The sequence below is a fragment of the Gossypium hirsutum genome, chromosome D11, assembly GCF_007990345.1.
Source record: "Gossypium hirsutum isolate 1008001.06 chromosome D11, Gossypium_hirsutum_v2.1, whole genome shotgun sequence".
Classification (NCBI taxonomy): Eukaryota; Viridiplantae; Streptophyta; class Magnoliopsida; order Malvales; family Malvaceae; genus Gossypium; species Gossypium hirsutum.
The window spans coordinates 76,400-353,974 of NC_053447.1; the positions used below are offsets into that span (position 1 = coordinate 76,400).

Below are 277,575 nucleotides of genomic sequence, written 5' to 3' on the forward strand. Positions count from 1 at the left end.
ACCGATGGAGGACCAAGTGTTTTTCTTTTTCTAATTCCATTTATTTTCGAATGAAAAGAGGAAAAAATATAAGAATGTATCAATTAGTTGGGGCAATTTTCTCCGAAAGTGAAAAAACATGAAAATTTTCTTAATTGCCAACAGATGATACAATTGATTTAAAATTAAATAGTTAGGTCCAAGCCATGGATAGAAAAAATAGTTGATGCGATGTGATCTAAATTTGACAATGTTGCATAATCCCAGTCCTAGTCTGCCCAGTGGACATTGCACGCGTTAAGTGGCTCATAATACGAGCCAACAACCAACTTGAATACCATTAACCCAATGCGAGTTATTTTTTACTTTGTATAAAAGAAAAAACATTCGCAACTTTACAAAGCATAGAATTGGTTTTCAATCAATGCACGCTTTTCATAATATCAATAATACCTTTTCAGCTTTCCTTTTATGACAAAGAATTTATGGTCATTCTTTGCTTTTTCTCCTTCAATTACTTTCTTTCTCAAGCCTCTTAGTATTGAAGGATTTTTTTTCCTTTCTAAGAGATTTGAGTTTCTTTACGTTATTATCTTGTCTTCTATAAGGTCATCATCTTCTCTCTTCTTCCATTTCCTTTATTTATCCCAATTTACAAACAGAAAGAGTTGAGGGTTTAAAACATAGAGAGACAATAGAAGTAAAAGGCTAGAACAAGTCTTCGGGAGGAGTGGTTTTTTTCTTTTTATAAAAATAAAAACCTTCTTCTGTTTCGTAAGGGCATGAAGAGAGCTTCATTTCCCGGGACAAAACTTGGGAATAAACCATGTTGTGTTGTGAACGCAACAATACAACGCTAATGTTCACAAACGCACTCCTTCATATCAAGACAAACAGAAACTGCTCAAAAACATTCCATATCTATGGCTTATTCTGTTTCCCACAACAGTTTCTCAACGATTCCTCTTTTTGTCGGTTTCCTTGTTGTTGCTTCCTCCCTTGCCCATGTCCTGTCCTCCCCATTGATGTCAGATTCCGGTAACCGGCAAATGAAAGACCGTACTTTTAAACCTGCTAAGGACATCCAGAAGCTAAGGAGAATAAATGCTTATCTCAAGAAGATCAATAAGCCTGCTATGAAGACAATTCAGGCTGGCTTCTTCTTTCCCCTGTCATATCTTGTTTGGAATTTTCTTCTAGTCTTTTTCCACGAGTTTTAAACAGTTTTGTTGCTGCAGAGTCCAGATGGTGATATCATAGATTGCGTTCTCTCTCATCTTCAACCTGCTTTCGATCACCCTGAGCTTAGAGGGCAGAAACCATCGGTAAATTTCTGCTCTACCAGTTTAGCTGATATTTAGAAATAAACAAATTCAATGTCGGTGAGTATCTGAAACTTTGCAAGTTTGGAGCATCGCCATGAAACAACCTCATTTTGACAGGATCCACCGGCGAGGCCAAAACGTCACAACTCTACCGATGCAAACCCTGAGAACTTGCAACTATGGACAGGCTCAGGTGAATCTTGCCCCAAAGGAACTGTTCCAATCAGAAGAACTACAGAGAAAGACGTTTTGAGAGCAAGTTCTGTTAGGAGATATGGAAGAACAAGAAGAAGACATATAAGGAGAGACTCAACAGGCAGCGGCCATGAGGTTAGTACCTTGATCTTTACGTCACCGAAACAGTAAAAAATTTATCTAACATCTAACCCAGATTGGGATTCCGACAATTACTACGACCTGAGAATTGAAAAACATATTTTCTCGCATTTTGAACCAAAAGTTGTGTGATTCATTTTTATTATCAATTAGCAACCCAGCATTGAGATGATTTAGAGCAAAAAATCTGTCTTAGCTTCCTTTTCTTATTCCAGCCGAAGGGATATTTTTCGGCTAAGTTGATTTTCCGCTGTTTTAGCAGTTCGCCAGGAGTTGGTTGGGGAAAAACAGTAAAAGGCAGACAGTGAAGAGATATTGGACTCTAAAGTTGATTTAAATTATAGAGCACTACTCTAGACTAATTGAGTTTTTACTTCTCATGATGGCCAATCCTTTATCATCTACCATCCTTCCAATGCTTCTCATCAAGCTGAAATGATGCAAATGTTTTGACAAGTTCATTTTTTCTCGTTGCAGCACGCAGTTGTGTTTGTGAATGGAGATCAGTATTATGGAGCAAAGGCAAGCTTAAACGTGTGGGCGCCTCATGTGACTAATGAATACGAGTTTAGCTTGTCACAGATATGGATCATCTCTGGTTCTTTTGGCAATGATCTTAATACCATTGAAGCTGGTTGGCAGGCATGTCCCTGAATTTTTAGTACATAATGCAGAATCTCTGTATTGGCAAGTCCCTATCTTCAATTAATATCCTGAGGCTGAGAAGAAAACCTCAGTCGTAAATATGTTATATTTAACTTTCAAATAGTATCCTAGAAACATCAAAATGGTGCGTGAAACACGAGCTTTCTGCAAAACCCTTTTCCAAGTTGCTTTCAATTATCAACGTGCAAAATTCTTTTGTTTAAGCTGTTGAACCACGATCTTCTGCATGCTTCTAAATCTAATAAACAATTGCATTCATTCTACTTCAGGTTAGCCCTGAATTATATGGAGATATTTACCCTAGATTCTTCACATACTGGACGGTGAGTAACATCTTGGAATCAAGCTTGAAAATATTTATTTTTCCTTGAAAAACAAACCAACTGCTAATTGGCTTTGAATTGACAGACTGATGCATACCGAGCCACTGGATGCTACAACTTGCTGTGTTCGGGCTTTGTCCAAACTACCAATAAGATTGCTATTGGAGCAGCAATCTCTCCAATCTCCTCCTACAATGGCAGACAGTTTGACATCGACATAATGGTTTGGAAGGTGGGTGCTTGCAGAATTCCCCAAAGTAGAACTATACAAAGTTATGAATGGAGTAAATTAACAGTATGGCACCATTTTTTAAAAAAAACAACTAAGGGAAGGTCTTTTTGGTGTTTTACTGATTCACATCTGCTGCTTCAATGTTTGACTGCGTAACCTTGAGAACGAAATTAATAAAGCGCTAAACATGCAACCTTAATAAAATCTAAAATTGACTTAGAGATTAATGATAATGACTTGAGACCTTTTCCATTCTGGACGGTATTGAAATGCAAAACTCGTCTCTTTAATCTTTTTTGTCTTCAACTGTTTATTAATGTGTCAGCTTTGTAGTCTATTTCTTATATAATCTTTTAGAAAATAAGAACACAAACACCACCAACGTTTTAGCTCTTATTGCTCTATTTAAGAGGACAGTTATGCCGCTAAAAGTAAAAAATTTCTTTGAATTTTGGCCTACTTTATGTTACATCTGACCATCCAGCGATGATAGCATACCAAGAAAACAAGGGGAATATTCAGAAAAAAAAATTTCAAGTTGGTCGTGACAAATAAAACTTTAATGGACTGCAACCTCTTACCAACATCGACAGTGAATGTTTTTGTAGGATCCAAAACATGGACATTGGTGGTTAGAATTTGGATCAGGATTACTGGTTGGATATTGGCCTGCATTTCTCTTCAGTCACTTGAGAAGCCATGCCAACATGATACAATTTGGTGGAGAAATTGTAAACACTAGATCGTCAGGATTCCACACATCAACACAAATGGGCAGTGGACATTTTGCTGAAGAAGGGTTTGGAAAGGCAGCTTATTTTCGGAACTTGCAAACTGTTGATTGGGATAATAATTTGCTGCCCCTAACAAACCTTCACCTATTGGCCGATCATTCTGATTGTTACGACATCAGACAAGGAAGAAATAATGTTTGGGGAAATTACTTTTACTATGGAGGCCCAGGAAGGAACGTAAGGTGTCCTTGAGTAAAATTAAAACAGGATAGGATGAGAGGGTTGTTGAACTACTGGTACTTTTTTTTTTCACCCCAACCCAAAATTTATTTTTTGGGTATTTAGTTTTCATATTGGGACTTTAGCATGGTTTGGGTTAGATTCTTTTTATTGATGTATATGTTCCTTCCTCTGATAGATTGATTTTCTTTCCGTGGTAATAGGTAAATTTTTCGGGAAATACAAATTGTTAATAAGACCATTTTTCTGTTTCTTCTTTGCTCGTCAATTCTCAAATTCATAACGTTTACTCACTTGCATTTACATATGAAATAAAACTAGAGAAATAGCCAAAGAAAGGACCCTTAACAAGTGCTTTAAAAATGAAATGACTAAGGTTGTACCCATGGTTCATTGATGAATGATTGGCGGAGTCATAATTTTAAAAAAAAAAATGTTAATGCGAGTAATAGACTAAAAAAACTGTAGGTTTTTCCTTTCTACCGTATAGGATTTTAGCTTGTTTTCTAAATGAGATTTCTTCTTTAGTGTTGAGGTGGAGTTGATTTTCTTTGATTGGCCTTTGATGTGATAACTACTAGGGGATTTCATTTTGGCATTTGTTTTTTGATTGGTCCGATTTCAACTGCGGTTTCTCTATTGTTAATGATCTAGTTTTTGGGAACAGTGGATCAAATAGGTGTTCAAGGATTGTTTTTTCTGACTTACGGTGGAGTATGGAGGCTGGTTGGTGTCTGGCAATTTACATGATCTTTGCTGATTGGTTTATTGAGTTTATTTAGTTTTTACAAAGGAATTACTTAATTTATCTATTTATCTTTTCTCTAACATGAAAAGTAGAAAAATTAATAATTGAAAGTTTGGATTTTCCACTCAACAAGTTCTAGCTATCCAATCAGCAACCATACTCCCTTTTTTTTGAATAAACTGAAACTTCACCATTTAAAATTACCTCTTAACCGCAGAAATCTTCTAGACCAACAGAGTTACCTTTCCCAGACTTATTTATAAGGCAATTTATTGTCTCAAAACAATCACTTTCCACAATAACTTTCATATAATCTCTAAGTTTAGCAATCTCAAGACCACAAAATATAGCCCATAATTCAACATTCAGAATAGAACATCTACCGAAATGTTTTCTATAAAAAATATTTAAAAAGAATCATATTTTAATATTATTTAATAAATTTTATTTCTATAAACATCTTAGATAAATCATACATCTTGGGGGTTATGGATCAAAACCTATTAAGTTAATCCCACATATTTATTTTCTTTTTTTGAAAGACACATTTACTTTCTATTAATTATAAAAAGTTAATTATTATCCTATTTAAAATAAAATCATATATATTGATTAAAATATATTTATTTAATTAAACATTAATTATAAAAACTTAGATATTTATTATTTTTAATTTATCTAGTTAGATATTTTATGTGTTTAATTTTTAAATATCATATTAAAAATTTGTTACTTTATAGGCAAATGATTTTTAATAATATTAGAAAAATAATTCATATCATAATAAAATTATAAATTTTTTTGAATATCTAATAATCATTATAATTATTTTTAGATGTGAATTAAATAATATGAAAAAAATAAAAGATATTTTTATTAGTTTTCGAAACCTGTATATTATAGATTGTAAATAAATAATAAACCTAGATGGATTATAAATCGAATCCTGATTGATTCAAAATTTAAAACATCCAACCGAATGAAATTCACCCCTACATCGAGTAGCTTTCTTTCATTTCCGTCACAAACTTGTGACTTTAACTGCCCATGTTATGAAGTTGCACGTACTGTCCGCAGTGCCCAACCCAATTGCCCGCTCTGCCCTACCTTGCATCTTTCATTTTGCTGCCTCTCTTCGAATATATTTTTCTCTCTAAAAATCGAGACGAAATAATTTGCCCTCTCTCTTATTTTTAGTTTTTAAATTATTTTTGCTTCTATAGATCGGAAGGCGGCTTAAGAAATCAAACGCGGTGGATGGATCGGAGATTGAATTTGATCAGGTAAACGGGAGAATCGCGAGCGAATGGTATTAGGGTTTTGTATATGAAATTGCCAAACTGGGGGAAATCAAGGTTTGGTTGAGGGAAGATTTTTGGCAGACGGTGAACGGTTGGCTTTTGGTGGATGTAGGGTAAGAAAGGGGGAAATCGAACAGGGGGAAAGAAGATAGAAATAAGGAGGGAAAGTTTGATGGTACTCGAACGGGAAAATGCAAGGCTATGCATGGGCAGGGAAGAGGTGAAGAGAGGAAAATAGAACGGCACATGTTGACAGTCCCTACACTTGCCACCGCGGTTCTGAGTGGTGATAGTGGTGCTTCTCTCTCTTTTTCATCTACCATTAGTTCATTTTCAAAGGTATAACATTTTTATACAATGTCTTTGACGTTGATTCCATTCAATTGTTCTTTTATAGTTCCTCCCCCCTTTTTTGTTTTCTATTTTCTTCACTTTTTTCCCATTTTTCCCATTTAAGTGATTAGGAGGAAATGAAGAAAGGGCTTTAATTTTTATTGGGAATTTTGAGATTGAGGCTTGACTTTCCGGGAAAGTGTGGAATGATCCTGATTTTCTTTTATTTTATTGGTTTGGTTTTGAAATTTGTGGATGATTTTGTTGTGCTCGTTTTTGGTAAAATTTAGGGAACGGAATGGGTTTTTGTGGGAGTTTTTTAATTTCGGATTGATTGGTAGGAAGGCATATTTATTGACGTTTTGGGTGGATTGTTTTACTGAGGTGCATTTGTAAGAACGTTCGACTTAGTTTTATGGGTATGGTATGGAGAGTGCACTACAATATAATTTAGTTATGTTTGAGGCGCATATGTCTCCTTTCTTCCATATACTTTTGCCTTAATGTAAACCTTTTGTGTAAAAATCATGAGACAAGAAGGATTCTTTTACTTTTCATCTGCTAGAAGCTATTTTACAGATGTTGTGGTACTTCTATTGACTTATCTGAATTTTTACTGCCTCATGGGTTCTATTACTTAATCCAAGCACAAGGAAATTCCAGCAAGAAAGTATTAGGAGATGAAAGAGATATTTGCATTCCTTATAGATCACTGTAAATGCACCTGAATTTTAGGACTTTGCCTTCTTTCAAGGAGTGCTAAGGAGAAGTATTCACCAACATTGTTGTTGACCAGAACAATGGAAACTTCCCATTTTCAACAGCTTGAAACATGAAATACTCAAAAAGAAAAGAGTTTCTGGTTCGTCATTACCGAGGTTGAGGGGTAATCACCAGACTTATTGTTGTTCAAGATATTTGAAATCTTTCCTATATTTGGAATAGCTTGAATCATGAAGTGATTTACTCCGTTAGGATATAGTTTTGTCTCATTGATTTAGTGAGAGAATAGGAAAATAGTACAATGTAAATATTTATTTGTCTTTACTGGACGTATATATACTTTTATTACCTAGGAATGGAAAGAAAGAAATATATAGTTTTACATGGTGGATTGATGATTGCAAAAGGTTTTACTTCCTTAAATACCTAAGTAACAAATTTTCCTTAACAAGTTTCTTCCCAAAGCTTTTTATGTAGTTTGCAGGGTGTTATTGTTCTGATGGTTTTGGTGCTGTAAATACAATAGTTGCTTCTTAATTAATTATTAAATGCTAGCTTTTAGGTCTTGTTCCTATAAGGCAAGTCCTGGGCTTCTTCGAATGTAACATATTCTACTATAGGTAATTAGTTAGTTTTTTGTATGCATATTTCTTCCCATTTATACACATGGTTTAACTTGTATATGAACGAGAATGTACACAATTTTTCTTCTGCTAAAATGTACATTAGTGGCGTACCTTATTTCTAGCATTTAGTATGAGTCTAGAGAAATGTATTAGCATATCTTCAATGGAGATAGATATGATTATAATATCTGTTAGAAGCAGCACCCTAAACATTTGAAAGTGTGATATAATATCACACTTTCAAATGACTAATTTTTTCCTTGGTTATGGTTGTATAATCTTTGAACATATCTGAATTGCTATAACATGTTTCTGTTAATGATGAACTCTGGTCACATGGGAATAATTTTTGTTTATTAATTATAATATATTGCATTGGATTCTCTTCAGCGTCTTTGAAATAGTACATTCATATGTGTATTAGCTTGTTACCATCTGTTGTCGATTTACCACTGAGAGTATTTCTTTCAAAAATTTGTTCTGTAGCTGACCAGTCATGCTCTAAATGGCACTATATGCAACTTTATTTGTAGATATGATTCTCTGAAGTCTTTCGTATCTAATTAAGCTTGATTATTGGAGTCACAACAGTTCTGAATGGTTGAACAATTTGCATTGCCCACCAATGATTGTTCTTTTCCCTTGGTTCTGTTTGTATTGAATTATCATCTCTACCTAATCTTGGTTGCTTCCTCTATGAGTTAATAAGTTTATGATTTTTAGATATAACTGATCAATGCCAGTCTGGCTGTTGATCCAGCTCGTAGTTCTTTACCCATACAAATTGCTTTATATCGTCACCATAAGCTTCTCCTACCTGGTTAGTTGTTCAATTGTTTATTGACACCACCTATTTTGTTTGTTATAGGATGGACACAGATTCAGTGTAGGTGGCTGTACTCTCTTCAAACCAGCCCAAGATTCTCCACTTTTTATTGGAATAATCCATTCTCTAACTGCTGCTAAAGAAAATAAGTTACTGTTGGGTGTGAATTGGCTATATCAACCTGCTGAAGTAAAGCTTGGCAAAGGCATCCTATTGGAAGCTGCGCCAAACGAGATCTTTTATTCCTTCCATAAGGATGAGATTCCTGCTGGATTGTTGCTTCATCCATGTAAAGTTTCATTCCTTCCTAAAGACGTTGACCTTCCATCTGGGGTTTGCTCATTTGTGTGCCGACGACTTTATGACATTACAAACAAGTGTTTATGGTGGCTAACTGATCAAGATTATATTAATGTGAGTTCTAGATTCTCTTCTAGTTTAGCATACATTTTCTTAAGCTTTGTCGTCAGTAAATTTTCAGTTTACAGGAACTGCAGATCAACTGTTACGTAAGACACGTATAGAAATGCATGCTACAGTGCAGACAGGCTGCTGTTCTTCAAAGCCAATGAATGATCTGACATCAGCATCACAGTTAAAACCCGGTTCAGATAGTGTACAGAACAGTACCCCTTCATTTTCTTCTCAGGGTAAGGGAAAGAAAAGGGAGCATGGGGATCAAGTCTCTGAACCTGTCAAACGAGAATGTATTAATAGAATGGATGATGTGGATTCTGGTCATATTATACCAGAACTTAATTTAAAATTTGAGATTGCAAAAATTACTGAAAAAGGGGGACTGCAAGATTATGGAGGAGTTGGGAAATTGGTTCAGCTCATTATTCGTGAGAGAAATGAGAGGAAAATAAACTTGGTGAGCCGATCAATGCTTGCTGGTGTTATAGCAGCTACACACAAGTTTGACTGTCTTAGTCATTTTGTTCAGCTCAGAGGGTTGAATGTTTTTGATGATTGGATCCAGGAAGTCCACAAAAGGAAGATTGGTGGTAGTAGTGGCTCCAAGGATGATAGATCAATTGACGATTTTCTTTTAACCTTACTCCAAGCACTTGATAAGCTACCAGTAAATCTTACAGTTCTGCAGATGTGTAGCATTGGCAAGTCTGTGAATCTTTTGCGTACTCATAGAAATGTTGAAATACAGAAGAAAGCAAGGAGTTTAGTTGATACATGGAAAAAAAGAGTTCAGGTTGAGTTGGATGCTAAATATGGTCCAAATCAGTCTGTTCCCTGGTCTGATGTTGCTAAATGTGGAATCAAGCACTATAGACCTTCTGAGGTTGCAGTGAAGAGTTCAGTAACACAATTCTCTGCAACTAAAACTGGTTTTGTTAAGCTTGTTCAAGGAGGGACTGCATCCAAGTCTGCTTCTGCAACGCCGGTACCTATGAAGGCATCAACATTGCCTGCTTCAGCCAGAACAAAGGCGCGAAATGCTACTAATGTTGGCACCTCTGATCCTCAAACAACCACAAGGGATGAGAAAATCAACAGTTCTAGTCAATCCCACAACAATACTCTGTCATGTTCTAGTGATCATGCGAAGATGGGGGAAATCCCAGTAAAGGATGATGCAAGAAGTTCTGCAGCTGGTTCAGGAACTGTGACTAAGATCTCAGGTAGCTCATCACGGCACCGGAAATTCATTAATGGTTTGCCGGGGCCATTGGGGGTTCAAAGTGAAACCGGACCATGCAACAATTCTTCTTTGCACAGAAATTCTGCTCCTGGAAAAATATCACAGTCCAGTTTAACATGTGAAAAGGCGGTGGATGCTCCTATTGCTGAGGGTAATGGTAATAAATTCATTGTTAAAATCCCAAATCGAGGTAGAGGTCCAGCACAAAGTGTCAGTGGAGGATTTCTTGAAGATCAATTGGTTACAAACAGCAAAGCTTCTTCTCCTCTGCTTTCAGAGAAGCAGGAACAATTCAAACATAACATGAAGGAGAAGAGTGGTACTTACCAGGAAAATGTTATAACTGATGTAAATAATGAATCCTGGCAGAGCAATGATGTAAAAGATCTGCTGACTGGGTCTGATGAGGGAGAGAGTTCACCCGCAGCTGTTCCTGATGAAGAATACCGTAGAACCGGAGAAGATCTTAGGAAAATAACCGAAGTCACAAAAGTTGCTTCCTCATCTTCTGGAAATGAAATTAAATCAAGGAAGATGCAGAGGGCTTCTTTGAACTCCATAAATACTCTAATTGATAGTTTTGTTAAGTACACTAAAGCAAATGCATGCATGCCAGTTGCGGATGATGCTGGAATGAATTTGCTTGCTTGTGTGGCTGCTGGAGAGATTCCTAAGTCGGATGTGGTTTCCACAATTGATTCTCCACAAAGAAATGCCCCTGTTGTTGAGGACTCTTCCATGGGCAATGATACAACACAAAAACCTTCTGTTGTGTATGAGGTTGTTCAAGATCGAAACTTCTCTGTTGAATGTGTATATGATGAGCATCTGAAGCAGAGTGTTGTTGCTGGTAAATCATGGGCTAAAAATGCAGACAGCATGAATGTTTCCTCTCAAGAAACATCTGGAGTGGAGCTGAATGAGCAGTTAACTTCATCAATTATTGATTTACCACGGACTGCAGAACATTGTCTTGAAAATGGTAGAGTAAAGGAAATAACAACGGCTGTTTTAGTCAATTTTCCCTCTGCAAGCACTTTGGAGAAGACAAGTGATATTGGAGATTCCAAAGAACATCTGGAGAAAAAGGCTGGTGCTGTTGATGATGATGGCAGGTTGGATATTAAACAAAAGAATATCACATTTGGGGCAAATGAAGATAAGGTTTCTGATCTGGGTGTAAACCTTCAGAAAGAAGTGGTTGAAGGATCTGCATCTGCACCCTCCATGGAAGTTGATGTTGAGTGTAAAACAGATGTCACTGAAGGTATGGACAGAGGTTCACATACTCCTGAGAAGTCACCAGCTATTGTTGGACATTCTACCAAAGGAACAGATAAAAAAGCATCGCCTACCGGTTCTAATGATATGATGGAAACTTTTAATGTGGTAAAGGCCGAGAAGGATGTTGAGGCTGATGTTCGTAGTCAAGCCAGTGACAGAGAAGCGAAAACCTGATTGGGAAAGTAATGCTTCTCCCGTTATTGATGTCTTAATTAAACTTGAAGTACTTACTATTTAACTTTTTATTTATTTATAATTAAAATGGATAACTAAATTGTATCTGTTGTGGTTCAGTGGTCCCTGCCCAGAAAGTTGAGCATATGGAGGAGAATTTAGAAGGTAGTGAGTGTCCTGAACCATACTGTGGACTGTCTCCTTGTAAGGCATCCATATTAATAGAAACAGAACAACCTATTAGGCTAAGGGGATCCAATTTGGCTGGTGTAGAGGAGCGTACATCAACCACTGCAGATACTCCTGCTACATGTGCAGATGCAAAAGTAAAATTTGACTTGAATGAAGGCTTTAATGCGGATGATGGGAAATTTGGGGAATCAATTAACTTGGCAGAAGCACTGTGTCCTGCTTCTGTCCAATTAATTAACCCAACACCTTTACCTGTTTCTTTTGCATCTAACAGCGTTCCTGCTTCAATTACTGTTACTGCTGCTGCAAAAGGGCCCTTTGTTCCACCAGATGACTTACTGAGGAGTAAAGGAGCACTTGGTTGGAAGGGATCTGCGGCCACTAGTGCATTTCGGCCGGCTGCCAGAAAGATTTTGGAAATGCCCCTGGGTACAAGTCATGCTTCCATTTCTGAAGCTACTACGGGGAAACAAAGCCGTCCTCCACTGGATATTGATTTGAATGTACCTGATGAGAGACTACTTGATGATCTAGCTTCCCGAAGTTCTGCTTTGGGCTCCAACTCTGCAGCGGACCTTACAAATAATCGTGATTTATCATTTCGCTCTTCTGGGGGACTTGATCTTGATTTGAATAGAGTTGATGTGCCTGTTGATTTAGGTAATCTTTCAACTGGCAATAACTTTAGACTAGATGTCCATATGCAGCCTATAAAGTCATCATCATGTGGTATTTTTAATGGTGAGGCAAGTCTCCGCAGGGACTTTGATTTGAACAATGGACCTGTTCTTGATGAGGTGAGTGCTGCACTAGTTAGCCAGCGTAATAGAAGCAGTAACATATCATCTCAACCACCAGTTTCCAGCCTGCGAATAAACAATTATGAGATAGCAAATTTCTCGTCATGGTTTCCTACAGGGAATACTTACTCGGCTGTCAGTCTTCCATCTATCTTGTTTGATAGAGAACCTCATTTTCCTGTTGCAACTGGTGGACCACAAAGGGTGTTGGGTCCTGGTCCCCCTACTGGTGCCTCTGCCACCCCCTTTAATTCTGATGCATATAGGGGACTTGTCTTGTCATCTTCATTGGCGGTGCCCTACCTATCAACTCCTTTCCAGTATCCCACGTTCCCCTTTGGAGCAACATTTCCTCTTCCTTCAACCAGCTTTCCTGGCAGCTCAGCAACTTACTCTGATTCATCTCATGGTGGGAGGATTTGTTTACCCTCAGTCCATGCACAATTGTTGAGTCCTGCTGGTGCTGTTCCCTCCCATTACCCAAGGCCCTATGTTGTTAGCCTTGTACACAATAATGGTAATAGTATTGCTGAGAATGGTAGGAAATGGGGAAGACAAGGTCTAGACTTAAATGCAGGGCCTGGAGTCCTGGACATTGAAGGAAGAGATGAGACAACAGCGCTTGCATCTAGGCAACTGTCTGTTGTGAGTTCACAGGCTCTGGCAGAGGAGCAAGCAAGGATGTATCAAGTGGCAGGTGATGTTTTGAAAAAGAAGGAACTTGAGGGTTGTTGGGATGGATACAAGCAATCTTCATGGTAGTAGGAATCCTTAAATGTCCCTATCTGGTGACCCATGAAAGCTTGTAAGTCATTAATGTTTTTTTCTTCTCATCTTTTGGCAAGGCCTTTAACTTTCTTCCCTCCATTTTGCTACTTCCATGTCAACTCTTGATAGTGGCAAGGCGGAGAGGAACTTTATTAGAATTACGAATTCTCGTTGTGACCAGATTTATGTTGTATGTTTGCAGTTATTCAAGGATAGGCATGGGCTAACCCCCAGAAGGAACCTGTGTGCTCTTAAGAGGGTGGGTGGTAAGTGAGCCATTTGATGCTGTTCTTAGTTTCCGACCCCCACCTTTTGCTGTATCAACTTTATCATAAAAGAATCTGTCTGGGTTTTTCATGCCAATCGTTCCTTGAATTTGTTATGATGCAGATGAGTTGCCCATTGTAGATATTATAACTGTTGGCAATCATGCGCTATGTTTGCGCAGACATTTGAGAGATTGGTGCCCATACTGGTTTTAGTGCATATCTTTCATGCCTAGGTTCTTTTCCCTTGTAATGGGGTATTAAAACTGAGACAATTGAAGTTTGACGTTGGATTTTTACACGTCATTCATCTTTCTAAAAATTGAAGTTAGGTCTAACCGACTAAGAAGCCAGACTCTGTTTATATTCCTGATCCGGGAACTTGTCAGCAGCTAGCCTACTCACGTGTACTTTATTTCAATTGCTCATTGCTATTAACTATTTATAGGAAATAACATATCACGTGTAAAACCCTACTTTCTATGCCAAACTTTGGATGTTTTGAGTGCGGTGGTTTACATGATGCTTCGTTGGGTGAAACTGCATCTACCAAACTAAACTCATTTATAAAACAGAAAAATGGTTCAAAGACATTATTCAATTGATAGCGCCGAAGTGCTTGTCTGAATGTTTGCAACTGCTTATCTTATTGAGGAGAATATGGGTTGGGCTGGATCGGGCTTAGGCTTAGCAATTTTCTTTTGGGCCAGGTTTGGATAAATTTTTAGGCCCATATTTTGGGTCAGGCTGGGCCTAAGAAATGAGCCTAAAATTTTGCCTGGGCTTGGCCCGAACCCGAAAGGGCCCATGATCACCTCTAAGCCCAGCTATGGTTTTACATATATATACTACCATAGTCCAACCATGGTCTTACGTTCAAGGTGCTATAACCCAGTTATGGTATTTTCATTAAAATGCCACAGCCCAGCTGTCAATTCATTCTTTGCCATGGAACGATCGTACTCAATCCTGCATTCTACTCATTTTAAACATTTAATTAAATTTTCATAATCTTAATTTCAACAACAAAATATGAATAAATACATTATACCATTCCTAAATTAACAAATAATCATGAATTTGTAACCATATGAACTTACCTGGGTTGGATTGTAAAATTGGTAATAGTTCAGAGACTACTCGGCTAATTTCATTTTTTCTCGTTGATCTACGAGCTCTTGATATAGAATGTGAAATTTTTCATTCATTAGCATATATTTCAATTTCAGTCCACTTCACAATTTATACCCTTCAAATTTTGGAATTATACAATTATCCCAACTTTTATAATTTTTGCAATTTAGTCCTTTACCAATTAACTCATCAAATGAGCTGATTTTTCTCAATTAACACATTATCTAAATATTATAAGCTATTACAAAAAATTTGATAAATAGAATTTATTTCCAAACCTTAAGATTTAATCTTCTTCACAATTAGGTCCTAAAATCAATTTCTATTGAAATTTCTTGATAAAATCATCATAAAACAAAATTAAGGCTTAAAATCCATGTTAACTCATTATAAACATCTATCACTCATCAACGGTAACTTTCAAAATTACCCATAATATCAAAAACTAATGAAATAGATAGTTGGACCTAATTGTAAAAGTCTGAAAAACATGAAAATTTCAAGAGAAAAGCAAGAATTAAACTTACATGAAGTAAAAATATAAAAACCAGCTTAAGAATCTCTCTAATGGCTGTTTTTGGCTGAGAATGGAAGAAGAATTGCCTAGAAATCTTTCGATTTCTTTTTATTTAAGCTTAATTTCACAAAATTTACAATTTTGCCCTTAAATCACCTAATTCCAAGATTTTTTTCTGCTTATGCCGCCTCAGCCATTCTTTGGGTGTTTAATTGCCCTTTTAGTCCTCACTTATTTACCATTTATGCTATTTAATCACTTTAGCAAGTTTTGCATATTTTTCAATTTAGTCCTTTTTAATTAATTAACTATTGAAACGATAAAATTTTCTAACGAAACTTTAATACTACCTTAATGACACTCCGGAAATATTTTTATAAATGTTTACGGCTCAATTTATAAAATTGAGGTCTCGATACCCCATTTTTAAAACCAATTAAAATATAATTCCTTCTACACTCAAATCACTATTTCACAAATCTTTCTAAAATCATATTTAACTCGTAAATACTAAATAATAAAATTTACGAGCTTACTCATCAAAATTGGTGACTTCAAATCACCGTTTCCGTTACCACTAAAAATTCTAGCTGTTATAGGTAAATAGCACAGTAATAGCATAGTCTGATCTTCATTGTCAATATGAACCTCAATGTTCTTTAAATCATTTAAAAGAGTAATGAATTGACTGATGTGATCTCTAAGAAGCTCACATTCGTTCATGCGAAACGTAAATAGACGTTGTTTCAACCCTAAGGGACAGTTCTTCATTGCTTAAAAAAAGCACTTCTGACTCTAAAAGCACTTTTGAAAGAAAAGCTGTGAAGAATAAACTGAAATTTTTAGCTTTTCAGAAGTGCTTTTGAAAAGCACTTTTGAAAAGGAGCTAAAAATGAGAAGCTACTAAAAGTTTTAGCTTCTCCTCTCCCAAAAGTACTTTTGGTGCTTAATTACTTTTTTACCCCTCCAATAACATAGTATTTTTCTTTTTTTTCTTAGTGCCTAATTACAAATGTGATAAAATTATTAATTAAAAATAAAAAAATATTTTTTAAAATGCTAATTACAAAGATTTAATGATTATATTTAAATATTTAAAATATAGTTTATATATTCTAATTAAATTTTATAAATAATTAATATTTATTGCTTAAAAATATTTAAAATTTATATTTCATATATTAAAATATTAACAACAAGTTATAATAATTTTTTTATATTCTTACTAAAATATAATAATATTAACTAATTTAAATATTATTTAAATGCATATTTGTTACTTGATATTAACATGTCTAAAATGAACATTTTTATTTCTGAAAAGCACTTTTTGACAGCAATACTAAACATTCAAATTTTAAACCAAACTTTTCAAAAGCACTTCTCAAAAGCACTTTTCCACAGCACTTTTCAAAAGCAATGAAGAACTGGTCCTAAACGGTTAGCCAGAGACTTAGTCGCATAAAGAGTTTCTAACCTTTTCCACAATGCGGATGAAGTCTTCTCCATCAATACCTACTGCAATACCGTATTTGCAAGGCACAATTAGATTGTAGATAATGCCTTTTCATCAAGCTCTTTCCATTCTGTTTGATTTAGATTCTTAGGCTTTTTTTCGGTAACAATCTTTTTCAAGCCGGTTTGAACTAGAATTGCCATCATCCGAACTTGCCACAGATTGAAATTTGTCTCACCATCGAACTTCTCAATTTCAAACCTTGTTGCTGCCATCTCTGAACGGGCTAATCTATGAAATTTGAACTAGCTCTGACACCACTTGTTAGGATCGACCCGATTAAGTAACAAGTAACAAAAAATAGCGAAATAAATTGAGAAATTGAACACACAAATTTAACGTGGAAAAATCCCTCCAAAGAGGATAAAAATCACAGGCAAATATAATTTTACTATAACAGCAAAAGAACGAAGAGTACAAAAAATGAAGATAAAAACTAAACCTCAAAAACCAGAAAACAAATAACCCTCAAAATGTAAACACAAAATTCTCTAAATGTGTTATGAGTTCTAATCTCTAATGAGTGTATTTTCTAAGGTTGCAAAAGAACCTATTTATAGGCTAAATTAGTAGGTCAAATAAAATATGCTAATAAATGCTAAATATATTATACTAATAAATATTAAATCTTCTAGAAAGAAAATATATTTTGTTTAACTTGACTTGTAAGCAATCTCTTAAAAGAACTTGGGTCACACAACTCTAACAAAATATATGGAAAAGAAAGATATTTTGTATTTGAGTCAATTAATTAATTAAAAATAAATTTTTTATTAATTTATAAGAATTATATTTATATGTGATGTTAATATCTAAAATATCATAAATATATTTAAATTAAATTTTACAAATAGTTTATATTAATTACTTACAAAAATTTAGAATTGATGTTTTATATATCATAATACTAACGAATTTAAATATAATTTAAATTAAATTATTTTCAATGAAATTTAAAAAAGATATTTTAAATTTCAATTTTTTTATAATAATAATACTAAACAGTGAAATCTTAGACCACAGTTTCCAAAACAGTTTTTTAACCCACTTTTCAAATAATGTTGGGTTTCTTCAAAGCTGAGTCCAAAACTTGAATTCAAATCTGATCCACTAAATAAAAATAGGATTTGGGTGTCTCGAAACTAGCCCTCGGCCTCGGGTGTTCCAATCCATTACCTTTCTGCCTGAGAGGAAGAAATCTCAATGAACAATCGGGAAGAACAAGCTGACCAGACCGGCTCTTATACTTCAAACCAAGTCCCGAATCCATGTCCAATCTGCCTTGCGCCCTTGGTTAAGGAATCCTATCTCGATGCATGTTTCCGTAGGTTTCTCTGTGTGTGTGTGTGTCTGTGTGTGTGTGTGTGTGTGTGTGTTAGTATCAATAGGAGATAGAATTCTGGATTTTTTTTTGCTTATTCATGGGTGCTGAATTGATAAAGTAGTCGTTTGGGTTGGGTTTTACGAGTTAGCTACTTGAGTGTTTTTGATATAGGAGAAAAACTCATTATTTAGAAATTTTCAAAGGATTATTCTTTGGTGTGGTGAAAGCCTGAAAGGTAATAAAGTGATTGAAAAAGGTGAAATTCTATCTAAAGCTTAACTTTGTGTATGGAATAGAATTTGGAGTTTAATTGAATCTGGAAGAGTGGATTGGGGCACTATTTTGTTTTGGTTAGTTGAAGAGCTTGCGTATTAAATTATGGTGGTAGCATAAATTTGTAAAAGTAGAAGCCTAGAATAGGGTGGCTGAGTTTTTGATTCACCCTTCTCAATCTTTGGTGTCAGATAAGTTTTGTTACAACTGTATTGTACAGTGGAGTAGGGTGGTTGCTAGCAAGAGCTCCGGCCAATCAGCCTCTATAAAATGTCCTTTATGCAAGGTTTGTTTCCATTAAAAGCAATGTTCTAACTTGTGTTGACTGGATATTTAGGTAAAATTTGAGGTGCTATTTTTTGACTAACGTGCAGACAGACAACTTTTCAATAATCGCTGGGTTTGATGGAACCTGTTTTCAGCGACATTATGTAGATCAAGATTTCGGGAATAGGTGTCTTATTTTTGTTGATTGGTTGTCTCAGTTTTCCGTTTCTTATTTCTAAGATGTCTTACCTTTGATTGCGATGCGCAGATTTACCTTTTCAAAAGCACACAAGTATAGATTACAGTGCTATTACAGTGAACCAGGTTTGGTGAATTTCATTTTACTTTGCTCTATTTATTCTATCTTTTTTCCTGGGACAGTAACTGGGTTTTACTTTTTATCAATTAGGTATCTTAAATGACATATTTGATGTATCACGGTTTTGGAAATCCCGCAAGTATCGTCAATCAAATATGTGGCTTCAGAGTTGGTTGAAAAGGGAACTTCAAGCTTTAATGCAGGTCATTCTGTTTCTCATATGCCTTTCCATGCTTGTTTGGAAATTCCATTTTATTAAGATGCGCTACATTTTCAATAACTAATCAAAGAGAATTCCTAGAAGAAATATAGAATCTAGTGGCTTAAATATTTTGTGCACTGAATTTGTAGGAGGAAGATGTTGACATAGTTGTGCATCACATACATGGTGTAATTGAATCATTCTGGACAAGGTATTAACCATTGCTTCTAGTGATTGAAATAATAAATCAAGTTGCTCAGTCTTACCTGGGTTTACATTTTCCAGAATTGAACACACTCGTGTAGTATTAAAGAAACCTGCTGAAGCATATTGGCAAGACAACTTCAGGATTGCCATCACTGAAGCAGCAAAGCCTTTTCTATTAGCAAGAACAGATCGGTTTGTGAACGAACTGGAGTTATTTCTTGCTTCAGGATTGAACATTGAAGCCTACGATGCAGTGTACATGCAACGCTTGGGTTGGAACACTTCAGGTTCCATTACCACTAACCCTGTACATCAAGTAGTTCCATTCTTGCATATCTTTGATGTTGGCTTTGATCAAGATGAATGAAAATTTCCTTTCCCGATGTATTCTAATTTTCTAATCCTATTATGTTTCCTTTGATGATGTGCGACCACAACTTTAACCCACAATGCATAGCCTTTCTATTTCATTTCTTCATCATAAACATGGAACAAATTGAACCTCCAACTGAAAATAGAGTTTTTTTTTTTAATATACGAACAATAACTGTTCAACGGCAGCTTGATTTTTTTTTTTTCTGAATATTCCCCTTGTTGTCTTGGTATGCTATCATCGCTGGATGGTCAGATGTAAGATAAAGTAGGCCAAAAATCAAAGAAATTTTTTACTTATAGCGGCATAATTGTCCTCTTAAATAGAGCAATAAGAGCTAAAACATTGGTGGTGTTTGTGTTCTTATTTTCTAAAAGATTATATAAGAAATAGAATACAAAGTTGACACATTAATGAACAGTTGAAGACAAAAAAAGATTAAAGAGATGAGTTTTGCATTTCAATACTGTCCAGAATGGAAAAGGTCTCAAGTTATTATCATTAATCTCTAAGTCAATTTTAGATTTTATTAAGGTTGCATGTTTAGCGCTTTATTAATTTCGTTCTCAAGGTTACGCAGTCAAACATTGAAGCAGCAGATGTGAATCAGTAAAACACCAAAAAGACCTTCCCTTATTTGTTTTTTTTTTAAAATGATGCCATATTGTTAATTTACTCCATTCATAACTTTTTATAGTTTCTACTTTGGGGAATTCTGCAAGCACCCACCTTCCAAACCATTATGTCGATGTCAAACTGTCTGCCATTGTAGGAGGAGATTGGAGAGATTGCTGCTCCAATAGCAATCTTATTGGTGGTTTGGACAAAGCCCGAACAGAGCAAGTTGTAACATCCAGTGGCTTGGTATGCGTCAGTCTGTCAATTCAAAGCCAATTAGCAGTTGGTTTGTTTTTCAAGGAAAAATAAATATTTTCAAGCATGATTCCAAGATGTTACTCACTGTCCAGTATGTGAAGAATCTAGGGTAATTATCTCCATATAATTCAGGGCTAACCTGAAGTAGCTTGAATGCAATTGTTCATTAGATTTAGAAGCATGCAGAAGATGGTGGTTCAACAGCTTAAACAAAAGAATTTTGCACGTTGATAATTGAAAGCAACTTGGAAAAGGGTTTTGCAGAAAGCTCGTGTTTCACGCACCATTTTGATGTTTCTAGGATACTATTTGAAAGTTAAATATAACATATTTACGACTGAGGTTTTCTTCTCAGCCTCAGGATATTAATTGAAGATAGGGACTTGCCAATACAGAGATTCTGCATTATGTACTAAAAATTCAGGGACATGCCTGCCAACCAGCTTCAATGGTATTAAGATCATTGCCAAAAGAACCAGAGATGATCCATATCTGTGACAAGCTAAACTCGTATTCATTAGTCACATGAGGCGCCCACACGTTTAAGCTTGCCTTTGCTCCATAATACTGATCTCCATTTACAAACACAACTGCGTGCTGCAACGAGAAGAAATGAACTTGTCAAAACATTTGCATCATTTCAGCTTGATGAGAAGCATTGAAAGGATGGTAGATGATAAAGGATTGATTATCATGAGAAGTAAAAACTCAATTAGTTGAGAGTAGTGCTTTATAATTTAAATCAACTTTAGACTTTAGAGTCCAATATCTCTTCACTGTCTGCCTTTTATTGTTTTTCCCCAACCAACTCCTGGGGAACTGCTAAAACAGCGGAAAATCAACTTAGCCGAAAACTATCCCTTCGGCTGGAATAAGAAATGGAAGCTAAGACAGATTTTTCGCTCTAAATGATCTCAATGCTGAGTTGCTAATTGATAATAAAAATGAATCTCACAACTTTTGGGTCAAAATGCGAGAAAATATGTTTTTCAATTCTCAGGTCGTAGTAATTGTCGGAATCCCAATCTGGGTTAGATGTTAGATAAATTTTTTACTGTTTCGGTGACGTAAAGATCAAGGTACTAACCTCATGGCCGCTGCCTGTTGAGTCTCTCCTTACATGTCTTCTTCTTGTTCTTCCATATCTCCTAACAGAACTTGCTCTCAAAACGTCTTTCTCTGTAGTTCATCTGATTGGAACAGTTCCTTCGGGGCAAGATTCACCTGAGCCTGTCCATAGTTACAAGTTCTCAGGGTTTGCATCGTAGAGTTGTGACGTTTTGGCCTCGCCGGTGGATCCTGTCAAAATGAGGTTGTTTCATGGAGATGCCCCAAACTTGCAAAGTTTCAGATACTCACCGACATTGAATTTGTTTATTTCTAAATATCAGCTAAACTGGTAAAGCAGAAATTTACTGATGGTTTCTGCCCTCTAAGCTCAGGGTGATCGAAAGCAGGTTGAAGATGAGAGAGAACACAATCTATGATATCACCATCTGGACTCTGCAGCAACAAAACTGTTTAAAACTCGTGGAACAAGACTAGAAGAAAATTCCGAACAAGATACGACAGGGGAAAGAAGATGCCAGCCTGAATTGTCTTCACAGCAGGCTTATTGATCTTCTTGAGATAAGCATTTATTCTCCTTAGCTTCTGAATGTCCTTAGCAGGTTTAAAAGTATGGTTTTTCATTTGCCGGTTACCGGAATCTGACATCAATGGGGAGGACAGGACATGGGCAAGGGAGGAAGCAACAAGGAAACCGACAAAAAGAGGAATCGTTGAGAAACTGTTGTGGGAAACAGAAGAAGCCATAGTTATGGAATGTTTTTGAGCAGTTGCTGTTTGTCTTGATATGAAGGAGTGCGTTTGTGAACATTAGCGTTGTATTGTTGCGTTCACAACACAACATGGTTTATTCCCAAGTTTTGTCCCAGGAAGTGAAGCTCTCTTCATGCCCTTACGAAACAGAAGAAGGTTTTTATTTTTATAAAAAGAGAAGAAAAACCACGGGGAAAATACATATAAAAGCCCTTTTTTAGAAAAATTTATCGAAATGGGCCCTGTAAATAATTAATTATTGGAATGGCCCTATTTCCCCAAAAACGCGTCCACGTCAGAGCGTTATCAGGGGACGAAACAGGAAAGCGCTTCCTTGAAGAAGCGTTTTGTCCACGTGAATAGAAATCGCTCCTTGGGCGCGCTTTATGTCCACGTAGACATGCTTATTCAAGGAAGCGTTTTGCCCTGTCGTTAGGGTTTTGAGTTTAGGATTTAGGGTTAAAGTTAAAGTTTAGGGGTTTTTAGATTTAGGGTTTTAGAGAAAAAAATTAAATAAATAAGAGATTAGGGTTTAGGGTTTCTTAATTAAATTAATTATAAATTTTTCAAAATTGGATTAGATTTCGTGTTTATGATTTTTTAAGAAAAAATCAATTAAATTAGGGTTTAGGGTTACTTGAGTAATTTAATTAAAATTTTTTTAAGGAAATCGCTCCCACGTGGACGCGCTTTTGCTACAGTAGCTCCTCAAAAAATAATTTCGAGTAGACGTTTCTGAGCAAATAGTGTCAAAAACACTTTAAGCAGGATGCTTTGTCAGCAAAAGTACTGAAATCGCTCCTACGTGGATGCGCTTTTGCTATAGTAGCGCATGTTTGGCCTAAGGCTATAAATGAGACAAAAAATTTTCTCAGATTGCATAAGTTACAGCAAAAATAATTTAAAGAGGCTAAGAAGGATAGAAATTAAAGATGAGTGAACGCATTAGTGCTGTTATTTACTATGATGGTGAGGTTTACCACACCGAGAATGGTGTTGTTTTTTTATCGGAGAATACAGTGCGACTGGTTTTTAACCAGAACATAGATTTGACAAAACTTCGTAAAAGAATTAGGCGTAAAATATTCGAAACGATGCCAATGAAAGTTCTGTCTATTACGTATCGATTTTGTTCTTCTGTTGATCCGGTGACATATGACTCGTTCGACATAAAAGGTGCTCGTAGCTTGGAGGCAATGGTGCAGACTCATCTTGCTAGTGGAGCACCCTATATTGAGATATATGTACAATTTACATCGTCAAATGATGTACTTGCGACTGTTGTTCGAAAGGTATACACGACCCCTACCCGACACTTGGTTAGTGAGTTACAAAACACGGAACAACCCATGTTTGGTAGCAGTATGAAATGCACATCCCCTACAAGACACTTTGTCGGTGGATGGAACATGTACCTCGGTGGGTCGATGTTTGATGCCGGAAATACGTACTGGGGAACGACATCAACTTTTAGTGGTGGCAATCTAAATCCAATTGGGGACGTTATGAAACGCCCAGAAGAAGGGATGATGTACTCTCTACGACGTCCACAGGTGAGGGGACCTCGTACGTTGCAGATGATGATGGGTTAGAAGATGACTTCGATGTAGATCCACCTCGAGAGCCCAGGCCCGATGGTGTAGAAGTTGCATCATTTTTTGAACCGGAGCCTATTCCAACCGAACCTGAAGATGTTGAAGGGGGTTCAGATGAAGAAGAAAATCCACGATTCAGGGCATACTCACCTCCAGCCCACATGCATAATGTTGATTTGTCTGCAGAGGATGCGTTGGAGTTTCCAGATCTACCACAACGGTTGCGTGATCGTACAAGTTCGGTACTGGATTTGGGTGAATTTGAAGTTGGTAATCAGTTTTCCAACAAGGATAGTTTTATTGGTGCTTTGAAACAACATAGCATCAATAACGACGTTAACTACCACGTGGTTAAATCCAAAGTTGATAAGTTTGAAGCGAAGTGTGCAGTGCAAGACGGTACATGTTCATGGAAAATCTACGCCTCGTTGAGGAAAATGACAGAGTTGTGGGAGATAAAAAAATACAAAGGTCCACATACATGTGCTGCAGGTACAGTATTTAGGGTTTCTGAATAATCCTGTTATTATGTAATGTTGTATTATTTAATGTCCTCCGTTTTTAGGTATTTCACAAGATCATCCCAAGATGGATTCAGCTATGTTAGCTAGCTTGATACTACCCACGGTGAAGGCAGATCCCAAGACTTTAGTGTAGTTATTAATTGCCAATATTCGTAGCCGATCATGCCCAAATCGCAATAGTTGAACGTTATTGTAAAAAACTTTATATTATTTATATTTTTTTAAATAAAAAATTGGTACAAATATTCAGAATATTGATTTATTTAAAAGGAAATCTATTTTATTAAAAATATTAAAGTAAATTACAATTAATTTATTCAAAACAACGTTTTATTTTATTAAATGAAATAATATAGAAATATTCAACATATTGCCTTATTTAAAAGAATTTCTATTATATTAAAAATGTAAAAGCAACTTTCTATTTTAGTACATGAAATAATATAGAAGAATTTCTATTTTATAATATCAAATAATATCAAAATATTTAAAATAAACTATTTTGTATTTTATTACATCAAATAATATCAAAATATTCAAAATATTTGTACAAATATATTAAAATAAAAATCAATCTCCATGCCCGCCGGATTCAGTGCCACATGGCGGTCGTCGACGGTTACGCGCTATATTCCTCCTTTGTCTAGCTTCCGGCGGGGGTTCTGGTTGCTCCGGCTTGGATTCTGGTTCCTCTGGTAGGGGATCTGGTTGTCGGTGTTGGGACAATGAGCCACCTTGATAGAATAGTGACTGTGGAGGTGTTTGCATCACCAACGATGAAGTTGTTTGAAACCCATACGGTGATGGAGATTGGTAAAAAGAAGAGCTCTCCGACGGCCCCTTTTGCGATCTCTCGTACGACGCTGGCCTATACATCGGTGATCCACTCGGCATAATCGAAAATGGAGATGAACCGGGCCATGGACTCAAACCTGCCATAGGACTATAAAAAGGAAACATATAAGGGTTAGAATACATAAAAGAGCTAGGATACGCACCTGGCATTATCTGAAAAGGCTGTGCCGTGGATATCATCCGTTGAACTGCTAGGTCGGGTGACTGTGTCGGTGCTGTTGCTGGGCCTGGTGATTGTATGGGCGCTGATGATGGGCCGGGTGAATGTCTGGGCCTCGTTGATGGGCCTACGTCGTCGTCCCTTCTTCTTGGATTTAAAGGGCCACGTAGTTCCCTTTGGACACGCAATTGTCGCTGCCTCTCCTCTGCTGACAGTAAATAAGGCTTGCCATGGATCCTAAATCGTGACATGTATTCCGACACGCATGCTAACTCTGGAACGATGATCGGTTCTCGAGTATGTATATAATCATACCGATCTTTCCAAAATTTCGGCCAAAATTTCAGCCAATCCGTATGCAATTGCCGTAGGTCGATTTTATGATGATCATCCAACACCTCAAATGCCACAGGAATTGGTTGTCGGAATCCAAATTGTGGTAATACTCTGTCTGACTGGTGCATCTCCACGGTCGCATAGTTGACCAATGCGACTTTCACATGCCAAGCGTTTGGATTTTAGAAGTACTCATCTAGAATTATTGCCCGAATTGCCGGATCCTCGCATGGTGTCCATTGAAACTATATGAACATGATAGAAATATTAGTTATATACATAATACATAATACTAAATACCAATCGACTAGCTCATGATGGAAATATCTATTTTATTTAATACTTACTTGTGCTTCCGACTGTTGGTCTAATAGAAGTCTATATCTTCAATAGAGGTAGGTAATCGAGGACAACTTGTCGAATGGTTACACCTAATTAAATAAATTTTTAGCATACGATTATATTTTAAATTTACGTAATAATTGTAAAATCTAATATAAAATTTACCTCGTTATGAGTAGGAATGTATATGGGTGGTCCACTCGAGGACGTAAAAATAGAAAGCGAAACCGTGCCCATGACTGGAGTATTAACAGGCAACCTCCGATTTTCGCTTTATTCGGTCGCGTCGCCCTGCACATCTCCTGGTACAATGTTGCCAACACGGCAGACCCCCAACTAAATTCACCAGCTGTTCTAAAATCAACGAGTTTCAGCAGCCATCTTAAATGTACAAGGTTCCGTGACAAGTCCGACATCAGATAACGTCCAATTATCTGAAGAATGTATGCCCGAGCATATCAGATTCTTTCTAGTTCGGTAGAATCATCATCCGGATCAGGGAATGTGTCTCGTAACCAGCCCATCTCGATCCGACCTCCGTTAATATTCTCTAGAATAGTGCCCAAAAGCTCATAGCATACAGCTCCTCAATTACCAGATTGAACAGACCTAGTGACTGCGTACTCGTCCATCGGCAATCCTAATTGCAAATTCACATCTTCTAAAGTGATAGTACACTCTCCACATAGAAGATGGAATGTGTGCATCTTGGGTTTCCACCTCCCAATCAACGCACTAATAAGTTTTGGGTCCAACTTGCATCCCCGGCCTACCGTTGCCACGTGCCAAAAACTCGCTTCCCGCAGATAATTCTCTACCAACGGTGATGGAGGACCATGCATATTACGGATATAGCATTGTAATATCCGATCTATAGATTTTTATAACAAATAATAAAATAAATAATAATTATTTAAAATTGCATAAATAAAAAAAATCTTAAATAATATTTAAAAATTAAATTTAACACTTACCATTTTTATTTGTTCGACGGATATGTGCTTGTCATCAAGACGAATTAATTCTCAGGCCATTGCTAAATTCGTACAAATTTTTACGATTTAAAAAAAATTCAAAAAAATAAAATTTAAAACTTTTTTAAAAATAATTAAAAAATTAAAGCTTTTTTAAATAGGAATTTGAGAGAATATTAGAGAGAAATTGAGAGAAAGGATTAAGTTGTGAAAAAAATGAAAAGGGGGTTTTATAGTTTTTTTTACCGTTGGGGGGTCACCAACGGTCAAAAAGTAGCCGTTGTTACTGTTCACACGCGGGCAAAACGCGTCCCCAAGAGAGCGCTAACGTGGCAAGAAAACGCGTTCTTGAGGGCGCGCTTTCTGCCCACGTGGACAAAGCGCTTCCTTGAGGAAGCGTTTTCCTGCAACATCCCTTGACAACGAGCTGACGTGGACGCACTTTCGTGAAATTGGATCATTCCGATAATTAATTATTTACCGGACCCATTTCAATAAATTTTTTTAAAAAACGACTTTTAATAGTATTTTGCCCAAAAATCACCCCTCGAAAAATAATTTCTGTAAAATGAAATTAGGAAAACAAAAGCACCCTTAACTTTGAATTTGAGGTGTGAAACAATGGGAAAGTTTATTTTATACAAGTTCTAGGGTATGGGCAATAATTATTAGTCCCCTTGCCAACTATTACATTTTTCTCTCTCTTAGGCAAAGGGTTCTCACGTTTTTCTTTAAAAATTTAAAAAATGTTTGATTTGGAGCTTAAATGAAAATTTGTGAAATTTTAAAAGTAATAAAAAATATTTCCATTTAGGACTAGAGATATAATAAACTAAACTAACAATCTGTAGTAAATCTCTCCGTGCATAAAATCGAATAAAAACAAAAACAATTTGGTCCTTCCATATGGTTTGCTCTCTCTTAGGCAAAGGGTTCTCACGTTTTTTTTTTAAATTAAAAAATGTTTGATTTGGATCTTTTTAAAATGAAAACTTGTGAAATTTTAAAAATAATAAAAAAATATTTCCATTTAGGACTAGAGATATAATGAATTAAACTAACAATCCGCAATAAATCTCTCCGTGCATAATATCGAATCAAAACAAAAACAATTTGGTCCTTCCATATGGTAATGGATTTCCCAAAAATAAAATGAAAATAATCGACCCTACTATTAATGATTTGCGACCTCAACTTTAACCCACAATGCAAAACCTTTCTATTTCATTTCTTCATCATAAACAAGGAAACCTCCAACTGAAAATACAAGTTCAAATGACGCTTGCAACACATGAAGAGGACTCGAAAATGAAGCTGTAGCCGAATTATGGCGTGTTTTGTGTGTCTCAGCTCAAGAATTTGTCCAAAAAGACTTGCCATGTCACTATTCCAATCTCACAAGGATTTCCCAAGTGGCTGATAATGCTATTCTGTCACTTACTTATTTACCAACACCTGTCAACCATCCATCGGATGGGTTAAATTTTAGGAGATCAAATGGGGATGTAAAAGGTTTTTTTCCTTTTAATTATATGTACACGGTTAAATTTTTGTATGTGCAAATACAAGGGAGAAAAAAAGTTAAAAGAAAAAAGAACCAATGCAAATCATTGCCTCTACCTAATCTCAGGTGTACAAAATTCCAGTCTCCACGTGGGGCAAATATTTTCTGATTGTATGCGCTGCCAATCTTAGAAGAGTGAAGGCTATGTTGATCTCAATGCTTTAATTGTGTACAATTATTTGATTCAGGTGCCAGGCTTTTGAGTTCTTGGGTCATTTAAAGCTGAAGAGCCCATAAAAGAACTAGTCATTGTGTCTTCAGGACTTAGCACACTAGCGTTCAAGAAGGGAGGCTGTTTCGGGGAGGGAATCACACAACGTCTATCAGTTAACGTTTGAGCTACTTCAGACATGGTTGGTCTTAGTGCAACTGAGGATTGGGTGCACAGCAGCCCAACTCGAAGCACAATCGATGCCTCCCTCTCATCAAATCTGCCCTTTAAGGTAGAGTCTATAGCTTGTGTAATACTTTCTGCCTTGTATTGCTTCCACACCTGATAGAACAAAGGTTAATCCATGACCATATTCTGCTTTGTATTACATTTTTTTCTTTATTATAGCTGGAAAGGGATATTGTAAAAGCCTTTTATGATTACGGTTATCAAGTCAATGAAAAAGGATTATGGATCTCACCAAGTACAAAGTAGAACTTGAACGCTCAGAGAAAACATTGTTTTTCCTACCAGTGGCAATCTCAAGCATTAGCACCCCAAATGCATAAACATCCGCCTTCTCTGTCAGTTGTCCTCGAACCAGATATTCAGGAGCCATGTATCCTCTGCAACATAGATTTATTTATCACAACAACTTGGAAATATATTCATAATAGAAAACAGATGTAAGTTGCATAAAGGGAAGATTGAAGTCTATACCTGGATATTGGAAATATCATATTTGTCTAAATTAAAAAAGCTACTCTCATTGGTTTGGGATTTAAACTTTTCCTCCTCACACAATAACTGTGGGGTATTTATTACTAAAGAAGCTAGCATTGGATGTTGAAAATAATGATGCCAAATATGTGCCAATAGCAACCACTTGACAGTAGGAGATCAATATCTTACAATGTTCCAGCAATTGCAGTGCTAACATGGGATTTATCTGAAGCAACACAACAAGCAAGTCCAAAATCAGCAATCTTTGGATTGAGATTCTCATCAAGGAGAATGTTGCTGGATTTTATGTCTCTATGAATGATTTTTACTCCAGAACCCCCATGAAGATAAGCCAGCCCTTCAGCTGTTCCACATATGATGTTGAACCGATGTGACCAGCTTAGAATGTTTATTGTGTTCTTAACTGCATCAGATAAAAAAAAGGTTTTAGTACAGTCTTGGAGAAATGAGAAATTAGCAACTATATTTCTATAAACTGCCTTTATCATTCATAATCGAATTAGTTTAGAAATGATTTACTTACCAAACAGGATTTGATCTAGGCTCCTATTTGGTACATATTCATAAACTAGAAGGCTCTCGGGACCTTCAATGCTGCAACCTAAAAGGCTTACAAGGTTCTTGTGCTGAATTCCACTGATCAAATTGACTTCGTTAAAGAACTGGTCCACCCACTGCCGGGTATTGAAGAACAACCTTTTAACTGCAACAACTTTACCATCAGGGAGAATTCCCTTGAACACAGTACCTGCTCCTCCTTGTCCTAATTTCCTTGATTCATCAAAATGGTCAGTCGCCTTTTCAAGCGTTCCATACATGTAATTTAAACTAGTATTGTTTCGGGTTGCTGGAATGTCACCTAGCCCTGAGAGAAGTCCACAAGAAAAAGTACGGCTGAATCAGCATTAATTTGTAAGCAAAGCGATACATATGTATGGTGCAGTATAGGTTCCATACATACGTATGCATACCTTTCTTCTTGGAGAATCTCTTACAGCTTATACAAGTACCAATAGCACCAAGCACGGCGCATGCAACTCCTGCTGAAGCCAATCCTATGATGACCCAAGGACTAAACCCTTCAAAGAGAACACAGTAAATAATAGCAATCAGAAGGAAAATATGATATGGGTCGCAGATAAAAAAAAAAAAAAACTTTAACAAGTTAAGTTCACTTGCTTTGTTACCCACCCGTATTGTCCTCTGTTTCAGCTTCTGGGCCAAAAAACCTATGGGTGGAATACCTCATATAACACCCAGAAAACATAGCCTTGCCCTCAGCCCCAGGAGCACACTTCCTCAACCCCGAGGCTGCATGCCTCAAACACTCGCTGCAAGTCTCTTGATCAATTGCCCTCCAACATTGCGCCAATGCGTAAACGATGGTCACCCCTCCTTTGGCCGCCTTTGCCGCATATCCATTGTTCTCCAACGCTGTATTGGTTACTTTCCTGATCACTTGATCCAATTCCCTTTGAAAATCTTGTTGATAAACACCTGCAGGCGAGCCACAGATTAGGTGATCATATTTGGCATCAACCCCTTCATTGTAGAACATATAATTATCGAAACGTTGAAAGCACCAATCAAGAAAGATTCGTCCCGATGTGGCCGGGACGCACCTTCTAAGTTCTTCTCTGGCTGTATTGAAACAGAGTTCACAACCTTTTCCGTTGACATGTTGATAGCATTGGCCTAATCCAAAGACAGTGAAGGGTGGATCCACATCAGAGAAGGTTCCCCAGCCCTGAGCAGCAATTAATTTGGACAAAGCTCCCATCACTTTGTCAACACTCCTAACGAATCTCTGGGAGGTTTCGTTATTAGTTCCACACTTAAGGCGGGATCCGAAGGATAGAAGAGCAGAGGAGGAAGGGGAGAAACATGAAGCAAACATCAGCAACATCCATATCATTATAATGTTCAAAGGATGTTGGACTGAGAATCGCATCGAATTCTGTTGGTCCTCTGCTCTGTTTCTGTTTTCTTTCTTTTTTTATATATAAAGCAAAATATTCACATTTTTCTCTTCTCTCCCTAACCCTTTGTCATGTTACGATTGAAGGGTTTGGAGAAGGAGAGATGATTGTAATTCCTAGGGAGGTCTGGAGTCTTTTTGTGTGAAAGAGAGGAAGATGGCAACCAAAGAAAATAGGGAGAATTTAACTCGGTTTCTGTTTCTCTTTGCTTTATTTAGCCCATTTCTAGATATTCCTTCCCCCCACATGGCGGTCCCTTGCACACTGAGCCTATTTGCTTTTTTCATTTTTCTTTGCTCGTCACCACTTGTTCATCTTCACTCTTGTCTTGTCATGAACCAAAATGTTTTACTTCTTCTCTAACCAAACCATACAAACCAAAACTCAAATACACTCTCAACTTCCTACGTTTTCTTCCAATTCAGGTTGTAAAAGCTAATTAGGCGCAGTCGTCATTACCACATCTATAATCTATAACTAATCGTTACTTCAAAAAATATATGCTTAATCCTCAATTTCTCCTTCATGCCTATTTCTTTTATTTAGCTACTTAAATTTTTATTTTTGTTGGCTTTATTTAAACTTTTTATTATTATCTCATACTACTTAAATTATTATTTCATTATCCTATTCAACTCATTTTAACAGTATTAAAAAAATCGATTATCACGTGACACTTTTCAACTAATCACAATGTGTCATGTGACACTTAATTTATTTAAAATAAAAATATTAATCAACCAATTTATTGACGACGGTTGATTGGTGTTGACTGATTATGACCATCACCATTCTTTTTTATTCTTTTTGTTTTTTAATATTATATATAATATATAAATATAAATTTTCAGTCTAAAACAATATATATTTTTAATTTTTCAAATTAATGAAAAATAATAATTTAAATATAAATTTCAACTTTTGTAGACTAAAATTTAACTTTTTGTAATATATTATTGTATAGCTTATTTAATAAAGATATTTTAACATAATTAGAATTTTTATCTATAAGTATGATAAATATTTTTATTAGATAAATTTATTTAATCAAATATTTTTATAAGATTACATTTTTACATATAAAGGTTATAAATCTTTATATATAACAAAAATATATATTTAAAATTATGAAGTCAGTAAATGTAGAGTAAATTTGGCCGTTCAAATTTTTTTTCAATATTTTTCTATAGATTATAGATAATTTTTTATAATTAATTAATTAATTGACAGAATATTTATTTAAATCTTATTTCCTTCTAAAGTTGCGTTTTACATATAACCGAATGTTTAGTACGTTAGAATGTGAGCGTTTAAGAGAAAGCAGCCAATAAGGGAATGGATGCTGTAGATTACTGCTCATGCTGATCGTCTTCATGAAGTTGACTGGCATCAATGTATCAAAGAAGAAATGCAAAGGTGTAGCCTAGGGCAGCTGAAGTTAAAAAGAATGATTAAATATGACTGGTTGTTTGTACGCAGGTATTTAGTTTATGGTTGCTTGCTTTGCTTTTAACTTGATAGCAACATTCATTGCACAGAACCAGAGTAAGGCAACTCTAGTCTCGTGATAAACTAAGTACAATACCTCTAGAGATCAGAATCAGAAATGAAGAGCATGCTTTTCTTTAGTTGTGTATGTATGCATGTATATTTTAGCTTGATGATGAATCACGACTGCTATGTCCAAGTGTAGATGCAGCAGGACTAGGAGTTAGACTTAATTCAAGCCCTTTTTCAGTTAAGTTGGGGCTCAGTTGCCTAATCTGGGGGCTATACTCCTTTTCGAAGACTGAAGATGTATTGGGACTCTGTATACGGCGGATTTCTCCACGACTTGTCGTGATAATTTGATCCAGAATTTCTGCACCATCCACAGTAGTAGTGGTCCTTCCCTCAAGTTCCAGGTCCTGTTATGCCAAATTGAAGCACCAACATTGAGCTTCATGATGAAGTAAGTAAAAAGTAAGGTTGAAAGAACTAGCAAGCAAACTTCAAATGCCATGTACGGAATGGGCGATGCTTCCTCAAATTCTGCAGCATCAAGGTCTTGAAGATGGACGGCTTTGAAAAACATGGGGAGCAAGTATTGCCTCACTGGCACAAGAAGCATGATCAACAGTGGAAAAAGGACTCCAGCTAGAGGGATCCATGTTATGCCAAAGCATACGAGCAAGTATATTGTCTGGAACAAGGTGAAAGTGGCAATAGTTTTGAAGGGAACTGTCTCAACAAAGGTTGCATGATACTCCTCCAGCAGCCTGTCACATCAGATTTTGAGGAAACAGACTGCGTATATGCATGATAGTTTTTATGATATACCCAATGAAAAAGCGTACTTGTATCTTCGACTTGGAGCAGTGAACAGCAGTAATATTCTCTCCCAAAATTGATTTCCGGGCAAGCTCTCAAAGGCCATGAAAGCAAAATAACCCCAAAGAACAGCAATGGGGATCTTCTTAAGAAGAGGCATAGCTGCGACACGCCCACCAACCATCAGTGCCTGAAGCAGGTTACTGAGACGCTGTTCTTTGACTTCAACAGGTAAAAGCTCATCGATTTCCTTATCCACGTCAAATATGGTGCCATCCACAGGTGCATCAATGCAGCCAGTACTTGAGGCCAGTCGGATTGTGGATTCTTTTAGATGTTTGAGTCCCTATTTCACTCAAAGGGTAAGAACAAACAGGGGATGATAACTGATGGTGTAAATTCAAAATGATGTTACCAGAGTGGACGGGAGTTGATAAACTAGAGGAGTTTGGATTTCATTGTATGCCTCTTGCATGCTTCGATATAGTTGACTCAGGTTTGCATTTTTACTTGTACATTTTCGAGCTGTCGATTCAAGCTTATTACGCAAGAGCTGTTAAGACAATAAGAAACTCATAACCACATACAGAATGATGGAAGGAATTTCAGTTAATTGCCACTGTGAATTCATATATCATTAACTAGAATCAAACTATCTACTACCTGGTGTTTCAGAGTTGCTAAGCTTTTTGTATGCATTGGAGATTGTGGAATAACACCATTGGATGGTGGAATGCCAATAAGACCACATAATATGACCTAGTAAACACCATATCATTAGTTACTATATATCATGTCAAACTTGGTCAATAGGTTCATCATTGGAGAATAATATCACCAGAAAACCCAAAAGGAGGAGGTCGTAGTGGTAGGAAGGTAGCTTTTTCAGATTGAACTCTTTTTGTTGAGCAAGTTGAGATGCTACACTGTGGTCAAAGTAGTACAGCACAGCAATCATGGTTGCTGGAACAAATGCTCCAAGTATGTAAAGAGGGGGCACATTCACCATTTCCTACACAATTGAATAAATAAAATGAGTTACTTAGCAGGATATTACTGCAGCTCCCAAGAAGACTGAAACCATGGGGATTCACCTTGATAACAGTCCAATTAGAATATGCACCAGCAGACCATGGATTTGGACTATAAAGACGCCTTGGAATCTCTCTTGGGACATCATTAACAGGTATGTAAGAAATAGCAGTCCAGACAAGCACCATAAGTGGCACCCCGTAATCTGCTATTAAACCTCGAAGCCAGCCTATTAAATTAAGGTGCATAAGGAATACACACAAGTATGGGCTTTCTGCAACCAGGGAGCTAAACAAAGCAGTACTAAATGAAAGAACTGAAGCACAATGGTATGGTTTATGAACCTTATCCTCTCAATGGCCTTGTAATCCCTTATGAGCATAATTAGGATGCCACGGTGATATAATAAAGAAGGAATACCTGTTCCATAGCACCAGGATCTTGCTTTACGGCTTCTTATTGCAGTGAGGAGAAGGCCGAAGGACAGAACTAGTGCGAACATTCCATTGCCAAATCGCCAAGAATGCTGCAATGCTGTCTGTTGAGGATTTTCTCTCTGGGGAATGCCAAACTCCTCCACAATTCCCTGTAGGATAATACTCAATTGAATTTGGAGAAAAATATTGGTGCTTTTTAACTTGAAATAACAACCTAAGGCACAGAAAAGCAGAATCTTCATCAAATTTCCTGATTATAGGATATAACTGCAAAAGGATACTCACCCGAATAGCTTGCTGCATGAAAAGCATTGCAATTAGTAGACCAAATAATTCACCAGCAACTCGTGTAAATCGATTTATTATAGAACATGCCCCTAGAATTGCTAACAAGAAAAGCAAAAGAGCTGTCCACACACAAACCCTGAGAACTCATCAAAGTCAGTGCCACCAGAAAGCTACAAACTCTTGTTTCTTGAGCTATCTGACTCAGTATTTTAATTTAAGTATGTAGAGAATTGAAGAAATACCATCCTGTCCAGGCTAAGAAGAGTTTATGGCCCAAATCCTTTCGGTCCTTAGCAAAGTTGAACATAAATGTGTACATCAATACAGTAGGCTCTGCAACTCCAAGTATGAGCAGGGGCTGTCCTCCAACAACTGAGTGAATGATTCCACAAAGTGCTGTTGATGTTAGAGTTTGTACTGCAGTCAAACTGCCATCTGAAACAACAACAACGTATTATCTCTTATAAATCATGACAGACATACCAGCAATGCTACTTGAGATAGGGGAATGTACTGTCTCCATCGGACATGAGTATGTTCAAATTTTTCTATGTATTTCGTATCCCCCATACCCATGTCTGGATATGCGTTAGACACAAACAACGCTACTTGAAGAAAAGTGAAGCATAACATGTAAATATACATGTATAGTGTCTGGTTCCTACCTGTACTTCTTTCCAGCTGCTCCCCAAAAGATATAACTGGAATTGCTGAAGCAAAGAATATGTATGTTGTTGGAGCAAGGATCCTAAATGAAAAAAAAAGTTACATATATATATATATCAATTATAAATTGGAAAAGATTGTAGTCTTTGTATTCTATAACTGAACAGAGATGAGCCATGAATGTTACAGACCTGATACCAGCACGGAAGCCACTGGTCCAGTCTTGCTTGTAGCATAAAAGCCTTGCTTTCAGATCATTCTTGATTCCGCGGAAGGGAACAAAAGTTTCTTCCATGTAGCTAAGTATTGTTCTAATAACTTTTTAAAATTTTTCAAAGTTTGACAGACAGCTAAGGACACGAGACAAAAAACACACAAAGATTGAAGACTGGAGAGACCAGTATAGTAAGTAGAATAGCATAAACTAAACTAGGTTGCCAAAAAATTACCAGCAAGTTATCATTTTTCCTAGGATAATTCACCCCTGATTTTAGGCCTTTTCATCTAAATATAGGGAATAAAAGAAATTATAAACAATCATTGGGTATATATTGGTATGAAGATGAAATTCAAATTCCCTGTAAAAAGTCAAGGATGCTAATTGCTAAGGGTCCATATGTCGAGATGTTAACTAACAATCAAGTTCAACAAATCATGATGAAAGAAAAAAGCATGATTGGCATCAACTAAATGCCGCCAAAAGTAAACCAACCAACAATAACAAAAGGTAGTTAGAGTTGACAAATTACATGAGTGAGAGTTGGAATTGAAGCAGGCTGGCTAGGCTACCAGAAATTTATGGAAAACCCATCAGCAAATGAAATATTGGCATGCAGTGGAACAAACAGCTTTGAGGAAATGGGCATTAATCAAACAGAGGTAAGCAAGATTACATTATTAAAACAAAGAAAAGAGATTTGTTTTAGGAGGAGGTGGATGTGAGAAAGCTTGGAGGAGTAAGACGTATATATAATAAGGAGGAGGAGCTAAGAAGACAAGTAGTAGTAGGCAAGGAAACGGTTAGTATTAGAGTTGAGAAAAGTTACTAATTGAAGAGGTTTTTGGCAAACAAACTGTTGGTATGCGAGTAAAAGGATTTTGGCGTGAAACGAGGTAGCCTTGTTAGTGTGTGGTGACTAAGCCATAAAAGAATGAATGAAAAAGCATTCTGGACTGACTGTGCCTGCCTGCCTAATATCTTGCAAGATACTGTGATTCTATTTTCAACAAATTTTGTTGATAATCAATTTCATGGTACGTGCAATCTGCCTTGACTTGGCTGCCAATCAATCATCTTTCATGGTTTCTTTTTTAAATTCCGTACTGATATATGATGTCAACATTTTAAAACTAGAATAATAATGGAAAAAGAAAACCATCTTATCTTTTTTATTATAATAGATTTGTGTAACAAAATTTAACAATTGAAGGTCAATGAAAGTGATAGGTATCAGAAAGCCAACCTAACCTTTTTTAGGTTTTGCAATTTTTAAACACCTCTCATTTTATATTCAAAGTTGCTTAATTTCAATATATAGATCATATGCCTTCAAATCAAACACATACATGATGTGTGTGTGAATATGAACCTCTAATTTGCACACTATGTTAAATTATTATTATTATTATTATTATATCTTTTTAATAATTAAAATCAAAACAAAATCTTGACATATAACAATTCTAATAAAAATAAACTTGCAAATAATCACTAATCTTGAATCATTTTTTTGTCCATCCACCCATAATGCTTGAGGTATAATATTAACAAATTCATCCCACAAGTACGCAAAGTTTGAAACAAACAGAGAGTCTAAGAAAGCATAATCACATCAAGCATTAAACATACCACTTGCTTAAAGTTTCCAACAAACTGATCCAATCTTCATAGCAAAGCAATCAACATTAGTGAAGGTGGTGAAGGAAGAGGGTGGTAGTAGCCTTTGGATAAAATTAAATAACTATATAATGGATGGATCGTCTTTTCAAAGCCGAGGGCGGTTGTAGATAGCCAGCTTCCTCTTTTTGGTATTGGTTTCTCATTAAAACGTAAATATAATGGTGATTTAAACATTAAAAATTTAAGTAATAAGAAAGAATGAATGTATTCCTTGATATAAAACCAACTGTTGTTAGTGGGCGGCTGATCTCGTAGATGTACGGAAACGCTTCCAACATTTTTAGCATTTTGCCTAATATTAAATATTTGATGATACCTAATATGCTGCCATTGGTCTAAGTTGTGCCTAATATTTCTGGGATTATTATTTTAACTGTTTTTAGAAACTAAAATTATGCTAGCATTTTACAGTTTAATCATACCCCGGACATTTTGCTTTTTAATTTAGATAAATCAAATATGTATTTTGATCAACTAAACTTTAGCAACCTCTAATTATTAATCAAAAATCAAAGAAAAGAAAATTATTAATTATGAATAATAATTGATGATTAAGCAATTTGCAAAATTTCTGATTGTAAACCCCTGTATATGGTTGTAAAATAGTAATAGCGTTTGGTGTCCATAATGACAGAAATAATATTAATTTAATAAAAAAAAACCAATATTATAGTTATATGTAAATTACGATTATGATTTATCAGTATAGATATTATTATATGTTTTAATTGTTTTAATAACAATTACTTACATGGTATGTTAAAACTAACGTTGATAATAATAATATATAAAACGATCGCAAAATAAGAAGAAAAGAAAAAATAAAACACAAAGATTTTTCGAAAAAAAATTACGAGTAGAGGAGGAGAAATTCACTAATGTTGAAAACTAAATGATACAAGAGGAGTTTTTACTACATCTATTTAAAGGTGAAAACTTTTATTCTAATCAATTTCAAATAGAAGAAGCGTAGTTCTATACGAATTCTACTTGTGCTGCATGGTCCGTAATTATTTAATAAGGATTCAGGTCACACAACTCTAACATGGTTTTAAAAACATTTTATTAAATACCTTCAAAAAATAATTTATTAAATAAAAAATAGATGTATATATTTACGTGCAACATATGTAAAATTTGAGACTAGTAGAATCGAGTGAGATCTTTGATCCCTTCCCTCTAAATAAAAAGATTTGATTATGAGACTTATCGCCACTTAAATGTTTAGAATTTTTAATAAAAATATAAATTATATATATTTTAAATATGTATAAACCATATTTATTTAAATTTTGAGATTTTAGATTCAAGTCTCATCCGTATAAATCACGTCTAGGTTTTTACTTTAGATTTCATATTATATTAAGTCTTACAATGTGTGAGTTTTTTCCAAATTTATTCTAATTTGAGTTTGGATATATTCTAGTTTCTTTTTTTAATGTGCTTTGTAATGGTTGATTATGATTATAGTTATTTCGAATGTGTATTATTGTAATTATAATTGTGATTATATTTGTAATTTGTAAAACCGTAAAAAATCTAATATAACATTTAACAAACCATGACATGTAACACCCCCAACCCACATCTGTTGCCGAAATAAGGTTTTGGAGCATTACCGAAACTTATCGATCAAATAGACATAAATTTATACATTGATATCACATAATATTCAAGTATAAACCCAATTAAATTCATACATAATGTCCCTTATTTGAGCCCTCGAGGTCCAAAATACGTGTTAGAAACAAATCGGGACTAATTTGGAGACTCAGATAATTTTTCATAAAATATTAAAAATTTTCAAAGCTGCAGGGTTCACATGCCCGTGTTGTCAGGCCATGTGTCTCACACAGTCCAGTCACATGCCCGTGTGTCTGGTCGTGTCGACTCAAAATGTACCTTTAACAATAAGTTTACCATTCCCTGCAAGCTTGAATAATAAGTAACTCAAAAATCATTCGTTTAACCAATTCAAAACACAATCAAACACATCCAAAATATGTCAAAACAATCATCCTAGGTGCCTAACCAATGTATCCTCATAGGTACCACAATTATATCATCAAAACATACCAATAAAACATCATTCAAATTCAATTTGTAAACATGCCAAATTCAAACTATTTTACCTATTTCATGTTCATTTAAACATTAACTTAAACTTGCCATAATCTGACCTCAAACATAAACACATATTTATATGCATATAACCATCCAATATTAACTTATAATCTTATTTACAATCAATCCACAAAATGATTAATATTTAGACACTATAGGTACATGCCGACACAAAAGGAAAAACATCACCACGTTTGAGTTCGGGATCATTGTTGGATGTTGAATCGGCGATCAAAATTAAGTACCTAACTTGTGCACGGGAAACAAAACTGTACGCTGAGTAAAAAACTCTGTGATCTTTCTACAATCCAAATATTTAAAAATAAAACAATATGATATGTATAATAAAATGTTAAACACAATTGAACATTTAAAACCATACAATACTAAATTTTCCATCACTTGCTATAGAAATAGCTTTTCACAATTTTAATCACATTTCATTTATGCAATTGCTTTATCCATAATGCAATTGCTTTATCCATACCATATTCAATTCACTATTCCACCTCATTTCTCATATCATTCCATTTCAATATCAATTATAAGACTTTATTATTCATTTACCCCCTATTAACATGAGTCGGAATCGAACAGATACATGGATCCAACCAAAACATACCAGTTTGGCACCCAGTGCTTCATCAGATAAATCGAAGTAATAAATTGACACTCAGTGTCTCATCAATTAATCCAAAGTAAATTGACACCCAGTGCCTCATCGAATTAATCCGAAATAATAAATTAACTAACCAATTGAGCTTTGAACCATTGAAACCTTAACTTTTCTCCTTCTTTCTTTCTTTTTTTCTTTTCTTTCTTTCCTTCTCTGTTTCGTTTCTTTCTTTCCTTCCTTTTCTATTTCTTTTTCTTTTACTTTATCATTATAATATAATAATATATATATACTTAACTTTTAAGTTTTAATATTATAACTTTAAATATTTATAATATATACACTTATGCAGCCTCAATTATGATCATTAGCATAATTGCTCCTTTGGTCCCTTTAATTTTTCTTTAATTTATAATTCAACTTTCACTCTTTATACAATTTAGTCCTTTTACCTAATTACTCTTAATTCATGCAATTTCACCTAACCAAAACCTAATTAACTACACAACTAACTTCGTAAATATTTTTAATAAATATTTACGAGTTCGATTTACGATAACGAAGTCTCAGAAATACACTTTCTAACACCCGTGACTATCGAGTCGTTACATGACATGTCAATGCCAAATTAGTAAGAATAAAGATAGATGTGAAAGAGTACATAAATCCATCAATATGTCAAAATCTTTGAGTATTCTCGTTTTGATCTTCCAAATTATATATACTTATTATCTTATAAATACATGTCATAATATATCGCTATGAGCTCAAAAGTTTACTATCAATAACCAAAAGTATTTTGAACAATATTGTACATCAATTATGTTAACATATAACCAAGACAACTTTCATCACATATATTGCAACTAAGTTCATCACTGATAATGTATATTACCACAACCAAAAGACATATATCAAGTACGGATGTGTAGCAAGAAAATTTAATGCAATGTAATATAAATATGTCTATTTCTAACTAGTACTCCTTAAACCTTAGTGAAACCAATCCTTACCAAAATCAAAGCATGAATATATCAAAATAAACTTTGATTTTGTAGAAACTAATCTTAAAATTATTTAAAAATTATAAACTCCCACTAGAACTAAATATCCTTAAATGACATGAGTCATGTGAGTAGTATGCTCATGATGGTAATCTCTTAGTAAGTGAATCCGCGATTATGGAATTTGTGCCAATATACTCTATAAATACTTTATCACTCTAATCTCTTTCTTTAACAAGTAGAAAATTAAAATAAAACATTAGGTAAAATAGCATATGCAATATATTAATGAAGTCCACGATAAAGAAGAATAATTATAGATAAGTCTTTAATGTAGTCTCAATCCAATCTCTTTATTTCAAGGGATTCAATTGCTTAATTTAATTCAATCTTCAATATATATTGCTCCAAATTGATTGGTCTTCAAAGATGAACCATCAAACGTCCAATAAATCAATTGATTTTATTGAAAAGATTGATAACTCCAAATAAGACAAGTTATGTGCTAAGTGTAGTGGCGCTGCTCACATAACTACCTCAAGAATAAAACTGCTATCAAGGTAGAGCAAAGTTTTCATATTTAGAGCACGAAATGGACTTGTCTAAGTAAATTTCAATCCACTTTGATCTGTCGAATCAACTACCTTTAATATAAGAATACAAAAGATTTAGATAAATATTCATAAAATTAGCTCATATATTTTGTGATAGCAAATCATACTATATAAGATAGGTAAATCATGTAAGGATCCTTCAAAAATACGATTATTTAATCTAATCTAATCTCTTCTCTATTTGATTAATAAAATCCTTAAAAAAATCCAAACAAACAACAAAATATTTTAATTAAATTATAAGATATTTGCAGTGCCAACCACTGCTCTCACAATTTCCTTCAACATAAACAATAAAACCATTAAAAAATTTTAAATCCATGTGCATTTTAAGTTCATGATTACTATTACGAGAATCCACATAGTGCATATGAAAAATATCATGAAATTAAATGAAAGTGTAGGCATATGTATGTGGCTTTTAATTATAACTCATATGGTTTTGGTGTAAAGATATCTTTTGGTCAATCAAATATTGTGTCTTCATGATTGTGAATAAAGTTTCTTAATTATTATTATTTTATTTTTATTATTATTATTTTTAAATTGGTAATTCTAAGGGAAAATTATAAATCAATATTAATCGAAGATTTGAGTATAATTTTTTTTACTGTTTTACCAACGATTCAATTGATTTATTATTTAAATAATAATAACAATAAAAAAGAACAAATATGACTATTAGGCGTGAAGGAAGTGTTACCAACTAAATTATAAAATATTAACGAAATTTAAAATGAAAGCATTTGTAGTTGTTTTATTTGAAAAAGAAATTTATACCTTTGGAATTTCATGAAATAATATATATATATAATAATGATGTTGAAAAAATACTAATATATGTATGAAAATTTTGAAAATTGAAATTGCAAATTGAAGTGATCAAATTCGTTTTTCGAAATGAATTTTAAAAATTACACACCCTTTTTTTTAGTTTTAGCTTACTTTAGATTTTCTCGATCAATCCCTTTATCTCTCATTCTTTGAGAACAAAAAAGATTCTTTTCAAATTTGAATTTATTCATTTGGAGTCTGAGTTCTTCAACTTCATTTTTATTTACTTATTTATTATTTTTATTATTTTCCCCTTTATTTTTGACTTCTTTTCATTTTATTTTATTCCCTTCCATCATTTCTTAAGTCCTATAGGTTTGATCCTATAGAATCTGACCCATTTTCTCATTGAGCAAAGGGTACGAATTAAATCAAGTAAATTAATTTTTGAATTTTTTTAACTATTAACTTAACCTTAACATATTAATTTAATTTTGAAAAAGTTGCAAATATAAAAGCTAAATGCTGAAAAAAAGTGATCGGAGAAGTTGAAAGCACTACAAAACAATGCATAAAACATAGGAGATAAATATTGTTTACATAGTTTAATTTTCCTACGTTTGTGGAGCCTAGTTCATGAGAAATATTCACTATCTTCAGCACTTACAACAAAGGAACCTAAATTTATCACTCCTAGTGACAATCTCCTCACTTTTGTAGTCCGAAGATTGATACTCTTACCACTAAATTCACCGTTATTGTTGGGAATCAACCCGATTAAGCAACGAACAAGTAAAAAATAGCGGAAGAAATTGAGAAATTGAACACACAAATTTAACGTGGAAAAACCCCTCTAAAGAGGATAAAAAACAATAGGTAAAGATAATTTTATTATAAAGGCAAAAGAACAAAAAGTACAAAAGATGGAGATAAAAACTAAGCCCAAAAAGTCAAAAACAAAGAACCCTCAAAACGTAAAAACAAAATTCTCCAAAAGTGTTATGAGTTCTAATCTTTTTAATGAGTGTTTTTTCTATGGTTGTAAAAGAGCCTATTTATAGGCTAAATTCGTAGGTCAAATGATAAAAAAATAATCTAGACTAATCAGAGTTCGACTGAAACAAATAAATAGAGTTTAATTGGAGATTATCTCTCAAATTTGATTGAAATATGAGGCATACTCAACAAATCTCCACCTTGACTCGTATTTCCACAACATTATCTTTGTCAAAGCCCGCCATGGCCCTATCTTGAACTATGCAGGGAATTAACTGGGCCGAATCTGTGCTTAGAAGCTAGAAAACTTCTAGCCTTTGACTTGTGCACTGCCAAAACAAAACTAACCCGAGTTTGATTTTTACGAACACAGTGTCCTAACTTTTCAAAACCTGCATCCAAAAGAAAACCTTTCTTCAATGAAGCGGTCATACATTTGTCCCTCCTATGACCAAGTTGCAACCGCTCCAAACAAGTTGGCTTCGACTCCGTAACGAATGAGGGACGTCCGATTTCACCAGTCACTGTAGAACCTTCTAGAATATAAATTGTAACACCCATAACCCGTATTCGATGCTGAAATAGGGTTACAGAGCATTACTGAACTTACAGATCAAACAAACAGACATTTCATTTTCATAACACAAACATTTTAGAAACCAATCAAATTCGTTCATATAGTCCATAATATGAACCCTCGAGACCCAAAATAGACGTTAAAAACAAGTTGGGACTAAACTGAGAACTCAAGGAATTTTTTGGAAAACATGGAAATTTTTCCGAGGTGTAGGGGACACACGCCCGTGTGGCCAAGCGTGTAGGCACTCTAAATGGGGACACAGGGCCATGTCTCAGCTTGTGTCCGTACCCGTGTAACTCACTGAATTGGGTCACATGGCCAAGCTACACGCCCGTGTGCTAGGCCGTGTGAGGCTACTGACTTGTTTTCTAAAGAGGCTATAGGGGACACACGCCCGTGTCTCTGCCCGTATGGATAAAAATAGGCCATATTCCAAGTCATATTTCTCACCCAAATTTGGTACCAAATTAAACACATCAATTAACATATGACCAAATCATAAATAGGCATTCAAACCAACCAAAATCAAGCCCAAGCATGCAATATCATCACTCACAATTATGATACCCATAAGCACCTCAATTTGCCACTTTAAGACATATCAATTATGCCTCCAAAATCCACCTAAATGATCAAACACATAAATGCATTTTTGTGCCTAACATTTAACATGTATATCACTTATCACCCTCAATTATTTGGTGCCCAAGATACCAATTCACAAACAAGACATTCCCATAGCAACCATATGTCACATATAATAAGGCTATTTGCTCATATATACATAACAAAACATACTAAAAACAAGTCAAATCAAATGACTAAATACATAACCAAACATATAGGCTACCATTAGCCAAAAAGACCTATACATGTCATTTAACCAAAATATATAGCCAAAAGTACCAAAATAGTTAATAGATAGTGTGATGAGATCTCCAACAACTTCTAATCCGAACGACCTGCTGAAACACTATAAAACACGGAAAAATAAACAGAGTAAGTAATTAAGCTTAGTAAGTTCGTATAACACAGAATTTAACTTACCATTTAACCACAATTTACGTAAGTAACTCAAAGCATATCACAATTCAATTTGGCCAAAGCCTAACACATATTCATCAATCAAGTTAGCCATGCATTCATATAAAAACCGAAAAAATCATTTATGAGTTCAACAACTATTTAAATTTTATGTACATACAACATTTATACCATGTATTCGTATATCATATATAAACCTTTTTACATGTAATTCATGTAAATACCTGTACTAATTCGTATCGAACTCATATAAACTTGTAACAGAACTTTGCTCGTTGAACCACTTAGAATATCGTTAGATACACGGGTGGTACACACGAGGTGTATGGAACTGTAAACCGTCAATTCCTATACATGTATGCTCATACGAGCTATAAACGATAAGCTCCTCTGAGCTGAAATAACAGTAAGCTCATATGAGCTGAGAATCGATAAGCTCTCACGAGCTGCAAACCAGTAAGATCATACGAGCCGTGGTGTGTCTGCAACACATGCAGTACCTCAACCAAATTGGTAACCCTAATGACATGTCATTTGTATCCTACGAATTCCTAAGGTTCAAACAGGGCTTGGTAGTCATCATACGTCGTCGAATATGCAATCGGTATTCATTTATGGAAATTACTCAATTCGCAAAAATATAATTCAATTTAAAACATATAAATGTACAATTTAATTACACGAACTTACCTCAAACTCGTACGGAGAAAAAAGATCGTTTAGTCCACTACTTTGTCTTTTCCCCAATTTAATTCTGAATGTTACTTTTCTTGATCTATATAATCAAATTTAACTAATTTAAACATCATTCTAATCAATTCAATCCAAAAATCATGTAATGGCAAAATTACTATTTTGCCCCTATTCTTTTGACTTTTTTACAATTTAGTCCCTAGGCTCGTAAAATGAAATTCATGCAATTTCATCCCTACCCAAGCCTAGCCGAATATCATATATGATTATAGCTGCCCATACATTTCATAATTTCACACATTTACCACATAATTTTCACATTTCTCAATTTTATACCTAATTAACAATTTCATTAAAAATCACTTAACAAAAGTTGTTTAACTCAGAACAAAGATTCATTTTATTCTATTAAACTTCACAAAAAAACTAAAATACACTCATGGTAAATCCCTATCATTTCAACCATTTTGCAAATTAGTCCCCTCGTTAGCTAGGTTAAGCTACAACAATCCCGAAAACATAAAAATTATTAAAAACAGGACAAAATTTCACTTACATGCAAGGGATTCTTGGCTGAAATTTTCAAGCTTTTCAAAATGTGTTTCTTGCTGAAATTTTTAGTTGGAGAAAGCTAACAAAGATGATAGCTTTGGTTGTTTTATTTATTTTTATATTTAATTACCAAATTACATTTACCTAACTTTAAAAATTACACAATTACCATGCCAAGCACATCCACATACTCAATTAATAGTTTAATTACCATATAAGGACCTCCACTTTAAAGTTCTATAGCTATTTAATACCTTTAGCTAATAGAACACAACTTTTGCACTTTACGTGATTTAGCCATTTTCCTCAAATTAAACTTGCAAACGGTAAAATTTCTTAACCAAATTTTTATAACATAATCCTATCATGCTGTAGATCACAAAATAATATTAAAATAATTTTTTTACCTCATATTTGTGGTCCCAAAATCACTGTTCCGATTTCACAGAAAACGGGCTGTTACATAAATACTGCCAGCTTTTTTACCTTTTAACAAAACGAGAGCCCCATGAGATACCTTAATGCCGCTTGAATTAATGTTAATTCTGCAACATTTGGAGTCTAAAATACTCAAGGAGATGAGATTCTTTCGTAAATTAGGTACATACCTGACATTTGAAAATGTCTTAATCATCCGATCGTTCATCCTAATTTTAACAGTATCAATACCGATTACCTTACTGGATGAATCGTTCCCCATGCATACAACTCCACCTTCAACCGAACTGTATGTGGAGAACCATTCTCTGTTGGGACACGTTAAAAAACATCCCGAATCTAGGATCTAATCAGATGTAAGCTCGGAGCTATCACTCATTGACACTAATAAGAAATCATCATTGCTTTTGTCGGTAAAATTAGCACCCGCTACATCTTCCTCTCAACTCTCAGTAGCCCTTTTATTTCGCAATTTTATGGCAATTTGCTTTAACATGACCTAACTTTTTACAATAATGACACATTTTGTCTTGCTTCTTTGATGCTACCAAAATGGAAGCTTGCCTATCTTCCTTGCTATCCGAACCAAACTCATTGTCAAGTTTGTCTTTACTCAACAAATGACCCTTCAAATCCTCGAACGAGAGTTTATCTCTGCCATAAATCAGGGTCTCCCTGAAAAACTTGTATGAAGAGGGTAAAGAGTACAATAATAACATAGTCTGATCTTTGTCGTCAATCTTAACCTCAACATTCTTTAAATCATTCAAAAGAGTAATAAATTGACTAATGTGATCTCTAAGAAGCTTATCTTCATTCATGTGAAACATAAATAGATGTTGTTTCAACACTAACTGGTTAGCCAAAGACTTAGTCGCATAAAGAGTTTCTAACTTTTTTCACAATGCGGATGAGGTTTTCTCCATCCATACCTCATACAATACCTTATTCACAAAACACAACTAGATTGTAGACAGGGCCTTTTCATCAAGCTCTTTCCATTCTGTCCGATCTAAATTCTCAATTTTTTCTTGGTAATGATCTTTTTCAAGTCAGTTTGAACTAGAATTGCCATCATCTGAACTAGCCACATATTGAAATTTGTAACACCATCGAACTTCTCCATGTCAAACCTTGTTGTTGCAATCTCTAAATGGGCTGATCTGCGAAAATTAAACTATCTCTAATACCACTTGTTGGGAATTGACTAGATTAAGCAACGAACAAGTAAAAAATAGTGGAAGAAATTGATAAATTGAACACAAAAATTAACATAGAAAAACCCCTCTAGAGAGAATAAAAAACCACGAGAAAAAATAATATTACTATAATGACAAAAGAATTAATAGTACAAAAGATGGAGATAAAAAATAAACCCCGAAACCCGAAAACAAAAATCCCTCAAAATGTAAACACAAAAATCTCCAAAAGTGTTATAAGTTCTAATCTTTTTAATGGGTGTTTTTTCTATAGTTGTAAAAAATCCTATTTATAGGCTAAATTCGTAGGTCAAATAACTATTTATAGGTTAAATTCATAGGTTAAATAATAATAAAATAATCTAAACTAATCAGAATTCGACAGAAACAAATAAACAAAGTTTAACTGGGAGATTGTCTCTCAAATTTAACTAAAATATGAGGCATACTCAACAATTATGAACTTAACTTGTAAAATCACAACACAAAAATTTCACAATAAAATATACTCTCACAAAAAATGTTCCTTAATTATACAGATTAAATGCTCTAAAAAATAGTATATTTTAATGAAATCAAGTAATTCATGCCTAATATTTAATATACACATAATATGAAATCTATCAAAATGGGCCATGCAATTGATTGATTGTAAATAAAGTAACTGCCTTTGCTGCATTTTTTGCTTAGAGTTTGCCACTATAAATATGATAGACATCTAACAACCCTGTTTTTCTAATCTCCTATAATTTTGTTTTTTTTATGTAGGTGATATTTTTTTACTATTAAATGGTATATTATTTTCTAAAAAATATGTTTCCTCTCCCGACAAATAATTTTATATATTATCTATATTATTAATAAAATATTTATTGAATTGGTGTCACGAGTTAATCGGGCAGTTAAGAAATTATAAAAACGACGTTATATTTAAAATAAGTTATATTAATAGAGGATACTTTAATCTTTTTAATTTAAAAAACAATAAAAATATATAATGTGAGATTTGAACTCACACCAATCACATTGAAAAACTTTAAATTTACTACTAAACCAGGACTTTATTTTGATTTATTTATACATTGTATTTTTATTATGCACACTTTATTAGCTCCATGAATTATGTATTTATATTAATATTATTAATTAAGTTGGTGTCATAGGTCAATTTGACACTGACGCACAATTGATAACAAAACCATATAAAGAATTGTAGTGTATTTAGTATTATTAATATGGTGTATTTATGTATTTAAATTTTGTTTTACCTACAATTTAATATATTTTTTAACCATAGATTTTATTAACTATTATATGTTATTCTTAAACGCACATCTGTGTTCTAAAAGTGTGATTTCCACATGAATATACGAGTGATAAGATTTCTAGTATTTAAAATATATATGTATACATTACATGCAAGGCAAATACAAGACAAGAAAAAAAAAACTCCATTTGATTGATTATTGTAAATTATAAAGACAAATTTAGAAATTAATAATAAAAAATATTAAAGTAATTTAGTAAATCATAGTTTGATTCTTTAATGAACCAAAGTTGGTAACATATGTTTATTGAATTTTCAAGAATCATAAGAAAAGAAAACAAGAAATGAGGGCATGGGAAAACTTTAAAATAAATGCATGAAATTCAGTTGTCAAGCAAATTGGAGGAGCTTGACAGCTAACAGAAATTGGCTAGGCTAGGTTGGGCTAGTATCATACCACTTTCCAAAATTTTCATTTATGAAGGAAAGAAACCATATATATCCATCCAGAAAATCAGAATTGGGTACTATTTTGTAGTCAACAAACTAAAGGCTAATTAATAATTGTATGAGTTGAATGACATGAAAAAAGGGAATTCACTTCAATCATTTGTGGAATAAATTTCCATTTTTGTATTTAGTGTAATGGATGGAGGATTTAATTAATTGTTTCATTCTCTAACACTTAGGTTTTGTTTTCCTTAAGCTAAAACTAATGGAATATGCGGTGATACTCTCGTTTGTAAATTAAAGAAATTTTCATGTCTTCCTACAAAAGATATGCCTTATTTTAGGAATTTTTTGCATTAAAACAATAAATTATCTTTTAAAGAAAAACCTAAAAAAATCAGTTTATGAAAAATACATTTAAAGAAACCATTTTTATATTTCATAAATATAAACTTAAAATGATTCTATATCCATAATAATGTTATTGATTTGTGAAAAATTAATTAAATTAAAATTTTGTATGTAAAATTGCACAAAATCAAAGTTCATGTTTAACATTGCAAATTATGTATCCAAAATTTAATTTACGAAACAAAAATTATAGATTCTATCATCAAATCTCCAAGCTTTGTTTGAAAACTTTAAAGTTTGTTTAGAAATATATAAATAAATATTGCTGAAAAATTCAATCAAAAATCAATATAAAATAACTTTGTAAAAAATTATAATGAATACCACAACCTTCTTTTAATATTAAAAAAGAAGTCAAATCTCCTTTAATCATAAGATCACATGATAATGAAACATATTTTCATGATTAATTATTTATCTCTTCAAAAGGTAGCAAATGACAAATGATGTACATTTAGCGTACCACTATTGGTGTCTCAGATTATGGTTCTTGATGGTTTACTATCGAATGTGCAAATGGTTGATTCTCAAATTGACGTTCTACTTCTTCTCGCATTTTTATTTTCAATATCAAAAAATGAAAAGATAAAACAAATGCGGGCTCCTTATTGGGCCAAATCCCAAATAGCTCACAAACAAGATCCAACCAACATTTTAATTTAAAGCTCAAAAGAGGCTCACTTGAAGCAAGATGATTGTAGGATTAAAGTAGATTACATTATATATAAATATTTTAATAAAATTCAAATTTTAAGCTAAATTATTTGTTTAATTTGATGAGTTGATCCGGATATTTTTTAATTTATAAATGTATTTAGATATTACATCTACCGATTTGGAGTTAAAATATTAAAGAAAAAATTGAAGTCTTAGTATTTTATTTTTTATTTTCTGCGCGTGTAATATTAATAGGAGTAGTAATAGTCTCGTTTATTGAGATTGAGTCAAAACAATCATTATTTCCTTTGTTACTTTTTCTCGAAAAACAAAAAATAGAAAAATAGAAAACTTACAAATTTTAGTCTAATGTTACAACGAAAAAATGTGTTTTGGACTAGTTACAAAGATGTCTCCAACTTTAGTTAAAAATAAAAAATAAAAGTTTTGTCAACAATTCGTTAGTGGATTAACAAAATTTTTAATTGCAGTGATAAATTCGAACAATTATCTTAATTAGAGTGACTAAATTGACAAAAAAATATTAGAGTAACCATAATAAAACGACGCTATTTTAAAGTGACTTGCAGTACAATTTACTCTAATAGTTAATGGGAAAAAATCTTATAAATATTTAAATTACCAATAATATGTAAAATTTTATAATTTTTTTTCAATTTTCAAATATTATAAATTATTCATTATGAACATAGGCTAAAAAAATATTATCATGTAAATATATCTATTTGATTAATTAAAAATGTAAAGAGAAAACTAAAATTAATACCAAAATATTTTGCTCTAGCGAGAAGAGCATTTATATTATAACATGAGAGCTTAGATTAATTATTTTTAACTACAAATATAAAAATACTTTAAAAAAAATTTACTTGAACCAAAAACCTTAAAAATTTCAATATCTCAACCTGGTGATGCAGGCTAAATTCAAGTGTTTAATGTTGGAGTATAATCCGCCTATTTTTTAGATAGGCCTAATCTCTTAATACTTAATTACTTATATCAAAAGCCGCCAAAAAATTAAAGATTCCTACAAGTTTGGACGACGAGTCTACCAGGTACCAACAAACAAATGTAGTGGAAAGACAGGAGGTGAAAAACACGTGCATTCATTGCGGGTGGGAGTGAATTGAGCTTCACTATTCCAGTGTGCAAAGAACATCGATCGGGTTAAGGTTTTCTGGAACCGCAAATCGTGTGTCCCATAATACCTGGACCTGCTACTCTGTTTTGCCTTCACAAATCATCAACTCAAAGGTCGGCCATTTTTCTTTTTCTTTTTTTCAATTTTTATTTTATTGCTAGTAAGTTTTATTATTATTGTTTGCTTTTTCGTCTTGCGTTTTGGGTTTCTGGATTGGCTTTCATCGTCCCACCTACTCCATGTCTCATTCTTTTGACTTTTTCATCAGTATCTGGTGTTCAACTTTGATTTTTATTTTGTTTTAATTCTTTTTTAGGTTTATCTGGATCATTCAATGTTGGCTGCTTTTCTTGTTGGAGTTTTCCCGCATTCAATTACACTAAATATTTTCTTCTTCTTCTTTTTTTTATATATATAATTTGGGTCTCGATTAATCGTATGGTCAATTCTCAAAGCAGCCCACTCTTCTCAGCTTTTATCAATTGAAATTCAACAACCCCACTTCATATTTTGCCTTACTGATTGGGATAATGAATTAATTATATTTTTATTTGCTGGAGTATTTCGTCTTTAATCCCCAAGTCCTTTACTGATACGTTTGCTTAATTATCATACATAATTGTATTCTTTTTTTTTCCTTAACAAAAAAAAATTGGTCAATTGAGTACAGGACAAGTGACCAAAAAGGCTCAGCCCCCAAAAGCAGTTAGGGTGGTGAGAATATTGTGGGAATTAATGGCTGGTCTAACTGGACACCCAGTTCTGGAAATTGGCGATAAGTTTGAGGAACTTCAAAATAATATTTTTAACAATAATAAAAACAAGGAGGTTATAGACAAGGCAGGGTTGGTGGTGAAAGGAGAGGAAAATAGTAATAACAATAACAATAATCAGGGAGGTGAGAGAGATATGGCTCCTCCTACTAGCAATTCGCTTCACAGGTCAGGTTCAAGGCCTCAACTTGACCTTAGCAAAGCTGCAATCCAAGGCAATTCTGAGGAAAGGGATCCTACCATTTTGTTGCCTAATCAATCTGATGATATTTCTCATTTTGCTCTTGATATTGGAGGTATCATCATTTCTAATTCAACCTTCTTTTTTTCCTACTAGTCCTTGTGGTTCATTCTCATGGTTTAGTTCTCAAAGGTTTTTGCATTCTGAGTTGCTTTTTGTTTAAACTGTTGGCTATTTTCTTTCAGTCTTTGGAGAAAACCTGAGTTTTCTTCTCCTCCTTTTCACTCCCCCTTATATGGAAGTTCTACAATAATCTAGCATGAATTACTGTGGAACTAATGATGGGAGAAGATTGATATTCGATACTACTACATCTGAACTCTGAAGGAAGTATTTCAAAGTCTAACTTAGGTTCCAAAGTTATTTTATGCCACAACTATGTACCTGATATGGATATGTTCTGTTTCTTTGAGGAATACTTGTACGTTGCGTTTGATTTCAGTATTTTAACTTATTTCAGAAGAGCTGAGGTGACTTCATAAGCTTTTATTGTTTCTTTAGTAAAATGAGATTCCTTACTGTAATGGCTTCCACCTTTCCCCACCCCTGTTGTGCATGTCGGTTCTGTTCTTTTTCTGGTTCTTTAATCATAGTTCAAACCTTTAACGAAATTATTTTTCTGCCTCTTCTAGAGCATTGAAAATTTAAAATCTTATTTTTCAGGCTCTCTTATTAAGTTGGTGTACTTTTCAAGACATGAAGGTCAATCAATTGATGATAAGAGGAAGAAAACTGTCAAGGAAATTTCAAATGGTAGCAGGAGAAGCTATCCTATTCTTGGTGGGAGGCTTCACTTTGTGAAGTTTGAGACAAGCAAGTTGAATGAGTGTTTGGATTTTATTTCTTCCAAGCAGCTTCACAATGGCAGTAAACATTCTTATTTCTTTCCCTTTTCATTTTTCCTTGATCCATCTTCTTTTCTTATTAATGGAGATTCACATGCTGGTTGCATCATATTCATGGCTTTGTTGACCTGCATTAACATATTATGTTCAGCAATTACATTTAACCTTTTTAATTATTTTTGTTCTTTTCCTTCTATTTTCTAAATAGGAATTGATTCTCATTACTGGAATTCTGAGGCCCCAAACAAAGAAAATGCAGTTATCAAGGTAACTTTGTGTTTAGTGCCTTCTTCATAGCATTTTTTATGTTCTATTTTCAAACAAGTTGGACCAATTTTATGTTACATTGGTGAGAAGATCCTGTACTAAAGCATTGTTTTCAAAATCCTTAAATATATGTACAAAATGGTAATTTGAGTTATTGGCTATTCTAATCAATATTTTTCTATTTCAGACACAAGAATATATGACTACTGTCGATGTATATGCTGCAGTCTCATTTCTGCTACAGTCTTTTCTTTACTGATCATACAAACATACCATCTCATAGATTCTGTGTTTACCTTGCACATTAGATGACCTGGAAGAAGTTCTTGACTATTCATTTCCCCAATATTTAGCTGTCTTGTTTCTTTTACTTAAGCTGGTACATTATGAAATATTCTCCTGAGGTTTCATTAGAAGAATATGGAAAAAATTCATTAATTTGAGAATATTAAGGCCTTGTTCTTGGGTAATAATTGCTATGATAAAAGTCAAATGTTTTTTATCTGTAGAAGACTTGTTTAACTGAGGTTTAAAATGTTAATAAATTGCTTGAGTAATAATTGCAATGGTATAGTAAATGTTCTTTATAGGTGGAAGAGTTGTTTAGCTGAGGTTTAAACTGTTAATAGATTGCTTCACAGTTCACATTCACACCTTTTTAAATGCATACTTCTTCTAACAAGTTGAGTTTGTGAGAAGGCCACAGGGGGTGGGGCATACAAGTTTGCAGACCTCTTTAAAGAAAGGCTTGGGGTCAGTATCGACAAAGAAGATGAAATGGATTGTCTTGTGGCAGGAGCAAATTTCTTACTAAAGGTCAATTCTTCGTCATAATCTCATTTGCATCTTTTATAAACTAGTACATAATGCCACTTTTTTAAGCAGAAAAATGGATGATGGTAGTATATTCTTGATCTGGTCAAGTTTACTTTCAGGAGACTATTATATATAAACAGTAGTGAGATAGATCATCTTATAAGCGCATTGGTGAAAGTTGAATGTGGTCATTTGTGGTAATAATTCTTAAATGTGTAGAATTGATGATTATTTCTAATACATAATCTCATGAATGCTTGAGGAGGCCTATCCTGGCTAAGGAGGAACTTTCCCTTATGCATAATCTAAAATCTAAACGTGCATTTGTGTAACCAATTGTTTCTAAAATTGATTTTTGGAAGTATTCATATTCTTTTACAAAATTTATGCATGCTCCAATAGTTTACAGCATATCACTCAATGTAAATTTGGTATTTATACTGAGCAGGCTATTCGTCATGAAGCTTTCACACACATGGAGGGTCACAAAGAGTTTGTTCAGATTGACCACAATGATCTGTTCCCCTATCTTCTTGTTAATGTTGGATCTGGTGTTAGTATGATAAAGGTATTTTTTAATTAATTTTTCTTTTACCTCTTTTTCAAGCTGCTTGGGATATGAGCTTGATTATGGTCTAAAACAATCTACACTACTGGTTTGGTTCAGGTTGATGGGGATGGAAAATTTCAGCGTGTTAGCGGAACAAATGTTGGAGGTGGTACCTATTGGGGATTGGGGAGGCTACTAACGAAGTGCAACAGGTTGTTTTTAGTCTCCTTTTTTCCTTTTTGTGTGATCCCAACATGCTACATCTTCTGTATTATATTATCCAGACCTTCCTCTAAATCCATCTCCTTTTCAGCTTTGATGAACTGCTAGAACTGAGTCAAAGGGGAGACAACAGGACCATAGACATGCTTGTTGGAGACATTTATGGTGGTATGGATTACTCTAAGGTATATCTTATCATCTTTTCTTTCTATTACCTGAACATTTAACAGGCTTGGGCAACTCTAAGATGTATCAATTCTATGATTAATGGGCAACTTGATTTTTTCTTCTCCATTGTTAGTTCCTTCTAACTTAAATCATGGCAGATTGGTCTCTCTGCTTCAACCATAGCTTCAAGTTTTGGCAAGGCTATCTCTGACAAAAAGGAGCTTGAAGATCACAGACCTGAAGATATTTCCTTGTCTCTCTTGCGAATGATTTCATATAATATTGGGCAGGTTAATTTCAAAATAAAAAATATTATGTAAAGTATGTTTATTTGAAATATATTGTTGTTGTTTTCTTTTCGAAGGAATTGATTATCAGAATTAGGCTGAAAGTCTTGCTTGAATTGTCTTCGAGGATCATCCTTCCTAAGATGGCAATACTTGCCATTTTCTTTATATTCTTGAGAAGGGTGAAGAATTGTATTGTGCAGAACAGTTCATTTGCTTGACATATAGAAAATTCTTAAACCTCTAGGAGCAAACATTTTAATTTACTTGTACATTATCTTGTAACTAGCTTATGTTGTAAATTTGTCATACATGCTTCTATATAACCTTTCAGGTTAGTTATAGTGCTCCTTATTTTGTTAGTTGTCCTGATTCTGATTTGAGTAGTTCTGCTATGTAGATATCATACTTAAATGCACTTCGGTTTGGGCTTAAGCGAATTTTTTTCGGAGGATTTTTCATTAGGGGTCATGCGTATACTATGGATACAATCTCTTTTGCTGTTCATTTCTGGTAAGTGTAGAAAGTTTATCCTTGTTTGTACATGTTGATGAGTGGTTACTGTACTCTTCCGATGATCAAATGTTGCATACTTGGTCTAAGGTCACAGGGACAGGCACAAGCTATGTTCTTGCGACATGAAGGGTTTTTGGGAGCCTTAGGTGCATTTATGAGTTATGAGAAGCTTGGCCTCGATGACTTGATGGTGCATCAGTTAGTTGAAAGGTTTCCAATGGGCGCACCATACACAGGAGGAAAGATACATGGACCACCACTTGGTAACTTGAATGAAAAGGCAAGTATAGTTAGACTTTGTCATATCTGACCTGACCAACATCAAAGCCGTAGATACCAATGAGTGTGAGTTGGGTCCAAGTTGACTGTAAATGGGTTGGATTTGAGTTTGCCTCTCAACCTCGCGTTCTGTGATTTTGAAACCATTCTACATATCTATTTTCTAAAATCTTCAAGGTTTTGTCTTTTCCATGGGGAGTTGACTACAAATCTAGTACCCGGAGTTAATCTTGGATATAAATTGCTTTGAGCTTAACACAGGGCTTTTTAAAAATTTTCCTAAAGGAAATATAAAATAGAGAATTGTATATCGACAAATCATAATTTAGTACTTGCAAACATGAACTTTTACCCATTCGTAACATTAAAAGAACAATAGCATATGTGTTCTACATCAATTTTCTTTCTTTTTAGTACCTAGGTTGTCTTTTCTACCCTGTTTACTCTGTTATCTATCAGTATGAGAAATTTTGAGCTTCTCCAGTATTTCAAATACAAAGGTTCTGCAGAACCTGTTTCTTGAAGCAGCCAAAATTATCATTCCTGCAAAATAATGAATTGCAGAATTACTGCTCCATGCACATTCTCACGTGGTTTTTGACTTTCTGTCCTGCTTTAAAAGGATGAAAACAAAGAACTTTTATGCATGTACGTTGGCACAGATGGAACAAAGTTTTAGATGTAGCAATTAATTCATTGACATTAGTACCCTTTTGCTTTCTTTTATTCTTAATAATTCTTTACGTCGTTTCCAAGTTAATAATTTACAATAAATAAATTGCAGATTTTGAATTACAGTAAATGATATACGCTTTTTGTGTTGTGGACAAATAATTTGGGGCAGCTGAAGAAAGTAAAACGGATTCAAACTTTGCCAAAAATGCATTATTTAATAGTGGTAGTGATAGGGGTTTGGAGTAGCTTTCAAGTGAGGAATACTCTTTAACACTCAAAAGAACATATTCCATTTTAGGTGAATTACAGGAACACCCTACTGTATTGCTTCAAGAGCTATGCTAGGCTCATCCAGATTCTGAGAACCTGTACTTTATGCCTACCATTAAAAAAAAAAATCAAACAACTAAAAGTTGAAAATTCTATGGTGGTTCCCTAGAATCTTAGCATAGACCTTTCTTTTCTAGGGCATCATAAAGGCTTGATTCCTAAAGCACCTGTGTAGGAATATATCCCATAAAACTGGATTATTATAGGCAAACTTGACCAAAGAGGGATTAGAATATTTTGATGGTTTAACAAGAGTTAAGTCCTGGCATTCTTGTTGCCAAATCGAGGAGAGAAAATAGATGATGTTAACCTTTCAATTGTTAGAGTACTAAGAACAGGGAATCTTTTCATTTCAACATGAGAGCTCATGTTATTTAATCCGAGTTTTATTATTTTCCCCTTACATTTCTTGTCTAAGAACTTGAAAGCTAATTCCTCTTTTGAATTCCTTTTTAGCTTTAGTTCTCCTACTAGACCTCACACTCCACTTTGTGTGGGTTCAACTGCAGATTTCTTGGATGGAAAAGTTTGTGTTGAAGGGGACTGAGATTACTGCACCAGTACCAATGGCTCCACCTGGAACCACTGGACTTGGGGGATTTGAAGTTCCCTCTTCCAAAGGTGGTACTCTGCGCTCTGATGCAAGTGCTTTAAATGTTGGTGTTCTCCATCTTGTACCCACTTTGGAGGTGTTCCCGTTATTAGCCAACCCTAAAATGTACGTAAAAGAACTTGTGTATCTTTTTTAGCATTTATAAATTTTACAATATATATAATATTTTAAGAAAACAGCTGTTGAATTTAACGATATCTTAATGCTTATCATGCACATAAATTTTCTAGTCAATTTGATATCTATTCACTGCATGTATTTAGCACTTGGAACTAAAAATAGCTATGCATTTTTAATTAATTTGAAATTTGTTCTCATGATCTACAAATAGAAAGAATGGAATTTGAGGCTTCGATTGAAAATTAAATATGGCATAGAAATATATTAAGTGGTGTAAACTCAGCAAGCTGTGCACCAGTATAAGTGGAGATTCTCTCTCTTTCTCTCATATAATATGTGTATTTTGGCCCGGCTACTATTTACTCACAGAGGTAAAATGATTTTTTTTGGAAATGAAGTTGGATGTTACTCTTTTGTCTTTGTAATTTGGCATGCTAGGATCTGCAAGAACCTTTTATGAAACTACTATTATTATACAGAATTTTTTGGTGGTTAGATTTTATCTGTCCATGCAATAGTTTAATTTGTTATCTTGAATTACATTCAAACAGGTATGAGCCTAATACCATTGATCTCTCAGATCACTGCGAGCTTGAGTAAGTAAGCGGTTGAAATATGCTACTTTTTACTTATTCGAGACTTCCTAAGACTGCTTTGAAAAATAGATCTGATAACTTCTTACTTTCCATTATACTGATCCACAAACAAGGATTTCTCATTTTATTTTGGATATACTTGTTCCCTCAGGTATTGGTTCACTGTGCTTTCAGAGCACTTGCCAGACCTTGTTGATAAGGTAAATAAAAACTGTATTGCTCTGAATTTTTCATTTTTCTTGCATTACCTGTATATGATGTATATCTGGACAATGTAGGAGATATAACCCTCCAAGGACCCTTCAAATATATGGAAAAACTTAGAAAGGAATGAACATTCCCCTGTCAAACACATACTTGTACTTGACATTCATACCTGAGTTCGAGTAATGTGGAATATAAACCTTGTCAGGCCTCTAGGACTCTCTCTCTTAGAAGATCATGGATAATTATTGAGTACCTAAATCATGAAGATATATGAATTGTTTTCTAAGAAGTGAGCCATTCCTGGTGGAATTTTTACAGCTTCAATGCTGCTGATAGCTGATGGAATTTCACAATAGCAATCAAAATTGAATACAACAATTTGAGCATTCCCGTGACTTGCCTTCTGATGCCTGGTTCTATTTTCAAAAGAAATATAAGAACTGATGGTAACAAAGCTTTTTAAAATGCTTAAAGTACATTTATCCAGTTCTTTGTTCTTTAGGATTTGATGAAAGAACTTCCCCCTTTCCGAAGAAGAGAGAGAAAGGGAATTCTCCTTGTGTTCATTGGCCATATGAAAATAACCATAAAGTCCAAAGAAAATTGAATTCTTATCAAATGTGTTAGGCAGTGGAAATAATTTGAAGTTAAATTACTCCTAGAACTACTTTGTAATCTGTGAGCTTGTCAAATGTGTTAGGCAGTGGCAAGTGAAGGTGGAACTGATGATGCTAAAAGAAGAGGTGATGCTTTTGCTCGTGCTTTCTCTGCTCACTTGGCAAGGTGACTTATACCTAATGAAAGTATATTATTCATTATTATTAACATTATTAACTGGCAAAATCTAATCTACCCATATAGACAGCAAACTAGCGTAATTGTAGCTTATCTTTGAGGATTAGTAAAAAACATGAGATACTGGGGGAAGACTACAACTGAATTTCATACTTAGCTCACTCTGCTTAGAAATTTTCATCAAAGGTGAATGATGTTTTTCTCAGGATGAGGTCTTAAATAGAGCATATAATGGAAAGGTATAATGCATTTAGCCACCAACAGAGAGTGGGAGATTGTTTTTGTTACTAAAGTAAATGCTCTTTAATCATTTTTTGTGCAAAATGTAAACAGTAGTTATTACAAATATTGCTTCCTAGATGTTTTTACTAGGGGGTTTATGTTTTTTTTTTCTTTCTTTTAAACAAAAAGCTTGTGATACGGTTTATTCTTTTTTCTGAATTCTGTTTAACTGAAAATCATTGGAATAAATTGAACTTTTACTTTTAGATACTTATGCGCTTACATCCTCCTGAATAGGTTGATGGAGGAACCAGCTGCTTATGGGAAGTTAGGATTGGCCAATCTTTTGGAACTAAGGGAAGAATGCTTGAGGGAGTTTCAATTTCTTGATGCTTATAGAAGCATCAAACAGAGGTAACCTGCGTTCCAACCAAGTTCTGAACTCTTCTATTGATTTATTTATTAGTATTATTTATAAATTTAGAAGTCCTTTCCTATGTCTCTGTGCCTACACTATGTGTGCTTGCTTTCTTATTACTACCTTGCATCAATACGTTCTGTCTACATGAGCATTAAAAGCATTATTGTACAAACTACTCGTAGTAAATCCTTGCATGATGGTGTTGGGTGTTTATTTAAAAGCATTTGGCTGGCTGTATATGGTTGCAATTTCAAATATATATATGTATGTATAAAGAGCAGAGTAGAAATATATATGTATTGGGCCTGATCTTAAGAACTTAAATATATCTCTACTATTCTTTTAATTAATAAAATATTTAAAATATATTGGGAAGATAATTTTTTCTTTAATAGAAGTTTAGTCAGAACAGCTGCATGTTCCTCCAGTAAAGTGGGAAATTGGCATATTTTTCCTCAAAAACTGGTTTACTGAGTAGTTGCATTGGAAAAGGAAACACTACTCTGGTTAAAATACTTTATGTTTTCAAAGCCCAGTGGGAAAGCTAAAGATAACTTTTTTGCAAATGGCAATCTTAAATTAGATGGACAGTTTCCTTCATTTTCCATTTATTGCACTGTATTTGTTTCTTAAAATAAAAAGTAACATTTACTCTATTTGCTATTGAGAAAAGGATATTGGGGTGGGGAGGCATATTAGTTTAAACAATAAAAGCGGTGGGGTTGGGTAAATCTATATAAGCTTTCTACTACACTGACAACATTTGGGGTGCCTATGGTCTCCCTTGACCAGAGCTAAAATCTGCCCCATTTCTATTAAATTTCAAGCATTTATATGCATGGTACGTGAAAAGGAAACTAGCTGGAAGATTTGTTCAAATACCTGCCTGCGTGACAAGTCATACAGCACAGGCAACATTTACAGTTTCATGACACATTTTACCAAGTTGATGCACATTGATGGTATTGTTTCTTTGGACCTCATTTAAGTCATTTATCGCTGTTTCTCTGATCATGACAGGGAAAATGAGGTATCTCTTGCTGTTTTACCTGATCTATTGATGGAGCTTGATCGTATGGATGAGGTATGGTGATATTTTTGTTTCCTCTTTGGAGGAGCTTGCCAGTTACCAAAATTACCGTCAGGTTCTGCATGTTAACCTTGCTTGCATTTGTTCATTCTTACTGAAATATGTTGTTTTAGGCATGAAAATTGCTTTATCAGATAAAAGATTAGGTGTGAAGATATGTGATCATTTGATAAAAGTTCCAACTCAGGTTTTCAGTTTCGGTTACAGTGCACATTACCTGTTCTACTGCCCTGTTTTTGCCACTATTTTTCTAACCTTTCAACATTTTCCTCACTTTGCAGGAGGCAAGGTTGCTTACCTTAATTGAAGGTGTTCTAGCTGCAAACATATTTGATTGGGGATCCCGAGCCTGTGTTGATCTCTATCATAAAGGAACAATTATCGATATTTATAGAATGAGTCGGAACAAAATGCAAAGACCCTGGCGTGTAAGTGGAGAAAAAATGATTATCTTTATGGTATCTTGATTTGCAGTGTATTATTCTTTATTGAGTGTTTGTTAGAAATTCAGTGAAAAAAAGGAAAATCCTTCTTTTCTGTACTACAGGTGGATGATTTTGATCTCTTTAGGGAGAGAATGTTAGGGTCAGAAGGGAAGAAACCTCGGCCCCATAAGAGAGCTTTACTCTTTGTGGACAACTCAGGTGCTGATGTTGTCCTGGGCATGCTTCCACTAGCAAGAGAACTTCTCCGACGTGGAACAGAAGTAAGTTTGTCATTTTATTTTGCTGTGAATGATCTGCCACTGAATAATAATTACTTTTACAATAAGAGTAGCATGAGTAGTGATGCCTTTACATATCGGAACCCTCAATTGCATGTTTGAAATAAATGTGAGTACTCTTTCAGTTGATGTTTTAATTACCTAGTACAATTATTCTTCTCGTAGATGATGGTTGTGCTATACAAATGCCATAACTTTGGAACTTTAAGAGTAATCTCACTATTGAGACCAAAGATCCTCTGCCATGGCTTTTATCTTGTTTCTTTACCATTTAAATTTCAGAATAACTTATAATGAGATGTTCTGCAGGTTGTTTTGGTTGCAAATTCTCTCCCTGCACTGAATGATGTAACCGCTATGGAGCTTCCTGACATTGTTGCTGAGGCTGCAAAGGTTTGCCTTTTTTAATGTAGCTTTGTTTTTGTAGTACTTATTTACCATCATGTGTTGGACAAGTTATGCTGACTCTTCTAGCCCACAGCATTGTGACATCCTTCGCAGAGCTGCTGAAGCTGGAGGTCTCCTAGTGGATGCAATGACTAACACTCTAGATGGATCTAAAGAAAATTGTTCTTCGGTTCCTTTGATGGTTGTTGAGAATGGGTGTGGGAGCCCATGCATCGATTTGAGGCAGGTCAGCTCGGAGCTAGCTTCAGCAGCCAAACATGCTGATTTGGTATGTTATTATTGTTCTGTGATGGGTAGAGCAAACTTTTACATCCCTTTCTTACTTGTGTCTGGAGAATAAGAAATGCTAGAAGAAATAAGAGAAACCATGCATTTTGCTGCAGATTATCTTAGAAGGAATGGGTAGAGCTCTTCACACCAACTTTAATGCTTGGTTCAAATGTGAAGCCCTGAAGGTATGGTTTTATATGATATCATATGCATCTTAGAATGTAAGAGCAGGAAGCAATTAAATGAGGCCTCCTTGTAGTTGCTGGAACAATCATTGTATCAACCTCTTCTTTATCCAGGTTTTTTTTTTGGAACCAAGGTATCCTCCATGTCTGTTTTACGGTCTTTATAGAGACTAATCCTTTCGGGGTTTATGGCTGCCCCTTCCAACAATATTGTCTCTAAAGTTCTAACCCGAGTCCTTCCCTTGGAAGTGTAATGTGCCTTATCATTATACCCAACACTTATTTGTTATCTTTGAGTTCTTTAAACTATGATCTTCACCAAAGGCTTTAAATATCACATGAACTAGGGCAGGAAACATGAAAATGATGTTTATTTGATTCTAACCTGCAAGTTTGAGGCTTGAGAAGATGTCTTAGGCTCAGAGGTTTCAGTTTCAATCAACTCTTAATATAACACAAAATACCTTGTTTGCAGCTCGCAATGGTGAAGAACCAGAGGTTGGCAGAAAAACTGATCAAGGGAGAGATTTACGATTGTGTTTGCAGATATGAACCTGCGAGTTAAAATATTATATACTAACATGGAGAATGGAGATAAGAGCAATGGAAAGCTGTCAGCATTAGCCTATATTTATATGATATTGTTTAAATTTCTCCATCTAAGTTTGTGATTTTGTTGAATAGGGCAGTCAGTGGTTAGTGTGTACTGAGTGATTAGCAGGCAGCTGAGCTAAGCTTGAGACACCTGCGCTCAATTCTTGAAGACTGTTACTGTTTGTATGATTCGAGAAAGAAGATGGAATAATGTTTAGTAGGGCTGCACTGCACACATCACAAACGTTGTTCAATGTATCATCAGACTGTATACTAATCAACAGAATGAAGAATTTGGACATCGATTGCATAGTTTATCAATGGGATTATAAGATGATGAGGGAGCCCATGCCATGTCCAAACTTTATATATATAAGAGAACAAGGTTGGAGTTAGAGAAACATTTAAAGTTCATTATAAGAATTTTAATTTTACTCAAACATTTGGATTTATCATTTATAAGAAATTTGATTTTGCTGAAAGTTCTTTTCTTGTTAAAATGAATTTATATAATAATAAATAAATGTTAAATTTTATATTGAATTATTTGATATTTAAATTATTATCTTTTCATTAATAAAAAAAAACTCATTTCACTTAATTTTCTAATTTACATGAACCTTTTTGTTCATTTATCAACGGGTTATACGATATTTCTTGTGTGGAAGTAGGTGAACATTTCTATTGACAAATAGCAGATTTCCAAGCCCATGCCCAAGTACTTATTACTTCTTGGGTTGTAATTGCTGTCTTATCCGGAAGAAGAGCATTGCAAAGCAGAGGTATAGTCTCGTGCCCATGAGTCATAATGTACAATTTCCTCAAGGGATGGAGTGGCAACTAATTCTTCCTGGTGCTTCTCACAAGTTAGCTCCACCACCTTGAATATATCCAAATAGCTTATCCTGAATAGAAGCAATACCAATTTAACCTGTCAACAATCATCACTACATCCTCATTTCCAATGTTTGATACCAAAGTTAGGAAAGGGCTAATCAATAAACTTTCAATCAACCACAATAAAGCTGGATAGGGGAATTCTACTCATCTTACAAAATACTTACTTTTCCTTGATGAACAACTCGACAGCTTTCTCATTAGCTGCACTAAGAACTCCTGTCATGGTGCCTCCAGCCCTTCCAGCAGCATAGGCAAGACTTATGGAGGGGTATTTCACATTGTCAGGAGCCTTAAAAGCTAGTGAACCAAGCCTGTATTATCCATCAACCAATTTAACACAATGGAATGAGTGCAGTGTCCGTTCATTTTTCAATAAATTTTACTTTTTAATCACCAAAAAAGTTCCAAATGCAACATGATGTAAATAAAACTTAAGACCGACTATTGTGGGACACGGGATAATTGTTATTATTGTAAACTGAATGAAACATTATCAAATTTTTAAAAGTTAAGTACTAATGTTAAATTGGAATGGGGAGATGCTAGTTACTTGCAAAGATCAAGGCGAGGCCAAGTTATTTCAGAGCAGTAAATTCTTTCAGGCCATGACAGAGTGTACAGGATTGGCAAGCGCATATCTGGCCATCCCAACTGAGCCAGCACCGATGAATCCTGAAAATAAGTATATAAAAAATAATTATGAGAAATGGAAGTTGAATTTCAATTTGTATTATCCAACTCTCCATTCAAAGGCACGGCTGTAAGACAAATTAAAAAGTGAATGTGACATCTATCGGATCACCAAGCAGTAACCAACATGATAAAGTTAAAAGCAAAACCTGTGTTTCAACCATTGAGTGAATAATAGATTGCGGGTGAATTACTATCTCAATGTCATCATACTCAGCCCCGAAGAGGTAATGGGCTTCAATAACTTCTAGACCCTGTCAAATAGAGAAAGCATTTAATGCTAGTAATTTTGACGAGGGTAACATTTTAAAGGACTAATAAACTTTGTAGAAAATTAGCTGCCTATAACTTTGAATGAGATATTTGATAAAAACCTTGTTGAAAAGGGTAGCAGAGTCCACCGTGATCTTTTTCCCCATATTCCAGTTAGGATGTTTCAAAGCATCAGCTACTTTAACATCTTTCAACTTATCAACAGGCCAATCCCTGTGTGAAACAAGGTGAGAAAATTGTTCAATGTGGCCTAGTCATCCCACTTTACAAGGTTTACCGTTCTAACATAAATTATGATTCCACACCTGCAAGCCCCACCAGATGCAGTCAAAATAATACGCCGAAGAGCACCCTCTGGCAATCCCTGAATACACTGAAGAAACAAAAGATTCTAGGAGATTTTTCTGTAATTACCAAGAATGACTTGGGGGATAAAATGACAGGCGAGTTGTTTCAACTACCAACGAGGAAACATGATTGACAAAAAAACTTGGAGCAGTGAACAATTTTCAGATAATATTATTCAGCAATACCTGAAAAATGGCGGAATGTTCAGAATCTGCTGGAAGGATTTTACTTTATGCTTGTGAGCAAGAGGAAGGACAAAGGGACCACCAGCGATCAAGGTCTCTTTATTGGCTAAAGCAATATCTTTCCCAGCTTCTATTGCAGCAACTGTAGGCTATAAAAGATAAAAGATGGAAATTTTAGCAAGCTAAACAATATAATCTAATAAGCAACAAATTGTTTGCTTCTCTTTACATATCCTAATTCTTGACAGTAAAACTGTAATTGATGATATCTCAAATATATTTCTTTCAGCGGAGGCAAACAAAGCTATATATAGAGGAAGCAGAAATAGATCTGCATACGGTTCTCTGAAGTATAAGGATTGCATGCAAATGAGAACTATCATCCAACACTATTTAAAATTTTGGTGAAGTCTATTCTTCTTTCAATTAGTCTCAACTGCATTCAGTTTTTCACATTATGCATGCAAAAAACTAGACAAAGAAATCTTACATGCAGCCTTTTCAGAGCCCTCCTAGCCTAGGTGTTATGGATCAAAGGGTTGAAAAGGCAGGATGTGGAACATGACCAAACAGAGGGAAACAGTAAAAGAATCATGAAGTACCTTCAATCCTGCACATCCTACTATCCCTGTAACCACACTGACAGCATCAGGATGGCGAGCAACCTGGAAAATTTTTTAAGACTAATTATCTAAATAAGAAAATGGCATTATATAGTCAGGGAAAAGAAATAATGAGCTATATCATAGGCTACCTCAATAACTCCTTGTTCCCCAGGAATAATTTCAGGCTTTGGCTCCATGTCAGCCAAAGCATCTTTGAGTTCATTTACCAAAGACTCATTCCTAACAGCAACCAGTTGAGGTTTGAATGTCTTCACCTGCAATACACAGAAACATTATCAGCCATCAAAATTTTGCAAAAACCCCAGTTCACGTTTAAATCATTTATCTTGTATAGAGGGAACTTTATGTTTTAGTTCTAACGCTTGCAAGCATCTGCAGAAACCACTTTATATGAGATTATACTGCAAAACCACATATGGCTGAAGGAAGAATCAGTGATTATGAAACCATAATCATGTTAGTCAAGGGAGAGTTAGACAACTCTAAATGGCTCTTATCGGAAGAATTTAAAACTGGTCCATTATAAGTAGTCATATAGCTCGGTGAAAACTGAAGAGTTACCTGATGAGCAAGAAGGGTGACATTTGAACCAGCAGCAAGCCCCACAATTCTGAATTTATCTGGATTCTCCGCAATTATGTCCAACGTCTACATAACGCCAAATTCTAATTCTAAACAACTTGATCAAGTGCCAAACAAAACATACATGCAAGCCTAAAATTTGGGCAAAAATCTACATGGGCGCATTGCCAGATAGTTAAAAGGCAAAACGGAAAGAAGTTAGTTTCAGTATGTAAAAGATTTTTTTTTTTATAGTTCTCTTTCCCCCTTTAACTTCACCTGACTTCCAATGGAACCAGTTGAACCGACAATGGAGATAGGCTTGGGGCCATCCCAAGTTAGTTTCAGTATGTAAAAGATTTTTTTTTTATAGTTCTCTTTCCCCCTTTAACTTCACCTGACTTCCAATGGAACCAGTTGAACCGACAATGGAGATAGGCTTGGGGCCATCCCAAGTCTTGCGTCCAGGGTGTGGAAAAGCTAGTCCTGGCCATGCCGGTGGTGGGTGTGGAGCCTGACCTGAACATTGTAGTCTCCTGATCCTACCAATCGCTGTGCCGTAGCCCTTCCTCTTCCAAACAAACCCATCTTAAAATCCAGAAAACACCATTCATTACAATTATAATTCAAACCCAAGAAGCAAAAGGAGAAGGTTTTTGAGAATCTTTAAACAAAAACAGAGAAAATTTCTGGGTTCAGATGCGTAGCATAGACGAAGCAAGAATGGAAGAGAAAAAAGGAAGATGGAGTAAAACAAATAAACCTGGAGAAAGGTTGGGGAGGGAAACGGAGTTGGTGGGATGGAAGAAGGAGGTAGACTTAATCATTTCAGAAGGATAAACCATATTCAAATCCATGAAACAGAGCAGGCTTTGGAGTGAAGAAAATGAATGGGATGAAAATAAAAACAAAAACTGGGAGATGCAGAACGCAGAAAATATATAAACGAGTGATGGGATTGAAGAGCAGTGGAGCTATCTGTTAGATGGTATTTGAATGAATTAAATTAACTAATCTGGTAATATTAATTAATAGGGATAAGACGACAGTAAGGATGGAATTTGGGAATCAGTATGACGTTGACGTTGTCTTTGTTTTAACCAAGGTATCTTTTATATCCTTGTTGATAGCGCAATCCCAATAATGGCGACAATCCGAGGGTGTTTTGTTTAATGAAATCGCGGATTGCTTCTTTCAATGCTTACAATCTCTCTCTCTGGGGAAGTTTTTTACCCAATCCACTCACCTTCCATTGCTTTGCAGTATCCAGTCAATGGTGGTCGGTCCCTCTCCACATGTGAGAAAGAAAATATCCTTCTGTCGAGAAACACGTTGATTTGATACATTAATTGCATGTATCGTGCGCTGACTTTTTAACAACTCACCTCTAATGAGATTGAGATCCAACACTACACTGCCTAAACACTATACTTTTATACTACTAATTTAAACATATCGTTGAGGAAAACGTTTAATTATATCACAGAAACTGTTGCAGGAAAACGACAATTGGACAGATTTTGTGGATGTAAGAAGACGGAGCATGTTTCACATGCAACCTATAATTAATTCATTCAAACATGACACTTGAATGGATACTTTGTGTTATATTTTTTATGTTAGGTTGAAATATAATGTTTGATGTAACACACTTGACAAGTGAAGAGACATCCAAACAGTAAGATAACTATCAATAAGCCAATTTTCAACATAAAGTCTAGGTGGATTCTTTCTTAGGTATTGTCTCTTTCATTAGTTATTTTTCGATTATTTTTTTATTTTTTTTTGTTGCATTCTTAGTTAAATTAGTTTGATAATTTTAAATTAAAACTCATTACTCCAAATTTTCGACTAAATAATAAGAAAATGATAATTACTAATATTTTTAGTCCTCGTGGATACGATATCTTTACTCACGGTAGCTATACTATTATTTGCTAGGTGCGTTTGCCTTTGTCGTAAATTTTAGTTAGTTTTGTGACCACCAACATCCACTGTAATGATAGTTTAATGGCAAGTCCAACACATTAACGCAACCTTCTATGAAACTCTCACCTATAAATACCTCTAGAAATGAGGAAAAAAAGATCAACACTTCAAAAGATCAAGCCTACACTTTGTTAACACACCTTTAGCCTCTATCCTTTATACCTTCCTTATTAGTGGTGTTCAAATTTTGGTTAAAACCGAATTAGCCGATTGAACCGATCTAATTCAGTTAATCGATCGGTTAACTAATCTAATTCGATCGGAGGTTAGTTAATGATTTTTTGGAAGTTTGGTTATCGGTTAATTGAGTAATTAATTGAATTAACCGGACTTAATAATTAATAATACAAATTATAAGTAGTTTTAATTCGGATAATTCGATCAAATGAACATTATAAAAAAAACATATAAATTTCAGTTAGTTCGGTTAACCAACTAAATTAGCTGAAATATTTTGGTTTGGTTAATTTTTTTGAAAAAGATTTGGTTCGATTAACGGTTAAAAGATTAAAAGTTCGATTAATACTAGTTTGATTCAGTCAACCATTCGAACACCCCTTTTATTCATATTCATTCTTTATAACCTTCCAACTCTCCGCCTCTATTGGGTGAACTGACCTCCATAGCAACCACTACCCTTTCCCCCATATTTTCTCATTGTTGTATTATTGTATCAATAATTGGTGTGGTGAGCATGAAAGACATGGCTTCACAATCTCAAAGTGGCACCCCCTTTAACCAAACCAACCAGACCAATGGCCTGGCCAACCAGATCAACTCTTTTGCTCCACTCATCATCCTATTTCACCTGTCTCAGAAACTCCCACTGGCTTGAACTCTACCCAGACTCTATCTACCCGGACTGTACTGTATGCAAGTACCCTTCTCTCCACCTTAGAATAGTTAGTGAAGGCTTAAGGGATCATTTAACATCTAACCCTACCACTCTTGTTGTACCTATAGAAACCGCACCTTCAGTTGTTTCAACTACCCCAATTTCTACAGTGCCTCAGCCACAACCTGGCATGACCTCTCTTGGACCATTTGACCACATAGGTCACTATTTCCAAGAAGTTGTAACCTATCTCATAGTTATGCCTCCTCTACTAGTTGTGATTCCTATTCCATTAGACTAAGTTTCTGCAAGTATTAAGTCCACAACCCCACGACTCAAAAACCCAAGAGAAATTGCAATGTTTGGATGAGCAGTTTTCTCAACAAAAATGTCGCTTCAAGGAGTAGCAAAGAACAAAAGTGCATTCTTGACTAGAGAAACTCGGAATGAGTAGCTCATTGCGAAGTTGAGAGTCACATGAGAGGTCCTAAGACAAAAAAAATTCGAAACATTATGAAGAGGAAGCTCTATTCAAGCTCTGGAAAGACAATGAGGGTGACAATTTGGAAGGCCTTCGTAGAAATAATACTGACTTCTTGGTGACATCTCAGCACTCTCAAGGCAATAAAAATATCTCTGTGGAATAGCAACTCAAAGCCTTCAGGGCCTAATTGATGCAAGAGATAAAAGGGTTAATAGCAAACGAATTTGTCTAAAATTACTCTGACGAGTCGTTAGCCTTAAAGATCTTTGACAACCATATCTCAATATCCTTCAAGTTCTTAAAGTTTATGTATAATGGATCGAGAGACCCGGAAGATCATCTGGCCAGGTACAACAACCACATGAACATATTTGAGGCATCTGAAGAAGTAAAATGCAGAGCCTTCTATATGACCCTATCTCAAATGGCTCGGCAATGGTAGTTGTCGTTACCTAGGGGATCCATCCATTCTTTTGAACGACTGGCTGACCAATTTATGAGTCATTTTCTGGCCAACAAGCCGTTGCAATAGTCCTCTGCCTATTTGATGACAATCTGCCAAAGAGCAAATGAGTCCCCCCGTGATTATGTCAAAAGATTCTGTGTAGCTACTATGGTCACGAAGGGAGTTATTGATGAATAGGAAATTTAGGCTTTTATTGTCGGAACCTCGCATCATAACTTGAGGTACATCATCATCGAAAACACCCCGAGCAAACCCTCCAGCCTTTACGAGATGGTACACAAATTTTTGGAAGACGAGGTGGAGAAAGTTTGTGACTTTTCCACACTAGCACCCCATTAGAGTAACCCTCCAAGAAGATTGCCTCCCATGAGATTTTAAGGCTATCAACAGCCAATGACCGATTCAGGGGTAGGCAGGCGTAGGTATGAACATTAAAACCAGTCCAATCAGAGAAATAACAAGCGGGTGAACAATGACCATACCACGAATCGCCAAGGACACATTCGCAGGTATAGAGAAGGCGAAGATCAGTGACCTCAAGCTCTATATAAAAAATTCAAAACTTATCATGAGCTTAACTATTCCCTAGCCAAAATTTCTATACAAGTGAAGTATCAAGGAATCTTGGAGACAGCCCCACACCTCCCATCCAGATAATATCGCAGCAACTCCAATCACCATTACATATACCATAATGCTCGAGGACACCGAACTGAGCAATGTATGCATTTGAAAAATGTCATCAGAAATGTGATCTGAAAGGGGCCATCTTAAGCAATTTTTGGCTCAAGACCCCTATCAATCAAACAGGGTCCAAAACAAAGAAGTAGGGTAGTTACGGCCACAACATGATGACAGGGGCAAGTGATCTGCTGTAATTTGATATGTCAAGTTAAGCTCTCTGGAGTACTTAATGAGCTTGTTTTCAAGTAGTTTATGAGTTTTTTAAATTTTTTTTATTCATTCATAAATTTTAGTTTAATGATAGTTTTTCTTATATTTTACCTCTTTTGTTACGCAATTTGACAAATTTATGTCATTAGGAGTCTAATGATTAGCAAATTTTGATATCTAAATTATTACAAATCACTCTCTACAAATATCTTACTTAAAATCAATAATTTCCTCAAAAATCCCTAAATAAGAAGTGTCTAAATACACCCCAAACAGCTAAAGAGGAAGTCGTCCATCAGTCTATTTATAAGCTTTCTTTCAACGTGATCAGCAATCAGAAAATGAGATTTTATCACATGTCTAATGCCTATGGTTATCTTAATTCAAATGCTCTTTATCCCATTTTAAAAATTATCATTAATTAATTTTGTAGGCTAATAAATTTTATGCCTTACAAACCTTTGGATGCAGGTTTAAAATTATCATAGATGCATGTGCAATCATTTAGGTTGTAACACCCCCAACTTGTATACCAAGCCGGAACCGGGTTACAGAGCATTACTGGAGATTACAGATCAAACATACAGAAATCTCAAACATTTTATATCATCAAAACAAGTCATCAAAGCATCATTTTAATTCAAATTATAAACTCTCCAAAATAGATCTTTTAACTTCATTTACAATCAAACCACAAAATAACTAATATTTAGACACTCTAGGTACATGACGACACAAAGAAATAAATATCACCATATTTGAGTTGGGATTGTTGTTGGATGCTAAATCAGCGATCAAACTTAAGTACTTAACCTGCGTACGGAAAACAAAACCGTACGCTGAGTAAAAACTCAGTGGTATTTCTATAATTCGAATTTTTAAAAAAATTAAAAAAATACATGTATAATAAAATGTTAAGCACAATTGAACATTTAAAATCACACAATACTCAATTGTCATCACTTGCTATATATAATACATTTTCATAATTTATTCACGTAACATTTAAATAATGGCACTATCCATTCCACAATCAATTTATGAATATATAACTCGTGTATTCCATGTATTTACAACATATTTCACATTCTATTTTCAGTATACTATCTCATATTCTTATCCCAAAGTAGATTTTATGGAACACACCGAATATACGGAACAAATATAGAGGTGCATTATTATGCACTAATGAACAGAGAGCACTAAAGTGCTAAACAGAGAGCACAGATGTGCTAAACAGAGAGCATTAACGTGCTAGTAATCAGAGAGCACTAATGTGCTAATAATCAGAGAGCGCGCTAAAGTTCCTTAATGGCATGCCACTAATATCCCCGTAGTTCTAAATTCCGTCTACTTGGGCATTAAAACTGAATTTTATACATATAAAAAATAATCCAATTATCATATTTGCACAATTTCACATTTACACATATATTCATAATATATATATTCCAATTCGATTCAACCAATATAATTTCATCACATATCAAGACAATTCATTTCAATTGTAAAATACAATAATTCTCACCTCAATCACTTACTATAACATTTAATCAAAATACAACAATTAATAATTAGATTCGCATTATAGAAATACAAACCAAGAATTCTTAGCTATTCCTCGTCAACTATATTTTTCTCCTTTTTAGTCGAGAATTCTGGTACAACGCTAGCTACAGAATTAAAACAATTAAAAATCATCAATACAACACCATTCAATCTCACATTAAATATTTCAATTTTTACTCAATATTTTCCTAAATTCCAATTTAGTCCCTGAACCAAGACTAACTTTTATTCTCAAAACTAATTTCATATTTTCATTCCATTCCCAATTTAAACTAATTTAACTCTCTAATTTCACCATAAATCCCTAATTTTGAAATTCTCTCAATTTAGTCCCTACTATTCAAAGCGTATGTTTTATTTTACAAATAAACCCTTTACTAACTCCTAACTTGAAATTCAATCAATTTAAACCCTAATTCATCAATTAATTCAACATGAACAACATCTAAAAATTTACTAACTTTCAAAATTTCAACTTAAATCAAGTAGTATTTTGTTCTAGGATTCCAAAAATATCAAAATTATAAAAAAATGGACTAATTTGACTTACCAAATAAGCTTGGAACTTCAAAACCCCAATTTTCCCTTTTTCTTTCTTTCCTTCTTTCCTTCTCTGTTTCGTTTTAAGTTTTCTGTTTCCTTTGTTCTTTTTATTTCATTTCATTATTTTGTTTTGATTAATTAATATAATATAATAATAATATAATAATATTTTAATCTAAAATATCTTATACTTAAATAATAAATAAATTATACATATTATTACAAATGTATGTATTTATTTTATTACACATTTATTTTATTATTGCCACACATGTCACATTTTTGGTTTATTTACTAATTTAGTCCCTTGATTTTTTTCTATTTCATAATTAAACTTTCACAATCAATTTAATTTAGTCCTTTTATCTAATTAATCTTAATTAAGTCAAACTCACCTAATCAAAACCTAATTAACTATACAACTAGCTTCGTAAATATTTATTAAAAATATTTACGAATCCGATTTACCAAAACAAAGTCCCGAAAATGCATTTTTTTTAAAAAATCACATTTGACTCGTAAATATTAAATAATAATATTTACGAACTTACTCGTTGGATTTAGTGACCTCGAACTACTATTTCCGACACCACTGAAAATCGGGCTGTTACATAGGCTCAAATATGTCAAAATTTCACCTTTGAGTTTTGACAAAACACAGTTGTTATTGTTCTAATATAAGTTCAAAAATTAATTGGAAAGATCAAAACTCCAACACAACATCAAACATATATTGAACATTAAATATGTCGCGTATTATTTATAAAAAATTAAGAAAAATTACACTTAAGATTATTAAATTATTATTAACATTGCATTTTGGTCACTTAACTTTAAAAAGTTACAAAATGATCATTAAATTATTCAAAAATTTCTATAAATTATAGAACTATTCGAAAATTTTTATTTAAGTTACTACACTATTATTTTTTTTATAAAAAATTCTGGCTAAGAGCTGGAGAGAATAAATCCCCTTAATCACCTCTAAGAAGCTTTTGCGAGAGGTTTACTTGATGTTTTAGTAGGTCACGTGTCTTCTTATGATTCTTGAGTTGTTAATAGATGTTTTGTTGTTTAAGTCTTTTTATGATGTGATGTGGTTGGAGAATGTAGGAATGGGTATTAATAGGAATCTTATCAAGTGAGCTGGTATTACCATTGCCAGTCACATGCGCCTATAAGCTCTTCATTTTCATTTTCAATCTACGTGATTTTGACCTTGTCACCAAGTCAGCTCACCAAAGTCTTCCACATTTACCTGCGACTGCCTAGATCCATTCTGGGCTTCCCAACTCATTTTAAACAAAAGTTGGCTTACAAGCTTTAGTAAGAAAGGTAGAAGATTATTGAGTGAATTTTAAGATGTTGCATAGATAAGTTTAAAATCAAGCATAAATAATTGTGGTGTTGTTTACAAATTTGTTCATTGTGTTAGCAGACGTTTTTCAGTATCCATAACAAATTTTATTCATCTTGTAGCATGATAACTATAACACCCTGAATGGATCGTTAATTCCTTCAAAAATCATTCAATTTGGTTTCAAGCTACAAAAAGAGAGCAAAAATACCAATCAAACTACTCAGCAGAAAACAATAGAATTCCATCTTCATTTTCGGATTCAACCATTTCCAGGCTTGCATGGCCATTTTCTTCTGCCAACGTATCCAAGACTTGGCATTCCTCTAAAACCATTGGTTTTCTATAGCAACTTATCCTAACATGCTGAGTCTAAGGAATATAAAGAAGCTCACCAAGATGGCTGCTACTTTAAGCATGACCTCCGCGTTTTTAATACAACTATTCATTTCCTAGGATCTTGGTGGTTGATAATTTTAATGACCTTTTGGGCCTAAAAGAATCAATTACTTTTTAGGGTTTTTGTTAGATTAGTAAATCAATCAGTCGTCACTAGCCCAACAAGTTATGGGCTATTCATTTCGCCCTTTTGAAATAATATTTAATTGTTAAAGGTATCAAACATATGTCATGATGGAATAACTCATTCGCCTACTGACTTTTAGATCCAAAAAGGCATGATTTACTACTTCCACAGATGCATTTATTCTCCTAATACGACTTTAAATTCATTTTATTATATATACACATTGGATATAAATTTTAAATAATGTAAGAAAAAGAAAAAGTGATATATGAGTAATAATGAGCGTGAGATTTTATCCAGCTAAAACGGCATTATGTAGTAATCAAGTACATAGCATAGGCAAATGCAAGCACATGTAAATTGATGCCCATTTTCCAACATTGATTGATGGCCTAAACTAAACATGGATCCCCCTGCCCCACCTTTCTCTTTCCATTTTAGTGTCCTCCACTACATTCTTTCTTATTTATTACACAATGTGCAACCCCAATCGTAGGGTCATTTGTGATCAGATATCATAGATTCTCAAACACAGATTGTTTTCATAATTACCTAATTAGTATAATAATATTTCTTTTGCTCCTCAAATTCATAATCAACCAGTTTGCTAACAACAACATATATTCTTTTTTACTTTTTCTCATGCATGAATGAGTATGTCTTTGACAATAAAAAGGAATAGGATGAATGCGAGAAGAAGAGAAAGAAAAAGGCAACTGTATGTGCTACTTTGTTTCAAATGGAGTAATAATTATTTGTGTAGTGCGATGATATTGATTCAAAGGCAAAGTTCCCAAAATGGAGTTTTGTCTTATTTGGTTGTGTGTAATGTCAAAGCCCATCCTTTGTAGTAGATGGCTGTATCAGATAGACAGACGTTGATCAGATGAGATTGTTTGTAACAGGAATTTGGATGGATATATTATATATTCCCCTTTTATGTTGTCTTGATGCAATCAGATAATTGTGTATCATTTTTATAGCAAAAAGAGAGAGCAAGATTCTCATATCAATCTATTTTTATGTATGTAAAATGAGTGAGCATCCAGCTAAGAAATCACAAAACAAAACGAGGAAGAAGCAAAGTGTAAATAAATACAAAGGACAAAGAAAGATTGATCCTTGCTAGTCAACTTGTGACAAGAGGGTCTCAAATATTCTTGTGAAGAATTTCGGTCACACAACAAATGTCATTTACTTTCTTATAATTATTATTTTACTTTGTCTTCTTCACAAACTAAATCCAAGTAATCAAATCAATCAGTTTTTTATTCTATCCATTGATTTAGATTTACTAAATACTAGTGTAGTAAATTAAATAAAATTTTAACACCATAGAGCATAAAATTAATTATATAAATAGTGTAGTAAATTAAATAAAATTAATTAGAGTGGAAGAATGGGCATTGCTTGCATGCATATAATCCAAGCAAGGGCTAAAAGTGAATCATAACCGTTGCTTGGGGAGGACAATGGATAAAAGTTGGTAGGTAGGCCTCAACAAAATAATAATAATAAATCAAATGAAAAATATTAAATGTATAAAAAGTTATGATAAATTTTACACCACTTATCCATATAAATGGATGTCTCCCATATTATTCTTACTCTTCACCCTCTTTAAATATAAAATATCTTCACAAGTCACAATCAAACTACAAACTATGTGTGTGGGTGTGTGTATATAAGCAGAGAGCGAGGGAGAGAAGTGATAATAGAGGTAGTAGCTGGTAGGTTGAGATGGAAGAAAAGAGTGAATATAAAAAAGGGCTGTGGAGTGCAGAGGAGGACAGCATCCTGATGGAGTACGTAAGGAAGCATGGGAAAGGGAAATGGAATCGGATACCCAAAGTAACAGGCCTCAAGAGGTGTGGGAAAAGCTGCAGATTGAGGTGGATCAATTACCTTAGTCCCGGTGTTAAGCGTGGTCGTTTCTCCGACCAGGAGAATGATCTTATCATCCGCCTTCATAACCTACTCGGCAACAGGTTGCTAAACGCCTTGTTAATTAGTTACTAAATAAAAACATATTTTGTTTGTTTGTTAACTAACTCAACTGTAGGTGGTCACTCATAGCTGGTCGGGTTCCAGGAAGAACAGACAATCAAGTGAAGAATCATTGGAACACTCATTTGAGCAAAAAGCTTGGGATCATCAAAAATCCTACTGCTCATTCTTCACAATCCCAAACTCCCTCCAAGTCTAGTAGAGATGATGATAATAGCCATAGCCAAGCTCAAGACCAGGTGATGATGACCAACACAGATGCCTTGCCCTCGCCTCGTGACTACGGAAACGGAAGCTCTTCTCGGTTTTGGCAATGTCATAACAATGATCATTTCAATTTGCATACACCTACCCCTGTCAATGTCTTGGACTTACTAGACCACGACCACCACGTCTCTCTTGATTTTGTTTGGCATGGCTTTGCCTAACCTTGTAATCTCTGCACTCCTTTTTCTCACCTCAATTATTGTTTTCAACTTTGGATTGGATTGCAACATTTATTATTTTTTTACTACTTCCTCTGTTTTCCTTCTTTCTTTTGTGTTATATCATATGGATTGGATTGCATTGTTATAATTAATAATTGATTACCCCTTATTCCTCCCCTTTCCCTCTATTCTAGTCTAATTTATTCATAAAAGAAAATAAAAGTTTAGTCCAATTTAAGATTATGCTTTTATTTCACTTCATTTTATTTGTTGTAACTTATATACTAGATTTAAATAACCCAACCTGAATATAAAAAGAGAAAATAAGAAAAAAAATAATCGAGTATAAATAAAGTTACATGCAAATGACTAGTAATTTGAATACTTTAATTTTAAATAAACTGATGAATATAAATAGCTTTTTTAGTTATTTTATTTAAGTATTTCATATAAAAATAATAAAATACGATTTTTAAGTAATTTTTTTGGTTACATTAGTGTCAAGTTGACTCATGACACCAACTCGATTAAACACATTATATAATTACTAGAAAACACATTAATACCTAATATTGAAATATGACCATACTAAAATATAAACAAAACATTTACCAATAATATTAATTATATTTTCAATTGTATTCATTGAGGTTTTCCATCAGAAAATAACAATAACAATAATAGCCACCACGGTTAATGAATGAGAAACTTGATTTAAGGCATAACTGCGTGGCCTGGCCTCTTATCAAATCAATGGATAAATAAATGCCATTGCCATGCATTAACCAGACCAACAACGAATACAAAAAAAATAAAAAAAAGCAGGGTGGAAGATTAATGATCCAGAAGGGGCAAATAATCATCATCAGATGCTTTCTCTTGTATACATTAGACTTTGTATTTATAAAGATATAATGCTCCTAGGCCTAGCTATATCAGTTACAGTTTGGTGGGTTTAAACATTTATACACAGCGGATGCAGGTTGCTTGTAGGTTGGAATGCTACTTGGATCTACATATCTTACTTCGCCTGGCCCAAAGGAAAGTTCACTGTGCCTGAAAACAACATCAATAATTTTTAGTGGAGCAGGACCAGATGTTAGGTTTGATGTATTGAAGAGAGTTTACCTTCGAAGATCAAGTCCGACTAAACCAGCTTGCAATATCGTCAAATTGTCAGAATCTGGAGACACTATAATGACAGTGTCTTCAGAGTACTGAGTCTCAAGGATAGACATGAGTTGTGTCACACGCACAAATACATCTGCCACACTTTCATTTGGTGTTCCATCATCTATAGGAGGTGGCTTGATTGTAGAAGATATGCTATCCGATTCATAAACCTGAATCATATATATATATACACCCAACAAAACATATAACTGTACTTGTGAGGAATATATATATATATGGACACCCAGAAACTACCCCAACAAAACATGTTATATACACCAGATAGGGCTCGTTAGAATATAAAGAATGAGATTGTACTTGTGAAATGGCTTCCAGTTCCTTGCCTTCATATGCTCCCAGTCCACGAGCATCCAGGAAGCTGTACTCTGGAACTATATAACTGCAGCCAACAAATAGCAAGTCAACATAAATTGACCTTATCCTATTGGCAATCAATCTGTCTCGGTGTGTGTGTGTATGTAATCATTGACCCTAAAATCACAACATAAATCAAATACACAAATAAAAGTAGGTTGAAGTTCATTCCTCCATCATTCAATGTTTCAACTAAACCATATGTTGAAGGACATGGAAAGTTTATTTTCATGGATTCACGTTGAATAACAGCAAACAGAAAAAAAAATTGATTCTTTCAAGAAAAACTATCCATTAGAAGATGTAGGATTAATTTGTATATATACCTACGACTGACACCATTAACAGCTGCAATGATCTCAGCAGCCTGGTAAGCTCTTTGAGTAATAGAAGGCCAAATCCAGCAATTCCTTTCACAGGCCCCCATAGCCTTCAATTCCAAAGCAGATTTCAGAGTCTGTTTTTTCCCCTTGTCTGATAACCCACTATCAACAGAAGTTTTTGCTACAGGGTTGGTGTTGATTATTCCGAGGCTCTCATATTGGGACTCCCCAGCCCTCACCAAAAAGTACCTTGAAAAAAAAATTAAAACCCAAATTCAAAGTTCACATTCATTTTGTTCGATAGAGTTCATCAGCTATTATGGAAGAGGGATTGGTGTACCTGTTAGTGAGGCGAGGTGGGGGCATCTGGAGAAGGCCACGAGCAGTGGCCACCGAATCTGAGACTGAGAATGAAGATAAGGAGAGGGAAGTGAGAAGCAGCAAGTGACGGCGGTTGATTAGTTGGAGGTTAGGTGTTGTTGGTGGAGATATGGAGGCGGAGGCGGAGGCGGTGGTTATTGTCAGCATTTTGGCGGGACTTAACACTCCTGAAGCGCAACCGCAAGTGTGTCTGTCTATCTATCACTAGTTTTCATCCCCGGTTTAAGTAACGAAGAGATCTTGTATTATAAAGATTGTATCAAATTAGTCCCCCATTATTGAATGGGTCAATTTAATCACTATACTATTAAAAGAATCAAATAAGCCTAAAATTGTAATAGAGCTAACATTTGCTCTACATAGAACATCTTGAAATTATTTTTTTCAATTGCAATTTAATTCCAAACAAAAGATTTTATTTATAAAAACTTTAAAAATATTAATTACGTTAAATAATAAATGGTTTTAAACAATAAATATTAACACCATTCTAATTTTATCTTATTTGAGTCTTTTTAATAGTACATGAACTAAATTAATCCGTTTAATAATAAAGAGATTAATTTGAGCTGTAGTAGTAGATATCAATTATTTTCTTTTTGTTTTCTAATATTTCGAATCATATATGATATAACATGGTGAAACTAATCATATATTTAGTGTATGAAATCCTTTGATTCTATATTTCCACACACAAAAAAAGAAGAAGCTGAAATTTAAGTTGAACCAATTAAGTTTTTATTATAAATAAATTACTGCACAGTCCTCACCTTCAGCTTCGTTCAAGTTACATGAGATTTTCACATGCTATGACTTGGAACCTTTTACATAGTTTTACACGTATATTAGCTACATTTATAAAAAGAAAATCTAAACAGCAATCTTGCATATCATTCTTTGTTCCTCCCAATGCTAAATTGGAGATAATCCTGTGATAAAGTTACAACAAATTTCCTACAAAGATTGGGTATCTATCTTAATATTCCTAACTGTATTATTATTACAAATGAAGCTTACATTTATACGGTGCAAAAGCTGAAATACATATATACATACATACAATCCTCAACAACAAGTGGATTGAGAGGTATTGGCACGATTCAGACATTTTTTCCTGTATCTCCACGCTACTTGAATACAAATAGCAGCAAAGGTTTTCCAATATGGTGATTCATTCCTGTCAAAGCAACAACATCATATGCATAATGAGCTTCTGATTACTACCTCTCCCTTTCAAAATGCCTCTAAATGAGAATTAATGGGTGCACAGTAACTTAGGGGAATGCATGTTTTTACACAAGTCATGACTGATGAACTCCATAGTCTTCACTGGAAATTTGAGCTTACGAGCTATTTATTCATTTTCAGATTACCATTAGTATCATCTACTACCATTTTGATAACAAGGACAACTTCAAGCTATTTATTCATTACACGAGGAAATTAACCTGAAAGGTAACCTCAACATGCATGGGAAAAAGTAAAATGAAACAAAGAAAGAATACGCGTAGATTAGTTCATCAGACTATTGACATGAAAATAACCTTATGGCTCTTATAACTCGAGGAGTGCGGAAGAACCTAGGGAACAGACTGGTAACTTCTTGTAGGTCTGCAGCCCGAATGGAAAATGCTTCAACATTTGTCACACATCTAACTTCTCGGCTACTAATACTATGCAAACTCTGTCCAGGAAGCTTGATTTTCTTCACATCTACCACACAAACCATATTTGATAAAATACCTTTGGCTTGCACATCAGGTATTCTACAGCTCTAAAATAATTCTATTCTAAGGCCAGCATGACCGATTTGGAAATATTTAATCAAGAAACTGCACCAAAGTAAATGTTTAAAGTTTGGAATCATGATAATACCTCGGTTTACTGAAGAATGCTCAAGACACCAATTGAGAAGCTCCTCACCACAGACATCCCCTTCAGACAAGGGATTTCTTATTCCATTTTCTTCTACACTTTCCATTGTCCCACGCACAATAAAAACCATCTTTTCAATCAGACAACCACGAGACAAAACATAGCTTTCTTTAATATAGATCTTTTGTCTTAATCTCTTGCAGATGGCATCTAAAATAGTATCATTCATGAGAGCAAATATACGAACCTGCAGAATGAAACATTTTTTGAATCTCTGAAAGAGCATCCCAGTTTTTATAACATCATAATTAATCAACATAATCTAAGTAATGTTATGCTGCAAACCATCATTTGCAGGTAAAAGTTCTCAGGAGAAGAAACCTGGTAAATGATGTTTCTAACACAAAGGTTCATAAAGTCATCGCCATAGTCAATGTTCTTCAGAATGATGGCAAAAGAAACATTTCCATAGGCACATGGACTAGAATACTTCCATAAATTGAAGCTAATAACATTTAGGTCCTCACCAGGAGGAAGGGCATTAATTTTGGTGAGCTTAAGGTATGAGACCAAGGGCAACTGGAATCACAAGATTCTACAGTTTAGAAGTTTTCAATGGACTGTAAAGATGCTAGTTGTTAAAAAGTAGACACTTACAGAAATATAGAAAATTTCTGGGTTGAAGCATATTATCCAGTACAAGTTTGACTCTATATATTCCCTTTGAGATTTGTTAAAACTAAAAACTACAAGCACGTTTTTAGGTAATTTTCAAGAAAAACCTATCACACATAAAGCTGAGCGTAACTAGGAGGAAAATATGCTGAGTTAGGTAACCATCAGTCACATCCCGTTTCTGAAAAAGAAAATAAAGGAAAATGTGCAAAAACATGGCACCAGCAACAATATAACAAGGTTTTCTAGCATACCACTTTCTGAAGTAATTATTTATCTTTTTAAACAATAGGACTAATTATTAAAGCTGTTATCATGTTTACAGAAGATCAAAATAAATGAAAAATGGAAAAGCAACCGCATAAAGTAATTTGAAGTGCATGCTAGGACCAATAACTAAATTAGAAACCTTTCGGAAGATGTCTTGATAGAAGGCGATGATATATAAAGCATCATTGTAGCATAACAGCTAAAAATTTGAACTTATATCCTCTAGTAACAACCATAGTTAATGCTAAAGGATGTATTTTCTAGTCTAAGGGATAGAGTACACACAAATTCTCTAATCTATTAGCCATCATCGAAGTCAGTCATATATCTTTAATATTCACATGTATATATACAAAGACTTATCATTCATACCTCCAGTGGAAAAAGAGATTTTGGCTTTTAGCAGATTAATGCCGCTAGCTTGAGTTGGTGAGCTAACTGATTTTCATACAAGAACAAGTAGGAGGTACTTTTCGAAGGAGTCCAAGTAAGATATTTTGCAATACGGAGATGTAAATAGTTTAATTGTGCTAGTAAATTTTCAGTACACAGAAAAGAGTGTTAGTCTTTAAGCTCACTTTCTTAACAAACTTGAAGAGATGGCGTCTTATTTCTCTCTGAAGGTCTTCAGGTAGGTTCTCAATAAGCATTTCTTCATTTACCCCTCTTGTGGCAGCCCAATTATATCGTTCAGCCTCTCGTACTTTCCTACACAGTAATTTAGATGGTTAATTCCAAATAAACGTCACATGTTTAAATATGATGCAGAATGTAGGCTTTGGTTGAAGCCTATCTTGTCCAAGATTCTAATAAATATTCAGTTTTCTTCGGTCTTATGTTGAAGTTGGGGCCTCTAGCTATTCATCTAAAAGGCAGCAATCTTCAAGGGAACAAAGATCGAAGTGCCAACTGAGAAGCATAATGCATATGACAAGTATGCTAACAAATAAATACCTTCCAAGCAGTGGTGCATGATAGTAGATATAGCACAGTAACATTTTACATTTTTAAACAAGAGGGAGAAAAATCATACCATGCTGCAATGACATTCACAAGCCCAAGAAAGAGATAATAAGTTAGATAATGGTACTAAAGCATATTCATAACCACTCCAGAAAGGGTGTCTTTGAGACTTGAACTTAAATATCGCATCTCTAACTTATTTCTCTTCTATGTAGGACCCATGTATAGGCACAATTCAATTTATTTTCTTCAAAACTTATACACTGCTTCAATACTAGAAACCAAAAAGTAAATTAAGAAAGAAGATTGCATTTTAATTCTACTTACGGAAGAAAATTGTTACAAGACATAATGAGAATAAGAGCAAAAAAGGTGGAGAAAGAGACTTAAACTTGGACACAAACCTTCTTAACTCTATAGGCAAGCGTCGATGACTCATCCATTGCTCCACATCACGACGTCTTAGTGACATTTCTAACCTCCTATAAAGAGAATAAAATTTATCGAGCAAAGTCAGATTGTAACTCAAAATAATAAGTAAATCTAATTCGAACAGGTAAAGGCATGTAGTGGGGGTGAAATTGAAGAAAGTTTTAGTAAACATATAGGATATTGTCCTCAAGGGGACACCACAGTGGTTAAATTTAAACCTCGTTTAAAAACTTATTCAAAGAATTGACTGTGTATCCTGAGACTTAATATGATTAAACTAATTGAGTAGACACTAATTCATGCTCGAGAATAAACCAAGATACTAAACGATGAAAGGATAATAATTATACTGAGAAACCAAACACAGATAAATTGTTCAAACTTCATTGAGCTTTCTTAAGAAAAGGGGTTGTAACTCATTGTTAGATGTTAATCATGACCTACAAATCTAAAGTTGATTAATAAAAGAATTAGTAATAAAATTAAACAATTTGGCCTATCTAAATTTATTAAGAATTACATTCTCACCATAGAACATGGCTTGTGAAAGATTAAATTCGGCATAAATTAAGTTGGACTTAATTTAAAGAAGTTTGAAACTTTATACACTAATTAAATTAGATAAAAGCACAAAACAAAATAGTTAAGGCACAATCCTACTTGGAATAGGATATTGGTGGCAAATTCCTAGTTCCTATATAAGAAAAGTTTCCCATCCCTCCCAAATGATTTTTTTATTTACGATCATTCATAATCTTCAATTGTTGAAATTGAAGGAAATATATCTGGCATGGTTGAACTTTAGCCTCATCCTTCAAGAAGTCTCTTACATTCTTTGCTTGTTCAGACTATCATTAGAGGTCAGATACTTGGATAACTGATGGTTTGCTATAAACTAACTTGGTATTTTTAGAGGATTAATATTCACATGTTGAAAATCCTATGGTATAAAACCCTACTCTTGCCACAAGTTTCACTTGTAGCTTTGTTTATGCATGATCAATTCTCAACACAATGCAGTATTTATTTGGTAACTACAGGATTTGGACATGGAATATGATGTCGGATAGGAGATGGAAGACAAGATGGAAGAACAAGTACAAGACACAACTCGATATACCTCAGTAATCTACCCAAAGTAATTAGTGGTTAGGAGTATTTTCTCACTTCTCCAAAATTTGAGGTAAGGACTTCATTTCCATATTTCATTTTTTCTAGAGTGTTTTCATAGTTTCCATTTTTGGAGTTCTTTCAAGAGTAGAATTTATAGAACACTGACAAGCTTATTCATACTATTTGCTATAGAACAACTTTGTGAGAATTTTAGTAACAACTACGCCTTCTTAGGGAACTAAAATGCAATTTGAAGAACTTTCTGCAATGTTGTACCTCCGTCCCAGTGCTTGGAGAAAGTTCTGCATATTTCCGATAAGAAGAGCAAAAAGCAAGAGGCCTAGTCCAACAATGGCCATGGTAAAAAGAACTTCCCAAACAAAATAGCTGGGAGTTTGATTTCCAGCCAGAGTACTGATTTGCTTCAAAATATTAAATTGACAAAAAATAAGAAGAAGAAGAAGAATGAAGAAACAGGTCAATGCAACGTATTATTAGTTGATAGAACTGCTCATAGTATTTAAACAAAAGGTACAAAAATCAAATATGTCAACAAAGACAGACAAAATCCCTTATGTGATAGATTGATGATTTAGCTGTTTCACTACATTCAGTCGGTTACTTTAAGGGGAAGACTGTACATTCATGACAGCATTAAGCAAATAAGATGGACGAAATAGAAGCAGTGTAACAAGAGCCTTTAGATCTACTTTATACTTAATCAGTAATAAGAATCCTTGGGTTAGGGGGGAAAGCTACAAACAAATGCAAAAAGATAAAACTGTTATAAGAGGGAAAAAAAAGAATAGACATGTGCTCTTTGCGATAAGAATTTTGACAAAGCATTTTACTTTTATGAGTACAGAGAAATGTCGTAGAATATAGTATCTTCCAAAGTTACTTAGCAAAATGTGAGTGTAACATTTGCCAACAACCATTTCCCAGAGTATTCCATTGAGGTTCAACTCCCAGCCCATTGACAACGGTTTTCTATGAAGACCAATGATATGTATGATGATATATAATATTTAAAGGATGATATTTAGCCAGGAAACACTTTACACAATTTCCATGACAAAAGATCAATCGGTGAACTCTCTCTCTCTCTGTACATAATTATGTCTCTGTGTACACACACACAACATATATACATATAAAAGAACACAAAGAAGAAGACATACAAAATCCTAAAGTGTTGGTTTAATACATACAAGGGCACCAACAAAAGAGAGTATAAAATGAGTATAACAGACCACCATGAGAAACTATGAGAGTTTAGGCTAAATTTATTATAATTTAATCTGCAAAAGCATGTGATGATATATGTCCTAATGAGCCGTCATTACAGAAAAAGATTTCTAGGGCTTCACTTATTTGTTACTTTTATTACTTGGTTTTTTGCTTCCTAAAAATTTAGCTAGAAAACAAAAGCAAATAGAAAATAAAAAGTCATCATTTACAAAAAAAGAAAAAAAAAAGTGAGCAAATGGATAAAACTTAACATTGTTTAAACAGAAGTATTTCATACAAAAGTGAAACATTGTCTTTTGTTCTTAAAATATGTTAAAATGTTTAATTTTAAAATCTTTAAGGATATTATTTTCTTTTATATTTCAATGCAGTAGTCACCTTTTGCTTCTGAAAGCAAACCTAAATAAATAGAAAAAAAGCAAAAAGCAACAACCAAACACCAATAATATTTAACTGAACTCAGTGCAACTAAAATATGCCGAACAGGTAATAAAGTACAAATGCACAACTTAAATAACTGTGGAAAATGATGATAGACTCAATGAATTACCTGGAATCCCCAAAACAATGAATATACATATCTAGTAACAATACTTGGTTCTGTTGTTAGATTGACAGTTGGTACATATATTCCGTAAGAAAATCCATCTTCTGTAAAGCAGGCAGAGACATTGGAATTGTTTGTCCAAATTTGCAGCTCATTGCGATTAGGAGAATGCCCGGAGCCACAATCTATAAACTCCTTACAATTTCGGATATTTGAGTTACCACAGGCATTTCGAAGACATTGATTAACCCTCTGGCAAAGATAAAGAAGGAGACTATTAAAGGGTATGCTATGGAACTGGATGATATCATCTTTCATAGTTCACATCTCTTAGTATAGAGCACGGAGACTATCATGGTTTCAGGTAGCTTTTAGTTCCTTAGTAACTAATAAGTGCATTCATAATACAACCATAGAAAATTTAAAGACAACTTCCGAAAGGTTATTAAAGATCATGAAATGTTTTTAAATGTTAAAATGGCAGTTGCCCACCTGTAATCCAAGGAGGTACCACGATGACCCAACGACATGGCCAGACAACATAAAAGTGAGAAGGTTTATGACAAAATTTGCCCATGCTGACTCAAATATAAATCCCAATGGAGACTGACCAGCCAGGAAAGGTAGAAACCTATACAATCTGGGAAGATACTGAATAAGAATGGCTGTCCGTAAAAGATTTTTTGCAAAATTTGCTCCTGACGATCCCAAATGTTTTGGTAGGACCAATGATATCATGATCTGGAATTAAGTAAACAATTCATGACAACAGAAATTTTTTGTTAATAAAGAGCCTGAGCACTGAATGAACAAATAAACAAATAATTATGTTACTGATGTTCAAAATGAAGGTAAAAGGGCATTCAAGAAAATATATGCCAAGTATACCATTATAACTTGGTAAGTGAAGTTGGATAAACATGAATATGGGAAAAAATCATAAATATCAGCAAAATGATATAATAAAATTCATCAAAAGTGGAGGTCACGGCATTTGAAGTTGTTTTACAACATGGAAAACCAGAATAACTTACTTGAGGAAGTGGGAGTACCACAAACAAGTCAAGAGAAAAGTATCCCCCAAGGTAATTGAAAGCAATTTCCTTTGGATGGTCAACTAACTCTCCTGCACCAACTACTGTAGACTCAGGAGCTACATAAGCCAACCTGAACTGCAGGGAAAAATCAAATAAATATTTGTCAGAGTTGCACAAGAAAAAGAAAATTATCAAAATGTTATAATGAATTATCAAGGTAATAGTTGTCTTTCCAAGTTAATGAAATTTGTAAGCTTCAAGGAGACTTATATAATCTAGGCACCACATACATGGTTTGAAAAATAGGGTACAATGATACTATAATTTACTTTTCCATGCAAAGCCTTTCTGATTCAACATTATTATTTCATAAGTATAAGTGAGATTCTTTTTATTTCTTCTCTATGTTGGTGATAAGACAGTAACATGCGTACTTTTGATATTTACTAAAGCAAGAATTATCTTGGTAAAAACTTCAATATGAGTGATTTTGATCCGTTGCAATATATTTTGGGGTATAAAAGTGGATTTGTCCTCTTAGAGTTAAATTTTGTTTCAGATGAAATATGCTTCATATCGAATTGACAGTTGCTTGAATGATAATAAACTATCAATGGTCCTCTTGAAATTTTGTTCATGTCGACTAGAAGTGCAAGTTACTTTGGAACCATTAACATGCCTCTTAAGCTTGTATCTTTACATAGAATTTTTAAACCTAGAAATAATAAGCAACTTTTGCTTCAATTTGATTTCTGAGCAAAAGTTGAGTTTAGCTAGGTTCATATAAAAATCAACATCTGTTTTAGATTTGTGTATGGTACAATATTAATTTTTCATTTGGATGTCTTTTTTCAATCATGTGACAACTGTAGGTTCTTGGTTTTCATGTTTCATCCCATCAGTTATCTTGTCGCCATTATATAATCTAATAATATTTAAATGAATTGAATGGTGTCTGTTCCTTTTATCATTCAAACCGCATGATTGTGTGTGTGTGTGTGTATGTAGAGAGAGAGAGATGCTAATGAAGATAAAATGATTTAGAGGAAAAGAAGCTATCTACCTGAAGGAGCATGTTAAGCATATAGATAAAATCGGTCACACTTCTTAACCCGACAAACAGTTTAGTCGCAGGCCAATCAATGACTATGCACTTGTTCTCCTGCATCCAAATCACAAGTCATTGCAGTAGCACCATATGTAGAAACAGGAAAGCCAAATAAACAAGTAAAATATGTAAACCACTGTTTTTAGCAAAGGAATAAAATTACAAAGATAATATAACTTTCCAAGAACTAATTTATTAGCTATGCTATGGTTGGTAATATTTAAAATAATTTGGGGCAAAAAGAAAAAGCTACTTGAGTTTTAAATTAGGAGAATTTTTATTGTGATCAGAGCAAGTAATAAAAAATTTATTTAAGAGAATGCCCCTGTTTGCTTATACTATTAGTATACTGTAAATTTAACATTGTAGACATCCAATGTAAAAGAAATCTATTTTTGGTGAATTTACATGAACTAGTTAGTAGTTAGTAGAAATTACAATTATGTTTAGTAACTTACAGAGAAATTAATCAACAAAACAATATGCTTTCCATTACGACAAAACATTTTCTTTATGGTAAAAATCTTCAAATAATTTGCTTCCAAGTTGAGTTTGCAAAGCTACGTCAAATACCAAATATCTTGCCCAAACTTGACCCAATATCATTTGATAAGAAAAAATCAACAACTCAAACCCATGGAAAAGTATCCTACCCAAAACAACACGGACAAGAAATGATCCAAACTTAACAATATACTGTAATTGGGATTTTTATATTTGATTAGGAAATTTATATATATATTTTTTATTTGTATCTTGCAAATTAACCTCTCAACTCCCTAGAACATTTTTAGCAATCAATTCATTATATTGCTAAAGTAAAATACTTTGGTTAATATAAAAAATTTTAGCTTGTTTTAAACAAGAATATATTGATATTAATATATTAATTCGGTTAGGCTGAACACTCTTTAATTATGAATTATTTTTAATACTATACCATGCTTTTATGAATAATTTTGGTTTCTTATATGTTTTATATTTTCTTTTATGAATAATTTTGTTATTATATGTTAATTAAGTAAAGGCTGCAAAGGTTATAGCCTGAAAATTTTAACAAAGCAAATCATTTTCTTTCCTTTCCTTTCCTTTCCTTTCTATATTTTTAACTAAACAAGAGATATTAGAATTCTTTATTTTCTTTCTTTTATTAATTTTCAGTTTTTTACTATCAAACAAAAGATAAATAAATCACTTCTTTTCCTTAAGCTTCTACGCCTCTTTTATTTTCTTTTCCTTTATGGTTCTTTAACTTCATCTCTATACCATGCCTTAGTCCAATAAAATTTTCCATTAAGATTGGTAAAGGAATGTGAAAGACATCTGGTATTGAGGTAAGCCATCCCATTACTCATCAGCAGCCTCCACTGGCCCTCATACTTTCTCTCTAATTACTCTATCTAGGAACTAGAATACTTTTATCCTGATCAGTTACTGTCTTAACAAGTATCATCCACAAAAACTCTTCATGCACTATTACCACACATTTGTACTAAATTCCACTCAGATTGACCTCATTCCTACACTTAAGTAATTAAGCGCCAAAAGTATAACTCATTCACCAACCAAAAAGTTTAAAAGGATTTTTTATGGAGAAATATATCTAATATCAGTTGCTTTCTGAAAACACTTATATCACTTATCTTTAACTAAAGCAAGCATCATGCCTCCAAAGAAACAGGGAAAGGATAAAATAGAAGTAAAAAGTTATAAAGAAGCAAGCATCATTAAGAACCTAATGCTTAATGCTAAAAAATGAAAATTTTCAATATCATGTAGAATCTGCTTGCTAAACCAAGGCAAACAATGCAATTAAACATGTATTACTGCAAGAAACAACAACCAATTACTAGTATTATGATAATGGTGCTAACCATATGAGAATTTTTTTTAAAAAAAACTATGTAATCAGAATAATCAAGAAAACAACCAGAAGAGAACAAAAGATAACTTACCTTCTGCACAGACAACAAGAAGAAAAACAGTGGATCTATGAAAACTGCCATCAAGCATGAAATGACGAAGAATTTGTTCCATTGTTGAACAACTTTAGCATGAGGGTTCATAATACCAGGAACATAAGAGCACAGAAAAGAGACCAACCTCCTAGCCCAACCTTTGGCATCCCCATAGAAAGCATACTGCAAACAAGCCATAAATAAAGCTGCATGATTATGGCAGTATTTAGGAACAAATAATAGAATGGTTTGTGTTTGGGTATCTTTCTTCATGCCTCTTCAAGAAAAAAAAAATCTCTAAGGGTTATATTTATGTTCTAACAATACATGAATATAACTTAGAAGACATTTCCCTGTCCTATAAGCAAAAACAAGATATCATTTGTAACAGGACAAATGCATATGGAGGATGTTAGAGGTTTGTATACAAAAAAATGTTATATATCAACTTCGATGTCCATTTAAGTCCAACGAAAAAAGTTTTATCAGCAGTTCAGCTTAGTCTTCCAAATGCATTGCAGCTTATATTACTTCTGATTCTTTGTAAATGGAGCTTTACCTTGAAGGAAAAGACCATTACAATGGAATATTTTAAAGAAAGGTTAAAGTATGACCTTAGTCCCTCTACTATTTCAATTCAGCAATTATAGTACACCTTTACTCCAATTTTAATGAATTTAATCGTCACAGTTTTATTAATATTCAATTAAAGGACAACTGATAAAGTTCTATAGTTATTTGAGACTTTCAATTCAGCAACTGACCTTTCTGTACCCATGTGATGACTAACATTTTTTTTTTCACTAGCAGTCTATGGTATATTCACTCTATCGAATATCAAGAAATTTTTAGTTATTTGAGAACCTAACTATTGAATTTATGTGGTTCTATTAGCTAATTTTGTTTCTTTAATATCATTTTAGTGGTTACCATAAAAATAATTTTAAAAAAACAAAAAAAAAAAACAATCCAGACACCTCCATAATGATAACACAGTAAGTTCAACAAAATACAATATGGATGAAGGAATTATCTTGTCCAATAGATTAACTCAAAACTTTTTATACATTTTTAATGAAACAAATATAGATAAATTACAAGAAAAATAAAACAAGATTTTAGACCATAAAATAAGAAAAAGAATTTGCCTGGCATGTATAGATCATTCACTAAGCTTCCAAGTTTTATGTTTTTCTTGATCTCTTGCATTTTTCCCCTCTTGTTTTAATCAAGTTGGATGAGAGCATTCTCCACATATAACCAATGGATGTGATGCAACATTTTCTAAGCAGCATTGTGTATACTATTTGATGATTGTAGATTAATAATAATGCCACCATCACTAAAAAGTCCTAAATCAGAAACAGTGCCAACTAATTGCAATAAAGTAATTAGTTGAGGCATTCCCATTTCCATAAGATTTTTTTACTTTGAAAAATGATTAAGTAACAAAACTACTACAACATCAAATAAACTGATTTCAGGGGGTGCAATTGAAGGTATAGTTGCATTTATCTAAATAGTACATAACTAACAAAGAAGTAAACCTTCACTGAAAATCAAGAATCAAACTTGTCGTTCATATAAAAGCAAAATAAGGGAGGATAGTCTACAGCAAGCAGCTGCTCAGTGATATACATTAAATATGCAAAGGAGAAAGGAAGTAAAGTACTGAAAACTGAAGGATGTGCAACAAAATTTAACAGATATAACAAAATTCTTGGGAAAAAAAAAGAATATAAGTTAGATACAAGTTTGGTGTAGGCCACATGGTATTAACAATTAATGTAGCTATCCTATTTTAAGATACTTTACATGCATACTTCTTGACTGGATATTTCATTTCTCTATAGGTTAAATAAATAAAGTAAATATAATACAAAAATATAAGTTATGGACATCCCAATCTAACAACTGAAGCATTAGAGATCATATTTTATTAACTAGAGAAGTGTGCATGAAGATGAACCACAGTTCCACACAAGATTTTCATGCAATAAGAAAAAGTAAAAAAAGGGGTTGTCCATCTTGTGCCCAACATTGAGCAATTATAGCTTACTAGAGAGCAACATTAATCATATTTGCTTGTAAAACTTTATATTATGAATTTCATTGATGTGTAGATGTAGGCAAATTAGCTACTAACAGCTGAAATCTGAGTCAAGTCAGTAAAATATCATCAAACAGAGGAAAAGACTTAGGAAAAATGTAATCTCGTGAATGAATGTATGCACTCCATAACATATAAAACCATTAAAAAGGAACAAAATGACAACTATCTATGAAATACCTTGGTATCAAAGATGCCAGAAACTCTTGAGTTTTTCTGTTGTTCTGGTTTGAAATTGTAATATGTTGGGCAAGTGGTGCAGTAAGGATCACTGCACATTCCTAGTTGCCCAGACCTCAGTAAATGTTCATTTTTGCCAGAATAGTTGTTATCTGGCCAATCATTTTCATCCTTACCATTAAAGGAAGGAAACTTTTCAGCCTTAGGTTCCATCATTTTTTGGCCTGCCGCTGTACTTTGATTTAGTTGAAAAGAATTTTCAGGCTTACGACTGATATATAGTGGACCGCTCATCTGGATAAATGGTGTTTTTCTTTCATTCCTCAAGGGGCCAGTATGCCCTACCAGATGAGTATTTTGATACGATTCCATGGAGTTCAATGGGATAGAAATTGAAGCACTCCGAGTCCTGGAGATAAATGTCTGAGATTGAGAATCCCGATTATTTTCTGATGACTGAGGATAGGTATCTGACAGCATTGGAACCTCATCTTTATCATAACTTGCCATTTCTCATATACTAAATCTACATAGGAAAATAAAAAACAGTCAGATAAGTTAACTGCAGATGCTGCTATATATCTACAGTAGGAACCAACCAAATAAGGGCTTGATAATAAAGATCAGAACTTCATAGTTAGTTTACTATGTACTTTTTCAAGCTTTATTGCGCTTGTTTGTGCTTTAGGCAAAAGTGGAAGTATTAACTGACATTTCCAGCCATATCAACTCCTAATCCATTTAAGGAAACTATTGCTATGCTCATAGCACTTCCATCACCAAAGTTTCGTAGGTTTAAAAACACTAATTGACAGAATGAATATGTAAAGCTAAACTCTAATCAATCTTAAGTCTTCTCAATAGTTGCAAGTAAAAGATTATATAACATAATTGGTTCACTAATAAGTTCATCAAAGCTGCTAGAGCCAAAAACGAGCTCAATCAATGGCGTAAATTTTGACAAAACCAGTTTAAAGAAGAAGCCAATGAAAACCCCACAAAGTATCATCCATCGCATTGCATTCAGTACATAGGGCGTATCTAGATGCTGATTGCTTCTAAAAGCCAAAAGGAATACGACAGCGAAGGACATGATGAGTTATTTATCGCAGTGCATGACACTGACACTAGCTTTTCCTTAGCTCAGCTTAGTTTAGTTAGCATTTTTCAGCTAATTAAGAAGAAAAATGATAAGCTTAACCCAGAAAAGAAAAAAGTCCAAATCAAAGAGTGAGAGAGAAGGGAACCTGGTTAAAGCTGAATTGGGTAGTGGTGAAGAGAGACCCAAACTTAGGAATTTGATGCCTTTGATAAAATACGTTTAGAAAACTGAAAGAGAAGGGAGGTATTGCGTTGTGTATGTAAGAAGAAGAAGCAATGACTCAAAGCGCTGACTGAGAATGTGCATTATTATTAAGAAAGAGAAGAAGAAGAAAAAGAAAAGAGACTTTGAAAAAGTCGAGTGGGGTGAAGTGTAGAGCCGAGAAATTTAATAAGTAGAGAAGACAAAGAGAAAGGAGTTTGGATTGGACGGAAGCCAGCCACATGCAAAGGCTAGTCGCTTGGAAATTTATTTCAATTTGCTATTTTCCTTTCTTTTGTTTTTTTCTTCAGACAATGACTGACAACGCGGTACGTAACCATAACTCCTTCAACTTCAATAATAATAATAATTTCTATTTTGGGTAAACTACATTAATAGTCCTCCAAATATTAGTAAACCTTTTATCACCTAACTATGAATAATTATAAAATAGTCATCCAATTTTTAGTATTTTTTTAGTCACTCAATTATGAAAAGTTACAAAATGACCACTCAACTATTCAATTTTATCTTTTTGAGGTCACTCAACTATTTTAGATTTTTGAATGCTTCAATTTGTACATTAGGCGTTGGTGACAATAAAATAAAGTAAAATTGAATAGTTGGATGATCATTTTGTAACTTTCATAGTTAGGTGATAAAAAAACTATAGACTCGTATTGTTATCTTTGTCAAATAAATTATTGAAAATTTGTATAAAAAGAAGGGAGAAATATTAAATTTATACATGAACTTTAATTTAATGTACAATTGTATACATGAATTTTAATTTTGTGCAATTATACACGTGAAACTCTAATTGTGGTTTAAATGTATACTTGAAACTCTAATTTTGATTTAATCATATACATTTAAAGAAACAAATGCATCAATTTATTTTTATATTGGATAAATATAATTATTTATGTATACAATATATAAATATAAAATGATGTTACGTCAATAATTGTATTGATAATTACAAAAATTGGATTAAATCAAAATTTATGTATAAAGTTAAACAAAATCAAAATTTACATATACAACTACACATTAAACCATAATTTATATACAATTTTAAGATTTATCTAATGTGTTTGTTAAAAAAAATCCAAATACCTTACTCCTTATGACACGTGGCATTTACCCATCAACTCTTCTTTTTATTTTATAAAGTGGTTAATTTTCATTTTTGATCCTTCTATGCTTAAATTAATTTTATCTTTATATTTTAATTTCTAAAATATTTATATACCTACCTACCTTCCTCCTTATGACACGTGGCACACACCCACCAACTCTTTTTCCTTTTTTATTTTATGAAATAGTTAATTTTTAAATTTCATCCTTTTAATATGCTTAAATTTGAGATTTGATCCTAATACTTTAATTTCTAACATAACTTAGTACCTATAACTTTATAATTTTATTAATTAGTTCAAATAAATATCGTTAACTTTCCAATTAAAATATTACGTTGTTATATATAATTAGAAACCATATTTTTAAATCCATAAAATAGAGATTAAATTATTAAAAATAATAGTTGAATGACTAAGTTGTAAATGTACGAAGTGTGAAAACTTAGAGTCATGATTGTTTGAATAGGACCAGACCAACCGGTAAAATAGAGAACTAGCTCAGTTATCAATTCAGAGAGAGACATAAAATTGACTAACTCGTAAGTCGATACGAACTGATTGAACCATGCTGAAAAATCAATTGAATAGGAATTTTTTTTAAATGTTTTTATTTTTATGTTTTTTTAAAGATTCATTTCAAATAGTGAGTTGGAATAAGCATTTTTTTTAAATCACATCAACTTCTAAAATTGTTAATAATGTTATTTTTTTTGAGTAACTAATTATATAATTTTTTAATCATATAAGATAATGGTAAAATTGTAGTTTCGAAGTCTCTACTACGATTACATTTGAGATTTAGTCTTTAAATTTTAATTTGACATAATTTGATCATTTACTTCATAATGGCATTAATTAGTCCAAATGCTTAACATTTTGAACTATTTCGATTAAAATGATTATGTGAATTTCTCTTTAAAACACTTTTCTAACACACACATATATATTAACATGTTGGAATGGATATTTTTTTAAAAGAATTCGACTTCAACATTTTGACCATAATGATGAAAAGTATCAACTATTTCGAGATTATGTAAAAAAACCAAATTATATCATATTAAACTATAAATATTAAATCTTAAATTTAAACACAGTAGGGGCCATCACGATAATTTAATCTAAAATAACCTATTTATAATTTGATTTAATAAAAAAATAATTTTAAATTAATTGATTATAAGTTTTATGGAAAACGAATTGAAATAGTAAATTAATATTTGCTAAAAGTAATAAAAATGAGATGCGGTAGGAATGAAAGAAATTTATTAAGGTTAACATAATTATCTTTTATAAAAAAATTAAGAAAAGAATACAAAATAAAATTCCAAGGGAATTTATACCTATTCTTTTATTTAAAGAATGATTATATTTTGTTGTATCGTATTTTAATTTCTTTTACGTCATTTACTTATATCAATATTTTAGTGTTGAAATTAATAATCATATAAATTATTTAGGTGGAACAGTAACATACTTCTTTGATTGATAGCTGGCTATATACCCTAACATATCCAATTAAAATTTCGTTAATTAAGTCTAACTCAATAGTTGTCTCTCTTTTTTAATTACTTTTATCATGTGTCACGCTACAATTATCCTACATAGTGAACAATATGATATTTTTTATTAAAAATTAAAACATGAAAAAGTAATATATGAAAATTTTAACAATTGAATCCATTTTTTTCAGTAGGATTCAATTTATTTTTTGGCCTTAATTATAACAATCAAATAATGTGAACCTTGCCAATTTTACATTTTTATTAATTACCTATGTTTCTTTTTATGTAAATTATAAAACACAAGTGGATTCAATGAAAAATTAATAAAGGTCTATATCATTTTTCTAAATATTAATTCTATCTCAATTTCTTTTTATAAAATTATCAAAATTTTATTTTATTTTACATAATAATACATACACATGATGAAATTTAAATTCAAAATATCATGGTCTTGATTATTGAATTTTACCATTTTAATGGTGACCTTAATTTTAGCTAAAACCACATTATTGAATTTTATCATTTTAATGGTGACCTTAATTTTAGCTAAAACCACATTTAAACCCTAAGAGGTGGGTGTTCACTTTCTCGACTTAAATAAATTAATCCTTATAATATAGATTAAATAAAAAAACAAATTAATTATATTAAAAATTCCATCATGCTATTACAATAACCTTGTAAATACTTTTAAACACAACTACGTAGTAGTCATTAGTATGTGTTTGTTACTACTGACTGTTGATGATATTGCAAATAACATCATTTCGGTTACGAATTATACAAAAGAAAAAAAAATTGAGGCTGCAACGAAAAATGGCTTCCTCGAGTGCAATTTATTAAAGGCCCGTGTGTCGTAGTATTTCTACATCATAGCAAAAGGACATTAGTGCAATGTTGTGGTCAGCTACAGCTAGGCTGAGTGCAAATCCATCGCCCTTACATCTGCCTGTTTTCAACCAGTCTATTACAGTCTTTGGAAAATCCAAACCCAGCAGAGTCTGTTGCTCTCCCTCTCGCGCAATGGAAACCAACGACGACACCTCCAAAGCTAAGGGCTTAAGCTTTGATGATTTCCTCAGCAAGAAGCCCTACTCTCCTCCTACTTGGGCCTCCCATCTCAAACCAATCCCTTCCCATGTCTTCTCCCTCGCCCATGTAACTACTCTATCTCTACCTTTCATTCATTTTCATTGCCTCTGCGAAACACCCTAATCTTATTCCTTCGCTTTTTCAGCTTCCTACTCCAATTCACAAGTGGAATCTGCCTAATTTGCCCCAAAACACGGAAGTTTGGTTGAAGGTAATTTTTGCTCCCTCTCTCTCTTTTTCTTTAATTTAATATTTGTTTGCTCTTTGGTACTCACGATCTTAGTGCATGTAGCGTGACGATCTTTCAGGTATGCAATTGAGCGGTAACAAAGTCAGGAAATTGGAGTTCTTATTGGCGGAAGCAGTGGCACAGGGTGCTGATTGCATCATTACAATCGGCGGCATCCAAAGCAACCACTGCCGCGCCACCGCTGTCGCTGCTAAGTATTTGAATCTAGACTCCTATCTCATACTCCGCACCTCTAAGGTTCTACTGTTTCTTTTCTTTTACCTTTCTAATAATATTTGTTTCTCCTGCTACGATTATTCTTTTGCTTAACCAGTTTCCTGTTGCAGCTTCTTGTTGATAAAGATCCCGGATTGACTGGAAATCTGCTGGTGGAGCGTTTTATGGGCACTCATATTCAACTTATTTCAAAAGAAGAATATGCAAAAATAGGGAGTGTTGTTAGTTTCTGACTTTCTCATTGCCATATTTTATTTGCTAACTATACTTATTGTAGTGCTGAGCCTAATTAGTAATTGCCAAAAAGCTGATGCTAATTTGCATTTGGATTGCGAGGAACAGAAAAGCTATTTGCTAACACATTAATTGTTTTATAAATGTATTCCGGTTTTCATTTATTACTGAGTGGGGGATATGTAATAATGTATCTATTATAATATGACTCTTTGCTTGTTTTCAATTATTTTTAGATACTTTGACCTTAGACATGGATTTTGAGTTGACTAGCAGATTCGATTTTGGGGTTGCTTCATTAGATGGCTGAAATAAGAGTTTGTTAATGATTTCTTGAGAATGTTTCTGAGATACATATCACCAATGATCCTGCTTCTACATTGCAGGATCCATCAGCTATATGATTGAATTGATAATTCTTATGTGCTAATGCTGTAATGCATTATGTGGTATTCTAATTCTGCCTATTTGAAATTTTGGTTAGGCCCTTACTAATGTTTTGAAAGAACAGTTGCTAAAGGAAGGCCGGAGGCCTTATGTTATTCCTGTTGGTGGATCAAACTCCCTGGGTACCTGGTGAGCTTCTGTCATAGTTTATTCTCTCTTTTCTGTCACATGTCATCTTAGTTGAACTATTTGCTTTGAAAGCTGCAGAAAATCAGTATCTGTTCTCTTACAAACTAATTTTTCTTACAAACTTTATGCTATAGGTGCATAACATGAGAAAAGCTTTTTGTTTTTGGTCATTGGTATTTTCAGTTTTTTCTTTCTTAAATGATAACTTGTTTTATATGGACTATTTTCTCTAAAATAATAACTTTCGAGCAAGACTATAAATATACACTAAAAACTGCGTGAAATCCCTAACAACTTCAATTAATTTAATTAGCGCTCAATGGACCATGGGTTAAGGTTCATCTGTGCAAACAAAAAATTTTATTATATGCATGATCATTGAAACTTTAATTAAATTGATAAGGTCCACTTGTTGCTGTAATACCAAATTGTTTTAATTTTTCATTGAACTGGATAAAATTTCTCTCCAAATGTTTTACAAAGCTTGTACTTGTTTGGTATGGAACTGTTTCTTTGGTCTTGAAGTTGATTGCTCTAATACCAAGATACATGTATGGATCATTCAGATTGAAAGAACTTACGATCCTTTACTCAAGCAGTTAACTATAGGGCCTTAATAAGTTCAGTGTTTTATTTTTCAAGGATATTGTACTATAAGTTCCTTGATCTTCTTTTCTCCTTGTCAATGTTTGCTAAACTTTTGAAGTATTTATTCCTTTTCTAAATCCAATACAAACATTTAACAAATTTTCTATCTTTAGGGGATATATTGAGGCAATGAGGGAAATTGAGGAGCAACTTCAGATAAGAAGCAACAGAGTAAAATTTGACGATATTGTTGTAGCATGTGGCAGGTTCTATTCTACTCAAATAATTTCATTGTCATTGAATGACTTTTCAGATTTGATCATTGACAATACTTAGCATTACAAGAAATAAACAAAACCTTTCTTCAATCGGAAACTTTGATGCCTCATTAACATTTTAGCTAATTTGTGTTTATGGTAATAGTGAATCCGATATCTGAACATTACTAAAGCGTTAAAACTATGAGAGTGTAACTGTACCATAATTGAAGCTATTGTCAATTATGTTTTTGGGTACATTTAGTTTTCATTCATCAAAATTGGTTTATTTCTTTTAAAGTTTAAGACCTTTTTTTTTCGTTGATTTGTTTCTTCTTGCAGCGGTGATGTTGACTTTTTTTACTTCCTTACCGTATAGTATTCCTTTTTATTTAGTGCTAAAGGAATTTAAGTCAGGGGTCCATTTTGGAGAGGTGTGGTCGTAAGTGCGTTGAAGTTTTATTAGACTTGTGATTTTTAATTAATTTAGGTTTTATGTTGACTAACATCTGAGCTTGGATCCAGGCTATAGAAAAAGCAATGTTGAGTGACAATTTTTTGTATTATTGATTTTTAGTGGTGGTACCATTGCTGGTCTTTCATTGGGCTCATGGCTTGGAGCCTTGAAGGCAAAAGTGTGTATTCTTATTCATATATTAACACATGCATTTCTGCATAGGCAAACTGATTTTTATGATGTTTTACTGACAACTTAGGTTCATGCATTTTGCGTTTGTGATGATCCTGATTACTTCTATGACTTTGTTCAAGACTTGATTGATGGACTTCAAGCAGGTGTTAATGCACGTGATATTGTCAGCATTATAAATGTGAGATTTAACATGTCCCTTGGATTTTTGACATTTTTTCTCTTTTAAGATATAATAAATGATACTTCTTAGCTGTGCGGTAAATTTAACATGCATGCTCTGATGATGTTGAATGAATTCTTCATTTTATGTTGGTTCTTTTTTACAAGCCCTCATACCTATCGTGGAGAAAGTTTTAATGTCTTATATTTGTTTTGTTCATCACTCAGCTTTTTGTAGTTTCCCTACATTACTCTATGTTTTGTGTCTGTTGTAAGTGTAGACATATTATTTGTTTTGTTTAGATTTGTTTGCTAATTTCCATGCTTCAGAAATATCAAGTTTCTGGAATAGGCTTAAGACCTTATTTGTTTAAGGATCTAAATCTCAACAGCAAACTAGTATAAATAGCATAATTCTTTATAGTTGAAATTTGAAGTTTCTGGGTCTTAACCTTTTAAAATGTTTCATTTTAGTCCTTTTGTCACATCTTTCTATTCATAATTTATAAAAAGGACCATGCGGCTTACCAATGGAATGCAAACACATTGTGAGCTACAATATGGATGTTACATCAGTGTTAATAAAATTATTTTAGGAAAAGCAAGAAGACAACCACTTTAAAGGTTGGGGACGAAAGGAGACAACACAAACATCAGGGACTAGAGTGAAATCAAAATAAAAGGTTAACCGCGAATGGCATATACTCCCATATTTAGATATACAAACTAATCTTGGAGATGAAGTCTACTATATAGACACTACTTGGACTAATCAAGTTGCATGAAAACTTGGTAATAAGCAAAGATAATGATAAATCAACTTGCAAATGTTGTGATAAATCATATGAAGCAAAGACAATCAGGAAATGCTTTCATTGTTGAATTCTTGAGGTGTCTCTCATATTGGCTGAAGGATATTTTCCTTGTAAGTTTCAGGTTAGGTTTTGGGTACACCTCAGGTGGTTTAGCTTTTTTACTTTGGTGTGAAATCAGGTTGGGTTGAGTTCGGACAGTTGTGCCAGTCATTCTGGTCAACGTCTAATTTGTAGCCTATACCTATTTGGTTTTATTATATGCATAAGATGGAGAGAAATTCTTGTAGCTAAAGTTTAAATTTTCTGATAACATGACAGATGCCATGAACATGCTGTAATTTATTGGATGGAATATGTATAATGTTGTAAAAACTCTTTACAGGCTAAAGGACTGGGTTATGCAATTAACACTTCTGAGGAGCTTAAATTTGTGAAAGAAGTTGCTACTGCAACGGGTGTTGTTCTTGACCCTGTATACAGGTCTAAAAGTTATCTTTACTATTGGCAATTTTAATTTTCTTCCTTTCTTCGTATGAGTGTTTTTTTAGAGGAAAACTAGAATCTTCTCATAGTTATTGAGCTAATGTCAACGAAAGAGGAAAACCATCTCTTTTGTTGGTATCTTTTCCCATGTGGCTAAGATGTTGCTATGATATTCAGGTTTTATACTTTTGGTCACATGCCTTATACATGCATATGGCAACAAAAAGTTTAACTTGGTTGAAATTAGTGTCGTGATTTTCACAGTAAAGTAGAGCATGTTTTACTTAAAAACCTTCAGCCATAAAGTATATTTCTTGATGAAATTGGCTGGCGTAATCTAACTTATCTTCCAATGAGATTTGAATTACATGTTCGATAATTAGCACGGTGCAATTAGAACCTAGCAATTTCTTTTTTTTTTGTTCAACAGAACCTAGCATTTTCTTAGACCTAGAGTTATCTACAGGTTCTATTTTGGAAAGGAAGATTTCTTTTGAGTCGTTTGGTTTTTTTTTTGTGCTTAGTGGGAAAGCTGCTTATGGGATGATGAAAGATATGGCTGAGAATCCAAGCAGGTGGGAGGGGAGAAAGGTCCTCTTTGTACACACAGGTGGATTCCTTGGGTTGTTTGACAAGGTTGACCAAATGGCCCCCTTGGTGGGGAACTGGCAGCGAATGGATGTCAATGAATCTATTCCTAGGAAAGAGGGTATCGGGAAAATGTTCTAAAGAGAGCAGTGTGACATCTTACACTGTTCTGTTTAATAGACACCGGTTGTCCAGATTTGGTGTGTGGCAAATGTATGACTACATACATACATACATACATACATACATCAAGGAACATCCACTGTAATTTTTATGGCACCAAACTTATTTATTTTGAAGATGGGATTTAATATTTCATTTTCAGATATTCAAGGATATTAAGTTGAAGTGTGGGTGGTAGTCTTTTTCATGTCTTACGTAAATACTGAAAATCATCAATAGAGGCTCTGATGCATCTGCTCTATCTCGTAATGTGAATCTTTTCTTGTCGGAGTTTTAAGTAAAGAAAAAGAAAGAGGCTACATTCCTTTGACACATGATTTGAGAAGTTATGTTGGATTAATTGGTTTAATATTTGATTTATTGACAATAAAAGGGAAGGTATAATCTACCGTGGGAAGACCTTAGATTCCTATAATTGATTCCCTTTCTTAGAATTGAAACGTAACTCTCGGTTGGGGTAAAGTTGAAGTTTGTTGACCACTCAGTAATGGTCGATCAAGAAGTTAATATTAAAAGCAGCTAATTGAGAGCTTCAGATATTTATTATTCTTGTTAGGGGTTTTGAATGGTGTGGCGATATCTGCAGCTTAATCATATGGTTGTGGTTGCACAAGTTCATTTGTTAATAATATCGTCCTTTTTCAAATCCTGATTAATGATTGGCTACTAACCTATTTCTCTGCCCATGTCTCTAAGTTCCAGCTTCATCAAAGGCCAAAGCCTATAAAACACCTGGAGACCCCCCCCCCATTCATGACAGCATATAATATAATATGTGTTCAATGCCATGGTCAATATTCAGAGTACTGTATAATGTTCCGTGGTCAAAAACTTGACGGCAGGCGGCAGAGCATATATGTGATATTTGATGTTGCATTGGTCAAGGTAAGACTTTATTATTATTTATTTTTTGCTCAGAGAAATTGACATTTATTAATAAGGTGGAGACCACCATGAAACACTAACAGATCGCCTGGCCAAACTCCTTACAAAAAACACTAAACAGCTCCCAACAAACAGACAAACCATAATGAACATAAACATAACACCCGAAACAAGAGTGCATCCCAAGGTATTACAGATTAAACCTACCATAATTCTTAAACTATGAGCTGCCAAATGCATTAGTAAGTTGTTGTATATGTATATTATCAAATGCTGATTAGCATCGATCATATGTCATTAAAACATAACAAAAAGAAAGATGATGTGAAATAGATTAGAGTTGTAGGTTTTGCTTAGCATGTAATGGTTTCTGGCTTTGTGGGTGGAATGATTGAAGTTTGAAGAAGAATTGTTGATGTGCAATGCTGCCATATTATTGGACCGCTCTGGTAGTGAATGCAGCCGCACTTTTTGAAGACCCCACTGTTCTGGGACTGCCTGTTTAATTTTAAACATGACAAAATTATGTTTGCTGCTATTATCTTCATCGTCGACATCATTCCACACTTGAGCCGAAAGAAAGGGATGTTTAGTGCCTTTATTGATCTGCAATATATATATAAACTTGAGATTCTGTAATAAATATGGTTTAGAACAAAACTCATCTAGTTAATATGACAGCATCAGATGAGATGTACGTTTACAGGGGATGGATTACTAATTTACATCCTTATCCACAAGCTCAAAAATAATTGAGTTGCACTCTTTGCTATATTTATTTCCACACTGAAATAGACTTGTGGTTTTCTGACAATAGTAAGAATGAAGGAATATATTTGGTGGAAAGGCTACCATCTTATATCATTGGTCCCAAAATAATGGAAAACATGGGGAAAGGTAAGAATTGGAGCAGAAATGCATGCATAGGGAATAGGTTGGTAGTTGGTAGTAGGGATGACAAATTAGTTTAAAATGGGTCATTTAAAAAAGCTATAAATTTGAGTAATCTTAATATACAAGGTGAAGTTGAAGGGACCTTTTTAAAACTTAATTATAAAAGAAAGTATGTATGATATTATTAATGATAAAACATAGATTAGTTATTTTGGGAGATAGCAGCGGAAGCCGCAACAACAACATATCATCTGTTTCTGTAGGTAAAATAGGTGAACAGTCAGTGAGTCTAAATCAATATGGAATGAAACTGGGTTAAAATTCCTATTCTTAGATGAGCGTAATATTTTCAAAAAGAAAATGATTCAAATGTTTGCTAACCGGTATTTCTGATTTTCCAAAATATAGTAGCCTTAGCGATGAGGGTGGCAATGTTTGTTAGGTCTGAGAGAAGACCTAAAAATCTCCCAACATATGCTTTACCTGGCATACCATTTTACAATAATATCAGGTTGTATAGTTTTTGAGTATAAGAAAATAGGGGATGTAGGTTAGAAAGTTGAAAGCAAAAGAGAACCAAATTGATTTCACCAAGCAACCCTTGTTTTTTGTATGGTTTGCCTAGACGTTCCATCAACTAACCCACATCACAATTCAATTGCCTTCTTCTTCTTCTAGCAGCCTATCTACGCTTCTTCATCGCCAATCAGCAGATGTGCTCCAGAGGCCACTGGAGGCCTGCTGAAGATGACAAGCTGCTGGACCTGGTCCAACGCTATGGTCCTCATAATTGGAACGCCATAGCCGAAAAGCTTCAAGGCCGATCAGGTCTTCCATCTTATTTACTTACTTACTCCTATGCTTCAATTCTTCTTCATCTACTAATATCATAACTAGCTAGGTTTTTTAAATATATTAGTTTTGATATGATCAGGCAAAAGCTGCAGGCTGAGATGGTTCAGCCAGTTAGATCCCAGAATCAATAGAAGCCCTTTCACGGAAGAGGAAGAAGAACGACTTTTGGCTTCCCATCGGATCCACGGCAATCGATGGTCTGTTATTGCAAGGCTTTTCCCTGGCCGTACTGATAACGCCGTCAAGAACCATTGGCATGTCATCATGGCTCGTAGATGCCGCCGACAAAGATCCTCTTCCAAAACTCTTCCTCCTTCCACTTCCACTTCCACCTCACATCAACATCACATAACAAGCACCACCCTTTTCCCCCACAATAATTACATGCACGCTTTCCCTCCGTACTCTTATTTCAAACACTTTTACGCACACAATCCAAACCCTAGTCTTACCACCACTACTCAAGGTTTGTTTTGCTTTGTTTCCAATATATTACCTGTATCATGTTCTCACCATGAATATTTTTTCTTAACAAATAATTAACATTTCATACTTATATGTGTAGCAATAGCAGATACAACCCAGCCAACCGAATTCTACGATTTCCTTCAAGTAAATACAGACTCCAACGAAAGCGAAGTGACAGACAACACCTGCAAGAGAGACGGTGAAGAGGTGGATCAGGAACATCAGAGTAGGCCTGCTGTTCCCTTCTTCGATTTCTTATCAGTGCCCAGGTCCTCCTAACACCCATGCATGTCTCCATCTTTCAGCTATATATCACATATACATCTTTATTTGTAAAACTGTTGAGGATATAAAAAGTATTTTAAGTGTCATTTATCTCTTAAATTGTCATTATTTCGAAATTTTATTTCTAACTTGGACAGAAAACTATATACGATTCACAAAAGGAGGCTCAGGTGAACTGTACCAACTCTTCACCGGAAGTTAAAGACAAATTAGCTCAATATGAAGACAATAGTTTTTATTGTTGAGAGTTTCATTAGTTATTTGAAGGACGGGGCACGAAAAACGAGTCAATCCCCTCAACCATCATTTATATCAACACATTCTAGGGAAAAACTAATTGGAAGCTTTGGTAGATGTTTCCACTGCATTAATTGACACACACTGTATTTAAGAATGTAAATGTAATATTGAAGCAATCTAAGCTTTTTTTATATGTAGAAAACAGACCTCATGATTTATGTGTGCTTGCTATAAAAAAAATGTTGCTGTAAAACTCCCTTTACAATGAAACTTTAATTAGCATTAAAATGATCATGTTCATTTTCCTTTTCACCTCTACTCGTTTATACGTAATTAATTTGCATGCTTGTATACCATTTTCTTCTATAACATAGCTTATTGCATAAACCCCATTACCACTGCAATCTAATTTGTTTTATTTCTCCTTATCAAACTGGAGAAATGATGGTATAAAACAGATTTCTTTTTAATGGTTTAATACCGTATCAGCAATTTCATCTTAAATTAATAAAAATTCTAAAATTCAGGATGAAATTATTGATATAACATTAAACTATTAGAAATGAATAATATTATTATTTCATACAATCCTTCATCTATCAAACCAAAAGAATAATTTGTAATTATTGATCTCACATATTTAAATTGTGATTATAGTGCTTTTATATTACAAATAGTAGTGGGAATAAATTATATCAAATTTGCATTAACTTTAATTTAGTTCAATTATAAAAAAAATTAAATATATTAATTTATTTTCATGTTGAATAAATATAACAGTTGTTATGTACAATATGTAAATGTTAAATGATAGTACATCGAAAATGGTGTTAGTAATTGAATTAAATTAAAATATCCTAAATATGAACCATGAATATTGATTATAAGGAGGGTAAGAAACAAAATAAAAGGGTTACCATGTACAATATATATTAAATCAGCAGGTATACCATCATTTGAAAACCAAAATACACCAATATCAAAAGACTTTATTTCCTCTCTACATATTTTATAGCATTAATAGAGATCTTCACTTATATACATATATATATATCTATCTTATTCTTAATCTCAAGATATGCAGGTATAAGTTATAAGCAGTTTAACTTTTCTCTTGAAAGTTATTCTACGCTACTTATTTTATTTTGGCATTATCGAATAACAGCAGATGGCACGATCAAAGAAAGCATGCATTGTGTTCTTTGATGAAGTCGATGCGATAGGGGGATGGTGGAGACAATGAGGTTCAACGTACCATGCTTCAAATCGTGAACCAGCTCGATGGCTACGATGCTCGTCGAAACATCAAAGTCCTGATGGCAACAAACAAGTCAAAGTTGCTACCTACGATTCCAACTCTTTATATTCAACGAAGCATTGCATCATCTTTTGTTCCTTCAAGCCATCCCGACTCCAATATTCGGAACAGGAGATGCTTACTGCTCTTGTCCTTCTCTATTTCATTCATTTTTTCAGGCCAGACTCACTAGACCCTGTCCCGATTTATAGTCTCCGACATGGATATTCAAAATCCATACAAGAACAATGAATTGTGAATCCGATACTCGATTCGAGCTTTTAGCCCGACTTTGCCCGAATTCCACCGGTAGAATCTTCTTTCCAAAGTTTTATATTGTTCCAAATATTGTTTTACTTCCAAAGAGTGATTTCGAGATTTTTATGTTACATTATTCATAGGAACAGATATAAGAAGTGTGTGTACCGAGACCGGAATGTATGCTATTCGGGCTCAAAGAAAAACAGTGACGAAAAACAAGCCAAAAAGAATAAAAATCAAAAGACTTACCAGAACTCAGGGTTTATTTAAGAGCGAAGAAGCTATATAATTATCAAAGGTAAAAGAGATTTTCAATATTTGATTTTATATTCTCTCATAATGTGTTTTATCAATATAATTATCCAATAATATAACTCATTTTATAAAGGAATGATATTTTGAGATAAATATAATAATTTGAATATCTCATTTTAACAATATTTATTCGAGATCTAGCCTGTTTTACTTTTTACATTTTAAGCAAACCTTTAGATTTGAGCGAGTGACACATGCATAAATTTTAAAAACAATCATTTGGATCAAGACTAAATCTCAAAATTCCAAAAATGCAACTAAAAATACCAAATTAATATAAAAACTAAATTTGCGAATTACCCATAAGGAGTAATACCAGAATTTAAACTTTTACATCTCAAGAGAAAAATACCATGTCAAATTTTACCAAGAAGAGCACATTTCACCCACGCAAGATAATTTAACAACCTTTATATCATTCACATATATTTCTATCATCCAAACATCAAATCCAAAACTTAAAAAATATAAACAAAGATTTAAAAGTTCACCATTGAACCAGAAATTACTTAAAAGTATAAGAAACATAACATAGTCTTTTAAAAGTATGAATTTGTTTTTGATGTTCTAAAACAAGACATCACTTAGTTACTAGGCAAAGCATCCATGGACAGAACTTAGTGTTACTTCAAATCCTCACTAACCACACTTAATATAATCAACCATATACAAAACGCATAACTACTGATTATGAGATTGCTTGTTCATACCCTCCCCTTCTCCGAACACCACTTTCAGCGAGCTTCGTACTGAACAACTACAATAAAGACAAGGTTTTATGACATTAATTGTCAAAATAATGAAAGACTCTCTTCGAGATGTGAAAAGGACTACAAGGAAATTCATTTCGCAGGTTAAACAAAGCTATAGGCCTGCTTTTGGCTAGAATAAAATTGTAGATTTGAAACATCACACTTGAGGGCCTATTGCTAAACATTAGGCAACAAAGAACACATCCCAAACATTAACAAGAAACTTAATATGCATCAAAAGTTTAATGTTTGGTTGGTCTCAGGGATACTGTAAGTTCATAACAGCAATGAGGAGAATTTGTAATGGACAACCAATGTAGATTGATGAGGGTTGATATTGTCCCGGTTGAATATCCGGAAATGGTGTGTTCTCACAAAGTATAAAAAGCAAAAGCAAAAAGAGAATAAAGACCACAATTTAATCGTCTTCGTCATGCAATCTTGATGTCTATCAATTTGTTTAATTTCAGGAGGAGAGATGTTGGATTAATATAAGAGGTGTGATCCTAAAATTTGGAGTTTTTATTTGAATCTAGTTCATAAGAAAGTTGCATTCAGTTCAACACTGTCAAGTATCGGAATAATGATCTCATATCACATTTTGTTTTATGTTTAGTACTGACTATTCCTGATCCTAAATTCATTCTTGATAGTGACACAAATAAGCATTACAAATAGTAAAAAGGACAAAAGTAGTGAGAAAGGAACATTACTTCTTCGGGTTCGCTTCTTGTAAAGAATGCGATAACCACACTCCCGGCATTGTATCACATCTCCATGCTTCAATGTGTTCTCTTGCCCACAGTCTTTATAAAAAGAACAAAGAATCAAAAGACTGTGCCAAAACTCAGGGTTTATTTAAGAGCGAAGAGGCTAACCTCCACAGATATAGGTAACAGGTTCAGGTTGTGGATCCATTGATGCTCACTCAAACAAGTTTTTCCTGACGAACCTGCTCAAAACTTTTTAATATAGTTGGAGGAACATACACTGATATCCATGTCCTAATATACAGCTATTAGATAAATGTTTCAGAGCAAACAAAGAGGAAGGTTCAGCGTAAACGAACCAGAGCCCAACAATTTTGAACCCGATTTGAAGTCCAAAGCCCCGTTGTGCTCAATTTTAAACCCAACTAGGGTTTGAACCCGACATCAAGGTTGAGTGCAGAAACGTCACCTAGTGTGAACACACACAGGGAGCCAACATTGGATCTCAAAACAGAAATGGGAATCAGTTACAACAGCTAAGCAACAAACAAAAATAACATACTGAAAATCCAAATTAATCAAAATAACAGATTATGAATCCGTATAAAATGAGACATGCACAAATGAAAAAAAGAAGGGAGTTAATCAGAGACGAGATAAATTCACTCAGAATACAAAAAGAAGGGAGAATATCATAGTGTTTTTGAGTATCTTCGTCTCCAGCTAGTTGCATGCATAAGAATATCATATGTTTTAATCAGACCGAGAAGCTGCTCTAGCTCTTCTCTGTAGGCAGGGTCAAGAGCATACCTGTTTGGAGAGCTGGCAGTGTGTGTCGATGATGGTGGTGGCCGGTGGGTGTTGGTGGAGTGGAGGAGAGGAGAGGGGAGGGGTGTTTCAACTGAGGGGAATATAGAACTGGTAGTTAGAAACCCTATTTGTTGAGCATTGTTTAATTATGGAATGAATCTAACCAATTTAATGTTATGGTTTCTTGTACGACTTAACAACTCAACACATTGGTGTTTTTTTTTTAGGACCACTCTCCTTTCTATCGTTTTTAATATATAATTCCTGGTGCAGTTCAATATACGATGTAAGATGAAAACTTGATATGAATAAGAAATATTGAATGAAATCTACTCTCTATCCACATCTAATAGTCTCTCACTAACAGCCTCAACTTATATATATATTGAATGATTAATTGTAAAGAGGAATTTAAATATCAAATTATTAGTAATTTTAATATTAAATAAGTACTGAATCTAATAAATATTTTATAAATGAATATCTTGACAAACTTTTAGCCGACTGACTACTAGTTTTCAATTCAACGATCAAATCATGTGTATATAGGTAGCTGCATCATGAAGCAAGCAAAGCCACCAATAACAGAGTGAAGAGCACATATGTCCCCATCTATCTCCCAACACACCATTAAAGCGGGAACCCCATTTCAATCAAATATAAACTCAGGCCGCCAAAATTTTGTTACCATCTATGTCGAAAGCTAATGCTACAACATAACCTAAAAGAATTTCACATTTCATTTACAACAATATTATGTTAGATTAGATCAGAATTATTCCCCATCCACAAAATCATATCAAGTGATGAAGCAAACTCTAACGCCACACTGTTCAAAAACCACATCCTTCATAATTGGCAGTGGGAGAAACTCCTTGGATATCACTTCAAATCCCATTCAGGTATTACAACTCACTAACCTCCTTTCCATGTCAATAAAAGAGCTGAAAATGAGGCAAGTAATTGCTGCGAGTCTCATCCTAACATTCAAGCAGATATGGGTTCGTAAGGGTATGATAACCACGGGTGCTTCAGAGCCTCAGTGGCAGTAGGGCGCTTCTTTGGGTTTACTTCAAGCAAATGAGCAACAAAATCAACGAAACCCTGGTCCTCCATTAGCACCCGGTGCCTCAAGGATGTCTTCTTGGGTATCAGGTATTCTAATCTGTTGGTCTCCTGAAGTAAAAATGCAAGACTTTAACCTCAATTTCATAAACAAGAAAAATGAATTCAAGTAATACAAGAACGGGTAGGGAGCTCATAACCACTGCAAAAATAATGTTTAAAGTACTTCTACTGTAAGTAAATAATGAGAAAAAGTTGACCTGATTACGTTCATAAAGCATGTGATTCTTAGTAAAATATTTGTATGTATCCTGTCCTTTGGCAAGCATGCCTTGTTCAATGGGACCAATGATTCCAATTACCCTTGCAAGTAATGTCGCAGGTGAATCATTTTGGAAGAGGACCTACACCATCATTAAAACCAAATTGTACCATAAATTAATAAGACATGAGTTGCAAAAAATAGGTGATTAGAAACGGTACCGACACATCCTGAGGCTACAGAAAAATAAAATAGACGAAAGAGGGGGAAACATCTCTATTTCCAAGCATATTATCCAAAAATATATTAAAGAAAGTGGTAGAGTGAAAGAATATACATTTCGGTAACATTAATAATTAAGTTTTTGTCAGTAGAACGGGCCAACTTATAGCAATAGATTTAATACATAGAAATCTAAATCTTATACCATAACATACAAAAAGTTTTCATTTGGTCAAGTTTGAGCCAAATTATGTCAGGAAACCTGTATGCAGACAAGTTAACAACTCAATCAACTAGTCTTCCTGATGTTTTGAACAAGAGACAAACTAATTGGACAAGTGCCAAATTTTTAGTCCATTCAGCATCTATAGGTGAGCACATCACTGAATGGAATTAAGAAAAGGTCTTAAAATATACAAGATCCTTTCTTTTTTAGCAGCCAGAAAGTTTAAAATCAAATTAATGTACAGTCACAGTGTAATGGATGCCTTTGTGGGCAAGACAAGAAGTCTAAAGTGTCAAAGATAGAAAGAAGATAAAAAAAACTTTATTTTAGTAATATTCCTAATTAGAATAATTTATTAAGCAACTATTTTATTTTAGTTATGAGTTAAGAAAATCTTCAATATAATGTAGACATAGGAAGCAAACAATAATTAATGTCAAAAGGACGCCAATACTTACATTGCCAGTACAGAGTTCAGCCAAGATGCAGCCAAGTGACCAAACATCTATCTTCTTGTCATATGGAAGTCTTAGGATAACCTCTGGTGCACGATAGGACCAGGATTGAACATAGGAGCACAACTGATCTGTCTCAAAACAACTGCTACCGAGATCAATGACCTTCACCTCACACCTACTATAGCTTTTCACTAATATGTTTTCTGGCTTCAGATCACAATGTATTAGGCCCAGGCCATGCAAAAACTGGAGAGCCTCCAAACATTGAATAGTAATCGACTGCACAGAGGAATTGAGGAGAAGATTAAATAATAGTGAGACATACATTAAATACACTTCTATAGAAAACAGCTTTCCAGAAACCTGCAATCTTGGCATTGTGAAGTAAACCTCTCCACCAGATTCCCTATTAAATTTATGAAACTCGTATAAGTTTGCCTTGAGAAGTTCACAGACTATTAGCAAATGCTCCTGGAAAATAAAGAAGACTTTGTTAATCATGTGCAGGATACCATATCCATTGGCCAATAGATAAACTACTACACCAGCAGAGAAAATCATTTATGCTAAACATGCCAACCTGAACTTTTACAGATAAAACCATTTGCCTTTGGAAGCCAGACAAATTCAGAACAAAATTCCCAATAAATGTACACATCCAATACAAACATGCAAGAGAAAAAAAAATGAAAATACCCAATACAGAATAAGTGAAATTGCAAAAACAGAAAAAATACCCAGTATCTTTTAATTAAGTGAATATGAAGACATTAACAAACAAAAAATAAAGACAGCTAAATGGCCTGTACTAACTTACTCGGTAGTAGAAGTAATCATACAATCGAAGAATGTGATGCTTATCTGCTGGATCATGTTTATTAACATACTTGAGAAGCTTAATCTCATCAAGGCTTTGATCAAAAAAATCCTTGTTGTTCTTTATGATTTTCACACAGACATCCATGCCTGCATGCAGGTCATGTGCTTGTATAGCTTTACTAAAAGCAGCTGAACCAAGATACTCAGTAACATGATAGCGCCCAGCTATAACAGAATTCAAAACAACATGGAAATTCTTGTCCTCCTCAAATCCAGTCCTGAGAAGCAAAAGGGGACTTATGTAAGGAAATCTGTTAACAAGAGGATAGCAATGTGAACTACTCACTATACATTGTGCTAGAGAAATATATAAGTTAAAAATAAAAACATAAGCTTGGCTAAATACTTGGCAAAGTAGTGAACAATGCTGATCATCTAATTAGTTAAATGAAGCTCCTTCAGCTTGACACCATTACATTGAATAAAACATATTAATCCTCAAAACTTTTGTCAGTTAGACAATTAAAAGGGAAGCTAGCAACCAGCTTCACCTCCCCAACCTCAACCAGTGATCATGGAGATTACCCCCAGAGAAATTCAAGGGTTCTCTATCTCACAAGGAAAAGGAGAAAGAGAAGATACAACACACGATTATGCATCAGTGCAATTTTGAAAAGTGTTAGCACCAGTGAATGAACAGAAGATATATTAGAATTAGAATTTGTCACCAAGACAAGACATGCCTGTTTTTCCTATGCACAATCTTGAGGTTGAAGGTTTCAAATTCCTCCTCTTGTTTTTTAATTTGTCTTACTTGATCTTGTACAACATCAACCTCTTCATCCTCAAGTGATGGCCCAGGATCCTCTTCCCTAACACCACTAATTTTCTCATCCTCGTCTTTCTTGGTCGGCTCTCGTCCACCATAACCATAATCAGGGAGGGCTGAAGGACTAGAATTTGCTGATCTTACAGCATAGGCTTTATTTTCATCCCCGGAAATTTTTCCAGTAGAAGAATCACTGCTTTTCCGTCTCCATGTAGCAAGCATATCATCAGACCCCACCAAAGCACTGAAACAGTCATGATGTTCATCACCAACAGCATAGCAGTTACTTGACCATAGAGACTTACTAGAGCCTGCCTGCACCAACTGCCCATCCCTTAGTGACGGAGGAAAAGAAAACCCCCAATCTGCAAGATTCTTCTTCATCTTTGGGCTTGGAACTTTATCATTCCCAGTAACATATTTACTAGAATCAACTTTTCCAGTTATCCTATTATCCCTAACTAATTTATCAATGTAGTTCCCATCTGTCTCATGATGACTTTGTCTGTACCCTCCAAAAGCAACATCACGATCATGACAATATTCTAAATCCCCTGCACTACTACCTCCAACTAAACTTTCATGTACTTCATTTCCAAATTCAGCAGTATCACTATTGATTCCCACACCGATAGACCTAACTGAACAATGCTGATTATTATCAATAGAAATGTCATCAAGCCGAGACCTGCCAAACTCATTGAGAACGTTTCTATCTCCTAGCATGATAAGTTCATTTCTGTGTGTTACAAATCCCTGCCAAACAGGTTCAGGACGCATCAAATTAAGCTCCTCTTCATCCATCGGTTGCCCATATTGAGCAATTAAATTATTCTCATGAGTTCTGCCATATATTTCAGTTACAGACAGTTCTACGGGATCATCTGGAGCTGCAACAGGTTCAACATTCTTTGCCTGGCAATATTGTTCACCTGAGAAGCAAGAATCCTCCTCTAAAAATGATTGATCATCCTCACTCTTGGTTTGACCTCTTTCTTGCAGATCTGGAACACTCCCATGCCCAGTCCCCTTTTCATTGTCACTAGGATAATCTATTTCATGAGCCAGAAACCAGGCTTCATCCTCAATAGGTTGTCTCATGTATCCAATATCATCATCATCATCATATTCATCAGAGTCCCAATATTCATTAGGGAAATCAACAGATTCACTTAATCCATCACCAATAGTAGCAAAACCAGAAACCAGATCAGATGCATCTTCAGCAATGCCCTGACTTATAGAAAGCCAATTACTTCCAGCATGCATTTTACCTGGATCATCATAAACTAGATACCAGCTCTACTCAGCAGAGTTATAAGAGGGGGAAAAACACTTCTCTACAAATAAACAAACAAAAGGATCATTGATGATTATAACTTAATAGATTCATGTCTAGATAACAACAACATAGCATCCTACCCTAGGGAACCAGAGAAAGCTACAAGTTGGATCCTTTTATGAACATATTAGATATATATTGCTAAAGCTTAAGCATGCAACATCTAGAATTCGGAGAAGAGATAATCAATTAAATCATTGCCAGTGTAAAGCTGGTAGAAATAAATAAATTTACCATGATTAGTGTTAAAAAAAGACCATATAAGACAAGCTTATTTTTTTGTTTCTTCTATTGCAGTCACAGATGCTTAAAGATAACTGATATCCCATTAATATGTCACGTAGGAAGATGGATGATATCTATTTTGACACCCAGAGACAATATGTGAATATAAGCAGGATCTGGTTAGTTCAAATCATAGACTGACCAATAGGGTATTGAGTAGCCTGGTGGATTTGGAAAAAACTGAGGGTAGGCTTTAAGGTTACATTAACACAAGTTTCAAGACAATACAATTACCATCAAATTTTAAAACATGGGGTCACTAGATGAGTAAGATCACTAAACCACAAGAAACAATCGGTAGCTCTTAATTTAAGCATTGTTAAAGGTATCAAACAATATTACAATACATAATTAGGAGTGTAATCTAGTCAAGCTACTCATCACCTGCCCAGACCTTACTAGACGAATACACAAGCTCAACTCATGCCATTGTCAAGCCATTTATATTTTTCTTATACTTCTCTTGTTATGTCTGACTTCAATCAACTACACCAGGTAAGCAAAAATACTTTTTCCATTCGAATTTTGCATTAAAGGGTTCATCCAACCTTCCTTCTTTTTTTCATTATTATTACAGTTTGTGGCATTAAGTGGTTTTTAGGGACCCCAAAAGCACTTGCCAACGGAAAATTCACAAACCTACTATGACACTTTTTAAAACAAAGAAAAACAAAGTATCAATTCCTCTAGAGGATAAGACTCCAAACAAAAAATTCATAGAGCTCACCAATGAGACTTTGCCACCCATGGCTAGATGGAATTTTTCAAGTGAACAACAATTTTTACCAAAACAAATTAGTCATGTGGGTTTAGAAATATAAAATGTTGCATCCCACAAGAATGTATAATAAATGGAAAATGAAGTATGGAAAAAGGAAAGGTAGAAAATAATGAAAGTTTGGGTAATTAGTCAACAATTTGCCGCCATTAATTTAAAATAAATTAATAAATCAAATATATCTGTAAGCACATATCAACAATAACAGTATCATTATGTGAACTAACCTGAAGAGTTTATTTCTTGCCCAACAGGGACATCTACATAGGACCCTATAAGGAATGTATTGTCCGCACTAGTGACCTTCGCACCTGAGCCATTAAGCTCCCAATTAACATTCAATGCCTTCTCCTCCGACTTGAGTTTAACTGGCGGCAGCCTAGGTAACTCTCCCTTTGGATTATCAGATGCAAGAACAATCGCCAATCCATTTGTACCTGTTTGCTCTTGAAAATTCCCAACAAATAGAAACCTTCCAACCTCATCCACCTGATCTTTAACTGCTGTTCTAGTATCAAGTACATCTGCTTTTACGTTTCCTTGTCTCGTATCTGAAGCACTAGCACCATCATAACTGATTGATACATCCACCTTAGGGAATGGAAAAACAGTCTTCACGGAACAATCCTTCCATATCTCTGAAGATGAACTAGTGGGTTTGTCAGTTCTAGACCATCTGCTGTTATCAGGAAAGTTTTCCTTCAAGTACGCGCTGCAAGTCTTAGATTCCTGAACAAGGTCCTTAGTATCACTAGTTTCAAACTGGTCATACTTGGAACTTACATTAGCTTTGCTAGTATTTCCAAGCCATGAAGATTTCATTTCACCAGGAAAGGCAATCTCTTCCCCATGTTTAACATTGCCTTTATCAGTGTCAGGAGCTTTGGCTGTACGATATCTTGACTGATCTGGTTTCTCTAGCTCTGAAAAGCTAGTGCTACTAACAAAACCGTCATTTTTGTTCGTACGAGGACCATTGCTAGTTCTGCAGTTCCAGGACTGCAAATCGAGTAAGGTATCCTCTGAACTTTTAGAGAAGGTGAAACTCTTACCGCTTGTAGCTTTTGCTTCATCAGGTTTATTACATTCCCCAGTAGAAGTAGCATTTCTCCATTTCCTTTCAGACCCATTTCTGCTAGCCCCACATTCTATCTCTTCCACTATAAGTTCCTTGGAAACCTCTCCACTGTTTTGAGAACCTGATCCACTACTTCCGGTCACTATTTTTTCCCAGTTTCTTCTTCTAGTACCTTTCCCGAGTCCTTTTCTTCAAGGGTAAGTTTCTGAAGGAAACCATTCAAATCAGGGTGGTTATTAAGTTCACTCCGCAAAGCTGCCTCTGCTCTTGTAAAGTGATTTCTCGTCAGAAAGTCCAAAATCACATCTATTGAGCTTGGTTCTGTCATTATGAAGTACCATAAACCTAGCAAAGGTACAACCTAAAAATATCCAAGCAAACAACACAAACGTTCAATTTTTGCTTTTATATATAGTACTGATCTACAAAAATAAATGCAATTCTATGAAAACAATACCGCAAATGTGGAAAACTTTAAAATTAAGGGTAATAGTAATTGAATTCTTAACTGCCATTGCCTACTAGTGCTAGCTTCTCTCTATTTTTTTTGTTCGAAAGTGCTAACTTCAATCACTAAGAAAGAATGAATATGAATCCCACATTTCGTTTTCCTTTTTGTTTCTTAGCGCTGAAGAGTGAAAGTTTTTCCTTTCCTCTAAAGAAAATCCTCATATTCCATGATATTGGTACATCTTTCATAAATGGAAGCGACAAAAATCATACAAAAATTCCCAACAGCTTGGACGAGATCGAGGTTAACAAGATCCAGAGCTCTAACCAAAACCCTAAAAGAATTCCCGGACAACCTTTTTATAAGAAAATGAAAAGAAAGCAGAGATGAATGGATGCAGCCAAAAAGCAGAAGCAGAGGAGATTCGAAATAACAAATAAAAGAACTTACAGATCAAGGAGACCAAGAATAGCATGCACGCCAATCTCTTCTGTTGTTTGCTTTGGATTCCATTCCATTGCCCTACTCCACGTTAAAAGATGGCAAGAAAGTAACAAAATTTACAGCGGGAAATTTTTTCTTCTCTGCCTGCCCTTCTGTTTTATTTTATTTTCAGTTTTGTTTTTTCTTTTCCCCTCGTCAGGATGGATTTTACTCATTATTAGAATTAAGTCCCCCGCTTCTATACTTATCACGGGTCAGACTACCCCCGCTCGAAAGCCTGAGATTTTGCACAAAAATATAAGTTTAAAATATTGGTTTGAGCAAAAATAAAATCTGTTTTCAGATAGGTTGGGTCTCGGGTAAGTTACCCGTTGTTTTGATCTAGTTTATTGTTACCATTTTGTTCTTGTATTAATATTTTATTATTATTATTTGAATATTATATAACTCTTATTTTATTATTAATTTTGTTATTTATTATAGGCATTTACTTACTATGTCTTTAATGTATTTTCAATTTGTTAATAAATATTTATTTTAATATTTTTAATACATTTGATGTATTATATTTTTTAAATTTATTTTTATATAAAAATAATTTTAATACGGGTGGGGCGAGTTAGGCACGTTTAGTATTTTTATCTGGGTCAGGTTTGGGCAAAATTTTAAGATCATTTTTTGGGTCAAGCCTAAAATTTTGTATTGGTCCAGCTAATTGACCCATGATTAGGTCTACCAGGTTCTCTAACATTTCTTACCCATTTTTTTCTTATAATTTATAATTTATTAATAAATAATTCATTTAAATATTATATTTTAAATTTGTAATTAAATTACGGCAGATAAATTTGTGTAACAAATATATTTATAAAAAATTGATATTAAAATCAAATAAGTCTTTGGTTGATGTTGAGGGAGTTGGATCTCGCACCTTCAACGGAAGGTATTGTCCCACTCGGGGAGGTTGTTTGTCTTCATTAGGAAACATCTCGATTGATGTATATACGACTTGCAAGTTCACAAGAGAAGTCTCAATATTATTAGAAATTAACTATGGAAAGTGCGCTTACAGGGGATTGAACCATCAACTAAGGCATTATATGCCTTATCGAAGTGCTCCCTAAGGGAGATAAAAAACCCCCGACTGGGACAATACTTTCCATTGAAGATCCCAGACCTACCTCTCCTCAACAATTGAAATGATAAAGTTAATATGTTAACATTACAATGATTTGAGTTTGAATCCTATCAAATGCATTTTATAAAAGGAAGAATTTTCAATAATTACTCAACTATCCAACTCTGTTAGCTCTTTAAACATGATAACTATAAAGGAAGATGATATTATATTTTATTAATGATGAAAAGTAACAATATTATTGCATGTAATTATTTTATTAAATTCAGGTTTATTATAATGCCTTTTTTTTAGTTATATAGATACCAAGTGAGTATTTGTTTTATTTGAAAATGTTACACCAATAAATTAAAAAAAAAAGAAACCAAGAGTATTAAAATTAGACTGAATGTTAAAATTTAAAAATTAAAGAGACTAATTTTAAATTTACAAAAAGTATAGGGAGTATAGCAGAGACAATAGGAGTGGGGCTTGAAGTGTATAGGCCGTTGGGCAAACACAAAGTTGAAGCTTCCGAATGGAGGAACGAAGATCTGGCCCAACATCCATCCCAACACCATTTTCCAACATAAGGATCTCTTGCTGATAGTGGCTAACGTGTTTTAGCAAAAAGCAATAATAAACTGGAAATTCGGTATCTCCTCTGACTTCATTCATTAGAAGAGAGTTCTAATTAGTTGGTATTCTCCTTGTTTGTTTGGTCATTTTCAGCATTTGATATCCGAGTGCAATCACATAACACATACTACTTAAAATATTTAGGTTTATATCAATATTGATTAAACTATGACTATGAGAGTATGAGTGGAGTCATGAAAAAAACAAATAGATATTTCAGTTTATATCAATATTGACTACTTCAAGACACATGCTTCAAACTATTTGCAATATTTGCCAACCAGAAGAAAGCAGGCAATATTTGTGAGTGGGAGCAGCAACATCATGGAAGAGAAGCACATTTTCCAAGAACATAAAGGCAAAATCAGATTGAAAAAGCTGTAGCTAGCATTAGCCTTGCCGTTTGGTAGAAAAAGAAATGGTTAAAGATAACAGACAACAGGACGCAGGTAGGTTTTCCTTTCAACCATCCAACTGACCACACAAGTCATGAACCAATAGTCTCTGCATAAATGAGAGTTTAACTATTTATGCTGTGACTGACAAGTGTGGCACTGAAAAACATGGCCTTCATTTGCATTTATTTCACAAAAAAGGACCATCAGTCTCAAGATTCCTCTCTCTCTCTCGTGCTTTGTTTTGTATTGTATTGTTATTCATATATTAATGAAAGGCCACCATTTTCTGACTTGTTTAGTTAGGGCTACAAACATCTCTCCAAATATTCCAACCACAAAATCCAACGAAACTGAGTAGGAAAACCTAGAACAAATATATCCAACAAAACCCATTCCTACCTTCCATTTACCCAATTCAATGAACAAATTACATCACACCAAATGCACGATAAACACTCCACTAATCAATGGTGGTTTATGTTTATGTTTTAGTAACCTTTGCTCCAATATCGTTTTCAACTTCACCTTCTGTTATACCTGATGAAATGTAATTCACTACTGGAGACTTGTCTCCGAGAGGTGTTCTGGCTTGGAATTGCTGCTTACAAGCTTGGCAAGTAATTTCAAGCATGGTGGATCTGATTTGCTTTATTGCATGCTCCTTTATATCGTGAGCCTTTTCTAATTCAGCTTGTGCTTGTAACCTAATTCTCTTTGCCTTGCCAAACTCTTGCTCAGCTATTTCCATCTGCCTTTTCGCTTCCCGTCTTGCCTCTTCTGCGTAAGCTTTCTCCGCCATTGCCAACCTTAGCTGTTCACCAGCTTGGGTTGAATATTTTTTAGCCTCAGTGGGACTGGGACTTGATGTGGTTAGGAGTTGAAGTTCCAAATTGTGGTATTGTGCTTTTTGTGGGGAACTAGGGGTATCCATTGTCTTTGCAAACATCAAACTACTTGGCCAAGGAGATGTGCTGAAATTGGTATCACTGGACGGACTGTGGCTCGAAGCTGTTCGTGACAAGCAAGCCGGTTGAAGTGCTTGTGGTTCTTGGCTGACACGGCCCATATGGCAAGCATCTTGATGTTCAATGAAACTCTCAACTCTATCAAACACAAGCAGGAAATGTCTAAACTGCAAGTTATGATTCTATGTAGCATAAACTGGCAAATAAAGAAAGAGAGATCAAACCAAAATCCCTGCAAGTGTATTTAATATATTGTATTTATAAAGAAACAACACTGAAATCTATAAATTAATGTTTCCATTGATTGCGATAGAAATGGTGGAAAGAGCATTTACCGATTAAGGAAAAAAAACAAAAAAGAAGGAACAAACAATATGTGTTAAGATAAACTAAAGGCTAATTAACTGTTTGATAGGATTTGAAACCAGCAACAGCAACACGACCAAGACAAACTGAAACTCATCTTCGGGAAATGTGTTAAACTGCTGCCAATAAACAGCTGTTGGACACTGGCTTAAGGTTTCATAATTCATCAGTCAAAACAAAGTACAAACTTTTTTTTTCTTTTGAAGTAAAAAATATATATTAAAGTGGTCAGCAAAGAGAGATTTCACTATATATGCAATCATCGTTTGGAACAGGTAAAATCTTTTAGCTTGAAAATACAAAAAAAAAAAGCATAAAAAGGAATAGGAAAAGGAAGGAACCTTGAAAAAACTCTGCCGCAATCACAGGAATGGCCTCTGGTGCCACAGGTTTTAAGATGGGCTTTATAATCAGATTGAACAGCATAACCCTTAGAACATTTCTGGCACACCCATTGCTTGTGGTTGCTGTGTTTTCTCCTAAAATGCTTCTTTATCCCAACCAAATCACCTAGAGCATGGCAGGGATCATGGTGCAAGCAGGTAGGCTCCGGGCAAACAAACACCCGCTTCCTCACCACCGGAGTTTCTCTCTTGAGTAGCTTCCATGGAACCTTATGTCGCCGCCTATGCATCTGTAGGTTTTGGTCTCTCTGAAACCCTTGGTTACAGATCTCACAAACGTAACGATCCGACTCCAGCAGTGTTTTGGGGGATAGAGAAACCACTTCTGCATCTGGATCTACATCAACCCCCAAGTACATATTCAAATTACAAGCCAAAAATTAAACAATTAGTATTGCCTATGCTAAGGTAGCTGCATATACATATACGATATGATATTGACCCCATACCTGGCGTTCCAGCCGGTCTTCTTTTCCTCTTATTGTTAGTACTACCATTCTCTAAATATAATGGCTGTGAAGAGCAAGAGTTATCGGGCAACATAGATAAAATAGCTCCTGCACTGCACTGCACAACCTCTCTTTGGGCACGATTAACTATTTTAGTTAATATAGAGCCAAAGAGGGCAAAGCAAAATATTTTTCCTTGGCTAAATGCTTCCTTTCTGGTCTTGCCTATTTCTTCTCACTCTGTAAAGCTGATCAAAAGTTTGTATTTGAAAAGAAATTGAAAAAAGGAAACAAAGAAAAGCTAGTACAGCATGACATGAGATAGAGGAAGGTAGATCAAGTAAAAAAGAAAAGCCCTTTTTTTTTTGTTTCGTTTCTTTGGGTCTGATGATCAGCTTTCTTGTTTCAGCTTTTTTTCTTTTCTCTCTTAAATTCCAACCCTCTTCTTCATCAGGTATAGTGTGTAGCTCCATAAAACCTTGTTTATAAGCCCAATGAAAATGGTTGAAACCTTATGATCCCACAAAGAAACAAATATCTCATTATTCATCTCCCACGTAAGCAGATCACCTGACCTCACTTTTATTAATACTAATAGATAGCTGAATCAAATTATTTTTTTCCTTTTTGAAGTATAAAAGAAATCTATACCCTAATATGAAAGTTGTTCCTCATGGCATGTGAAATTTTGAATTCATTGATAAATAAACAAGTAAGCAACGTAATTTTATTGTTATCAAGGCTAATTCAGTCCTTTACCATCTAATGGGAAAAAGAATAAAACAAAGAAAAGAAAGGAAATATGGAATAAACAGAAAATTTGAGAAATATTTTTAATGTATTTACGATATTAAAATTATATATATTGAATCTCATTATAAGTTCTAATTATATTTGTTCTTTTTGAAAAATAAGAGGATAATGCGTTTTAACGCACTCAAATTTACGTTCTCCTACTAAAATTATATTTCTTTGCATTTTAAAATTTTGTTTTATGTATATATTTATGTAATCGGGTTTTTTTTAATGTGCCTAACGTGTTATAAATTTACAGTTTTTTTACCTACATTTTAGGTATACTAGATTTTCTTGTACCACAACGTAGGTGAATGAAAACATTTTATATTAAATGTATATTTATAAAATCATTTTAATAAATAATTATTAATGAAATGGTAAGAGATTTTTATTTGAATTTCAAATAATATTTTTCAGTTGTTTTATTTGAAATATAATATAAATGATTATTAATGGAGTGGTAAGAGATTTTTAATTTACTTTTGTACTATATTTTATTGAAGAAATTGTAATGAATATGCATCCATTGAAATGACTATATTATCCTTATTCGTAATTAAATTAAATCGGAACTAACCTTTTTTTCCCTCTAAAGTTAAGGATTTGGAGCTGTTAAGACGTCCTCGAGGGTATAGCAGTCATTGGAGTGTTAAGCTTGTATTTGGGTAATTGAAAAGTAAGTTTGATGCTTCAATTTTTAGGACCAATTGTAATTAGAGTGTCACACATGAAAGTTATTTTAAAGTTATTTTAAAGCAATTATAGATGAATAAAATTAATGTTAGATTTTTGAATAGATTTGGTGTATGAGGGCTATTTTAATTTGGTAACAACACTCGAACAGTTATAAAATATGAGTTATATAATTGATGTTAAGAATAAAATAAAAGAATAGAGATAGAGAGTAAAAATTAAAGAAAATAGGAGAATAAAAGAGTGAGCGTAGAAGTAAGTTACAATGCTTCTCCAAAATCTATATTTTTAGATATAAAAAATATAAACGAAATAAAATATTATTTCTAATGACTATTAAAATTTAAAATTTATCAAAACATTCATTTAATAAAATATTCATAACATAACTTCATTTTTTTTCCAATAAGTAAAATTAAATCTTGAATTGGAAGATATTTAGTTAGGAAATTGTTATTTGTTTGTTAAAATCAAAGTACAGCCTGTAAGTATATGATAGGTCATTTCCAACATAAATAAATTATGTCAATTTATCTGCTTTCTTCTTATCCAAATTAAACCTTTCATCTAATTACAAATATATTTATTTATTTTTTATCATTTTCGAATTTCGAATTTAAACAAATAAATTTATATTATTGTATAAATTTCAAAACTCTACATATCATCAAATATGTAATAAATTTTGATTTAATTTAATTTTTATAAATCATTAATATGATTGATAATATAATAATATTATGTTATATACACAAATAATTATATTTAGAATTGAATTAAAATAAAAAAAACTTATGTATATGTAATTAAGATCAAAATTAGTAAATTTATCCTTTAAAATAAGAATTAATGTTGGTGTTGCCCTGAAAATGTGGGACCCATTCCCAAACCACATTTATCTATTTACTTATTTACACCTTCATATATTAGATTCTTTAGTTTTGGATGAAAGCAAAACACAGATGATTGCAAAGGACATTCCCCTGCGGTAAGGCATGTGTTAACAATCCAACTCCCATCCTCCCTTTCATTTTTATTCTTATTATAATAACATTGCTAATTAGATTTCCTGCTTCTATATTCTTTTATGTCTCCTCCGATGCATTTCTATAATTATTCCTAATCTCGATACATTATATAGATTTTGACAAATTCTTATATTTTTATTTCAACTTGTTAGATTCAATAATAAAATATCTACTTAGGCAGCTTTGCTTTTTCCATTCATTTCATCAACCACAACATCCGACAGGATGAACAAATTAATGAATATATATTATTATAAGAAATAAAAATGGTCCTAATTAAGGAAAAAAAGTGAAATTTTACATTAAATAAAAAAATTACGGTCTTGGACTAGCTACCCTTATATTTATTTATATACTACTGTAGAAAGCTGCCTTAAGCAGTACTAAAAATATAGTATAAGAAGATGTTGGATTTGTATACAAAATTAGGTACGTTCTAAATATTATGAATGACATATAGGAATAGCTTTGGTATAATTTAAGGTTGTTTCTCTCACAACACATCACATTTTTTATCGATTTGTATTTTTTTTATATAATGCCTACAATTATTCATAATTTTTTCTCAACTTTTAAATAATTAAGAAGATAAATACACCTCAACGTACTTAAATTCACGTCTTCTTAATGTCAACCAAACCAAACCAAACCAAATATTACTTTTAATTGCTTTTCTAATATCCCTTACAAAAATGACCCATTATATGTATATATATCACTCTTTCATCCCATTCACAAATCAATTAATATATCGTTAATTTCAAGTTTGTTAGTCAGGACATAATTGGATTTACCCATCATCACAAAATTGTCAATATTCATTTCCATGCAAGAAATTTCTTCCAACTAAGATAATCATAAAACAAAGCAAAATTGGATGCTTTTGGTATTCTCCATGTCCCTAAAATTAAGATGAATTGTATGAATTTAAATCATTTTCATATGTAGTGCATTGAATATAATAAGTAATAGATGACATGACTTTCAGCTCTTAATGGAGAAAAGCCAAATTAAGGCCATAAGGACAAACATAAAATTCCAGCCAAAAGTTTGTCACTTCCCAGCAAATTGCACTTAATAAGATTCTTGTTTGGATTATCTGTTTCTTCTTCTTGTGCTTGGAATTTGTTTTCCCGAAATGTAATGAAATGGTAATAAAGACTTGAAGACGAGAAAAAAGAAAAAAGAAAAAAATGTCATGGCAATAGCAATAGCAATGGGTAACTTTACTTAAAGTACAATTATAGATGATCAGACAAGGAGCGTGGATATGTTCTTTTTTTCTTCTGTTGGCTCACTTTATCATTTTTGGTTGTAATGTATACTCTTTTGTGGGAATCCCCCAACTTTTTAGTCTTCATGTGCCTGCCTATCCTCATTCCTCTTCTTCATACATGCTACTGGATGCATATATTTATTCCATATATATCTCCGTCCTATCTATTAATGTATTTTTTTAGTAAACTAGCTAATTGAGCGATTATTTTGTAATTTTTTATAACCAGGTGACTATTAGTATAGATTATCCTATTTTTTGTAAATATATATTTAATATTTGAACATTATATCAAAAATAATTAAATTCTTTTTTATTTAATTAAAATTTGATACGTGATTAAAATATAAAATATAAAATAAGAGGATCTCATCGGATATCTTCAAAGTGGGTCTGCATGAAGTTGTATTGCTAACGTTGAGCCATAGGGATGCACGTTCCTTCAATCGTTTTTCTATGAATATGATTTTCATATTTCATAAACCGTTTTCTCTTTACCAAATATTCATTTTAATTCCAATAAAAAATTATTACAAGTAAATGAGGGCAAATGTCTTGTATACAAAAGCTAAAAAAGTTAAAAGATTTTGGTTCCAAATTATACATAACTTTGAAAGGCAAGATGACTTTTAGTTTATGAGGAAGAAAATGAGCTTCCAAACTATCTCGTTTAAATTAAAAAAAAAAAAAACTTCAACACGTTATCACGGCCCTCTCAATTAATCGACACTTTGAACCATAAAAAAAACCTTAGACCCATGCAAATGATAACAACGAATATATTTGTGAGGGATTGAATGTAGGGGGAGAGAAAAAAGAAGTTATAAGTGGTAACATGTCATACAATTGACAGGCAACATATTATTATTAATTATCCTAAAATTTAAGAGAGAAACAAAGAGAAATTAAAAGTTAAAGAATCATAAGAAAATTGGGCAAAATGAAGTGATGGCATAAGAAACAAAGCATGTGAAAGTGGGGAGACTTATCTTTTAAATCCAAAAAGAGAAGTTTGGGTGGACAAGTCCAAAAGTCAAAGAATCAAAATCCAAAACAATTAATGTGTTTTATAAAATTAGAGGCCCCAATGCGCAATCAATAACATTGTAGCCTTCATTTCACGTAAGCCAACAAATACAAGATGTTATTACAAACCTATCTTATAACCAAACTGGCCCTCCCTGTCTCTCATTTTTATTTTACCAAACCGATTGAATTTTAAATTAAGATGGGTGGCTATGCTAAATTTTCGGATTTCAGACAATATACATATATACGTTGGATTATGATATCGATAATGTCCTTGGATTTGGAATCCATATAAGCAATAGGATAATGTTTTTATTGTGGACGCTTGCATTTGGTTTGTAATAGATTCTTCGCAATTATACTTGTCTGTCTCCGCTTTGGTGTACATTAATACTCCAAAATGTATATATCTAAATAACACTACTTGTAGTCGACAGATGCAAATTTTATATTTTATCTCTAATTTTTTTGTTAAAATTTTATCTGTTTTGTTAATATATATGGTTATTCTGTCAATAATGTTTGCTTTTAATTGTAGAAATAGATGATATTTTAATAAAAAATATCAATTTGCTTCTTCTTCTTTTAAAGTATATACTGGAGCGAGCTCAGTAATTAATCTTTCGCATTTTGTAGGCACAATAATATATAAAGACTAATTTAGTTATTCTTTAAATAAAAAATAAATAATTTAATTTAATTTATAATACAATGGTCTCTGTAAAAAGTTACGTTAACAAATAAAAATGGGCTTTAGATTGTGAGAAATCTTATGCCATCCCTTTTAAGGGGAATTATTTTTGAATGATCAAACGCCCATCTTGCCTTGCCTTGCCTTGCCTTGCTCTAATTATCATAGCAAATTATTTTCGTCTTTTTTTTTCTTTTTTTCTTTTGAAGGAAACATATATTGAGATGTGTTTTTCAACAAATCCAGATCCAATAAAATGTTATGTTAAACATACATAATAAAATCAATTTCTTCATCTAACAGTCTTAAATTTTGAGCACCAACGAAAATAGATGTTTGTTTCACTTAAAATAATTTTTGGAAAATAATTTATTTTTTTAGAAAAGTTAATATTTTTTTATATTTGGATAAATCTGCGTAAAATATTTTCTGTTGTTTGGTATATTTTCTAAAAGTTATTTTCAATGAAACAAATATAAATTTGAGATTTATGATAAGTAGTGAATTGATTACAAAATGTTGTTAAGGTGAAATTATAGTAAATAAAGAATATTCATGATGTTAATGACTAAATTGTAAATTTTGTGAAATTTATAATGGAAACAAGAGAAGTGATATGTATGAAAATTTGTTATTATAATGAATTATTTTATTAAAGTGCTTATATGGTGAAAAAAAATTACATAGCAATAGGGACTAAATTGAAAAATGTACAGAATTTTAAGTGTGAAGCAATTTAATATGTGAATAAGAAAATTATGATAAAAATTTAATGAATGTATTATGAGATGATAAAATATGTATAAAGTATTGTAAAAGTAAAATTGTGGAAAAATATGGAATTTTTATGACGACAAGGACTAAATTGTTAAACTTGAAAAAATATGTGGATGAATATAATAGAAGTGAAATAAGATGTTGAGATAAATTATGTGATTAAATTATAACAAGAAAGAATATTGATTTAATGTGATTAATTAGTGAATAATGGATTTTTATGACAAAAAAGAACTAAATTGAAAAGTTATGAAAGTTTATAAGAAGATATTTGATAAGTGAAGAATGTATTAGAGAATGTAACATCCCGGTGCTTTGACCCAATATTCAGATTGAGTAAGAGGGTGTTACAATAAATAGTGCCTTATTAGGTTGAAAAATGTGTTACATAAAAAAATTGGTAAGACATTTTAAAGGAATAAGGAGTAAATTTACATTGATTATCTTATTTTACATAAAATAATGAAAAAGGTTGAAAATATTTTCCGTGAAGCCTAAAAGTTTAATAATTTGTTTTTCTCAATAGAAGAAAACATAATATATTTTTAGATTTTGTTTTTACCTCTTGAATTAAAAGAAATTGTAAAATATTTTTGTTAGACTACAATAATATATTAAAAAAAAGATGTTTAAGTGAGATATTGTTTTGCAGCTTTTTAAGAGTAGTTTAAAAATGTAAGTTTAAATAAAATCGATACCAAAGAATACTCCCATTTCTATCTAACAATGATGCAAATGAGACTTCATCTTCTAAAAAAGGGAAAACTGTAGCTGCAGAGCGGACATGAATCCTCAAGTTTTAACATAAAATCCTGTCATTAGAGATCATAGTATCATTTTACAACGGAAACGAAACTCTGCTGATGCCTAACATCCTTTACCACCAAGAGAACTTATTCCTTTCCACGGTACTTGAACCTCTCTTCCCAACCTACCTTCTTCTTCTGTTATACCCTACAATTTAACCACTCGATTATGCCGTCCGTTACAGCTTCTCGCTCCAGTTCAAACAGGAGATCATGTAACAGCCCTTGGAATAATCTGATCGTTTTGTCGGTTGAGGCAGCTTCTTTATACAGTTTTTCAGAAGCTTGAGGATCTGTTACGGTATCATCGGTACCATGAAGAACGAAGAAAGGAACAGTGAATTTCCTCAGGTTTTGCTGCAAGTAGGATGTAATTCTAAGAAGCTCACAACCAGTTCTTACACGGAGGGGTCCCGTGTACACCAATGGATCGGAATATTTCTCCACCAGTGCCTGCGGGTCCCTAGAAACTGGCCTGCCCTTTTTATTCGCAACCGTGATTTGGTATCTTGGCACTAGAAATGAGATGACCGGTGCAAGTGCCTGCCACAGGCATAAGATACGAAGAATGTGAATGCTAGTGCCTGATGATCACTCTTATACCAAGTTCTTCATAATTTCAAAGGAAATTCTTACCATAACAATTGGATGAGTCGGCTGGATGGCTACCGCTGGTGAAGTCATTATAATGCCTGCTACTTGTGCTTCAACCTTGGGATCAAGCACGGCCTAAAATGAATGCAAAAACAAGTGAAAGTTCAGCTCAAACACGATCAATATCAATATATGATTCTATTTGTAAGAACCTTACTTTAAGGACAATAGCGCCACCCGTTGAATGACCAAAGCAAAAGCATGGAAGGCCGGGATTCTCGGCTAAAACCTTATCAAGGAATATTTTCTGTAACAAGTTGGGAAGATGGATTAATTTCAACCGATATTTACTTCCAAATGCATTTCTGTAGCTGAACCTTAAAACATACCAAATCAACAACAGCATCATCAAGAGAATGAACATATGCATGTATCCCATCAGTTCCACCATGTCCTACAGAATTCAAGGAGCAAATAAACTTAAAAATGATAACAGCAGTAAAGGTGATCACGCATTATAAACTGGGAACATCTCATAATATTAGGGACGAGGAAGTGGGCTGAAAAAAACTTTAAGGACCAAAGTGGGAAAAGCGGTATACTTGAGGGGCTAAAGTGTGCATTAAGCAGACGTGCTTTCTGGTCAAGTAGAATGTGATTTTATAGTAGTCTGTTCATGAAAACTTACCAACCCAATCCATTCCATAGACCTTGAATCCATTTGCATTAAGCCGCTTTGCAAAGGAAGTGTATCTGCCACTGTTGTTGAAAAAGTAAACGTTTACTATAACCCATATAAAAGGCTACGGGGTGGATTGAATATAATCAATAAAATGGCCTTAGATACAAATAACAAACCTGTGTTCATTGAGGCCATGCAACAGAACAACTAGTCCCCTGGAAAGACGTACAAATAACATCACTATTCAACGATGGAAAGAAACAGTGAATAACAGAGGATATTCTTATTTCAGGTTGATAAAAATTTGATGCTTGTTACATTCTAGTAAAATTTCTTCTCATTTTAATTTGGTTATTTCCGTTTACATTGGCGTCATTTGTAGAATATCAGGCGTTTAACAAGAACATTATTTGGTTGGATGAGTTTTTCCAGTAGGAAGATGTGCCAAATGATGAGTTCCTCGGTATGAGTTAAGGCACTGCCATTACCATAACATTTGAGAGACTATGGCAGAAGAGCATTGGAATTATTCTCCCAACAATTCACAGCATGCAGCCAGGTAGGGGACCAAAAACACAAGATTGCCTTTTACTTGGGTTGGGTACTACAAACCTTGGGGCCGGATAAGGCCATTTCTTTTTATCAATACCACTATACATAGTTCGAATATGCCATCTAAATATTCAGTTTCATTGGAAACTCAGCCGTGCCACTTTTTTCATAATTTACCTCTTTAATTCAAATTCGTGATTTAATTTAAAAAAATCATGCAATTTTGTTTGGACATATAAGCTGATATCCGACATATTTAGGAATCTAATGCCAGCTCTTGCAAAATATTTGCTTATCTAGATTGGAATAATTAACATTTTCTAGGGGGGGAGGGAATAGAAGGAAACATAGAAATTAACGTAGGCTAAGAAGGAAAGAAAACCCATTTTCCCGAGCTAAGAAATTGAATTATCTGCTAACAATCTCTAGGAGCCCACAACTCTACTTTGATTAAGGAGAATTCATCATTGGCATATTCAAAATGTCCTTAGAGACGAAAACAAATTCACAGATGGTTTAACTAAGTTCCTGATGGAAGACCTGGTTTAGGGCTAGTTTAATTTTTTGTTTTTGGTTTTGTCCTTATTGTTTAAAAAAAAAACGAAGTACTGCTAATTATGATTAATAAGTCGCATTTATTTACTAATGAAAATAAAATGATGATGACAATAGAAAAATCTTGAACAAATTGAATCCAAGACTGACCTGACTTGGACGGAAATCGGAGTCCAAGACTGAGTGAATAACGTGTCACCTCTAGCAGTAGAAAACAGACAAAACTCCCTCACCGTGTCATCATCATCATCCTGGAACACCCTCCGAATCGCTTGGGACCGCCTCACCGCGGCGGCCACCTCATGGTCTACAGCCATGGTGGCGTTTCTCCAAGGCAACAACGCCCAGGGCACCCTAATTACGGTGGAAGCCGACCCTTTTCTCCCGCTCTCCTGCTTCTCATCCTTTCCGACGTTATCCCCAGAATTAGCTTTCCCCCGGAATGGCACTAGGAGAAACAAGACGACGGCGTTTAGTAGCAGCAAGAGGCTCCTCAAAGCACGTAAAGAGAAGAGGGCGTTGATGCGGCCACTAGCACCAGACGTCAAGGGCTCCACCGCCATCCTTTGAGCTGTGAAAGAGAGCAGCAGCGGGTTGATTCGAGCTTAAGGGAATGCAACGGTTTGTTTGGTTCTTATGGAATTGCCAATGGTTAAGAAATGGAAAATTTTAAATTTAGGGTGTGTGAGAAATATAATCGCTGTAGTTGATGAACAGCTCATTAACCAAATCAAAATACGTAAACAGGAATGAAAGCAAGAAAATCGTTAACACACTCTGTGTTTAGAATTTTTACTATTATTCGTTGCCTCTCTTATATACGGCTGGCTGTCTGTGTGTTGGATTTGGAACATTATTAAGCACGCCCTCTTCCATCCATTTTTTTATTACACCAACATAAAATAAAAATTCAATTCTACTTCTTTTTGTTGTTTTGACAACAAAACCCCCCCGTTTCAATTTGGGGTTATCTACTACAAATTAATTTTAAAAAAATATATACATTTTCGACTTTTTCTTAAAAAAAGACGCGCTCATTTCGACATGATTTTTCTTTTAATTTGCATATATTGAATATGAAATTAAATTGAGGGGAAAAGAATCTGAAAAAGAAAAACTGGGTTCACCTGTTGACGTGGATGGGGACATGGTAGAAGAAACAAAAAAGAGCTTAGACCAAGGTTCGGAGAGCATGTGTCGAAAGAAAATGGAGGCACGTGGCAGTTTTGCGGCGAACAGACAGAAGAGTAAGAGCGTGGGGGTAGTGACAAGTGGGCGCTAAGAGATCTTTGGTGTAAGCAGGTGGTGACACGTGTTAACGGTGGCATCAAGAAATGTTATTTTGTCTTGGCGTAGTTAAAAAAGTAGAAAGAGGCTAGGATCCCATTCCCCAAGGGAATTAATCTTTGAGTAACCATATTAATTTTTTTTCACCACAATAATCAGCGGACAAAAACAAAAGGTTTCAACCTTATTAAGCCCAATTGTCGCAACCCAAAACTCAAAGTCACCTCATTATAATTATGTTGGCACTCCAGATCAATTGAATTGCTTCTAAACACAAAAAAACATTTTTAGAGATAAGTTTAAATTTTATGATATTGCCAAAAACACTTTTAGTCCATTTTTGAGTCTGAAAGTATTTTTTTCTTTTAAAAGTGTTTATTTAGTAATATTTTTATCTAAAAATATTTTTTAAAAATAATACTAAATTGACTACTATTTGGTTAGTATGCAAGTATAATATTGAATATGATTTCATTAGGCTTTTGTTTTATAGTATGTATTACGTGTTGAAGTTGAAGCATCTAATTGTGCTGTTAGTCATTGATCACTCCTCAAAATGAAAAATTAAAATGAATTCGCATCCTATAAAATATTAAAATTTTGATCAAAATACGGCTAATAAAATTCCAAAATAATGGGAAAACTCATCCCATGTGCTGAGACATAGGTTGTTTTATCCAGCGCTAAATAAACAAGTTGAAAGTAGTGGTTTAATAATAGGATAGGAGGTGGCGAGTGTAGAAGCGAATATTCTAAGGGCAGGAAGAGTTTATCCTCTATGTTCCACTGGAAGATTCGAATATCCCATGCACTGCACTGCACTGCACTGCTCTCTTTCCTTTTTTTTACAAACCCAAGACCAATTAGAAAAACGTAGGCGGCCGCACACCTCTCCTCCATCTCTATATTTATTTCACCTTCCATATACCAACACCAAAGCAAAAATGGGTTGCGATAGGTGGGTTATGTTGGTCATCCCCATCATTTATGCCTTAAGTAATGTATCGGGTGAGCTTAAGAGATTTGAGCAACCCAGCAAAGGCGATGGTTCCCTTAGCTTTTTGGTCATTGGAGATTGGGGTAGGCGAGGCGCTTTTAACCAATCTCAAGTTGCTTCTCAGGTTCATTTTTCACATACTCTTAACTTCATATTCAACCACATTGCCACACAATCATATATTTAACCTTTCACAATACTTGTTTCTTTAGTTTTTCTCAAATATCCAACTTTTATCATACGGATCCATGAATTTGCAATCTTGCAACATTCAGGCTTTACTTGGCTTCAAAATAGGAAATTGTAAAATGAAAAAATATAAAAATAAAACATTTTCTTAGCTTGGAATTATTATCATACTTAACCTTTTACACGTTAAATTTATTGCTTTAGTCTCTTAAAATTTATAATATGTTAAATTAATATTCTAAAAGATAATAAAATTTTTGATGTGTCCAAAAAATTTTATAACTTAATCTCAAAGCTCGCCACTCCTCTTTATAGATGGGAAAGATGGGAGAGAAGTTGGATATTGATTTCGTAGTTTCAACGGGAGATAATTTTTATGACAATGGATTGCGCAGCGTACACGATCTGGCATTTGAAGAGTCTTTCACCAATATTTACACAGCAAACAGCCTCCAAAAACAGTGGTACAGCGGTAAGTAATTTCTCATTAACTCCTAATTTTCATTTTTTTTGGTTGGGTTTCTAACATTATTTTTATTTGGGAAATGCAGTGTTGGGGAACCATGATTACAGGGGTGATGCTGAGGCACAATTGAGCCCTCTTCTTACCAAAATTGACACCAGATGGCTTTGTCTTAGATCCTTCATTGTCAATGCTGGTAATTCAGCAACCTCCTTTTTTTTTCTTTTTCTTTTTATTTAACTCCAAATAATCAAAATCAATAAATAATAATGGGCAGAATTAGCTGAGATCATCTTTGTGGACACTACACCTTTCGTGAAGAGCTATTTTCAAGACCCAGAAGATCACATTTACGACTGGCGCGGTATAAATCCTCGCAAACACTACATTGCAAATCTGTTGAAGGTAGACATTAATTAAGCGCTTATTATTGGTAAAAGTATGTATTACATTTTACCCCTTTATTTAAAAATGAATAAATTAATCATTGTACATTAAATCAAGAGTAAACCGATCCTTTTGTTAAAAATTTCATCCATTTTTACAGTTAAAACCTGGTTCTTGGACACATTGCACAACATGCATCACTATATTGTTATTTCGTTAGTCACATTAATTTTTAAAAGTACAAATGAATGAAATTTTTAATAAAAAAAATTAATTTACTCTTTAATCTAATATATAGAGAATAAAGGATAAAATGATGTTTGACTAAGAGCACTTTTTACTCTTATTATTTGGTGTGTTTGAATTTGAAGCAATGCAAAGCATTAATTAATAGCTTGACTATACGTATTGGTGTAGGATGTGGAGTGTGCATTAAGAGAATCAAATGCAAAATGGAAGATTGTTGTTGGTCACCATGCGATTAAAAGCGTTGGGCATCATGGTGACACTAGGGAACTTGCTACACACCTCCTTCCTATTCTCAAGGTCAATTTCTTTATAACTTCATATGTACAATGTCGATTTTGTAGGCTAAATTCTAGTTGGTCCATCTAACATAAACTTGGTATTTTCCACCGTAAAAGTACAGGCTAATAATGTTGATTTTTACATGAATGGTCATGATCACTGCCTAGAACATATCAGTGACACAGAGAGGTAAGAAACAATGGCTAATTTCAACTATCAATTCTAGCATTTATTATATGAAGATGATTACGATGATTAAAAGCTTTACATGGTGCATGCAGCCCTATACAGTTTTTAACCAGTGGGGCAGGGTCTAAGGCATGGAGGGGAGATGTGAAACAACTAAACAGAGAAGGACTAAAGTTCTTCTATGATGGTCAAGGTTTTATGTCAGTGCAGTTGACCCAATCTAATGCAGAGATTGCGTTTTATGACGTTGATGGCAAGATTTTGCATAGATGGAATGCATTCAAACAATTTGGTGATCATTCATCAATATAGCATGTAGGCTTTAGTTTTAACTACAAAGTGTATATAATGTTCTTCTTCAACATACGGCTTGGAATTGGGAGCTCTATGTTAAACTTAATTTGAAGAATTGGTTCCTTACCACCATTGCAATGCAAGCTAATTTTTGTAATCAGAAACCGTTATGTTGAAAACCCATTATTCATTTTTGAATTTAGTTTTCCTTTTTTTTCCCTTATAAATTTTGTAATGCTAACGTCTCCATAATAAGATCTTCGATTCCAGCTACAACAAGATGACATTGTCCCCAGCTGATATGAACTTTGATCTAATCAATGTTTGTACATAGTAGTTAATTCCGTATAACACCCGTCTATATGTTCTGTTCCCATAATAAACTCAAACTCCAAACCATACTTGCCATTTCACCTAGTACGATCGAAATAACCAATGAATTTGAATATGCCTAAAAATTATGTATTATTTTAATTAAATTCGAGCTTATTCGATTACATCCTATTTAAATAACTATTTTTATAAAAAATTATTTAATTAAACTCAACTATAATATATATAAATATTAATAAAAATATTGATATTTTTTTTAATTAGTAAAACAAATTACTAATTGAATTATTTTGATCAGTGAAAGCAGATAAACTGTTATCATACAAGTTAGAATTACATCAAAGGCCTACAAAAGTGCAGGATAAAGTACTTGGATTATCCCTATATTATAGACATTGTATCAAATCAGTCTATCTATTATTAAATGGATCAATTTAATCTCTATACTATTAAAAAGAATTAAATAAATCTAAACTGTAATAATGTTAACATTTACTGCATTAAAATTATATTATTTTTTTTCAATTGCAGTTAAATTCAAAACAACAAAAAATCATTTATAAACCATAAAAAATTTAAAATTATTAACTCTATTAAACAGTAAATGAAAAATGTTAAACTCTATTCCAATTCAACCTTATTTAATTCTTTTTAATAATTCAGGAACTAAATTGGTCTATTTAATAATAAAGGGCCCAATTTAATACAGTCCCTATAATAGAGGGAGCTCCCAACCACTTTCACCCAAAAGTGCAGGATTAATAGTGTCTATTTACACTTCGCAACCTTAAAAAATTGTTATTAGACTGTTACTTAAAAAGAAAAAAAAAACCCTCATCCAACTGTTAATGTTTAGGTGTTGTATACAATGATATAAACATTATATAAAAGTAGGTAATATCGAATTAATCTCACTTGGCTCGTGACGTCAAATCATTTTATTATTCTATTGTACTATATATAAACTTATATAAAAGTAGGTAATATCGAATTAATTCACATGCCAAAAGACATGGTAAATGAAATTCATGAGCAGTTTCCAGGAAATAATTATAAAGATCAGCCTCAATATGACCACGACTAACAACAAAATATGTTTCTTGTACTAAAGTGATAAAAAAAAAAAAAACCCTCCATTGAAGCCTAGAGATGCAGGAGAGTTTAAGCTATAAAGGAAACATGACATCATACAAATACCGCAAATATGCTTTTTATAAAATAACAGTCTCAAGTCTAGAGGGGGTACTACATACATGAGTTTTCTTTAGCAGCAGCTCATCCCAATATGTTCGAGTTAACAACACTACTCGTCCTTGTATCTCTTCTCTATTTCCTCCAAGCTCTGAATTTCCTTGTTATACTTGCAAATGCGTTGGATGCACCTGCACAAATATCCTTACCAAATTCAAACTAAAAACATCTTTGTTAAAGTCAAGGCTGTGTCAAAATGCTAGCACACACCAATAAAGCAGGCATGCGGTTACGCAAAGAATCACGTTTCTTTGAGATTTGTAGAACTGCAAAGCACCCCACACTGAAACTATTAACTCTCAACATAAAAATTCAAGAGATATTTCAGAAAACAACAGGAGGATTGTGTTTGATCTTCATATGTTAATCAATCAGGTCTAACCAGCTTTATAAGACGTAACTGAGTGCTTAATTAATTGATTGGTCATAAAAAAAAAAGTCTTAAGTAAGCCAATTATTAGATGTGGTAAAGCCTTGAAACAGGAATGATTGGGAAAAGGCAGGGCAACCCCTAAGCTTTATCCTAGCTCAAAATGCTTTCCGAAATGTGGAACACACTATTATTATCCCTATCTTTAACTTATTGATGCAACACTATGCCCCAACCCTGGGAATTTAAAGCAGAGACGCAAAAACCAGCCAAAAATTGGATCAAGAAAGGTAACAGAGTGATGATATAAAAACTAAATATGACTTAGGTCCCATGAACATCCACAGCAGAATCTTCGAGTTGAGAAACACTATTATTCAACTCTTATTAATACAGGTACCAACATGAGATCTAAGAAAATGACAAAGAAGTTTCCATTGGTTAATCCATTGCCTCTCCAATGCAGGTATTTGACATGGTAAAAGTCTATCCTTTTCTTTTGCTTGATATTTTTGAGCTAGTCAAGTTGGCTAAAAGAAACTCCAAAGCAGGGAGTAGATATCTGGATATCTTTTACTTTATATAAATATATTTTCTGATTGATTTTCCCATTGATCAGAATACAAGACCTCTTTATTTATATTTTCCTCGATCAATTACATTTCTAACTAGTATTATCTCTAAATTGTTATTTTTCTGTCAAAAAGAATATAGTACTTTTACTCAAATAAGTTTGAACAAATATATAAGCCCCGTATGAAGTGGAAGCAATTTGCTCATTTTAATTAATCTTTGGTCAAAGTGCAAATCGTTGTGTGCTATTCTTAAGGAGCTTCTTCTATTTTCAGCATTTATTGTTGTCTAAGGCTACTGGGGTAACCAGAATGCAGTTATTGTTTGGGTTAATTCCATTTTTCAAAGACCAAAAGGATTAAGGTAAATGAAGAATCAACCCAAGTGCGAATGTTTCACTTCAATTCTTAATAACCAAATAAAAAAAAATTTTAAAAATATTCAAAACATCTTCTGGCAACATCAAATAAATTAAACCAATATGCAGGAACAGCTATGGAATCACAACATAATTTTCTACATAGTACCAAAAAAAAAAAAAGAACTCAAGGCTTTTCATCCCACGAAAGTGCTAACAACTTTTCCTCTGTGATACTAAACAAAATCCTTAATAGCTTTCTGTAATTCTAGAATCAAAGTTGAGGCAATTATCAATTATAATAAAAGAACAAAACAATTAGCCAACAACCAATATTGGCGATGATAAGAAAGATTTCAGCAAGAAACATGTAGAAGTTCAAACAATTTCAAATCCTTGAACATGCAAACCAAAATAAATAACGATAATCTAAAAGATGAAGCTAAAACATTAACAATTATATCTCAAATAGGTAAACAAATGAATCAATGTCCAAAAGCGCAGTAATATTTCAAAATCAGATACCGAAATTTGAAATTATGTAACACTTACAGATTTCTCGTAACGATCTCTCTCAGCAGCGGTGCAGATCTCAGAGGTACACATCAAGCGGTGCTCGTTCTTCCAGTAAATATCTGCAAGCAAAATGAAAAGGTTAAAATCATTGCACTAATACTGCAAAGACAAAGGAAATCAAAAGAGAGGGAAAAGGCGAGAAAACCTAAGAGCTGGAATCCGGCAAAGGGAACAATGAAGAGGGCAGGTTGCAGAATGAGAGAGATGAGAGAGACCAAACGGTTCTTCAAGAGCTTGGGAGAGGGAAGCGTCAAGAGGAGAGCCAGTGCTGCCTCAGCTGCGACCATGTACGTTAGAATCATCCACTGCAACGCCATTGTCAATCTTTCTTCGAGGTCTTTTTTTCTTTTTTTCTGTTGAGGATTTTTTTTTAACGGTGAGTTGCTAATTTGGGGCTGATATATTTTACTTTTCTCGTTTCCGCGCGTGGGTTGAATGGATGGGCTTTGATATTTCTAGATCGTTCTCTTTCACCCCGTTGTAGGCTGCTGCATTTTGAATTTTTACAATTGAATCAATATTATAACGTTTTCTTCTGTTTTTGTTTTTTCAAAGTGTATAAAAATTACTATTATTTCATATTTTAAAAAAACAAATAACGTCAAATTGTTTAATTTTCTTTAAAAATAATAAATGAAAAATGCATGACAACATATTGTGAAATTTTTTTATTCCACCATAAAATAATTATCTTTAAAGTATATTTTTTCAACAAAAAAAACATAACATATTTATTATATGGAAGGGATCTACTTTTCGTAACTATTTATATAATTAATGTTTTAACGATTCAACCATTCAATTTATCAATATAATTATATTTGTCATATATGTAAAATTTTAAATCGGTTCGATATCCCTATCATATCAATCTAAAATATGTATATTCCACGGTTAAAACTTTTTATATAAAACAAATAGTTAGAAATTTTAAATTTGACATACATGAAAAAACTCATAAAATATAATAATTAAATTGTTAAAATATTAATCATAGAAGTGTGTCCTCCTTATTGTATATTTATTTGAATCTTTATTCTATTTCCAAATAATAATACACATGAATTGATTATTGTTTCGGTAAAATGTTTAAAATAAAAATTATTTTAATTTTAGTTTTAATTTCAAATGATGCGTTCTTGCAATTGGGCACCCAATTTGTTGTTATTTATTTATTTGATATTGAAACAAGCATGCACAATGTCTAAAATAGTAAATTAAAATATAAATAAAGAGGTAAAGCTAAACACGGATCAATTTAATTTTAAGTTTTGATCAACATGTACATATGCAAATTAAATTTTAAATGATATATTTAAAAGAGTTATTTTGTGTATTCATTCTATCCCTTCAACAAAAAGATATTTTCTCGACTCCTAAATTAATTTAACCAATCTTAGGGTCTGTTCTTCTGTGCTTAAAAAAAGTACTTTTGACTCCAAAAATACTTTTAGAAGAAAAGTTGTGCAGAACAAGTTGCTTTTTGTTGAAAATTTTCACCCCTCCAATAATAACATAATACTTTCCTTGGTACTTAATTACAAATGTGTTAAAATCATTAATTAAAAATAAAAAAAATTAAAATACTAATTACAAATATTTAATGGTTATATTTAAATATTTAAAATATAGTTTATATATTCTAATTAAATTTTATAAATAATTAATATTTATTGCTTAAAAATATTTAAAATTTATATTTTATATATTAAAATATTAATAACAAGTTATAATAATTTTATTATATTCTTATTAAAATATAATAATATTAACTAATTTAAATATTATTTAAATGCATATTTGTTACTTGATAATAACATGTCTAAAATGGACATTTTATTTCTCAAAAGTACTTTTTGACAGCAATGCTAAACACTCAAATTTTAAACCAAACTTTTCAAAAGCACTTCTCCACAGCACTTTTCAAAAGAACTTTTCAAAAGCATTGTCAAACTAACCCTTAAACTATTATCATCAATTTATAAATTAAAAGGCAAAATGAGTACTTATTACTTAATAAGATTTACTCCATAATCAACTTTTATTTTTTAATAATATAAATTATTAATTCCCCGCGTAAGTGGGCATTAACTCTAGTATATATATAAATATCATGTGTTTTTAGTAGCCTTTCTAATCAAGTTAAGTTGAGTCTCAATATTGAAAAGTTTGAGTTTTATCAAATATCTATTTTTAAGTTTGAATTTAACTCAAGACATAATTAAATTATTCGAATTCGATTAAGTTCATAAGCATTCAGGCTCAAGTTCGTTTTGATACTTAAGCATTGGTGTAATAACATATATTGAGGTTTAATAATATAAAGATTTTAAATATATATTAAAAATGAAAAACTTGATAAGGCTCATAAGCATTTCGAGTCAAATATTATTAAACTAATATTCAATTTAACCAATAATTTCAGCTTAGCTTGATAATTACTAATTGAGGAGCATCAACCTCTCATTTACATCCCCGTCCTTAAAATATAATGAATAAAAGAAACAGCATTTTTTTTTATAGTAAGTTGAGTGTTAGTATGAATGAAAATAATTGGGTAAATTACATTGCAGGCCACCTTAAAATAGCATCATTTTTATTTTTGTCATTTTAATTTTTTTGTTAATTTAGTCATTCTAATTAATATAATTTTTCGAATTGACCACTGCTATTAAAAATCCTGTTAATCCACTAATGAATTGCTGATGTGGAATATTAACCAATTGAATGATGACATGTGACACTCTATTTATTTTTACTTTTGACTAAAGCTCATTCAATTGACTTATGTGTCACATCAACAATCCAGTAGTGGATTAAAAAACTTTTAATAACAATGACCAATTTGAACAATTATCTTAATTAGAGTGATTAAATTGACAAAATAAAATTTAAAGTAACCAAAATAGAAATGACATTATTATAAAGTGACCCGCGGTGTAGTTTACCCAAAATAATTACTTGTAATAAAAAAATCCGGGTACTATATGGTTTGAACTTTTGAATGTTAAAATACCCCGCTCGAAACATGACCGTTGAAGGTCACGATCTTTGTTTAAGCTTATTGATCAGTGATTTGGAGAAATCCTTTTCATCAGTTGCAGCCACTCTTACTTTCATTGAAGGAATTGAGATTTTTGAAATCAAATGGGAAAGCTTAGAGCCAAATCCGACTATGAAAGTCTGAGGAATGCTCGCATCGTAGAGAACCAGGCTCGATTAGCCTCTCTGGGAGTGCACAAAACCATCTCCGACCTAAGGTCCATCGTTTCCTCTGCAAAACCTAAGGTCCGAAAATGGCAGAAGAAGGAATACGTTATCACGCCTGTGCGCCGCTCCACTCGTTTCAAGGGAACCCCTCTTTCTTCATCTCTCGCCAGCAATTCTTTGCGTAGATCTAACCGGCTCAGGGGTAATAAAGAAAATCCATTGATATTTTTCAAGTTAACGAGTGAATTCTCTTTAAAAAAAAAAGTACTATGAGTTCCATTTTTTGCATAGGAAAAGCGATTGATTTTGAAGAACGGGAAGAAGGGAGTGATTCTTATTCAAGCGAAGGGAAAGAAAAAAGGCCTGCAAATGCTCCATTGGTGATGATTGATGATGCGAGTCTTCAATTGTCACCTGAGGATTCTTCTCGGCGCTGCAATCGAAAGGAGGGGAGGGGAAGTGTTTACAATTCTATTTGTGGAATTTGCTGCCATTTCTGCAGGTTTATTTCTCTGATACGATTTTCTATTAGCCTATGAGATAGGATTGAGAGAATATATTGAGCATGTTTAAATAGCGAAGTAAGAAATAGGAAGACTTGGTGTCCATTAATAGCTATTTTTATTGGATGGTCAAAACTAAATACTCCATAAAAAACACATAAACAACTTAGGCTTAGAGCCAGTTTAACATTGTTTCTAAGAAGCACTTTTGGTACAAAAAGCATTTTTTGAGAAAAGCTAAAATTTTCTGCTTTTGAAAAGCATATAATCTTTTGAGGCATGTTGCTAGACTTTGGTGTGAGTGTAGGATACCGTCACGGATTAAACTTGTATTTTATTACTTTAGATCCTAAACATATGAATCATATGCAGGCAAAAGACATTATGTGCTGAGAAAGACTGCAAGCGATGTGGTAATCTCGATGTTAATCAGCCGTGCATAGGTCAGTTTCTCATAGAGACACTTGTATGTAGAGTTTATATTAAACTAGAATACCGTTTTCACAAAATTTATATTCCATGCAGGAAAGACGGATTGTTCAGTTTGTCACTCTAGCAATGGTGTTCTGTGTCGGGCTTGTCTCAAGATTAGGTATGGTGAAGGTAAGATCAATATAATAAATGCCAAAAGAATGGGTTATCCTAGGACTAGGACTAAGGCGGGTTATAATCTTAAAACTGAGCAATGATTCTTGCTAGATTTTGTTGTTTGTGATGTGCAACATACTTGTGCTGAACATGTACCTATATCTAACACTCACCTCCAAGTCTAGTTAACAAAGCTTGACAAAATAAAGCTCAAGGTCGGTCATAAAAAAAGGTGGAAATGATGGTTTTTGGTAATTTGGTCTTAGAAAAGAAAACACCATAGCAAGCAATAGAAGAAAGTTGACAGGGTAGTGTTATGTTGTTATCAGAACTGGAAGAGGTACGAGAAAATAAGGAATGGATGTGCCCGCACTGCATAGAAGAAAAAGGGATCAATCCTTATTGGATATGTAATAGGTATGCGACTTCATCATTATCTTACTCCTAGTGAGAATTTTATATGCAGTTCACTAAATCGTTTTTTTGCAATTCTCCATAGTTCATTGTGTTTGAAGAATCGAAAGATGACTCCAACGGGAATAGCAATCTACAGAGGTATTGTCTTGAACTGATTCCTGTCTTTCCCAACTGGCTAAACTTGAAAAATACTGACTATTACTGTTATTTGTTTTCGTGATCGAATTCAAAGCACGGGAGTTGGGATACAAATCGGTTGCGCATCTGCTGATGGATGAGCTTCAGCGTAAAAATCCTTCAAGATTGATGATATGCTGCAAGTGATTACACTCAATTTTCAAGGTTCTTTCCATGCGGCAGTTGACGATGTGTACCAGAATGACTTTAGACATTCTTGTTAGGGAATCACTGTACTTGATGCTAACTCTTTGTATCGACCAACTGCTTTAAATCAAATTTATGAGATGTAGCAAGTCCTCCGTTAGCTGAAGCGCTCGTAAAGGGTTAAGATCTTGCCCATCGTTTTTCAATGGCTGAATATGTAATTTACTACTGATTTTACTCAAATGCACTTTTTTCATGGCTAGCTTTTTAATACGATTTAAAAATGTGATTTTACCCCAGTTTTAAAGTTGATTGGATAAAAATTAATTGCTAATATTATTGGCTAATTATGATATTTCAATCAAATGAACTCTAAAACCCTAATTACATACTCAAAAATTAATACCATTATTTTTGGGTACCAAAAAATAAAACATCCATTTTACATCATCAAGTTTTCAATATACTGAAATATGAATTGAAGAATGTTGACCCAACTAACCGGTGTTGAAGCCTAAAAATCATTTCAATCATGTTTAGGTTCTTGGTCAAGTAAAACCAAGATTTTTCTTATTATATAGAATGCCGGAATTTGGAAGCTGAAAATCCATTTATCTTTACAGAAGAAATCGTATGTAATGGAAGAAGAAGAATAATACAAAACATCCATTTTGTTAGAATTATCATTGTTTCAATGCATACTAGCTAACCTGTTGCGAGATAAGAACCAGAAGCCCTTGCGGCCCGACCAGGATCTCGTTAAGGAAACTAACCAACCCGAACCACACAACGGGAGTTACATCCACTCCTCCAAGAGGAGGTATCACCTTTCGGGTTGCAGTAAGAAAGGGTTCAGTGGGAGCATAAGCAATGACATATGGGAATTTCTCCACCGGAAGCTTGGGGTACCAAGACATGACTATTCTCAGAATAAATAGAAAGGCAAATGCTGAGAAAAATGGCCCTAAGATACCAATTGCCAGTTTAGCAGTGGCAGGGTCCAAATCGGCCAGTAACAATGTCCTACTTAGATCCGAGGTAACAACATCAGGGGGCATGTTGAGCTTAATGCTTGTTTCGATTCCAGCAATATGCGGTGGCTCCCTTAAACTAGATGGCAAGAGTTGAAAGTTAGAATTTGAAACAGCTAGGCAGCAATACGAGAGTCGATGGCCTCCTAGATATGAAAATTTCCTGCTATGATACTTGAATCTTTCCTGTGAAAGATAAAATGAAGTTTAAGCCCCAAATGGTAAACACTTAGATGACTAGTATGTGTTTATATTCCTTCTAAACCATATTCATTCCTCACCCTCTAAAGCAGTAGTAGATGAAATTGGCTTCCCCCCCCCGCCCCCCCCCAAAAAAAAAAAAACTAAAGACTGTTCATCCCCAAACAATTGGAATAACATTACAGCAACGCATGCTTAAAATATGAAAAGATGTAGCACTGAAGGATAAGTACTTACAGAGATAGCAAAATTGTTGGTCTTCAACAACAGAGGTTGCCAGCCTGATCCTGAGAAAAAACAGAAATTGTTGGTGGTTGTTCGGTGATAATCAATTCCCAGGAAAGGTTGAGGAAGAAATGAGATGAAACGCAAAAGAAGAAGAAAAGAAATGGGTACCTTTAATGAGAACGTTGCGTAGAAGGTGAGAGGACGTCGCCATTGGTGAGAGCTGAGAATAGCGTAAGACCGAGAGCGAGTGTTATAAGTGGAGGGGCTGGGGGGACGTTATCCTTTACTAGTAGTGAGGATGGATGGGGTCGGCTTGTTAACTAGGCTTATTTTATGTACTCTTTTGGGCCCATTACAGACTGACCCTGGCCCTATAACATAAGATTCGTTTCCCCTTGGCCCTGGCCTTAGCATGATTGGGATTCTTATCACTCATGTTGGTATCTAAAATTGATATTTGAATGAAACAGTAATATAAAATTCTAATCTACGAGCAGAACTGAGCGTTTTATGCTTCTTGTATAGCTGAAGGCGTAAGAATAGGAAGGCACGTGCACTGATAGTAGGCAAAACGTGTCAAAATATTGGACATAAATATGGCAGAATGGTGCCACGTCCTCTACTGTTAGTAGCTGTATAACTTAAACCAACCAGCGAGATCCCATCGTCAACCAACCATCCGTAATCTGAGTTAAGAGATGGCACAAAGCACGGACGATATAAAGCATGCAACCACACAGGCCAAGCAGTCTGAGGATGAGAGCTTGAGGGTAGCATACAAGCACGGCACTCCTCTTGAAGCTGGCAAAATAGCCGACTCTTCACCTGTTGATCTCTTTTCCAGTGCCCAACGTGTTCAAAATTCCTCCTCCCCATCGCCGCCTCCACCTCAATCTAACACTAGTACTGCTACCAATGCTGATTCCACATCCTCTGCCAATACGTAACCTCCTCATTTCACTTCAAACCCTTCTTTATGGGTTTTTTTTCTTCCCTGTGAGTTTTGTTTTTCTATGTTCCCTTGAACTAAAACTAAATTTCTCTAATAATAACTATAATTATCTTATTCTACTCCCATATTTATACTTAAGCATGATCTACTTAGAAAAATAGATAAATTGGTCCTTTTATCTGTTTTTTTTTTGTTAAAATTTTTATCCAATTGTAACTATATAGTGGATGAAAATATTAAAAAAATTAAAAAGCTAATTTAGCAAAATACAATTTAAATTCAGTATGATACTTTCACCACATGTATGCATGCGAGAGCAGCATCTTAAAGAGACAAACAAGAGACTTGTCCCAGTTGAGGCCAAGGAACCCAAACTAGTGGAGGCATTTAACCATATAACTACTTAACTCAACAACCTCTGCAAGCCATACTATTCATATATATTGTAATATTCTCAGCAACCACACAACAGCCAAACCACTCCTTTAACTCTTCGATCTTAAAAAAGAAGGGATATGAGTTTTCATTGCTCTGAAAGTGACAGTAAAAAACGCTATAGAGAACAATAATAATGACCAAAAAAGGAAGAAAACAACACCACTACCACAAATTACACCCATTGCCCAAAAGCCCATAACCCACACTGCGGCGGCATTTCGAAAGTAGGCTACATTGAAGGTTCTCAAGAGTCATAGCAGTGCAGCTGGCATTAAGTAAAAAAGAAAAAATTGCAAGTCTTTCCCACAGCGTAGAGCTTTTTTGCCTATAAAAGAAAAAAGCATATCCTCAAGCAGGCACCAGTTTCAATCCCAAGTTTTCTTCTATCTCTGCATGGGTGAGAAACACCACTTTATATTAAAACAGCAAATGAATTTAAAAAACAAAAGTTGTACAATATTGAAATAACATACATACATGTACAGGGTATACAAACAACACATCAATCAACACCGAATGTCAAAAAAACCCAAGCTCTCTCTCTCTCTCTCTCTTTCTCAAAGGAAAGAGGATGTTGCTATGCATTAGAATTGGCTGGATGATCGTCCTTCCACCCTTTAGAAAGCAGGTCATAGTTAATCGATGCGAGCTGGGATAGATTCTATCAAACCACCACAAAGCAAAAAACAGCTTGTGAGAGATGAATACCAAGAAAACAAAATTCAATCTTAGCAACAGCTAGTTTCTAGTTAAAAGAATACCTTAAAGGAGAAATTACTGAAAGAATAATTTACTGATGAACCGGACTCAAATTCAGCAAGACCTCCACATTCATCTCCCTGTTTCATTTGTGGCCATGTCAACAACAGAAATCATAGATAATAATCAGTTATGAAAATACAAATCTACGGGAAGAGGATACCACTTCATCTTGTCGGTTGCTCATGCAACTACTACTGCCACTTAAGCTGTCAGCATCACTGGAATCATCAAAATCACTACCAGGATATGTGTGGTCATTTGAAGTATTCCATGAGTAGCGACTGGTAAAGTAACTAGTATCAAGTGCACTGTCTGAACTGGGAACAAAGGCAGCCTGTAAATTGTGGAAAGAAAGGTGAGTGGATGAGAGACACTTCAAAACAATTAGATCGCTCAGAATTTCATAACTTATGGTGAACACATTCTCACCTTTTGCCTTGCAAGGGTGTCCCAATTGATATCTTTGAAAAATACATGTTGCTTCACCTGGTTAAAAATTTCAATCCAAGACAGACCAATTAAGAATCATGTACGCAGAAGTGTGAGAAATGGAAAATAGAACACCCAAAGATTGTTGTAGTCGTATTAAGAACAAATATCACCTCTGATGCTCCTTTGGCTCCAAGTCTCTGATTAGGATCTTCTGTCAACAACCTGGAAATGAATAAATTAAGAAAATTTAAGTCCATACCGAGACACTTGAACCAAGAAAAATACTAAAACGAAAAAGAGCATTACAGAAACTAAGAGACTCTTAAGATATTTTTAAGTCTGATACCAGTGACTTTGAAGAACCTTTGGTTAAACATCTTGATGCAGCGTACATATTTTTGGGATAAACATTCACAGAGTAAGAATATATGTTGCCAACTAATAAAACCTATAAGCCTCAACAATTTTTTTCTTAATATAAAAAATGGAGCATTAATAGTGCTAAATACATAGGATACTTAACAAATGAAGATGTGAAACACTGTAAGATCATTAAGATGTCGAACATAGCATATAGGATATGATCGGTTTAAGTAAATTGCTAAATAATTTAATAAGTTGGATTAGTCTTAAACTTCATATTAGCTACTTTCAAAAAGAACACAGAAACTTCTAGAAAAATAAAATTACCGACGAATAGGATAAGGACTTCATCAAGTATCCCGTGGGATGCAGTAGCAACAACTAAGGTGACATAGTAGTATCTCACTTAATCAGTTAGTATGCCTATGAAGGCAAGGTTTCAGTCCCATAAACTGAGAAAATAAATCTGTGACATGTGTTAGGAAAATACGTGTTCACAGATGTGCATCAACATGCCTTGATATTAGAAAGTTGTTTTTGTGTTTGTCATGAGATAATTAGATTACACAGACATGTACTGTGTTTGATAAATCTGTGTAGGCACTTTGATTGAGCAACAATGTTGATGGATTTATTTTCGCTGTCTATAGGAAAGGAACCTCTCTGTAGCAAAGCCATTAGCCATAAAGCAAATATAGAACAGCTGTCTTTGCGAACCATGCATGCTCGATAAATGTTTTCAGAAAAAAGAACTCATAAAAGTTATATCCATCCAAATAATGCATCCAGAAACTACTTGGACTGAATCATTGCATTACTACTGTTATTTATTCCAACATGTATCAAATTCTCATGAAATACCAATGGCATCAACAAAATAATTTTCTTACCCATCAATTAAATCCTTTGCTTCAAGGCTCATTTCTTCTGGTGCCCGTGGCCAAGGTATTTTACGGTTGAGAATATTATCAAATATTATCTAGAACCAAAATATGAAAGAAAACGAATGTAAGAATGAGAATTAACTTAAAATAAAATTTCAAAGTCAAAGGCACGTTAATAATTGAACGGCACTCCAACAGTAACAATCTTTGAAAACTTAAAAGAGACCCTTAAAACAACACAATCATTAGCGTATCCATGTATCCCTTGCTTTTTGAACCAAATTATTATCTTTTTTTTTAAGTATTGGGTCTCCTGTGAAGTGTGAACCAGGAGTCCAATGTCCCAAAACTAACTGGAAAATGAGTAAACCTAACATGATAGCTATGTAGCTTTCAATCAATCTAACAGATGATCCACCTCCTTAATCATTCAATATTCTAGAAAAGGAACATTGTACTTGAACATAATCTCAAGCAATCTGGAGGAAAAAATTGATAGCCTTCAAGTTTTAGATCAATATAAGAAGAACAAAAAAATTTAATCTATACTTTGAGAAGGAAGAAACAGAAATAAAATGCAAAACATGTCAAGTCAAAAGGAGTGATTCTAGCAATAACTGGAACTCATAGAATAACGACATTACCTGTGGATGCTCTGCATTGAAGGGTGGAATGCCGACAATCAGTTCAAATAAAATTACACCCACAGACCACCAATCCGCAGTTGCACCTGAGGAAAATTGGATGATGTTGTGAACTTACTGCTTTAAAACGTGTTCAACCAGAGAAGAAATGCATATGCATCTCAATTAATCAGCTAGCGTAGGTTTTAACCTAATTATAACCAGCATCAATCATAAAATCAACTAAATAACTTGGATCCAGATTGCTTAAGCTTCTGTAAGATAAACAATTTTCAGGTTAACCAATTCTAATCAAGCTTGATCCTCAGATCAGGCAGGTAACAAAAAGATAACTAAAGCACCTTAAACTAAAAAAAGGCTATACCAACCATGTCCTGTTCCCAAAAGAATCTCAGGCGCCAAATAGTCAGGTGTACCAACAGCAGAACGTTTCTTCCGCCTCTCTTGCTGATGCTCAGATGCAGATAACTGAGGCTGCTCATCATCAAGTAGAGATGTTCCACTAACTGCTGGACCAGACAAGTCATCAGTACTGTTGATGAGACCAACCTTTGAAAGCCCAAAATCTGTCAACTGCTCGTAGGAAAAAAAAATTATCGTAAGTTTTAATAAATAAATTAGGTATTGTCCAAGTAACCTCAACATCACATTCCATTTAAGGTATCTTCATTTTGCTTAACAAACTAACAGCTCAAAGAATAAACATACATCGTCCCCTGACCCTCAGTCACATCCAACCTTCCAACATAACGGGTTTTTCCCTAAATAGTACAAAACACACTTCATCTTGCCATTGGTATCTCAATAAATTTCATAAATTATGATAAACAGTACATAGAAAAATGATATTTTGCATTATGAGTATTGACAACAGCAATGATGATAACAACAGGAAGAACCAAAGGTAAATAGAAAGATGACATTAAGCTTCTGATCCAAAAGAAAGATGATATTTTACACTATTGATGCACATTTAGAATTACTGAAAACAACTGACCAAGTTATAATGCAATGTATATTCAGTATTTGTCAAAAGAATGGAAACAAGACCATATAAACAGTTACCTTGATATGACCATCGTGTGCAATCAACAAATTATCAGGCTTCAAATCACGATGAACCACATGCAGAGAATGTAAATACTCCAAGGCAAGCACCTGTAAAAATATGTATATAACTATATAATAAAACAATAGAATTCAACTAAAATATGCAAAAAGGTAGATATCCCTTGTAATAAATTAATTTAAAACTTACAACTTCCGCTATGTACACACGAGCAACCTCTTCATCCAAGCAGCCTAAATTTCTCAACAATGAATATAAATCACCTCCATTTAGATACTCCATCACAAGATACAAGTTCTCACGGCAAGTAAATGAATAGAAGAAGCGAACCTGATGCAGCAAATTGATGTCAGAATAAGATATCAAGTTCTCAAAAAAGATAAATTCTTTGCAAGCAAGACCTGCTCACCACAAATGGGTTGCGGACTGAGATCAAAATATTACGCTCTGCTAATATGCTTTCAACTGCATTCTTGCGGATCATATCTGCCTTCTTTAGAACCTGACACGGCATAAACATGATTTTAATTGAAAATTAACCTCTCCCTTGACCTCTAAGTAACAAGCTAACAGAAAAAGAACGATGAAAATGATATGAAGTCAGACATGATACAACAGAAAATATAGAGGGGAACCACAATAAAAACCAAAAGCAAAATGCCATTAATATAAAAGAGAATCCTATTGTAACTAATACAATATAAAATAGATACATAGATAAAATAAACAATAAATAACTAAACATTATATTTATAAGTGAAAAAGATCATAGGGGAAGAAAATCAAACTCAGGTACCTTTATTGCAAAAAGATCCCCTGTTGTTCTCTTTTTAGCTAAGAAAACACGCCCAAATGCTCCACGACTAATTGGTTTTATTATCTCAAAGTCATCTATGGAGGTACGGTCCTTAGATGAATGGATAGGGCTAGTTCTCAAGCTACGAACCACATCATCCTCTAAAGGAGCATCCTCATCAATGACAGTGTTTGATATATCAAGCTTTTCATCCTCGACTAGCTCACAAAACTGCAAGTACTTCTCCCTAAAATATCAAAATCATAACAGAATAAGAAACAAACTCAACCAGCACCTTTTGCTCAAAGTTCAAACATTCCATTGAAAAGGATGTTCAGCAAAGTTTTCATTGTATAGCTAAATTTTACTTTTTTCTGGAGTATCTACAGCATTTGTATTTTTACTATATAAATATAATAAATAAGAAGCAGAAACAAAATTACTTGATCAGCTTCTCAATGCGCGCACCAAACGTTTCTACTGTAAGTGCATCAAATTTTCTGCGGTCTATGACAAGTCTCAAGTCTTCAAGACAAGACAGCAAATATGGCACAGACCGATCATCAACTGATGGTGAATTTGCTACACATCTGGCAATATCAGCAAGTTCATTCATCTGCATGATCAGGAACAAATTAAAACCTGGCACTTCCAAAGAAAGACTATACACTCTTAACTGGATGGCAAAAAGCAGATAACTAATGCATCTGCGCGATGTTGGAGTGGCTCCTATACATTCCCCGAATATTCAATAATTTGACAGTCTACTGTGGGTGCATAACAGCCTTGAATTCACAACAATTAATTGAAGCAGATAACAAAATCACTTAGAACAGAGAGAAAAAGTGAAAAAGATTGCATTTCATATGATAAGAAATAAAAAAACCTACATGAGGAACACAAAAGGTGAGGAGGAGAGCTGCATGTGGCAGGAAAGTTAGAGGGGAAAACTATAAAGTTGGAAGTAAATATCAAAAAGCATAGCAACCAAAGCATGTAGTTCAGCACCTCTTGAAACATTTTGCGTCTTTCTGAAATAAAAAACTGGACAAAGGATACCTGTGGAAGATCTTCTTGCTCTGTAAAAGCACCCTTGCCTGCCAATAACAAGTCTATTTGACTATTTCTTGGTGTCAATAAAGGAGATCTGGGAGTCATGCTTCCTGCAGATGATGTTGTCATTCCTTGATCAGACTTTGGACCAAAGCGAGTTTTACATGACATTGAAGGCAAACCCTTAAGGTCATCCATAAGAACTGAATTATCCACTTCAGGAAAACAGTCAAGCATGTCTTCTGAACCTCTCCTGGACCAATCACTTAGTTTAGGAGATAGGACATCAGATTCTTCAGTCACACTCGAATTTGATACTTTAGCAACATCTGGACTCCCTACATGTTGCATATCCTTATTAGCAAATAAGTCTGTCATTTTCTCAAGCATTTCAGCAATTCTTACAAGGCGTTCATCAACGTTTAAACCCTTCTGATCGCAACAATCAGCAACAGCACATATTCTTGAGTGATCTTCCACATTTGAGGTGGGTACCTCCTCCTCACAAATGCGGCATATTATAGAACTTTCTTCAGAAACATTTGGTTGGTCTCCCCAATAACCCCAAGAAACTTTGTGCTGGTGCTTGGAAGAGTGTTCTTGAGATTCTTTTGCAGGAGGAGGTTCCTGAAGCTTAACAACAGCCAGATCTACATCAGAAGCTCCTGTTTTTTTCCAGGTTTCAATCATACTATTGTTTTGCTCCTTGGAAGCAGTTACTTCCTTTGGACTTTTTTTGGCAGGAGACGGGAGTTTCTTCCAGGAAGCTATCCTATCTCTACTTGCAGGAGATTCCAAGTTCTTTTGAGTGTCGTCAATGGAAGTGATCAAACTTCCAGGCAGCACAAGATGGTCCTTCCTCCAATGTTGCTCCTGACTATAAGATTTCTTAGATGTGGAGGCTTTTGACGCCTTTGACGCACTCAAACTTTTTGCTTCTCTTAGAACTCCCGAGGAAGTTCTCTTATCTGCAGGATGCAGGACTCTAGATTGGCGAAGCTGTATCACAGGTTCATCTTCAGCCAGCCCACTTTCTTTGTGAAACTGCAACAATCTTGTACACCTTGTGAGAATGAAAAGCATCCGTGTATACAGCTGCTTCAGTGTTCCTGGATGAAGTTCTTGACGCTTATCATCTAACTCCTGAACAATGCCTTCACACTGAAGCCAAAACTCTCCGGGTGGTGTCATAGCACAGCTTCGAGCCAGAACCAGCAAATCCTCGATAGTTTCCTGCCACTCAGGATGACTTTCAGAGTTCTTTTCAAGAAGTCCAACCAGATCGGCAGCAAAAATAGCCAAATCAGAGTTCACTTCCTCTTTTGCTTTGTCAAATTTTGCCCGAATCACAACCACAATTTCCTGCATAAAACAGAAATCTAGTTAGGAATACAAACTGCAAGAAAGTAGGAGACAAGAAATAGGATCAATGTACCTCCAAGTTGTTTAAGCGTCTAGGTTTCCAAAATGGAAAAGGCCGTACTCCTTTTGAATTTAATTCATGGGAAAAGCTCTTAATATCAGCTGGAAACCTCTTCTGCGGCCCACTAGTAAGGCGAAGAATGGCTTGAAAACGGGGGGATTCAGACTCTTTGGAGTTTTCACAATCATATGAAGTCTGGAAAGAAAATATTCTAATAATCAATAACATCATAGTTTGACAGTAAAAGAATGCAAGAGCAGTCACTGAGTAGTAAGTAACTGCAAGGAGAGGATCAATGAAAATACTATTGTACCTCTGGTGTACAAAAATCAGAACTTTTTAAGACTCCAGAGTGCCCCCGTGATGATTTGAGTCGTCCTGGTAATAATATTCAAGCCAACAAAAGTTACTTTTGAGAGAAAAACATAACAATTTGCCAGCATTCCTTCAGGAAATGAAACCATTTCTACATTAACCAGCATTCCACATAAAGCAGTTCTAATGAAGGAAATTGCTCACCTAGTTAGAACAGAAAGGACAAAGAAATGAAGAAGATGCATAGAGAAAAATTTTGCTGCTCAAAATATATGCATAAGCATTCCACATTAAGATCAGCGTGCTTTCCGATCATATAATGATTGAATAGATGATAATTTTGTACACGATAAGAATACAGAAGACACGAACGATACAGGATATATAAGCTAATATTGAAACTTATTAGTTAAATACATTTTGATTGAAGAAATAATATTTACTTAAGTAAAGAAAATTGTGAGTATTAAAATAATAGGGTGTATGAATTCACTAATTAAATCTATGCATGAAATCAAAAGCAAGCAATTAGCAGTAATATAAATGTTAAACTGGTGTTATCCCACATCAATGTCATATATTCAACTTGAACCTCTCCACATATTTCAAATTGTTTAAGGTTGGATGCTTGAGTGTTAGAACTTGGGCCCTATTCTGTTGTTATTGCATGTTACAATGCCCATTACCCCTTTCGAGTTTGCCACGTGATAGGCTTCTCCATCTCCACCTACACACAATGGGGTCTGATGGGGTCTGTTAATGTGGTTTTATTCCACATGGATGTCTTATATATAATCAAATTGGATCCCTCCACCTATCTCCAATCAGTTTTTAAATTGGATCTAAACGATAAGCAGCGTAATGTGGATCTCATAGTAATAGTCTGATTTCTTGACCTCCTGATTTATTTCATTATAGTATGACTGTAGACTCGTAGGGTTTGATTTATTAACAAGTTTTCTCAGGTTTGACCCTACTTTTTTATCAAAACAAGTTTTGGCAGGTCTTGGTTTAGGTTCTTTAGGGCAGGCTTTTGAGGTCATTTTCTAACCTCTAATGATATCTACCTAGTATGATCTGAAGTGAACATATCATGCACTTATACTGACTACATTTCAAATTTAAGATGTCGTTGTTTTCCTCAGAATTCAGCAAAAATCTAAAGAATATATTGACTACCATAAAGTAGACTTCACAGAAATCATTTCAGAGTATACTTTTCCATTTTGGCCTCTATCAGCTCAAGTAATAGCATAATCTTAGATTATTTCTTTTAAAAAGAATAACAAAAACCTGATTCTGGATTCTTTTCCTTTTTTTAATTTGTCTGCAATATGCATACTGCTAACTAACCAAGGACCATGAGAAAGCAAATCCTACAACCTAACACACTCCACATCATTTCTACTGCATATTGTAATTTGTGTATCAGATCAATGAGCAGTTATAACCCTATTTTGACATCTATGCTCGATAAGAGAATAAAATTATTAAACCTTGTGGTGAATTTAAACTTCCTTAACGTTCTACCTAGCCTTCCAGCTATACCTATATGACGGTCAATGCGAAAAAGCTCAGAACATTTACTCCGATCTTACACTGGGGAATCCTAACCAGGTATGTGGCATCATCAGACTGTTTTGAGCATTTCTATTCGCTACACAACAGTACTGCCACTAAAACATCATCCAAGGCAGAATCGGAAACAACAACTAATATTCCAGAAAGACAAAAACGGTAATGAGACACAGAAAGAGCAGTACCAGCTTCAGAGGATGATTCCCCATTCTGCAACCGAGACTTCCCCTGTACACCAGGGCTATGCTCTCTCGAGTGCCATCCACCACTACCACTTCCAGGTGACATACTGTCCGAATTGCTCACATTATCAAGCAAACTCTCTTGCAATAACCTCTGGTTCAACCCATCTTTCTTCCCAGAACCCGATTTCCCGGAACTACCACCGCCCCCAGCACTACTCGAACCTCCAGCCCTGGACAAGTTACTAGCTCCAAGCACCGAAGCGGCGGCATTTTTCTCCCCTCTAAAACTGAAAAAACTCTCCTGGGGCAAGGGACCGGAGCGAGTTTTAATCCGATTCAACCCCAAGGAAGAGGCGAGTAAAGGCGAGACAGAGGAAGGCCCGTCCTTAGCATCGGGTTTCTTGGAGGTAGAGGAAGAAGGTTTAGCAACTGGGGTTTGGGGTTCGCTGGGTTTGAGGTCCTTGCGAGCGGGTCCATCTTTGACTTGGGTTGGCTTAAAAGCAGTGGGACTGAAAAGGGAAGGTGAATTAGGGATCTGTTGTGAATCAGAGTTGGGAAGAGAAGCTTTGGGTTTTTTCTTATCGGATCGGATCGGGGAATTAGAAGTGGAACGTGGGCTATTGGATGATCCATCAGGACTAGAAGAACCCGATTTCTTAGAAGAGGAAAAGAAGAGCTTGTTCTTGAACACCATTTTTGTCCTGTTTCCTTCGGCATAAGGATCGATGAAAGGGAAAAGCCGCCACTAAATGATTCTTCCTTTAACTCCAACCATGTTTCTTTTTTATTTTAAAAAAGAAAGAAATACCATAGAAGTAAGCTTAGTTTGGTAGTTGAAAAAAAAAAGCGTTGAAGTTTGAACAAGTAAGAAATTGGTGAGGTTCGTTCGACTTTGAAGCCTCTTAGGACCGAAATAGGGAAGACGAGAATGCGACTCGCAGCGGAATTGTGGATATATGGAAATTAATCCACGACTAATAATAACCCCTTTATTCGTCAATGGGCAATGCTCTAAATTATTTTACAGGTTTTTTTATATTTCTATATTTTATTTATTTCTCTCGCTAAATTTATTCTTTTAAATGCATATTAAAAATGTATTTTCAAACAAAAATATATATCTTTTCTCCCTTCTCTCTAAATGCAGAAGGCAAAAAAACCCTAGTTTTTTCCCTTTCTTCACCGAAGTTAAGATTGAGTGAAATTCGTTTTATGGCATATCAGTGAATAAACAAATTCATACTTTATATTTATATATTATGTGAAATAAATAAACACGATTAATATGTTAAATTTTATCTATTAAATAAAATCGACCATGAACAAAATTTATGAATGTTAGATGTTTTCTTTTAACATGATGAGTTTCAATTCTTGTTAATCCTTTTTTATCTGAGTAATTTCATTACATTTGCCCTTGTTTAGGGTGATAATTCGGATTAACTTATTAGTCCGAACATTTGAGAAATTAGATTTATAAATGAAAAAAATCAGAGTTTTGTATTTCATAACTAAATATACCATGTCTCCATGAAATTAATATAAAATTTTATTACATTTTGGAGATTTTCTCGTTAGAATAAGAAGCTAGATTCTTTTTAAATGCTTTTTGGTTTTTTTCTTAGTGAATTTTACCACAAAAGGAATCCAAATCTTTAATCTTTACCTTTATTGCTTGATTAATTGTACTAACTTAATTTAATGAAGTCCAAAGATAGAAAGAAAATTTCTTTAAAATCCCTAATCCATTAACCTAATTTGATCTGGAGTCCAAAAAGTTTTAATCTTTTTTAAACTCTGTCTTAAATGTAATTTCATCAAATTATAGGTGATTCATTTTATTTTTTTTATGAAGGGTTTGATTTTACGTGAAGTAAATTTAAAATTTAAAATTCTAGGGGTTTTTTTTTTAAATTCATGCTACACTCTGTTTCTTAAAAAAATTAAATTTATTTATACATATGTAAAATATAAAATTATATTACATTTTTTTATATTTTCTCGTCGGAATAAGCGACTATATTTTCTTTTAAATGCTCTGGATACTCTTTTTTGTCAATGTGGATTTATTTCAAATGCATCCAAATATTTAATCTTGACCTTTATTATTGGCTAATGTTGGATTTCTTTTATATTTATGGAATCACAATTGTTTAAAATCCCTAATCGATTTTTTGTTTTTGTTTTTACAATAAAACATTACGTAACTAATTAAGTAGAAATATTTTGAAAAGAAAAAATACTTTTAGCCTTGTCCATTTGAATCATTGCGGGAAATCAAAAACCTACAAATTTTTTTTCGATCAATGTTTGTTAAGCTAAGCATTCCACAACTTGATTCTGTTCTCTCAGGATGTAACGCAAAAATTACGTATTTTCTTGTGCCAAAATACTTTGGATTCCTTTAATTAGAGTTCGATGTGGTGAGAATACTTCCTAAAATAGCTTTCTCCAAACTGTTTAATTGAATGATTACTTTATCATGACCTTTATATTGGATAAGTTTGAACCCCTTAAAAATCAAACATTTTTCTAGATATCGGTTATATCCAAATATTTAATTTTCATTTTCATCACATACAACTCCCCCGGCAACTGTATCGATTAATTGTTTTAATATAATTTGATTTAGTTTATCAGATGAAGTTTAAAAAGAAAAAAAAAACTTTTAATCTCTATCCTAAATGTAATTTTATCAAATTAGAGATGTTTCATTTTTTAAAGGAGAAAGTAAGTTTTAATTTTGATTTTTTTTGAGGGGTTTAAAATTTAAAATCTATACATACAATTTTATTACGTTTTTGAAGAAGTGGTTAGATTTACTTTTAAATGCTTTAGATAAATTTTGTTATCAACGTGAATTTTAAACATATATAATAAGTGGGCGGATTATTGGCATCCAAATATTTAATATTGGCATGTTAAAATTGGATTTGTTTTATCTTTATGAAATTTGTTTAAAATTGGTAATCAATTAATTTTGATCCGATACATTCTAATTTATTTTGTAATGCAGGTGACCATTGTTTTTGTACCAAAAGTTTGATTTTATGGAAAGTAGTCTTAAATATTGAAATTCATGTTCATATATAAAATGTTATTTCATTTTAGAGATTTAGAATAAGCGGCTGGATTTTCGCATCCAAATCTTCAATATTGACCTGCTAAATTTGGATTTCTTTTATCTCTATAAAATCCCTAATCAGTTAATTATAGCTACCTAATATGATTTGGTTTATCCGATGAAGTCTAGAAATAAAATTGCACCGACACATTTTATTTTAAATGTAATTTTCTAAAATTAGAGGTGATTTTTTCTTTTACCAAGAAAGTAGTCTTAAATATTAAAATTCATGTTAGGTTCCATTTTAAAAAAATTATATTTATTTATACATGTATAAAATATAAAATATTATTACATTTTAAAGATTTTATCGTTACAATAAGCGGCTAAATTTTCTTTTAAATGCTTTGGATTTTTCTTTTTATTACAAAGGCATCCAAATCTTTATTGTTAACCTTTAGTACTTGTTCAAATTGGATTTCGTTTATCTTTATGAACTGACAATTCTCTAAAATCCTTAATCAATGAAAACCTAAAATAGAAAGAAAAATATACATCCACACATTTTCATCTTTTATAATTCCCATAGGAAGCTTTTCTTAATTTAATCTCTAATTTTGATTATGTTAATATATGATTACGTGATACTCTAAGATTATGTCATATCATTATTTAAAAATATTTTATTTTTAGATTTTTAGATTTTATATAAAAAATTTTAAATTTTTAATCTCATAGTGTCACATTGTCACGTCTTTAACAAAATCCAAAGAAAATTCAGGGACCAATGTGGGAAAGTTGTCAAATTCAATGACTAAATGTTGCTTTACCCCTTAAAAACTTGACCTACCATTGGTTTTTTTAATATATTATTAGGTCAATATACTAAGGCACCTCAGTTTAGTTTTAATGTCATAGTTTGATACTTAGATCAAATGGCATTATGTGGCCTAATGAATAGTTAACGTGTATGTCTAATAACAAAAATTTGGTAAAAATACTCAAATAACAAATTAAACATTTAAACTAATCTTAGGCACTTAATTGTGTCAAAAAAAATCAAGTGCTAAATTGAAAAAACTCAGGTAAAAAGTTGAGCATTGAAGCTAAATTTATGTACCAAATAAAGATAAAAAATTCAAATACCAAATTAAATATTAAGATTAAGCTAAGGTATAAAATATTTAATTAACTATTTTCTTTAATACAAGAGCCTATGCGGCATTCTCCGATTGATCTTTGAATTTCTGTGACTGGGACTCAGTTAGAATTTGAAAATTGTTTTGGATCTAATTTTAAATTATAAAAATATTTTAGAATGGAAAATTATAATATGAAATTTGGGTTACGCATTAAAGGTTCTTTTAAAATGTCAGATATTTCATTAAAAGACATAATTAAAAATGGATAATCTGAAGTTTACAAGAACGGGATTAGGTGTTCCATTAAAAAAAATGTATCTAATATAGGTTGTACGGGATTTTCCCCCTTAATTATAATGAAGAAGGAAAGACAATGATGGTGTACGCTGAGGTCCATCACTAGTTCCATGGACCCTTGTGGATCAATCAAGACATCATCGCTTTCAGTTTGATAAAAAAAGAGTGAGGCCACCACCGTGGTTGGCATCACCATCCTTCTTCTTCACTTGCTTTTGGATCCTGAAAAGAAAAGGAAGAAAGCATAGATAGATAGAGAGAGAGAGAGAGAGAGAGAGAGAGAGAGAGAGAGGCATATGCTACTGTGATGGATGCTTCAAAGGTAGCAGACCTAAAGCTCCTTGTTGATCAGTGCAAATCAAACCCTTCAATTATCCACACTCCCTCCCTTTCCTTCTTCAAGTCCTATCTCCTAAGGTAATATTTTTTCCAACTTATACTTAATATAATTGCTTTTGCTTCTGATTTGTTGACGAGGCGTTGCCATGTTTTGATTTATTTTTGAAGTCTGGGAGCTCAAATTCCAACCGACCCACAGACGGTAAGATTCAGCATATTTACCAAAGTTTCGATTTTTCTATCAAAATTTGATTATTATATCTTCATTTTCTTTATCCAAGATTTGGGTATATTTGCTTAGGATTTTTCTTCTCACCACTGATTTTATTTCTTTTCATCGAGCTAGTGTTCTAGTAAATCAATAGTCTAATTGCTTCCTGCTTTGCGAGAGAGAAAGTACTTTTTCCTTCTTTATGTTTTTAGTATGTAATGATTTTAGCAAAAAGTGAATTATTTTCTGGCCTAATAAGATTTTCTTTAGTGATGATGGTGAACTTCATTTGGCTCTTGGTCATTTATGCCAATTTTCAGGATAGAGGTGGTGTTAAAATGGCAGACCCTGAGCAACAGTCTGATGACAAGAAACCCTATATTTCAAATGAAGAAGATGATGATATTATTGAGTCTGATGTCGAGTTAGATAATAACGGTGTTGTGGAACCTGACAACAATCCTCCACAAAAAGTGAGTGATCATCCAACTATAATTACTTCAGTTAACTGGACTGTGATAGAGTTTCATGTTAAACTTGTAAATGTTTTGTGTCTTTTCTTAATTCAGATGGGAGACCCTTCGGTTGAAGTTACGGAGGAAAAGCGGGATGCTGCTCAATCAGAAAAATTAAAAGCCATGGATGCGATATCTGGAGGCATACTTCACCTTTTGAATTCATGGTGTGTTTTCTTTTACCTATTTATTTCTTTACAAATTCTCAGTTTCTTTCCTTCCTCAGGTAAGCTGGATGAAGCTATAAATTATCTAACAGAAGCTATCATGTTAAATCCCACCTCAGCAATACTATATGCAACTAGAGGTAAATTTATTTGCAACATAATTTATACTTTTTTCCAAAACATTTTTCTCTCTCTTAAATTTCTGATATGCTTGTTTTCAGCTAGTGTATTTGTTAAATTGAGCCAACCAAATGCTGCAATCCGTGATGCTGATGCAGCTTTAAAGGTATCCCATTTCTCTCAGTGCTTGCTTAGGTCACAAACAAAAATCATGCTAAAGAGTCTGTGGTTTTATTTTATTTTTGCTTGGTATCATGCTGATGGTTTGAAGTTAACTATTTATGTGTAGATCAATCCTGACTCAGCAAAAGGATATAAAGTTCGAGGGATGGCAAGGGCCATGCTTGGCCAATGGGAAGAAGCAGCAAGTGATCTGCATGTAGCGTCTAAGTTAGATTATGATGAGGAGATTGGTTCCGTACTCAAAAAGGTAACATTTCCGTTCTTTCATTAGTGTTCCTCTGCAAATGCTTTCTCATGGCAACCCTTTACTTTGCAGGTGGAACCTAATGCACACAAAATTGAAGAGCATCGCAGGAAATATGAACGCCTGCGGAAAGAAAGGGAACTAAAAAGGAGTGAACGTCAGAGGCAACAGAAGAAAGCTGAGGCACAAGTAAGATGAATTAATTAATTTGATTGTATTTATATGGCATAAATACTTATCACTTCTGGCGCATTAACTTTGCCATGGATTCGTTATGATTTAGAAGAAGGAGCCTCTTATTAAAATAAAGTTTAGGGTGCACCTGCCGCTTAAGCCTAAATTATTTTCTATTTTCTTTGTCTAGGAGAGGTTACTTCATTAAAGTAATTTAGTTATCCGAGCAAGAACTCGGATGTTTTAGTACATTTGGACATGGTCAGCGTGGGCTGATTCATGGATCTAGGGTGTCGTGCATTTTGGTGTTGTTAGATAGGATTACAAGGGAAGCTTATGATGTTTTAGTTTTTATTCTCTATGCAGTGGTAGGGGCTATTAGCCAAATAACTTAATAATATATTGTCAGCCAAGTATTCCCATCCATTCCTAACTTTTGTTCTGTCGTATATAAGCAGGTCACTGCATATATTCTGAAACTTGTTTATCTTTTAATTTGTGCAGGATCAGGAAGCATTATCTGCTTTTAAAGATGGTAGGGATTGTTTTCTTTCTCATTCATTTTTCTTATGGTAAATGCTTTATATAGGCCTCAATTGAAACACTCTTTAGAAAGACTGTTATCTTTGATGAACTTAGACTACCTGCATCTAAAAGATGCTTATGTTTCTCGTAAGAATCCCTAGGGAAGGCCTTAAAACTTGTGCTACTCTTTGTATAATGTGAATTAGTCTATGCTTTAGTTTCCTGGGTTCACCATAATCATCACTCAATGCATATAATAAATCATCAATACCTTGGTTAGATGACCTTGTTGATCTTCATACAGTTGCATTTAGACAATTTCAGACTTCTCGATCCTAAGACACTTATTGATCAATTACCATTAATATCATTCCTTTTGTGTGCGTATGAATTACTTTACATGAGTCATGGGACATAATTCCTATATGTTAACCTTAGTATTGTTTTTCGAATGACAGGCCAGGTTATTGGCGTTCATTCCACCAGTGAGCTGGAAATTAAGTTAAATGCTGCTACAAGAACATCACGGCTGGCGATATTGTACTTCACCGCAACATGGTGTGGTCCCTGCCGCTTCATTTCTCCTCTCTATACGAGTTTAGCTGCAAAATATGCAAAGGTAGTTTTCTTAAAAGTGGATATAGACGAGGGTAGGGATGTGGCAGCGCGATGGAACATTAGCAGTGTTCCTACCTTCTTCTTTATAAGAAATGGAAAGGAAGTTGATAAGGTAGTTGGGGCTGATAAAAATACACTTGAAAGTAAGATTGCCCAATATGCAAGCTGATTTTGAGCCTATGCCTATGAATGAAAGGAAGTTAGTCTCCAGCTACTTGTAATGCCCCTTTCCTTGCATATGCATGTGAAACATATCAATAATGAAAAGACTTGGCAATATCTTAGGAAAACTGTACCATATGTTTTATTAAACTGACCTGCTGGGGGATGGGGTTTTTTTTAATTAGAAAAAAAAGAAGAAGAAATTCTGGTGCTATATCCAGTCTTCTATTATTAAAGTTTGTAGTTACCTATAAATTATATTGATCAAATCATTAAAATGTTTAGAAAACAAACGGAAGAACTTTTGCTTTTAACCAAATATGAATTTATTGGTTAGTAGGGTTTTACATCTGAAACTTACTATTTCGAAGCTACAGATTTTCTAAACAAAAAAATGCATGCATATCAATCAAACCGATCATAAAGTTTCTACTAAACCAACAGCTTAGCCATGTAAAATTTTACATGATGTGATTGTTTTATTTCTAATTACTACCTTGTTTATAATTTTTTATTAAAAAAACTTCAATATCAATATAGAAGTCAATAAAAAGTCAATCCCGGGTTATATTCTTAATTTGATATAAGTTTTTTTTATTTATCAATTTTAGATTTAATGTATATATATATTAAACTTTCAAAGAAGCATTAACTTTTTATTATCAAATAAAATTAATTCTCTAAATAAAATCACAATTTCTATTTATCAAATGCAAAAATTTAATCAACTTTTGTTGCGCAGTGAATAAATTAAAGATTTATTAGTGAATAATATTACGGAATAACATAATTTCTGACTCTTGAATATGGTAATTAGGTCCACTTTGGTATTTATATATTTTTTTGTTCATTTTGATCTTTTTGGTCCTTGAGCTTGTATTTTATTAAGATTTAATGATATAGCCAGTGTTACTAGAACAAGATTGGATCGGATGAACAAAAAATTGATGGATATAACGATCCGAACAAAGGGCTTGAACCAATTTACTCGAAAACTATTTGAAATTGGTAAATATCGAAAATAGAGACAAAAAATCAACCATTGAACAAATCAATCTCGTTTAATAAAATTTTTTATTTTTTAAAAATTTCATGAAATTTTAATTATTATTGATCTAAGAGTCGAACCGATTGAACTAGTTGAATTGGTAACTAGTGTTTTGACCTATTCAACCACCAATTTGACTATTAAAACACAGGATGTGTCATTATGCGATACAATCTAAGAATGTCACATCATCAAACTTTTTGTTTTTTGAAGTTTCATCACCAAACTTTTATATTTTTCATGTTTAGGGACCAAAATAGACTTTGTTGTCAAGTTTAAGTGCTAAAGTGAATAAAAAAGTATGTGTACTAGAGTGAACCTAGTTGCCAAGTTCAGGGGTCAAAAATTATTTATCCCTTTTATGGATTAAGTAGAAAAACAAGGTTAAAATATGCCATCAATCCCGTACTCTTCTCAACTTTGAAATTTAGTCCTTATTCTTTTATTTCTAGTAATTTAGTCCCCTACATTTTAGATTTTAAAATTCAGGTTCATTACAATATCTTTTTTCAATTACATTGCTACTAAATGAGTATTTTTTATATTAAAATGTCACACTCACAAATTTAATAAAAAAAAATCAGTGTTAACAATTGGATCTGAATTTTGAAATATGGAAAGTAGATGACTGAAGTCATAGAAATAAAAGTACAGGGACTAAATTCTCAAATTGAGAAGAGTAAAGGGACTTGTATCAAAATGTTAACCAAATAATTGAAGGGAAACCGAATGATGCAGGCTGACATGGCAAAAAGTGATTGGGTGAATGAGAAATGTAAACGTGGCAAAAATGAAGCCCTCTCTCTCTCTCTATCTCTGTTTCTCTTTCAGTCTCTGGAATGGATATCTCGATTCGACCGTCTTCTGATCTCATCTGACTTCTTCTCCCCCCCAAAGCACAGGTATTCTTTTTCCTTTTCCCCCAACAAATCCAGTGCTCCGACAAATCCTCCCTGTTTCCGACACACACCCACATCATCATCATCATGTCTAGGTCAAGCTGCCATCTCTTCCTCTTCCTCCTCCTTTTCTCCCTTTTCCCCTTTCCCCTCCTCGCCCGCCCTTTCGTTCTCGTTCTCTCCCAAGACGACCTCAAGGATGTCCAAAACGACGACGCTTCCCCTCTCGATTCCGATTCTTCTTTGGACGACGATGACTTCGGCGGTACTCATGTTAAGCCTGATGACGAGCTCGATCCTGGATCTTGGCGCCGTCTCTTCGAGCCACCTACTACCCTTCTCTCCCCTTCTCATGATACTTCCCTCGATTCTTACTACGCCGCCGTCCATAAAATCATCTCCGCTTCCAACAACGGAGACGCCAGGTTGATGGAGGAAGCCGCAGCTGAGATCGAGACCGCTGCTAATACGGACGGTGATCCGCACGCTCGTTCGGTGTTAGGCTTTCTGTACGGGATGGGGATGATGCGTGAGAGAAACAAAGCTAAAGCTTTTTTGAATCATTATTTCGCTGCCGAAGGTGGTAATGCCCAGTCCAAGATGGCTTTGGCTTACACTTACTCGCGTCAAGATGTAAGCTTCTCTTTTCTTTCTTCCTTTATTTTTTTAAAGAAATCTGATATCCCCTTTTGTGGCTTTTCCCCCAATTTTCCTAAACATTTATTGTTTTTTAAAACTTTCAGATGCATGAAAAAGCTGTTAAATTATATGCTGAACTGGCAGAAATAGCGGTAAACAGTTTCTTGATATCCAAAGATTCGCCGGTAATAGAACCGATTAGGATACACAATGGAGCTGAGGAGAACAAGGAAGCTTTGAAGAAATCAAGAGGGGAAGACGATGAAGATTTTCAGATATTGGAATATCAAGCACAGAAAGGGAATGCCGGTGCTATGTACAAAATGGGTCTTTTTTACTATTTCGGATTGAGAGGGTTGCGCCGTGATCATACCAAGGCTTTGATGTGGTTTTTGAAAGCTGTGGATAAAGGGGAGCCTAGGTCTCTTGAACTTCTTGGTGAGATTTATGCTAGAGGAGCTGGAGTTGAAAGGAATTATACCAAGGCACTTGAGTGGCTTTCACTTGCATCCGAACATGGGCTTTATTCAGCTTACAATGGGATGGGTTATTTACATGTTAAAGGCTATGGTGTGGAGAAGAACTATACCAAAGTATGTTCATTTTTCTCTTCACTAATTTTTCTTTTGTCTTGTTATATCGACCGTGCTTTAGATCAGTGTGCCTTGTTTTTTACTTGTGCCGGTGTCTTGACTTAGGCATTGTGCTTTCAAATCAGATGTTCTTGGCTTACGTTGTTTACCTGAAAATCTTAGTTCAATATGAATTATCTTTATATTCAATGCTGTTAGGCTATACTTGCACTGGTTTATAGTTTTTCACTTCATTGAATGTTTTATAATTTGAAACTTATGGCAGACTTATTCTGATTTCTATTTTAAAGTTTTTCTTTCTTCTATTACTAATCTGGATGGATCATGATGTTTTATAGCTTAGATTGATGACAGTTATTAATGGGTTAGATATACATAGTTTTGAGTCTAAGAATAACTGGTCATTTCCATGGCTGTTGTTTGTTCCTTTTTGTAAGATTTGAGGCTACTGAAAATTCATTGGATAAATTTTTCCCTTTTTAAAAGAAAAATGTACAGTTTCAAACCTCTTAAGAGTGAAGACAAAAAACTATATCTGGATAGCGTGTGGTTATAGTTGGTATGTTAAGTGCAGAGTTGGGCCAGAATGTGATTCTTTTCTTTTGTGCAGGCAAAAGAATACTTCGACAAGGCTGCTGATAATGAAGATGCTGGTGGGCACTATAATTTAGGAGTAATGTACCTTAAAGGGATCGGAGTGAAGAGGGATGTGAAGATTGCTTGTAAGTGTTTTATTGTGGCAGCCAATGCAGGTCAACCAAAGGCGTTTTATCAGTTGGCTAAGATGTTTCGTACTGGTGTTGGGCTTAAAAAGAATCTTCCTATGGTAAATAGCATGGTTTATGCTTATAGTTTTTTGGTTTTTTAACTTATTGCCTTCTTAAGAGTTCTATATCTTTATGAATGACATACTTAAACTCCATTTGCTTAACCTCAAGGTTCTATATTTATGTTTTCTTTTTGAAATAATTTCACCTTGCATGTATTACCAGGGGAATGTTTTTTCAGAAAATTTCCCTGATTTACATTGAGGTTTTAGTGTTAATATATGCATGCTAGAGCTTTCATCAGTATTTCAGTTTCATTCCTAAAAGGAAAACGAATCTCCGATCACTGTAGAAGATTTTGAAACTTATAATTACTTTAGAAAAAAGTTTGCAATAATTATAGCTCACCTTTGTTTATGTTTCATGCATGAATTGTGACATGAATCCCTTTAGGATCATGAATGATCTTAATGTCCGTGTACATTATAATTAGAGTTTGTTCCCCATTTCCAGGCTACTGCATTATACAAGCTAGTTGCCGAACGGGGACCATGGAGTTCCCTCTCTAGATGGGCACTTGAATCATACCTAAAAGGTGACATGGGCAAAGCATTCCTCTTGTATTCTAGGATGGCTGAGCTAGGTTACGAGATAGCACAGAGTAATGCTGCATGGATCCTTGACAAGTATGGTGAGCGCAGCATGTGCATGGGTGAATCTGGGGTTTGCACAGATGCAGAAAGGCATCAACGTGCTCATTCTTTGTGGTGGCAAGCTTCTGAGCAGGGTAACGAACATGCAGCATTACTTATTGGGGATGCATATTACTATGGCAGAGTATGTATCTTAGTCTCTATAGAGAAGTACTGTCTACTTTTTGGGATAATCTTTACCCGAGCATATTGCTATCTTATTACTTGGCTGAGGTTTTCTGTAACTATTTTCTTCTCTTTTTCAGGGAACTGTGAGGGATTATGAGCGTGCAGCTGAAGCTTACATACATGCAAAATCCCAATCGAATGCTCAAGCTATGTTCAACCTGGGATACATGCATGAGCATGGCCAAGGACTTCCTTTTGACCTCCATCTTGCCAAGCGGTACTATGATCAGGCATTAGAGCTAGATCCTGCAGCAAAGTTGCCTGTCACACTGGCACTGGCAAGTTTGTGGGTACGAAAGAACTATGCTGACTGTTTCCTGGTGAGTTGCTCTTTGTGGTATATGTCCTGTTTTTGCCTCTCCCTGCCTGAGCATGTCTGAAGATCAAACCCTGTTCAATCTTTAATGCAATTATGTCCTGTTCACTCTGTCAAATGCTTACAGTTGAATACAAGTGATTTAACAGAGTGAACAGGATATATATTTTTATACACACACTCATATTTGGATGGTAACTTCAGTTGTAATATGTACTGTTTCTCCATTACTACTTGTCCTCACCCTGTCCCGTGTTCCGGTTATACAAATGCAACCTCTAGTCCGCATTCCATTGACCACATGGACTTTTTAACTGTAAAACTGGAGCTGAGCCTAACATCTTCAGACCCTGTGAAAGCAACTTGGCAGTGTGTAGATATTGATAATGAAAATTTAGTATCCTTGGTTCTGGATTCCCTCCTTGAGACAGTGATCGGAATTTCTGCCAAGTACATGAATCTCGAAACTGTTTTTATACCAGCTGTTTTAGTTAGGTCTTCTGACTCATTGCTATTTTGTTGTTTCGATTAGGTCCACGTAATTGATTCCCTGCCGGAAGTTTATCCTAGAGTTGAAGAATGGGTGGAGAATGTGATCATGGAGGAAGGAAATGCAACAATATTGACACTATTTGTCTGTCTACTCACTGTTCTATACCTTCGTGAGCGACAACGCAGGCATGCTATTGCTGCTGCGGGGGCACACGAACCTAATGAGCATGTTGTACCTGCTGCACGCTAATTGTCAGTGTTGGTATTAAGATTAGATGTGTTTTTTTCAAAAGTAAAATCTCCATAGCAAAAATGTATAGATCGGCTTCTTTGGCCCTGTTCTAGAGAGCTCCTACATTGTACCATAGAGAATATTCTAGTCCAAAAAAGATTAACATAAGTTGAAAAACGATCTTTTGCCTCTAATATCAAAACATGTACTTTATGCTAATTTCGGTTGGGTTCTTTGCTTTATCGAATTAAATAGTTTGTTTACTTCAAAATTATACATGCATTATTGATTCAGAAATTTTCAAGTATCCATGATGAAATTGCCTTCCTGGTTCAATAAAATAATATTTGTATGTATATATATATACCAAATAAATCAATCTAACTTTGCAATGGACATACTGGCCACAATCATTTTTGCTATATTGGAAAAAAATTATGCCTGTCCTTTGCACTGCTGTTTCTGCTAGTCCTCAGGCTCTTAAGGCTTTCATGGGAGGATCTCAATCGTTTGGCTATGGATGTTGCTGAACCTTGGGTTTTATCTGGTGATTTTAATTCAATTCTGCACGGAGATGAGGAAGGTGGAGTGGAGTTGATGTGGACGGGGTCTAACCTTCTTCGCTCATTTATTTTTTATAATGGTCTTCATGACATGGGATCTCAGGGACCTATGTTCACTTGGAATCGGGTTAACCTTTTTAGCAACTCGATCGAGCAATTTGTAATGATCTATGGAATGTGATCGCTCCTGAAAGTAACGTAGGCACCTTCCTAGACCCAAGTCTGATCATCAACCGATTTTATTGTCTGTCTTCAAGGCCGCACATTACTACTAATCGACCAATTTGTTTCTTAGCTAGTTGGTTATTGCACCCTCGATTTCGAGGTCTTGTACAAGAAACTTGGAACTGGACTCAGGATATTGTTACTAACTTGGATGATTTTACTTTGAAAGTCTAAGAGTGGGATAAATGTGTTTATGGTAACATCTTTGCAATTGGGTTGGGTTCAGAAAGCTCTCAAATATTTTGACACCAATCGACTCCAAGGACAGGAACAAGTACTTAAAGTTGAGCTTGAGAGCATCTTGAGTCAGGAAGAGATCCTCCGGTACCAGAAACCGAGAAGCGATTGGCTTCTTAATGGCGATAGGAATATGAAATTCTTTCATAGCAAAACTTTGCCCCGTAGGAAGATGAATCAAATTGAGGCTCTTAAGATTGTTGGTAATTGGTGCTTTGAGAGTGACATTCTCTGATGCCATGCAGTGAATTTTTATAAACAGTTGTACATTGTGGATTCGCAATCAACTCCTCGTCTACTTTTTTCGGGCCAATTTCCTTTTCTTAATGCATGGGAGAAGGACTTGTTGGTTAGTAAGGTTTCAATGGATGAAATTAGGCAGGCGGTCTTTAGTATGGCACCACTTTGGGTATTGATGGATCCATGAGAAATTTTATCATTGTTGGTAGTGTGCTAGATCTTGTGACACGGGTGTTCCAAGGGTCTAGGTAGGATCCTAACCTTAATAGAACTTTGTTGCTCTTAATCCCAAAAGCGACGGGAGAAGAGATTTTAGCCCAATTTCGACGTATCAACTTTTGTACGGTTCTCTATGAAGTTATTACGAAGACCTTTGTTAATCATTTATGTTCGGTCATGCAAAAGTAGATTGCACAAAACTAGGAGGAACATTGCGAAGTTGCTCAAGAAGCTATCCATATTCCATACAACGGTGGGTGAATGGCGATCAAGGTCGATTTAGAAAAGGCTTATGACAAGATCCGATGGAATTTTCTTGAAGACTCTTTATTGGATGCGTGTCTTCCTGTTTCATTCGTCAATGTTATTATGCACTGTGTCACCTCGGCATCCATGCAATTTCTCTGGAATGGTTCAGTCTTGGAGTCTTTTCTTCCATCTCGCCGGGTGCGTTAAGGGAACCCATTGTCTGCATATTTTTTTGTCTTGGGAATGGAGCGACTGGGGCATTTGATTGATCAGGCTGTTGCGGAGAAGAATTGGGAACCGTTGATGCTTTCCCGTAGAGGTCCAGCTCTTTCTCTAACCTAATATTGTTTTGTCGAGTAGATTTACGTCAGGCTATGATAGTTAATGAAGTTCTGGAATTCTTTTTGCCAAGCTTCGGGCCACAAGATCAATAAGCAGAAGACTCAAATTTTTTTCTCTTCCAACACACCGGATCCGACTACTTTGGCCACAAGTGAGAGACTCAGGTTTATTATGGTGACAGATTTGGGAAAGTATCTTGGAATGCCAATTTTTCATAAGCGCGTCACAATCTCCACGTTTCAGTTTGTTGAGGATAAGGTATGATCCAAGTTTAATGGGTAGGATGCCCGTCAACTCTCTATGCCCGGTAGGATTAGCTTAGCGAAGTTTGTACTCCTTTTTATCCTAAATTATTCCATGAGTTCTGCTCACATGCCAGGTTCTGCATGCCGGGAGATCGAAAGAATAACCTGTGGGTTCATTTGGGGATCCAATTACACAAAAAAGAAGCCCGCTCTTGTTCGCTGGAAAGACTGCTGTAGACCAATTGACAAAGGGGGTCTAGGTGTTCGGTGTCTCCAAGTGCAGAACAAGCTTTTTCTACTCAAATTGGGCTTAGTCTCCTTGCTAATACTGATGCATATTGGGTACGTATTTTACGTAATAAGTATAATGTACATGGAATGATCCTGGTGTATATCAACTGTAGTAACCACTCTTATATCTGGCGCTCCTTATCCAACGTTTGGCATCACGTGACGAAGGGAGTAGTTTGGTCCATTGGTGATGGGAGATTGATTAGTTTTTGGAATGATGTTGGCCCCCTTAAACCATATCACATACCTGGAGCGAGGGTTGACAAAACTGTCATCGTTTAGAAACTCTTTTGCCTCCACTCATTGTTAACAGAATTGTCGGTTTAATGCCCCCAATGCTTGATGGAGGTCCTGATCAACTCACTTGGAGATGGTCATCGGGGGGTCGTTTCTCAATGGCTGAAACATATGGCTGTTTGTTTGATAATGGTGTGATGAATTCTTGTAATTTATGTCTTGAAACTTGGAAGGTCCTTGCTCCACAGCGTGTTCGAGTCTTCTTATGGTTACTTGGCCAGTCACGTTTACTCACTATGATGAGCGAAGGCATAGATGTATGACAGAGGAAGGCTTTTGCCCACGATGCGGTGAGTTCTCAGAAACAACATTGCAGACAGTGAGAAATTGTCACTTTGCTAAGGGGATTTGGAGAGCCATCCTACCTGCTGCATCTCGGAACTCGTTCTTGACAACATCGGGCAATGGTTGGCTTCAATGGTATCTGAAAAATAAGGGGGACATTGTACTGGTTGAAGGTGAGTAGCCAACCTTTTCTCTACAACTTGTTGGCTGCTATGGAAAAATAGAAATGATTTGGTTTTCAAGAAAATGAGCAGTAGTAGCCATAAATTAATCTCTACTAGTGTGGCTTGGACGAGAAGCTATTCAGATGCTAGAATGAAGGACTGTTTTAAGAGTAGTCAGGTCACTACACAGCCATGGCAGACGCAGAAAAAGGGGTGGGTCAAGCTGAATATTGATGGCTCTTTCACGAGTCACATACCTAGTGCAGGTATTGGGGGAGTTATTCGGGGGTCTAATGGAAATTGGGTAACTGGTTTCTCAATGGAAGTAGGTGAGACAGATAGTTTCCAGGTTGAGGTGAGGGCCATGTACGAGGGTCTTATGTTTGCTTGGAGCAGAGGCTTTCACCAGGTCGATGTTGAAAGTGATTGGGCTAATTGAGTTATTCTGCAACGGTTATGCAGCAGATAATAAGTTACTGGTATTACCCTTGGTTCGTGCTCCTTGAAGGGGGGATTGGAGGGTCTAGTTTTGGCACACAGTCAGGGACAACAATAGAGTTGCAGATGGCCTGTCCCGGATTAATTTGCCTATTTTTTGAAACTTTTAGTTCAAATGTATAAAGATTAATTTGTTTATTTTTTAAAATATTAGAGTCTCCATGTTACATTTTTTTTTTTTTCCAATGTTGATCGTTTTACTCCCTAGTTTTGGAGATTTGTTGAAAACTAGTGATTTACTATTTACATGATCGATTTTGGTAGACGCCCTATTTATTTTCCTAAAGTCTACCAAACTATGAGCTTTGATGGCCACAAAAAGGGGGGAAAAGAAAAACCGTAAACTTTCCATCATCCTGCATAAGTGTAAAAATTTGCATGATACATTGTAACCGCAAAAATTGGCAAACTACAACTATACTATGTGAACCCAAAACTCAAAAGCAAGCCATAGGCTTTGACAAACATGCAGCAGACAGCAATCACTTACCATTGCGCACTTTGAAGAATGGTACTCAAATACCAAAGGCTTCATGTTATTAGGACCGCTGAGGTCTCTTCCATGTGTGCTCATCATACTCATTTGTTGCTTCTTCAGGGCGTTCATGTTTGCACTTTAGACAAACCTGGTTCCTTCTGTAATTCAAGAAATCACATCTGCACAGGATATTGTACTAGTAAGTAATATATCAATTTTCCAATCAAAACTGAACTTGAGAGGGATAATAGAGAGACATACGAAGGGCATTCCCATTCTCCAGGATTTAACTGTCTCTTGGGCCTTGCCACTTTGCAGCGTAAACATTTCCTATTACTCGCAAAATTCATAAATCCACACCTGCATAGAGGAAATCAATATTAGGATAAGCATGAATGGATCAAACTTTAAAAAATTGCAGACCGGAAGCAAGTTAATCCCCTGTATATCCATGACAAGTATTCCATCAGTTATATTTAAATTCCTTTTAATGTGATGGAATTTCAAAAGGCTCCATTTAGCCCCTTTACTTTCGATCTTGTTGGTTTTCAGGTTTTTACTTTGTTCCCCCCTGTTTTCTCTCTCCCACAAATTGGAATGGTGAAACTTTTATATCTTTGAAAACTGAATATTAAACCAATTTGTGCAAAAGTTAACTCTATAATCATGTGAAATACACATCTCATTTTGCGGGCATATGCTCAAGCATGATACATGTCTTCAACCCAAAAAAGAAACCAAGAATACACAGCATAAGAATCAGATGAACCCAAAACCCAATAACAAACATGGGTTTGAAGGAATAGCAAGCTAGGTTTTGCAATATCCCTTCACCAGCTTTATGTTATTAAGCATATATTGTTCACGGGCTCAAGCTGGGAGCAGCAAATAGTGAATGCTAAAGCCTAAGGATCCTAGTGCACATCATGGTATTTCTTTGTTTTCTTTCATTACTTTATATTGTGTTTTATTACAATCTATGCTAATACGATATGCATGAGACTTAGTTTGCAACAAGAGGACAAGCATGGATGTAGCCAAATCATCTAGCAGATCATAAAATATGGGACTACAGTACAAAATCTATTTAATAGAATTATACTGAAGATGGATAGTCTTGAAGAACAAAAAGGCTTCTTAACAATATAAACCAAAAAGAAACTTACCCTGGGCAGTTCCAATCCCCTTTCTTCATTTGGACATCATCAGTGGCAACCCTCTTTGGACCCTCTGCTTTACACTTTAAGCACCTTGTATTTCTAGAAAAGTTCATGAAACTGCACCTGTAACATAAAAAGCAATGAATAGCCAAGGAAGAATGAACAAACAGTCATACTCATCAGAAAAATAATTTCCAACCGTTGTATCAAACCATAACTTTTAACTGTAAGGCCTACATGTCCGACTTTTTAGTTGACCAACTATTACACAATAAATTTAATGACCTTATTCCTTCATTTCAACATATGTCATCCAAACAAACTTGTAAACATATTAATTAAATTCTGACATTATTTTGAAATCTGAACCAACAAAGAGTAAAGTGCATGACAATGTACTATAGTGATAAAGATGAGCTTCACACCCATTGAACATTCATAACAAGCAATTAGCATAATTGGGAAGCATTAAATAATAGATGATGACAGCTAGGAAGATAAATGGAAACTCACTCTGAGCAAAGCCAATCTCCTTTCTTCATCTCAATTCTTCTCCACGAACATTTTTAGGGCCACCTTCTTTGCATTTTAGGCATTGCAGATTTCTAGAGAAGTTCAAAAAGTTACATCTGCAATTCAGAAGCAAACCTGGCTTATAACCATGAAATTCCATGCAGAGATTTTAGAATGCGATGACATAGGAGAATAAAGTTCATATCCATTCACTTTCTATTCAACATGATCTCAGGAAATAACCTCGAGCAATTAAGCTTCATATAAGACTTACTTGGGACACATCCAATCTCCTCTCTTCATTTCAACATTTTTAAACTCTGCATCATCATTGCCACTAATTTGTTTTTCCTTCCGAGGACGAGCTTTAGCAGCAAGCTTAGGAATTTCAGCATCACATGACGTCTCACTCAATTTTGTCAAGTCTGAAAGTAGATTCCTTGCAGATGCATCAATATGCTCTCTACCAGGAGGTTTCTCTCTCTCCGAAATAACAAGGGGATCAAGGGCATAAGATAATAATATACGCACGATGTCCACAGTACGAGCAGCTGCTTCAGATTCCTTTAGTATCACGTAAGCTCTGTCGCAAGAACCACGCAGATTGCAAGCACCACAAACCTGCAGAAAAGTGCTTCAGTCTGACATCACTTGAAGTTCTTATAGGCCGGAGCAGTTGGCAGAAAATGTGCCTTTCCACACACAAGTTTTCACTTTTCCATGGCATAGGAATGTTCAAAAACCAAATAAATTTTAAATAACTGCATATTCATCCTATGAAGAGCATATTTCTTGCGATGTGCAATATACAACTAAAGATAAAGAATTAAAATGCTAATAAGGAAAACGACATACTTCCCCTTCGTCGAGATGAACATGGGCTCTCAACCTTTTAGCTGAATTAACGGATTTTCGTAGAACATTAGGACATCCACTCCCCACAACCGTTTCAATATCATCAGTAGATAACAATCTGCATTAAACAGAAACATGAAAGTTAAATTTGTGATCATTAGTATTATATAAATTGACTCCAACAAAACAGATAATCTGCACCGCATTGCCCCTCATGAATCTTCAGAATCCTACTTTCTTTTAACTTTGTAGGAGCATAAGCACAGAAATAATCTTCCATTTGACGAAATAAGAACTAGGACTATGTTTAATTGTCACATTTACTCTACCCCATCAGATTTAGGAAATAACCAGCCTAAATACTAGTCTTTAAAAGAGAAAAAAAATAGTGAGCTTTTGCATTTGCATTTAACCAATTAAGTGTTGATTTTAATCAAACACATAGTTTTATTTATGTTAATGAACAGAAAAACAACAAGCAAAAGGAACTTTGAGTTAATTTAGAGGAGAAATGGAAGTGACGATAAGCAAATAGCAGCAAAGTGAAAAAGAGAAAGAACTCAATTACTTGAAAAGATCGAAACGGTCACGAGCAAAGCTAATGCAAGCGTCTTTCACAAAATTCATGTCCTTATAATCATTGCCAGCACCGGAAGTGACAGTATTATTAGCTTCAACAAAGTAACCTTTGGACTTTAATCTGTCAATGAAAGTGACCCATTCGGGCCAGGGGTGGGATTGAGGCTCAGCGGCAACGGTGTTGGCGCTAAGTGTGTCGAGGGCGGCGGTAGAGGAAGTGTAACGGTGGAAGCGGAGGGAGAGGGCGGGCGGGGAAGAAAAAGGAAGAAAGAGGGGATTGCGAGCACGTATGATAGAGGTGCTCAGGTGTAAGAAAGCTGAAGATGACATTTTCTTTGGTAGATTGTATGTTAAAGATGATGAGAGAAAATTTTGTAATGTGGCCATTTAAACCTGTTCAAAGAGCCTTTGATGTTATGCGGGTTTTAGACGAAACAAGAGAATGAAGATAGGGTTTTATGTAGTGTGACTGCAACAGCCGTGTGGATAGGGTCATAGCATTCTATTTACAACGCCTACTGGTGTAATCCAACCGAGCCCAACTTACTACTATCGGGATCGACTCAAAGTTTGAAGCTTAGTTTGCACTCGATGTTTGTTTATTTTCAAGTTTAATTTCGCTTAACATTTAATTGAGTTATTTCAATTTATTTATAAATTTTTATATTTAAGTTTAAATTCAAAATTTTAAATTTGATTTAATAATTAAATTTAAAGTTAACAATATATTAAGGGTAATAAATAATTTAATAATATAAAAATATGAAAAGTTAAATAAGGCTAGTGAGTTATTCAAGTCAAGTATTATTAAACTTGCTGTTCGAGCTCAACTCGACATTTACTAAATTGAAATAATTATAAATTACCTTATATTAGCTCAGCTCGATTTTTTTCTTTGAATCGAGTTCAAAGTAGATTAAGTGAATTATTCTAAAAGAGGATTATGTTAGGATTGAATTTAACTTTATCTATCCAATCTTACTTTGAAATAATTATAAATTACTTCATATTAATGAAATTAATAAATATGTTTTAAAAAAAAAATCTCCCACCCATCTTGCCACCTCTGTTATCCTTCGGCATAAACTCAAAACTATTGTTTTGTCAATAATAATAGACTTTATTGAATAGGAAGTATTTTGTTTGAGTTATGTATCTAAATTATTTTTTAATTAATTTAGATATTTAAACTTTGGTTTGCTATTGAAATCGGTTCTTGCTTATTAGTGTTCGTTCAGAAAAATTCCAGCCAATGGAATCGCACCACATCACCATCCATTAAAATATAATTAAAAATAATTATATTAATATTAAATAAAAAAATTTACTCCTCTCCTCCCCCTTTTCTCACCCTATCCACCATCCCTTCATCGCTTCCTCCCCCTCCCCCTCCCCCTCCCCCTCCCATCAACTGAGGGGGAGGGAGACACTTAGGAGTTCTTTTTAATATTAACATAAATAGTAAAATAAAATATTTTTTATTATATTTTAATGGGTGGTAACATTACGTTATCTTATTAACTGCAATTTCTTTTAACGATGAATATCAATTTTAATAACGAAATTAAATTTATATACTCAAATCAATAAAAAAAATATTTAGATACTTAATTTGAATAAACTTAATAAGTTGCGTTGCTCCTATTGGATTAATCCTTAATAAAAATGCACATTGATTCGAGAGTAAAATACGATGATGCTCTATGGTTATTTTACAGACCATTGGCTTGTGAAGTTCTTTTATAATGAAATATGAGGTTTAATCAAATTTGGTGGGTTTTTTTATTTGTTTAAAACAAGTTCATATAAACTAATTGTTTCGAAACAGCAATAAAATTTGGTAGTAAGTATGATGTCTGTTTAAATTTATTTTCACTTACATCCTCCAAAATTATTTCGATCTAGATTTTGTGCTTTGTAATTATTACTTCTGTTTATGACATGATTCATATGTATTATATTGATGATTGTTTATTGGTAAGATTGTATTTTGTATCTCTTTTAAAAATTTTCAATTTTTATTTAATAAAATTGATAAATTACAATCAATATCACTAAATTATTATTAAGATAATATTCTGGCCACTCAATTTTAAAAAGTTACGAAATGGTCATTAAATGATTGAAAAAATATTATTTAAGCTACTGAGTTGTTAAAATCATTATTGCATGGCTTTCTACGTTCGTACCGCCTACTCTAACTGAAAACCCTCTTTCCACTTCTCTTTTACAATTTAAGTTTTTTAATGAAATAACTTTGAACATTATAAATTTACGAATTAAAATCCAAACAATTTTCTTCTTCGGTCTCTAATATTTATCGTCAAAAAAACTTGGATCTAAAGTATGTTCTTCTACTCATCAATGAGCTTTAATCCACCGTACCAATGATCGCTTGATGCTAGCTAGTCGAATTAAAAAAAAAAGCTTAACTAGTCAGTGATTTAAATAAAAACTTTTTATAGTTTAATGAATTGAATGAAAAATTTTGAATAATTCAATGATCATTTTGTAATTTTTTTAAAGTCAAATATTAAAAATGCAAACTCATTAATAGTTTAGTGACATTAGGTGCCAATTGAAGTATCTCCTTCATAAACCGTACATAAATTTTCGTAAAAGTCGAAGACAAAACTAAATTCTCAATTGTTTTTATCAATCTTTTTTATAAATATACTTGCCACATACACTATGAATCTAATATATTATAAATTCACTTTGAATTATAGTTAATAACAATTTCTTACTAACCTTAAAAATGAAAATAACTAATATTTTATATTTAAATTTAATGGGTAAAAGGTTTTCCTTATTTTAAGGAAAAAGTATAAAAGAGGTGACATAATTCACATATATCTCTATTTGCTAAGGGTATTTAAAATGTTTTAAATTATAACAAAAATAGTTATAAATTGAAACACTAGGATAAACATTTTTTTTTAAATTTTAATTACTTTTAACACAACAAATTCTAACTCAGTCAGAAAACTACAACCAAAACCAAACCATAAATTAAATGATGTGTTTATAATGTTTTATTAATAAATTAGATAAATTACACTTAATATCACTAAATAATTAAAAAATTTACGTTTTGACCATTTAATTTAAAAAATTCCAAATAACTACTAAATTATTTTAAGGACTTCATTTAAATTACTAGACCGTTAAATTCGTTCTTAGATGGCCTTCTTCGTTTGCACCGCTTGTATCAATCAAAATTTTTTATTCACTTTTTCTTTTACAGTCCAATTTTTTTCATGAAACAATTTTAAACATTACAAATTTGTGAACTAAAATCCAAATAGTTTTCTTATTTGATCTTCGTCATTGAGCGTCAACTTAATTTGAATTTAAGGTATAATTGTTTACTCGTCGATGGGTACTAATCCACCGTATCGACTGCTAAGTCAGTCACTTGAAGCTTGCTAGTTAAACTTAAAAAAACACTTAACAATTTAATAATTTAAATAAAACATTCAATAATAGTTTAATGACCTTATATTTAGTTTATTCTAATAAATAAAAAAAAAGTAAACTACACTAATTGCCACTTTAAATAAGATAATTGTGCGGTTAAATTTTTTTTTAACGAATTAGTGATGTGGCATATAAATCTGTTAAAAGAAATTTAACAACAATGATTAATTTACACAATTATTTTATTTAGAGTAATTAAATTCATTTTATTTTAAGTGATACAAATAGCGGTGATCATGGGTCGAGCATAGACAAAATTTTAGGTCTGTTTTCTAGGCCCGGCCGCGACCCAAAATATAGGCCTAAAATTTTGTCCAAGTTCGGCCTGAAAGAAAATTGCTAAGCTCGAGCCCATATTTTAACTCGAACCCTCCCATTTTTAGGGTGGGCCATCGGGCCGGGCCAGATAACCCAGCCCATGATACAAATAAAACAATCCCATTTTGAAGTTAACATGGGTGGAGTTTATCCTAAACTAGAAGGAAAAAATTAAAACAAAAAGATAACACACGCAAACAAGCAAAGCAAAGCAACTCAACACATATTCCGTCTGTGAGTGTAGAAATCTACAATCCAGCGGTCTCATCCACGCACTGCCAAAAATCCTCAAAACCCACCCTAACCCTCTCTCTCTCTCTCTCCTTTTTCTATTATCATATTTTTGTTTCTTTCCCATTCAAATTTCTAGGGCCTGACCGCCGCAGACATGGCTTCTCACGCCGCCAATCTATGGGTGCTGCTCGGCTTGGGTTTAGCTGGAATTTTTCTGATGACTAAAAGGCTTAAGAAAACTATTAAAGCCGACTTTGGGGCTTTTATTCAGAAGTTAGAGTTGCTTCCTCCGCCTCAGCCTGCTCCTCCTAAAGCTCCCCATCCTCTCACCGGTCTCAATTTCGCCGTTTCTGATGTGTATGCTATTCTTTTATCCCTTTTGTTTTTGAGTTTGTTGTGGTTTTTTGGGCAGTCGAGGAGAGATGGGAACCGGGAATTAATGAATTTATTTTACTATTGATTTGTTGTTACTGTTTCATTTTATCGAGCAGTGATAGTAAGTGGAAATTAATGAATTGTTTTTAGTTTTGTTTTGTTGTCACTGTAAACTGCTGCATTTAATTTTTTAGATAAGAGAAGTGATTAGGGTTAATGGTCAATATGTACGGCATCTTTGTTCTTTAGGGAAATAAAGAAATCCCAAATTATTAATAGGATTTTGTTGCTTCGACTAAGTTTCAGCTACATATGGAGTGGCGTAGGGTCACTGTACTTAGTTGAGTGTATTGTCTTCCTTTTTTGACCATTAGTAGTAATCCAGTTTGTGAGTTTGATATTTGAATAAGAAATAATGACTTCCTCTCTATAAGACAGACATTCTAACTCGTTTTGATAAACCTTAATAAGGGTTTGATTGTTGCTTTTAATACCTGTTCTTGTTTTATGGAAGTGAAATGCATACAGAATGATTTGGAATATAAAACATTAAAAACTTTGAATAGTTAAAAAATATTTTAAACTAAGTAATATTTTGAATAATGCAATTCGGGACTTTATGTCTTTATAGAATAGTTAAGTTTGAATGTTTTCACATTTTAGCTTGCGAGGAAGCAAAAACCAAAAAAGAATAACCTAAATGTTTTTCTTGCTATTATGAATATTTTGGAATTTCTTGTATTTCATTTTCAGGGTTGTTTATTTCAATTTATTTCAAAGCTTTGATTTGAAGTCTGTAAAGGTATCCATTTAATTTGATATTCACTGCCCCATTATTTCTCAAAGCATGTGTAAGATATGGAGGCAAGATTTTGCCTTGGGTTTTCTGCTCAAATATCCTCTGAGTGGCTTGTTATTATCCATTTCTTTTCCTTTTTCTCCTTTCGAGCAAAATTGTTGAAAGAGTTAATTCAATTGAACATTTCAAATTTCTTTTATGCTTGTGTTTTAGACTTTTAAGTTGTCAGTTCAGATTATTTATGTTAGACATGCATATAAGCATGTTTGCTTGTTCATATGTTCTACGTGATGTTTGTCAATATCTATGTGGCATCTAATAGCTGATATTTATGCCATGCTTATCAGATTTGACATTGAAGGGTATGTGACTGGGTTTGGCCATCCAGACTGGTTGAGGACACATGAACCATCTACTCGCACATCACCTGTGGTTTTGGCCCTTGTAGAAGGAGGTGCTACCTGTATAGGGAAAACTGTTGTGGATGAACTGGCATACAGGTATTTGCCATTGCAAACTGTTTTCCTGAGAAGCAGACTTTGGGTTTTCAACAATGTGTTGGAATTAAGGGGAATGGATGGAGAGGAAGGGAAAGGCTGGGGGAATTGGAGGGAATGATTACATGTTAATTTTTTCAACCAGAAAAGGTTGTAATTTCCCCCTTTTTTATAGTTTTAATATGCAAACATGGGGAACCAAGCCCTTTCCTCTCTACTCCTCTTGGTTCCCAACATATTGGTACATGTTTACTAAAGATGGAGATGTCTCTTGTTTTAGGAAGTAGTCATCAGACATGATTTAACTTTTTGGTTCTTAAGATTTGCAAGATGCTAGCTGCTTTTTGCTTGTTTGATTTTCAGTATCCATGGAGAGAATAAACACTATAGCACACCAACCAATCCTGCTGCACCTGCACGCATTCCCGGTGGATCCTCTAGTGGAGCAGCTGTTGCTGTTGCTGCTGATTTTGTGGACTTCTCTTTAGGTAGCTTTGCACTTCTGACTGCCTAGCTTTCTTTGTTTCAGGCTTTCTGCAATTGCAACTTGCATTTTTTTACTAAAATATTTGTAATTTTATATTTAATTGTAATATGTTAGGACATGCTACTACACTCTAGTTATTGTCAAGTTGTGATTTCCCTAATGAGTCAATTTGATCAAACATGATGAGATCTGTGACCCTGTAAAATATTGTATTCTAGAAGATCCTTCATAAAATAAAATTGGCTCTAATTTCTTCATATAACATCTTTGAGTAGGCATCGATACTCTTGGTGGCATAAGGGTACCTGCAGCTTTTTGTGGTGTTATTGGATTCCGGCCCTCATATGGTGTTATTTCTAACACTGGAATTATACCTGTTTCATCAAGCCTCGACACTGTTGGTATGTATGAAGGAATAACAAATGCTGTGTTATGCACTATGAAATTTTACACGTTGCCATATGGCATATGGGATGTGCAGTCATCTGTGTTCCCTAAAAAGTGGTTGTGATTTGATTTAAGTTTCTTAGATTATTTCCTTGTTTTAAATAAGTTTTATAACATGCTGTTTGTTTGCCCATGTTTCAATTCAGTTTGCTTTCTATTATTTTCCTCTTAATTTAGTTTGAAAGCTTAATTTGGTAATGGTTCTCTATTCAAAGCAGCCTTTAAGTTGAATATTTTTTGAATAGATTCTATTTCGAATGAGTTTTCCCTTTCTCCTGGTTTTATTCTCTATCTTGGGAATAGCTTTTCTTGTGTTTCAATGTACTTTGTGTATAAAAGTGAAAGCAATTCAGTTTGCTTACTATTGTTTTCCTCTTAATTTTGTTTGAAAGTTTAATTTGGTAATGGTTCTCTATTCAAAGCAGCTTCTAAGTTGAATATCTCTTCAATGTTTTCTATTCCAAATGAGTTTTCCCCTGGTTTTATTCTCTATCTTGGGTATAGTTTTTCTTGTGTTTTTGGTCCTGTTATATAAAATCATTGGTTGAGAAGCATTAAGCAATAGCCGGTGCTGATACAATAAAAATGCCCATTCAGCACTTCTGGCTAAGAACTACAGTCCATGAATTACATTCAATTTATGTATGATTTGAACAAATTTGCAACTTTTCTTCTTTTCTCCCCCCCCCCTTCATATTGAACCATTACACAGCATTTTTGCGTGTTCTGCTTACAATACATTTTGACGTTATGTGGTTTTAAATTTAGTATATGTTAGGATATAAGGAAGAAAAGGAAATGAGAGGTTTTTGTAGTGAAGTAAAAGATACTTCACTTTTTTGTTTGGATAGCTTAAATTAAGGGAAAGGAAATGAAAGTATTCTTTTGTTTGGTAAAGTAGTGGCAGGAGAAGACAGTATATTATACTACATTTCTCCTGTAATTCGCTACATTTTTTAGTTATCATGTCAGTAGCTTTGACATGAACTATTTAAGAAAATTCAGTGTCTGAAAGAAAAACAATTAAAGTAAGGAGAGTTTTTTTTTTCAATGAATCCATAGGTAATATATATTTGGAATCATTTTATACAACAATATGTTCTTTCTAAACCAATCCATTTATGAAGAAATTCAAGAATCTAAACTTGTATATCTTCATTTCTCCATTTTCATTTTTCTTTTCCAGAATTTGTGAAGACTTAACTAAATGGTTGATGAAATATAGTTGATGGATGAGTTGTTAAAGATATAAAGGTTGCACGGATGGCAAAGTTTGAGGATTATAGTGTATTTGAAAATTAAAATCACAACGCAATTACAAGGGTATCGAAGGACTTCACGTTAAATATTTCAATCCTTTCCTCTCCCTTCTGTTTTCTCCAAATTGGGTAATTAAAAATTGTAGCTTTGGAGGGAAATGGGAGTGCTCAACCCCAGTCCCTTTAATTTAAATAATATATTTTCTTTGGTGTCCTTCCTTTCTATTATTTTCCCTCCGCTCCCCTCCCCTCAAACCAAAAATAGTGGCCTTGTGCATTGTCAAACTAAATTTGTCTCTCAGCAGAAAAGTGCTAGGTGATGATCACAGAACTTCTGATTATATTACGAATCAGTCATTTGCTGATTCGGCACTATATTTTCTTTTGTGATTCTATTCTTTAAGTTTCATGTCTTTGCTAATTTTGTGATTTAGTCGGTCAAAATCTTGTCACTATTCTATTTGGAACTTATTAAATTTGATTATATTTGTTTGACTTGTCAAACTATTATTGCAGGATTGTTTGCTAAGGATCCTAGCACTCTTCGTCGAGTTGGCCTTGTGCTCTTGCAACTTCCATTTTCTGTTCAACGCAACCCTAAGCAAATCCTTTTAGCTGATGATTGTTTTGAACTGCTAAAGATTCCTAAGGATAGAATTTCACAAGTGGTGACTAATTCCACTGAGAAGCATTTTGGAAGTATGTTCTTTCTTACATGCCTTATTAAGGGTTTATGTGAATGAATTTGTTCTGCTTTGTTGTTTAGGGTTGTGCAAATTGCTAACTTTTCTCTTACTTACTTAAGGACAAGTATTGAAGCATGAAAATCTTGAGAAATACTTCAGTTCTAAGGTCCCAAGCTTGAAGGAGTTTTATAGCCAGAAAATAAATGGTGATTCAAAAATTTCATCCTTAACATTGCTTGCAAATGTTGCACAGATTCTTCGAAGGTGAGCTTTCATATTAATAATTTGTATACACGTATTAGCATTTGATGTTATTACCTATGCTGAATGATGATTATTAGTTTATTTATCATTTATGAAATTTCATATTGGCAAACCATGGTTAAAGATTCAACAAACAATTAGCTAGGTCTATTCCATTTCTATTAGTTCTAGATTATGAATTTACAGTACAGAAGTATAAATCCTTCACATATGTAATTGTTCCGATTTATTGTATTACTATTTTTAATCTTTCTACGTCTCTGGTGCAGTGTCTGGCATCTAGACAATTTTAGGATATTGTTTGTTTTCTTTACTAAAACAAGAAGATTGTTCATTACTCAAATTTGGATTTATTTTTTAATTCTTGTTTTCTTTGTGATATCTCTCCCTTATTTCTTTTATCCCCCTACCCCGAGTTTCACTATTTCTCCAGCTTTTGCTCATTATTTCATGTTTTTCCATGCACATGTTCTTTTTTGTTATTATTGCTGAAAAGCTTTTTGTATTCCTATGCCCTATTTTCAGTTCAACAAACATAGATGTAACAATGAAATCCCATGCAATTTGTTGTGCAAGTTGGGAACCTGGAGAGATGAGGAAGTTCTCATTGAAATATCTTCTTTTGTGCTGTAATATACTGTTGAATTTGTTTGTGCCTGACTTCTATTGATGCTTTAACTGGCCTATCTAATAGTCTTCCTAGGCTATTAGGTAGTCGCTCTTTGTTTAATACCATAAGGGTGATTGCCCTGATTGAGATCTTTTTGTATTCTTTCTCCAGATATGAGTTTAAATGTACGCATGGAGAGTGGATTCATTCTGAAAAGCCTGTTCTTGATTCTGCCATCTCTGCGCAAATAAATGAAACACTTGATATGACGGATAAGGAGATTGAAATTTGCAAATTGGTTAGGACTGAGATGCGTTTGGCTGTCAATAATCTTTTGAAGGTAAAGAGTTCTGTTAGATTCTACATTGTGAGTGTAACAATCATTTCCTGTTAAGTTAAAAATGCAATTTATTTAGCATTTAATTTCAATTCAACTTAGTATCTTTTCTGGAATGAAGTTGAAAGATGGTTATCCCATCTAACCTCCTTGTTCGTACACATCTTGCACCCTAGCATATAAACATATGAATTAGAGTTGTGCAACAAGTTGAGCTGTAGTATTGTTTTTAATCATGTAATTGTTCCTTGATCATCTAAGCTGCTCTTTAACTATAGACCAGATCTATATTCTTGTTTTTTATTTATGGATTCAGACTGCATGTTTGTACTCTCCAAACCAATAAGTTAATTAGTGATATGGACTTAAAACATAGTCGTTCATGTTTGTCCTGAGTCACATCATTGCAAAGCATAGTGTATCCAGATATAGCAATGTTTTACCCTCAGCTACGGGGAGGAGGAAAGAAAAGGAAGGAGGAGAGGAGGACAGGTTACTAATTTAGTTTGTTTAAAGGCTTGGCTGACAATTCTAGTGAGCTCTTGGTTTTGTTTATAATCTTTACTAATACCTTCAAGATTTTGAGAGCATTCTCATGTTCTTTTGATCTGTGATTCTGGATTGTACAATTTCTTTTATCAGAAGTTGGAGAAGCAAACTTCTCTCAAAGACTCTCTCTCTGTTATTTTCAAACTCGGTTTTGTATATTTTTCCTATAAGAAAAGGCCACTCTTTAGGGGGAAAAAACAATGGCAATGTTATACCCAAATTTATCCTTCAACGCTGTTCGAGAACCTTTGCATTATGATTTAAACTCAATAGTTGTTAATGATGTTTGTAATTTTTTCCTCACCCCTTTCAATTTATGATACACGACAAAACATTTTCTCTTATGTTGAATTATTATACAGAATTTTTCTACTTCCTTTTGCTCTAGGTAGATAACATGTGTGTCAGTGGATGCATCTGCACTGCTCTTATTTGTAGTGTTGTTTGATACTTTGATTCTATTGGACTGCTTTTTTTGAGGGTGGTTGTTTTCTATTTCTTGGGCTCAGGATGATGGAATTCTGGTGATTCCTACCACTGCTTATCCCCCTCCGAAACTTGGTAGTAAGGAAATCTTCTCAGATGACTACCAGAACCGTAGTTTTAGTCTGTTGAGTATTGCTAGCATCTCTGGTTGCTGTCAGGTGAAATTCTCTCTTATATTGATGTGCATAAAAGATTTAGTTTTAGAAGGGTTTTATTTTATTTTATTTTAAATTATCTGTACTTCATTAATGATGCAGGTCACACTACCTCTTGGATATCATGATAAGTGCCCAGTCTCAGTGTCCTTCATAGCCAGACATGGGGGTGATCGATTTTTACTGGATACAGTACAGACTGTATATTCATCCCTGCAAGAGCATGCTGATACTGTTGCTAAGTCTAAATTGTCGCCTAATGCTGTCAAGCAGGAACATTCTGCTGAGGCGGTTAAAGAAAAGGTGAGTATCATCTTGTAGTTAATCTGGATTGTACTTCATCAATAAGTTTAATGTAGAGTATATTGATTATTGAGTTCATATCATAATTTGTATTATTTTGATAATCCTTTTTTGTGGCATCAACAGTCAGTAGAGCTTCTTTCTTCTCAGTGTTGAACTGGTCTAGTCTAGCAGAATAGAAGTAATTAGCTGGGCATGGATATTATGAATTAGACTGATTTATGGTTGGCTTGGTTGGAGTTTACTGGTTCTAGTTTTGTTTGTTTTCATAGATGAACCAAATTTAGAAACTAGAGAAAAATTTGGAATGATAATGTATATAATATGACACATTATAAAACAAGTACTTACTTGCTATGGTTGTTAAAAGTAAGATTGCTCTGGAAAGTTGTTGTAGCTATAGGAAATTTGATCACAGTGCTTTCTGTTAATTGTTAACTCCGGAAAGGAACAGAGGAAACTGTTTGTTTTAGTTAAATTGTGCATATGTTTCTTTATTTGCCCTCTTGCTGAGCTTATTTCACTAAGGCTTGGCGTATGTTCTCGGTACATGATCTGTTGTATGGTTTACCCTTGTATTGTTTCTTAGATTCTAGTGTATGTATCACATAGCTAGCTTTGTTGCACAACCCTTTTCTTTTCCTGCACATTTTCTCCTTTTTCTTAAATAATTTTTTTCTGTTTACAAATTCTCTGGTTTAGGGCAACCAAGCATACAAAGATAAGCAATGGCAGAAGGCTATTGGGTTTTATACTGAGGCTATCAAGCTTAGTGACAATAACGCAACATATTATAGCAACAGGGCCGCAGCATATCTAGAACTAGGAAGGTAAAATTTTACTCTTTTAGAGTAAACTACATCCACACTGGTTTTTTGGTACTTGATTTTTTTCCCTCCCCTTCAGTTTCCTCCAAGCAGAAACAGATTGTACCAAAGCTATCAGCCTTGATAAAAAGGTAATTTCTTCCTGGAAAAGATAATGATTTTGATTGTATAACTGTTGTATATTTTATTCCGTACATGGCATTTTTATGCATTATCTTTGATTGAAGTTTACTTAAAATCATAATTTCTTCCATGATTCCATTATCTGTTTCAACAAGTGTCTCTGTTTGCAACTTATTGTGCTTTGTTTCTCGTTCTAATGATATGATGTAATTCAATCGATGCTAAGGATCTGGTTGATTATTGTTTTTGCTTCTAAAGGCAAGTAGGGAAAGAGTACAAACAATAATTTTAGGTAGTAAGCATTTTAAAAAATTTACTTTCGTGGATAAACATCTGTATTTATTCAAATTCTTTGAAACAATTATTTTTAAGTTTTTCTAAATTTTTAGTCAATGTGTTCCTTCCATTTCAAATTAACTTCAGATCTCACCATTTTAGCATGTTTCTAATTACTGTTTGCTTTCTTGAAATAGGAAACATTATCCATACTGTATAATAAAATTACTGACCAATTCATCAACTAATGTTGATTTACAAACAAAACAATATTTTACGTGGGCCATTCTCTAGCTTTTTTATGGAACTTGAAGGTTATGGTTGTAAAATAATTGATGAAATTGCTTATGTGTACAAAACATTGTGGCATTTCGTAAGTGCCGAATCAATTTAAAAGGGAGGGCTTTTTTATTGCTTCTGCTTTAGATAACTTTTGATCAAGTGAAAGTTTAGTTGTAAAATTGTTGTATTTGCATTTAAAGATTCTATATATACTTAAAATGAACCCTGTCTATTAATAATGTATACATCCATTATATGATTGAGTTTGGTTTGATATGAAGAGGCTGGCCAATATCAAACTGGTTTCTTGGATGATCATGGAACAAAATTTTGCAGTTTCTTTTCTATTTCTCTTGTGGCACTCACTGAAATTTCTCTTAACAAAGGATGAAGTATTCAAGAGACTGCATATGAAAATAAACTGTTCTTCTCTTTGTTTTCATTTATATACTATTGTTTGCTATGTTATATTTGTCAGAATGTAAAGGCATATTTACGAAGAGGCACTGCTAGAGAGATGCTTGGTTACTATAAGGAGGCAATTGAGGGTGAGTTCTTACATTTCATGTTCCAGGTATTCTGTATTGTTATCTTTATATACAAGCCGCTCCATCTGCTTGATCAGTCAGAAATGAAAACAAAGGACTATGAATGCTCATGCCCTGTTTGGATTTGTATGCTTTTTGAGAATTTTGTTGAATAGAAACACTCTGATACTGTCATGGCTGTTGCAATTTAACATGCATATAATGAGCTCTAGAATGACAGCATAGTGCTTATATCCAAGTTGTTTCTATACGAAAATTTCAAACCTTTATGTACGGTGAATGTACCTCAGAAGTCCTTCTATTATAGGGACCTTATCAAATTAGTCCCTCTATTATTAAATAGATCAATTTGGTCCCTGTACTATTAAATGAGATCTTTTGGTTGGAATTGAACTGCAATTGAAAAAAAAAATTCAAGATATTTTTTATATAGGAAGTGTCTGTCACAATTTGGAATTCTTTTTAATAGTATATAGGGACTAGTTTGATCCAGTTCCTATAGTACTGGGACTTTTCAGGATTTCAACCCTTTATGTACTGGATATATGTTGCAATAATGGCACCTTTTGCACTGCAGATTTTAGCTATGCTCTGGTGCTTGAACCAACCAATAAGAGAGCAGCCCTTTCTGCAGATAGGTTAAGGAAGGTATTTCAGTAAGTGAATGGAAGATAAAAATGAAATTATAAGTGGATTCAGTGTTGCAGAATTGGTTCATACGAGTTCTAAGTCATCCTTTTGATTTTGTTGCATCAATTTCAAAGGATGAAGATTTTCATGCATCTGAGATGTCGCAGGATGAGTTGGTTTTTCATACTATTAATTTTTATCTATCGCTTTGGTCTGCATCCTTTATTTTAAAATCATTATTATATTTTGGTAGGTATTCAGTCCAGTTTTGTTTCTTTATAATTGTTCTTTGTATTATTGTATAATACTAGGATCTTATCGACTTCTACACATTCCTTTTATATATCGAGTTTTATGCCTTATGAATGTCGTTTTAGTTTTATTTTGAATGCTCTTTCATTCATATTTTATTTACACCATTTAATCATATTGATCTTAAAAATTATTTTTATTTTGATATTATAAAAACGTATTACATACTTAGTTCATATATAAAAGAAAATATATTATTGATAGGGGAGATATCTTTATATGCATAATTAATATTTTAACAATTTACAAGTAATTTTTTGAATTGATTATATGTTGAAGTTGGATATTTCCAACTTTTTATATGTATACTTTTTATGAATCGGTTATAATTATATTCATGACCAAAGAACAAAAGGAATAGATATAGTGGAGAGCTAAAGTCTCTTTTCTATATAAGATTTTGTATGATAGATATTTTAATTTATTCCTTAATTAAGTATATAATTTTCTTTTACGCCACTCGATAGATATTTGTGTCAAATGTTGTATTCGACTTTATCTTCGTTCTTAGTAACTAATGGTGAATTTGGATAGGTGGTTTGTTTATCTGTAGTTAGAGTAAAAATAACAATGGCGGTGAGATTAGATTGTAGTATGAGATAAAAAATAAGTTAAAAGTACTGCATCGTATTCAATCACCTATCTAAGCTCACTCTAAGAATGGGAGAGGGTTGTCAGATGAGAAGATAAATTCTTTTTCAGCAATCATATCTCCTCTTCTCATTTTTCACAAAACAATATATCTAAACTCAAAATATGTATTTTAACTCTCTTTGTGTAATGTAGTTAGGTTCTTCAAAACATAGTTATATCATCTCAAGTTAGCCAATCCTAATATACGAAACACAAAATGATAAATTGAGTGAAGTGTTGTTAACATTTTTATTAACATTATTTTTAATTTCTCACATATCTAAAGCTCCAAGAATTGAAGTTAAAAATGGTTTGATTATTGGTATTAAGTATCTTACAAGTAATGACTAACTAATATTCGGTCCGAACTATCTAATGATTACATTTTTTAAACATATTATGAAATAGAAAAATCAATCGCTCATAGTTTGCAAAATTTGCTACATAGTAACAACAATCCAACCATTTTAAAAGCATCAAAATGAAAGACGATACGAGTATTCTCTTTTTATTCTTCATGAGTTTTTAGAATTAAAATTATATTGACATAATTTATAAATAAAGAGTGTTAAAATTTAATTAATTGAGTGATCATTCAACATATTGATGGAGTCAACCTTCTAAATGTGTTATATCGTAAGTATATTTCGATAATTTTAATTCACTTGAAATTTTAAAGAATACATTTTTATTAAAAAAAACAAACTGGAGCCTGGACATAGACAAATCTTTGGGAATATATCTTCAGAAGTTAAGAATCAGAAGAGAGCGATAAAAAGGCAAGTAGGCAGCATAATTAGAATCCATTTGTGAAAAAGGCAGTCTAAGAAAAAAAAAAGATAAAGAACGAAAGGCTCTTTTCAATTTTAATGTTTACAAAAAGCTTAAAAAGGTGTCTCCAAAACAACTACACTCTGAGATAGGAAGACACACACCCACCACCACCTTCCCAACCAATTTGCCTTTTATTTTTTCCCCCCCACAGATGATATATACAAATACCAACTTACCAAGACTTTACTCCATACAAAAGGCAAAAATCCAAACCCTTGATTAAAAAAGCAAAAGCAAAAGCAAGAGCATACCCCCCCCCCCTGTGCTAGCTTTGGGGACTGCAAGACTTCTCCCTCTCTGCTTAATTACCCCACTTGCCTTGCCCCATAACCCCATAAACACATGCTCTTCCCATTTCCTTTGCCTCATTCATCATCACTTGTTCCAAGGCTCTCTCCTCTTCTCTCTTCCTTGCCCTTTCGGTTTTGTTGATACCCAAAGATGATCTCCATTACAGATTTCTACCATGTCATGACTGCCATGGTTCCACTTTACGTGGCCATGGTTTTAGCTTATGGCTCGGTGAAATGGTGGAAGATTTTCACTCCTGATCAGTGTTCAGGCATCAACCGTTTTGTTGCTCTCTTTGCTGTCCCTCTCCTTTCTTTTCACTTCATCGCTTCTAATGACCCTTATTCTATGAACTTTCGTTTCATAGCTGCTGATACACTTCAAAAACTTATAGTTCTTGCAGTACTTGCTGTTTGGACCAAGGTCAGTAAAAGAGGTTGTTTGGAATGGACCATTACCCTTTTTTCACTTTCTACTCTTCCAAACACTTTGGTTATGGGTATTCCTTTACTTAAAGGAATGTATGGGGATTTTTCAGGGAGTTTAATGGTGCAAATAGTTGTTCTTCAATGTATTATTTGGTACACTTTGATGCTTTTCTTGTTTGAATATAGAGCGGCTAAAATGCTTATCTCTGAGCAATTTCCCGGCACAGCAGGCTCTATTGTTTCTATCCATGTTGATTCAGATGTCGTGTCGCTTGATGGTCGACAACCTATTGAAACCGAAGCTGAGATTAAAGAAGATGGTAAGCTTCATATTACTGTCAGAAAATCCAATGCTTCAAGATCAGATATTTTCTCAAGAAGGTCCCATGGTTTTACATCTACAACTCCACGTCCTTCGAATCTAACCAATGCTGAGATATACTCTTTGCAATCATCGAGGAACCCAACACCAAGAGGCTCGAGCTTTAACCACACTGATTTTTATTCCATGATGGCTGGGGGACGCAATTCAAATTTCGGTTCTGCAGATGTTTATGGTTTGTCTGCTTCGCGTGGACCCACTCCGAGACCATCCAACTATGAAGAGGATGGTGCAGCCGCTGGTAAACCGAGGTTCCATTACCAAGCACCAGGCGGTGGTGGCGGTGGTGGCGGTGCAACCCATTATCCGGTTCCTAATCCTGGTATGTTTTCGCCGACTGGTTCTAAACCCCTCGGTGGTGGTAATGCAAATGCAAATGCAAAGAGGCCTAATGGTCATCCCCAACAAAAGTCTGAAGATGGCGGTAGGGATCTTCCAGTGTTTGTTTGGAGTTCTAGCGCTTCTCCTGTTTCCGATGTCTTTGGCGGTACCGGCCATGATTACGGCGCTGCCGACCAGAAAGATGTTAGATTGGCTGTCTCCCCAGGGAAAGGTATAGCTTATGCTTCAATATTTTCACTTTATGTATACAACGTGTATTAGATTAATAGTTGTTGTGGTGTGGTGCAGTTGAAGGGCATAGAGAGAACCGTGAAGAGTACATGGAAAGAGAAGACTTGAGCTTCGCTAAAGGAGGAATGAACGGAGAAATGAACAAACACGAAGGTGACAAGGTGGGGGATGGCAATGGCAAGCCCAATACAATGCCTCCGACAAGTGTAATGACAAGGCTGATACTGATCATGGTCTGGAGAAAGCTTATAAGGAATCCCAACACCTATTCAAGCTTGATAGGTCTCACTTGGTCTTTAATCTCGTTCAGGTCTGTCTCGTTCACGTAGAATCTCTGTGTATTATATATGAAAATATTTTGGTATAGTTTATGATCATAGCTTGTTTGCTTGGTTTATTGTAGGTGGAATGTAGAAATGCCAGCGATTATAGCAAAGTCCATTTCAATTCTGTCAGATGCAGGACTTGGCATGGCCATGTTCAGTCTCGGTCAGTAAATTACACCTTGTTTCCTTTGCTTTCAAATCACACACACACAACACTTGATGATCATTACAAAATGTAGTAATAAAGCGAGCATAATAACTGGCAAAGCAAAACTGTTAAGGTGATGATAACATGTTGGTTCTTTAAGTCTTTTTTTTTTTTTTTGGTCTTGGATTTTGATATGATGGTGGGGGGTGGTGGAAGTGATGATGAAAGGTCTTGGTCTTTTAAGGATTTAAAGAAAAAAAGAAAGAAAGACAGAAATGTTGGTTGTTAATGTCTGGTTCTGACAACAAGTGATAATGGGGGGTTGTTAATGTTAATGTTTGGATGCAAAGAACAGGTCTGTTCATGGCATTGCAACCAAGGATCATAGCATGTGGGAATTCGGTTGCAGCTTTTGCAATGGCCGTGAGATTCCTTACAGGTCCAGCTGTCATGGCAGCCGCTTCCATTGCTGTTGGTCTCCGTGGCGTTCTCTTACGGGTTGCCATTGTCCAGGTCACTTCCCAATATCCCATTTACCCATAAATATTAACCCTGCATGCACACCTTATTTTATACACTTTATATTTTTTTGGTCAGTATCTCAATTATATTATACATTCTTTAATTCATTAACAATATCAGTCTATTTTTTTTTTAATTAGGTTGGTTCAAATTTTAAATATACATTTCTTTTGCTATCTTCGTATTACTATTTCTGACATATCCTTTTGTGTTGCATGTAATTTGGTTACCAAAATATAAAATAAAACAGGCAGCTCTTCCTCAAGGAATAGTACCCTTTGTCTTTGCAAAGGAATACAGCCTGCACCCTGATATTCTCAGCACAGCGTGAGTCTCTTTACTCACTTTTTATTCTTTTTCCAGTTGAAATGTAAAAGCATCCAAATCAATTAATTCCTTCTTATTTTTGAAATTGCAGTGTAATCTTTGGGATGCTAATAGCTTTGCCCATAACACTTGTCTACTATATATTATTGGGGATATAAAGCGGCAAATGCAAATGCAAATGCACAATACTCTTTTGAGGTTCCACATTCAAAGGCCAAAGAAATCCTGGACCGACACATCATGACTGCATTCATGATTAATGTCTCTCTCCTTTACTTTTAATCCTTAGTTAAATTTGTAAAATCTTTATTTGTAGTCAAATTATAGGGGGAGCTGTTTTTTGTTTTGTTTTTTTTCTTTTTCTAGCTAATTATCTTCTTATTCCAAACAATTTTATTCCTTGTCATGATAGCTTAAAAAAAAAAAATTAACCCCTCGATATTTGTGATGGAAGTTTGAATTGAAGCCTGCATAATTTGATTGATACGGTGAATTATTTTGGAATTACATTGTTTAAAAAGTAACATAAATACAAAATAAAATTGCATATTCACTCCTTACATTTTCTTTACTTATTCAATTACATTGTTTAATTTTTCATTCATAATCATTATAAGTCCATTTACTCGCTAGAATCGAATCATTGCATCTCTTATAATTTAAAATTCATAAGTAAGGTTGTTATCGTCATTCAAGATTCTGTTGTAAACAAAATGTTTATATCTTAAATCCCAACTTGATTTTTTTCTTGATGTTAATTAAATCAAAATTGTAAAATATATAAGAAATTACATGACCAGCTGCAAAATGAATTATTTATCAAGTTTTATTCAATAAAAAATAAATAGACCGAGTCAAAGCAATTTTAGATTAAGTACAAAATTCCTGTTAAAAAAGTTGTGTGGCAGTATCACACAAAGGCTGATAATGGTTGAAATTAAATAACTGTATATTTTGATGATATGATATGCATGGCAGCCCATTATATGGCAAACATGACGCCTATTTTAGCACAAAGGCCTTGTAAAATGCTTTGGATGAAATTAATTTGTCAAACTTTTTCATTATAAATTTGATATTTCATTGACTTTATTGCATCTCTTTTTTTCCCATGATTCTCGCACAAAAATTGAGTGAGTAAATTATACATATATATATATTTACACCTTCATACAGCTTTAATTGCATCAAAACTTGTTGTTCATAAAAGTTGTTTGAATAAGTTGGTATTCTTTTTCTTGATTCCCGCAGAAAAGTTTGATTTTAAAAATATATTTTTTTTTTAATTTTCAAAAGTTACGTGTGTAAAATGGAAAGAAATAAAATAGCTTAGAAAGTCGTAGAAGAAACAAACAATGAGAAGATGAAGATAGATGCCTAAACAAATTTAGTGGCATCGTCAACTCTATCATATCAATTTCACACTAGATGTTGATTTGAATTTAATAAATATCCGGTCGAGCTTGAAAAGCTTCAAGTCAGTTAAATTAGAACTTCGTAATGCTTAACTCAAACAGTTTGTGAGTTTTATCAAACTTTTTTTTATTTTTACTATATATTTTAAGTAAAGAGTGTGATTCATTTATACCGTTATAAAACTTAAGTGATTTTGCACTATTCCATATCTTCTTTTAAACAATTAATCGTATACAAAATATGAAATAGTGTAAAATCACTTGAGCTTTACACCAGTATAAATGGATCCCTCTTTTTTAAATAATTCATATTATTAACATTTTTACTTTTAATATACCTCTAAGCTTAATTATTAAACTGAACTCAATCTTGAACTTGAATTCAAGTAGTTACTAATAAAATGAATATCTAATGTTTAATGTTAATTGATTATCTATTTTATATTGTTAAGGTGTAGTTTTATATGATTGGAATGCTAGTAAGAGTGTAGCACAAAATTGAATAATTTAAAGTATAGTAAAAGTGTAATTTAATGTGGATACAAAATACAATTCCATAATAATAAGAATAAAATAATAAATAATACACTGTAAAATATCAATCTTTTTAAAAGTATATAAGTAACCTTTTCTAAATATTTTTAAAATTGATTTGATTTTATTGCATTTTCAATTGTCGCCATGTAAATGATAGTATATAAAGCACAATTTTATTGCAAAAGAAAAAGGCCGAAACCAAAGCAACGCTAGCGTTGGGGTGGGTCGGTCTTCCCGTAGACAATCCATCGTGGCCATGTCACATCTTTATGTTCCTCTCCTCTTGCGTTCGATTGTTTAAGAATTGTGTTATTCCTCTATTCCCATGATATTTAATAATAATACGTTAAATTCTAAAGGACAAGTATCTATATAAGATGGCTTAGTTCTAATCTAGCATTCTTGACTTAACCTATATTTAAATAAAAATATAATTTATAATTTATAATAATGGATCTAAATGAATTTAAGTTAATTATTTAGACAAATTTTAAAGTTGGAATTTTAGATCCCAAAAATTATGAATTCCAATTAAGGTAATAAATTTTGGTAGTAAACTAAAAAAATAAATTCTAAATTCAAGTTGAGTAAAAAATTTCTTTATGCATTTAGAAATTAATTTATTTCTCTCTCTTTTTTCTTGTTTATTTTGTAAATATAATGAATATTTTGTATTATAGATATTACTCAAACTTGGCTACTATATGAATAGAAAATTGCAAGTAGCATGAGCACGCATGGAAGACATCATTAATTATAGCACTCAATTTGGCATAATCATTAGTAATTATTTATAATATTAAAACTTTCAAAAGTACAAATCATGTGTTTGGAAGGACATACACTATTCACCTTATTATTTTATATGTTTAACACAAATAATTTCTATTTTTCTTTGTTCGGCCTACTGGACTTGGGAAGGAAATACTTCTGCAAGCATCGAATTGTTAGCCAATTTAAAAAGATTTATTGTGGTGGATGGCTACAAATATCCTAAAGGAAGCCCAATCCATCATAACCCAATGGAAAATGTTAAATCATCCTCTTCTTTAAATTCTTAAAACTATTCTATTCAATTTATACTCATTATAACATCAATTCGAATGCATTGATTTTAAGGCTAGTTTTCTATATGAATTGGGCCTTAGACAAGAGATTTTGACTCAAGCCAGGCCCGAATACATTATATTATAAAAATATATATATGTTAAATAATCGTATATATTTATATTTATATTTATATTAAATCACTAACCCAATAACAATTAAACTTATTACTCAAAACCTAAAAGAAAGAAATCTTACCCAACTAAATATAAAGTTTTAAAAAGTATATTTAATAGAATAAAATATTTATCATATTTACTTGTGTTTTTTAATATTAGTAATTTTTAATATGTTATAAAACCTTTATTTTATATATTTTAAATAAAAATTAATCTAAAAATATCAAATATGAACAGACCGGGTTAAGATTGAATTGTGCTAGACTTGGAGAAAGTATAAACCCATTTGTGAGCCAAGCCCAGGGCTTAAAAAATATGGTTTAATTACACCCAGCCCAACCATCAACACCTCTACCTATATATATTTTGAGTTTATATTCATATAATTCTTTAAATGTCTGAGGAAGGGTTGTTGAAAAGTAATTAAAAAATTTATATTTATAAAGTAAATGATGTTTTATCATTTTAAAGCTGCGAATTTTTACGATTTAAATATATTTAATAATTTAATTGCTTTTAGATTTTAATTATTAAGGGTTATACAAATTGAATTCATATCAAAATGAAAATTTTATTGAAGCTAGATTTAGGTGGTATAATCTCAAGACTGGAAGGATATTGACAGGGTGATGATACCACTAGTTCGGAAAAAATAAAAGGAACAGGGTGATTCCCCTGCACATGACATGTGAAGGCAAAATGGCAATGACCTTGTGTGTGTTTTTCATCTGCATTTGATTGATTTGGATACAGACAAGTAAGGGATCTGACAACCTCGATTATTGAGCTGCCTTTTCCGTCATTCAGGAAGCACCTTCCTCTCATTCCTTTTGTTTCTTCTTCACTGTTGTTTTCCTACTTTTTTCAGTAAATTTGAAGTTTTGGATTTTATTAATATGTCTAAGGAAAGGTTATAGAATGAGTTATATCATTTGAGATAGACGTGTTATTAAGATTATTTATATATTTACAATCATATTTGCGAGTAAAATATGAGAATATTATGTTGTTAAATTACTCGCAAAATGTTAGATGATTTAAACTAAACGTCCCAACTCCCAACGTTGTCCTTTTTGTTCTCCGGCTTAGACTTCTCTAAACGGACCTCTAAAATACCGAAACTGACCTTGGACTCTGGCCTCCCATGCCTTGGATCTCCACCGTGTGTCCTTCCCGTAACCATTGTTTAGTTTCGTTGGAAGCACCGAACCCATCTCATCTCAAAGCCTCCGATCTCTGATCTTTCAAAATTGTATGTTCTTAAGCATGTGTTTGACCTTACGGGGTCTTTCGAGTCCATTGTGACTTGAGTTTTCAGGTCCTTTTTTACTTTGTCACTTGATATGGCCTCCCATTGCATATGTTGTTTTAGGTTCAGAAAAGTTTTCAACGCCATGGTGTCGAGGGGTCTCCACATCAATATTTGGGAAAATTATTGGTGCCGACTTGGGCCTCCCCCTAACCACGCCTTCACATGGATCATCAATTATAAATTTTTAAATGTTAATTTAATTCAGTAATATTATTAAACTTTTAGGTGAAAATTAAAACTTCAGGAATTATTAAAATTTAATAATTTAACAATTTTTTAGTAAATGATTAAATTCCAGATATACAAAAATAATCACATTAATTAATAGAAGATCTCGAAAAATTACTAAAATAATATGAATGCAAATAAATTACATAAAAAATGTTAAACTATTAAATTTTAATAATTCCTTAGTTTTCACCCAAAAGTTTAATAATATTAACCAAATTAAATTAAATTTTTAATTTTCTTTATATAACTGATAATCCATGTTAGGGGAGGCTTGACATGGATTTGACTCATCAATGTACCAAATTTTACCCCAAAATCAAGGCCCAAATAGACGCCCACAATTCTGATTATTTTTTACTATAGAAATCATACTAATTTTGCATTCATATCATTTTAAAAAAACATTATTTTTTTTCATATTATTTGGGTAAATTTCCCTCAATATTGAGTTGACCTTGATGGTTGGGTGTGCCAAACACCCGATTTTTTCATTTATTGAGCAGGACTGAGGCATTTAACTGCTTTTCCCGCTCTAAGAGTTCGGGCTTGGGCTTGTGAATGTAATGTTGATCTCCTTTTGCTTGTAATCGTTTCTTTCTTTATGTAAAACTTCAAATTTTGATTCAGATCGATTATACCTTCTACTAAAGAGAACAGAAGATTTTGTAAAGGTGAGCTTCTTTTTTTCTTACTAGAGTTGTTAAAGCCTTGAAAGTAACAAATTAGAACCGTTGAAAAGGGGTTTACAGTACTACTGAGTGCTGTCTTTTATTATTTTTCTCTCCCCACCTTTTTTTTATTGTTCAATATGCAACTCATTGAAGTCCCATTTACAGTAGGGGAGGTCCATATTGCAGCAGGCTTTACTCACATTTCACTAAAAAAAAACTAAGAAACATCATACAGTAACCAAACCCTGACTCTGGTTTCTTTTCTATCTATAAAAAGCCTACCATGGTTAGAAGCTTAGTAATAAAATCCAGGCAGTCCTTTCCTTTCCTTTTCCCCTCTTACATGCTCCTTGGTACCCAAGGTTTCAGCCATGGCGACAATGCTGAGATCTCTGCTAACTTTCACACTCTTCACGCTTCTTTTCTCCTACGTTTCTGGTACTCTCTTACACTTGGAAGTTTTTAACTTGGTTATATGTACGGTCTTTATAACATTTGCTTCTTTTTGTTTTCAACAGCAACAACAATTACACTCTACAACAAGTGCCCTCACCCAGTGTGGCCAGGTATCCAACCCAGCGCTGGGAAGCCACTTTTAGCTCGCGGTGGCTTTAAACTTCGACCCAACAAGGCCTACTCCATGCGTCTCCCTCCCCTCTGGTCCGGTCGTTTCTGGGGCCGTCACGGCTGCTCCTTCGACGCATCCGGACGCGGCCGTTGCGCTACTGGTGACTGCGGCGGATCCCTCTTCTGTAACGGCCTCGGCGGTGCCCCGCCTGCTACGCTAGCCGAAATCACCCTCGGCCAGGACCAAGATTTCTACGACGTGAGCTTGGTGGATGGCTACAACATAGCAATGTCAATAACCCCATTCAAAGGCTCAGGCAAATGTAGCTACGCTGGGTGTGTGAGTGACTTGAACTTAATGTGCCCCGTTGGTTTACAAGTGAGATCGAAGGATAACAAGCGAGTGGTGGCTTGTAAAAGTGCTTGCTTTGCTTTCAACTCGCCGAGGTATTGCTGCACTGGGACCTTTGGGAACCCCCAGTCATGCAAGCCAACAGCGTATTCGAAGATTTTCAAGGCAGCTTGTCCCAAAGCATATTCCTATGCATACGATGATCCAACCAGCATTGCTACTTGCACCCGCGGCAACTATTTGGTCACTTTTTGCCCCCATCGTCGCTAGAATTGTTATTTTATATATACTTAGTAATAACTATCATCAAAGTTAGATGCTATATCTACTACGTATATTTAATATCTTCGTATACTAGATGTCGCTTTCTATGTAGTAGTGGGACTTTATTAATTAGAAACATTATATATGGCGAATTTTTGTTAGCTTTTTTCTTATTAGATCTGCTGCACAGTTAATAAGAGAATATCTGTGTGGGTGGCGGTGGTGTTGGCCACTGGCCAGTGGGGGCCATGGTCCTTGACCACGTGAGCTGCAGTTAAGATCTTTGAATATATTGACAAAAAAAGGTATCTATGGCATCTGAGATAGCTCTTCATGATTTCGTCAAATTTTAATAATGTAGTATCTACTACATATGTTATGGGTTGGGTAAGGTCACATTCAGCGTGTATTTAATTGTATAATGTTATTATTTCTAAAGTGAATTCACTATATATAATTTCCAATTATTTTTATTTTACTAATTCAACTAAAAGTTGGTATGTTTTAATATATTTTTTATAAATACATTTTGGGTGGCCGTGGAATCCATTGCAATTTACAGATTAGAATGAAAGGGGGTAATAAGGCTTTTGTAGTCGATTGATGAATCTTTGTTGCACTCGTTCCATCTCTAACCTCAAATCTCAATTCAAATGAGATAAATATTTTTTAATAAGAAAAAACTCAATTTTAACAAATGAGACTCAAGATCCTACTAACTTAATTTTGAATATTTAAGATACTCGTACTTAACACTCAAAATTAAAAAAAAAAAACTCAAATGTTGAATATCTTAAATATTGCTTCTTTTAATCATTTTAAACTTCTAGGAAGTTCATTAGGTAGATTTTTGGATGGGGAAAGTGTATAATGAATAAAAGTTGTGTCCATTGAATTCATAGAAATGCTTGGAAGAGTTTATTGAAAGCATACTATTTAAAGTGTGTTGGGTGAAACTGAAGTATAGTTGAACCTTTTGGTTCACCCAATTCTTTTAATTATTAATGATTATGTTTTCTTAAAAAAAAAATGTTGGTAACAAATTTCCAAATTTGGATTGTTCATAAATTATATTGAAGAAAAATGGTAAGTTTGAATGATGGGGTTGTTTTGGTAAATTGAAATTCACGAGCTTCTATAAACTGAAAAACGTGATGACAGTGTGTGTCAGATAGTTGTTGACAGCTAAACCCCTTTTTTTCTTTTTGTATATTTGTTGGTTTTTAGAGCGCCAGCTAGCTGTTTGGGAAACTGTGCTAATAAGAACCCATAACTTTTTCCTCGCTTTGGAATTTTTTACCATTATTCAGTTGATATTTTAGCTCCAATTTAATTGATTTAATAAGATTTTATATCTTAATCAATTCTTTATTTAGTCTATCTAATTCAATCCCTTTTCCCAGTGTTAGCGCCCATTTTATCTTTTACCAACCTACGCAGAGGTCATGAAATCTTTTACTTTAAGACTGTTGAGACCATTTGTTAACGCTAGAGTTCAAAGAAAAAGATTTAAGATAACTTTACCCTTCATAAACCACCAATTAATGCGAAACCCCATAATTGATTTAGAAGAAGAGAAGAATGAGAAACAAGAGAAAAAATATTAATTTTTTTATCCAACAATTCCGCCTCAGACGTCTAATTAATAAAAATATATTCGAAACTAAATCAAAAACAAAAATCTACGAATTAAGTAAAATCTCATTTATGTAAAATTAAGAATTTTTCATTCTTAAATATCCAATAATTTAATTCCACAAATCTAAGTAAATATTTATCAAATTTATAACAATATAAATTTTATTATAAAAACCATTTTCTAAATACAAATAAAAAATAAAATAATGGTGAAATTATTATTACAGTCAAAACATGTGCGGAGCACCAACGAAAGAGGTCAAATATAGGAGCATTGCAAGGATAGAAATGTAATAGAATAGGTTCAAATGTCACATACGTCCGTTCATGTACGCTTTCAAAATCTAAAATTTAATCTTTATATTTTTTAATTTTTTAATTTTAAAATTTTAATTTTTTATATTTTAAAATTTAAATTAAATTTATGACATTATTAATATTATTTTATTAAACTCAAGTTTATTATAATATCATTTTTAACTGTATTATTATTTATTTTAAAATATCATACCAATAAATTTAATAAAAAATAATTATGTATAATTGAGCTTGAATTTTAAAATTTAAAAAATAAAAAAGATTAAATTTATAAAGTTAAAAGTATAAAAATTAAATTCTAAAATTTGAAAGAGTATATAACCTATGACATTTTAACCAATAGAATATGGCAAGGCTCTATTCTCCCTGTTTTCCTCCAGGATCCTAAAATAATATGCCTAATCCCACCCCTCTTATTTCGCTCCCACCATTCATAGTGGAAACTAAAATTAGTCACTCAATCCTCTCTACTTCTTTTAATCGTTCACCAAAACCAAAAAAAGATTAAATCATGTCCAGCAGTAACCAACCATGGATCCAATCCAGAAAGTTTTCAACCAATTCGACAAAAACAAGGACGGCAAGATCTCTGTATCGGAGCTCGACGAGGTTTTGAAAGCGTTGGGTTGCTCCTCCCCTGAGGAGGAAATCAAACGTGTCATGGAAGAACTCGACGTCGACAAAGACGGATTCATCAACCTCTCCGAGTTCATCAACCTCTGTAGTTCCTCTTTCGACACCGCCAACGCTGAAACGGAGCTTCATGAGGCCTTCGATTTGTATGACCAGGATAAGAACGGCTTGATCTCGGCGGAAGAGTTGCATCTGGTTTTGAATCGGTTGGGGATGACGTGTTCGGTTGAGAAAGCTGTTAAGATGGTCGCTAGTGTTGATGCGGATCATGATGGGAATATTAATTTCGAGGAGTTCCGGAAGATGATGAGTGATTCGAAGGCGGGTAATGAGGAATGAATCGAAGCCGTAGGATTGCAAGTTTTTTGGACAGTTATTTGTTGATTCAAACGACGTGAATGAATCAAAGGTATTGTTTATAGGTTGTTTGGAGTATTAATTACGAATGTTGACAATAACTATATGGAATTTGCTGTACTTGATGGATTCTGAGTTCCATGGAATGAAATTTTAAATTGGATTGGTAGCAATGACCGGATTGCATTTTTGCATCTGTTGATTATAATTTCTTTTAAGATATTCAAAAGTTAATTTATTTGTATTAATCTGATTTTTCAAATAAAAAATTTCATTGACAGGTAGCACACCATACATATTACGATTAAAACTATCATAAAATTGCTGTACAAATATCATTCTCGCTGAATAGAAGACAGAGAAATTGGTAGTAATCACTACATTAAAATGAGATTTATGTTTATAATTACATCTTAACGCTTTGAGGGTTAATTTGGTGAATCAATTAATCACCGTGAATGCCTCCAACAATCCCCATTGCATCTATGATGCGTAAAAAATTAAGTCTTGCATCATCTCACGATGTTCATTACATTGCCCTATTTTAATACAGTCGTATGATGACACATTTGCGTTGGTAATCCTCTTTTATACGACAGAATATTAAGGTTGTGCATAATTCTATTTTTACCAACCGAATCAAATTCAGTCAAGGATTGGTTAAGGATATTTTTGAAATTTTAGTTAACCATTATTTTAATTTGAAAATAGATAATTAACTGAATTGTCTATTAATAATAAAATAAGGTCAACTATAAAAATGGTCACTTTTGTTTGTCTTAAATTACATATTAGTCACTTATGTTTGAAATGTTACGTTTTAGTCACTTATGTTATTGTTTTGTTACGAAGTGGTCACTCTACTGTTAAACTCTGTTACCTCCCTAACAGCAATCTTATGTAGTAGTCTAAATGGGTTTTAAATGCCAACTTGGATGTCTAGTTGCTAGGATAAAAATAGGTTTTTAATTAAATAAATTTAATTTAGACTACCATGTAGGACATCCAAGTTAGTATTTAAAACTAATTTGAACTGCCACATAGGATCATTGTTAGGGAGATAATAAAGCTTAACGGTAGAGTGACCACTTCGTAACAAAACAATAATGTAAATGACTAAAACGTAACATTTCAAACATAAATGACTAATATGTAATCTGAGGCAAATAAAAGTGACTATTTTTGAGTTTACCCTAATAAAATATTATAGGCTCAAACATATTAGATAGGTTCAATATATTATTATGTAAGCCTAAAATATAAAAATTAAAGAATAAATTTAAAATTAATTGGATTTATACAAATTATTATAATGTGCTTAAGATTGTAATAGATTTATATATTTTTAAATTAAAAAATAAAATAAAAGCAAAAAACGAAAGAAGTCCTATTTTTTTTTTTCCTTCTCCCTTTCCTCTTTATTGTTTTTTCCCCTCTCCTACCTTATGGTTTCTTTGTCCTGGCTGGCTCCCTCTCACGACGTTGGTGTTTGGTCTAGCCTCTGATGGCTCATTAGGACATGTTGGATGGTTGTTGCTCCTGTTTGGATAAAGGGCTCCTTCGCTAGTTTCTTTCCTTTTCCGGCATAAGGAGTTTTTTGGAATAATAAGTGCCCTTACAAGTCGTAGAGGACTTATGTTCTCTCGGGTCAGTAGTGACTGGTTTACTCAAGTTTGGGATGGCTCGTTTGATTTGTATGAATTAATGATAAGTGAGATGGTATAGGTTAACTGGGAAGAACATGTTATGAGTGTGAGATTCAACGCACCCGTGCTTTCCTTCTGGTTAACTCTTGAACCTGTGACGTTTGTGTTTCTTCCTGTCACTTTTTTTTGGAATGACTTCACATTGTTTATTTGATACTATTTTCTTAGGTTTGTTTTATTTTATGATCCTTAGTGTTGGATATATAATTGTTACAATGTATGTGTATTAATATATAACTCTATACTATATATTAATCACTTCAAGAAAATGTCTTTATTTTATAAACTAAATTGTATTGTTTTTAGAGTTTTTTTTTTGTAATTTTTTTAGGAAAACAAAAAGTGTACACATAAAACAAGATTTGAACTCAATACTCTATTTTCAGTATTTATATTTACAAATTTCAACTAAAACCTAATTTATTATTTATATCAATTTTTTATAAATATATTTATTACATAATTTTATTTTTCAATTACACCGTAATATTAAATAAATATATAATCAAGCCAGAATTGACCTCGGCAGGGACAATGGTCCTTTAAAATGGTAAATTATTATTTTAGTCTAAATTTTTTAATTTAATTCTTTTAAAAATTTAAAACAACAAATACATACACAAATAAAATTGTACTTTAAACTCTTTAAGATTTTATAATTTAATTTTAACCTTTTCAAAGATAAACTTTTGAGAATCGAAACTTTTTCCTTTTTTCTTTTATCCACAACTTCTCTAAAATATAGATTGGATTAATATTTGTGCCAAACCTATACTTTTTTGACTTCATATATCTGCACAAATTCTCTTAAACGTCAGAAACAATGTAATTAAGGCAAACTTGGTGTTCCGATGAATAATAATATCACTCATAAATGCAGGGTTAATTGGATTATCATATGGGTATATACATGTTCTTAATGAAAACATAAAATTGGAATTTAAAGATTACAGAGAAAAAGAATAATTGTCACTAAAACAAGGAATCCAATCCCTAATTAAAATTACTTACTTAAACATGATATTATCCATTTAAATGCATTCTACTCACTTTCATTATTTATTTTACACCAAAATGAGTAATTTTTTTGGCCCAACATTCTTTTCATTTTGTTTATATATTTCAATCCATCGAATTGAGCGAAAATATTGAGTTAATTGCATTTAATTAAAATTTTTAGAATTGAGTGAAATGAAATTCAAGTCGAACATAGTAAAATAAATTTGTTCCAATTAAATTTTTAAAAAAATTAGCCATATTGAAATATTGTTGGCAATATGATTAAATTTCAAGTTAAAAGAACATAAATACCTTATATATTTGAAAATTATTTTAAAAATAATAATTAATATGATAATTTATTTTGTTTAATGCCTCAAAATTTTCATTTAGGAATTTTTGAAAAAATATATAGTTTAACATTTATACATACTTAAAACTTTTCAATAGTTTTATTTTTATAAAAATTTCAAAAAAAATATTTCACAAATGTTTTGAATATTTGTAATTTTTTAAAGGATCAATTTGCACATTTTAAAAACTATCAATGACTCAATGGATATTTCTATCAATTTGTTATTCGAGTTATTCAAAATATTTGAATTAATCAAGTTGTAAAATTCAACTCAATTCGAACTCACTAATTGTAATTTCAAAATCATTTTAAACTTGAGCTTTAAAGAGAAAATAGAGAATAAAAGTAGAGGTTCACACTTCAGATAATCATTGAAGGCTTTTGCTGTTTTGTCTTTTGATGCCTTTTTCATAATTGATGTTCCATTTGGTTTAAAGTAATCACTCTAATTTTGAACACAAATTAGTAGGTTTGAGTTGGCACCTTATGATTTAACTCGGATGAGTTGAATTTGATTTGCGTGTTTTAACTCGATACAGAAAATAGAATCATATTAAAAACTCTTAAATTATTTTTATTGTTGCATGCTTTCCATTTCATTCAATAATATTTAAAAAAAGACTTGCAAGAGCATATAGATAAATAAACTGACTTAGGGTTAGCTTTCCAATGTTGTTGCACTCGATAAGTAATTAGCGTAAAAAAGTATGATTTATTAATTCGAAGTATTTTTAATTGTTGTTAAAAAATGTTGATTTTAAATACGATGTTCAAAAGTAAAAAATAAGTTGACTTAAATGCGACTGACATAAAATATAAAATTTAAATACTTTTAAGTAATTACTATAAAGTATTTGTAAAATTTAATGAACAATACCAAATTACATGCTCATCGCTAAATGTTAAGTTAAAACTTAAATATATATATATATATATGGTTGGTATGGATTGATTTAGTTGTAAAATAAATATGATATGACAGTCTATTAAACTTTAATTTGTAGGGATGAAATAAATAATTTTACAATTTGAGGTTGGGTCTAAAAATTAATTTGAAAATCATTTTTATTCCAAACTCACTTTATTCTTTTAGTTTGAGACACAAGGACTTGATTAGAACCAATTTTAACATTATATAATTTTTGACCTTTAAATTTTATTATTTTTTTAAATTCTCTTATTTATTAATTTAGAAGGAATTAAAATTACGTTTGAATAGACTGTATCAATTCCCATTGATGTAAAATAAAATAATTTATTTATTTTGAAAATAATTAAATAGTTAATTTAATAAATAGATTTTCAAGGAAAAAAAAGATTCTAAAAAGTAATAACTCAAATTAATTTTTGTAAAAGGAGTATTAGTTAACTATTTATATGATGATTAACCATCATTTCTTTAGTATAATTCAACAACCACATGATGTCACGAAAAGCATATAGGAATAATAAAAGTTCTTCATCTTAACAAGAAAAGTTTAGATAAACAAATAATCTATAATTATACTTTTTGGTATTCTTCGTGTTCATTCAACGGTATACATTCAAGGTTCGTGGTTCCTCTTCCTAACAATGTTGTCTCTAAGATTTGAACATGTGTCTCCCCTTAAGAATACAATGTGTCTTACCATTACATTCAACACTTGTTGGTAATTATATTTATATTTAAGCCTTGATATTATGCGTCATTTGAACATCAACCAAGTTAAAAGAAATGCACTTTTTAATTTTATCATTTAATATAAATATTATTTATTTTTTAAATTAACTTTTAATAAATATATTTATTACATAATTTTTTTCCCACAAATCTACCTCATTAGTAGGTGCTAACAAACACTAAAGAAACATCATATTGTTTCGAATCTTCATTTTTTTTTGGAAGTATATGTATCCGCAGGGGCGAACCCAAAATGGAAATTTTACCTTTCAATCCTCTCACAAATAATAAGTTTATAAATAAATATAATTAAATTTATACTTTTAACTCTCAAAAAATGAAAAAAAAAAGAGATTATTTTAATCCTTTCAAAAATAATAAAATTATAAAGTAATAAATGATTAAGGGTGAGTTTGGATACGCGGTGCGTTTACCTGCGGTTAGTGTAAAAACAGCGGTGGCGGTGAGATTAGATACTGTAGCGATACTGTAGCATGAGACAAAAAGTAAGCTAAACGCACCGCACCGCACCGCACCGCACCGCACCGCACCCAATCGCCCATCCAAACCCACCCTAAATCAAGGGTGGTTCTAAGGGGTAAGTAGAGGCTTTGGCCCCCTAAAATTGAAAATCATGCAATTTAGTCACTTTATGAATAATGAAAATTTAAGTTAATACATAGTAAAAATTATACTTTGGCCCCCTCAGAATGTAAAAAATTTATATTTAGTCCCTCTGAAAATGCTGAAATAAAAAATTAATAAATATTAAAAATTATATTTCGACATCTTAAAATTTTATAATTCAATTTCGATCCCCAACAAAAAAAAATTGATTCTCAAAATATTATAATTCAATTCCAACTCTGAAAAAATTCCTAAGTTCGCCCCTAAAAAAATGATTGACACGCACATTGGGTATATACCTGTATCTGTAACCAACACTTAAATTCGAATGGTTTCACATGCAAACAATACCATACCCTCAAAAGCAAATAGCAAAAAGAAGTCATTGATTTGGAAATTGGAATCATATGTGTATATATATTCGTGTTTTAAAGACGCATCTAAATTGGTTTCTTCAATTCTTCAACTCCTTCATTTTGTTTGTTTTGGCTTTCTTTTCAACTTTTTTCCTTATCCTGAATAGTTTTAAAAGCTAGTATTTGTGGAGTACTATACGTATGTATGTATGGCAGATTCATATGACGAAGAGTGTGATTACCTGTTTAAGGCAGTGTTGATCGGTGATTCTGCAGTTGGAAAATCGAATATCCTCTCAAGGTTTGCTAAAGATGAATTCCGATTGGATTCCAAGCCTACTATAGGCGTTGAATTTGCTTATCGGAATGTTAAGATTGGCGACAGAGTTATTAAAGCTCAAATATGGGATACAGCCGGCCAAGAAAGGTAATTTTCACAATTCCAACTTATAATCTTCTTTTTTCGCTCTTCGTTCTTTGTATCCGTAAGATATGAGATGATCATCCTTCAATCATGCTTAATTTCACTGATAAACCAAATTTTGAACGAATGAATGAATTATTTGATCCATCAACTTGATCAAGTATTGTTTGAAAAAAAGTCCTCTTTGTTTGTTTAAGGAGAAGAATCGATGCTATTGATTCAACTCACTAAAATTCAGCTAAAGCGAGACCACTGTGTCTAAACTCAGTGACTCAGTTAACTACTTTCCCTTTAGAAGCTATAGTTTCAAGCTACTTGCATGTTCCCATATATATATATATATGAGTAGTTGTGAGTTAACTCAGGGAAATCACAAGAACACGCTTCTTGCTGATGAACTGCTGAATACAAAGGAGACATTTTATCTTTAATCAATTGTGTAAATAATAATGTTTAATCAGTTTCGATTAATAAGATGATTAATTAAAACAAAATCCCCATTAAGGTTAGGCTAAGTACAAAAAAGGGTGTCAGCTTTGAAGCTTGTTTTCTGAATTGTTGCGAGTCCTAGTTACAGAGGAGATTGATAGGAGCTTCAGCCTGTTCTCACTGCACTTTGTTCAGTTTATGAACATTGAAAGTGAATGAGGTAGAAAAATGCTTCTTGCTTGCGTCCAAGCGTCCTTGATTTTCCGGTATCTGTAATTTTTGTAATATTTAAATATAATTTTATACAATTGTTTTAAAATCCAAATTCATTTATTATTAATATTAATTTTGAGTATTACTATCCAAACTCAAATTTTGATAAAAAATAATATTATATATTAAAGAATGCTAAGTTGTAATTGATTTTAATCTTTTTAGATAAAATTTTCTTACATTTTTATTGTTTTAAAACTGGTGTGGCTAATGAAATAACTAGATAGTTACACAATACACAAGGTGTGCCACATGTACCTCATGTTGATGTATAAGGATCGTTTTTAACAATAGCAGTAGACAAAATGTAATCCAACTCTTAATATAAGGGCCACCAAGGACGAAGGTAAAAGGAGCAAACAATAGCCTTTACCCCCTAGCCCTAATGGTTGATGCACTTAGACCCTCTAATAATTTATAATTCATCTCTACCCCTAAAACAACTTTCTTACTTTGTCTGAGACTTCCATTATACTGTTACAACAAAATAAACTATATTCCTTCACACTTGTTTATGTACTTAAAGAATGCAAAATGTACATGGATGTAGGTTTAGAGCAATTACAAGTTCATACTATAGGGGAGCATTGGGGGCATTGTTAGTGTACGATATAACCCGAAGAACAACGTTCCAAAACGTGAAGAAATGGATGCATGAGCTAAGAGAATTTGGAAATTTGGAAATGGTGATTGTGCTTGTTGGGAACAAATCGGATTTGAGTGAGTCCAGGCAAGTAAGCGAAGAAGAAGGAAAGAAAATAGCAGAGATGGAAGGTTTATTTTTCATGGAAACATCTGCTTTACGAAATTTGAACGTGGAAGAAGCGTTTTTAAGAATGATCTACAAAATTCATGAAACCACAATGAGTCAGAAATGTTTAGATGTTAATATGAAAGAATCAAATGTTGTTGGGGCTGGAAAAGAAATAATCACCATTGATGAAGTCACTGCTACTAAACACTCAAATAATTGTTGTTACAGGTGACTGCCTTTTTTCCCTCCACAACTTTTAGTGTAAATTTTCATGCATCCCGCTTGTGTGTGTGTGTGTGTTTTTTCCTTTTAAAATAAGGCTGCTGCAATTTCAATTTATTCAAATTTTATTATATTTATTATTATTTAAAAACTTAATTGAATTAATATTATTCGTCAATCAATCATATTCTAACTCAATTGAGAAATTATTAATCTAACTCTGAATTATATTTTTATGACAACATTTTTGTTCTTTTACATTTTCATATAAAATTAATAAAAATTCACACATATTCAGAGTTAAACCTAACATCATCATGTCTAAATTTTAACATAATCCAATAAATATATTTTTTACATGCCGTAAAACCCTACCGTGTCCAAGCTTGGATCTGAAAACCAATTTTACCATTTTTTTATTACTTAAATATAGTAAAAAAAATTATATGGATAATTCTATATTTTTAGAATTAAATTTAAATAATAAATTAAATTTTAGATCAAACCAATTTTCAGAAATCTATCCAAGAAATTAAACGGATCAGAGACACTGTATGCATACAACGAATTGCAAATTCATGTTCTGCTTTTAATACTCGTATCCATTAGAACAGAATGTGATTCCATCAATGAAATCACAATATTGTAGTAATTTGCTTTCTTTTGTATCACATATAAATATGCATATATGTGATACAAAGATCAATTATACATCCGAATTACTTTGTATAAAAATGATATTATATCCCCATCTTAGCCTGGCGGACCTTTTATGGGGGGCATAATTACACCAAAATTTGTTCCGCAAGTAATAATAAATTTCAGAATCTCAAATGCATGAACGAAATGCAACGTTATGAAATAACTGGATTGTACCTATTTCTGTTCAGAATGTAACGTTTATTTAATAAATCCCACTGAAAATATTTTATTATGTTGGTAACATTTATTCAACATAACCACCATAGTTGAACATTCCAGAGTCTAAAATACATGCATGAAATGCTCCACAAACTCAAGTTTTGAACATGCATGCGTATTTGCACAGAAAAAGTAACAAATACAAAGTTCAAAACATAGCAACAATGGGACCATTACCACAACTGCTTTACCTTTAAGATCCTATTTGCCTCCATCAGAAATGTGCCAGTAAAGTTTCAAAACCTCGTCTATGACCTCGCGAATCCCAAGATAACGAAGCACAACTCAACTTCTGTTCTATCCTTGCTTCGTACTGCAAAAACGGAAAATGATATAAAAACTCTTGAATCAGGTAGTCATTGAACCATGTAATATTTTTTTTATTGGACAATCCAGGCAACTGAAATGAAAGCTTTGAGATGTGAACCAAGCTAAGATGGTACTCTAGACCTTCGAATTCCATATTCGTTCCTAGAGCTTAAAAGGTTTTAGTCACATTCAGAGTAAAAGTACAAACCACATAAGAGTTCTGTTATGTCATGTTCTAGCAGTGTTGGCAATGCCATAAGGTTAATCAGCACGCTGCATTGGTGAAGTACAATATGCTCTTCCACTTTTGTACCCTAAGACTAAATTTCTTGTCTAATGGACATGATGGACAAAAGACTAACTTTCTAGTGGAAAACAGATTTAAGAGTGTATAACATCCCAAAAGTGACAACTAACAAAAGAAAAGATTTAGTCTCACCGGTTTCTGTTTAAATAACGGTTGTAGATAGGAAATTCAAAGAGAAAAACGGCTTTGAACCAATACGGCAGGTTCCCATATATTGATCGTGGCAGTGGAATAAGAGGGCTGAAATAAGAAAATGTTAAGACTCAGTAACTCCGGCCTCCACTTCATACTTCAAGAGATTAAACGATGGAAGAAGCGATGACTAACCTAGTTCTTTTCTTGTAAACTCTATATGCTTCCACATTACCAAACTTCTTGTCTCCTGACTTCTGTGTGTCCATAGATGTAAGATAAAATCAGTATATTGCACCAAAAAGAAACACTGAAGCAAGGAAAACAAACCTCGAGAATTGTTAGGCCGCTAACAAAAAGCAGCAGCAATGTCAAAAAGACTGGCCCGATGAGTACAAGCCATTCAGCACCTTCAATTATGGGAAGAGAGGCCACAAAGTATCCCCAGGTAAGTAAAATCTGGCAAAAGATATTTGTTAAGAATTATTTAGAAAATTATTAAGGAAAAGCAAAGCGTCAATGCTTTAGGGGCTCTGATATAATGGGGTTCAACTCTATTTTCTCTTCAACCAAAAAATTATGTCTTGTCAATCAGACGAAGTGAGGAGATCCTTATTGCATTGAATATAACCCCCAAACCCACATCTCTCATTTACTTGAATCCCAAGTCACCTATTTGAGCGAGATTCTACTCAGTCACCTAACTAAAAGGTAATTCTTTGATATTCCCAACTCTTATAGCCTACATTTGTAGGTGTACAAGAAATGGTACATAAGCACATATATGGAGATTAGATCCAGTCCTAACTATGAAATGTAAGCTATATTGTTAGATAGAAAGGATGTTGAAAAGCAAATAAAATTTTCAGTATTTTTTTGCTAAAGGTGAACAACAGGGTTTTGGACAGAAGTGAAAGATTAAACCTACTTTGTTCCAATCTAGAGGTCAGTAAGGTCTATTATGCGCACCAGAAAGCCTTAGATGAGCCTACTGCCCTTAATATCTGAGAATCACATGATTGAACAATGAAACAGGAGCTCAAGAAAGACAGCATGATAGAGTATGAAAGCTAACAGGGCCAAAATGAAGTAGGCTCTTAATCTCTATGTTGCTCCGACTCTTCATTTTTGTTGAAGTACCCATGTCTGACGCTCATACCCAATGTATATCGGGACATGAGTATGGACATCTGACTCTCTAAGCTGAATACATGGCAGAATTTAGAAAAAAGTAAACATACTCATGTGGACATATACCCATTCCAGACACTTATATAAGTCCGACTAACATAGCTTAATCCCACAATCAGTAAGCATTTGGGACGCTAAAATAAAACAAGCACTATTAGCTAGACTCATCTCTAAGTAAGCATACAACCAGACGCATAAGAAAGCCAAAGCACTTTTTCAGAATTTCTTAGTTGTTTACTGGTGCACTGGAAAATTATGATGCTCACATCACCAAAATAGTTTGGGTGGCGAGAGTATTTCCATAGTCCGATTTCGCACCACTTTCCTTTGCTTTCTGGAGAATTCTTGAAAGAAAATTTGTCCTTATCAGCTAAAATTTCAACAATGGTACCCAAAAACCACATAATCCACCCTATGATGTCTTCGGCCTGAATGGATGGATCTTTGTCACTTGCATTAACCACTGTTACAGGTAAAGTCACAGTCCACACCCAAAGACCCTGAGATGCATGCAAAGATTGGGATACATTAGTTTTAAAATCTAACCCAATAAACAACAAAGAAATAGCTGTGATCAGAAGGATAAAAGAACCTGAAATATAAAGAAAACTGCTAAGTTCCCCACATTATGGCGCATCCTATCATAACGCTTATCCTCCCCCCATCGCAAAATTCTGATCACCATTGTGTCACAAAAGCATAATTTTGAAAATATATTACACATAAGAGGAACTGTTACAAAGAGCATTAATTGTACACTAAATGGGCATATGCTACAAGAGCCACAATCAGTAAGATATAAAGATGAGATGGAACATTTGGTAGTTAAAAGTAGCATGCCAGCTAAGTGCCTAATGTTCACCTGATTTTTCTGAAAACAGAAGAGACCCTTCCAATGCTTGAGGCATCATGTTAATCCTACCACAGACCCGAGGGAATACAGGTCTCTGGATGGTCTATTCCGTGCAAATGGAAATAATTATAACAGTAATATTATTACCTACCAGCTGTAAATTTTACATGAATTACACAAAATGGAACATCATACAAACCAATTATGAACAAGCTATCATCATGAAAGACTAAATACATGGTGCTAAAATCTTGGAGAGAATAGTGTTTTTATGAACTTCCATACTATCATACCTAAAAAAGAGATATAGTGCCAATCGTGTGCTCCATATTACTATCATCGCCGTCAGGACTACCTGGAAAACAGAGCCGCAAAATCACTATGGAGAAAATATGTCCACAAAACATTATTCTAGGGTGAAAGTCACACAGCAGCTTCAGGCCATTCAAATGGAAAGGAAAAAGTCAAGAAATCTCTACAGTGTCATAAGAATTATGATTTGGTTAGTTCTAGTTTCTTATGATACAGAGATTTCAGGCATTTTCTTTTCCATCTGCATTTGCAAATTCACACATGATAGAAACTGTTAGGTGAAAAAGATACATCCCAATAACAAACTTCTTGAATAGCTTGAGCAAGCTAAGGATTAACAAAAATCAACCGAATTAAATTAAAGGATCAAAAGTGTTTTAATTAAATTCATATGAGAATCATAATCTAACAGAGATCAAGTACATATATTCCATGATGATTTCGGAGATGATATAAGCCTTTGTCAATCTATTTTCATCTTATAAAGTCAGAAAACGACTCTCGATTACCTGTCGTAAATGCCATGATCCTTTTTTAACCAGAGTCAATAAAGCGATTATCACGAAATTCGTGCTTCCTGGTAAAAAAACAACAACGATATCTTTAAAAACAACTTAAAAAATTCAGCAATCGATGAATCAAGAAAAAAACTAAGTTAGCATTTGAAGAATCCTATGAATTGCTAAATCAATCTACCCAGAAGATTAAAAATATTCTCGATCTTAGCTCTAAATTCTAAAATAATAGTAGAAAAGAACATTAAAATAAGTTAAACATACGGATTGCGTACCTGCAAAATCAGTCAGTTTATCAAACTGGAAAACAGCCGCGATTAAAAAGAAAAATAACTGATACCCCGCCTAAACATCAAAATGAACCAAAGAATCAACTCTATATAATTTGAAATTAAAAAAAAAACACTAAAGAAGCTGAAATAAGGGAAAATAAAATCATACTGTAACAGTAGCAGTTAGAGATAAGAACTCCTTGTCTGTATCAGTCAACATTTTGCTTGATGAATCAACAAGAGATAAGAAAAGGGTGGATTCTTTTGGATCATCTAAAAATCTCTTAGGGTTCGATTAATATTTTTATGTTTATATAATACTAATAAGTCAATGTGCAATGGGAACAAGTATAACTTGACCTAAAATAAAATAGAGAAAAAAAAAAGTGTTTTGGCGACCGGAAAGTCACGACAAGTTCCTGTATCGAAATTTGTGGGAAAGATAACGTCCAGGCGTGTTAGGTGAAGATTTGCTTGGCATTTTTAATATAGATGCCATGGAAAAGCATTTATTGAAGCTGAGCCTTATGGGTTTCCAGTGAGCAATTTTATTTAATGTGTACATGCCTGTATTTCTCCTTCTGTTTTTTTTTAATATAAATATTTTACTTCAGATTTTTAAATTGTTTACTTTTATTTTGTTTAAATTGTAAAATTAGTTGTTATTTTGATATAAATATTAATTTTATTTTAATGATGCTCCTTATTTTATGATTTTTTAATATCACATTTTTAAAAAAATTAGCAACTTAGGGTATGCTTGGATCACAATTTAAACCAAAATTAATATTTTTATGTTTGAATAATTCTATTTAAAATATTTTTTTGTTTGTTAAGTTTTCTTAAAATAATTTTTTAGAGGTTGCTTTTAAGAAATAAATACAATTTAGGTTTTTTTATAAAATATTATAGACGTATTTACTTGTGACAACCCAATTTTATTTTACAATAAGATCATATTTTGTAATAATTACTATTTTATATAAACTTAATAATAAACAATATCCTTTCATAATGGTCGCCTGTTTGATCGTATGTAACCAATGCATAACAACCTCATAGAACTTCAATCAAGAGAATATCATATCATAACCATGTAATAGTATGCAAGGCAATAACTAACATGTAATAAACTTATCATTTAGCCAACCAAGTGAGCAACCTAAATTCTATATTGTCAGTGACATGACACTACCAAGCAAAGAAACTTGCATTATACATATCATAGCACACGAGGAATAAAGAATCTCTCTTTCTTCCTTGAATATCCAAGCATAAATATTTTATTCCTCCGAGAAACTCAAAGTCCCCTACTTTCCCCTTCCTCCCTTTTCCTCTTCTTTAACTTTTTATTTCAACTTTTTGCTTGTCACGAGTGAATTGATGTTCCAATCTCGACCATATTTTTTTCTTGTCTCCTCCTTATTGATTTCCTATATCAACAATAACCAATTATAAAATGGTTGAATTTAAGTACTTATTTTTATTGTTATAATTTATACTAGATCACATCACGCCTATAATATGGATACAAATAAATTTATTTAACAAATTAATATAAATAACGAATGATTTTTTAATTTATTGGCAAAGTAAACTTATTGTATAATAAAGAGGAGCCAAAATCTTATTATGTTTGCAATTTTCTATATAAAACATATAAAATACAAAAATACATTTAAGATAATACAATTTATTTTTTTAAGTGAGAGTATTTTTTTTATATATTATCAACTTAATTGGTACTTAGTTAAATTGTGATACCGACTCAATAAATATAAACAAAAAAAATTTGGTAAAGTACAATTATTGTATATAAAAATTTTATCATACGTGTATTTGTAACACAAATGTATGTTTAATAATAACATATGTAAATAATGATATATTATGTTTGAAACTAATAAAAGCAACACATGTGCTTTATGAATGAAATCACAATTAAAAATTTAGTTTAAATTGTGAGTAAAAGAAATTTAAATAGGTAAATACATTGGACTAAAATCTTTTAATTCGCTCTAATTATTTATCATTGTATTGTTATTGTTTTTGAGTTGGTATCAATTTAACTTGTGAGATTAACTCAATCAACGATATTAGCAATATACATATACATATAAATAATATGGATGAAACAATTTGTGTAATATCATTAAATTGTATAAAAATATTAAAATATAGTTTTAATTAAAATGTTAAAGAAAATAATTTATAACTATCAGTAGTATGAGTTCAAATATTAATATTTACAATTTTCATTAATCAAGTTACCATCGAGTTGAACACTTAAATAATAATATAGATTAAAAATTTATAAATTCAAATTTATAAATTTTTTATTTTGCTATGAGAAAAGTACTTTAAAATAATACATTTTATTTTCTAAAATTAAATTATTTTCCTAAATTACCAACTAAATTAATACCCTATTAATATTTGATACCAACTCAGCCCCTTTATAATAATAAGTTCGGAGGATAATTAACTTTTAACATTCCTTGTCCCCATATAATTATTTACTGAAAGATACTGTTAATCCCTGTTTATACTTGTCTCTCTTTTTCTCTACTTCGCAGTTTTCTCGTGAATACAGAACAACGCAAAAAGGTAAGTTCCTTTTTCTTTTAATTTGTAATTTTGCTGTTTTAGATCTCATTTTCCCTTCAATTAATTATAGTTATTTTCAGGTTTGTTCCTTTTAATCTAATTGTACGATATTCAGTTCCACTCGATCCGTTCATCTACTGATTTTACCTATAAGGCTATAACTTTTTTTCCTCCGTTTAATCTTATTGTGTTTATTTGATTTTGATCGATTCTTAGCATAAGAAGTGTTTACTTTTTTTATTCTTCGAGTTTCTTTGTAAGAAATGTTACCTTTGATACTTGGATTCTGTTTGGCCACTGAGAAATTGAAAGGAAACAAATAGAAAGGAATTTTGATTTTAATTCTAGTTATGTTTGAACCATTTCTAAGCAGTCAAGTTCCATGATCTGTTGCTTATCTTATTTGTTTAGTAAAGCGAAGCAGAGTTTAACTCTCTAACTTTGAAACAAAGCTTTGATTTTTGTGATTTTAGAATGATGTGATTAATAGATTATACATTCCAGGTTCTGGTTAAGATTAACGGCGAGTTTTAAATAAAAAAAAACCCCGGGCCGTTGGAGGGAAGAGAGCCTGATTAATTAATATCAAGTTTGTGTGTATATATATATTTACAGAGTGTTTGAGACTTGAGAGTGAAAATTCGGTCTTTTGTTTTTAATTTAATTTAATTTTCTATTTTTTTCAGAGTAATGAATTTTATGTCTTGTTTGTTGGCAGACTTACCAGATGGGCAAGGCAGAAAACAACCATAACATGGAGGAGGGAACGCTAGAGATCGGCATGGGTAAATTTTATTGCTTTATAAGCATTTTAATTTGCTTATGTTCAATTGAATTCATGTTTTATATATGATTTGAGTGCTTTGTTTAATAATGAGGGAGAAATTGTTGGTACCTTTGGTTAAGCAGCCACATGCATTGCAACAAGGACTTGTTCCATGAAAGAAGCCTTATCATTAATGATCATCTTTCTTTTTGTGAGATAATTGCAGAATATAGAACTGTTTCCGGAGTGGCTGGGCCATTGGTAATCCTTGATAAAGTGAAGGCAAGTTCTGGTTTTCTTGCTTATTATCTAGTAACCTTTGAACTACTTGTGTTTGATACCTGTTTTCAGCACATATTACTGAACATAGTTATGCAGATATGACCCGTAGAAACCCTCCAAATACATGGGAAAACTTTAAAAAAACTGAACATATCTGTGATGGAAACATGTATATGGCTGTCACACCCAAGTTCGAGTAACATAGCTAGTAACATTCTCATTCTTATTTAATTTTGATTTCAAATCTTCTTCATTCGGGGTTCTTGCTTTCTCCAGGGACCCAAGTATCAAGAAATTGTTAATATTCGTTTAGGGGATGGAACAACCAGACGTGGTCAAGTCCTAGAAGTTGATGGAGAAAAGGCCGTTGTTCAGGTAATTTTTATCTCAGTTTATCTTGTATTCCTTTATAATCATGAATCCCTATTTGTGCTCATGCCAAAAGGAAAAATATTAACTTTTTCACCGTGCAAAATGTGGGCCTTCTGTTATGGTGCTAGTTTCTGTACTTTAATTGGTGCAACAATTTTATCAACAGAGGATCCATGTATTCTTTGTATGCTCTACTTATATGGCACCTTGGCTAGGTATTTGAAGGAACATCTGGAATTGACAACAAATATACGACTGTGCAATTTACAGGAGAGGTATGTAACCTCCTCCTTTCCTACATTTAAGATTAATCCTTATCTTGCACTTGTAAGTTTGATATGCAAAATAGCTGCCCTTAAAGACACAGCCAGAAAATAATTGAAGTAGCTTCTTTCCTGTCAGGAAATTGTTGCCTGATTTTATGGCTTTAGACATTAGGACAAATAGTGATGCATTTTAGTTGTTTCTTAAATCTTTAGGTACATGGTTTTGAAATAAACTAGAGGGGAAATAAATCTTGTTGTTACTAGACGTCGGAGACAAATTATTTAGTGTGGTAAGCTAAGATTTTAGTTTGGCATGATATTGGCTGTTAATATTGTAAAAGTTTTTTTCCTAAGTATATGTCATCGGCCCCTTTATGGTCTCTCAAAGAAAATTAATATTTTGGCTGGTATTCATATTTCTGCCTACTGAATGTCTTGCAAACTTTGGAAAGGATATTACAGACCAGGTCATGTTGGTAGAGAAACCATAAGAGAGTAATTTTTCTCGTGCTGTATGATGGTTAATAATAGCAGCCTGTTACTTATTTGTGCTTCTTATGAAGGTTTGTTTTCCCATACCCGGCCTTGCTGATTACAAGGTTTAGGCAATCAAGCCTTTACAGTGGACTTGTTAATGTTTAGTGGTATTTTAGACACAATAATAGTTGGTCACTGGCAGCTTAGCCATTTTATGCACTTGTTACTGTGCCCATAGAGAAGGGGGGAAAATTGACCATTTATAATCATTATACTTTGTGTGATTATATCATGCAACTGTAGAGGTTTCACAAGGGTTTGTTTGGTTTTTAAATGTGGTATATGCTTAAATGATAAAAAGCTACGTATAGAGGGAAACGCTGGCAGAGTTTTATGTCATCTTTTAGATAGTGGTTAGGATTGCTGTTTGCTGCTTAATGATTCTTTCGAATCATTGCAAAGAAATGCCTAATTCTTATGATACTGTAGAAACCATGGTAGCAAGGTAGAAGAGAACTGAGAAGAGTTTGTTTTAGCTGTATTTAGGAAAAGTATTTCATTTTTCCTTGCGTTTTTTTCTGTTCTTTTCAACTCATTTGCCAGTATCTTTCTTCTAACTATTTTGTAGGTTTTGAAAACTCCTGTTTCTTTGGATATGCTTGGGCGCATTTTCAATGGCTCTGGAAAGCCAATCGATAACGGGCCACCTATCTTGCCTGAAGCATATTTGGATATTTCTGGTAGGCAGTGTTGTGGAGTGAATGAGTCTGGAACCATACAAGTTGCTTCTAATCATAAGTTTGTTGATTGCTGTATTACTTATCCTTCATTTTACTATTTTGTAGGGAGTTCTATTAATCCTAGTGAGAGAACCTATCCTGAAGAAATGATACAGACAGGGATTTCAACAATTGATGTTATGAATTCCATTGCTAGAGGGCAAAAGATCCCCCTCTTTTCTGCTGCTGGTCTTCCCCATAATGAAATTGCTGCTCAGATCTGTCGTCAGGCTGGTTTGGTGAAACGATTGGAGAAGGCTGGGGATCTTCTTGAGGTAAAGTTTATGTATTAATATAGATTGGATTGTTATAATATAATATTATGACATCCTTGATAGTTTAAATAAGTGAACATGCTAACATTTGTATATGCATGGCTTGTAGATTCTTTTGTGCCCTTACCATGAGGTTTGTAGAAAGCTGATTGTTTCACTAACCCGATGATTTTTCAGGATGGTGAAGAAGATAATTTTGCCATTGTGTTTGCGGCTATGGGTGTAAACATGGAAACTGCACAGTTTTTCAAACGTGATTTTGAGGAAAATGGCTCAATGGAGAGAGTGACCCTTTTCCTAAACCTGGTATGTTTCAATTTGAGATAGAAATGCTTTACCCTTTTTTTTTTACATGATAAATGTGGGTTGGAAAAATATATTTATAGCCTGAAAATACCTTCTACTTTCTTCTCTACAGGCTAATGACCCCACAATTGAACGTATTATTACTCCTCGTATTGCTCTCACTACTGCTGAATATCTGGCATATGAATGCGGGAAGCATGTTCTTGTGATTCTTACAGACATGAGTTCTTATGCTGATGCTCTCCGTGAGGTAATGAAAAGCAACCAAATCTCCCTTATGCAATCTCTTTAGTGCATGACTACCAGCTCTTGAAGCCAGAGCTCCATAAATCTGTTTGTGATATTCGTCAAAATCTCTTTTACAACTGGTTTCTTTTTAAATTGGGATTTTTTTTCTTTTTCTAAATTACCTTAAATTTCTGAGGTTGTATAGAAAATTATGCTCTGTGTGAGACAAACTACTATTGCTACTGCAGGTTTCTGCTGCCCGAGAAGAAGTGCCTGGAAGACGTGGATATCCTGGGTACATGTATACTGATTTGGCCACAATATATGAGCGAGCTGGAAGAATTGAAGGGCGAAAGGGTTCCATCACGCAAATTCCAATTCTTACTATGCCAAATGACGGTAATGTATCTTTTAACTATATCAAAATTTAGCACAGAGCCCCAGAAACAATTGCTTTATGGCATTTCTATTTATTGTTTTGACAGATATTACCCATCCAACTCCGGATCTTACTGGATATATCACAGAGGGGCAAATATACATTGACAGACAGCTCCATAATAGACAGGTAAATTCGAAATTAGCTTTTACAGACTATCAAACTTGTGCATCGTGGAGTTATTCAGGTCCACAAATTATACCCTTTTTCTCATCAATATGTGCATGGAATTTTATTTCTAATATGGTATTTTACTTGAACACGCAAAAGGAAAGGTATTTTACTTAGGGAACTGTATCTTCTCCATTGGTATATTGCCTTAGTATATTTCTAATAGTGACTTGGTTGAACATGGTTACTTAATTGGACTGATTTCAGAGTCAACAATATTCTCTATACCTGTTTTTAAAGAGTGTAGTTGACCTATGTCAATAAATAAATTCTTTGCCTCTGAATTGGACAGATATACCCACCAATCAATGTGCTTCCATCGCTTTCTCGTCTGATGAAGGTGAGGATGGCACACATTTATTTAAGATCTTGATTATAATGAAATATATTGCATCAATCAATATTTTTACAAATCATGACTTGCTATGAAGTATAATTGTTGTTCTCTCTTATTTGGCAGAGTGCCATTGGTGAGGGGATGACACGCAGGGATCATGCTGATGTGTCTAACCAGGTCTGGTTGCAACTTCAATCCTTTATTCGATGTAAAAGGCATCTAATATCTGTTTTTGTTTCTCAATCCTTGAACTTTCAGTTGTATGCAAATTATGCCATTGGGAAGGATGTTCAGGCTATGAAAGCTGTGGTTGGAGAAGAAGCTCTTTCGTCCGAGGATCTGGTTACACTCTCTTTCACATTTCCTCCTCAATTTTCTTGCACCGTTGTTTGGTCAAGTAGTTTCTTAACCTAATCTGATATCCTCTAACAGCTATACTTGGAGTTCTTGGATAAATTCGAGAGGAAATTTGTGACGCAAGGAGCATATGACACTCGCAACATCTTTCAGTCACTTGATTTGGCGTGGACACTGCTTCGTATATTTCCTCGCGAACTTCTTCACCGTATACCTGCGAAAACTCTCGACCAGTACTACAGTCGAGATGCAGCTAATTAAAGGTGACACAAATTCCTGTCCTAAATTGCCATTGCCTCTATCTCCATAATGGTTGGTCTAGTTTTACAAGTTGCTTGTTTGCCCTTTTTTTTTTCTTCTCCTGTTTTAATTCATAAGTTGCCTGCCATCTGCTCAGATAATAATGGTTGAATACCAGCGAGAATTTGCAGCTCTTCTGCTTGTAAGCAGAGATACCAAATAAATATTCTTTTGGAACGGTAAAATATGGGGATAGGAATTTTTTTGTTATTTACTTTTGGCAACCAAACCGATTTGGGGTTTTACTTTACATTGATGAGAAAATACAGTCCATCACCAGTGAATTTTAGCTGTTTTTCTTTTGGGGTTTTACTTTACATTGATGAGAAAATACAGTCCATTACCAGTGAATTTTAGCTGTTTTTCCATTTCTTTGTTTATCATGTATTTGTATTATATCTAAAATAGGAAATGGGAATCGGAATCAGAATATAATCACATGATCCAAAATGATTCAAGTTTGAATAAAAATTACTATGTCTTTTAAGAAAGAAAATTACTTATTTGGATTATTAGCAAAGAAATAACAAAAATTATAAATAGTTATTCACATTATATATAAAACTGCACGATAGAAAATCATTGACTGGTTGGACTGAAAATTGACAGGAATATCAGTTCGAAATAAGTGATCAGATCGATCGTCAGATCAGTTGAACTGATGGTCGAATAACAAATTAATTAAACTGAATAAATTATTTGAATCGAAAATTGGTGTAAATACGAGTTTAAAATCTGATTTGTGTTATTTAATCATCAAATGGGATCTACGCCACTTATAAAGTCTCTCTGATTGGGACATGAAGCTGGTTTGGTTTTATAAGTGAGTTGGAAATTTTATGATTGAAGATCAAACAAAATGGTTTATTTTTAATTAATGGTTGATATTGTATGCAATTTTAAAAATTAAAAATTAGATCAAATGGATTTGACAAATGAAATAAAAGGAATACAGGAGCGGATTGGTCGAACTAACAACTTGGGTACCAAATCCAGGTCTGTACTTCACTTATCAAATATAACAATTAAGAGTGGAGCGGTCGTCCCCTTTGTTTCTCCGGATTCATCGGGCAAGAAACGGGAAAAAGAAAGAAGTAATTTTATTTGATCTTTTTGTATATACTATATATAAATATATAAAGAGCAAATAGATAACAGAAGAGGAGACGAAGGAAAATAGGAATAGGAATCGGAATCAGAAGCGAGCAAAGCGGCAATTGATTGGCTGAGAATCGAAGACGAAGGTGAGCCAGAGTATATGGGGGCAAGTGGCAGTTTCTTGGACGATCTTCTTAGCTGGTTTCAACGTCGCCATTTCACCATCTCTTCTTCCTCTTCTAATAATACTACTCAAATTAGTAATAACAATAATGATATTATTATTGTCGATGAACATCATCATCATTCAACTCCTGCACTGACTCTAACTCTGACTCAAAAACAACCACCACCACAACAACAATTCGTTGTTCAGGATTTAGATTATTCTTCCCTCGATCTCATCAAAGTTCCTAACCTTCTTATTAATTCCATGGAGAAAAAGGTACTTTTTTTCTTTTCATTTTTTCCTTTATCTTTCCTTATATTTGCTTTCATAAAAAGAAGTTTCAGCCATTTTCTTAATAAAAAAACAGATCATAACTTTTCTTTAACATCATTAATTGATAGATTAACATAAGTTTTATTTATTTATTTATGACATTTAATTTGAAAGATGTTCAATGCGTTATTTTTGCTGTTCATCTTGTTTGGTATTATATATACGTGTGTACATATATATATTTAACTGCATCTGGATGACTAGTATTTTAGAGGCTTTTGGAGAAAATGATCCTGCTTGCTAATTTGAGATTGCTTTTTCTTTGCATTTTTTATTTAAGAGAGTAATTGATGAATTTTATTCTCATTAAAAAAAAAAAAACAAATTTCGACTTGTATAACAATGTGATATTCCTTTTTCGATCCTTTATCATTCTCAGAGCATCAGGATAAAGTTAATCCACTGGCACTTTTTAGAATTTGAAGCAAGAAGCCTCCTTTGGACTTGTTTTCTTTTTTCATACTCAATCTATTATTTCAAAGATGCCATATAATTTTGCCCTTAATATTTCCAGCGGCATTAGTTTATTATTTTATAATTTGGAAACAAAGTGCATTAAATGCTGTGTCTAGGTTGTCAATCTGCTTCTCATAGCTGAATTTTATAAAGTAAGGGTAAATGTTCCTTTCATGTTTAAATTTATTTATACCAGCTGTTGCGAGGTATGAAGAGAACCCTGTTCCTATCATGTTAGAAGGCTGCTAGTGTGCACTTTCACATGTCATTTCTTTTGTGTTTATTGTAGTGCCAGAGTTATAATAAAATAAAAGAATCATTAATCTATATTTTCTATATGTTCATCTCTTGTTGTCGCACTCTATTTTTGTTCTTTGTTTCTGAATAGGACTTTTGGTGTTTCTAAACAATGGTGCTATACAGGGTGCAGCTGAAAATGATTTTTTCACTGAATATGGAGAGGGAAGCCAATATCAAATTCAGGAGATTATTGGGAAAGGAAGTTACGGAGTTGTTGCTTCTGCAGTTGACACCCACACGGGTGAAAAGGTTGCGATAAAAAAGATTAATGATGTCTTTGAGCATGTCTCTGATGCAACACGGATTTTGAGAGAAATCAAGCTGCTGCGGTTGCTTCGGCATCCGGATATTGTAGAAATAAAGCATATTATGCTCCCTCCATCTCGACGGGAATTTAGAGATATTTATGTTGTTTTTGAGTTGATGGAATCTGATCTTCACCAAGTAATTAAGGCCAATGATGACTTAACTCCTGAGCATCACCAGTTTTTCTTATACCAGCTTCTTCGCAGTCTGAAGTATATACACTCAGGTCAGTGCTTTTCAGTATGCTTCCCTAACCTACCTCTTAGTTTTCTTGTTGATTTCTTTTCTCAATTGCTGCAGCAAATGTATTCCATCGAGATTTAAAACCAAAGAACATCCTTGCTAATGCTGATTGTAAGTTGAAGATTTGTGATTTTGGGCTTGCACGAGTGTCGTTTAATGATGCCCCATCAGCGATTTTTTGGACTGTATGTTGTTCTTTCATGAAATATGAAGCTTCTGCATTCATCTTTCCTTAGTATTTCTCAAAGGCTTAATTTGAATTTAAACTTTTTTTCTTTCTTTTTCTACATTACACAGGGCAAGCCTCCAAAAAGGTTGTGCTAACTAATCTAACTTATTTAATCCATCTAGGACTATGTAGCAACCCGTTGGTATCGTGCTCCTGAACTCTGTGGATCCTTTTTCTCCAAAGTAAGTTCTTTTGGCCTTGTGTATTAGGCTTTTCATCTTTATATTCTTGTTTCCAGTTGCTGAGATTGCTCAAAAGTAGGAGATATATTTCTGTTTCTATTACTTAGTCATTATATATATTGCTTTGATTTCTCTAAACATTTTCGTCCCATTGGTCTTCTGTATATTAGGATTTTCATATTTATATTCTTTGTTTCCAGTTGCTGAGATTGCTCAAAAAGTAGGAGATATATTTCTGTTTCTATTACCTAGTCATCACATATATTGCTTTGATTTCTCTAAACATTTTCGTCCCATTGGTCTTCCTCTTCTACTTTCTGAACAATTATTGTTGGTATCTATCCAGTGTAAAACTTGTTTGGACTATTGCTCATTAGTTTGATTGTTTGAACTTTGAATTCAATTTTAGTTGGCTGTCAAACCAAGTAAGCATTTGCTTTAACTTTTTAACGGATATGAGTTTCCTTTTAACGTCCTTTGTGTATGTATACAATTCTTCACCATGTAATTTGATGTTATCAGTAGCATGTTTGAGTAAAGTTCTTGGAATGGTTTAATTCTAAGTTTTCATCTTTGAAGTAGTCAAACATCAGATTGCTTTGCACTTCTCAGCGAATAGTTTTTCTTATGTAGAATTATAGTTTGCTGCATTATTTTTAATATAGCTTTCAGCCTTCTCTGTAACCATTATTTATTGTTTCTTTTCTACTTCATCATCTTCTATGAAGAATTCTTGAAGCTAATCTTGCAGTTTTAAAAATGTGTATTGTTACTACTACAATCTGGAGTAACAAAGTTAACATAAATTAATAATGTTGGCTGGCTTTCTAAGCACTTTTTGTAGATTGGCATTTTTAAAAAAATTAAGAACCTTGATTTAATGTGATTTTTGTTCTCTGTGTGCTCAAATCTCTTCTAAATAAGCAAATGCAATTGAGCATATCAGCAAAGGCTAGGAGCTAAAGACAATTGTTGTGCTATTTTCTTTATCTCCATATGTATTCAGATATAGTTTTATGCCATGCTCTGTTATCATGAATATTTAGCCACTTTCAATGTTATTGGTACACCCAATATCGCCTCCATTGGCCTTTTTTCAATCACTTGTTTTTATATATCTTTTGATGTATAATAATTGCATTAAATATATTTTATTAGGCTACAATTCTAATTTCAGTCTTTCATCCTTTTGTAGTACACTCCTGCAATTGATATATGGAGCATAGGATGCATATTTGCTGAGATACTTACAGGAAAACCACTATTTCCTGGAAAAAATGTGGTGCACCAATTGGATCTCATGACCGATACACTTGGCACACCCCCTCCTGAATCCATATCAAGGGTTAGTTATCTTGTTTTCCTATATTGGACTTCATGTGCATTCGCTTAAACTTGACCCTGATTTCAGGCTTTGTTGTGGCTTTTGAGGTTAATGTTAAATACTGACCAACTCATTGTGCTTAAATTATCATGGCCTGGCAGATTAGAAATGAAAAGGCAAGGAGGTACCTTAGTAGCATGCGTAAAAAGCAACCAATTCCTTTCTCACAGAAGTTCCCTAATGTGGATCACCTGGCTCTTCGCCTACTTGAGCGCTTACTTGCATTTGATCCAAAAGATCGTCCCACAGCTGAAGAAGTAAGATTGAGCAATCCTAGTAACTTAAAAAGTTTTCAAAAGAGCTAAAATGAAAAAGAAGTATGCATACAAGTGATAACCCTAATGGCGATGCATCAAAGATATGATAATTCCTCTTACCATTGACATTAAATCAACTACAAATGATAAATCTGCAAGTCAGATCCTGACTTACAAGCTTCTGATATCCCCAATGGTGATGCATTCTGCTTGCAGGCATTAGCTGACCCATATTTTTATGGTTTGGCAAATGTGGATCGTGAACCATCTACACAACCTATTTCAAAACTAGAATTTGAGTTTGAGAGAAGGAAATTGACAAAAGATGATGTTAGAGAGCTGATTTATCGAGAGGTACTCCACATTTGTTGCTTTGGTATTATGTGGTTTTTGTTTATTGTATAGCTTAGCCAACTCTTGGCTACAGATATTGGAGTATCATCCCCAGATGCTGCAGGAGTATCTTCGCGGTGGGGATCAGACCAGCTTTATGTACCCAAGGTTAGAAAACACTTACTGTTCCAAGTTAGATTAACTTCACGCATATGATCATCTCTTTATAATATGCGCATAACTATGTCACATTCAGGTTTAAAAATCTTTTCAGAGTCTCTTGAACAAGTAAATTGGTCTTTCTTTTCTCCATCGTCTATTGAAACGGTTAGCTATTTTAAAACCATGTGACTTTTTTCTTAGGATCTGTAAGCATGAGAGCATAATTTGTTTTGTTCAATTTCATTATCAACTTGATGTGTCTCAGAATTTTGATAGTGATATAAGTATAAAAAAATTCATTTATGAAGGAATTTTGTAGTGATACCAGAATGTCAAATTGTTTGAAAATGTAACTAGTGGGTGAAATGGTAAAGGGGTAGTTTTTGGTTTAGTCAGTTCAACCAGCCGGTTGAAATGACTGTGAAATAATATTTGTATCTGGACCGGAGAGACCATTGTTTCCCTGGACCGGAGAGTCCTGTCTGGCCATTGTTTACTCATGTGATTTATATATATCCCACTTTTTTCTTTTGCAAAGTATGTTAGGTTTGTTTTGCTAAGGTGGCACTTCCTGAATAATATTAAAGATAAACTAGAGCTTCAAAATATAATCTTCACTCTTGTTATTGGTTGGGTTATGTATGCTTTCTCAAATGGGAGAAGTTCGAAATCAATATGATTTTGACAGTTTTGGGTTTCTTCTTATTGAAGTTGTGATTAATCCCAAACCAAAAACATAGAGAACTTGTGTTTGGTTAGACCAAACACGAATCAAACAAAAACATTGTTATCCATGAGTACTCTCCCTTAGTATCATTTCATCATTGTAAACCTTACAACTCTTTGGTGCTCTTAACTTTTGTTGCTTAATATGATGCCCAAGATTGTCCTTGTACGATTTAAAGACAGTTCAGTGAGATAATACTTTTTGAGTGGCTTCGCAGATCAAGATTTTTATTCACTGTGTAGTACTGAAGTGTAATATAAGGGAAAAGGGAAAAAAGGGTCCAGAAATTCTAGTTGACAATGTTTGCTCCTGGCATCACAATTAACATTCTCTTTTCTTTTTCAATCAAATAGCGGTGTTGATCGATTCAAGCGACAATTTGCACATTTGGAGGAACATTATGGTAAAGGTGGTGAAAAAAGTACTCCGCTTCTAAGACATCATGCTTCTTTGCCTAGGTATGCTTCATAAATTTTTAGGGATCATCTTAGTTTTCTGCCAATTTTTTCTCTTCTTTTCCGAAACCTTAAAATCAGAGTAGATCTTGTCATGCTTTAGATCGTGGAAACACCACTAGTTTGTCTAGTTCATGTGTCGTATTTCAATTCGCCTGAATGACCTTGCTCTCTTCTTTTCAGAGAAAGAGTTCCCGTTCCCAAGGATGAGAATGCTGATCAAGATATTGATGGTGAGAATTCAACTTCAATATCTCAGGTAGATGGTTCGAACGCAAATGCGGAAGGGCAAAATGGCTCTAACAAACCAAATAGTGCTCGTAGCCTAGTCAAGAGTGCTAGCATTAGTGCCTCCAAGTGCGTTGGTGTGCAAGCAAAAGACAATTCCGAGGTAGACATCTCTTCACCTAAACCTCTCTTTGACAAACTAACAGCAACTTTAGCATGAATAACAAGACATTCTTGATGCGAAAACCAAACTGCTATGCAGCTATCTTATTTGTACCATATTTATTTTCTGTGCTGCAGGATAACCCAGATGAAGCCACTGATGAGACAGCTGATGTCTTGTCTCAGAAGGTTGCAAATCTTAATGCTTGACTGAAACTTGCAAATCGACTTTCGAAAGATATAGTTGGCTTGGTGCACCCGTTTTTGCCCTGACCATTTGGAAGAGATTATTTCGTAGTGATTTGCACCAAACCCTTTACTTCATTTTCTTCTGACAGAAGCTAACAATAGAACGGTGACATTCGTGTTAACGCAGTGCACAGAGAAAGACTTCACCTATCACATTACTCTATTTTACATTTGAAGAAACCAAGAGATGATGTATTTGTTCTATTGTGAACTTCAGAAATGCCATGTTTAGGGACTAAAAATTTTGAGTTTAAAGAAGAAACAAAAAAGAACACACTGTATACTATTTCCACTTTGAATCACAGTCGTGCTTAAAAATGGTTGGTTGGATTGATTTATGAAAAAATTCGAGTCAAGTCGTGATATCTACATTGACAATCTCTTTATAGTTCAAAATAGGAGAATTCATCTCTCATTGAGGGTTAATGCTGCTATTTTGATGAATTAATTGGAAATATGCAGTTTAATTATACAGTTACTTGAAATTTTAAAAAATTAGTCTTTTTTTAAAAAACTTTACAGCTTATCTAATACAGTTTAATTTTCTTTGGAGTTCAATGATTACGCTAACCACGTTGTACAAAAGCTATTTCATTTCCCTATGGTTATCATTTCTTATTTAGCGCTACTATAAAAATCCCCAAATCTCTTACCCAAATCCCACAGTTTGTGCTTTCCCTCTCACAATTATCCACTTTTAGAATCAAATTCAAAACCAAAAACCCGATCAATGCCTGAGCTCGCGGAAACCTACGCTTGTGTCCCATCAACAGAGCGGGGCCGTGGAATCCTGATCTCGGGCGACCCAAAATCCAACAAGGTTCTTTACACTAATGGGCGATCCGTCATTATTCTCGACCTTAACAATCCACTCAACGTCTCCGTTTACGGTGAGCATGCGTATCCGGCCACGGTGGCACGGTTCTCGCCGAACGGGGAGTGGGTCGCCTCAGCTGACGTGTCTGGCACGGTTAGGATCTGGGGGGCCTACAACGACCACGTGTTGAAGAAAGAGTTCAAGGTTTTGTCGGGTCGGATCGATGATCTACAATGGTCTCCTGACGGGATGCGGATCGTCGCCTGCGGTGATGGCAAAGGGAAGTCTCTCGTTCGCGCTTTTATGTGAGTTTTCTTTTCCTTTATTAGTTCAATTTTGATACATTGTAGAAGCAGACTAAGAAACTGACATGTTCTATTGTATGTTTTAGAGTTGGTTTTGTTCTATTTTGAAATATATGCATGTATCACCCTGTTATCTGCTAATTGATCAAGCCTACAATCTTAATTGACATATAACTTTCATTTTTTATATACTATTTACCAAATTCATTTCATATTCCTGTTATTTGAATTTGTTTATATAGATTCATTATGAGGAGAGAGCGTTTATTTTATACATTTTCAATGAACAATATTATGGCTCCTATATGTAACAACTACTTGCAAGTTTGATTAGTAAATATTGCATTTGTTTTTGAATACTCAAAATTTTAAGCTTAGTTTTGGTTAGATGATAGTTGCATCAAATCTATGCTTGAATAATGTATCACACCCAGATCCCAAATTGCTAAAGTACATGTCAGACTTGGCATTTGCCATCATTACTTTATGGATGACCCCTATTTTGACATACACATTTGCTTCATCAATTCAAGACAGTCACATTTACCTACTCGATTTGGGGAAATGTGAACTTGTGTGAAAATGGGGTCACTTAACACACATGATTTGACAAGCAAGATTAGCTAAGGATCTTGACTTTTAATGTTAGAGTTGCATGGATACCCAAATGCATTATTCATTGACCTTTGATAAATACTAACGGTGTTTTTTTAAATACTAATTCTCATTCTACTATTATTAAGTATATGACGAACATTATCTTGCACAGGTGGGATTCAGGCACTAATGTGGGTGAGTTTGATGGCCATTCAAGACGAGTTCTAAGTTGTGCCTTTAAGCCAACAAGACCATTTCGCATTGTGACTTGTGGAGAGGACTTTTTGGTGAATTTCTATGAAGGCCCACCCTTTAAATTCAAGCAATCTCACAGGTTTGTTTTAATAAATCCTTTTCCTTAACATTTTGGGCTTGATACGGTCTCTTTCACTTCTGATCATGTATAGAATTAATAAACGACCCTTTTTTTTGGGTGTGGACTAACAAGGAAACTTTGTTGATTGTTGCTTTTGCCACTGTAAGTAACCTTTAGCCCAAATCATAGCGTGTTGAAGCAAACACCTGCAAACAACCACAAATCTAACCCAGAGCAGGGGGAGCCAAGAGTTTTGCTCAATGTGGTCGATTAATTAATACTGTATTTTGAAATCATAGTACGAAATCATCAGTTGACCAGAAGATTTTTAAATCAAATTTTATATGATTTTGCTTTGACTAATGTTAAATATTTGTCAAGATGATTAACCTTTTAGTTAAATTAATTTCTCCGACATATATTGTTTTGACGTATCTTTCCATTAGCAAGACAAAAAAAGGACACTATTAAATTATTGTCATTGAAATTGAATTACAAAATAACAATACTAGAAGTGTATATGTTTATTTTTATTAACATTTAGTAATTTTCTTAAAGACAAGATAACTAACCAAATTTAGTGACTTCACTCATCTAACAACCTAATAAACATCCAATTCATCAACACTCTAATTGTAATTAATTATAAAAACAATTAAAGTACTTATACTTGAAAATTCAATTCATCTAACAATCTATCAATGGCCAATGTTTGACTTAACTCGGTTATTCTTTTAGGAAAAGTGGCATCTAATCTAGTTTGCAAGATTGGATCCTGATTATATCTATCGCTTCATATTGGGGTTAGAATTTGTTGAAAACTAAAACATTTCAACCTGCTTTGCTGACACCTCTAACACATCTTGCTCAATTGCCCTTACTTAAGAACTCACACACACACAAGCCTGCACACTCAACTCTTAATTTGCTCCATGTGCGGAGACATATCCAATAACCTGACTTTGCAAGGGAATAAAAACCTGCGTCTCTTTGATATTTGGTGTTTATGACTATTTAATCTTCAGTATGTACTTCATTTCACCTATTAATTTATAGGCTGAAGTGCTTCAATCTTTTATTTGCAGAGATCATGCCAATTTTGTAAATTGTGTAAGATATTCTCCTGATGGAAGCAAATTCATCTCTGTAAGTTCTGATAAAAAGGGTATTATATTTGATGGAAAAACTGCGGAGAAGATTGGAGAGTTGTCGTCTGAAGATCCCCACAAAGGTAGCATTTATGCGGCCAGCTGGAGTCCTGAAGGTAAGCAGGTGAGCATCTGAGAGCTTTTATTGCCTGGCAGTTGAAATTCCGTTGTATATGTTATAAACACCTATTCCATTGTTTCACCATTTCAATATGAGATTTGGGGTTATTGTTGCTGTGGAACATAAAGAATAACAGGCACCAAAAGGCAAGGTTGTATAATCAAGTTGATATCTATAGAATAGGTTTACCTTTTCTTTTTTTTTTTCTTTATGTTATATGCATCTGATGTGAGTTGTAATTATTTTTCCTTGATGCACTTTGTATTTGCTTAGAAAGACATATTTTTAACTTTCAAGTATGAATCAATGTTTACCATATAGTTTTCTTTCATGAGGTGCCCTCCTTTAGTAGAATTTAACTACTTACCATGCTATGTTTTATATGCTTTTAAGATTTCTTAATATTATTCCAGGTGCTGACAGTATCTGCTGATAAGACTGCAAAAGTATGGGATATCTCTGAGGATGGTAGTGGGAAGTTGAAGAAAACATTGACATGTTCTGGCTCAGGTGGAGTTGATGATATGCTTGTTGGATGTCGTTGGCAGAACGACCATCTTGTCACTGTATCTCTAGGTGGCACAATTAGTATATTTTCTGCTAGTAATCTTGAAAAATCCCCACTCCAATTATCTGGACACATGAAGAATATCACTTCATTAGCTGTCCTAAAAAGTGACCCAAAATGTGTACTGTCTAGTAGTTATGATGGGCTAATAGTTAAATGGGTTCAAGGGTTGGGATATAGTGGTAAATTACAGAGGAAAGAGAATTCTCAAATTAAATGCTTTGCTGCTGCTGAAGAAGAGATCGTTACTTCTGGATTTGACAATAAGGTACTCGTCATTTTTATTTCTTGTCTGATGAAACAGTCATTTAAGATTCACTTTGTTGGCTCTTTTCTTTTCTTTTCTCGGGAAGATGAAAACATGCCTCTTATGTGTCATTGGCTTATGTCTTCTCACTAATTTCTTGAAGCAGTAGGTTTATTATGCATCATCCTACTTATTAGCCATGGTACCACTTAGGTATAGGTACATGTTTGACATGAATATAAGCTTTCCCCTATACTATACAACAAAGGTCATATTCTCAATTAGTATCTTCTTTGAAATGTCCATTATATATTTGACATGAATATGTTAGGCAAAAAAATGTAGGCTAATCCATTTATGATGCAAAGATCATGGTTTAATTAAAACTAACATGAAACTTTTTAAGTGTTATTTCTTTGGGTAGAATATGTTAAGTTAGGCCAAAAGAAAAATCATAATAGAACCTATGAGGTGCAAAAGAATGAAGTGTTGAACTTGGAATAGAGGAAATAATATTTTCTCCCAAAAAGTACAGCTTTTTCTAATATTCTTGCAAAATGATTTATTCAAGTACATGGAAGATTTGGCATTCACACATTCTACTTTCAGTTGAACTGGTATTTCATTTTAAATATTGAGTTCCCTATGCTATAGTAAAGATTCTCAGAATCTCATGTTAGAGTTTTAGTAGTAATTTTATGATGCTATCAGTCTTTTCTCTTTCTTTTCTTTTCCTTGTGTCTATGAACATGGGATCTCTTTCTCTTGGACGCGTAGGTTCTATTGTTTCTTATATTTTCCTTTTAATGGTACCCCGGTTCCAGATATGGAGAATTTCTCTTCATGGGGATCAGTGTGGGGATGGAGATTCAGTTGATATTGGCAGTCAACCGAAGGACTTGAGCCTTGCCCTTCTCTCTCCTGAACTTGCTTTGGTTACAACTGACTCAGGAGTTGTTATGTTGCGTTGTACGAAAGTGGTATCAACCATAAACCTTGGTTTTGCTGTGACAGCATCAGTGGTTGCACCTGATGGAAGTGAAGCTATTGTTGGTGGGCAGGATGGAAAATTGCATGTATTTTGTATAGTAGGTGATTCCCTCAAGGAAGAGGCAGTTCTTGAGAAACACCGAGGTGCAATTACTGTCATTCGTTACTCACCAGATTTCTCAATGTTTGCATCTGGAGACGCAAATCGAGAAGCTATAGTCTGGGATCGTGTCTCTCGAGAGGTATTTTGCACTGCAGATATTTCTTGTATGTTCCTTTAGCATTTGAATGTCATAAAATTTTTGCAGTAAATGTGGCCAATGTATACTACTAGTTGGCTATGTCTCTGTTTCTTTGTCCTCGTATATACGTATAAGTTTGTCTTTTTTTCTCAGAAACTGATAAAGGTCATTTACTAACTGAACGTTACAGTGACCTTCATATATATATTTTTTGGTTGAAAGGTAGTGATTGATTGTTGATTTACAGTGAAACCTTAAACCTTGATCCAGACAAAATATTTCAGTTCAGGATATTGATATGATCTCTTTGTTTCGAGGAAAATATTGAACCATTTGGTTTCTTTATCAAGCTTAGCGGTGGAACAGACATGTAACAATGGAAAATAGAATTAATGTCTGATTTGAATGCATTTTTAAAGCTAGTTCGTTTTTTCTTTTGCAATGATCTTATCGAGGGCCATAGCGGTGTTCTGTACTGCTGTCTGAATTATTTCTAACAAATACTCTCTTTACAGGTAAAGCTTAAAAACATGCTGTACCACACTGCTCGGATAAACTGTCTTGCTTGGTCTCCCAATAACAGCATGGTTGCTACTGGATCACTTGACACCTGTGTAATAATTTATGAGGTTGACAAGCCTGCATCTAGCCGAATGACCATAAAAGGAGCTCATTTAGGTGGAGTTTACGCATTAGCCTTTACTGATGAACACAGTGTGGTAAGCTCTGGTGAGGATGCTTGTGTTCGAGTGTGGAAATTGACCCCGCAATGATAAAGACCAATAAAGAAATGCCTTGATCGGTTGGTGGATGTGCTGCATTTTATCCGAGATATCGTTTTTGTGAGCTTGGTCGGCATCAGGTATGCAAATTGAAAATCTTTAATAGGAGTTGGTTGAGTTTGTGACATTACCAGCCTTTCTAGTGTGTAGTGTGTGTTGTATGGTACCTGGTATCAAGTTTTCGATCTCGAGACCATTGTTTCCCCATGCAAACAAAGATGGTTCTCACTTCTCACATCACATGGTTTTGCATTTAAATGATGGCGTGATAGGGTCGCATAATATACTTCATTTCTTATTTATCTTTGAGCGTGTTAAATTATGATGTGTGATTGTTGTATTGTACTCTCCTCTTCTTTTCCATTGCATTACTGCTCAAAATTTTTCTACCTTGCTTTGCTACGCGAGTGAAAATATACTCTCTTTTTTATTATAAAAAGTAATGGGTATTTTTCAAAGTAAATGAGGGTAGTTTCTTTCTTTCTTTCTTTATGTAAGTGGATGGTTACTTTGTGTATATACATTTGTTAAAATGATTTATATTTGATTTGTTTTTCCCTTTTCAGCCGAACTTGTGTAACTTATAACATCAATTTACTCATGGATTTTATGAAAACTAGATTTTACCATCGGTGAAAGTACAAAAAAGAAAAGAAAAAAAAGAACGTTATTTAAACTCAATCAGACATTTGATAATAACTAAAATTATTCTCACTCGTGGATGAATGTCTTTGAGTAAATCAAATTTAAAGATATAAAAAAAATTAGTTTTAGTTATGTATTAGTTAAGGTGATAGGAAAAAAAATGCATTCAATTTTGGAGTTTAATAAAAGCAAAAAACTTTTATGAGAAATAGATTTATAGAAATATCGGACAAAAAACAGTAATCTAAAAGAAATCAATTGTGTAGATTCAAACGGTTGTATGCAAATATTGGTCAATTTTTAAGAAGGAAATGGTTTTTTTACTGTAAGTATATAATATTTTTAATGAAAGTAGATATTTAAGTCGAATCAATTATCAATAAATGAGTGATGTGAAATAAATGGTTTAAGAAGCAAAAAGTAAACGAAACGAACGACAATTGAATGGCAGAAAGGTAAAAAGAAGAAAAGTAGAAGGACAATATAGTCAATTGGTGTTAATTTAGTGCTTCCCCTCTCGAAATTCAAAACCTCTCAAAATTCCATTTTGGATCCCCGCCTTTCTGAATCTTAGTTTTCCCTCTTTCCCCCCCAATTTACCTCTCTTTATAATCCTCTAAAAAATCCCGTCCCAAAATCCAACGGCTCTTATACTGTGGATTCAAACTTTTCTTGTTGTTGTTGTTGTTATTTGTTAATGGCGCACCATGTTTTTCAGCTTCCTTGCGACGGCGACGGCGCGTGTATGCGCTGTAAGGTTACTCCTCCGACGGAAGAAACCCTCACTTGTAGCACGTGCGCCACTCCGTGGCACGTGGCCTGCTTAGCTTCTCCGCCCGAAACCCTAGCTTCTACTTTACAATGGCACTGCCCTGATTGCTCCGGCGATCCTCTTCCTTCAGCCTCGGTCGCCATAGATGGAAGCTCCAGTGAGCTTTTTGCGGCGATAAAGGCAATAGAGGCGGATGAGTCGTTGACAGAGAAGGAGAAAGCGAGGAAGAGGCAGGAGTTGTTGAGTGGGAGAGTTGAAGAAGATGGTGATAAAGAGAAAGAGAAAGGTAAGGAGAAGGAGAGCTCTGTTTTGGATGTTCTTGATGGAAGCATAAACTGTTCGTTTTGCATGCAGTTACCTGACAGGCCTGTTACGGTTCGTATTCTCTTTTTCTATGTTGCAGAGGATTGTTAATGTCCTGCCTATTTCATTAGATATTACCTAGTTTAGTCCATTTTTCTCTTCTCTATGGTGCTTTATTTTTTGTTTGTTATTTCGATTATCTTACTTTTGTTTTCAATATTTACTTCATATATTATTTTGTTCAGATGTTCAATTGGCCAAACTGAAGTATTTTTTAGACTAATCTTATTCTTTAGCTCTAAAAGGTAAATCTAGTTTGCCATGTTAAGTGATGCTACTATTTCAAGCTGCATTTCATATTTTGTTTTTGATTATTTAGTTTTACCTGGTCTGTTAGTATGTACTATTAAAAGTGGGTTGTTATGCAATTTGAATAGATTATTTCATTCTTTAAGGGTGAAGCATATACAGCCTTTGGAATAGGGTGTCATTGGTTTCATCTTCAAAGCTGGAAAGGGGTTTAGTTTACTTTTGATGGATTATGCAGTTAGATCATCTCCTTAAGGGTGAAATGATTACCTGTTCATTGATATTGAATATTGATATATGTCTTATTCATGCTGTTTCAGACACCATGTGGCCACAATTTCTGCCTTAAATGCTTCCAGAAATGGATAGGCCAAGGAAAGCGTACTTGTGCAAAATGCCGGTCAACAATTCCTTCAAAAATGGCAAGCCAACCTCGTATTAATTCTACACTTGTATCTGTTATCAGAATGGCAAAGCTATCCAAATCAAATGTTGCAGCTGGGCCTCTGAAGGTTTACCATTTTATACACAACCAAGATCGACCTGACAAGGCTTTCACTACAGAGCGAGCACAAAAAGCTGGCAAAGCAAATGCTGCTAGTGGGAAGATATTTGTGACTGTACCACCTGATCATTTTGGGCCTATCACTGCTGAAAATGATCCAGCTAGAAATCAAGGTGTTCTTGTTGGTGAATGCTGGGAAGATAGATTGGAATGCCGGCAATGGGGTGCTCACCTTCCACATGTTGCTGGTATTGCTGGTCAGTCAAACCATGGTTCTCAGTCAGTGGCACTCTCAGGAGGTTACGAGGATGATGAGGATCATGGAGAGTGGTTTCTCTACACTGGAAGGTTTGTTATACATGATCGTAATATGCTAACTCATCATTTTCATTGCATTTGCTTATAAAGGAAACTTATAAAGGCAAATGAGTGTAATAACTGCTGGTGCAGTTTATTTTGATGTTTAGTAGCCACTTAGTTCTTTGTTCAAGAACAGTTGGTTGTAGGGTGTCAAGGTAACTCTAATCTTTTTTCCTCTACTAAAGATGCTACTAAATTCTTTGGATTGGAAGGGGAATTTTCATATTTCAACTCTCATTTGACTGTTTCTAGGAGGCCTGCATGTAAATTTTCTTTGCCTTTTCCAACATTCCAAGGTTGATTGTTGTTTTAATGTTGCACTTCATAGTGTACCTAATGAAAACAACGGTAGAAAGTATGGTAGATAAGCATGGTTGATGTAGCTTCAGTGAACGTTCTATGTGGTAGTGGCTGTTATTCTTTTTTGGTTCTGAGAAGAACTTAAGGATCTGTTCTGCTGCATTCATAGCATGCTGACATTAGTCAAAACTGTTGTCAATAATTATTATCTTTTTCTGGTAAGCTTAAGTTTATCTGTTGACATTTATGCATGTATGCATTTGACAATTGTTTGTTTTTGTTGTTCTTAATGTCAGTGGAGGTAGAGATCTTAGTGGAAATAAGAGAACAAGCAAGGAGCAGTCATTTGACCAAAAATTTGAGAAGATGAATGAGGCTTTGCGTGTAAGTTGCAAACACGGTTATCCTGTTCGAGTTGTAAGGCAAGTCTCATTATTTGTAGTTTAACTTTTTGTTTCTGTAAGTGATTGTCTGTTATGTATATAGGGCATTTGGAGCTTAACTAATAGGTTGGCATTTTTAGTTTGAAGGTTCCGGAGGCTATATGTAATTTTTTTCCTGGTTGAAATCACTCCATTTTAGTCGGTTCTTGTTGAGTCTATAGTCTTGTCACAATAGCCTACATGATTTTACCTGATAAAAGCTTGTGTATTGATATGTAGGTCACACAAAGAAAAACGATCTTCGTATGCTCCCGAGAAAGGGGTGAGATATGATGGGGTCTATAGGATTGAAAAATGTTGGCGAAAGGTTGGAATACAGGTACCATGTTTTACCACACATCAAAGTTGTCTGCTATACTAAGCTTCTGTAAATTACTTTGCTGATAGCATTTCCTCAATTAGGGGTTTAAAGTTTGCCGGTATTTGTTTGTAAGATGTGACAATGAGCCTGCCCCATGGACAAGGTTTGTGCCTTCAATATGCTTAAATTGCCTCCTGCCCTCTCTTCTCTTCTCCACTAAGATTACTTGAGCTTACTGTAGTGATGAGCATGGGGATCGACCTAGGCCATTACCGGCTATTCCTGAGCTGAAGAAGGCTACTGATGTATTTGAGAGAAAGGAAAGTCCATCATGGGACTTTGATGTAAGAGATGACCTTCTATTCATTGATTTCTTTATATTAATGTTTCTGTTATGGATAAGGTTTTATCTGCTGGATATAAGTTAACTAGTGAAACACCTCAATCCCTTTTCTGAGTTTGGTCTTCATTATCATCTACAATCAGGTTCCCTTATCTGTAAGCTTTATATTTTTCTGTATGTTATTAATTCAATCAGGAGGAAGACAGTCGTTGGAAGTGGAAAAAATCTCCACCTCCTAGCAAAAAGCCAGTGAATGCAGCTGATCTTGAAGAAAGGAAAAGGGCAAGGAAAGCTATAAGGAAAGCACATAATACAAGTATAAGAGAGAGACTCCTGAAAGGTTTTTCTCATTCTCCTGTCATGAGTTATCTGCCTTTGCTATCCTGTCCCTAGTCTGTATGTCTTGTCTAGTAACTAGAAGAATCTGTAGCTTGTTTGATAGTCTTTTGTATTCATTGTTTAATGTGGAATTAGTAGAAGGCAGTGAGCAATGAGAGGAATGGATCAATCATAAGGTCAAAATAAAAACAGATAGAGGAGAGAACTGATTCTATTAATTCAAAATAATGCAAAACAGCATAATTCACCTCCCAAGGGTGTTCTGTGTTGACTTCATATGTTTTCTGTGCAGAGTTTAGTTGTCAAATCTGTCGTCAAGTTATGAATCTCCCAGTTACAACTCCTTGTGCCCACAATTTCTGCAAGTCATGCTTTGAAGGTGCATTTGCTGGTAAGACTGCTGTAAGAGAGAGGAACAAAGGTGGCCGGACACTTAGATCACAAAAGAATGTCCTGAACTGTCCTTCTTGCCCAACTGATATCTCTGAATTCCTTCAAAATCTTCAGGTGTGGTGCATCTTTCAATTTTTTTCTTTTACCCAATTTCAAGAGTGCATAATGTCTTGTGCTTTACTTTGCTGAATGTATGTAGTAACTTTGAACGTAGTTTAAATACCATATGGAATTAAATTGTCAGGTCAATCGAGAACTAATGGACGTGATTGAATCGTTGAAAGAAAAGAGTGAGGAGAATCAGGAACCTGCCGAAGAGTTGAGTGAAGAACAGATAAATGGATCGGATGAAAATGCAGACTTGGATTCTGGTGATGGCGAAACTGGTAAGAAAAATGAGAATGTTGATCCAGAAGGTGACTCTCAGAATCCTCCACTTGATTGCGAAACAGAAAGAAGTAGCAAGAGGAGGAAAGTGGATACTGCTCAAGTGACAAATGATGAAAATGACTCTCCATCAAGCATCCTCCAGGTGCAATCATCTGAAGGTGATATCGAATGACATGTTTTCTTTAACAGGAATTTTTATCACAAAGTTTAAGGTTTCTTTTTCCCATTTTTCTTTTAAGTTGTTTATAGTTGTTAAATTCCAGAGTTTTATTTCTTCCAAAAGTGGAACTGGGACTGTGCTTGGTTAGTATATTAATCTTATTATGTTGAGCTAGACTGGATAACTCTCTCCCACCTTTTTGCCTATTATTTTCTTATAATTTATTGCTCCTTTTTATCTGAATGAATGCACTTGAAAATTGGAGAATGAAATAAGAGGTTTTATACTAATCAGTCTTTATTTCATGCTCTTATGGGTTTTCTTGTCCCAATAACATTAAATAAAAATCAAAACCAATGTCGAGATGAGGCTTCCTTCATGTACCATGGATTCCATCAATATTAACTCATTGCAATTTCCAATGTTTTAAAATAGGATTTGTATCAATTCAATATTAATTAATTATAAATTCATAAAAAGTAAATTTTTAAAATTGGTTCAATTATATTTATTGGTTGAGTGGTTTACTCAAAATTAAATTCAATTTCTTTATTTGGATTGATATAACAAATGTTAATAGTATAATTTTTAAAATTGATTCTCGAATTTTAAAATATTTTAATTATATCTTCAAACTCTTGATATTTTATCAATTAAGTCACGTAAAATTTTGTGATATAATTTAAAATGAAAATTAATAAGAAAGAGTAAAATTTTATATTTAAAATTAAAAAAAAAAGACTAAACTATAATTTTTGTGAAAGTTTTGAAAACTTCAATATCATGATTTTTACAATATTTAAAAAAAATATTTTAAAATATGTGTGATGTCTTATTTAACGATATAATGTAAAATATTTGATGCAATTAACTCGTATAACAATCTATTCCTCCCTATCCAAGAAGGCCAGCCGGTCCGGTTCCAGGAATACCGCACAAGATTTTTTTTTCCTTTTTTTACAATAAAGTGAATGAGGTTCTAGTGAGAGGTGTCACCGGGAAAATCCGTTCCTTAGGGACACGACGTCGTGTTTGGCAAATCCGCGAAAACAAACCGTATCACGCAATATATAAAGAACCAACTCAGTTCTGTAGTTTTGTTATCTTACGCTACAAAAAGCTCCGAATTCTCTCTTTGTCGTTTGCCGCGAAACCCTAGTGTCTTTACACATTTTCCCCTTCTCTCGGCACCCATGGGTATGCTTCTGCATGTTTCTTTCTTCTTTTTCTTTTTCCATTTTCGGATTCTATGTTTGTATCGATTGTGTTTTATTCCTTTATTATGAATCTGCTCGATTTACTCGCTGATTATTTGGAATTTTGATCTGGTTTCATCGACAATTTAACTTGATTTTATTCTCTTCTTTTTTATATTTACATATAAAATTGTATGAATTGAATTTGTTCTTCTCAATGCGTTTTAGGAGATGAGAGCTGCCGTTTTCTGATAATTGAGATGTTTAAGCGTTCAAAGTATGAAATGAATTGAAGTATTTGAGTTGATGAATTATAGCCTGTTTTGTTGAGTAGCGTTATAAATCATATGAATTTTATTTGTAATAATAAACCAAACCAACAAGTCTTAATTCATTATATTTGGGGATGGCTACAAGAACGAAAAGACACATTTTTATCTTTAACCATCGAATTTTAAAGTTGGAATGGATATAATGATTTATCACTTCCAACCATCTTATTTTTGCTACCTTCCACCTTTTACCATGAGCTACGTCGATTCTTTTCATCCTTTTAACATGTGCATCCCTCGATCTGCATCTTATGTGGACAAGCTACCGTAAATGATTTTCTCTTATCCTCTAAAAATTTTCGTTTGTAAATGATATAATCATTATTTCTTTTGTACGGGGCAGTTGTGAAGATTGGTAATTATTGGAATTAACATGTCAACAATTTCTCTGTTTTTCTTTTTTTAATTGGTTCGTAGATATTGAGGCCGAGATCCGTGCATTGCAGCTTGACTCTGCAGGTAGTACACTTCATGTATATGAATTAGATAGTCTTCTCTTTTCTACTTCTTCTTCTTCTTCCTTCTTTCTTTCTTTCTTTCTTTCTTTTTTTTTTTTTTTAAAGTTCTATTGACTCTTAACAGAAGATAATAATGATGTGGTCAATCCTGAAGATGCAAAACTGGAAAAAGTTGAAAAGGAAGATGAGGTGGAGGTGGAGGTTGAGGTGGAAGGTTGGTAGTATCCTTGAACTTTGTATTTATTGTGGTCCTTGTCTTGTTACACTAATCAAGGTAGTGGAGAAGAAGAGAATTGGAGAGAATTAGAGGAGGCAAGATTGTCATTGTGGAAATTCATTTTATAATTTCAATATTAAAACTTTTTTAAATTACATTTTTTGCTATCTTTACAATGGCACATTAGCGTTTTTATACTAACTAATTCCGTCTATGTTTTGAAGTAGCAGTTAAATTGCATAAAAAATGGATAACTTCTCTTTTTATTTGTGAGACTGAGATCTAATGAGATGTTTTGATCCTTATGTGAGTGAATCTTATGTTATCCTGCATGTTGCATTGTTCGATAGTATTTGATGCTACTATTAGAATTGATGAGAGATCTCCAGGTGCTGTATTTTCTGCGTGCCTTAGATGCGATGGGGAATTTGTATTGCTGCATGCACACTTCAGCTGTGTGTGAACTGCAGTGATGATTTCAATTAGGTTAGGGTTTATGTCAGCTATGTTGCATGAACTTATTATTTGGTTTCAGACACCATATATTTGATATAGTTCTTGTCAGTCTTTTACAATTAAGATATCTGCATCATTCACCTCTAAATTAACCATTTAAGAATGGCAGGACACATGCATAGTAGGATAAATGAAGATTCAATGTAACATAGCAAACCCAGTTGCATTATGTACTTGTTTTCTGTATTGATGAACTTAAGTCTTTCATTGACTCTCTTTTTTCTATTTTATTATTTCACAATGTGCAGGCGGTAAAGGTATACTTGGCAATTACCTTTTTCTTTTACTATTTTTTTAGATCACTAATCTTGTGGAACTTAGATGCAAACTGTTTTTCTTTTTTGTCTAACTTTTCTTCTTGCTCTTATTTCTTTTGCTAAATGTCGAGTATTTTTTCTGCTCATGACAAACTTTTGTTTCTCAGTTGAGTTTTATTCAGAAAATTTTTGATATCTTTGCTGTTGATGGCTTCAGGCATGAAGGATGAGGTTCATGGAAGATCTCAGCCAGGACAGGCAGAGCCAAAAGGTTCCTTCCCTTTTCTCTACCTTCCTGGGTTATGTGTATAATGTCTTTCACTTTAAAATTACAAATGTCATCTTCTAATTTATAATTTGGTTGTGCAGTGAAAAACAAGGAAGTAGTTGCTTTGGAGGATGCTGAAGCACAGGAAGAGATGGAAACAAATAAGAAGCGCCACTTGAATGTTGTGTTTATTGGTCATGTTGGTAGGTATTATTACTTTATAGTTTTGTTAAAGTTGGGTTGCATTACATATTAATTCCATTATGACAGTGTATGCTAAGCTAGGGAAACAGTTCAAAATTGTACTATCAACCTCTTAAGACTTTGTGAGTCCAAATATATCAGCCAATTGTATGAATTCTCTAAAGCAGTTATAAGTTTAATATAACTAGGACCACCTGGTTAGAATTAAATTGTGAACTTGCATAAATATAATGCTACTTTTTCTTTTTGTATAATTCAGTGTTACCTTGAACCTATTGATTGTAGCCTTATAAATAGAGTTTTAGTTTCAAGCTAATGCTGCTTATGGTGGACTAAAAGAATAAATAATTAACAGATTTCTAAGCTTCTAAATTAGAGATTTAAAAATACACCCACAAATGATGAGGAACCAATGCCCAGTCTCTATTGACGAGTTGCAGTGCCTTTTAAAACTTCACAAATTAAAAAGAAAAATGTTAATTTGTAATTCATTTTTCTTTTTTTTCCCAAAAGAAATTATCAAATACTGCTGGTTATCAATGTAATTTAGAATCCCTTTACAGCAGAATCTTGTTCAGTATAAAATAACTAAATGATCTCCACTGTATGTTTTGAATCTATTTTATTTGATTTTTAGATGCTGGTAAGTCTACAACTGGAGGCCAGATACTCTTCCTCAGTGGCCAGGTCGATGACCGTACAATCCAGAAGTATGAGAAAGAAGCGAAGGATAAAAGTAGAGAAAGCTGGTGAGCCATAGGTTTGCTTCATAACTTAGATAGTGGAAATCAATGCTGTTCCATCTACATTTGTTTTCCGAAAGAGCATGCCAATACTGGGATTTGTTCTTTTATAGAACTTGTTTTGAAGGTATTAGTATACTATTACAATTCAAATCAGTAATTTCGTTCTATTGATGTTATAATTATTCACTCTGTCTGAGATGCACACAGATGCAAGCTAATACACTCACCTATATCCAATATTTTCTTAGTTTACTACTTGGAAATAATGACAAACAATAATGCCTTGCATGCTGAGGGTTTTCAGCTATTTCATTATCTGACTTGACTATTCCTTGTCTTAGGTATATGGCTTATATTATGGACACTAATGAAGAAGAGAGAGTTAAGGTACCGTATAATGGGAAAATGATTTTACCAACTTTGAGAATATGTGTAGTAGCTGTAGTTAATATTTCTGGATATAATTTTTATTTTACTGTCTACATTTATTCATGATTATCTAAACTACTGTTTATCTGAGCATTAATTAAATTTGAATTATTGATTGCAGGGTAAAACTGTTGAGGTTGGAAGAGCACACTTTGAGACTGAGACCACTAGATTTACTATTTTGGATGCGCCTGTAAGGAGATTGCCTTGGAATTATATTGTTATTCCTTTTTCATTTAAATCAATCCTGTCTTCTATTCACTATTTAATTGTTTGTAGGATAATTGATAATACTTGTCAAAATTGAGATATTTTCTGTAACCTTTTTTGTGGCTTTGTTGAAGTGTTTTCATTTAGCACCTGTTTTACACTATAGAACACTATTCACATTTTAAAAAATTAATTTTTTTTTCTCAAGTGTAATGCATCTACTTGAATTCAGATTTGGATACGTTTTTTTCTTTTTAATTAAGACTAACTACAGTTTTGCATTGACCACTTAGGGTCACAAAAGTTATGTTCCTAATATGATCAGTGGTGCATCCCAAGCCGATATTGGTGTGTTGGTAAGTTAGATCTAGTGCCTTTCCTTTTAATGCCTTAATACAATGTACGAATTGCATGTTTTGAATTTTTACACTTCCTCGTCTCTTTATTAGGTGATTTCTGCTCGTAAAGGAGAATTTGAAACCGGATACGAGAGGGGTGGGCAGACGCGTGAACATGTGCAGTTGGCAAAGACTTTGGGTGTTGCAAAGCTACTTGTAGTAGTTAATAAGATGGATGACCCCACTGTCAACTGGTCTAAAGAAAGGTGCTTTGCATGCATTTTCATAACTAGTCTTAGCTTGTTTGCTGTCTTTTGTGTACATTTTTTGTTGTGGATTTTCATATTGTATTGATAGATGTCTTATTCCTCAGGTACGATGAAATTGAGTCAAAGATGACACCTTTTCTGAAGTCTTCGGGTTACAATGTGAAGAAAGGTATTCGAAGTGTTGCTTTTTAACAATTTGCAAGTTGCAATATTTTCTTGGTGATGTTTTCGAGATTGTAGAACTGGTCCTTTATGTCATAACAATGACGTAGTGAGATATTGACTCCAGTCCAAGCAACAGAAAAGCTGGTTTCAATTAGTTTACAATTTATTCCTTCTTTTTTTCCCTAATTTTGAAAGTTAAATACCTTATTTATTCTTAATTTTCAATAATATTATTAAATACCTTGTTCTTCTTTTAATTCTTTCCTCCTATCCTAAAGCATCTCTCTGTTGTTTAAAAACAGAGGAAAAGTTGCTCTGTTTTAGTTTTCAAAAACAGAGTATCGTTTTCCTCCATTTTTTTAAATTTGTAAATTTTTTTCATTTATGTAATCTGTCTCAGGCTTTTTAACTTAATGAGATTTATATTCTATGTTATATTCTTGCTTAATTTGCTGAGAATATAATTAATGCTTTAAAACCAGTTATTTTATTGGTTATTCTTGTTTGAACTTGCAGACGTTCAGTTCCTACCAATATCTGGTCTTCTTGGTTCAAACATGAAAACAAGAGTAGATAAGAGTATATGCTCTTGGTGGAATGGTCCTTGCCTATTTGAAGCCCTTGATTGTATTGAAGTTCCTCTTAGAGACCCCAAAGGTCCATTTAGGTATTGATCTATAGTCTATCTTCCAGAGCAGGATTACTGCCCTCACTACTTATGCGTTTGGTTCTAGTTCCTGCCATCTTCAAGTAGCATGCATTGCTGAATTCTTGTCCATCTTATTTTATGTGCATCTGTTGATTTGTTGCTATTCGTCTTTAGGATGCCTATAATTGACAAATTCAAAGACATGGGAACTGTTGTTATGGGAAAGGTAGAATCTGGCAGTGTGTGTGAGGGTGATTCCTTATTAGTTATGCCAAACAAGGTGCTTTAGCTTTGGAGCTTTTTAATTATTTTTGTGTGTATATGTTTATTATTTTTTAAAATTATGTGGGGTCTGAGGATTTTATGCATGTATTTCAGGCTCAAGTGAAAGTTGTAGCTGTATGTTGTGATGAAAGTAAGGTCAGGTGTGCAGGACCTGGTGAAAATTTACGGGTTAGATTATCTGGGATTGAAGAAGAGGACATATTGTCGGGTTTTGTCCTGTCAAGCATTGGTAAGTTTTCCTTGGAGTTCTGCGATAACTTTTAGAATTCCTTTCTGTTGTCTTGATTTTTTTTAATTAAAATTAAGTTCTACTTCTCCATTAGTTTTGGGGTTTAATATTATTTTTGCTTTGTGCAGTAAAACCAATACCTGCTGTCACTGAATTTACAGCCCAGCTGCAGATTCTTGAGTTGCTTGAGAATGTATGAGTGAATGTTATTTTCTATATTCCTTAATCAATAAACTCGATACATTTCAAGTATAATGATTGGATGTTTTTACTGTTTAGGCTATTTTTACAGCTGGCTATAAGGCTGTCTTGCATGTTCATTCCGTTGTTGAGGAATGCGAGATAGTTGAACTATTACAGCAAATTGATCCAAAAACAAGGAAACCCATGAAAAAGAAAGTTCTTTTTGTGAAGAATGGTGCTGTTGTTGTATGTCGTGTTCAGGTTCGGAATTCTTTTAATATACCAAAATAGTTATTTGTTTTTTGTCCGTTCAATTTTTTGTGTAAACAAGTAAATTTTGGGGGAAGGAGGGGTAGTTGGGGAGGGGCTATAATTGTCTAAGATAGGAACTAATTGAAGATCTTGTCTTCTTTCAAGAAGAGTAGAAACAGAAATAGTAGGATAGCATTATTAACTAATGATAAGCCACATACAATGCTTTTTCTGGGGCTCCATATATGATAAAAAAAAATACTTGAATTAATTAGAATCAGGCAGCTGGTGCCTAATTCTCTAAGTAGATTGAACTGTCATTATGTCATATTAATCTATTAGTTTGATTCTTATTCTTTCTTTGCACATCGTGTGAGTTATGGATAATGTTATTAATTGAAGAAAAGGAAGTTTCAGAACCGAATACATTGGCTGCATTGATCTCCATATGTCTTGTCTTGGGGCTTGATAAATACTATTTTCTTTTTTTCTTAGGTTAACAACTCAATTTGTGTTGAGAAGTTCTCAGATTTTCCTCAACTTGGGAGGTTCACTCTTCGTACAGAAGGTAACAGAAAAGGCTTTTTTTCTTTTTCCTCCATTGTTGATAAATATTCATTCTTGGGAGCCATGGGGTCTTATGAATTGTTGTATCTATACAGGAAAAACCATTGCAGTGGGAAAAGTCACTGATCTTCCTGTTGCTTAAAACAATTTTGTTCTTAGAGGCGAGAATATAAAGGTTGGCTATTTCTGCTACTTGAAGTTTTTATTGGGTCAGACTGATTTTCACACGGTATTTGTCCAATGTATAGATAACACAGCACTGAGAAAGGACAAAAATAAAATAAGAAGGGTTGGGATCATTTTGTCACCTAAGTATTGCCCCATTGTTGCATCACTTTAGTGTCATCGGAGATTCATCTGCTTGGCTTGATCGCAAGCCTAATCACTTGTAGCATGTATAGGCTAGTTGGGGAATTGGGGATTGTGTTAAAGAAATTATGGAGTTGATACTGTGTGTTTGTGCTTTTTGGATTGGGATCTTGCTGTCGATGCATGCATTATGCATTATGTGGTTTAAACTACGTTGATTACTCATGGTATTCCATGCTATTAGATTAATGCAGTCGGTTATGGCAAGTAGCAGACCCTTTTTTTTGTCATACGGTCAAAGGGACTGCACTTGTTTTCATAAACCCTTCGTTAGCAACATGGTAACATATACATATTACTAATATGCTAATATACATACGTTGACAGGTACAAACTCGTATACCTAATCCAGTGGCAGCAGGACACCATCTCCGGGAACCATATTAATAGTTGCTTTAGATAATTGCATTACAAATATGCTTTATGTAATAGTATTTATGGGAAGATGAGATGATTAATGATGCTGCTCTGATTGTACTTTGCGGGTATTTATACATTTCATATGAGATGGGTGTATAGTATAGTATAGTATAGTATAGTATAGTATAGTATAGTATAGTACAGCTTAGTATAGTATGGTATATCATAGCATAGCATATAAATAAATAAATGTAGTGTGAACTTGATTCCTTGCACCCGTTCTCCATTTTATAGTCATTGGTGGTGTTCAATTAGTTTGGTTAAAAAGTCTATTTGCTCTCTGTTTTATATTTTTGTTTTAATCCTTGAATGCTTTGCTTTGGATTCCATTAGCTTTGCTTATTTCCCAAAGCCAGCTGGCCGGCCATAAAGGAACTGTTTGTTTAGGTGTCATATTGCCTTCGCAGTGGAATCCAAGATAGTACTGCATTAAATAAATAGATAGATTCTACTCTGCTAATCATATTTTTCAATAATTAAATGCCATTAACACCATGCATCATGTGAAATAGTCAAAAATTTCAATGTCGTTAAACGAGATATGATTAAAGAACCAACTTCACGATACAACTTTCATTTGCATAGTGGCATACTCTTTCCGTAGCTTTTTGTGCCTAAAAAAAGCAATGTGTGTGTAAGGATGAATATATGTATATGTATATGTATACGTATATAGCAAATCATAGATGATCTAACCATGGAGAGAGATTGACTATCTTATCTCTTTCTCCCGGTTCGTTCGAATGGTAACTACACTAAGACCAGTTGCTTGAGCAGCAAGAGCACATATGTGTCCTAGCCATAGCCCCTATTCACCATTTATATCTTTTAATTCTTGCCCAAATCAATATAGCGGTTGCAAGCAAGAAGGGGAAAGAAGATATGAGCTTTTACCTTTCCACCAACATTGAGTACAAAAGCTAACAAAACAGCACATGGTATTCCAACTATATAATAAGATCCCAGATTGATGTATGCTCCAATCTTCTGCCATCCACATCCCCTAGCATTGCCTGAATTTTAATTTCATATTAATACTAAATAATAAGATGTTGGAAATTAAAACCTAGATCTATGGATGTCATGTTTAAGGCGATTAATTAAGTTAAGCTCTTTTATCATCATGAAGTTCTAAGTGAAAGATAAAAGTGTAGTAATATACTTTTATCATCATTAAGCTGTAACTGAGAGAAAACCTGAGAGAACACACTATAGGGAGTTTAAGGCCAGTTCTTCATTCTTTTGAAAAGTGATTTTGAAAAGTACTTTTAAGAAGTGCTTTTGAAAATTTTAAGTGTTTGGCATTGCTTTTAAAAAGTGTTTTTGAAGAATAAAATGTTCATTTTAGACATGATATTATAAAGTAATAAATATGTATTTAAATAATGTTCAAATTAATTAATATTATGATATTTTAGCAAAAATATTAATATTTTAATATATAATATTAATTTTAAATATTTCTAAGTAATTAATATTAATTATTTATTAAATTTAATTAGAATATATAAATTATATTTAAATATTTGAATATAATAATTAAATATTTTTAATTAGATATTCACACAATTGTATTATTATAAAAATTATTTTTTATTTTTAATTAATACTTTTAACACATTTGTATTATTTTATTTTAAAATGTATTTGAATATATAACTCATATTATATGTAAACATAACATAGAAAATATAAACCTAACAAATTAAAATATTACATATATTTAGATTGAAGTTTTTAAAAGGGATAATATTTGAGATATCAAATATTTGAGGTATCAAAAAGAAACTATTTGTGTGTGACTGGGTAAAAAAGTAAAAGAGCTACTTAATAAGCACTTTTTGGCTGGAAAAGGAGAAAATTTCTGCTTTTTCATCAGCCGAAAATCACTTCCCAAACGTTAAAATTCTCACCCAAATGAAGTGCATTCTTATTTACTTTTCACCCAAAAAGTGCTTTTCAACTGGATAGAAGAACAGACCCTTAAAAAGTTTGAAGTCGCTACCAATGGTATCATAACCGCTACATATTTAACCACTTCTACTTCATTGCTATAAGCATGTCCCCAAATATTTTGAATCAATATCAAGATCGATCCCACCGAGAGGCCCACGCAAATCGCCACAACTATGACAACATTTACAGCTAAACGGGCTGCTTCCAGATTCCCTGCTCCTAGTTCATTTGAGACTCGAGTGCTGTACAAAATGTCCAACTCATTAAGAAAACGATAAGTAAAATGGCTGAAAGTGGAAATGTTATAAGGATGCCTCAACTTACTGCACCACTAAGCCCAAAGGGTATCATCCAAACCGTGTAAGAAGTGTTATGGCTGAAAATGAAAATCTTGAATAAGTTCGACAATTGCATTGATAAGAAACACACTAATCATTTACGAATTTTTAGCTGAAAATAGCTATTTGAAGCTCAAAACTAACCAAATAGAGAGCACTGAAGTTTGTAACTTTGGATTAGGAAGTAGACCTGATAACAGAACCATCATTTCAAAAGACCACATCTCTAAGCTGCTCACAATCATTCCAAAATACAATTCAAAAAACTCATAGCTTCATTCTAATCTCAAAATTCACAATTAAGTCTCTTACCAGACCATTATAGCAGAAGGAACAGCAAGCCGAAGAAAAGTGAAAATATTGTGAAAAGCCTCCTTTGAAAATCCTGTCCAAGTTTTAGCACATGAAGGAGACAACTTAACATACAACAACAACAGCATGACATTGAACCAGTTGGAGATTGAATTGCCCAAGGCTGGTCCTCTAAACCCAAGCTCAGATTTGAAAACCATGACCCAACAGATGAGAATGTGAAGCAAAGTTGTGATCCCAGAGCATATATCATCTTGCAAGAATTTGACTAGACATTGAAGGAGACCATATGCAAATAGGCTGGGAACCATGAAACAAGCATACTCTCCAGCTGCCATGGATATATCATGATCTTGACCGAAAAAAAGTAGAATGGGTGTAGTGGATATAATGGCAAGGGGTATGCTGACGATTACAAGAATAAGCATTGCACTTTGCATGTGAATACCCAGCATTGAATATTGCTTTGCCCCATATGACTGCCCGAAAAGGGTATCCAGTGCCGTTGCCATTCCCAACTATGCAAATGAAAAATAACACATAGGAATTACACTTTCCTAACATAACATACATTTACAAATAGGTCTGTGGATTGGTGAGGTTGGTTCGGGTGAAGTGTTTAGAGTTTTCAATTTTTTTTGGTAACTTTAGAGTTTTGAATTATTTTGAAATTAAATCATTTTTTCATTTAAATTATTTTGAATTTGAACACCTTCAAGTTTGAATTTTTATTGACAGATTAATTTTGTTTAACACTTCATTTTTTAAAGTTCATGCATCTCGAGTTTTTAGAGATTAAATATTTCTATTTTTATCTACTAAAAATTTAAAAGTTGAGAGAAGAGTTTACTATCGTGATTTTCTAGCTATCAAACTTAAAGTTAAATAAAAATAAAATTTAGTACTTGGAGGAGATAAGGACAAATCACAAGACTTAAAAATGACTGGCTCAAGGGTCAAAAAAACCCTTAGTAAAATATAGAAAAATAATAAATATGCAATTAAGCTCTTAGGAAAAATGTTATCTTGTTGAGCTCTTAATGTCCCTCCCAAAATAAACTAGGCCATTCTATTAACGAAATTGTTTGTTAACTAGTTTAATTGTTACCTTCGTTGATGTGGCAAATGATGCTCACATAGCATGCTGGCATGTTAGACAATGTTGGTTGGGCATGCTGCAAAAAAATTGTGAGTTGACAAAGCATGCCACGATAGCAAAAATGTAAAAATTAATAAAAATATATACATTTAAAAATGAATTTGAATAATAAATTATCCAAATTCATTCAAGATGAGTACAAAACTATAAAAATATATTTTTATAATTAAAAAAATTGATGTGGCATAACACGTCAGCACACATAATTTTTTTAAAAATTTGCAGCATGCTACATCAACACAATATGACATGTCAGCATGTCACGTTAGTGCAATTTGCCACATAGTAAATTTAATGGTCAAACAGTTCAACTAATCTTGTATGTTAATAGTAGGGTCTAATTAATATTTTTGGGTCACTAAAAGTTCAATAGGATAATTTTTTTAAGAGTTTAATTGCATTTTTTTTATTAAGGGCTTTTTTTATCTTTAAGCCAAAAAATTTTATATTTAATGAAAAAAATATAATTCTATTAATTACAGGAGATAATAAGTCATCATTTAAAAATAATTTCACTTCATTTGATTTTCTGATAATATATAAAATTAAACAGTTTGCATCAAATACAAATTAATTGAAAATAATATTGATAATGAACTAAATGATAACATGAAAACGAAATCATAAAATTGAATTTTATAACTTTAGATGATATATTATTGTCTAGACATACTCATAAAATGAAAGATTTCAATAAAGCTTTAATAATTAAATTTGATTAACGAATATTATGCTGCTTGTCCATTTGATACGACTATCTAACAACCACGTTACCTATATCTTTTGTTTTACCCCTGCTCTAATTCCCACCAGTAACACCTCTACACATAAACACAAACATATATATATTGACGTAGACGTTCAGATCACCATGGACAAATTCTTCCATCATCTCCAGTAAAACCAAAACAAAGACAAACTCATGTTTCAGAACTGAAGACATTAAGGGTTATCTAAATCTTTATTTAAAAAAAAAAACAAAGTACATGTATATAAATGAGTGACATACTTACCAGTTACCAGCAAGCTGAAACCGGTAACAGTAGCAAAGGAACTAGCCATTGAAGCAGCAGAGAGAGGTAGCTCGCCAAGATGCCCAACCAACATCACTGATATCATCTGTATAGAGTACTGGAATAAGCTCACCCCCGTGAGAGGACCTGCCAGCCATACTTGTTTCTTCACTTCCGCCCATATTATTTTCTTTCTTCTAACTTCATTAATTCCATTGCTGCTCACTGCTTCGTTTTCAGGCGGTATCTGAATCAAAGCTGAAGTTAAAGACGACTTCTTGTCTTCTTCTCTCTCCATCTTCTTTTGAATCCCACTAAAGAAGATGATGGGGTTGTTGAGGTTTTGATTTTCCATTTAAAATAAGCAAGTGTGTTGTTTTTTATTATAGTTATAGATATATGTGGTGGAGCTCTTGACCATTAATGTTAGCTTTCAGCTGGGCCTGGGATTGAAGGTGTTACCAGTAATTTCAGGATTTGTATGCTCCAACCTTCCTTCCATGAATAAGTAATTTACTCGAGCTCAACAAGTTACGTTGTTAATTAAAATCTCCGGGGTTTGGTGGGGATTGGGTTTTGATTAATTAAAAGTTTTTGTTAAAATTATTATTGTTCGGTTTCTTTTGTTTACGTCGCCCCACCAATCAAAAATTCCCATTCTTATTTTTTTTATAGTTTTTTTTTCCTGTCAAATAACTTTGAACACTATGAATATGTGAATCAAAATCTAAACAATTTTTATTTTTCTACTCTCTGACAATGACTGTCAAAATAACTTGATTCTAAGGTATGTTTTTGTACTTGTCGAGAAGTACTAATCCACTGTAATGATTACTAAATCGTTACATAGAGCTCGCTAGTTAGATTTTTAAAAAAATTAATAGCACGATAATTTAAATAAAAATTTTTGAATAATTGAAAACTTTTGAATTAATCAATGACTATTTTATAATTTTAAAATCGAGAGAGTAAAACATAAACTTAAAAATAATTTAATAATTATAGATGTAATTTACATATTCATTTCATAAAAACTGGTACTACATCAGATTTCATTTGTAATATTTTATATATTTATATTTGAATAAAATTTAAATATCCTCACTTTGATGTTGAATCTTTAGCCACGAAACGGCAACATCAAAATATATAAAAATAATGGGATTTAAAGTCGATATTTTATGTAATAACAACAAAAAACCAAGTAACAACAACATTGACATATTTCATTTGTAATATAAGTCAAGATTCCTGCCCTCCCATATTTTAGATAATTCAATTTCTATCCCTAATCAAAGAACACAACTCCAAGACAAGATCCAATTATTCCAAAAAATACTCCCCCAAAAAATAGTAATAATAATTTACTTGAAGGATTAAATTACATATTATACCATTTAGTCTCACTTACATAGTATTACTAATCGAAGGAAGAAAGTTTTAGAGCTGAAAATCTTATCTATGTTAACACTAATTCTTACTTATTACTTATTATTATTATTTTGTTATCCCTTAATTTTCTCCTATTTTTAATTATTTGGTTTATTTTTGAATAATTTAAGAGCTTTATCTTATTTGTTAATCACTCCCTCCTCGTTTATATATATATATGGATGTTTTTCATCATTAGTAAATGTAGAATGTGTTTTTTCTTTAAATGAGAACGATTCGTCTTGCTGGAGTTGCTACTATCATAATAAACACTATTATTCAATTCAATCCTGTCTCTCAACTTCCGTGGAAGTGCTAATTTCTCAAACTAGAAATCTCAAGGTCGCCTAACAACTTCATGTCACAATTTCAGCTGAAATTGCATAATCATATACTCTCTCCGTAGCTTTTCTCGCCTAAGAAAACAATGAAAATATAAGAAAACTACAAGAGATAGTATAAACTATTGAGAGAGATTGAATATCTTACCTCTTGCTCCCAGTTTGTTCGAATGGTAACAATACTAAGACTTGTAACTTGAACTGCAAGTGCACAGATGATCCCAAGCCATAGCCCCTAATCACCAAAACGTATATTTCCCAAATCAACATAGCATTTACAAGCAACAAAACAAAAGATGATATGAACTTTTACCTTTCCACCAACATTGAGTACAAAAGCTAACAAAACAGCACATGGAATCCCAACTATATAGTAAGATCCCAAATTAATATATGCTCCAATCTTCTGCCACCCACAGCCTCTAGCATTGCCTGAAATATCATATAAATCTATGTCATCTCCAACTGAATTAATCATCATTAGCTTTGGTATTCCTATCTCTGAAACTTTAGAAATATATATCCAAGTGACGGTTAGAAGTGGAGAAAACCTGAGAGAACACACTGAAGAGAATCTAAAAGGTTTGAAGTTGCTACTAATGGTAACAAAGCTGCTACGTATTTAACCACTTCGACTTCATTGCTATAAGCATAGCCCAAAATGTTTCGAATCAACATCAAGATGGATCCCACCAAAAGGGCCTCGAAGATGGCCATTACTATGACAACATTTACAGCTAAACGTGCTGCTTCCGGATTCCCTGCTCCTAGTTCATTCGAGACTCGAGTGCTGTCCAAAGTCATTTAAGGGAACATTAGTTAGCATTGAAAGATAAACTCAGTGCCTGAATGTTGAGTTATCAGTATGCCTGGGCTCACCTTACTGCACCACTGAGTCCAAAGGGTATCATCCAAACCGTGGCAGCAGTGTTAAGGCTGGAAATGTAAATGTTCAATAAGTTTTAACCATTGCATTGATGAGGAACACACTAATCATTTACAAATTGTTAGTGAAAAATAGCTATTTTATGCTCAAAAACTAACCAAATAGAGAGTGCTGAAGTTTGTAACTTTGGATTAGGAAGAAGACCTGATAGTAGAACCATCATTTCAAAGGACCACATCTCTAAGCTGTGCTCACAATCAAAAAGTGATCTTTTTCTTTTAACCCAAGGCTTAGTTCATAAAGAATTCGAATCTCAAAAGTAAAGAGAAGGAAAGAGATATTACCAGACCATAATAGCCGATGGAATAGCAAGACGAAGGAAAGTGAAAATATTGTGAAAGGCCTCCTTTGAAAATCCTGTCCATGTCTTAGCACATGAAGGAGACAACTTAACGTACAGCACCAACAACAAGACATTGAACCAGTTGGAGATTGAATTGGCCAAGGCTGCTCCTCTAAACCCAAGCCCAGATTTGAAAACCATGACCCAACAGATGAGAATGTGAAGGAAAGTTGTGATTCCAGAGCATATCATCATTGGGAATACGATATTTTGAGTTTGTAAGAACTTGACTAGACATTGAAGGAGACCATATGCAAATAGACTGGGAACCATAAAACAAGCATACTCTCCAGCTGCCATGGATATTTCATGATCTTGGCCGAAAAAAAGTAGAATGGGTGTAGTGTTTATCCATATAAAGGCAAGGGGTATGCTGACGATTACAAGAATGAGCATTGCCCTTTGCATGTGAATGCCCAGCATTGAATACTGTTTTGCCCCATACGATTGTCCGCAAAGGGTATCCAGGGCCGTTGCCATTCCCAACTATGCAAAAGAAGTAAAGCACCAATAGGTATGTATGAGTTTTTGCAAGTCTATGTGTATATATAATATATAAGGTAAACTCTAAGGTGTAGTCTAGTTTATCTATAAAAAATGAACTAATTTTATTGGTTAATATGTATGATTTCCTTGTGGTCGATGTTTGGTGTTAAATATTGTTCAAATGTTGAGAAGTATAGAGTTTGATATGATTCCTTTCTTACTAGTAAAAGTATAGCAAATGAAAACAACGAAAAAAAATTAAAAGAAATTTCAATCAGACGGACTTTTCTAATGCCTACCGCCTTACAAAAAACGTGCCTAGACGCACCAACTGTGTGTCTGATCAAATGGGTGATGCTTGAAAGGGTTCGAGGCATTTTGCTCAAGTCACAGTCATGCCTAGGCTCATTCATGCTTTGACAACATCTGAGTTATTGCAGATTTTGATATTTTAAATAACATTTGCAGGTTTGGATTGTTTTGAATTTTTTAAATTCAAATAATTTCCTCTTTTTTTTTTATCAATACCCCTATTGCAAGCATAACGTATATTTACACAATACATTGGAGAGCAAGATTTTGTTTATATTTTGTATTACGCACCGTTTCAGGGTTTTTTTTTTTTTCAAAAGACCGTCACCCATCTTGGTTATGTATTTTTTTATCATGCAGCCGTATTAATGTAATATCGACAAAAACCAAAAACCAAAAAAAATAAAAGGAAAGATTTTTAGACCAGAAAGTCAAGGGCATGCACTAAGCTGCCAACCAAAGAAGAGGTGTACACACATAAAGACACAGACATTGATGTAGACGTTTCGACCATGAACACCACACAAATTTTCTATCAACCATCTCAAACAAAACACTATCAATACTAAAGAAGAAGACGAACCCCATGTTGCAGAATCCAATAAAAAGGTCCTCTAAAAACTTTTAAAACAAAGTATGTATAATGAGTGACCGACTTACCAGCAAACTGAAACCTGTAACAGAAGCAAAGGAAGTACCCATTGAAGCACCAGCGAGAGCTAGCTCCCCAGCATGTCCAACCAACATCACTGATACCATCTGTATACAGTACTGGAATAGGCTCACCCCTATAAGAGGACCTGCCAGCCATACTTGTTTCTTCACTTCGTCCCATATTTTCTTTCTTCTAACTTCATTAATTCCATTGCTGCTCACTGCTTGATGTAGAGTGAAATCATCGTTTTCTGGCGTTATCTGAATCAAAGCTGAAGTTAGAGACTTCTTGTCTTCTCTCTCCATCTTCTTTCGAGGCTTGACGAAGAAGATGATGGGATCTTGGGATTGGGGTTCCCATTTAATAGCCAAGTGTGTTCATTTTTTCTTATTTTAAGGATATTTTTGTTGGACTTCTTGGCTTTGAGGGATTGAGGGTGTTGAAGTAATTTAAGGATTCGTATGGTCCAGAGCCATACTTCAAGAAAATAAATTAATAATATATTTACGATAATTGTGGTTTTTGTTGACATCATCAAGTAAGTTTCAAAATGGAGCATTTACCAACTTATACTAAACATGACATGAGGCATGTTCTCATCGGATATCATATTTTTAATTTAACAAAAAGATAATTTTAATTACTTACGTGTAAAAAAGTATAATTTGAGGTCTAATTTTAGAATAGAGCCTTTACGTAAAGAAACTCCTTTTGGTTAAATTCCTTAATTATGTTGTTACATTATAAGGTCAAAGTGATTTGTCTATTTAAAATAAATAAGAAAATTGATATACTTTGAAATAATATAAGAGTAGCCTACCAGATTATTTTGAAAATGACTAAATTACCATTTATAAAGTGAGTAACACCTTTCAAGACGGACCACTTGCATGCATACCCAAAAACCTTCCTTAGAATTCTCTCCAATGGACAGCAAGTGCACATATACTTCCCAGCCATATCATTTGCAAACAACAAAACAAAACAAGATGAGTTTTTACCTTTCCACCAACATTGAGTACAAAAGATAACAAAACAGCACATGGAATCTCAACTATATAATAAGATCCTAGATTAATATGTGCTCCAATCTTCTGCCATCCACATCCTCTAGCATTGCATTATACTATGTCACATTTTAAAGACGATTACCCGAACCAAATGAGTAAAAAAAAGACTCTGCAATATCTCCAAACTAAGATATTCCATCAATTCCCACAGCCAAAAAGAGAAAACTGCTGTCACATATCTAGTTTCCATCTTTTCTCAGAACTGGTTGTTGTTCATCATCCATGCAAAGGTAAGATTCATTGCTTCACCATTTGGTTGTTTTTTCAGCCATGGATAAATAACTTGAAGTTGAAGCTTCAACTTTGGCATTAGATGCTTATAATCAGCAGCAGGAAAATGGAAAACAAGTTTTTTTTTTCCTTGGGAACAAAGAAAAGTACCTTGATTGCAGAAAACAACATAATCGCCATGAAAAAGGCAAGTTTTTCTTCGTCTTCTTCTTCTTCTCTTCAGGTTTCATCCAAGTCTAAGTGCAGTGAGAGTTTAGTAGAGTTTTGTTGCAGTGCTTGTTTTTTCTGCATATTTTGCCCTCTTTCAGTTGTGTGGTGTTGTGCCAAGTTACCATGTAAGGTGGCAGGTTATGTTATCAAATGGGCTTCTAATTATTGCAAAACAGATCATAACAAGGTTTTTGCTGAATACTCTTCGTTTTCGGACATCGATTTGGATGATATGCCATCACTACCACATAAATCATCACCTACTCACTCCTTTCATCCTTTCAGTTGTGCTTGTACAAGGACTAGGCATAGGAGAAGCAGTAATTAGTTTACTTCAAATGGAGGATTTTACAATTTGCTTGTTCAAATTTTCATTTACATATATAGATATGTTGTATCTTAGCATATTTTAATGTACACTTAATCGGAGAGAGCTAAGAGAAAATATGGTAATTCTGCAATTCATTGTTTTGCAAGAACTAAGTTTTTGTTTAAGTTAAAATATGCCATCAGTCCCTGTACTCTTTCCAATTTTGGAATTTAGTCCCTATAAAGCCCTGCCATTATCTTCTCTCTTCCTTTCGCCTTCAGCTTATCAAATTGACCATTCTCCATCAAACTCTCTGCACAAATAAATTTCTCCATCTAACTCTCTGCACAAACAAACTTCTCCATCAAACTCTCTGCCCAAACAACACATGAAAATAGAAGGAGATAATGAAATTTTAAAATAAATATAAACATAGAAAGAAAGTGGAAAGCTTTGTTATTAACCTCTACTCCCGCTCAATCAATAAGCCAGCCAAAGAAAGCTACTGGTATGTAAGGGAGAAGACGTACACCACTATGTGTTGCAGCATTATATATATTGCCATGCATGCATCTTTTCCACTCACATTCCACTCCATTCTCACTCACATCCCACTCTGCATTCTACTCTACTTGGCATTCTACTCTTCACCTTCACCATGGTTCATGAATACGAATTGCCTGTTAGAGCTGATCTTCCTCCTAATTTGGAATCGGTAGGACCGACAGAAGAGTGGGGGCAAATAGGAGCAATAGTTCAGGTAAAAATATTATATATAGAGATAAGTTTATTAGTGTTTTTTTTTTTTAAAAAGTTAAAATGTTTAATATATTTTACATGCAGGTTGTATGCAACAGTCATAACATTCCAGTGGTTGATGCCTTTTGTGCTTATGGCCGACCATGGAGGACTTATAGATGTAGTTGTGGTTCACAAATGAATTTCAAAGTTCGTAGCCTTCCCTCTATAATAGGTTGTTAAAAATTTTTCCAGTTTTTCATTGAGATGCTGGAAACATAACCTACTATTAGAGGGAAGGCTACGAACTTTGAAATCCATTTGTGAACCACAACTACATCTATAAGTCCTCCATGGTCGGCCATAAGCACAAAAGGCATCAACCACTGAAATGTTATGACTGTTGCAACAACCTGCATGTAAAATATATTAAACATTTTAATTTAAAAAAAAAACTAATAAACTTATCTCTATATGTAATATTTTTACCTGAACCATTGCTCCTATTTGCCCCCACTCTTCTGCCGGTCCTACCGATTCGAAATTAGGAGGAAGATTAGCTCTAACAATCAATTCGTATTCATGAACCATGGTGAAGGTGAAGAATAGAATGCCAAGTAGAATAGAATGCAGAGTGGGATGTGAGTGAGAATGGAGTATGAATGTGAGTGTGGAAAAGATGCATGCATGGCAATAGATCGTGATTCTTGGAAGAAGCTCACAAACTCACCAATTTTGCCAGCTCTTCGCAGCTTTCTCAGAGCATTAGCAAAATGCTACATAGTGGGGAGAGACATTATTAGACTGGGGGAACAATGTTGTTCATAACAAGAAGTGGTTTAAACAAAATAGAGAAGGTTTTAGAATGCTATGCAATCAAAGGATACCTTCCAACCTGAAAAAAAGATGCCATATAATGATATAGTACCAGGTTTTTTGTCCTAACAAGTCAGGGCAATGAACATGCTATCATATATTTAGAGGACTTAGATGAGTATGTTCAATTTTTTAACAACCACGATCGTCTCCAATTTTTTATTTAAGTTTAATGGATCACCTATTTTTTTAACAAAATTAAAATGTTGACATTGACAAACACACGATAAATACACTAAATAATAATCTAAAGATTATTTAAAAATGTAATATTTATACCTGTTGTTTCTAAAAAAATTAAGAAAATATAAATATTTTTATTTTAGAAATATGTTTTCAAAAATTACTTAAATAGTAAAAAATATTATATTCTGAAATTTCTGAAATTTTTATTTGTTTTCATTTTCAAATTTCTGAGCACTTTAACGACATGAAATCGACTCCCACTTCAATCTTTCATTTTTGGTAATAGAAAATACTAGGGCAGTGTTCGATAAGGGTCAAAACTCAAAACTAGTATCAAAGAAATTGACTATTTGGAAAAAGAAATGGCCTGCGAGAGAGCCCAACATATTTCATATTTGAGTCACAGTACAATTTTGAGATGGTACAAGTCCTTGTATTTTTTCGTTAATTTAAAATTTAATCATTGTAATGTTATTTCTATAAATTTAGTCCTTTTATTTTTTAGATTTTAAATTTTAAGTCAATTTGTTAATATTGTAAAAATATTTTATTAAATTCAATTTCATTACGACATTATTTTTCAGTTACATAACTACCAATATCATTTAACGATAACTTGAATTTTGAAATCTAAAAAGTAAATAGATTAAATTCCTAAAAACAAAAGCACAAAGATTAAATTTCAAATTTATGAAGAGAACAAAGATGGTAAAAGCACCATGGAGGCCCCTATACAAGGAGTCAGATTGCATTTTGTCCCCTCTACTAAAAAATAGACAAATTAGTCCCTACATGTTAGATCAAAAAGTAATTTAATTATTCTGTTAAAAACTTCAATCAATTTTTACTATTAAAAATTGACCCTTATGCATAAACATTAGATACATGTGGCTTGCTATAAGTCACCGCTTTTTTTTCGTCAATCATACTAGTTTTTAACAGTAGAAAAAAAATTTAATAAAAAAAATTGATTTACTTTTTAATTTAAATATTTTTAAATAAATCAATCAAAATATAAATTCACTCTTAATACAAACATCACCATAAAACTTTAGATTTTAAACTTTTGAGATTGATTTGTTACTTTGTGGTCTATTATTTTCACTTCTCCCAAAGCACCTTTTTACCAATTCTTTTATATGCAAAAGGGGTGGTCCATTCACTTTTTTTTATTTTTTTTTAAGAAAAGTCCTTTTACTTATTTTATATCTAAATTAGAGGGGCTCATGGCCGCCCGGCCCGACGGCCCGCCCGAAATATAGGAGGGTTTGGGTAAAAATATAGGTCCAAAATATGGGCTTGGGTAAAAAACGAGGCCCGGCCGGGCTTCGGGCACCACTTTTTTGGCTCGGGCCCGACCCGGCCCAGCCCAATATAATAAATATATTTATTTTTTAAAATTTTAAAATATTTTTTACATACTTTTTTAATTTTAAAATATTTTTAAAATATATTTTTAAAATTTTTTAATTTTAAAATACTTTTTTTAATTTTTTAAAAATTTTAAAATAAAAATGGGCCGGGCTGGGCCGGACCCGAACTTATGATTTTTTCCCGGACCGGGCCTGGACAAAATCTTAAGCCCATATTTCAGGCCGGGCCAGGCCGGGGCCAAAATTTTTTATGGGCCCGGCCCGAACCCGGCCCTGCCCATGAGCACCTTTACTCCCTATGTTACTTCAAACACGTAGCCGAAGTCCATACAAAAAGCAGCATTAGATGATGGCATCACAGTTATTGCCTAGATTGTGATTGTCACCAGCCCCATTAACAATGAAATCAATGTAAATGTAAATGCAAACGATACCAATGGTGACTCTTGTGAAGAAGTGAAGAGAAAGGGTCCCTTGGTGCATTTTTATTGATGAAATTCCTTTGTGAATGTTTTTATCTGATATGGAATCTGTACAGGCCCATTTTGACCTAACCCATTTCAGCCCAATCTACCCAAATTTACCCATTACAACAAACCTAAAACCCAACAGACCCAACACCCAAATAACCTAACAACCCTAGCCCAACAAAATCAGAAAAATGAACAGCAAAAACAAACCCTAGGTGCGCCGCACCTAGGGTCTTCTGACTTCGGCCGCCGTCAGCGCAAATGGCGCACCTGCCACCGTCCCTTCCATGCCTCCATCACGTCTTTACCCACCTGCTTCACCTGCAAATAATAAAGAGAACAATAGCAACAAGCAAAAGGGGGGTATTATTTTTGGTTCAAAAAACGGATTCAAAGACCATTGTAAAAAGGGGGCGGTTTTCCCCTCTTCAAAAAAAAAACACTTTCAGAAATCAAAAAAACAAAAAATTTTGAAGGTGATTTGCGATTCTCCTGTTCCGGATTTGTTTATTTTTCTTTTTCTTCTCTCTACATCTACAAACAAAGAAACAGAAAAAGGAAACGAAACGGTACCTGAGTCACTTCGCTTGCGTTGTCGCCGGAGTCCGTCTTCGGGTCTTCGAGATCGGACCCCGAGGGCGACGTTTGGGGGGTTCGCTCCTCGGCCCTACGAGTCTAAAGCCCGATCCTTAGTTGGTCCCTGAAACGGGGTTAAAAACCGACCGTTTAGAACCTCCGACCACCGCATGTGGCGGGGTCATGGGTGGCCCGTTTAGCCAAAGGAAAAGGCGGGCTGAGGGTTTCCTTTTTTCTCTGAAGTTTTTTTTTTCTAAACAATGAAAGAATGAGTTTTTAAAAAAATTGTCTTAAATAAGGTTTTCAAAACGGCGCCGTTTGGGCTTAGGGTTCAGAGACCAAAAACGGCGTCGTTTTGGTCTCTGACCCACGCGGTGACCCGACCCAAGGGGAGGATCCGCGTGTTTCTGACTTTTGGGTTATTTGCGCAATGGGTCCCTCCGATTTTGTGGTACTTGCAGGGAAGTTTTCTGCACTTTTGTAATTTGGCCACAAAGTTTTGTTTTTCTCTCAATTTGGCCCACTGCTGCGCTGCGTTTTGAGGCGGCTGGGTTATTTTCCTATTTGATCCCTTCGTTTTTGGCGCGCTCTTTAATTTAGTCCCTTTTATTTTGAATTCGCCCAGTTTCTTTTGTTTTATTTCGATTTAGCCCATATTTTAACAATTTTATGTTATTATTATTATTATTATCATTATTATTGTTATATATATATCTTTATTATTCTCATTATATATTTTCATTTATATTTACTTGTGTAATTTTAAATATGTGTCTTATTATATTAATATTATTATTATATATTTGCTTATATATGTATATATATATGTATATGTATTTGTTTCTAACTTATTTAATATATACATAAATACTTTTTCTTTCATATATGTATATCTATATACTTTCCATTTTTCCTCACGAATATACGTATACATATTTAGATGTTTTTTTTATATATACGGTTTCTTTTATATCTATACATATATATATTTATCTTATTTTATTTTTATATATCTCACATGCCTATTTTTTATATGTATATATTATTTATTTATATAATATTTGTACGCATTTGCGCATTTTATTTACATGTTACGGTTTATTATTTCGCATGTTATCGATTTGTTCTTTTTCTTTGTTTTATTTTATTATTATTGCCCGTATTATTTTTATACTTTTGTATTCATCATAGTTTTGCCATGCATAATAATGTAATTTGCTTTCACATTTTTACTACGACTTCGTGTTTTTATTTCATTCAATATAACAAAATTTGTTTTAAAAAACGGCACTTCGTGTTTAGATTCGAGAAGATCGTGCCCTAACTTACTGGGTTTCGATTTTCACAATGAATCTAAATATACGAATCTTTTCAAACTCAAGTTTTTAAACAATCTCGGGAATTTAAAAAAAAAAAGATCGTGTCCTAACTTACTGGGCATGGTCCCTTTTTTAAACCCGAGATAATTAAACATCTTTTAAATAAGTAAATTTTTCCATTCATCCGCGTATCAGGAATTCAAGACGTTGTGTCCTAACTTACTGGATGTGATGCTTTCTTTCTCGATTAACGTGGAACGTGTCCCTTTTTCCCAAAAATTTTCATTTTAATACAAGGATCGTATTTTTAGATTCTTCAAAGTTCTCGATTTTCGACATTAAGACATTAAGTAGTCAACTAGGTACCAATTTTGGGCGTTACGAGGGTGCTAATCCTTCCTCGTACGCAACCGACTCCCGAACCCGTTTTTTTAAATTTCGTGGACCAAAACAGTTGTTTTAGCAAAATCCACTCGTTTATTAAAAGCAACTACTTTTCAAGGTGATCCAATCACATCTTAATAAAAGATTGGTGGCGACTCCCGTTTTCATTTTCAAAATCCAAGTCGACCCCGTTTTCATCAAAAAAATGGTGTCAACAGCTTGGCGACTCCACTGGGGACTTTAAATAAGAGAGTCAAGCCATGAGTTGATTATTTTTTTTGTCTTTTGTCAAAAATCAAAAACTTAGTTTAAATATACGATCCTTTCATTGTATTTTTATTTATCTTTATTATGATCTTCGTCATTGTGATTCATAATTGCTGTGTTTAAGTTCAGATCTATTTTTGCACATTGCATTGCATGACCGTTGGTCACACCCTTTTTAAGTGGGAGTGAGAAGCTACGCCTTCGTGAGGTTTTCACCTCCGCATGGGATAGTGAATCGCTTTCGGGATACATCCGTACCTATGTCTTCGTGAGATTTTCATCTCCGCATGGCCATAGGGAAATGTATTCCCCTGAACTGAACTCAGTCCGTATGAGCCTATAATGGGTGAGGATCGAGGAATCTGCTAGTTCGGGTACCCTTACTTTAGAACCAACCCTCATATAGTAGACTTAGGAACTTAACCTAGGTAGAGCCACTCCAAACCCCTAGTATCTACCTGATTAGGTACTTTTTGTTTTCCTTGTTTGCTTCTTTTTTTTTACTAACCGATCTTGTTTTGTTTTGATTATGATTGCATTGCATTTGCATTTTAGGAAAGAGATATGGGTTCAAATCCAATTACTAAATTAGAAAGCTTGTCATGGAATACGCATTCCTTGATAAAGTGGAAAACAATACGACTTCCCAAACATATTCTGAGAAACACAAGAATGGCAATGGAAGAGTTCGTGACCTTGCTTGGTGGCCTGGGGATTCGAGACGATTGTCCAAAAGCCTTCAACAAGCTGACGAGCCTTATGAAGATGGGCAGATGATGGATCGCGACCAAGATCAAGAAAATGAGCTAGCAATGGCATCTATTGGTGAGATTACCTCAAACATGCGGATGAAAAAAATCGATGTTGTTTCTTGGAATATGAGGGTAAGGTCGTACATGTATCCGTTTTATGTAAGGGAATTTGCTTTCTAGAAAAGTTTCCTAAATGTAATTGAATCAGAATCAACGTCTCTTTAGGCATTCATTTCATGCATTTGCATTACATTGCATCATATGCATTAGATTTTCACGAAGTGACCCTAATTATGTAAAATTATTTCAGCTAATCTGGAAAACCAATCAACCAAACATCCTTACGGTACTCGTCGCAAAGCCAAAGAAATGGATCAAAGATTAGAGAAACTGGAGCAAACGCAAAAAGAGATGCAAGACCAGTTACAGGTGCAAATGAAAGAACATGTGGAAAAGATCCAGAAAGACATGGCACAAAAGATGAAGGAGTCTCAGGATGAACTAATGACTAAATTGACGCAATTAATAACCAAGGGAGTGGATAAAGGGAAAAATCCTGTGGTTTGCGATGAAGAAGGAAACAATGATGAGCCACTTTTTTCTCCAGGATACACGCCTCCGCAAGCGCAAATTCAGATTGAACCACATCTACGAAGATCTTCTGTTTCAATTAGGCCTCAACACTTTCAAGGTGACGCTTCAATGCCGAAGAACCTTCAGGTCAGATCTGGTTCTAGTCCTGACGATAATCTGGTTGTCCCGGACTTCGATGAAGTAGCGGAGAAAGACAAGATGAAGGAGGAGTTACCAAAGCAGTTTGAGGAGAAATGGAAATGGATTGAAGAGAAGTTTAGGGCGATAGAAAGTATCGACGGCTATCGTGGAATAGATGCGAAAGATCTGAGTTTAGTTCCGGATTTGGTGCTTCCTTACAAATTTAAAATGCCGGAATTCGAGAAATATAATGGGACCAGCTGCCCAGAAGCTCATATTACTATGTTCTGTAGGCGTATGGCCGGATACGTCAACAACGACCAACTGCTCATACACTGCTTTCAAGATAGCCTCACAGGGGCAGCGTCTAAGTGGTACAATCAATTGACGCGTATCCAGATTAGTTCTTGGAGGGATTTAGCACAAGCCTTTATGAAACAATACAGTCATGTAGCTGATATGGTCCTTGACAGAATTACCCTTCAAAATATGGAGAAAAAGCCTAATGAAAGTTTTAGGCAATACGCGCAAAGGTGGAGGGAGGTCGCTATCCAAGTTCAGCCGCCACTCCTAGAGAAAGAAATGACGATGCTCTTCATCAACACATTGAAGGCCCCGTTCATCACCCATATGTTAGGAAGTGCTTCGAAGAGTTTTTCAGACATAGTCATGAGCGGTGAAATGATTGAAAGTGCCGTGAGAAGTGGAAAGATTGATGCTGGAGAAAATAATAGGAGGTCAGACTTAAAGAAGAAGGAAAATGAGGTGAGCAATGTGAACACCTACAACAAACCGATTACACAGCCA

General features: G+C 33.8%; 36 protein-coding genes and 3 pseudogenes across 66 annotated transcripts; 22 read left to right on the top strand and 17 right to left on the bottom strand.

The window, feature by feature from the left end:
- The first annotated feature begins 388 nt into the window (after positions 1-388).
- On the top strand, positions 389-4,076 carry LOC107904711 (uncharacterized). Its single transcript, XM_016831173.2, has 7 exons — positions 389-1,130; positions 1,218-1,304; positions 1,422-1,634; positions 2,118-2,282; positions 2,576-2,629; positions 2,715-2,861; positions 3,470-4,076. The coding sequence occupies exons 1-7, from the start codon at positions 903-905 to the stop codon at positions 3,845-3,847; spliced, it is 1,272 nt and encodes a 423-aa protein (XP_016686662.2). The 5' UTR covers positions 389-902; the 3' UTR covers positions 3,848-4,076.
- Positions 4,077-5,609: 1,533 nt separating this feature from the next.
- LOC107902540 (uncharacterized) lies at positions 5,610-14,012 on the top strand. The gene is made up of 5 exons (XM_041103874.1): positions 5,610-6,223; positions 8,435-8,806; positions 8,874-11,508; positions 11,631-13,307; positions 13,473-14,012. The coding sequence occupies exons 1-4, from the start codon at positions 6,086-6,088 to the stop codon at positions 13,262-13,264; spliced, it is 4,779 nt and encodes a 1,592-aa protein (XP_040959808.1). The 5' UTR covers positions 5,610-6,085; the 3' UTR covers positions 13,265-13,307; positions 13,473-14,012.
- A 3,788-nt stretch (positions 14,013-17,800) lies between these two features.
- On the top strand, positions 17,801-20,979 carry LOC107904710 (uncharacterized). Of its 2 annotated transcripts, none has more exons than XM_016831172.2 (8): positions 17,801-18,027; positions 18,492-18,586; positions 18,675-18,754; positions 18,836-18,891; positions 18,977-19,089; positions 19,238-19,299; positions 19,374-19,582; positions 20,366-20,979. In XM_016831172.2, the coding sequence occupies exons 1-8, from the start codon at positions 17,907-17,909 to the stop codon at positions 20,593-20,595; spliced, it is 966 nt and encodes a 321-aa protein (XP_016686661.2). In that variant the 5' UTR covers positions 17,801-17,906; the 3' UTR covers positions 20,596-20,979. The 2 variants fall into 2 exon arrangements, with proteins under 2 accessions (XP_016686661.2, XP_040961282.1); XM_041105348.1 differs by having other exon boundaries at positions 20,441-20,979.
- LOC107902539 (uncharacterized) lies at positions 20,609-22,359 on the bottom strand (annotated as a pseudogene).
- Positions 22,360-28,346: 5,987 nt separating this feature from the next.
- On the bottom strand, positions 28,347-32,429 carry LOC107904709 (cysteine-rich receptor-like protein kinase 1). Of its 4 annotated transcripts, none has more exons than XR_005920897.1 (7): positions 30,802-32,429; positions 30,582-30,689; positions 30,134-30,475; positions 29,779-30,013; positions 29,348-29,492; positions 28,772-29,208; positions 28,347-28,606 (listed from the first exon to the last, which is right to left on the bottom strand). XR_005920897.1 is itself a non-coding variant. In XM_016831171.2 (7 exons), the coding sequence occupies exons 1-7, from the start codon at positions 31,559-31,561 to the stop codon at positions 28,900-28,902; spliced, it is 1,731 nt and encodes a 576-aa protein (XP_016686660.2). In that variant the 5' UTR covers positions 31,562-32,429; the 3' UTR covers positions 28,347-28,899. The 4 variants fall into 4 exon arrangements, 3 of the variants coding, with proteins under 3 accessions (XP_016686660.2, XP_040961284.1, XP_040961283.1); XM_016831171.2 differs by having other exon boundaries at positions 28,347-29,208; positions 30,802-31,107; positions 31,276-32,429; XM_041105350.1 differs by having other exon boundaries at positions 28,347-29,208; positions 30,802-31,107; positions 31,194-32,429.
- A 488-nt stretch (positions 32,430-32,917) lies between these two features.
- Positions 32,918-37,265, bottom strand: LOC107904708 (boron transporter 1). Of its 2 annotated transcripts, none has more exons than XM_016831170.2 (12): positions 36,514-37,265; positions 36,322-36,404; positions 35,899-36,091; positions 35,654-35,792; positions 35,352-35,517; positions 34,994-35,160; positions 34,738-34,911; positions 34,563-34,658; positions 34,315-34,452; positions 33,926-34,245; positions 33,596-33,847; positions 32,918-33,496 (listed from the first exon to the last, which is right to left on the bottom strand). In XM_016831170.2, the coding sequence occupies exons 1-12, from the start codon at positions 36,615-36,617 to the stop codon at positions 33,340-33,342; spliced, it is 1,989 nt and encodes a 662-aa protein (XP_016686659.2). In that variant the 5' UTR covers positions 36,618-37,265; the 3' UTR covers positions 32,918-33,339. The 2 variants fall into 2 exon arrangements, with proteins under 2 accessions (XP_016686659.2, XP_016686658.2); XM_016831169.2 differs by having other exon boundaries at positions 33,580-33,847.
- A 15,400-nt stretch (positions 37,266-52,665) lies between these two features.
- On the top strand, positions 52,666-65,499 carry LOC107904705 (pantothenate kinase 2). Of its 5 annotated transcripts, none has more exons than XM_016831165.2 (23): positions 52,666-52,916; positions 53,474-53,872; positions 54,481-54,684; positions 54,871-54,929; positions 55,629-55,745; positions 56,194-56,313; positions 56,413-56,507; positions 56,609-56,702; positions 56,844-56,975; positions 57,373-57,485; positions 57,576-57,768; positions 59,282-59,490; positions 60,057-60,101; positions 60,253-60,301; positions 61,009-61,091; positions 61,623-61,739; positions 62,767-62,830; positions 63,118-63,264; positions 63,384-63,542; positions 63,870-63,953; positions 64,042-64,236; positions 64,352-64,423; positions 64,899-65,499. In XM_016831165.2, exons 2-23 carry the CDS (start codon positions 53,539-53,541, stop codon positions 64,986-64,988), a joined length of 2,775 nt encoding a protein of 924 aa, XP_016686654.2. In that variant the 5' UTR covers positions 52,666-52,916; positions 53,474-53,538; the 3' UTR covers positions 64,989-65,499. The 5 variants fall into 5 exon arrangements, with proteins under 5 accessions (XP_016686654.2, XP_040961287.1, XP_040961288.1 ...); XM_041105353.1 differs by having other exon boundaries at positions 52,720-52,916; positions 53,120-53,872; positions 54,481-54,681; XM_016831166.2 differs by having other exon boundaries at positions 52,721-52,916; positions 53,120-53,872.
- A 95-nt stretch (positions 65,500-65,594) lies between these two features.
- LOC107904707 (1-deoxy-D-xylulose 5-phosphate reductoisomerase, chloroplastic-like) lies at positions 65,595-69,770 on the bottom strand (annotated as a pseudogene).
- A 9,032-nt stretch (positions 69,771-78,802) lies between these two features.
- On the top strand, positions 78,803-79,784 carry LOC107904704 (transcription factor MYB114). The gene is made up of 2 exons (XM_016831164.2): positions 78,803-79,251; positions 79,326-79,784. The coding sequence occupies exons 1-2, from the start codon at positions 79,004-79,006 to the stop codon at positions 79,696-79,698; spliced, it is 621 nt and encodes a 206-aa protein (XP_016686653.2). The 5' UTR covers positions 78,803-79,003; the 3' UTR covers positions 79,699-79,784.
- Positions 79,785-80,536: 752 nt separating this feature from the next.
- Positions 80,537-82,347, bottom strand: LOC107904703 (uncharacterized). The gene is made up of 5 exons (XM_016831163.2): positions 81,910-82,347; positions 81,573-81,818; positions 81,190-81,271; positions 80,827-81,041; positions 80,537-80,754 (listed from the first exon to the last, which is right to left on the bottom strand). Exons 1-5 carry the CDS (start codon positions 82,095-82,097, stop codon positions 80,634-80,636), a joined length of 852 nt encoding a protein of 283 aa, XP_016686652.1. The 5' UTR covers positions 82,098-82,347; the 3' UTR covers positions 80,537-80,633.
- Positions 82,348-82,821: 474 nt separating this feature from the next.
- Positions 82,822-96,982, bottom strand: LOC107904702 (probable cyclic nucleotide-gated ion channel 20, chloroplastic). 3 transcript variants are annotated; one of them, XM_016831162.2, is made up of 13 exons: positions 96,717-96,971; positions 95,470-95,995; positions 93,177-93,362; positions 91,177-91,275; positions 90,111-90,248; positions 89,569-89,817; positions 89,080-89,328; positions 87,555-87,700; positions 86,138-86,215; positions 85,349-85,478; positions 83,826-84,072; positions 83,495-83,663; positions 82,822-83,127 (listed from the first exon to the last, which is right to left on the bottom strand). In XM_016831162.2, exons 2-13 carry the CDS (start codon positions 95,977-95,979, stop codon positions 83,016-83,018), a joined length of 2,313 nt encoding a protein of 770 aa, XP_016686651.2. In that variant the 5' UTR covers positions 95,980-95,995; positions 96,717-96,971; the 3' UTR covers positions 82,822-83,015. The 3 variants fall into 3 exon arrangements, with proteins under 3 accessions (XP_016686651.2, XP_040961290.1, XP_040961291.1); XM_041105356.1 differs by lacking the exon at positions 83,495-83,663 and having other exon boundaries at positions 96,717-96,982; XM_041105357.1 differs by lacking the exon at positions 89,569-89,817 and having other exon boundaries at positions 96,717-96,972.
- Positions 96,983-100,233: 3,251 nt separating this feature from the next.
- LOC107904698 (bifunctional D-cysteine desulfhydrase/1-aminocyclopropane-1-carboxylate deaminase, mitochondrial) lies at positions 100,234-105,680 on the top strand. Its single transcript, XM_041105358.1, has 10 exons — positions 100,234-100,580; positions 100,660-100,725; positions 100,807-101,001; positions 101,091-101,201; positions 101,699-101,790; positions 102,552-102,644; positions 103,213-103,270; positions 103,352-103,465; positions 104,644-104,741; positions 105,269-105,680. The coding sequence occupies exons 1-10, from the start codon at positions 100,317-100,319 to the stop codon at positions 105,471-105,473; spliced, it is 1,296 nt and encodes a 431-aa protein (XP_040961292.1). The 5' UTR covers positions 100,234-100,316; the 3' UTR covers positions 105,474-105,680.
- Positions 105,681-107,828: 2,148 nt separating this feature from the next.
- Positions 107,829-109,454, top strand: LOC107904701 (transcription factor MYB54). Of its 5 annotated transcripts, none has more exons than XM_041105359.1 (4): positions 107,829-108,122; positions 108,229-108,615; positions 108,724-108,843; positions 109,040-109,454. In XM_041105359.1, the coding sequence occupies exons 1-4, from the start codon at positions 108,008-108,010 to the stop codon at positions 109,102-109,104; spliced, it is 687 nt and encodes a 228-aa protein (XP_040961293.1). In that variant the 5' UTR covers positions 107,829-108,007; the 3' UTR covers positions 109,105-109,454. The 5 variants fall into 5 exon arrangements, with proteins under 5 accessions (XP_040961293.1, XP_040961294.1, XP_016686648.1 ...); XM_016831159.2 differs by having other exon boundaries at positions 107,847-108,122; positions 108,724-108,886; XM_016831158.2 differs by having other exon boundaries at positions 107,869-108,122; positions 108,715-108,886.
- A 2,039-nt stretch (positions 109,455-111,493) lies between these two features.
- Positions 111,494-113,421, bottom strand: LOC107904697 (DNA-directed RNA polymerases II, IV and V subunit 12). 2 transcript variants are annotated; one of them, XM_016831155.2, is made up of 4 exons: positions 113,288-113,421; positions 112,646-112,719; positions 112,481-112,573; positions 111,494-111,772 (listed from the first exon to the last, which is right to left on the bottom strand). In XM_016831155.2, the coding sequence occupies exons 2-4, from the start codon at positions 112,683-112,685 to the stop codon at positions 111,750-111,752; spliced, it is 156 nt and encodes a 51-aa protein (XP_016686644.2). In that variant the 5' UTR covers positions 112,686-112,719; positions 113,288-113,421; the 3' UTR covers positions 111,494-111,749. The 2 variants fall into 2 exon arrangements, with proteins under 2 accessions (XP_016686644.2, XP_040961295.1); XM_041105361.1 differs by lacking the exon at positions 113,288-113,421 and adding an exon at positions 112,837-112,946.
- Positions 113,422-113,740: 319 nt separating this feature from the next.
- LOC107904696 (uncharacterized) lies at positions 113,741-121,787 on the bottom strand. The gene is given in 10 exon segments (XM_016831150.2): positions 113,741-114,463; positions 114,613-114,756; positions 115,521-115,799; positions 115,884-115,991; positions 116,338-116,617; positions 117,083-118,457; positions 119,801-120,794; positions 120,797-121,012; positions 121,161-121,457; positions 121,553-121,787. Coding segments are annotated over 9 exon segments (3,591 nt in total). The 5' UTR covers positions 121,167-121,457; positions 121,553-121,787; the 3' UTR covers positions 113,741-114,274.
- A 2,291-nt stretch (positions 121,788-124,078) lies between these two features.
- LOC107904695 (zinc finger protein SHOOT GRAVITROPISM 5) lies at positions 124,079-126,399 on the bottom strand. Of its 2 annotated transcripts, none has more exons than XM_016831148.2 (3): positions 125,885-126,399; positions 125,373-125,772; positions 124,079-124,827 (listed from the first exon to the last, which is right to left on the bottom strand). In XM_016831148.2, the coding sequence occupies exons 1-3, from the start codon at positions 125,976-125,978 to the stop codon at positions 124,182-124,184; spliced, it is 1,140 nt and encodes a 379-aa protein (XP_016686637.1). In that variant the 5' UTR covers positions 125,979-126,399; the 3' UTR covers positions 124,079-124,181. The 2 variants fall into 2 exon arrangements, with proteins under 2 accessions (XP_016686637.1, XP_016686638.1); XM_016831149.2 differs by having other exon boundaries at positions 124,079-124,803; positions 125,885-126,388.
- A 6,525-nt stretch (positions 126,400-132,924) lies between these two features.
- Positions 132,925-136,217, bottom strand: LOC107904694 (monoacylglycerol lipase). The gene is made up of 7 exons (XM_016831146.2): positions 135,516-136,217; positions 134,435-134,473; positions 134,265-134,335; positions 133,966-134,030; positions 133,794-133,883; positions 133,619-133,711; positions 132,925-133,525 (listed from the first exon to the last, which is right to left on the bottom strand). The coding sequence occupies exons 1-7, from the start codon at positions 135,926-135,928 to the stop codon at positions 133,124-133,126; spliced, it is 1,173 nt and encodes a 390-aa protein (XP_016686635.1). The 5' UTR covers positions 135,929-136,217; the 3' UTR covers positions 132,925-133,123.
- A 1,295-nt stretch (positions 136,218-137,512) lies between these two features.
- On the top strand, positions 137,513-139,897 carry LOC107904693 (purple acid phosphatase 17). Of its 3 annotated transcripts, none has more exons than XM_016831143.2 (7): positions 137,513-137,773; positions 138,154-138,310; positions 138,390-138,497; positions 138,579-138,706; positions 139,106-139,234; positions 139,338-139,405; positions 139,498-139,897. In XM_016831143.2, the coding sequence occupies exons 1-7, from the start codon at positions 137,597-137,599 to the stop codon at positions 139,715-139,717; spliced, it is 987 nt and encodes a 328-aa protein (XP_016686632.1). In that variant the 5' UTR covers positions 137,513-137,596; the 3' UTR covers positions 139,718-139,897. The 3 variants fall into 3 exon arrangements, with proteins under 3 accessions (XP_016686632.1, XP_016686633.1, XP_016686634.1); XM_016831144.2 differs by having other exon boundaries at positions 137,515-137,773; positions 139,115-139,234; XM_016831145.2 differs by having other exon boundaries at positions 137,571-137,773; positions 138,234-138,310.
- Positions 139,898-141,018: 1,121 nt separating this feature from the next.
- On the bottom strand, positions 141,019-143,637 carry LOC107904691 (uncharacterized). Its single transcript, XM_016831142.2, has 4 exons — positions 143,306-143,637; positions 143,137-143,219; positions 141,494-141,549; positions 141,019-141,414 (listed from the first exon to the last, which is right to left on the bottom strand). The coding sequence occupies exons 1-4, from the start codon at positions 143,475-143,477 to the stop codon at positions 141,336-141,338; spliced, it is 390 nt and encodes a 129-aa protein (XP_016686631.1). The 5' UTR covers positions 143,478-143,637; the 3' UTR covers positions 141,019-141,335.
- A 2,512-nt stretch (positions 143,638-146,149) lies between these two features.
- On the top strand, positions 146,150-148,368 carry LOC107904689 (cell division cycle-associated protein 7). Its single transcript, XM_016831140.2, has 7 exons — positions 146,150-146,572; positions 146,662-146,872; positions 147,246-147,316; positions 147,399-147,476; positions 147,791-147,878; positions 147,961-148,016; positions 148,111-148,368. Exons 1-7 carry the CDS (start codon positions 146,308-146,310, stop codon positions 148,200-148,202), a joined length of 861 nt encoding a protein of 286 aa, XP_016686629.1. The 5' UTR covers positions 146,150-146,307; the 3' UTR covers positions 148,203-148,368.
- A 387-nt stretch (positions 148,369-148,755) lies between these two features.
- On the bottom strand, positions 148,756-150,048 carry LOC121223589 (protein COFACTOR ASSEMBLY OF COMPLEX C SUBUNIT B CCB3, chloroplastic). Its single transcript, XM_041105365.1, has 3 exons — positions 149,831-150,048; positions 149,672-149,721; positions 148,756-149,419 (listed from the first exon to the last, which is right to left on the bottom strand). The coding sequence occupies exons 1-3, from the start codon at positions 149,871-149,873 to the stop codon at positions 148,904-148,906; spliced, it is 609 nt and encodes a 202-aa protein (XP_040961299.1). The 5' UTR covers positions 149,874-150,048; the 3' UTR covers positions 148,756-148,903.
- Positions 150,049-150,159: 111 nt separating this feature from the next.
- Positions 150,160-150,728, top strand: LOC121223590 (SEED MATURATION PROTEIN 1). The gene has a single exon (XM_041105366.1). The coding sequence runs from the start codon at positions 150,361-150,363 to the stop codon at positions 150,607-150,609; it is 249 nt and encodes an 82-aa protein (XP_040961300.1). The 5' UTR covers positions 150,160-150,360; the 3' UTR covers positions 150,610-150,728.
- A 303-nt stretch (positions 150,729-151,031) lies between these two features.
- On the bottom strand, positions 151,032-161,515 carry LOC107904688 (probable serine/threonine protein kinase IREH1). 2 transcript variants are annotated; one of them, XM_041105364.1, is made up of 18 exons: positions 160,557-161,515; positions 158,792-158,856; positions 158,491-158,673; positions 157,062-158,417; positions 156,446-156,618; positions 156,003-156,249; positions 155,616-155,708; positions 155,396-155,536; positions 155,203-155,295; positions 154,506-154,710; positions 154,138-154,223; positions 153,500-153,588; positions 152,417-152,468; positions 152,244-152,300; positions 151,978-152,148; positions 151,814-151,891; positions 151,530-151,713; positions 151,032-151,441 (listed from the first exon to the last, which is right to left on the bottom strand). In XM_041105364.1, the coding sequence occupies exons 1-17, from the start codon at positions 161,248-161,250 to the stop codon at positions 151,630-151,632; spliced, it is 3,867 nt and encodes a 1,288-aa protein (XP_040961298.1). In that variant the 5' UTR covers positions 161,251-161,515; the 3' UTR covers positions 151,032-151,441; positions 151,530-151,629. The 2 variants fall into 2 exon arrangements, with proteins under 2 accessions (XP_040961298.1, XP_016686627.2); XM_016831138.2 differs by having other exon boundaries at positions 151,975-152,148; positions 160,557-161,514.
- Positions 161,516-165,119: 3,604 nt separating this feature from the next.
- Positions 165,120-168,531, top strand: LOC107904687 (TPR repeat-containing thioredoxin TDX). The gene is made up of 10 exons (XM_016831137.2): positions 165,120-165,476; positions 165,567-165,600; positions 165,930-166,082; positions 166,179-166,266; positions 166,351-166,431; positions 166,513-166,577; positions 166,701-166,841; positions 166,911-167,027; positions 167,517-167,547; positions 167,996-168,531. The coding sequence occupies exons 1-10, from the start codon at positions 165,367-165,369 to the stop codon at positions 168,322-168,324; spliced, it is 1,149 nt and encodes a 382-aa protein (XP_016686626.1). The 5' UTR covers positions 165,120-165,366; the 3' UTR covers positions 168,325-168,531.
- A 1,580-nt stretch (positions 168,532-170,111) lies between these two features.
- On the top strand, positions 170,112-174,403 carry LOC107904686 (ERAD-associated E3 ubiquitin-protein ligase component HRD3A). Its single transcript, XM_016831135.2, has 6 exons — positions 170,112-170,897; positions 171,008-171,496; positions 172,107-172,322; positions 172,777-173,100; positions 173,222-173,464; positions 173,993-174,403. The coding sequence occupies exons 1-6, from the start codon at positions 170,352-170,354 to the stop codon at positions 174,200-174,202; spliced, it is 2,028 nt and encodes a 675-aa protein (XP_016686624.2). The 5' UTR covers positions 170,112-170,351; the 3' UTR covers positions 174,203-174,403.
- Positions 174,404-178,374: 3,971 nt separating this feature from the next.
- Positions 178,375-182,171, bottom strand: LOC107904684 (zinc finger protein VAR3, chloroplastic-like; annotated as a pseudogene).
- A 3,390-nt stretch (positions 182,172-185,561) lies between these two features.
- LOC107904681 (outer envelope protein 64, chloroplastic) lies at positions 185,562-195,956 on the top strand. The gene is made up of 13 exons (XM_016831133.2): positions 185,562-186,013; positions 187,178-187,330; positions 187,691-187,815; positions 188,090-188,215; positions 190,037-190,219; positions 190,326-190,470; positions 191,252-191,420; positions 192,476-192,610; positions 192,710-192,910; positions 193,613-193,740; positions 193,817-193,868; positions 194,897-194,966; positions 195,544-195,956. The coding sequence occupies exons 1-13, from the start codon at positions 185,811-185,813 to the stop codon at positions 195,624-195,626; spliced, it is 1,773 nt and encodes a 590-aa protein (XP_016686622.2). The 5' UTR covers positions 185,562-185,810; the 3' UTR covers positions 195,627-195,956.
- Positions 195,957-197,816: 1,860 nt separating this feature from the next.
- LOC107904680 (probable auxin efflux carrier component 1c) lies at positions 197,817-200,530 on the top strand. The gene is made up of 6 exons (NM_001326937.1): positions 197,817-199,029; positions 199,107-199,359; positions 199,453-199,538; positions 199,879-200,036; positions 200,296-200,372; positions 200,464-200,530. Exons 1-6 carry the CDS (start codon positions 197,817-197,819, stop codon positions 200,528-200,530), a joined length of 1,854 nt encoding a protein of 617 aa, NP_001313866.1.
- A 5,331-nt stretch (positions 200,531-205,861) lies between these two features.
- LOC107904682 (thaumatin-like protein) lies at positions 205,862-207,414 on the top strand. The gene is made up of 2 exons (XM_041105368.1): positions 205,862-206,202; positions 206,283-207,414. The coding sequence occupies exons 1-2, from the start codon at positions 206,136-206,138 to the stop codon at positions 206,951-206,953; spliced, it is 738 nt and encodes a 245-aa protein (XP_040961302.1). The 5' UTR covers positions 205,862-206,135; the 3' UTR covers positions 206,954-207,414.
- Positions 207,415-209,246: 1,832 nt separating this feature from the next.
- Positions 209,247-210,066, top strand: LOC107904679 (probable calcium-binding protein CML27). Its single transcript, XM_016831131.2, has one exon. The coding sequence runs from the start codon at positions 209,435-209,437 to the stop codon at positions 209,873-209,875; it is 441 nt and encodes a 146-aa protein (XP_016686620.1). The 5' UTR covers positions 209,247-209,434; the 3' UTR covers positions 209,876-210,066.
- Positions 210,067-215,610: 5,544 nt separating this feature from the next.
- Positions 215,611-217,815, top strand: LOC107904678 (ras-related protein RABA6b). Its single transcript, XM_016831130.2, has 2 exons — positions 215,611-216,023; positions 217,273-217,815. Exons 1-2 carry the CDS (start codon positions 215,806-215,808, stop codon positions 217,706-217,708), a joined length of 654 nt encoding a protein of 217 aa, XP_016686619.2. The 5' UTR covers positions 215,611-215,805; the 3' UTR covers positions 217,709-217,815.
- A 762-nt stretch (positions 217,816-218,577) lies between these two features.
- On the bottom strand, positions 218,578-223,081 carry LOC107904677 (uncharacterized). 2 transcript variants are annotated; one of them, XM_016831128.2, is made up of 10 exons: positions 222,680-223,081; positions 222,514-222,583; positions 222,233-222,300; positions 221,705-221,766; positions 221,151-221,232; positions 220,825-221,058; positions 219,698-219,826; positions 219,563-219,624; positions 219,368-219,475; positions 218,578-218,932 (listed from the first exon to the last, which is right to left on the bottom strand). In XM_016831128.2, exons 1-10 carry the CDS (start codon positions 222,728-222,730, stop codon positions 218,917-218,919), a joined length of 882 nt encoding a protein of 293 aa, XP_016686617.1. In that variant the 5' UTR covers positions 222,731-223,081; the 3' UTR covers positions 218,578-218,916. The 2 variants fall into 2 exon arrangements, with proteins under 2 accessions (XP_016686617.1, XP_016686618.1); XM_016831129.2 differs by lacking the exon at positions 222,514-222,583 and having other exon boundaries at positions 222,680-222,717.
- A 1,897-nt stretch (positions 223,082-224,978) lies between these two features.
- On the top strand, positions 224,979-230,823 carry LOC107904676 (V-type proton ATPase subunit B 2-like). 3 transcript variants are annotated; one of them, XM_016831127.2, is made up of 16 exons: positions 225,011-225,117; positions 225,836-225,902; positions 226,110-226,165; positions 226,442-226,540; positions 226,753-226,812; positions 227,909-228,020; positions 228,126-228,334; positions 228,512-228,640; positions 228,753-228,890; positions 229,117-229,267; positions 229,354-229,436; positions 229,771-229,818; positions 229,939-229,992; positions 230,074-230,157; positions 230,248-230,435; positions 230,570-230,823. In XM_016831127.2, exons 2-15 carry the CDS (start codon positions 225,845-225,847, stop codon positions 230,431-230,433), a joined length of 1,467 nt encoding a protein of 488 aa, XP_016686616.1. In that variant the 5' UTR covers positions 225,011-225,117; positions 225,836-225,844; the 3' UTR covers positions 230,434-230,435; positions 230,570-230,823. The 3 variants fall into 3 exon arrangements, with proteins under 3 accessions (XP_016686613.1, XP_016686616.1, XP_016686614.1); XM_016831124.2 differs by having other exon boundaries at positions 224,979-225,117; positions 230,248-230,823; XM_016831125.2 differs by lacking the exon at positions 225,011-225,117 and adding an exon at positions 225,172-225,197 and having other exon boundaries at positions 230,248-230,823.
- Positions 230,824-231,406: 583 nt separating this feature from the next.
- Positions 231,407-238,047, top strand: LOC107904675 (mitogen-activated protein kinase 9). Its single transcript, XM_016831123.2, has 11 exons — positions 231,407-232,015; positions 232,952-233,360; positions 233,435-233,562; positions 233,729-233,788; positions 234,984-235,133; positions 235,274-235,429; positions 235,646-235,783; positions 235,857-235,930; positions 237,005-237,109; positions 237,290-237,497; positions 237,635-238,047. The coding sequence occupies exons 1-11, from the start codon at positions 231,731-231,733 to the stop codon at positions 237,704-237,706; spliced, it is 1,785 nt and encodes a 594-aa protein (XP_016686612.1). The 5' UTR covers positions 231,407-231,730; the 3' UTR covers positions 237,707-238,047.
- Positions 238,048-238,114: 67 nt separating this feature from the next.
- LOC107904673 (actin-interacting protein 1-2) lies at positions 238,115-244,180 on the top strand. The gene is made up of 6 exons (XM_016831122.2): positions 238,115-238,867; positions 239,637-239,798; positions 240,866-241,052; positions 241,463-241,885; positions 242,689-243,096; positions 243,612-244,180. Exons 1-6 carry the CDS (start codon positions 238,476-238,478, stop codon positions 243,867-243,869), a joined length of 1,830 nt encoding a protein of 609 aa, XP_016686611.1. The 5' UTR covers positions 238,115-238,475; the 3' UTR covers positions 243,870-244,180.
- Positions 244,181-245,056: 876 nt separating this feature from the next.
- On the top strand, positions 245,057-249,615 carry LOC107904672 (E3 ubiquitin-protein ligase ORTHRUS 2). Its single transcript, XM_016831121.2, has 9 exons — positions 245,057-245,670; positions 246,228-246,760; positions 247,369-247,494; positions 247,735-247,834; positions 247,918-247,979; positions 248,058-248,160; positions 248,355-248,499; positions 248,791-249,005; positions 249,136-249,615. Exons 1-9 carry the CDS (start codon positions 245,221-245,223, stop codon positions 249,451-249,453), a joined length of 2,052 nt encoding a protein of 683 aa, XP_016686610.2. The 5' UTR covers positions 245,057-245,220; the 3' UTR covers positions 249,454-249,615.
- A 689-nt stretch (positions 249,616-250,304) lies between these two features.
- On the top strand, positions 250,305-258,267 carry LOC107904667 (eukaryotic peptide chain release factor GTP-binding subunit ERF3A). 4 transcript variants are annotated; one of them, XM_016831113.2, is made up of 19 exons: positions 250,305-250,638; positions 251,387-251,428; positions 251,552-251,641; positions 252,635-252,688; positions 252,787-252,888; positions 253,527-253,638; positions 253,977-254,022; positions 254,186-254,257; positions 254,568-254,630; positions 254,724-254,878; positions 254,986-255,050; positions 255,563-255,713; positions 255,870-255,975; positions 256,074-256,209; positions 256,338-256,402; positions 256,489-256,653; positions 257,140-257,212; positions 257,307-257,386; positions 257,908-258,267. In XM_016831113.2, exons 1-18 carry the CDS (start codon positions 250,635-250,637, stop codon positions 257,351-257,353), a joined length of 1,548 nt encoding a protein of 515 aa, XP_016686602.1. In that variant the 5' UTR covers positions 250,305-250,634; the 3' UTR covers positions 257,354-257,386; positions 257,908-258,267. The 4 variants fall into 4 exon arrangements, with proteins under 4 accessions (XP_016686602.1, XP_016686604.1, XP_016686603.1 ...); XM_016831114.2 differs by lacking the exon at positions 251,552-251,641 and having other exon boundaries at positions 250,353-250,638; XM_016831115.2 differs by lacking the exons at positions 251,387-251,428; positions 251,552-251,641 and having other exon boundaries at positions 250,307-250,638.
- A 535-nt stretch (positions 258,268-258,802) lies between these two features.
- Positions 258,803-264,275, bottom strand: LOC107904670 (protein DETOXIFICATION 16). Of its 5 annotated transcripts, none has more exons than XR_005920902.1 (7): positions 262,779-262,917; positions 261,715-261,781; positions 260,607-261,124; positions 260,439-260,484; positions 260,281-260,332; positions 259,982-260,198; positions 258,803-259,013 (listed from the first exon to the last, which is right to left on the bottom strand). XR_005920902.1 is itself a non-coding variant. In XM_016831119.2 (6 exons), exons 3-6 carry the CDS (start codon positions 261,116-261,118, stop codon positions 260,181-260,183), a joined length of 669 nt encoding a protein of 222 aa, XP_016686608.1. In that variant the 5' UTR covers positions 261,119-261,124; positions 261,715-261,781; positions 262,779-262,917; the 3' UTR covers positions 259,693-260,180. The 5 variants fall into 5 exon arrangements, 2 of the variants coding, with proteins under 2 accessions (XP_016686608.1, XP_016686609.1); XR_005920900.1 differs by having other exon boundaries at positions 260,439-260,525; XM_016831119.2 differs by lacking the exon at positions 258,803-259,013 and having other exon boundaries at positions 259,693-260,198; positions 260,439-260,525.
- Positions 264,276-264,467: 192 nt separating this feature from the next.
- LOC107904669 (protein DETOXIFICATION 16) lies at positions 264,468-267,761 on the bottom strand. Its single transcript, XM_016831117.2, has 8 exons — positions 267,298-267,761; positions 265,781-266,325; positions 265,595-265,681; positions 265,430-265,486; positions 265,102-265,340; positions 264,864-264,982; positions 264,699-264,785; positions 264,468-264,625 (listed from the first exon to the last, which is right to left on the bottom strand). The coding sequence occupies exons 1-8, from the start codon at positions 267,595-267,597 to the stop codon at positions 264,566-264,568; spliced, it is 1,494 nt and encodes a 497-aa protein (XP_016686606.2). The 5' UTR covers positions 267,598-267,761; the 3' UTR covers positions 264,468-264,565.
- Between the last annotated feature and the right edge of the window lie 9,814 nt (positions 267,762-277,575).

Excerpts from the sequence above, each read along its gene's own strand:
- LOC107904681 (XM_016831133.2), top strand. The coding sequence starts at position 185,811 with ATGGCTTCTCACGCCGCCAATCTATGGGTGCTGCTCGGCTTGGGTTTA. Across the intron at positions 188,216-190,036 it reads ATCAAGCCTCGACACTGTTG|GATTGTTTGCTAAGGATCCT; the intron begins GTATGTATGAAG and ends CTATTATTGCAG. Across the intron at positions 191,421-192,475 it reads CTGTCAATAATCTTTTGAAG|GATGATGGAATTCTGGTGAT; the intron begins GTAAAGAGTTCT and ends TCTTGGGCTCAG.
- LOC107904669 (XM_016831117.2), bottom strand. The coding sequence starts at position 267,597 with ATGGAGAGAGAAGACAAGAAGTCTCTAACTTCAGCTTTGATTCAGATA. Across the intron at positions 265,487-265,594 it reads ACTTCAGCACTCTCTATTTG|CCTTAACACTGCTGCCACGG; the intron begins GTTAGTTTTTGA and ends TTACATTTCCAG. Across the intron at positions 264,626-264,698 it reads GAACAAACTGGGAGCAAGAG|GCGAGAAAAGCTACGGAGAG; the intron begins GTAAGATATTCA and ends TTGTTTTCTTAG.
- LOC107904689 (XM_016831140.2), top strand. The coding sequence starts at position 146,308 with ATGGGAAAGCTTAGAGCCAAATCCGACTATGAAAGTCTGAGGAATGCT. Across the intron at positions 147,477-147,790 it reads CAAGATTAGGTATGGTGAAG|AACTGGAAGAGGTACGAGAA; the intron begins GTAAGATCAATA and ends TGTTGTTATCAG. Across the intron at positions 147,879-147,960 it reads CCTTATTGGATATGTAATAG|TTCATTGTGTTTGAAGAATC; the intron begins GTATGCGACTTC and ends AATTCTCCATAG.
- LOC107904701 (XM_016831158.2), top strand. The coding sequence starts at position 108,008 with ATGTGCTCCAGAGGCCACTGGAGGCCTGCTGAAGATGACAAGCTGCTG. Across the intron at positions 108,123-108,228 it reads AAAGCTTCAAGGCCGATCAG|GCAAAAGCTGCAGGCTGAGA; the intron begins GTCTTCCATCTT and ends TGATATGATCAG. Across the intron at positions 108,887-109,039 it reads GATTTCTTATCAGTGCCCAG|AAAACTATATACGATTCACA; the intron begins GTCCTCCTAACA and ends TAACTTGGACAG.
- LOC107904670 (XM_016831119.2), bottom strand. The coding sequence starts at position 261,118 with ATGGCAACGGCACTGGATACCCTTTTCGGGCAGTCATATGGGGCAAAG. Across the intron at positions 260,526-260,606 it reads CCTTCTGCTATAATGGTCTG|CTTAGAGATGTGGTCTTTTG; the intron begins GTAAGAGACTTA and ends GATTGTGAGCAG. Across the intron at positions 260,333-260,438 it reads ACTTCAGTGCTCTCTATTTG|CCATAACACTTCTTACACGG; the intron begins GTTAGTTTTGAG and ends TTTCATTTTCAG.
- LOC107904698 (XM_041105358.1), top strand. The coding sequence starts at position 100,317 with ATGTTGTGGTCAGCTACAGCTAGGCTGAGTGCAAATCCATCGCCCTTA. Across the intron at positions 101,002-101,090 it reads TCATACTCCGCACCTCTAAG|CTTCTTGTTGATAAAGATCC; the intron begins GTTCTACTGTTT and ends TTCCTGTTGCAG. Across the intron at positions 103,271-103,351 it reads TTGGAGCCTTGAAGGCAAAA|GTTCATGCATTTTGCGTTTG; the intron begins GTGTGTATTCTT and ends CTGACAACTTAG.
- LOC107904709 (XM_041105349.1), bottom strand. The coding sequence starts at position 31,561 with ATGCGATTCTCAGTCCAACATCCTTTGAACATTATAATGATATGGATG. Across the intron at positions 30,690-30,801 it reads TGAAACAGAGGACAATACGG|GGTTTAGTCCTTGGGTCATC; the intron begins GTGGGTAACAAA and ends TTCTCTTTGAAG. Across the intron at positions 29,209-29,347 it reads CAAGTTCTACTTTGTACTTG|GTGTGGAAGCAATACAAGGC; the intron begins GTGAGATCCATA and ends TTGTTCTATCAG.
- LOC107904677 (XM_016831128.2), bottom strand. The coding sequence starts at position 222,730 with ATGTTGACTGATACAGACAAGGAGTTCTTATCTCTAACTGCTACTGTT. Across the intron at positions 222,301-222,513 it reads TAAACTGACTGATTTTGCAG|GAAGCACGAATTTCGTGATA; the intron begins GTACGCAATCCG and ends TTTTTTTACCAG. Across the intron at positions 221,233-221,704 it reads GCACTATATCTCTTTTTTAG|AATTTTGCGATGGGGGGAGG; the intron begins GTATGATAGTAT and ends AATGGTGATCAG.
- LOC107904702 (XM_016831162.2), bottom strand. The coding sequence starts at position 95,979 with ATGGCAAGTTATGATAAAGATGAGGTTCCAATGCTGTCAGATACCTAT. Across the intron at positions 87,701-89,079 it reads CATTGTTTTGGGGATTCCAG|CAAATCAGTACTCTGGCTGG; the intron begins GTAATTCATTGA and ends AATATTTTGAAG. Across the intron at positions 84,073-85,348 it reads TCTTCAAGTTTGTTAAGAAA|GTTCGTATATTTGCTCTCAT; the intron begins GTGAGCTTAAAG and ends TTCATTCTGCAG.
- LOC107904705 (XM_016831165.2), top strand. The coding sequence starts at position 53,539 with ATGGCTGGTCTAACTGGACACCCAGTTCTGGAAATTGGCGATAAGTTT. Across the intron at positions 55,746-56,193 it reads GAGCAAATTTCTTACTAAAG|GCTATTCGTCATGAAGCTTT; the intron begins GTCAATTCTTCG and ends TATACTGAGCAG. Across the intron at positions 59,491-60,056 it reads TTATTAGCCAACCCTAAAAT|GTATGAGCCTAATACCATTG; the intron begins GTACGTAAAAGA and ends ACATTCAAACAG.
- LOC107904711 (XM_016831173.2), top strand. The coding sequence starts at position 903 with ATGGCTTATTCTGTTTCCCACAACAGTTTCTCAACGATTCCTCTTTTT. Across the intron at positions 1,635-2,117 it reads CAACAGGCAGCGGCCATGAG|CACGCAGTTGTGTTTGTGAA; the intron begins GTTAGTACCTTG and ends TTCTCGTTGCAG. Across the intron at positions 2,630-2,714 it reads GATTCTTCACATACTGGACG|ACTGATGCATACCGAGCCAC; the intron begins GTGAGTAACATC and ends TTGAATTGACAG.
- LOC107904673 (XM_016831122.2), top strand. The coding sequence starts at position 238,476 with ATGCCTGAGCTCGCGGAAACCTACGCTTGTGTCCCATCAACAGAGCGG. Across the intron at positions 238,868-239,636 it reads TCTCTCGTTCGCGCTTTTAT|GTGGGATTCAGGCACTAATG; the intron begins GTGAGTTTTCTT and ends TATCTTGCACAG. Across the intron at positions 241,053-241,462 it reads GGAGTCCTGAAGGTAAGCAG|GTGCTGACAGTATCTGCTGA; the intron begins GTGAGCATCTGA and ends ATATTATTCCAG.
- LOC107904686 (XM_016831135.2), top strand. The coding sequence starts at position 170,352 with ATGTCTAGGTCAAGCTGCCATCTCTTCCTCTTCCTCCTCCTTTTCTCC. Across the intron at positions 173,101-173,221 it reads ATGCATATTACTATGGCAGA|GGAACTGTGAGGGATTATGA; the intron begins GTATGTATCTTA and ends TCTCTTTTTCAG. Across the intron at positions 173,465-173,992 it reads ACTATGCTGACTGTTTCCTG|GTCCACGTAATTGATTCCCT; the intron begins GTGAGTTGCTCT and ends TGTTTCGATTAG.
- LOC107904667 (XM_016831113.2), top strand. Across the intron at positions 254,631-254,723 it reads AAGCCGATATTGGTGTGTTG|GTGATTTCTGCTCGTAAAGG; the intron begins GTAAGTTAGATC and ends TCTCTTTATTAG. Across the intron at positions 254,879-254,985 it reads GTCAACTGGTCTAAAGAAAG|GTACGATGAAATTGAGTCAA; the intron begins GTGCTTTGCATG and ends CTTATTCCTCAG.
- LOC107904694 (XM_016831146.2), bottom strand. The coding sequence starts at position 135,928 with ATGGCGGTGGAGCCCTTGACGTCTGGTGCTAGTGGCCGCATCAACGCC. Across the intron at positions 134,336-134,434 it reads CATGGCCTCAATGAACACAG|TGGCAGATACACTTCCTTTG; the intron begins GTTTGTTATTTG and ends TTTCAACAACAG. Across the intron at positions 133,526-133,618 it reads CGACTCATCCAATTGTTATG|GCACTTGCACCGGTCATCTC; the intron begins GTAAGAATTTCC and ends TGCCTGTGGCAG.
- LOC107904675 (XM_016831123.2), top strand. The coding sequence starts at position 231,731 with ATGGGGGCAAGTGGCAGTTTCTTGGACGATCTTCTTAGCTGGTTTCAA. Across the intron at positions 233,361-233,434 it reads TCTGAAGTATATACACTCAG|CAAATGTATTCCATCGAGAT; the intron begins GTCAGTGCTTTT and ends CAATTGCTGCAG. Across the intron at positions 235,784-235,856 it reads GAGAGCTGATTTATCGAGAG|ATATTGGAGTATCATCCCCA; the intron begins GTACTCCACATT and ends TCTTGGCTACAG.
- LOC107904695 (XM_016831148.2), bottom strand. The coding sequence starts at position 125,978 with ATGTTGCCCGATAACTCTTGCTCTTCACAGCCATTATATTTAGAGAAT. Across the intron at positions 125,773-125,884 it reads AAGACCGGCTGGAACGCCAG|ATCCAGATGCAGAAGTGGTT; the intron begins GTATGGGGTCAA and ends GGGTTGATGTAG. Across the intron at positions 124,828-125,372 it reads TGCGGCAGAGTTTTTTCAAG|ACATTTCCTGCTTGTGTTTG; the intron begins GTTCCTTCCTTT and ends CTTGCAGTTTAG.
- LOC107904697 (XM_016831155.2), bottom strand. The coding sequence starts at position 112,685 with ATGGATCCACAACCTGAACCTGTTACCTATATCTGTGGAG. Across the intron at positions 112,574-112,645 it reads TGTTACCTATATCTGTGGAG|ACTGTGGGCAAGAGAACACA; the intron begins GTTAGCCTCTTC and ends CTTTTTATAAAG. Across the intron at positions 111,773-112,480 it reads CAAGAAGCGAACCCGAAGAA|TTGTTCAGTACGAAGCTCGC; the intron begins GTAATGTTCCTT and ends TCTTTATTGTAG.
- LOC107904682 (XM_041105368.1), top strand. The coding sequence starts at position 206,136 with ATGGCGACAATGCTGAGATCTCTGCTAACTTTCACACTCTTCACGCTT. Across the intron at positions 206,203-206,282 it reads TCTTTTCTCCTACGTTTCTG|CAACAACAATTACACTCTAC; the intron begins GTACTCTCTTAC and ends TGTTTTCAACAG.
- LOC107904676 (XM_016831124.2), top strand. The coding sequence starts at position 225,845 with ATGGGCAAGGCAGAAAACAACCATAACATGGAGGAGGGAACGCTAGAG. Across the intron at positions 225,903-226,109 it reads AACGCTAGAGATCGGCATGG|AATATAGAACTGTTTCCGGA; the intron begins GTAAATTTTATT and ends AGATAATTGCAG. Across the intron at positions 228,335-228,511 it reads AGGCTGGGGATCTTCTTGAG|GATGGTGAAGAAGATAATTT; the intron begins GTAAAGTTTATG and ends ATGATTTTTCAG.
- LOC107904679 (XM_016831131.2), top strand. The coding sequence starts at position 209,435 with ATGGATCCAATCCAGAAAGTTTTCAACCAATTCGACAAAAACAAGGAC.
- LOC107904672 (XM_016831121.2), top strand. The coding sequence starts at position 245,221 with ATGGCGCACCATGTTTTTCAGCTTCCTTGCGACGGCGACGGCGCGTGT. Across the intron at positions 248,161-248,354 it reads GTCCATCATGGGACTTTGAT|GAGGAAGACAGTCGTTGGAA; the intron begins GTAAGAGATGAC and ends TAATTCAATCAG. Across the intron at positions 249,006-249,135 it reads AATTCCTTCAAAATCTTCAG|GTCAATCGAGAACTAATGGA; the intron begins GTGTGGTGCATC and ends TTAAATTGTCAG.
- LOC107904708 (XM_016831169.2), bottom strand. The coding sequence starts at position 36,617 with ATGGAAGAAACTTTTGTTCCCTTCCGCGGAATCAAGAATGATCTGAAA. Across the intron at positions 34,912-34,993 it reads CTAATTGGACTGTTATCAAG|GAAATGGTGAATGTGCCCCC; the intron begins GTGAATCCCCAT and ends TCAATTGTGTAG. Across the intron at positions 34,453-34,562 it reads TAGCAACTCTGAAACACCAG|CTCTTGCGTAATAAGCTTGA; the intron begins GTAGTAGATAGT and ends TTGTCTTAACAG.
- LOC121223590 (XM_041105366.1), top strand. The coding sequence starts at position 150,361 with ATGGCACAAAGCACGGACGATATAAAGCATGCAACCACACAGGCCAAG.
- LOC107904687 (XM_016831137.2), top strand. The coding sequence starts at position 165,367 with ATGGATGCTTCAAAGGTAGCAGACCTAAAGCTCCTTGTTGATCAGTGC. Across the intron at positions 166,083-166,178 it reads ACAACAATCCTCCACAAAAA|ATGGGAGACCCTTCGGTTGA; the intron begins GTGAGTGATCAT and ends TTCTTAATTCAG. Across the intron at positions 166,432-166,512 it reads AATACTATATGCAACTAGAG|CTAGTGTATTTGTTAAATTG; the intron begins GTAAATTTATTT and ends GCTTGTTTTCAG.
- LOC107904688 (XM_016831138.2), bottom strand. The coding sequence starts at position 161,250 with ATGGTGTTCAAGAACAAGCTCTTCTTTTCCTCTTCTAAGAAATCGGGT. Across the intron at positions 158,674-158,791 it reads CTGATTTTTGTACACCAGAG|ACTTCATATGATTGTGAAAA; the intron begins GTACAATAGTAT and ends TTTTCTTTCCAG. Across the intron at positions 152,469-153,499 it reads GCAAAGGATTTAATTGATGG|GTTGTTGACAGAAGATCCTA; the intron begins GTAAGAAAATTA and ends ATTCATTTCCAG.
- LOC107904680 (NM_001326937.1), top strand. The coding sequence starts at position 197,817 with ATGATCTCCATTACAGATTTCTACCATGTCATGACTGCCATGGTTCCA. Across the intron at positions 199,030-199,106 it reads GGCTGTCTCCCCAGGGAAAG|TTGAAGGGCATAGAGAGAAC; the intron begins GTATAGCTTATG and ends GGTGTGGTGCAG. Across the intron at positions 200,373-200,463 it reads CCTGATATTCTCAGCACAGC|TGTAATCTTTGGGATGCTAA; the intron begins GTGAGTCTCTTT and ends TTGAAATTGCAG.
- LOC107904678 (XM_016831130.2), top strand. The coding sequence starts at position 215,806 with ATGGCAGATTCATATGACGAAGAGTGTGATTACCTGTTTAAGGCAGTG. Across the intron at positions 216,024-217,272 it reads GATACAGCCGGCCAAGAAAG|GTTTAGAGCAATTACAAGTT; the intron begins GTAATTTTCACA and ends ACATGGATGTAG.
- LOC107902540 (XM_041103874.1), top strand. The coding sequence starts at position 6,086 with ATGCATGGGCAGGGAAGAGGTGAAGAGAGGAAAATAGAACGGCACATG. Across the intron at positions 6,224-8,434 it reads CCATTAGTTCATTTTCAAAG|GATGGACACAGATTCAGTGT; the intron begins GTATAACATTTT and ends TGTTTGTTATAG. Across the intron at positions 11,509-11,630 it reads TGACAGAGAAGCGAAAACCT|TGGTCCCTGCCCAGAAAGTT; the intron begins GATTGGGAAAGT and ends GTTGTGGTTCAG.
- LOC107904703 (XM_016831163.2), bottom strand. The coding sequence starts at position 82,097 with ATGCTGACAATAACCACCGCCTCCGCCTCCGCCTCCATATCTCCACCA. Across the intron at positions 81,272-81,572 it reads GTTAATGGTGTCAGTCGTAG|TTATATAGTTCCAGAGTACA; the intron begins GTATATATACAA and ends TGTTGGCTGCAG. Across the intron at positions 80,755-80,826 it reads GTCGGACTTGATCTTCGAAG|GCACAGTGAACTTTCCTTTG; the intron begins GTAAACTCTCTT and ends TGTTGTTTTCAG.
- LOC107904704 (XM_016831164.2), top strand. The coding sequence starts at position 79,004 with ATGGAAGAAAAGAGTGAATATAAAAAAGGGCTGTGGAGTGCAGAGGAG. Across the intron at positions 79,252-79,325 it reads CATAACCTACTCGGCAACAG|GTGGTCACTCATAGCTGGTC; the intron begins GTTGCTAAACGC and ends ACTCAACTGTAG.
- LOC107904710 (XM_016831172.2), top strand. The coding sequence starts at position 17,907 with ATGAACAATCGGGAAGAACAAGCTGACCAGACCGGCTCTTATACTTCA. Across the intron at positions 18,755-18,835 it reads GATCAAGATTTCGGGAATAG|ATTTACCTTTTCAAAAGCAC; the intron begins GTGTCTTATTTT and ends TGCGATGCGCAG. Across the intron at positions 19,583-20,365 it reads CTTGGGTTGGAACACTTCAG|TTTCTACTTTGGGGAATTCT; the intron begins GTTCCATTACCA and ends AACTTTTTATAG.
- LOC107904693 (XM_016831143.2), top strand. The coding sequence starts at position 137,597 with ATGGGTTGCGATAGGTGGGTTATGTTGGTCATCCCCATCATTTATGCC. Across the intron at positions 137,774-138,153 it reads AATCTCAAGTTGCTTCTCAG|ATGGGAAAGATGGGAGAGAA; the intron begins GTTCATTTTTCA and ends TCCTCTTTATAG. Across the intron at positions 139,235-139,337 it reads ACCTCCTTCCTATTCTCAAG|GCTAATAATGTTGATTTTTA; the intron begins GTCAATTTCTTT and ends GTAAAAGTACAG.
- LOC121223589 (XM_041105365.1), bottom strand. The coding sequence starts at position 149,873 with ATGGCGACGTCCTCTCACCTTCTACGCAACGTTCTCATTAAAG. Across the intron at positions 149,722-149,830 it reads ACGCAACGTTCTCATTAAAG|GATCAGGCTGGCAACCTCTG; the intron begins GTACCCATTTCT and ends GTTTTTTCTCAG. Across the intron at positions 149,420-149,671 it reads CCAACAATTTTGCTATCTCT|GAAAGATTCAAGTATCATAG; the intron begins GTAAGTACTTAT and ends TATCTTTCACAG.
- LOC107904691 (XM_016831142.2), bottom strand. The coding sequence starts at position 143,477 with ATGGCGTTGCAGTGGATGATTCTAACGTACATGGTCGCAGCTGAGGCA. Across the intron at positions 141,550-143,136 it reads GAGATCGTTACGAGAAATCT|TTCTACAAATCTCAAAGAAA; the intron begins GTAAGTGTTACA and ends GGTGCTTTGCAG. Across the intron at positions 141,415-141,493 it reads ACCGCATGCCTGCTTTATTG|GTGCATCCAACGCATTTGCA; the intron begins GTGTGTGCTAGC and ends ATATTTGTGCAG.